Source organism: Pagrus pagrus, assembly GCF_965226575.1.
Source record: "Pagrus pagrus genome assembly, chromosome: 19".
NCBI lineage: Eukaryota > Metazoa > Chordata > Actinopteri > Spariformes > Sparidae > Pagrus > Pagrus pagrus.
In genome coordinates this window covers 21,137,799-21,379,869 of record NC_140203.1, presented here as the reverse complement: position 1 = coordinate 21,379,869, position 242,071 = coordinate 21,137,799, and the positions used below count along the sequence as shown (strand labels likewise).

At 42.0% G+C, this 242,071-nt stretch overlaps 9 protein-coding genes across 21 annotated transcripts; 2 read left to right on the top strand and 7 right to left on the bottom strand.

The window, feature by feature from the left end:
• Positions 1-27,454: 27,454 nt before the first annotated feature.
• Positions 27,455-67,388, bottom strand: grin1a (glutamate receptor, ionotropic, N-methyl D-aspartate 1a). Of its 8 annotated transcripts, none has more exons than XM_084382346.1 (22): positions 66,577-67,388; positions 61,199-61,333; positions 58,600-58,776; positions 52,796-52,858; positions 51,940-52,037; positions 50,331-50,452; positions 49,148-49,322; positions 48,096-48,240; positions 46,198-46,284; positions 45,646-45,790; positions 45,197-45,327; positions 43,302-43,466; positions 41,867-41,985; positions 41,405-41,517; positions 40,798-40,946; positions 40,507-40,664; positions 39,793-39,954; positions 39,369-39,478; positions 38,847-38,992; positions 33,630-33,656; positions 32,753-32,863; positions 27,455-29,412 (listed from the first exon to the last, which is right to left on the bottom strand). In XM_084382346.1, the coding sequence occupies exons 1-22, from the start codon at positions 66,823-66,825 to the stop codon at positions 29,344-29,346; spliced, it is 2,856 nt and encodes a 951-aa protein (XP_084238472.1). In that variant the 5' UTR covers positions 66,826-67,388; the 3' UTR covers positions 27,455-29,343. The 8 variants fall into 8 exon arrangements, with proteins under 8 accessions (XP_084238472.1, XP_084238473.1, XP_084238474.1 ...); XM_084382347.1 differs by having other exon boundaries at positions 45,197-45,324; positions 45,655-45,790; XM_084382348.1 differs by lacking the exon at positions 52,796-52,858 and having other exon boundaries at positions 66,577-67,386.
• Positions 67,389-77,183: 9,795 nt separating this feature from the next.
• LOC311275440 (cholesterol 7-desaturase nvd) lies at positions 77,184-90,342 on the bottom strand. The gene is made up of 7 exons (XM_084384015.1): positions 89,895-90,342; positions 84,203-84,391; positions 83,206-83,384; positions 82,830-82,955; positions 82,085-82,204; positions 81,313-81,489; positions 77,184-79,388 (listed from the first exon to the last, which is right to left on the bottom strand). The coding sequence occupies exons 1-7, from the start codon at positions 90,310-90,312 to the stop codon at positions 79,227-79,229; spliced, it is 1,371 nt and encodes a 456-aa protein (XP_084240141.1). The 5' UTR covers positions 90,313-90,342; the 3' UTR covers positions 77,184-79,226.
• Positions 90,343-92,458: 2,116 nt separating this feature from the next.
• On the bottom strand, positions 92,459-96,855 carry LOC311274865 (bile salt-activated lipase-like; the record flags this gene model as incomplete). The annotated part of the gene is made up of 11 exons (XM_084382864.1): positions 92,459-92,648; positions 92,766-92,975; positions 93,513-93,716; positions 93,829-94,015; positions 94,274-94,388; positions 95,218-95,325; positions 95,540-95,670; positions 95,852-96,049; positions 96,153-96,272; positions 96,351-96,498; positions 96,793-96,855. 11 exons carry the CDS (start codon positions 96,853-96,855, stop codon positions 92,459-92,461), a joined length of 1,674 nt encoding a protein of 557 aa, XP_084238990.1.
• A 2,227-nt stretch (positions 96,856-99,082) lies between these two features.
• LOC311274819 (bile salt-activated lipase-like) lies at positions 99,083-103,726 on the bottom strand. Its single transcript, XM_084382815.1, has 11 exons — positions 103,648-103,726; positions 102,682-102,829; positions 102,453-102,572; positions 102,173-102,370; positions 101,936-102,066; positions 101,685-101,792; positions 101,430-101,544; positions 100,199-100,385; positions 99,846-100,049; positions 99,391-99,600; positions 99,083-99,265 (listed from the first exon to the last, which is right to left on the bottom strand). Exons 1-11 carry the CDS (start codon positions 103,708-103,710, stop codon positions 99,085-99,087), a joined length of 1,665 nt encoding a protein of 554 aa, XP_084238941.1. The 5' UTR covers positions 103,711-103,726; the 3' UTR covers positions 99,083-99,084.
• A 1,399-nt stretch (positions 103,727-105,125) lies between these two features.
• Positions 105,126-111,101, bottom strand: gtf3c5 (general transcription factor IIIC, polypeptide 5). Its single transcript, XM_084382890.1, has 11 exons — positions 110,759-111,101; positions 109,642-109,840; positions 109,245-109,452; positions 108,925-109,108; positions 108,320-108,424; positions 107,808-107,922; positions 107,537-107,617; positions 106,982-107,070; positions 106,611-106,693; positions 105,927-106,069; positions 105,126-105,456 (listed from the first exon to the last, which is right to left on the bottom strand). Exons 1-11 carry the CDS (start codon positions 110,978-110,980, stop codon positions 105,263-105,265), a joined length of 1,623 nt encoding a protein of 540 aa, XP_084239016.1. The 5' UTR covers positions 110,981-111,101; the 3' UTR covers positions 105,126-105,262.
• Positions 111,102-118,492: 7,391 nt separating this feature from the next.
• Positions 118,493-123,540, bottom strand: gfi1b (growth factor independent 1B transcription repressor). Its single transcript, XM_084382402.1, has 7 exons — positions 123,390-123,540; positions 122,825-122,925; positions 121,899-122,075; positions 121,566-121,798; positions 121,277-121,414; positions 120,010-120,175; positions 118,493-119,541 (listed from the first exon to the last, which is right to left on the bottom strand). The coding sequence occupies exons 2-7, from the start codon at positions 122,916-122,918 to the stop codon at positions 119,363-119,365; spliced, it is 987 nt and encodes a 328-aa protein (XP_084238528.1). The 5' UTR covers positions 122,919-122,925; positions 123,390-123,540; the 3' UTR covers positions 118,493-119,362.
• A 4,045-nt stretch (positions 123,541-127,585) lies between these two features.
• Positions 127,586-157,265, top strand: tsc1b (TSC complex subunit 1b). Of its 2 annotated transcripts, XM_084382460.1 has the most exons (23): positions 127,586-127,857; positions 135,774-135,990; positions 136,208-136,311; positions 137,471-137,623; positions 138,685-138,829; positions 139,417-139,571; positions 139,663-139,736; positions 139,822-140,000; positions 141,426-141,544; positions 143,273-143,438; positions 143,570-143,691; positions 144,261-144,354; positions 144,555-144,662; positions 145,927-146,578; positions 146,902-146,964; positions 148,766-148,809; positions 150,301-150,467; positions 150,952-151,134; positions 151,257-151,367; positions 152,334-152,456; positions 153,843-154,030; positions 154,247-154,420; positions 154,685-157,265. In XM_084382460.1, exons 2-23 carry the CDS (start codon positions 135,882-135,884, stop codon positions 155,370-155,372), a joined length of 3,921 nt encoding a protein of 1,306 aa, XP_084238586.1. In that variant the 5' UTR covers positions 127,586-127,857; positions 135,774-135,881; the 3' UTR covers positions 155,373-157,265. The 2 variants fall into 2 exon arrangements, with proteins under 2 accessions (XP_084238586.1, XP_084238587.1); XM_084382461.1 differs by lacking the exon at positions 146,902-146,964.
• A 1,413-nt stretch (positions 157,266-158,678) lies between these two features.
• LOC311275498 (uncharacterized protein) lies at positions 158,679-209,116 on the top strand. Of its 5 annotated transcripts, XR_014624874.1 has the most exons (5): positions 158,679-158,776; positions 159,453-159,511; positions 159,933-159,994; positions 190,347-190,426; positions 209,008-209,116. XR_014624874.1 is itself a non-coding variant. In XM_084384113.1 (4 exons), exons 1-4 carry the CDS (start codon positions 158,746-158,748, stop codon positions 176,825-176,827), a joined length of 465 nt encoding a protein of 154 aa, XP_084240239.1. In that variant the 5' UTR covers positions 158,679-158,745; the 3' UTR covers positions 176,828-177,607. The 5 variants fall into 5 exon arrangements, 2 of the variants coding, with proteins under 2 accessions (XP_084240239.1, XP_084240240.1); XR_014624873.1 differs by lacking the exon at positions 190,347-190,426; XR_014624875.1 differs by lacking the exons at positions 190,347-190,426; positions 209,008-209,116 and adding an exon at positions 163,551-163,608.
• gtf3c4 (general transcription factor IIIC, polypeptide 4) lies at positions 205,836-218,526 on the bottom strand. The gene is made up of 5 exons (XM_084384111.1): positions 218,195-218,526; positions 211,437-213,167; positions 209,653-209,783; positions 209,128-209,216; positions 205,836-206,078 (listed from the first exon to the last, which is right to left on the bottom strand). Exons 1-5 carry the CDS (start codon positions 218,507-218,509, stop codon positions 206,014-206,016), a joined length of 2,331 nt encoding a protein of 776 aa, XP_084240237.1. The 5' UTR covers positions 218,510-218,526; the 3' UTR covers positions 205,836-206,013.
• Between the last annotated feature and the right edge of the window lie 23,545 nt (positions 218,527-242,071).

Below are 242,071 nucleotides of genomic sequence, written 5' to 3'. Positions count from 1 at the left end.
ACAGCCTGACATTCCAAAACACCTCGATTCCGAAACCCCTCCATTCCGACACACCCCACTCCGACACACCGCTGTTCCGAATCCGACTTTCAACTTCCAATTACTTCGCAATATGGTTAGGGTTAGGGGTACCACAAGAGCCTTTTCGGAATAGCGGGGTCTTTTGAAAAAATGGGAAACCACGCCATTACGATGAATGGAAGTCTATTTTCGGAACAGCAGGGTGTAACCTCTAGTTTGGACTCTAGGGACTAAAAGCAGACCTGTACCTGACGACCTCAGAAGTCTGGATGGTTCATAACGTGGCAGCAGATCAGAAATGTGTTTTGGCTCGAAACCATTCAGTGCTTTATAAACCAACTGCAGGGTTTTGAAATCTATTCTTTGACTGATAGGAAGCCAGTGTAAAGATCTGAGAACTGGAGTGATGTGATCTACTTTTTTGGTTCCTGTTAGGAGTCCAGCAGCAGGGTTCTGAATCAGCTGCAGCTGCCTGATGAAGTTTTTAGAGAGTCCTGTAAAGACACCGTTACAGTAGTCGAGTCTGCTGAAGATAAATGCACGGATACGTTTTTCCAAATCCTGCCGAGACATAAGTCCTTTTATCCTGGATATATTCTTTAGGTCAGTGATTCCCAACCTTTGTGCCGCGGCACATACAGTAGGTGTGCCGTGAGAAATCATTAGGTGTGCCGTGGAAGATTATCCAATTTCACCTGATTGGTACTCTGAGCGAGCGGCGTGCAGTGACAGGCAGAACAATTAAATGTTCTTCTACGACTAGAGGGCAGTTGAACGTTCCACTGCCATAGCTGAACGTACTGTATGCTGAAGCAGTGGCAGAACGAAATCTGAAAATGTCCCCATAAGGATGAATGGGAAAACACCTCCCAAACTCCTACAGGTCTAGAAAAAAGTGTAATGGTTATGGCCAAAATATGTATACAGTGAGTAACAGGAGACATTGCTGAACCCTCTGATGTGTTTTTTATTTCTGTAGAGTGAAAAATGAGGGCACAAGAGCGAGAGATAAAACCGGTACCGTCTGCTCCACTCCAGAAATTTAGGCTCAAAGTTAACACTGCGGCTTATGGGGGAGTTGCTGGAGTGCTTGTTGCTCTAGGGCTTCTACAGCCAAAAGTTTAAGTCCTACATCTGAAATAAGACCATCATCTGAAAGCCAACAAGATTTCCTACATTTCTATGTATATATTGTCTATGTGAAGTAAAAGATGTGGGAGTTTATGTAAGTTTTTCTAAAGTTTTTGCAGCTTCTCTCCACTCTAGTGATGATGTCACCCACTCTAGCTCACGCAATACACACCCATTATAAACCCAGAAGACGAGCTAAAAATCCTTCAAACTAAAACTGTGATAATTTCCAAACCGTAAAAGATTTTAAAATTTTGAAATACAAGTTCAATAGTTCAAGGTCTTGTGACTATTTTAAAGTTAGAATTGTGTCTCTAGCTCAAAGTATGAGGGAGCAGAAGAGGTTGAAAATGGATGAGTTTTGAAGAGGATTTGAAGGTTTTCTCGTTTGCTTCCATATTAATTTTTTTTTTTTTAAAAAGCTAAAAAGTTAAAAAGCTGAAAAGTACAAGGCTGAAAGAGCGGAAAAAGCTGAACATTTTGATAGTTGAACGGTTTCTATAGCTGAACGTATGCTGAAGCAGTAGCAAAATGAAATTTGAAAAAATCCCCATAAGGATGAATGGTAAAATTTTGCAGAAAAAGCTGAATATTTCCAAAAGTAAAAATTTGTAATTTGAAAATTCGTAGGAGGAGAAGCGAGCCAAAAAACGTACAGAATCACGAATAACTAGAAAAATTGCATTTCCAGTGAAAATACAGTGTGAATGCTGACGGCTGAAGTGATTTCGGAAAACAAATCTGCTATGTGACTACTGGGTAGAGATGTAACAGAGAGAGTGGCCCTCATTTATCAAACGAACATACGGCAGAAAACCGTGCGTACGACCATTTCCACGCAAGCTTTGGCATTTATCAATTTGGACGTGAGCAGAAGCTACGATCAGATCTCACGTCAGGTCTGAGCTCGTGTACGCAAATCTGAGTCTGTGTATTTGCGGTGTAGCACAGCAAAATCTGTCTGAGTCTGAAAATAATTATTAAACAAACCTCAGCTGTCATTAAGCATAAGCAGTCACATATTTAGAACAGATCAAAACGGATTCTTAAAACGAATAAAACAAAATTAAAAATTTTTTTTTAAAAAAAGCCCATGTTTTTACTGATACCCCTTTTTTGTAAAATAAAACAATATGATAGGCTAAATAGCCTAACATGACAACTAATTATTGCACATTAAAATTTGAAATAATAATACAAAAAGGCGATTTTATGAGATTGCTGGGTTTCCGAATGTGGGTGGAGCAATTGATTGCACTCGTGCGTCTGAAGGCACCATCCATGAATGATTACGCATTCATCAATCGCAAAAACTACCACTCGAAAAAATGTACAGGTGATTTGTGATGCCAAGCTATCACTTTTAAACGTGGTGGCCAGGTGGCCGGGGGGGGACACACGATTCTTTTATATTTCAAAACAGCTGTGTTGGCGCGCGGCTGCAGGAGGGCGCACTGCAGAGCCAAAGTCACCTCCTCGGTAAGTAGCTGCCCTAGATAAATTGCATTAAACTAAACAAGGTATCAGATGATTAACATTTTGGTATGGTTCTTCTAGGTGACAAGGGTTATCCTCTAACGGAATACCTAATAACCCCGCTGGCAAACCCTGCTACAGAGCAGGAACGCAGATTCAATAGTGCGCACACACGCATACGGGTCACAGTGGAGCGCTGCTAAGGGTTGCTGAAGGGCAGGTGGCTCTGTCTCGGACCAGCAGGGGGAACGCTGCTGTATACCCCAGAGAAAGTGTGCGATATTATTTTGGCCTGTTCAGTTTTGCACAACATTGCATTAGTGAATGGAGTGCCTTTTGATGTGCCGGCGCAGCCAGATGAGCCAATGCCCATGGCACTGCGGCCAGCACAGCCTCCTCTTGGGGCTACACGGAGGAGACAGGACCTCATTCATCGCTTTTAGAACGTAGAGTATACCTTAAACTCTTGCAAATGCTCTGCAGTATTTAATCAGTAATGTGACGTATTCTAGGTGAAATTGGCTAACAGACACAGGGGTCATGCCTATGTTCCCACAGCCCAATGGTCCCACAGCCCTATGTTCCCACACTTTTTGGGTTAGGGAAGGGGAAGAGGTTAGGGTTAGGGTTAGAGAAGGGGAAGGGTTGGGTTTAGGGAAGGGGAGAGGTTAGGGTTAGAGAAAGGGAAGGGTTGGGTTTAGGGAAGGGGAAGGCTTAGGGTAGGAACATAGGGCTGAGGGAACATAGGCATGCTCCCCAGACACAGACAATGACCAACATTTAGTCATTTAAACATTTTATTAAGGCTCTTTTAGAGTTTCATTAATTTCTTTTAATGTGTTATTTATTGCCTCAAGTGCGCCGACAACTGAGGCCAATAAACTGCATATTTCTATTTGTCTCTCCATCTCGGGAAAAGTTTCTCTTCTTGCCAGGGTTTCTTCTCTCCATGTTTGACCTCAGTGGGCGAGGCCTCCGAACCAGGAATATTTCAGGGCGTAACATGTTAATGACGATCGAATTCAGCCGCCGCATTTATTAAGACCCGATCATTCGTACGCTGGGATCGGTCAGATACGAATGTTTCATAAATCACACGTGTGTCCTGTCGTAAGACCAATTCTGCGCTCAGATCTGCACCCGTTTTCACGCAAGATTGACAAATGAGGGCCAGAGAGAGTTTCTATGCTTCTTCTTCTTCCACAGACAAAACCCGGCTACTGGCTTAAGGCAATGTAATCAGGAGTGTTTATACAATTCATAGATATTGTTTCTGGTTTAAAAATATGGCTGGAGGAAGAAAAAATATTGACCAACTACATGAGTGTGTCATGTAGAGTTAGGTTAGCAAGTAAAGATCTGAGAGGGAGAGTTTCTATTTAAAATTGTACACAGGTATTACTACCCTATTAAAGCTAATGTCTAATTTCTTTCCAACTCTAAACAACAGATGCACAACCTGCATGGAGAAACTGCAATCCAGCTGGCATGGCATTCTAGTTGGGGTTCTGATGCTGCTCTTTTGTGGTGTGACCAGCTACCTGGTCATTCAGCTGCAAGTGGAGAAGAGAGAACTGACCACATCTCTAAATCCAGCTCTGAACAACTTCAGTTTGCTGTCTGCAGAAAATACAGAGCTGAGCCTGCTCTTGGAGAACACATTGAAAGAAAAGACCAAACTGGAAGAGGAGAACAGAGAACTTACCACATCTTTAAATGCAGCTCTGAACAACTTCAGTTTGTTGTCTGCGGAGAAGACAGAGCTGAGCCTGCTCTTGAAGAACAGTCAATGTACACGCTGCCTGCCTGGCTGGGTTCGGCACGATTTGCGCTGCTTCTACCTGTCCAAAGACCAAAAGACATGTGAAAAGGCTTGCGGTGATTGTCGTGACATGGAGGGCAAGTTCTCCTGGGTTAGTTTTACCCTTGTGTGTCATGTCATGCTTGTCAGTTCCTTCTATGTGTTTTTGTCATGGTTCAGTGTCTGTTTTGTTTATTTCCTGTTCTATTTTGAAATTGTTCCCTTGTGTGTTGCGTCCTACTTGTCTCTTCCTCCTGTGTGTTTTTCCATTGATTACCTCACCTGTCCGTCCTCACTCCACCTGTACCTCGTCTCGTCATTAGTGTCTCTGTGTATTTAGCCTTTGTTCTCCCCCCGTCTTTGTGAGATCGTTTTGTTTCTATAGCCCTATTCGCACAGGACTAGTATTACCAGGGGACCTCATGTGATTTAGAAATGACCCCACCACGTCTGTGTTTCGTGCGGCGCATTCGCACGGGATAAGCAAAGTCTTTGTTTTAACTCGAATTTACTGACATTATTCCCCGGATATGATGTCAAGGCTCTGCGTAACCTATGCGTAACGATCGCACCGGAGCCCTCGTTGGAGCAGCAGTTTGATATGGATATTTTTATTCTAATAATAACTGGTGAGCCTGTTGAAAGATAGAAAAATCTTCCTTACCGCATGCATGTAATCATAGACGTCGGAACTAGGGGTGCGGGGGGTGCGGCCGCCCCCCCTCCCTTCCGCCCCCCATCAGCCTCCCTACACACTGCATTACGCTTTAAAACAATAAAGAACCTGAATTTAAACTCAATTTGTCTGACTTACATTTATCTCTTTCATATAATTAATGCATACATCTAAGCTTTTGATGTGCAGCCTGCCTGACTACATACAGTAGCCTAGGCATCTGGCATAGGCTACTGTATGGAGTCAGGCTGCATATGGACCTGGTGCGCTCCGAAGTGGAGCGCAATTTGATCAGGAGGGACTCTGCATAGCTGCAGGGCGAGAGCAGGCAGTTCTTGAGGCGGCTCAGGGGAAACGAGTGGATGTGGGTTCCCCGGAACTGACCCCCTTTCCACGAGAGCGGCTAAGCCTTGAGCTGGACATACTGAGGGATGTGTGTAGTGGACAAGAAGTTAGCACCATCCAGGATGTTGTGTCTGGCCCTGCCAAGAAGTTAGCACCATCCAGGATGTTGTGTCTGGCCCTGCCAATATCTGTCGCGGCATCCGAGCGCTCTTTCTCGGCCTTGTGCAAGCTGAAAACCTGGCTGCGCAACACCGTGACGCAAGAGAGACTAACACATTTGACCGTTATAAACGCTCACAGTGACCTTATGGATGAAAACGATGTCTCGACCCTCCTTAAAATCTTCATCCGTAGGTCAACTGACTTGTTTGAAGAAGGTCCACTTTTGGAAATGCATGAAAGCCCTGAGTCAGGAGCGCAGACTTTTTTTCATTCAAGGGTACAAATAATGCTGTTATGTTCCTTAAATGGCTTGATTTAGTTATCAAAGTTTTATTTTCTTAACAATAAAGATGCCGTGTTCATCCATCTAGTTCTCTTATAACTGCATGCTATTATAAAATAACTTCAAATCAAATCCTTAATCATTGATAAGTGTGCGTGCTTCCCCCGCCCCTCCCAACAAAAATCCCCCCCCCCCCCCCCTCTCAAAAAATAGTTCCGACGTCCATGAATGCTGTCAAAACTTACATTTATAATTGCCAACGCAGCCTCCATAATTCTCGACCTGGAAAAAACATAAAAAATGACCCCAAATCACAGAGATGCCGATTCGCACGGGACTAATATTATCACATGACCTCTGTGTTTGGCGAAATATGGTAGGTAATTTGCGGTGGAATTTTTACTTTACAAATTACGGACATGGCAGATTCGCACGGGATTGAGATCACAGACGACACAATTATTACAAATTACTAGAGGTCCCCAAGTAATACTAATCCCATGCGAATAGGGTTCATGGCTTCGTTTCTTCCCCGTGTTACTTCGTGATCCTTTGATGTCCCGTTCCTGTTTCTGTGTCTTCCCGTCCTTCTTCGTGTTTGCTCCTAGCCTGTGTTAGCCTGTGTTCATCTTCGTCCGTCTTGGTTTGTTTTCCCCGTGTTGTCTCCCAGTTTCGTCCTCAGTTACTCCTCGTGTCTCCAGTGTGGTATGTTTATAGTTTGGTTTATTTTTGTTATTATGTTATTTTATGTTATACAATGTATCTTGTTTTTATTTTTTGAAGCACATTTAGTTTACGCTTGTCGTATGAAATGTGCTATATAAATAAATTTGACTTGACTTGACTTGAGAACACGTCTGTCACTCTTGTTCCTTCACTGTGACGTTAGCTCTGGAGTTGCTTGGTCACATCTGAATGTGTGCATCTGTTTAAGCTGCTTACCTGAGCAGATGGTAGCTTCCAGTTTAGGTGAGGTTGACAAGATGAAATGCCAGTCATTGGCTTGAACTTGAAGTTGTTTTTGTTTAACTTTTGCAGCTTTGTTCTTTACCTCTTTTGCATTGACTCCTTCCTGCCATTAGTTGGTTGTTCAAAGTTGAGTTGTTTTCTTGCTGCCTGGTAATAAAACAAGTTTGAAAATTAATTAATACATAAGCTATGCAGCTTTGCTTTCTCAAGTTTTTTGGTAAAATGAATCTAGCGGTATCCGCGGGTCATTCCGACATACCGCCACTCCGACGTTGACGTCTAGTTGTCGTAATGGCGGCACTTCCATTGATTGAAAACGTCCCACCACTCTGACAATTTCTGTTTCCATTGTCAGAATGGCGGTATTTTTTCGTTTTTTAAACGTGTTGCCATTCCGACACATCTTTTAAAAGGGTTAAGGTTAGGGTTAGGGTTATGGGTTGGGTTAGTATTAGTCTTGTCGGAATGCCAGGACGAAACTTGGTCGGAATGGCGGAACGTTCGCATGTCGGAATAGCGGTATGTCGGAATTTTGGGATGTCGGAATGTCAGCATGTAACCAAAGCTAGCTAACTTTTTCAGAACAAAAAACTCAGTGTCGGCTTTGGATTGCAACAGGCCAGGAGATTGATTTGTGCTCCACACCATGTGACTTCGAGGACATTAATAAAAGGGAATGAAGTTCGCCCGTGATGGTGAAAAAACAGTAATCTGTGGATTTGCACATGTAAGCTGCCAGAGCAAATGATGACAGAGTTAACTAATGCAGAAACTTTAGCAGAGGAATATAATCACCATACGTGGCGGAACAATGAGACCGGGGTTAAATAGAAGGGGATGATGAGTAGATGACTTGCAGCTGCGCCTCTCTGCTACTGCTGACCCCGCTGCCACGCCCACAGATATAGAGTGGCGAAGTCCCGCCCTTCCGTTTCCGGTACATGGGACCTCAGACGCGAATTATTATGAATGAGATTCAATGGAGAGATAAAAAATATTTTCTGGTCCCGTTTGAATTGTGCCGTGAATTTCACATATGTTGTTTGTGGTTTTTAAAGATAATTTTCCATGCAAAGATGACTACAATTTAGCGCAAAGAAGTTTGATAATGTTAGGTTTTGTGTGAGGCCGTTTTGTGAACTACAGCTCTTCGCTGCTCTCGACGCGAATGATAAACGTCACCACCTGCACCTGGAACTCTGGAACAGACATGGCGATCTCTCTGCTCCACTTCACCGCCTTTTTCCAAGGGGAGGATAAGAGCATAGAAAGAGGGGAAAATCATTATAAGTCGGGGCATGTAGAAAGCTTCAACTTTGCCGATGGGGAGATGGTCGGCCTTGTCCACGCGAGTCGCAGGGAGCAGCGTTACAAGGTTTCGGTGAGTGTTAGCACTCCACTAGCTATAGTAGCTAAATGAAGCTCCTGATACGAGTATGCGTCAAACGCAACGTTAAACCTTCGCTAGAGTCTATGTGTTGTTCCCAGCAGAAAAACGCAAGTCACAAGCTGTGTCCAAATTCAGGGGCTGCATCCTTCGAAGTGCGGATTTGAAGGCCAATTACGTCACAACGCTGCGCGAAGGCTGTCCAAATTCGAAGGCTCCTCCAAATGCAGCCCACAAATGCAGCCTGCTTCTCCCGTTTTTTGGAGGACGGACCGCTACTATCCTTCGCAGCCTCCCATATCCCAAGATCCTTTGCGCGCCGCTGCTCAGTCCCGAAAAAGAAGAGGGAAAATTTGAACAATGGCGACATCAAGTGGCGCAGATATGACATATAAATGTAAGTATTGGGTTTATACTCGGTTTTTACTCATTTGAACATCCAACGCCAGATATGTTAAACTTCAGGGGACTTGGAAAACCTCCAAATTTTAACTTGACTCATATCTTATTGTGACGAGACTTCATGTACATAAATGGACCAAGATGAACAAATTTAGATTAGGCTGTGATCCCTGCTTTATTTCCAAACTGTAAAACTGTAAAGTCTAGTTAAACGTTTGGATTGAATAAAGAGCTAAGTTTAGGGTTGTTATCATCATCATCATCATTATAATAATAATTATTATATTTTTGCTATATCAGAACCCTTTTGTCTGTTGACATTACATAACGTGTTTTACATTTCATTTTGTTTTAGGGAGCAGGGAGCAAACAGAGAAATTTATCAAGGTCAGGGGCCAAAACGACCATTTATTTACAGGGGCAAAACACTCAGCCGCTGTTGGATGGAGGCAAGGCAATAATAAATAGCCCATTTGTCAGTGTCCTGATGTCACTTTTTTGTAAATCTTTGCATCCCTGTGTTAATGTGATCCTGTGTTTACCTTTTCTTTTGCTTCTCTCTGTGTTTAGAACAATTCTAGAAGAAATGGGCCTGCAGGGGAAGTTTGAGCCCCTGCAGGCAAAAAAAAAATGGGACAATCTAAAAAAGAAATGTAAGGTAGGTGCAGGTGTGAATGATGATGTGGAAACTACATTTTATTTGTTTTACCCATACAATTTAATAAATACTTTGCTGAAAATTGCTGACATGATTGATTTCCACTGCCTTAGGATTGCAAATATCCAGCGAGTGGAGAGGGGGTTGGTGGGAAGCCAACCGCTGCCACTTGGCCCTGGTTTGTCCTCATGGACGAAATGTTGGGACAGAGGCCGTCCATTGCCCCCCCTGTGCTGATTGCCTCAATGCCTGAGGACAGACCAGGGCCGAGTGCAGCGGTTGTGCAAGAGGAGAACGAGGAGGAGGAGGAGGAGGAGGAGCAGCGACAGCCAGGGCAGAGGAAGAGGAAGAGGGAGGATGACCTGCTGGACCTCATTAGGGAGGACATGAGGTTGCAGAGGGAGGCAGAGGAGAGGAGGGAGCAAGAGACCAAAGAGAGGATGGACAGGTTGTTCTCCCTCCTGCAGCGGATGGTGGAACGCTGATTTTCTTTTCTTTTGCTATTCATTTATTTTGTTCAGTTTGTTAAATAGTTCCAATTAGTTGTTTATAATTAGTTAATTGTTCATTGTTAGTTAATTGTTCATTGTTAGTTAATTGTTAATTAGTTAATTGTTCATTGCAATCATTGTTTGTTATTTATTTAATCAATTAAATATGGTCACTTTTCACACGTTGTCTATTCCATTTAGTATTCACAAGGTTTTTCAAACATCAAACCTTTCTTCTTTCACTTTCTGTTCCATATTGCACCTTCAACATGCTAAATATAGTTGTTATTCACTAATGGGTCAATGTTTACACAAATTAATGTACACATTTGATAGATTTGAAACTTTTATGCAACATAAAAACATTAAATGTTAATCAGCACTGGCCAACAAATAAATCATTGAGTGAGAGGCCTCTTTTATAACATATATAACACATTTAAAACACATACATAACATAACACATACATAACCATAGCCTCCTCTCCGACAGGACTGAACATGAAGGAGCCAGAGCAGTGTGGCACACAGACAGGCTTGTGTTGTGCTGTTTTTAGGTTAGTTTTTTTTTTTTTTTAGAGAAAAAAAAAGGATCAAAAGAAAAAAAAAAGTTCAATCGTTCCAAAAAAATCTCCTCATTGAGCAGGAGTCCCTGGCGGTGCTGCTGGGCTGGATGTGATGCCACAATAAAGACCTGGTGACAGTGGGACATCATCTGGGGTGGTACTCAGGGTGTTTGGGGGGTGTAGTCTCCACTGTCCACCTTACGTCCATCAACAGGGTTTGCAGGGCTGACTCAATCGACGGCTGCCATGCCACTAAGAATTTTTTAAGAAAGAGGAAAGAATTATGATTTCATAATGTGATTATAATATAATAATGATTGACTAATTACGATGAACACAACAATCTACTAAACACTTTAAACTGGAATAATGCCTTTAAGATTATTTTACTTACCAACTAAAGATAGTCGTGGTCAGGGATCACCTCCTCCAGGGCAGACACCTCCGCAGACAGCTGGTCCCGCCATGGAGCACCACTGGCTGCCTCCAACATTCCCTCACCCTCATCCTCCGGGGGGCATGATGTCACCTGCCCCCAGGCAGATGTTGTGCAGGACGGCACAAGCTGTTATGACCTGAAATGAAAAAAAGTATTCATTAATTTTGATTTACTCTGCTTTAGTACTCAAAAAAAAAAAAAGAATCCTGTTGAGTTATGACGTACCTGGGGCACAAAGGTGTGGTGCACCTCCAGCGCTTGCAGGAAGATGGACCTGAACCGGGCACGGGCACCCGCCATCTGCGAGGATGAAGTGCCCTGGAGGAGGGTAGGATAGCCTGCCTGTACAGTGGGCTGTGCCGGAGTACTCTTGAGTCGTGCACCGAGCCCACGTACGTGTCTACGAAGCGGCCCTGATGGTCACAAACTGCCTGCAGAATGATGGAGGAGAACAGTTTTCTGTTCTTGTAGCCATCAGGGCCGCTTGGTGGCTTGATCCTCACATGGCAGCCGTCGATCGCTCCAGCAGCTTTTAAAAAAGCTCTGTGTCTTGCCAGCCCTGCAAACCCCCGAGTTACTGCCACCAGGTCTTCAGCGGTCTTTGGGAGGTGGATGACCTTGTGGCGAATGGCCACCACCTCCCCAGTAACTCTGTGGACGATCCAGTGGACGGTGGAGCGAGGCATCCCAAACACCCTTGAGACCACTCTGTATGATGCCCCGCTCGCCAGCCAGAAGAGGAACACCAAGGTCTATATTGTGGCACCCCATCCGTGTCTCCGGTCCTGTTGGAGAAGGTTCAGCAGCACTGCCAGGGACTCTCTGCTCAGCCGGAAATCCTGCCTGGTGTCCCCGTCCTCGAAAAACCTGTCGAGGACGGGAACAGCCAGGTTGATCCTGCAGTACAGGGGTCTGGTCTGGATTGGGAAAGGAAGGGCAGAACAGGAGAAGAAAAATGGTTAATAAGACAATAGCTACATAATTTTAGTTAACAATTTAATTCTAGTTCATTTTAGAGCTTTGGTAGATAATGCTGAATCTGATTATCAATCCACTTATCAGTCTATCTAGGCTTCTCAATCTGGTTTTGATGATTCATGACAAAATATTTTAATATTAAATTAAGGTCAGGGTTCTTTAACTATTAATCAATTGTCATTGTTATAAGGCATTAACCATATGTGCCGTTCTACAGTTATACATGTCTAGTATTAACGTAATGTATTGGTATGTTAATGACCCCTAACTGTTAGCTAGCTAATAATGATTATAATGATAACATTACTGTGGATTCAAATAACAGGTTTACCTCTCCACGTTCCCCTCTCAACCGGAGATACACCAGCTGCTGGCGGCGCCGACGGAGCCGCATCTCCTCTTCCTCCAACGTCAGGAAGATAAGGAAGAAAACCAAAACCAAAACTTCCATTTCAGGCATCTTTCTTCTTTCTCTTCCTACTTTCTTTTCTGTCTTTCGCAGTCCTGGGCAGCAGAAATCGTGACGTAAGGGTAAGGGGCGGGAAAATCTGGTGACGCAACCGGGAAATGCTCCGAAGGCTAGACCGTCCAATTTAACAACGGTTGACGCGGCCGTAGAAGGACTCCCCGAAGGACCCAGCCTTCGGAGTCCACAAAGGCTGGATCCTTCGAAGGATGCAGCCCCTGAATTTGGACACAGCTACAGTATATCCAAAACCACACTGCATTATCCACATAGCAAAGTGCACACTTCAACAGGCTATGAACCATCTAATCCCGCTGGTGTTGTCCATCATCTAAGATGTTTTCAATGGGTCTTTAAACACGGGTTGCATGTTGCAATCCACCTAACATCTGTCTTGTTTTAATTAACAGATCTCCCTGCGTGATGATGGCAGCATTTTGAGGTCCTGCTGTGAGTGCTCAGTGGGGGATTTTAAATGCAGCCATGCAGTGGCAATTGCAATTTTTGCCATGCGGGAGCTCAGCGTGACGGACGTGGAGTGTCAGTGGAAGAAGACTGCCACCGCCAAAGTGACACTCCCGGTGTCTGAGCTGTATCCCCAGGTGGAGGAGACCTTCAACCCTCTAGCCAGAGATGTCACTATGGAGGATGTGGCCTGGTTCAGGTCAGAGCTCCAGGGGACGCAGTGCGGGATGGCATGGCTGTTGTCACCAGAGCCCCAGCCCCAGCATCAGGTTCTACCCACTGTGCCTGAGCTGGTGAGGAAGTTCAAGGGTCAGGGGCTCGAGGGAGTCCTTGCTTCATTGGAGCTCACTGAGGAGCAATGTCTGGCCATCCAGACAGCCACCGTGGGGCAAATGGCAAATCCCCAATGGCAGCGGCACAGACAGGGACGGTTGACAGTGAGCAATTTTGGAGCTGTTCTTTCACGGCGGTCGGCTTCTCCCTGTCCATCCCTCATGAAGAGGCTGCTTGGGGGACAGAATTTGGATGGCGTGCTTGCTGTGAACTGGGGGGTTACGAATGAGCAAGAGGGGGTGAAAGCCTTTCAACAGGCTTGTCAGGTGGAGGTGCTTGATTGTGGACTCTTTTTGAGCAAATCAGGCATCCTGGGAGCGTCACCTGATGGACTTGTTGGACCATCTGCCCTGCTCGAGGTGAAGTGCCCGTACAGCCAGCACAACTCCACCATCGCTGAGGCTGTCGAGTCTCCTCTTTTTTGTCTCTGTGTGGAGGGGCAGGGTTTTGCACTGAAGAGGACCCATGCATACTGGCACCAGGTCCAAGGTCAGCTCCACCTAACTGGCCGGGACCTGTGCTACTTTGTGGTGTGGACCACGAAGGAGGCAGTGGTCATCCACATCTCCAAAGACCCTGCATGGGGACAACACCTCCTCATTCTTGAGGAGTTCTACCGGCAGCACATTCTCCCAGTGTTGGTCAGTAGAGAGGACTAAATCTGTGAATATTATGTACATAGTTTTTTGTATTCAAACAGTTCTTTTGTTCATGTTCCAATCATTTTGGGAGACAGTGGATCAGCGTTCCCGTCGCGTCTCCTGTCAGTACCTGTTTAATAAGCAGGGAAGCTAATGATCCAGATACAAACTATAGGTCAACTGGGTAAACTAAAATCTGTTGGAATATATGAAAAACAGAAAATGTTAGAAAGCCCACACTGTTTGTGTATTGTTGACTTGTGTTGTTGAGTTGAGTTCTATTCAGTAATAGCTCGTTTCTGTCAGTTGTCATGTGTTCCACGTTTTTGAACGCACCATAGGCGTTCCGATGCTGTTGAATGCACCGCACCTGCGTGTAAGGTGTCGTGCGGTGAATGTTGTTTTTTTCTCCCGATACAGCCCTTTCCCAACGTTCACCTGTACCTCCCTGGGTTTATTGCTGTGTGTAAATGCCAGAAGGTGAGTTTAATTACGTTGTACTGCCTAAGTTGGATGCTAAAGTTGCGTTAATGTATATTGTTTAGCTGTGCATAGGCTAATGATATCTTATGCTGGTGTGCGTTGTTAAAGCTAATAAGCTAAGTTATGCTATGTCTGTGTGCCTCACGTGAGGTGATTGGTTTAAGTTATATGATGTATTTGAGTACTGAATACAGACCGTTATAATCTTAGTTTTCTTTTTCTTTCGTGTTTGCTATACTGATGGTTACTTTGTATTGTTATTATAGACCACAGCCAAATAATTGAACCCTAAACTGGACAGCTGTATCCGTGCTCTTTAATGGGAACACAAACCCTACACCTTGCCACTCTAACCAGTTAGACTCCCGGAGACAACATCTGCTCTCCTTTTTAGAAAATATTGTAAATAGTTTATAGTAATAGTAACTTTTACATTACATTATGCCAACTAAGTGTAACATTAAGGTACAAAGGTGTGGTCAGTTAGTGATTCAGTGATTCAGTCAGACTCATTTTTTTGTCACAAAACTCAGAACACATTTATTTACAGAGGGAGATGGATAGCAGGGGAAGAAGAGAGAAAGAAGGAGAGGAATATCACCAATTAGTTGACAGAAAGGGTGCTGCCTGTCTCTCTAATTAATGGCTGTTGCAGGTTCACCAATGCGCAGCACAGCTGCACCATTACATAATCTGAACTCCTAAGGTGGTCAACAGTAACAAAACTCAGAACACATTTATTTACAGAGGGAGATGGATAGCAGGGGAAGAAGAGAGAAAGAGGGAGAGGAATATCACCAATTAGTTGACAGAAAGGGTGCTGCCTGTCTCTCTAATTAATGGCTGTTGCAGGTTCACCAATGCACAGCACAGCTGCAGGATTCGAAAATCTTTTATGCGGGCATTGGCCCTCTCAACATAGATGCGGTTGCGTGCCACTTCTCTGGTTGCCCTCACCTCACTCTCTGTGAACTTCCCTTTGTTCAAGAAAGGAGGGATGTTCACAGAGACACCCTCAGGCACAATGTCTGATATTAGGAACCCCTTGTCTGCCAGGACCATATCACCAGCCTCGAGGTGGTCAAGTAGGCCTGACTGCCTTGTAATGGCCTTGTCAGACACAGAGCCTGGAAACAGGGAGCTGCAAAATGTGATCACCCCATTAGGGGCAACACCAATCAGCACTTTGAAGGAGTGCATCCCTCTGTAGGCCGAATAGACCATTTTGGCCTTGTCCATTTCTTTTGGCGCAGCAACTTTGATGTCAGTGCAGTCAATCACGATCCTGCAGTTGCTGGCAGAGGGCAGAAAGGATGCAGGCATGCTCTCCCTGTTTTTCCGGCAGCTGGGCACAGCTGCCATCATGGTCTTGAACAGTAGGCGATGTAGCAAATGGATGAAGGTCTTCACTACATTACCTATTGTTGCAGTGCTGCAGGAGAACAGCTGGGCCAGGTGCAGGTGGGTGTAGTTCTGGCGAACCTTCATTAGTGCCATGAACACCTGGCACTCCATCGCCATCCCTTCAACCCTCCAGCCAGCTGCGTAGACGATGGAGCCCTCAAAGTGCTGTGCTAGCCCCACCACCCTCCTGAACATGGCCTGATCCGGTAGGCCAGTCTCCATCCTTATGACGTCATCTGTCAGACCTGCAGGAGAATAGAGCATAGATTTCCCACTGACAGGCCTAGAGTCTTGGCAGACGACGTCTTCTGGTTCCTCCATTTCACCTCCGTCGGGTCCTGGGTTGGGCTCTGCTGCAGTGTCATATCCTGCCACCTTGGAGTATGTGTGGTCGGTGTGGTCAGGGAACGGGTTGGATGCTTGGGTTGGATGGCTGGGGGTAGTCTTGGACCACGGGAAAAGACACGGGCCCTTTTCCTTGCCATTTGAGAAATGGCAGCCACACACCCTCAAATTTTGGTTTGGCTCCCTGTCTGCTCGTCTGCAAAACAAAAAGCTCACTGTGAGCTTCAACATGGTCCTTTCAAGTGGTGAGTATCCTATTCACTGCTTCTAGTTGCCATAAACAGCACAGCACAGTTAAATCAGAGACCTTTATTAATATTTCTTAAAGGATGCCATAGGCAGCTGTTCATCAAGTGTGTTATCATTGCTAGTGAGTGGAGTTAGTCCTATTGTATACTCTTGCATGTGTGTTTTGTTTTTCTTTTCCCTTTAGACTCGTGCCAGGACAGTGAAGACATGACCCTCACCGTGAGCTTCAACATGGTCCCTTCATGTGGTGTGCCTGAAGACTCTATGTGGAGTATTGTTTTTCTCGCTCTTCTTTAGACGTCAGCAAACATCTCATAAGATGGACATATCATGTGTGACATGCACAAGACACTTTGTTTTGCCAGTTGTTTGTTCTACACTGTAATTCAATCTAAAGCAATTAGGCTTAATATCATAGTTTAGCCATTGAAACATCAGTAAGATTTTTACAATTGAGTGTGTATGGTGATAATATAAAATCACAGCCCATAGAATTTATCTGAAATGAATATTGAACTTGAAGATTTGAATAAAATCTAAGTTAAGTTTTAAATACTGCTGTGTATGCTGACACTGCTAACTGTGATGCAGTAGAATTAATAAAACACTTGACCTGAAAAATCCTGTGTCCGTCAGTCCTGGTTGGGGGCTTTAGCTGTTACTGCGAAAAGAGAGAAAGGGAACAAAGCTGAACATGAAGTCTGATGAAGGAAAGAGTAAATCCCTTTTATTAATTACTTATTTAAAGACTGATTCACACACAGTTGCAGTAATCATTTGTGTATGTTATTTCCCTAACTCACCCCTCAAAGCAACAAACAATCCAGAAGTATTTCATGCAAGGCTGGCTGCTGGTCCCTTTCGACTCTCCCTGATCTGTCTTATTTTGATTTTGTTTATTCTATTTACAAGATTGTGTTAGATTACAAGAGTGGATTAAAAAGGAAAGAAAACATGTTATCATTACATGTTGCTCACTACCTTTTCTCACTGCCTCATCACTACTCCAAATTACTCTTACACAGTCAGATGAAACGTATAGCTATCAAAGTATGTGCACCCTTTGGAATTGTGTGGTTTTCTGCACTGATTGGTCATAAAAATGTGACCTGTGGATATCTGATTGTCATCAGGAGCACTGGCTTGAGAGTTTTAAATGCAGACAATTTAAGCGGGACAATTTTCTCTTGCGCTAATAACATGTCACAGTGTAGGAGCATTCATGCATAAAATACCTGCCCCATCATACCATGCAGAAATCTACACGATTGCAGAAGGTTCACTCTTTTTCTACCAACTGTGTAAAATAATAAGGATATGGATGTACTGAAACTATGACAAGCAAGGCTAAACTTAATGTTAGCTTACGCCCATTGTTAGCTGCTAGCTGAGTAGCAGCTAAGTTATCTTTGCTAAATTCGCATACACATATCTCTTACCTGATCAGTTTGAGCCAGCGATTCCTAGTCTTTATATCAAATCAAATCAAATCAAATTTTATTTGTATAGCCCAAATTCACAAATCACAGTTTGCCTCAGAGGGCTTTACAATCTGTACAGAGACGACACCCTCTGTCCTTCGACCCTCGATTCGAGTGAGGAAAAACTTGCCCCCCAAAAAAGGCCCTTTTAACAGGGGGAAAAAAATGCGGAAGAAACCTCAGGGAGAGCCACAGAGGAGGGATCCCTCTCCCAGGACGGACAGACGTGCAATAGATGTCGCATGTACAGAGCAGATCAACGAGATCACAATGTATTCAATTATAAGCGATGGTTGACAGGAGTGAAAGTACATAAAGATGTATTACAGCAATAATAATGAAATGCACATGGAAATGTGATTACTAGTGATAACAGTAGTAGTGATTAATGGTAAGGATGGTATGTAGTAATGCATTACAATAATAGTAGTGGAACGTATGTAACAGAGATGTGACTAATATTAGCGACAGTAGTGGTGGGTGTCAGGCAGGGTCATGGCAGTAGGCGCATCCACGATCCGGCAGGGCCATAGCAGTAGGCGCATCCACGATCAGGCAGGGCCATAGCAGTGGGCGCATCCACGATCAGGCAGGGCCATAGCAGTGGGCGCATCCACGATCAGGCAGGGCCATAGCAGTGGGCGCATCCACGATCCACGACCCGGGCGCGGCCAGGATCCATGGAAGCCTGTAGGACTAGAAAGCACAAGGACTCCGGGGAAGAAGTAAGTCAGTGACATGCAGAGATGGGACATGTATACAGGCATAATGTATACAGATGGAGAGGAGAGGAGAGGGGAGGAGAGAGAAGCTCAGTGTGTCATTGTCCCCCGGACTAGGCCTATAGCAGCATAACTAAGGCCTGTCCTGGACCAGCCCTAATTATAAGCTTTATCGAAGAGGAAGGTCTTAAGTCTACTCTTAAAGGTAGAGAGGGTGTCCGCCTCCCGGACCAAAACAGGAAGATGGTTCCACAGAAGAGGAGCTTGATAGCTGAAAGCTCTGGCTCCCATTCTACTTTTGGAGACTTTAGGAACTACAAGTAATCCTGCGTTCTGGGAGCGTAATGCTCTAGTTGGGTGATAGGATAGTATGAGCTCCTGGAGATATGATGGTGCCTGACCATTAGCAGCTTTGTAAGTGAGGAGAAGGATTTTAAACTCTATTCTTGATTTTACAGGGAGCCAGTGCAGAGAGGCCAATACAGGAGTAATATGATCTCTTTTCTTAGTTCCTGTCAGTACACGTGCTGCAGCATTCTGGACCAGCTGGAGACTCTTTAGAGACTTGTTAGGGCAGCCTGATAATAGAGAATTACAATAGTCCAGCCTGGAAGTAACAAATGCATGGACTAGCTTTTCTGCGTCTTTTTGAGACAGGATGGGCCTGATTTTTGCAATGTTACGTAGATGAAAAAATGCAGACCTTGAAATTTGTTTTATGTGGGAGTTGAAGGACATATCTTGATCAAAGATAACTCCCAGATTCCTGACGGTGGTGCTGGAGGCCAAGTTAATGCCATCCAAACGCGCTATATCATTAGAAGGTGTTTAGGACCAAGTACTATAACTTCGGTTTTATCTGAGTTTAACAGCAGAAAATTGCAGGTCATCCAGGTCTTAATGTCCTTGAGACATGCATGGAGTTTAGTAAGCTGATTAGTTTCATTTGGCTTTATTGATAGGTATAACTGTGTATCATCTGCATAACAATGAAAGTTTATGGAGTGTTTCCGAATTATATTTCCTAGAGGGAGCATATATAAGGTGAATAGTATGGGTCCAAGCACGGAGCCTTGAGGAACACCATGACTAACCTTGGTATACAGGGATGACTCATCATTAACATGTACAAACTGAAATCGATCCGATAAATAGGACTTAAACCAGTTTAATGCGGGTCCTTTAATGCCAATTAAGTGTTCCAGTCTCTGTAGTAGAATGTGATGATCAATGGTATCAAATGCAGCACTAAGATCTAGTAAGACCAGGACAGAGACAAGTCCTTTGTCAGAAGCGATTAGGAGGTCATTTGTAACTTTCACCAGTGCCGTCTCTGTGCTATGATGTGCTCTAAAACCTGATTGAAAATCCTCATATAAACTATTTTTATGAAGAAAGTCACATAGCTGGTTGGCGACTGCTTTTTCAAGGATCTTGGAGAGGAAAGGGAGGTTGGATATAGGTCTATAGTTGGCTAAAGCTTCTGGATCAAGATTAGGCTTTTTAAGGTGCAGTCTAATTACAGCTAGTTTAAAGGATTGTGGTACGTATCCTGTTAATAGAGACAGGTTGATCATTTCTAGTAGAGATGTGCTAATTAAAGGTAAAGTTTCTTTCAGCATCCTAGTTGGGATGGGGTCTAGGAGACAAGTTGTTGGTCTAGATGAAGAAACCATCGAAGTTAGTTGGTGGAGGTCGATGGGAGAGAAGCAGTCTAAATATAAGTCAGAATTTACAACTGTTTCTGAGGTTCCTGTGTTTAAAGATACAATAGTGCCAGTTGAGGGCAAGCGATGATGGATTTTGTCTCTAATAGTTAAAATTTTATCATTAAAGAAGCTCATGAAGTCATTACTATTGAGCGTTGTAGGAATACATGGTTCAGTAGAGCTGTGACTTTCTGTCAGCCTGGCTACAGTGCTGAAAAGAAACCTGGTGTTGTTTTTGTTTTCCTCTATTAATGATGAGTAATAGCTTGCTCTGGCATTGCGGAGGGCCTTCCTATATATTTTAAGGCTATCTTTCCAGGCTAAGCGGGATTCTTCCAAGTTGGTGGAACGCCATTTCCATCCATCCATATCAGACGGGATACGAAAGAAGGAACAGCCGTTCCTGCTCGAATGGGAACATTCAGGGACAAAACAGACCGGCATCTTGGATCAGATCTGATGAGAAGCTGAGGGAAAGGGTGATGACGTGACGTCACATACGCGACATGTAGTCTTTCTCATTGTTTTTTCTCTACAGCCTTTAACTGAACAATTGCACAATAAACTGTCAAATTCTTGACATGAAAAAATCTCATTTAAACCCACAAACAACATTTGTGTAATCCAAGGCATATAACGACTGGGACCAGAAAATAATTACTTTCTGTCCATTGAATCCCATGTATATTTTACGATCCAAAGGTCCCATGGGGGTCCACCGGAAGGGGCGGGACTTCGCCACTCTATCGACACACACACAGGGAAAAGAGCAGGTGAGGGAGAAGGAAAAAACAGCAAATAGCCGACTGCACAGTGGGACCCTGACAGCTGTAACAGAGTCACACCCAGTTTTCCAGTGGGTCCACTAGTATATTGTGGTCATATATTGTTGACAAGAGCGGGAGCATTTTAAGTCACCAGTGTCGCTATTATAGCTGCTTCTAATCAAAAATATTTCTTATAAAAACTTGTAAATGGCACTGCTGAAGAGGCATAGGGGGAAAACAGGAGAAACCCAGCTAGATGGGTGAAATCATGCAGTGGTGGTGAAAAAATAAAATAAAAACTAAAGTTGCAGCTCAAGGTTGGCGCCATCTTTTCAAACAGGGTGTGTGGGTTGTTTCTTTCCCTTACACATTCTTAATATTGTCAGCAACATTAAATTACATATTGCGATTTCGATTTGATTCACGATTTCCTTCAAATCAAGCTTCAGTGCAATATTCACAATGTACAGTAACATTAAAACATTGAATGCTATTACTCTAATGCAAGGATGAAAACTAAAGTTAAAAATTGCTTCAAAATGTATTTATTAACAAGAAACATGCACGGCTGATGGCTGCAGTTACCCTAACGGCCGCCACGGACGTCGTGTCACTATTGAGTCTTATTTCTTGATCCTGCCCCAAGTTCCTTTTAAATAAAATACAAAACAATTCCCGGTGTCCCGGTGTGGCTGCTCTTATCATACGGAGTTACACTGGCAGAAGATGCTGTAATTGTAGGCTGTTTGCTACAGTGGGCCTGAGTGTCATTTTCACTGGACTTTTCACCGGACTTTTCGTCATACACTCATCATGCAAATGCCTGTGGTGATTTTTCAAGTGCCGGTATAAATTGATTGTGTTTCCGCTGGATGTTGCAACTTTAGCGCAACAGATTTTGCACAGTACCCGTTTCTGGTGCACGTCTGCAGCCTCAAACCCGAAATACTCCGACAAAATGACAGACGCGCTGTTTTTCTTGGGGATCCCCTAACTCGCTTCTGGTCCAGCTGAAGCCATTAAGGAAGGAGGTTAATACTGATTGGTTAGCGTGACCTGTCCACGAGTAGCATGCTGATTGGTGAGTTTGGCAGGATGGTAGAGAGACGGCATGTATGTGTAATGTTGACACAACAGATCCTGGGTCAGTCAGGAGTGCTGCAAAAAAACGCAGCTTTGGCGCGTTGTCTGAAATCGCAATTTCGATCAGAAAACGATAAATCCTTCAGCCCTATTGAGGACTTTCAGGTTCAACTACTTCTTAACTATTCGGATCACCACCATCATCACTGACAGTAATTGAGAGTTCAAACATAGTTAAGAACTCGATGCAAAAATAGAAAAATTCAAAATATTAAATTGTAAAATAAGGAAGCCCTGTGATGAACTGGCGATCTGTCCAGGCTGTACCCTGCCCATCGCCCAATGTCAGCTGGGAACTATTCCAGCTCCCCACGACCCTCTGAAGGATAAGCGGTCACAGATGATGGATGAATGGACGGATGGAAATAAGGACAATTAGTCAAAGTTCAGCTATAAATCATATCTTCCCAGCAGAGAACCAATCAGCGCTCAGAGTCTCATTAATCTCTCTGACAGAGTGTGACAGAGTGTCAGCTGTGATCAGGGCAGTGGGTCAACGGACCAGAACAAATGTCTCACCTGACAATACTCTGTGACCCACCTCTGCCTCAACAAGATATGTCATTAATTAACAATGACAACTTTGATCTAATTAATGATGGCACTCGTAATTTAATTAAAGATTGTACTGACTGTGACAGTGCCTGTGTAGGAGCTATGTTCCACTGGTGTTACCATGGTATCATTTCAGCGAAGGAGACATCTTATTAACCTTTCCATGTGAGGGTTCTTTAAAAAGATCCATGTTTAAATTAGCTTAAAGACTGACGTTTGTACACACGTGCAACACAGCCCTTATTTGTCTGCTGCAACATGACATCTTAAGAAGTTTTGCGGATAACCCTTGATTGTACTTGTCAATCTGTTTTAAATATCATGGTACAACATATGGAAGGGACATATGCCGCTATAAACAGATTTCTTGAAGATTTAGCCAGGCTAGCGCTATCATAAAGCTAAATGCTTATGCCAGGCATGCCCAAAGTGACAATATGGATAAGCTGATGTTTAGCAGGAAATCTTTACCATGTTCTACATTTTAGTTTAGCATGTCTCCGTGCTAACATTTGCTAATAAGCGTAAAAAGTACATATTTGTCAGCTGACACTACAAGGGGCTATCACGGGATCATCCCTATGTTCCCCAGGTCTTATGTTCCCCGCTTTGTATGTGACCGGGGAACATGGATGAACATGCATTTTTTTTTCTAAAAAAAAAGGGTCCCATGTTTCCCGTTGTTTACTCAAAAGGTCCTATGTTCCCCCCTGTGTATGTGACCAGGGAACATAAGACCCTTTTTTAGAAAAAGGGTCCTATGTTCCCTGCTTTCCCCCAAATGGGTTAGGGTTAGGGTTGCCGAAACATTCGGCGTCAACATTCAATGCTCAGGCTTAATGCTCAGGCCATCAACTGCGCGACAACCCAGGCCCCCCCCATCCTCTCGTTAAGGCCCCCCGGTGTTCGGGTGCCCAACTGCTGGATCCAGTGTCTCTCCATTTTTCTTCTCTGGGCTGTGAACCACCTGGAGTTACGTTGTAAAACTGCAGGGTCGGTGCTGAAAAAATTCTCCGTGCCATTTAGGTCTGGAGTCTGTGCAGGTCTTAATTTTAGCATTAACTAAAACGTCTTATATTTTTTTGTTTTTTCTGTAGGCCGCAATTAGTCTATGGTCTTTTAGAATTTGAGATTTCTCCACAAATTTGTTGAAAATGTTTTTAATAGTTCTGACCAATTTTACAGGTGATGGAGAGTAGTGGTAATTAAAGGGAGGAGGGAGCTGACCACCACTGGCTTGATCTGTTGAAATGTATTGAGGATCCTTCGTAAAATGTCCTAGAGTGGCCTCTAGTGGTTAAAGCTGAGAACAGCAGTTTGGTGGCTTCTTTAAAGTCCTCCTGCCTTGTGCGTATTCTGTGAAATCTTAATAGTTGTGATTTGACTAGGCCTGCATAAGTATGTTTGAGGTGAAAACTAGATTTGTAGAGGAGAGCATGCGTGTCTGTCTCCTTGAAAAATACTTTAATGTCAAGTTTGAGAGTTTTTTCAAAATGTGGTCCCTTAAATGTTGTTGTGTCCAGAAAGTCCACAGAGGAGGAGCTGAGGCTGGATTTTACGCCAATGGGCGGGTTGTGGCTGCCAAGAGTGAGTAGAAATACATCAAAATCCTCTCTCAAGTGGGTCCAAATGCCCCAACTATCATCCAGAAACCTGAAATAACGTAGAGGTTTTTTGGAGCAGGAGGCCAAGGCTGATGTTTCCCATTCAGCCATAAAGATGTTTGCATAGGCGGGTGCAATTTTTTTGCCCATGGCTGTGCCTTTAATCTGTAAAAAGAACTCTCCATTAAATTCAAAATCATTTCTTTTAAGGTTAATTTCTAATAATTGCAAGAGTTCTCTGTACGGTCTCTTAATGTCTGGGTATTTTAGAAAAATGTTTTTTGTGGTCTGTATGCCTTCTCTGATGTCAATGTTTGTATACAAACTATCTATGTCCATTGTGAATAAAAAAGAATTTACAGGAATTTGGATTTGTCTGATCTTGTCTATGAAATCATATGTGTCTTTAATGTTGCTGGCATGCCTCGTCGAGAGAGGGTTCAGATAGAAATCAATGAATTCAGCAGTGAAGTAAGTTTCACTGCTGCAGTCGGACACAATTGGCCTCCCTGGAGGGATTTCACCAGGTTTGCTCCACTTAGTCTTTGTGGATTTTGGGCAGTATTTAAAATATTCTGGGCCTGGGTTCAGTGTCTCCCATATGGTAGGCCTTTTGTTTAATATTAATGAATTATTTACTATAAAATGATTGAATAATTTTATCTATGATTGGAATTGTAAGCGCTATTGTAGCCCCCCTGAGCTCATCAGGTTCTATTGTTTGATTTGTTTGGAGATTTGAATTTAAATAAATTACTTTTGTTTCAAATATGGCCAAATTGTTGTCTGTGATCTATATTAATTACTTATGTCTTTGATCTGTATGAATTGTTTGTTTTTTAATCTCTATCAATTGTGTCTGTATTAAGTTTGTAATTGTGATTTGTGACCTCCATACCTTCCTTTTGTATGCAATCTGTCTGAATTGCTGTTTTTTGTAATAGTCAGGTTTTAGATAGGCCAAATTTGGCATTAGACTTCAAGATTAGGTTTAGGCAGGGGATGGTAATGGTTAGGATTAGAGCTCTGATCAGTGGCATGTGTAGCCCACATCTGTGGTCAAAGGTTAAGGTTAGGCAAGGGGGAAGAGTGGTTAGGGTTAGGGCTAAGGTGACCTGGTGAGGACCTCTCTGGGGTCAAAGGTTGGGTTTAGGCGAGGGGGAGAGTGGTTAAGGTTAGGGCTAGGGTGACCTGGTGAGGGTCTAAGTAGCCACGCTCCACTCCATGCTCCTCAGACTCGGTCAGAGGCACACAGGACCATCACATATAAAACAAGATATATACGTAAACACATATATATACACATATGAAGGATCCTAAATAAAGATTAACCTTCTGAGGTCATCAGTGTCCGTGAACTGGACCTGTATTAATAACAAGATCCCTGTGAAAAGGTAAGAGGGCATATTCACTGAGAAAACAACAAGGATTAAATCATAGCTCCCTGAGAGGACATGAAAATCAATAAACATTCTCAGGTAATGAGTTGAACATAGTGACATCACTGTTATATACAAATTTCGACCAGTCTTAAGGCCCATCAGCAGATCAAGTAGCAATCAATTATGCAAATCCTGTAGCTGGCTGAGCCAATCAGAGGTCTGGACATGAGGGTTTTTTTTTTTTTTTTTTTCAATGAAAATTGACAATTATTAACAACGGCACCATTTTGAATTTTTTTTTACAGGGATGGAGGAGGACCGGCCGCACCCAGCGAGGCAGGGGCAGGTTAGGAAAGGAAAAATTGAATGTTCACGCCAAAGGCCTGAGGCTTTCACACTATCGCCTCAGGCCAATGCTCAGGCCATCAACTGCGAGACGACCCAGGCCCCCCCATGCTCTCGTTGAGGGTTAGGGTTAAGGGTTAGGGTTAGGGTTAGTTACTAAGGGCCCTTTCTTAGAAAAAAGGTCCTATGTTCCCCGGCAACAGTGGGGATCATAGGTACGCTCCCGGCTATCACACTATCGCCTCTTGCGGTACAAAGTGGTATTATGAGGCAGGACTGGCCTGGGTTAGCTCGTTAGCATGCTAATGTCAGTAGATATCTCTGCGACATAATTGCAACGTAGGTTCATTAAACAAAAATTCTGTCCAAATTGCTCCTTTAACTGATGATGATCAGCTTTTTGCTTTGACTGCTTCCTGCCGAGCAGGTCACAAACAGTCAGATTGTCTGTCTCATTGCTACTTAGACAGTAGTTTTAATGTGAAGTGCTGGGAAGAGCAGTTAGGAGTCAAGCGTATAGTCTGGAAGCTTTTGAATAATGGCGCCCCTTGTACATGACAGTGTGACATCTGATTCAATTATAACATGAAAAAATGTAATTAATGGAGCTTCTAAAGACTTTAAATCTAGTTTAGTATAGAGCTTTGTGTTTTCATTTTGCATTGTGTTGCACTTTGAAAGCTTGTTCTTAAGGAGTGCTACACATAATGTATTCTTCCTGTTGGTTCGACTTTGTCTATTCTTTTAAGGAGGTCCACATATTCCCTTATGTAAGCTGACTGCTGGGCCGGAGCAGGACAGTTGTTAAAAATATCCATCATGCACTGCTGCTTCACCACTGGACCACTGCACATAAGACCTACTTTTTCTTAATTGATGTTCTTGCTCGCTTTGATTTGTTCTTTAAACCCCCTTGCTCCTTTCTGATTCTTATAAATGTTATATATTCTTCTTGTGTATGTTTCTGCATAGCTTTTCATCCTTTTCTTCTTTGATATATGGTCTGATATATTTTCTTCATTTTGGTTCAGTATGTTCGTACATTGTTTCAACTGTGAAGCCCTTTGAAAGTCTTAAAATAGCAGTAAAAGACATGCAATACTACAAAGATCTGACTGACTTACTCATGTGCAGCGATGAAAATCATTTGTGTTGAAACGATGAGTCAAATAATCCATCATTTATCAGAAGAAAATTAATTGCCAACAATTTTGGTGATCAATTAATAAAAATGCCAATTATTCTCTAGTTCAGCTTCTCATAAGTGAAGATTTGTTGCTTTTTTTATCATTCATATGAATGTAAATTTCATATCTTTTGGTTTTTGACCGTAGGTTGGACAAAAAAGTTACTTTGAAGAGAATATTTTGAGAACCTTGAAGCTGGGAAATTGTGACATTGTGACATTGTGATATTGTGATTGTGATATTTCCTTACTATGTAATAATATGAACAGACTATACATTTAAGAAATTAGTCAAAAAATCCCCAGATTGAATGTAAGTAACACAAGAAAGTCAGGTCATAGATATGTAATGTGAACGTGAAATTTCAATAATGAAATCACAGGATCGGTTCAACTTGTCAATGTCAGTATATTTTATTTACAGTTGTATAAACAGGATGAGTCAATGCAAGATCTTCACTGGAAAAGGTAAGAAAAACAAGTGGTTCCTCCCTTATGGGGTTTAGTGTGTGTGTGTCTGTGTGTGTGTGTGTGTGTGTGTGTGTGTGTGTGTGTGTGTGTGTGTGTGTGTGAAACTATAGTTTAAAACATTCTCAGCTACAGTCGTAATACAAGCGCAGTGCGATCTCCTCATCCCTATTTACACTGAACCAAACTCTATTTACAATTCATTCAATTTAAGTGCTCCACATAGCTCGGCTAACTGTACTCAGCAACAGCAGGCATCCAAAAACAAACCAAAGCACTGTTAGAAACACGTAAGCATGCATAGGCTGGAATGGGAACATGATCAGAAGCAAACCAAATTGTGTTTTAGGGACTTTGTGTGGTCGTCTAAAAGAGATTTGTGAAAATAAACACTTCTGAAGATGGAGGAGTTACTATCTGTGACTGATGTTGTAGTGGTTCTGTTCTAGTTTCTTGGTTTTTGGGAGACCCCTCAGCATAAAGTGCTATATGAAGTGCCAGACACCAGACAGGGTGTGATAGTCTTTGTCATCAAACAGCAGTGGTTTCTCAGATCCAGAAAATGGGAAACGGCCTGTTTTCGCATCTAACCACGCACGCAAATTTAGCCACGCTTTCAATTCACTCGGGTTCCTTCATGTAAAAGTTCTCCGGGAGGAAGTTTTTCATGAAAGACCGAGTGCTGGTTGGGTGAAAAACCTGGCCCTTTGATGCACCCCCTCGGAGACTGGAAATGAGAAAGACTGCTGCGGCGGGAGAGAGGAAGAGAGAGGGCGTCCCCGAGCGTATCATGGCTTACGGTCTCCAACATGTTTGGATGAAAAAGAAAAAAAAAACACTTTTTAATGAACTGTTTCATCAGACTGCAAATGAATCTGTCAGCTCATATAGTCACCTGCTTCTCTGTTGCTATTAATAGTAGTAAAGCTTAACAGATTTTTCGTCTTACTAGAATTAAAAAAACATGCATTTGGCATATTAGTACAAAAGTAAAGGGGGAAAAGATAAAATACAGATATATCCTTCAAAATAACGATGATCAATTTCATCATTCAGATACATAAAGCTCTTATACAAGCACACACATGCTTCCATCATTTTCACTGGTAGACAAGATTAATCCTTTCCTCATCGTTAGTGCCGTGATTAGTGCTTCAAATAAAGAAACAGTGTCTATAAACCTTTAAAGTGTTGATAAAAACACAGGTAGTTCCTATTAAAAAATACTTGATATCCATTGAAGCTTACAGTACAGTCTTGTATTGCAGTATATGTTGATAAGAAAAACTCGATATTACTATGGTGTCTAAGCCCTAATTGGAAGTGATATGTCGAGTACAGTACTTGCACCAGAACTAGTTTATCCGTTGACTTAACCAAACTAAACCTGGCTCGCTAAAGTTCTACAGCTGCTCAGTAAATTTGAAAGTAGTTAACATCAAACATTAATAAATTCCTGTGAGTAAAAGGACAAAAACAAGGTTAAATAAGTTAAGCTAATAACATACAGAAGGAAAAGATTGTATATGTGAGTCAGATGGGTTCTTCTGTGCATGCTCAGGGACCCTACAAACATCTAACGCCAGATAATCCTGACTTTGAAAGAAAGGTGCAAGTTCAGTGTTTTCTTCTTTTTTTTTTTTTCAGCCACGTCTTCGGCAAGAAGTCTCCTCAAAAGCTCCGTTGGCAGGCAAAGCTTCGGTTTCCACGGCGAAGGGAAGGAGGAGACGGGTCCTCCCTTTCCTCTCCCCTCCGCTCCCTCCTCGCCTCGTTTCCTCTCTCCTCGGGGAGCAGAACGTCTCCCTCTCTTTTACACCACGGTGCTGACAGACGGGTCAGACAAGTTGAGTTGGCCCGTGATGTCAGTGGGTGGGTACTGCTGCAGAGGTGAAGAGACATGGGGGGGAAGGAGGAAGGGAGACACATAACAGGGTGTCATTCTTGACAAGAGAAGCATTTGGAGGGTTTTCTTGCTGTTAACCTTAGTATAATTATCTAAACATTCATTTTTTATTTTATTTTAAGAACACCTGTGCTTCATTTCTGTAGAAATTCAGAAGCAGGAGGGTTCTCTAACCCCTCTCAGGCACACCTTAGTTTTTTGCTGAATCTCTTTAGGTTGGATTTTTGGGTTCTCTGGTCGTGCCTGAGGTGGGTTAGTTGGGAGCAGACGTAAGGTCACAACTTTGGACAACAGCAAATTTGAACCAGTTGTTTAATTTTTGGTAATATTGCAGCTCATTTATCTCCCCACGGTCGCTTAAACGCATGCAGACAGGCCGATTCTGTAAATGTGACCAGCTCTGGAGGAGAGGATGACTTTTAGTCTGAATTCAAAGTGCTGTTGTGTCGGACTCTTACGCCCAGTCCCCGCTTCATTCACTGTGCTTCTTTCAAAGCAGAGTGCGTTGAATTATAGGCGTCTACAGTGCTGAGAGGGGGAACAAGATCCCGATTCCATGCAGGTGCTTAGTTTCTATGGCAACAGTGATTTTGCTTTTGACTGAGTCTTTTTTTGTGTGTGGACCGACAGCAGTAAGCCATATTTTTTTTTTTTTTTTACAATGCTGAGGCTGCTTTTTCTGCCGATGAGCACAAATATAGGAACCTGGTGGAACAATGACTCGTTAAACATTGTAAATGAAGTCAATTACATCATAAATAGAGCTCGTCACATGCTGTTCTTTTCATGTTTTGGAACACAGTGTAATTGGGTGGAATAATCAACTCTCTCTGATGATTTCCAACGTGCCAATCATACTCTCGACTCACAGAAAAAACCTGTTTCATAACATCCAATGTGCGAGAGAACATGTTTTGTTTTGTACAGTGAATGCATCACAAAGGAGCAGAACCAAAACAGGGAAGAGTATTGCCTCAGCGTACCCATCTAGAATTTTGTCTTTCTCAATTGAGCAAGATCTTATAGGATTTAAGTGCCTCTCGTTTCAAGCTGATAGAGCCAATACATTCAAGCATATGAGCTTCAGAAGCTGTTATGATGCAACTGACATGCTGACAGATTGGGAAACATCCAGACTGAACGGTAAAATGTTGAATTTGTCTCCTGAATAGAGTCAGAGTGGATGTTCCTCATCTCCTTGACCCGCGAGTTGCATCATGATCATATGGCTTACAGCCCCCATTTGGGTCTCCTCATGTCTTGTACCTTGAGGGCCTGCTAACAGCGCACCCTACTGGGGTCAAGTGGACCAGCAAAAGAGAGACACTTCACTGACATCACAACCACAGTTAATGGTTATTATAAAGCTACTTATTCAGTACAGCTATGGTGAGTCTACTTAATAAACGGAACAGCTACAGAGATTATCTCTACTTGTTACTACAGCTATGACAGTTAAAGTCATTTGCATGCTTGCAGAGGGAGAGAGGAGCAGTGTGGCATGTGGGTGAGGGACACTGACACTCAAGTCCATTGATATCCATTAATATAAAATAAGAACATTTATATAAAATCAAAAATAATGGTCAAAGACTGGGGATGGCAGATCTTTCAGTTAGAGCATCTTTTTTTTGAAATTACGCTAAGTCCTGTTTTATTTTTTCCACTTTGAGCCGTTTGTTTCGCCCAAAAAAACAGCATCCGAAACCTCACACAGACACATTAACGATAAATGGCGATGCCACTTCTCTTCTTCTCTTCAAACCAATTCTAGTGAGAAACCTCCAGGGGAGAGTAAAGGTGATTTGGTTCAATCAAAGCAGAAACATCCATAAAAAAAGAGAGTTAAAACAAGAGAAAGAGAGAAAGACAGGAAATCAAATTATAACACACAAAAAAACCTTTTACTTAGTGACCCATTAGCTTAGTATTCCATAGGCTACATCTCCCCTGAGAAACACAGTCAGAACACAATGTTAGTACAGCAGCCTCTCTGTGAAGGTGCTATCTCCACATATTATTGCTGTTTTTGTTTTAGTCCTATGCCAGATTCGGTCAGCGACCAGCTATGCCTGGCGGAGCAGCTGGGCACAAATGACTGCGGGTCACTGGTTTGTCAGAGCACTCCCAGCTTGTGGAGCACAATCTCCCAACCGCAACGAGCAGGACTTTTCTACTGAACTGTGAAAGAATGGAGAAAACCTGACACTCTCAGTGTGCTGCAACAAAGGAGTCACGCAAAGATAAAGAGACTGTGTAAAATGTGATTTGGAGAACGAAGAGCAGCTTGTATTTGTAACACAGTGAGAGTCTAAGGCTTCACAGAGTCTGTAGCCGGTAAAAACAAGAAGTCAAACGTAAAAGAAGGCCGTCGTCACCACCTGAAAATATACCCTGAAAGAGGCATGCACAGTTCAGACCACAAGGACACTGAAAAATAAAACAAGAATTATGACAAATAAAATATGACAAAGCAAAAAAGTAAACTGATTAATAGAAAATCCATGAGTGTAATCCTGAAATAGACATGTTGAAAAATAAGGCGACACGTTAGTTTTGTTCCCGGGAGGACTCGCCGTCACGACTACCTTGGAGATGGTATTGGAAAAAAAATGACAAAACACCAGCGCATGCTTCTCAAACCAAAAGCAAACCAACAGTGGCGGAAACTCAAACAGAGGAAGTGCGGGCGGCATCGGTGCAAAGAAACGATGGATATACAAAGGATCAGGCAGTCAAAAAACGACAGGACACAAATATATAAACAAATACGCTGACGTACAGTATACACACACCACAACGGCACCAAGATATACACAATCGCCAGAATCCACGTCCAAACCAGAGGCAGGGAGGAAGAGCAGCCCAAGACAAAACACCACTGGCAGACTGCTTGCTTTTGTCGCCCCCCTCCTCCAGAGGAACACGCCACTAAACCCATCAAAACCCCCCAAAAATCACTTGGGACACCCCCTTTCCCAAAAATTCAGAGCCCAGCTCCTGGCCTGGCCTGACCTGAGTTCCTGAACTGATGCCCTCCGGCCTGTAGAAGGACCTACAGGTGCTAAATGGTGATGGCTGATCGATGGTGAACGGACAGACACGTGGCAGAGGCCGCCGAGGAGCCGTGTGGAAATGAGTGAGTGGAACATGTCTCGCGGTCGGATTATGGAGATGTGGGTAGAGAGAGGACAGAGAAAGAGGAAAGGAGAGCGGTGAAAGTAGAGACAGAGGACGAGGAGGAAGAGGAGGCGAAGAAGAAGAGGAAAGAGAGGGGAGAATAAACAAGGAAGATGCTGCTTCTTCGTCTCCTTACCGTGTCTTTGGAGGACCTACGTCTCTTGATGCTGGAGGCCAGGGTGGTACTGATGGACCTAAAAGAGGCTTTCTTTTTGGGGTCGGGCTCTGCTCTACCACTTTTCCTATCCTAAAATGAATATATGTAGAAACATTATTCATGTTCTCTGGCTGGGGTGATAACCGTGGTTCCAGTCTCACCCGGTCGCTCTTCCCACCACCACCACCACCACCCATCTCCCCAATAAATTACCTTACTTTAAATTGTCTAAATAGAGGGAGGGTCCTACAGCATTTGGAAATGTAAAATGCGCAAAGAGGAAGAAAGAAAGGAATAAAGCCTGTTAGATGTGAGAGTGGAAATAGTCTGTTCAGTCTGATATGAGGGCATTCATCTACATGCTAGGCAACAGTATCACATCGGGAGTGCACAAGACGGCACAGTAGTCCTCTAGAAATGTGCTGACACGTTCACTTGGCCCCTAGAAATGCATTGGAATGAGAGATGACTAGTAAAGATGTCAGTGGTTGTGATACCTACTACTTTAACCATCTAAAGTACTCTCGCTATTGCCTGAACACACGTTCCTCATCTCGACATCCAGGTGATCTTAAATTAATGGATCAACTTAACAAGATACCAAATGTGATAAGAAGGCATCTAGAATTTGCTCTGTAGTCAGTTCTAACCCAGAACATTTGGAAATGAAGTAAATAAATAAAATAAAAAGGTGAAATAAAAAAAGAAGAAGCAGTTTTAACCATATCCTCACAAGATGGCGGGACAATTTGGTGCCCTCCCTCCCTCATACCATCAGAGTGCCCCACAGCTACTCTCAGCACAATAACTGGGTGTTTGTGTGCAAAAAGAAATACTCATATTAAGGTATTCTTACATCCTGAGTCTCTAGAGAGGAAGAGGGCTGCATAGGGGGAGAAAAGAAAAATAAAATAAATTTTCCATCCACTTTATGGTTATTACTTTAAAGAAGATCCTTAAGCAAAAGCCAAGGGAACCAAAAAGGGCGGATATTTAAAAAATAAAGTAAAATAAAAACTAGCAAAGCAAACATCCACATCCAAAGCCAGGCAGGTATAAAAAGTCAAGAAGCTACAGTATCAGAGGCCACTAAAGTGCATATCAAAGAGGGAAAACAACAGCGACAAAAGTCAGTATTGAAGCCCATTTAAAGTCATTATACCTCAGTGTGGTATAATGGAAATTCACCCCACACACAAGGGATTGGGATGGAGGATGAGATGAGAGCATCAGAAAAAAAAAAAAGATCTGAAAAGGTATGGTCACCTACTGTTCTGCAAAAATATTCGTACTCTGAGTTAAAGTGCAAAAAAAAGAAAAGATTCTGCGAATCTGTGTGCTTGATTTCATGATGGTCTGAGCAGATGGAGGCCTAAAGATGCTATTTCTAAAAAAAGAAAGCACTCTAAGATGGATGTTAGGCAAAGTATAAGTGGAGGATGAGTGAGCAGATGCGGGGAGGGAGGCCCTTTGGGCGGGCGGGGCAGTGTGGTGTGAATTTCAACATGCTAAAACGTTATATGGATGGAGAGAGGGATATAAAGGGGGGAAAACATAGAAGAAGTAAAACACAAAACAAATAGCATGACAAATCAATCCTGGCCAGCACTGGCCCCGCAGTACATCCTTTTTCATCAGGTCACATGACTAGGCACTTTTAGGGCACAATCGTACCACCCATCAGCCCGCCGACCAGCATGTTTCTCTCAACCCGCTAATGACATGATATCAGGTGGAGAGCAGGCATTAGCTGGCCTGGAGGATAGATGAGCACTGGCAGAGAAGTGATTGGTGCACGACATCACTCGATTTTAGTGCAGGTAATAATGGCTAAAATCTTTTTTTCCTGTTGGAAGATGACATCTCATGTTAGTAAATGGAGAACGTCAGCCTGTGTAACAAGAGAGTCTAACTGTAAGTGTCAATTCCCAAGTGACGTCGTTTCTCTTCTTTTAATCTTTACTTCCACACATTTCTTACACGTCTGAGACTGCAGGAGCGCAGTCTGGCCGCTCTGAGCCCTGATGAAGTGCTGCGTGTGCACAGTCCCGGCCATGCACGGCATGCTGGACCATCAGATGAAGCGTGGCATGGGACTCGCACAGTGTACAGCAGCCGCCTGTTTCTCGTCGGAAACAGAAGCGAGCTGCCACACTGCATCATCATAAAAACCATCGTCATCATCATCATCATCACCACGCGACAGGGTTTCATTGTTTTCATCCCACATAGACACCAGTTTCAGTCTCGTTCAGACAGTGCACTTCTGAGTAACGTGTGTTTTAAAAGGTAGCGCTCAAAGCCAGATGTGTAGCCTCTCAGGGATGTAGTGGTCGGCAACACATTGTGATCACAGACAAATCAGAGACATGTAGATATAAATCTGTATGATGTAAATTTATACAACACATTATAATAGCATCGAGACCAAGCTGCAAAAAAAGAAGATGAAAATATAAAATACACAGAGCCAATATAGTTCAAACCAAAGCAGTATTATTGGCAGCTCGTTAGATATGTATTGGAATCAGCGTCAATGTTGAGAGATGTGCAGAAATAAATGATAGAAGATAAGAATGTACAGAGTGCATATTTTATTGCATAAAATATCAAATCTGAACCTCAGTTTTTAAATTTAGTTTCATTTCAGGCCAATCTTCAGAATTTACTGCCATTTATTTTATTTCAGGCACGTTTTTAGACATGACATCTGTAATATTGCTAACTCCATCAGTCTGTTAAGGTGATGGGTTCTGAGCTAACAAACAAAGGATTCACATAAAACTTGGAACGTGTCCCTCCGTTCAATCCAGACGTTGGCCATCTTGGAAAATGTTACAGAAATGTTTGTGAAACCTAGTAAGATTGCTGTTATGTCTTTGAAAGCAGCATTGTGTTACAATTTACCATAAAATAACAGCTTTAATTGTTTTAATGGACAAGATAGTTTTACTTCTTGCTGAAATAACCGCCAACTTATGCTGTGTAGCTGCCGTAAGATAGTTAGCCAGTTAGCAGTGCAGCTAGCTTACTCTGCCGGGACCAGGCTGGAAGCCGCAGCACTGACGGTGTGTTGGTGTCGGTTTACTGTATGTTAACATGGCGAAGTAGATATCAGACAGTTTCGTATGTATAGCAGATACAAAGCAAAACTAGCTGAATTTTGAGTTGTGTTTCTGGTCACCTAGTGATGCGACTTCAATATTCACTATCTTCCAGCCTTGCTTTGGAAAAAAATATCTGGCTATGTAGTCGCTAAATACTCCACTATATTCACAAACCAGTTGCTAACTGTTTTTGATGCTTTTGCTGGAAACTGATGGCTGCCATAGCCTCAAACGACGCTATGAGTTAACCAAAAATCACACATCTGTCACAATAGAGACAACATCTAAAGTTGTGGCTATACAGTACATCTGTTACAGACTTAGGATGTAGTAAATGTATAAATTTAGATCATAAAGATTTAAATCACTTTTGAAAATGCTGCTAAATTCTCTTACCAAAATGTAAAAAGCCACTACATCTCTGTGGCTACAGCTCCTTAAATAAAAAACTATCTTATGCATGCAATCCTAGCAATGCATGCACCTTTATTTCATTGTAAAGCAAATGTATGTGTTGTGGAAGTTAATGAACTTTTCTGGGGTTTTGAGCATTAACAGCATATGGGGATAGTGTCAGCCTGCAGAGGATGAGGGATGTACCACATGAACAGATTTAGGTTAGTCAGAAGTGCATGTTCTCTCAGGTTAAATGTCTGTGTTTAAAGGTATGTGGGTGCACAGTGCTGCACAGTGTTTTGCGTAATACACCAACCTGGGGCAGTATAAGCACATAATTACATACAAACACACGTACAAGCAGTCAAAATGATGCCAACAATGGGACTCCAGGTTTCAGTGCTTGCCGCACTAAGGAAGGAGGAGGCCACATAAACTGTGATCTTAGATTTTCCATCGTGATGACTTTGTGTCCTACATAACCAAGTTGTCGTTTTTAATTTGTGAAAATGAGATCACGGTGAGTAATCAAATCAGTGCACCCAAACAGTATGAATAATATCCTGCATAATACTCACGCAGAAGAGAACAGATTGTATCAGCCCGACATGACTTCGTGGGCTCCCTCTGCACTCCTTACATGAGACCCCATTACAGTGGTTATATTTAGGGCATTGAAGATTGTGTATGTCCGGTTATTTTAGCTTGAGGGCCCACAGTGACGGTCGATGAGCAAGATGAGCATGCATGAGCCGTCTTTGTTCAGCGTTGCAGAGAAATCAACGTGATCATTGCCGACATGGATAAAAAACGCGCTACGTCGACATGCAGTTTAGTGTGTCCCTCTCCTTTCTCAGTGATCCCACCCCCGCATGCATTCACCTGCTGTATGCGCCTAGAGAAGGCACATCTTTATGAGGACACTCACGACAGTTACACACAGTAGTCGGTTCAATGGAAGACACTCTCAGAAGGACATTGATTTGCTGACAGGCACTTGTGATTTTATACTGTACCTTCCTCCAGCCCTGCTCTCTCTATTCAGCAGGGCCAAACACTGAGCTTTGCTTCAAGGCTCACAAAGAGTCAGCAGACAGGCTGCCAGGGCCACACCGCTGACTCACAGTGTGACTGGCTATTAAATGCAGAGCCCCTGTACCTCCAAGCTATCCAATCAGGGAGTGAAACCATCAAGAGTAAAGGAAGGGAGGGTGTGAGTGGAGGTTGGTTGCTCTGAATGTCCAACGCTTCACAGCCACGATTGCATTGGCGTTTGGGGCAAATCATGCTCCTCGTCTGGCCTTTTTGCTTGATTACAGCTTAAAGGTCCAATTTGTAAGAAAGTTGATTTTCAGTCTCATTCGCAACTCTTCAAATACTGACGCTTAAGCATTGTAGGTCGGCCACCATCCCATAACGTCAGTATTTGGCGAGTTGGGAGTTCTTACAAATTGGACCTTTAAGGATTGGTTCACTCAAATTACAAAAAAAAATTTAAAAATAACATTTAGTAGTATCTTGCCATGCAAATGTCTTCAAGCTATTTCTGAAATTCTATTCACAAGCTCTTTATTGGTTTGTTGGCAGAAGTCTCAGAGGATATCACAAATGCCCTGCGCATAATACCAAAACTATCTGCATGACTAGATACCACTAGGGTTAGGGTTATTGAAATTTGGGTGAACTGACCCCAAGAATTTCCGCCTGCGTTGCATGAAGCCCCTGGCATGCAAGATGAGTCTGTCTCGTGTTAGAGATCTGCTGTATGGACACTGCGGTAGATAAGGAGACACACTGTCGCATGGCACACTATAGTTCTGCTGAATATACTGGGGGAGTCACTGCAGCGTGATTGAGCCAGGGCATTGATTTTAATCTTTATGCTCTATTTGTATTGTTAGCTCCTGGCTGCTGTTATTATGGCCGTTGGAGTGAAGGAAATCAATGATGACGCGATCAAAGTGCATCAACCGCACAGTAATCACTGTTGTTATTGCTTTTATGATGTTTCTAGCAGGACGTTTGCTTCTTTTCGTTGGATATCCATGTCCACATCATCTGACCTTATGAAGCGTATAGCAGCAGCTTAGTAAATACTAGTTCATGCTATGGATGTGGAAGAAGTTTTAATTTGGATGTCCAACATGTAAGAGGGTCACGAGGCTAATTATCTCACTCGAGCAGCGAGGGGTGACATGGGGGTGGAAATGGTTCTGCTAATTAGTTACATACTAATGAGGGGGTCCCGGCCACAGCTTGACTTCCAGAGGCCTCCTTACTATCCTGCAGGCACACACAAGAGACACGGGCGCTGTTGGCATCCGGGAGATGCTAGGGACTAAAGGGTGACCGCTGAGGCTGCCGTACAGTACATGAAGGCATTAGAGATCACAGTTTCTTATACAGTGATCTGGCAGTCTGACCACCTCTGATGTGCAAAATAAAAAGTTCCTAAAGAGGCTGAGAGACAAAAGTCGATCCCCATGCGAAGGGGGCTTTGGTGGCACCATCGCACCATAGCCTCGGCCCTTCTACCCTGCGTGTGAGCGCCCAGAGGGGATCAGTCCTACCTGTAGATTCTTCCTCCAGACATTGACGGCCGCAAAGGCCAGCTGCATCTGCTTCCTGCGGGCGTCTTTATGGCGCTTATAGGCGATTTCGATGAAGATGAGGAAGATCCCTGCTGCTATGCCTCCAGCCACCAGCATGAAGACACCTGATGGGAACGGACAGACGAACAGAGAGAGAGCAGAGGTGGAGATAGGTGAGCAACAAACCCCTACAAACCCCGCCGCTTCCACTGAGCAGGAATGCAGGAATGGTGTGCCTGTCTTGCTCAGTGGTCGCCCCTCCTTTTTCAACCAGCTCCTACTGACGACGGCGGCTGTGAACCACACACTATTAATAGAAAACCACAACTGCACAAAGCCACTGCACAAGATACTGTACGGCACACTTCCACAGAGCACCCACGCCGACACTAAAACAACGATTTTTGTAAAGGTATTGGACAAAAAGGCGCTACAGTACCTTACCACTGCAGTTTTTGTCCAATCACTTTTAACGCTTTCTCTACGCCATAAGGACCATACCTGCCATGTTTTCAAAGGTGAGTGTGGCTGGGGCATTGCTCCTTGAGTCACACTCCTGGTATCTCACCCAGGTTTTATCTAGGTCTTCCATGAAGCCGTTCTCATGAGAACTGCAGGGGGTTGGGGGTGGTGGGGAGAGAGGTAACAAAGTTAATACACGCCGCAAAAAAGACGGAATATCCGAGCCGCTCACTCCCAGATAGCAACATACATGATACAGAGACAGCAGGACAGGTGACAAACAGACACAAACTCGACATAGACAAACTGACAGAAAGGGAGGGAAAGGGGAGATACAGAGATAGAAGATGTGACATAAGGCGATGCTTTGGATGGCTGTAAAAGGTCAATACCTGACCAGGAAATCATATTGATAAGAAACAAAAAAAGTCATACGAGTAATGCAGCTTCGGCTGGGACAGACCTGAGAATGGCCAGGGACACATTCTGTTTCCAGGGGCTGTCCTTGCGCATGCCTATGCCAAAGCCCGAACGGAAAAACAGCTCTCCCGTGGTCACCAGGTCGCACTTCTGCGAGGCTTCAAACTCCAGCACCGCAGAGTCCCAGATGAAAGCATGCAGCTTGCTGTGGGGGAGGGGGAGGGAGGAGGAGGAAGGAGGGAGGAGGAGGAGGGGAAGGAGGGGGTTACGGTGCGACAGTACAATGATTTACATACACATTAACGGCTCCCACCCCCTCTCTCTCTCGCACACCAGATCGTGTGTGTCATTCAGCGTTTACCAGCAATCTCTACCGTTGCTTATGGCCCAAATGAAATCCAATGCCAGATGGGTGAGGGCGCGTCCCCCATTGGTTTCCCCCCATCTCAAAGATGTTCGTCTGGGTACAACCTGAAAAAGGGGGCTCCTGGACTCAATGTTAGCTTAACCTCACACTGGTGCCAGTGCTTTTGACACGTCCACCCTTGCTCCTGTCCCTTGACATCTGTCTTGGCTGGGCGATGGGCCTGGATCAGAGGGAATGCCGCAGTAAATCCTGCCGCTTCCATCTGTTCCAGAGGTCCATGTCCTCCCCCCACCCCCCGAGCTGACTTGGACTGGCCCTGCTCTGTGTGCCTGATAGGTCGAGCAGCCGGCCGACACGTGCTCCGGTCGGCCCGGCCTGGCCGAGACTCACTTGTCGCGCACGGCCTGGATAGCCTCGGCGGCACTCTCATAGTTGTGCTTCTCCATGTGGCGGTACATGGTGCTAAGCTCCACCTGCCGCCGGAAGTAGATGTCCACGGAGCTCTGCTTCACCGTGGCGTAAATGAACTTGTCGGATGGGTTTCTCAGCTGCATAAGGACACAAGGACAAGTAATGACTTCCATGGATGCATAACTTATAAAAAAAAAATTGTGTATCAATTATGATGTCATAAAAAAGTTGCCATGTAGTAACATGGTCCTTGTGTCATCCTGTACGCACCCTTGGGTCATTGATGCCGGTGATGCGCTCCTCAGGCCGGTCCAACACCAGGAAGGCAGCCAGGTTGGCAGTATAAGAAGCCACAATGATCATGGCAAAGCCGGCCCACACCATACCCAGGATTCTCGCTGAGAAGCTGCGCGGCGCACCTGTGTGGTTGACAGTTTTGTTTCTTTCAGCTCAGTGATTTTCAATTTGTAATAGAATTAGTCATGTAGAGCAGTTAGCTAAATACTTCTTTTTTCTGAACAGCTCCATCTTAAAGATTACATGGAAGTAACATAACCCAATTACCAAAAAATAACCCACTGCAATATCAGACATGAAAAGAAGAAACTGATCACAAATGAAACAAGGAGAGGTAACTGTTAGGAGACAAGCTGCAGCAACGCCTTTCTTCACAAAAGGGACTAATTTGTCATCCTCAAAGAAAAAACATGACAAAGAGGCAACACCTGGAGCCTTTTACAACAGCAAAACTGTCTAAAAGACCAAAGTACCCGACAGCATTATAGTGTTCTGGGAGGAAAGGAACATTTACTGGTGGACAAGTGATGATTTGGAGATTTCAGGTGATTATTTTGTTTTCTCATTGCCTCTGTCTCACCTTCTCCAATTCCAGAATTCAGCAACACTCCCCAGGAGAACCACATAGCAGATGATAAGGTGAGGGCATCTTCTTCTTCTTCTTCACTGTTTACTTTAAATCTTCCAAAAGGGCTAGAAGGGAAAAAATTGGGAGGGTTGCAGGAGATAAAATGAGAAATCGCTGAGAACCTGTAGAGGAGAAAACCCTGGCGACCCCAGGCAGGGAAGGAGAACTGAACGTGAGCGAGCAAAGCAAAGAGGGACACGAAGTGGGAAAGAAAACAGACAAAGACGGCTGCACAGGGACAGAGCAGTGGGATGGTTGGAGTCAATCTTCACCTCTGTCTGCCTTCGAGTCCACACCGAGGGAAGATCTGCAGCGCGCAGGAGTGCATGTACACACACATTCACTGATTCAGTGAATACACATAAACACACACACACATGGGCACAGACATACAAACACATGTCCCCCGTGTACCTGAACCGGTCTAGTAGGTAAAGCATCACCGCCACCACATGCACCGAAAGACCCACCAGCAGCCACAGCGTGCTTTGGAACGGCTGCATGAACGAGTCCAGTGTACTGCGAGGGATTTCCTGAAAACACACACCGAAGTTAGTTGTAGATTGATAATTAACAACTTTGATTACCTTACGTTTTCTACAGTAGCCCAGAACAGAGAAACCAAACATTGACTCTTAGGAGAGCCATTCACATTTTCTGCATATTTAACAACCACTGTAAGGTAGGTTAAAGAGTGATGCCACAAAATCCTACATGCTGGACCTTTTTAACCCATGTACTATTTACATTTTTACTGACCAGCTTTGCTATACTTTCTTTTGTGACTGTATTGCTTTTCTATGCTCTTGTGTCTTCTCATGTCTGTAGGGGTGACAATCATAACACAGACTCTTGGACTTTGCTTGAGTTGTTCACAATTTCAAAGTAGTTTAAGTTTTTATGGAGGCAAGCGTGTCATGGCCAGAACTTGGTGATTTGAAAAGTCGTCTCGGCATCACCCTTATCATAATCACTGGCAGAAATGAATTGAAAGAAATGAAAGAAGTGGGCTAAGAGATAGGATACCTGGATGTATTCAGTTTTCTAAAGAACAGTAGCCTTGTTTGCAAAATGGTCAGGTGTAGTAAAGTAGGCTATGGCTTGCAGCAAGAGCTAAAGACCCTGGTATGGTTGTGATACAGCAGAAACCAACTCCCACTGGATTGACTGGAAAACCATTTTTTTAAAATAGTAGTAATGTAGTAATGTAGTAATGTATCGGACACCTAGATTAGCCTAAAGGTAACAGTTGAGGTAGCTAAAGTCTTCAACATTCTCTAGTAATGTTATGTCACCATTACAATAAGCCAACATTGTGATAAAGCTTGATAGCAAAGCCAATAAAATCAAATGTAATGTCAAAAGCCAGTCATTCTTCTGCCATCTGGCAATGTAGATATTGCCAGATGGCAGAATGACTATAGAGCAGCCTCTTTATCTCTGTCTGTGAGACTCCTCAATTTTATCCTCAGCGCTCCACCATAAAACATAATCTTGATTTTCAGAATCCAATCCGTTGGCAGTTATCAAGATTAATAAAAATAGAAATGACCAATCCTCTTGCTTATAATGGTTTGCTTATGTAGGTCATAGAGGCATCAGTATTAAATAGAGAACATTTCATAACCAGTTTAAAGTTCCTTGTAATACGTTTAAGTGTCTCCACTTCATCAATGTTTCCCTGTGTTTGTGCTGTAGAAATCAAGGAATGAAATAACAGTTGACCTTGATCCTCAACGGATAAAAATTGCCCTAGAGGGTTGATAATTCCTCGGATAAGCGATACATGCAACTCCCAAGTGGTTGTTTCCCTTGACAGAGCACCAGATGGTTTACAGTGGACACTTACCTTTTTAACAAGGATGGTCAGGCCTTGGTATTTAAAGGGTTTGGAGAACTCGATGTACTGGGCTCGTTCGTTGTTTATAGTCAGCGGGGCTACGATCATGTCAGCCAGGCCCCCCAGGAGCTCTCCCATCATACCATTCCACTCTTTCTTGTTACTGTTGTTCACCTGAAGTCCCAAAAGCAAGGTGTGAACATGAGAATCAGCTATCAACCTGCTGCCGTCTAGACCGCAGAATGTTTCCAGGCTTTAAGGATTTGGGTTAAGCCTAGCAGGGATGTAAGTTCTAGGCGTGCTCCACATTTGGAACGGGCTCTGTCAAAAACAGAGAGCCTGTTATTTTCAAGGAGTTTATAAGATCATGCACTTAAGAACACCAAAAGTCTTATACTGCCTACAGGACAGAATTGTTCTGGGTTAGAGATGAATGTGCCCACGGAGAAAATCAGCTCCTGTCCTGTCTCTCCTCTTACTTCTGTAGCTGTTGTTTCTGTCTTGGCCTGTGTCATGCTGCCATTTTGGCCTGGAAAAACCAGTTTTAAATCTCAAGTGATCATCCTGGTTTGATAAGAAATATTATAAGATAAAATAAGAGATAGACTACATTGCAGTCAAATAATACCATGGCATTAAAATATGGTCCCGTACTTGTCAGGTCTATCGTATACAGCACAAGGCTGGCACTGTGAGATCTTATATCAATGGACTGAATCTGTAAATATTAGCTGCTAGCAGTATTTGGAAGTTGGCTGTTCCACTGGGATTTTTGTTGATAAGAGATTAGGCAAAGGTGACATAAAGTAGGTACTACAAATGTATGAAAGTGAACAAAAACAAGTGAGTAATGCAAGGTTAGGTTAAATTGCTAATCCTTCTATGGCACTGTCTTTTTAGGTGGTGGCAGTTGTCCTATTTGACAATCCTTTCCCAAGGGGTTGATGAAAATGAATTAGCACTGTCATTACAAGAAATGTTTTGGTATGGGAATGATGTATATGGTGTGTAATAATGATCTTTAGTATGTAAGTCATGTGTATGTATAATAGAATCAGATCACTAAAAGGTCTTAATGTCACACTTTATGTCTTTGATCGTATTATTAAGGGCAGTGTAATTCTCTGAGACTATAAATCAATTTGCAATCATAAAATGTGGCTCACCAGTACAGCATGAAACTGACCTTTTAATCAAATATCACAGCAGCTGATGGTGCACATATACTAAAATGTATGAGTCACTTGATAGAATAGAGACAAAACTTGTTGGCTTAATGTTTTTGTACATGAACCCAAGCTGCTTTTGAGGAATATTTTTGTCATTATCATCTTCCATCTTACTTAAGCCAATTTGCGCTGGTGCCAGCTTGGCAAAGCAATTATCATATTCATATGTGGTAACTATATTGCAAATTAATTGCTATGCCTTTTTCCAGGTCATACGTCTAGAAACTTGCTAGAGGTGAGACTGAAGTCAGGAGAAGACGGAAGCTTGGTAATGAAGAAAAACTGCATCACTGACAAAGAAAAAACGGTTTTGGGTGCTGTGTTTGGCACCACTATACTTTTACAAAATTAAGGAAAAGTTCTTTTTTCTCAATTGGTAGATTTTCAAGTTGGTTTAAAGCCAAAACTAATTAACTTACACTTCAAAATTAACCACAGCACTCAGCCATGATGATTGCTGCCTGCCTAATCCTTCAGTGTAGACATTAAAAACTGACACTGACAGTGGGCAGATTCACCTGCTTCAGCTCTGGATAGTTAGTGAGATCACTACTGCTTGTGGAGTGAAATAAAAAGATTAGGAAGAGTTGTGTAAAGTACTGAATGTGAGGTACTGCGTGCAACCTGTGCCTCATGCAAAAATATAGCAAAAATAGCTATTACTGTAAAACTGACCCGCTCTTGAGTTCCGAATTTCCCATCAGCCACCAGGTGTACTTCATAGGTAAAGTTCATGGTCATAGCCAACTTGATCAGGAGATCAATACAGAAGCCGTAGCAACACTGGGGTACAATTGGGCGTCCTGTAACAAAACCAGCAACAGTTGCAAGTTAAAATCACTCTTAATGACACATGTTAGATTTTGTTGTTTTTTTTAATCCAAAGGCGGCGGACGTAGACTGAACGAAATGCGTGACACACGGTGCACTGCAGACAACCACACAATCACGCTGTTTGCCAGAAACACAGCATACACACCAAGCATCCCGACAGCCTCTCACTCTGAATGGCACACTCAGCTACATGCATACATATATAGATACCTACTGCATATATATGTATGCATCTCCAGTGGGTGTTTGGCGGGTGCAGTAAAAGCACAGTGACAGTATAAACGTCCCTGATGTGTTACCTGGGATGGTCTCATTGGGCCCAGTGCAGATAACCTTTTTAATTAAGACTCCATTTAATGTCATTTCCTCCTTGCACGTTCCATCCGGCTGAGTGGGTTTCACATACACAAATGGCTCCTGGTGTATCGTCACTATCTACAACAAATGGGACAGAAAGCTGTTTATCAGGTAGTCAGAGCTCGATCCAGCCTGACCCCGAGGGACTCAGGCGAGGCAGCGAGAGAGAGGGGAAAACAATGCTTGGAAAAACCCAGCGGATACACAAATGAACAAACTCCACAGATACACATGTACACACAAAGACAGACGGATGAATGTAAAAATAACCGACAAGGATACAGATGAGAGGTTCTTTGCAGACCTATGACAAATTTGGAGAGATAAAAGTCATAGCAAATACATCACTTCTGCCTTCATGAATGTAGATTAACTTTCCTCCCCTCTGAGAAACAAATGTCAGCGCACTGTCCAACACGCGTATATCAGCTCTATGTGTGTCGACACCAACGTCACATTGAGGCAGCAAAGCGAAGGCGCCCTACCTTTAATCGAGTGGACATCTGGAAGCCCTGTGGTTTCTCAGTCTCTCCTCCGGGCCAGATGATCTTCCGCTGATTGTTCATTACCACCTGCAGCGACGCCACACACATATACAGTATTATAGGTGAGTGCTGACAGAAGGCTTACTGCTGATGAGGCTCCAACACTGTGGGTGAGCATCTCTAATGAGTCAGCTTTATATAACCACAGCTCAGCGCTTCTTTTATTTACTTCACCGACCTCTGACTTATGTTTCATACCTGAGGCCTCAGGAACGTATTTCCAGAGCTTTCGACAGCAGCAGACAGAGTTGCAGACTTTGCTCAGTTGCCATGGAGTGACGCCTCCATGGCAAGTTTTCAAAGCATACATTATTAAATGTATGTTTAATTGTAGTTTTCCAAATTCATTACAAAGTGCAATGCTTTGAAAGTTGCATGAGTGAATGTTGTGTCTTTTTTTTGGTCACATTATGTAAGTCATTCTCCAACTCTTTTACATCATCGACCTCTAAATTCACAGAAATTAGACCACGGTCCTCCATCTGATAAGATTTTTGCTTTGGGATGTATTATTACAAAAAGTGTATGAAACCAGCTCTATGGTTGTAGTAATTATTATGGCTGCAACGGAGGAAGTGAGGAGAAGTAGCATAAAGAGTGAAAAGTCTGCATAGGTCTGCACTCAAAATAGCACAAGACTTTCACTCAGGAGACCGCTGTTAATGTCCATTGTGAAACCAGATGTCAACGGTGAGTTATTCAGACTTACTAGTGTAGTTAAGAAGCTTCATGTAGGTGCAGTAACGTGGGTACATTTGTAACAAACGTTACAGTAGCTACGTAGTTATTTTAACCCAAACCAAAACCTTTTCAGATGACCCAAAAGGTCATACATTCTGTCATTGTGCTACTTATGGAAGGAAATAGAGTGGTAATAATTTTCTGGGGACCATCTGGTCTCGAGGACCCCACTTTGAGAACCACTGAGTTATGTTATGGTATAATATTTATGCATTTATGAGAAAGGATCATTTTCCTGTTCTTCCACTAATGGACAGTTGAATCTATGAGCAATGTTTTCATTTTAAAGCAGAACCCAAAGGACTATCTATTAGGGGAATGTGGCACTGACTGTCGGCATCTGGGCTTTCATACCTCATAGAAATGAATGAAAACCAGCCTGCCTCAAAGGTTGGAAACCTATCTGAAAAATGTGATTGTGGTTTGTAAAATGATCAACAGTCATACCCTTTGAAGTATTTTTCTCTTAATCTCTATAGGGTTCATAAAGGACAAGGTTAGGTTTTTATTTTCAGACGCATGCAGCTCCTGCTTGCCATTTAGAGATGAACGCAGTTAACAGTGGACAAATCTGCAATCCTCCTGCAGTGCGGAAAAAAAGGCATGGTTCATTGCAAACCATGACTCAACCAAAGGTTACACGATGACGGTCTACCCGAGCAAAATCAACTAAAAGCTTATCAGTCGCTATTAATGCTTGGAGTAGCTTAACACTCCCTGAAAGGCTCGTTTTTTGGGCTGCAGCAAGAAAGTTTTGATAATGTTCTGTATGTTCCAGTTCAATATAGCAATAAAAAACAGTAGATATTCAAAAATTACCTCGAATTCACTAAGACAGACTGCTGCAGCATTGTAAAAGCTCTGGCTGAACTGCAGTGTTTCTCTGTACAGACAGGGGACTGAGGAGTTGCCCTACATTGACTACATTGTGCTATAGATAGAAAACTGGAGCTGCATGTCCAGTATGAATAAAAAAAGAATATGCCTACTCAGGCAGTGAGTAGAAGATAGGTTATGGACTTCTTTTCTTAAAGTGCCAGGGTTTTGCATTTCAGTTCTGTCCAACAGGCCAGAGTTGTCTCTGTTGGTCAGTTTACCTGTGTTCCATTGTAAATGCCGACTTGAATGAGTCGACTCTTCTGGTAGTTGAGTATACTGTAGTGTGCGTACTTCCTGTCCCCGTCGTCATTGAACTCCACGCGTCCTGTGAGGCCCTCTGGGTATTTGGATGACATCAGCACCCTGTGGGAAGCAAATGAAAATGATTATTTGCGTGAATGAGCACTCACGTGTTCAAGCATGGGTATCGTGCGTCGTCTATTAGGAGTGTAACGGAGCATTTAATTGTGTACCATTCTGTACTAGCCTCCATTTGAGTGCATGCGGTAAGATGAATGATTCGCAATGACACGGAGTGGAGATGATATCTGCTGTTTTTGTCACCACATCTGTTTGGAAGCAGTGCATACACTGTTTTGTTACGCTGCTGAGAAACCACTCTAAGTGGGTCAGTTGAAAAACTCGGTCACTTCATCTGCAGGTGACAAATAAAAAGTTTACACTCTGGAAAAATCTGCTAAACTCGTTTGATAAGACAAGTTTCCAGTGAAAACTGCAGAGCTGATCGATTGCAAACATACAGACTAAACTACTGATTAGTGCAGCATGTACATATGTACACATATATATATATGTATATGATATATAGTGATATGGTTGGTGGGTGTGGTTTGGTTTGGTAAAAAGAAAATAGTTCCTACTTTAAACTGCTCACAACAAGGACTGCAGATTATCATGAGTAACCAGGTCATGATTTCTCATAAGAGACATTGCAGCTTAGTTTTTCAAAATAATCTTTTTGGTAGTGCTTCTTGTAGTTCTTGTAGTGCTTAGAGCACTACAAGTCCAACACATGAGTGCCATCTATCTCCATTATACAGAAGAGAAGGCAGAAATTTCAAGGTCGACAAATCTTGATTAGATGCATCTGGCTAAATGTAAGGAAAAAAATGTTACAAATTCTGGATAAAAATATCTAAAAAAATTGTTGGGAGCCAAGGTTACCTTTTAATACATTTTTTTTATACACCCCTCAACAAATTATAAATGTCAAAGTTTATCACGAACTGAAATGATGAGTCACGCTTACCGTTTAAAGAGCGGCCCTGTTTTCCAGATGTTGGTGTTGCCCACGCAGCCTCTCGGGGGCTCTGTGATATTCTCCTTCTCAAACAGCTCCTGGATGGACTGAGCTACCACAGCCACCGCATCATTGATGTGGGCTGACTCATTCTTCCCGTTGATGAGCTGGAGGCCGATCAGACCTGAGGCCAGGCCGACAAGAAAAAAGAAAATCACTGATCCGAGCGAACTACAGCCTCTCAGGATCCTTTTGCAATGCACAGAGTGGATAAAAAACTTATAGGGTCTCCAGTTTAGACATCCTGGATAAAGGTCAGACATCAGCTGCATGATTCATCCTGTGCCTGTGAATCTCAGGGAAGATAACTCGGGGAAATATCCACATCTAGTCATTTATGAGACAAGGCAGCAGAATAAATGGATCACTTTTCAGAGTTTGCCACTGATGACCTTTTCACAGCATGTGTAAAGAGTCCCTTGAAGTTGGATCTTTTTTTTGGCCGTACCAGCTAAGCTTTTGTGATTCAGCACAGGCAAGGTATTACTTGTGATCGGAACAAACAAAAATACCATGAGACTTAAATTTAAACAAAGCAACGATCCAACTTCAGCTAAGTTTTCTGATTGCAACCAGGTCCGTCAGCCCTGCAGACTCCTGGGAGAGGCGGCAGTGGACGTGAGAGAGACTGGACATGGACAGGACAACAAACGCTTTTCAGGGGTTGGTTGTGTTTAGAGTGAGGAGAAGACGCTCGACGTTTGTGACCACAAAGTGATAAAATACTGTGAGAGACTCGTGTGAGAAAGAATCCAAGAATAGAGACAAGAAAGACTGTTGTAGCTTACCATTCTACCAGTTATCTGTTGCAAAAGTCTCCCTTTATAACTCATTAGAAACCAGGGTATTAATATGGCAGGAGAGCACAATGAATTTACCTTTAGATAATCCAGGACATACACAATTAAGCTAAGGTGTACTGTAGATACACAGCTCATTTAAACCTTTAAACACATAATGCTTAAACGTTTAAATGCTCAACACACAACAAGCAGTTATACAGTTATATCATGTGGTGCATCCATCGTTAAACGGTTAATCCGTCTAATCCTGTTTGTGTTGTGATGGGCCTCCGGGTAAAGCTGGAGGTTAACTCGTACATTCACACTGAATCTCTGCTGGATGAACGTACCGTCTGGCGCCTCGCTCAGGGCTTTACCCGACATCTCCCGCTCGCCCACCAGCCACACGTAGCCCGAGCCCGTCATGTTGAGGAAGCGGGCAGCCTTGTACACTGCGGCAGCGTCCTCCTCACTTGGAATTCACCGTGTGGGGGAAAAGACAGAAGATTGTTTTTGTGTGTGAGGAAGATATGTTGTGTTCATTTTCAGGAGTGGCTGATTAATCCACAGTTATTTGGGATTGGTGTATGTCCGAGTTTATTCCCTTGTATCAGTGCTTCTGTTGGATAGCTGATACTCTGAAGGCAGACAGGAATCAAGGAGAGACAGAAAGGACGTTGCAGTTATGTTTTATGCAATTAAACATTTGGCTACCAGGATGCCCCAATTTTAAATCTCTTGAGCCCTGATTTTTCTTTTAAATTCTCTCTTTAGCTTTTGAATTAAGCAAGAAACCACTTTGTAGGACGATATGAATTTTAAATTTCGATTAAACAAGTTTGATGCTTATATCGAAAATATTAGTGGTAAGTAGTGAAATATTCAAAACCAATGCCAGTATCAGACTACACAACATCAGCCAGATACTGGCCTGACATTGGGAATGTAAATGAGCGTGTAGTGCATGACAAATGGTGTAGTGTGTCATATATTTTTACACCAAAATTAGTGCACATATATGCACCTTTTTTAAATGGGGTAAAACGTATAAAAATAAGCCATTGAGTAAAACATCAGGGAACAGGAGGTTTTAAAAGTTCCATGTTAGACACAGAGCTGATGAAGCCAGATGTTGTTGGGTGTTGGAGGGTTTTTTGTCCAGTGTGAAAGCGCTAATTGTGAAAGACAACCAACACAGCACTGGGGACGCCTCATGACTTCCCAACTAGCATGTCATATTTTTTTAATTCTTAGCCCTGTCTCATCCAGTTTGAAAATGTCTTTGTGTTCCATGACAATGAGCCATGGGATCACAGAGCGCTCTCTTCCACACATGGCAAACGTATTGTTCATTGTGCAACAGCAAAGTTGTTTCTTGGCCAAGTCATGGCAAAATATTGTGTTGTTTGATCTCAGCAGCTGATATTAAAAGGAAATCGAGATTTATCTTAACGTTTGACTAAGAAAACATCAGTATATTTTTCTAAAATCTGCCCAGAATACATTGGCATAATTTAGATGTTGATTATAAGTGAACATACGATCCACAGCTGGATTCCACAGAAGGTTGAAGCTGATTTAGGTTAAAACAAGAGCTGAAATGATTAGTAGATTTATTGATTGGTTGATCAACTGAAACTTAATATGCAACTAATTTTGATGCTAAAATGCTGAAAAACAAACAAACAAAAAAAGCCTTGGCTGCTCCATCTTCTCAGTTTCTGGGATCTGTTGTTTTTCTTTGTCTAATGCTAGAAATAGGATCCAAACAAATACATTTTGGGGGATTTTTAAAGACAAACTCACTATTTTCTCACAATTAATAGACAAAACCATCATCAAGACACTAATGAACACATTAATAAAAATGTAACTAATTGTTGGTTGCAGCCCTACTGATTCACCAATAATCCCATTTTGGACGAAAGTAATGTGTAATTTTTGATAGAACTCTCTCACCTGGCGGACAGGATGATGACTCGGGCCTCCAGCTCTTTCGCCTCCAGCAGCAGGGCAGTTAAGTTAGTCTCCTGGCTGAACTGGAGGACTTTCTCTGCCTGTGATCGGGGCACAAGAAAGGTCAAGCCAGCTACTTTTCCCTACCTCAGACACCATGCTGCCTCTTTACCTGCTTGGGTTCGAGCTTGGCCGATTTAGTTTGAAAACGGGAGACAGAGATAAAAAGGAAAGCGATCCAGGGGAACCGGCTGAACTAAAAAAAAAAAAGCTTGAAGGGAAAAAAAACTTTTGCATTTGTTCGCATGCAAACTGAGGGTTATCAAGGCTCCAAAGAAGGACGTGCATGTGTTAGGTAGGGGGGAAGAAGAAGGTCAATGCAACCAGTAACTAAAAACGGGTGAAGGGGGGTGAGGGGGACGTTTTCCCCCAACAAAAAGACTGCTGAAAACTAGGGAAGTGCTACAGAACAGGAGGAAGTAGCATCTGGGAAGCGGTTTTGTCCCACACTACCGGTTCTCCACAAAGGAATGGACTTGCAAACTCTTTTTGTGTGTGAGTGTGTGTGTTCTGAGTACATGCATTCCTTTATTGAAGGAGAAAATGAAAATGATAAAAGCGGGGGCGCTGTTCACTGGTTTCTTTTTTTTTTCTTTAATGACCGAAAATTATAGATTTTTCATAACAAAATCATTCTTCATTTAAATCATAGGGAAATGTCTCAAAGTAAAAAATTAAAGAAAACACGTGCTACCAAGAGAGGGACATTTCTGGGTCGGCTGGTGACTGGTTTGGGCTGGTTTCTAGTTGCTACGTTTGGAAAGTTGGTGGGCGGCGTGCATTGACCATGCAAATATACCTTAGGTCCTCGCTTGTTGTCATAGGACAGTTGGTCGAGGTTTTCATAGTTCCTTTTTTTATTCTGATGAGTAATGTGCACAGAGAAAATATGCAGACACAGAAAAATATTATAAACAGTTGAAAATGGAGGGCAGTAAAGCATTCCAACAAATCTCCACTTTTCTGCTTCAAATTGGGATCTTTAACAGTGGGGCTTGCAAAGAACATCAGAGATGACCGCTTTAGAATAACGCTGAAGATATCAAGTGCCGTAAAGGACGTGTTCAATTCAGAAATGATCGAGGATACCGATTCAGCTGCATCGATTATCAATGAGAAATTTAGCAATCAAAATGCTCAGGCTCCAGCAACAATCAGTTCAACTGGAAACTTTAACAAACCAAACAAGGCCGACCTTAACCCTAACTCACACTCCATCAAGGCCAAAGTAGGATCATGTTCTTGGCTTTCAAAAAATAAAGACGTAAAGCTAAAATAAGAGCTCATTAAAAGTTTTATGCCGTCTCTACTTGCAAAACTGCACGAGGAAACCTCTCATCTATCCAACCATCTGTTCACTATTTTCTCCAGCTCTCAAGTGGCATCCTCACAGACTGTAGCTAGTTCTGTCCTCATACTGTTGTTTACTAGTGTGACCAGCGACTTGGAACAACATATCAGACAACCAAGTATCACAGCAGTTTGTGAAGTGATGACAAAATGTAATTTATAGGTTCAAATGGAAAATTCTGTGTCCACGTACATAAATCACAAAAGATTAGATTTTGTTGTTATTTCATGAACTGATTTTTATTAACATAAAGCCTAAATCACTACCTCTCCCTCATCTTAACCAAAGTTAATCTTATAGATCAAAATGTGTGACTGTTTGATGACCTGGAAATATCTTTTCCAACTGGAACCAAAGTGCTTTTGTTGCCTAAACCCAACTGCAGACTGGATTCTGGTGTGATGGCACGGTGTACAAATGATGATGAAAGATGCTGCATGAAAACAATTTAAAATTCACATCCTGTATATCAGTGTTTTTCACTTCTGTTCCTGGGAGCCCCCTGTCCTGCATGCAGAGTTTTCCCTGTCCCAACACACCCGAGTCAAATGAAGAGCTCTTTATCAGGCTTCAGCAGAGCTTGGTGACGAACTGATCGTTTTAATCAGACGTGTTGGAGCAGGGAAACGTCTGAAATGGTGCAGGGCAGGGAGCCTCAGGAAGAGGATTGAAATACACTGCTGTAGATTTCATGACTGTCATGATACAGTTTCTGGTCAGAAACCATAAACCATCATGACATCTAATGCAAATGTTAACTATGTGGATTTATTTTAACCTCCACCAAGGAGGTTATGCTTTCATCGCGTCCATTCATTGGTTGGTTTTTTGGAAGGATTACACAAAAACTGCTGAACAGATTTCCATGAAACTTGGATTGTCAGAAACTTGGATTATCAGCTCAGAACAGACCTCATTAACTTTTGGTGCAGATCTGGATAAAGGGACGCATTCTAGGAATGTAACCTCATTTTCCTTAACATCGCGTTTCTCAACATTTTGGTTAATTTCTATGGGAATACTGCATTGATCCTGATGAACAGAATCAATTAAGGTGGCTTATATTTGTGACTGAGTCGAATTTGATGCAGATCAAATATCTGGTGAGCTTAAAATATGGTTAAGCAGTTATGGGTGGTTTAAAATGTATAGGGTTACAGAGCTATGGAGTTTGATATCTGATTAGGCTTGATTAAATTAAAGGCCTTGGTGGAGGTATACACTCTACTGAGTGCCATTTGAGTTATTTATTGGTTATGCAGATTTTGATAACCGTTGTACCAATTTAATTTAAATTCACACAATCAAGATGAATCAAATCAAAAAGGAAAAAATCCCCAATCGAGCTTCAATTACAGACATATTTATCTTGTTATTTGTGGAGTTTAATGAGCAGTGCCATTCTGTGGTTGTTGATGTGTGACAACTAATCATTTCCTGTTAGTGTAAAACCATAAACTATGTTTACTTTTTGTATACTCACTGTTAGGACAATATAAATCCATACTATAAACAGTTGTAGTCTATAATATGGTCCCATGACAACATACTGACTCTCAGTGGTTGCTGAGTTAAGCTTAATCTCAAAATCTGAGACGTCACCATTTTGGATTCCAGTCCGGGCCTGTGTTCTGTGCGAGGACACACTCGGGACTCCTGCCGGAGACAGGCAGCCATTTTGCAGGAAAACACATCGTCTTTCTGCTTCACAGGGTTTCCTTCACAGCTGCCTGGCTTCACAGCTCACACTCCAGTGCACTCCGGGACTGTTTCTGTCCCTTCACAAAGTCGACACTGACCATTCAGCCATCAGCACAAACTCTTCCATTCACAACTGAAAGCTTTGAAGACCTATTACACAACCCTGACGCGACAGTGATGTAAGTTTGAGTGATTGTGATTCTAAATGTCGAGAGGTAATCCTGAATCATAATCAGATAAGATTTTAACCAAACTGAAGGATCGCAAGCAACAGTTTTTGCCATGATAAGAATCACTAGAACAAATTGTCAGTGAGGTTACAGAGAATTCAATATTTTCCATCTCATTACTTTCTGAGGAAATATTCTAAAAATCTATTTTCTTTAAAGATCAAACAAAATTGTGTGAAACGACATTGAAAAAGAGTGAAATATACAACTAAGCAAGACGATTTTTGTCCTTATTCTTGGACACTCCTATGTAATTGCCATGTAACTACGTCTCAGAATCTTATAATGAGAGATCTTCAGCGTGTAGAAGCAGTATTTTCCATTAGTAACATCCAGCAGCACAAAAGAAAAAAAAACTTGTCTTTGTCTTTTTTTTCCCCAAGAGAATTTCTGAGCGCTCTATTTTTGTATCCTCAGTCAGGCATTAATATTTCATGTTGTGTTGGTCACGTTTGCACTCTGCCTAAGTCCACTGTGTCCAGAGCCTCTGTGCTGCTGGTGACAGCGATCCCCCCGTGATTGTGTGACCTCGCTAAGAACTTGGCATGAAGCTAAATATAACATGTACGTTCACTGAGTTTATGCAGCACATCGGGGTGATTAGCAAGAACAACACCTCTCTCTTTTAATTAGAGCATAACGTGACGAAGCTGCAGCCTGCAACATCCAAACTTACTTCCTCTTCCGTCATCTAGAGCAGTCGAAGCTGCGTTTGCAGTTCGGGTGTTCAGCTGACATCGCTGTTCAAATAAACGCACGATAGAAGAGCTGGTACAGGTTTTGTTATTCTGGCAATGTCGTGACAGGCTGAGTCACATAACCCTCAGGGGGCGCTCAAACAAACAAAAGATCAGAATTTATTTGATTCTTCTCATCTTCTTTTCAGCATTAAAGCTTCACTTACTGATTTTGTTAAAGTGCAAATAAGCACATTTGCAAATGTCCTCACAGCTAATGAAACTCTGGAGCTTTAACACAATTAAGGAGGATATCTCCTTCTTTTAAAATGTATATTTTATATAGAATTACCATAAGAAGGACACTGTACCTGCTTTAACTATTCATTAAAGGGTGAGGCTGGTGTATATTTTTCTTCTTGTGAGCAAATCCCATTTTAAAGACCAACAACAACAATGTGTTAGTCTGTCTTCCTCGTCTCTCCTTGCTGTGGCACTCAGCTCTGAACTCATTGGTTCTTGTGAAAAACATAAATCTTTAAAGTCCCCCTCCAGTAAAAAATGTGTTTTTCTCATTTTGTTGCTACAGTTGAATTTTTGAGCTTTGTAGAACGATGTATACACAAGAAGGCTGTTCTCACATTCATCTTCTCAAAGTGTTCATTTTCTCTGTTTTCATTGAATATCTGATTTTAAGAAGCAGGGCCTATAAGCGTAATTTGTGACACCACAAATAGTCTGGAGGCCAACAGTGGTTTATTCATGTGTTTAACATCTCAGTCGCCAATATGTTGGCAGTTGGCAGCATGTTGATATGTACCATTTTGACATTTGTCATATCAAGTCATACATTAGCTGACTTTCATGTTGGGAGGTGGAGAGAATGTTGATGGAGTTACAACTAGGCGAGAAGGCTGCCAAGCCAGAGACCACTGTTCAAGACTGTGTTTAAACATTTGTAAATGTGAAACCACCAGATGTCTCTGATGAGAAGTTGAGACATTGTCCAGCTGTTTTTGTGGCAAAGGAACCAGGTAAGCCAAAACATGATCTTGTCCTAACCCTAACCCTGGTGTTTCTGTGCTTGGACCTAACCAGGCCAGAAGCACAGAGTTATAAAACATAAAATTGAAAGTTGAACCTAAGGATGTAAAGTTGCAACACAATGAAACGTAAAGTTTCAACATGTCCATGGTTTGCAGAGACGTACACTTCCAACATTTACTCCGGCAAACTCTGGTTTTTAATTACATTTGGACACCAATGGAGCTTTATGGCAAAGAGGAAGAAGATATAACAGACTTAGTAGATCAGTTCATTGTTGGCTTTGGTCTTGTTAGTTGACAGTAGGAAAACGATCTAATATCACTGGCCTCATCCTTTAAGTTTCACCAGGCTTTCAGTGTAATTATTGCTGCACACTGTTGGAGGGCTTCTCGAATAAATCATGCCCGGGGCCTGAAAATGCTTGAGCTAGCCCTGCAGTCATGTCTAAATATATGCGTAATTAAAACCTCACAGTCGAGAGAGTTGAAGCAACTTCTCTCAGTATTATTGGATTGAAGGGGATGCACAGATGGGTTCATTTCGAGATCCAAACTCAGATTAAAAAGGCACTTCCTGGATTCTCATCAAAGGCTTTTACAACAGCGATTTCTCGTCTCTAGTGCAGGATGTGAGTCACATCTCGATGATATGACAGTATCACCCTCAGCACAATCTAACGTGATTAATCCAAATGTTTGAAATGTTATCCTATTGGTGGCTCTTAATCAATACTGATCCCGGTCACTTCATTTAAGCAGCTTTCACTTTCACTGTAGCCGTCTTCCGTGAATTACCTCGGGTCTGTGTCATGTTCAGCATCTCATCAGCTCGTGATTTAATTAAATCTCCGAATCGGGACTCATTTCACTCGGCCACACAATTACAGCAAAGAGCCCCAGAGAGGGACAAGCATCAGAGAGTATAGCGGGGAAAAAAATATCCCAAGGTAATATCATCTTATTAAATGTGTGCAATGGATGACAGTCGTTTTTTGCCTCCCCCTCTTTCTCTCTGTTCCTAAAGGGCACACATCATCGCAGACTCAAGTCTGTTTTGACTCAGAGAAGATCAGCATTTCACTGACCCACATACACTGCTCTGAGCTACACTTAAAATGGATGCATCAGCGGTATCTGAAAAGGCAAAAAAAAAAACCTCACGCATCTTGTAATCATGACCTAACAGGGTGGTATTACACAAGGCCTGCGTGTACAACAATGAAGCCGACCATTCATCAGGAAACACACACCTGACTTCCACCAATGAAACACTTCCCTCTGTGATGGTTTGCAAAGCCCCACGTTAAAGTCCACTATTTGGCTCCCATTGTGGATAGACACAGGATAATTTGGACTATGGCGAAAAGCAACGTGAAGATGAGCAAATAAACATACAAACTTTTGTCAGATTAGACCACATTAGACGCTGTAGATGTCTCTAGGAATGTTAGCCAATGTTTACACAATGGTGAGAAAGAGATGTGGCCACACAACAGAAAGGAAAACAGTTACATACATAGAAGACCTTTGAGGTTTTTTTAAAAACCCTACACGCTCACGCGCTCAATGCTTCACACGCCGCAGCCCGAGCGTCTCACCTTTGTTTCCCTCTCCTCCAGGAGGGTCTCGAGCCTCTTTTGAGCAGCCCGCCCCTCGTGGTCGTCGCTCACTATCAAGATGATGTGGTTCCAGTTGAACTCGCGCATCAGGTCGAACCACACGTGCGCTTGGTGGGAGTAGGGAGGGACTGTCCGCAGGAAGGACAGATGGATGCTCTGAGGAGCGTGAAGCGGGAGATAGAGGTTAACACTGAGGTTAAACTCTGTTTCCACTACAACAATTTCGTACTGAAAGAGTCATAGAGTCATAACCAAGCAGAAAAATACTTTCTTTTCTAATTGGAATGTGCAGGACATGGTCACAAGTTTGTGGACACCCCTTTTAACTGGGGCTGATTTTTGTGATTAGGATTGAAACTCTAACTCTTAATCTGCCAATTATTTCCACAATTAAACTATTAAAAGTTTGGTAGGAAAAAATGTAAAAAGCTCTAGTTGCTCTTTAGTTTTGAGGAAAAAATGGAAATATTAATTCTACAGCATTAAAAGATTTTTAAGAGGAAGTGCTTCCAACTTTGTGGCAACAGTTTGGGTACATGGCAGCGCCGCCTTGCACAAAGCCAGGCTCATAAAGGAGACTGTCCTCCCAAGAAAAACGACACATGTTTAAATTCAAGTGACAAAGCCCTCTAGTGACCATAGTAATGACCATAGTTAAAAAATAAGTTATGGTGACCCCTAACCTTAAAGCAGAAATTGTCCTGGTCCTGTCATTTCAGTTTCATTTTATGTGTGTTCCTTGTGTTTTCTTTGGGTTTTGTGGTGTCTTTCGCTCCATCTTCCTCCTGTTCTCTTGTGCTCCTCACCAGCCTGATTTGTCCTACATACCTGTCTTGTATCAGTCTAATTATCCCAGCCCTGTTCCCTGTGTTCCTCCCCAGTCTGCTTTCCCTCCACACCTACACTGCATTACTTCGTTAGCCAAGCCCTGTTCCTAGTGTTTTTCCACTCATTACTCTCACCTATGTTTCTTTGCCTCACTCCACCTACACCTCATCTCCTCATTAGTAAAGTTTGTATCTAAGTCCAGTCTTTGGTCTTCTCCTGTTTCCCTCATGTTTATTTGTGTTTGCCTGTTCCTTGTGTGCCGTGATCCTGCCTGCCATCTTCTGCATTTGGGTCCACCTTGTCTGCTCTCATCTAGCAGAAATAAGGTCGTGGATTATTGTAACTCGAGGCACTGTTTTGATGACTTTAAACTTGACTTGACAGAAAATGAATGACCCAAGACTCCACTTGGAATTGGAAATTAAATACCTGTGACTTGACTTGAGACTGGTGGCTTGAGTGACTTGTCTGTGGTCATTTTATGTTTTCAGTTTGAATATCAAAAACATCAAAACGGTTCAACATTGTCAACGTTGACATTATAAGTGTCTGTGTAATGTTACCTGGTGTGTGAGCGCATGCTGGGAATGGCTTTGTCATGACTGGATGACTACCCTGTCAGTCAAGCTCCTCGCGATGCTACCTGATGGTCCATGGATCAAATCAGATCATCATCATCGTGCCTGTGCCAAGAGTCATCACTTTCGGAGTGGCTTGACTCGGGACTTGCAACTCAACTTGACACAACCTGTGACTTGACTTGACTTGCCCAAGAATATGGACTTAGGACTTCCTTGAGACTTGCGTCACATGTCAAAATGCCTTTCAAACCTCAACCAGGTACTTCAAACAATGGTCCTTCCCCAACTCTAACCAAGTTATTTTGGTGCCTAAGCCTAAATAAACCTTAAGGATAGCATTGTCACATCGTAAAACAGATTTATGTTTCAAACAGTGATTGGCACAGGGTTTGTAAAGCACTGACAAATGACGTTGCCTGCCCAGAGCCCTGACCCCAATGGGTCCAACACTGGATGGACTAATGGCAACTGCGCGCCGGGCTTTATCGCCCAACATCAGTGACTGACCTCACTGATGCTCTTGCTGGGAGTCTTCCCAGAAGAGTGGGGGCTGTTATAGCTACATATTAATGCTTATAGTTTCAGAATGACATTGCGCACAGTGTACTTTTACACGTAAAATATATTGAAGGCTGGAATTCCTGAAGCTGAATTTCTGAGAGAAAGGGACACCATACATTAATGAGTTTTCAGTTTTTAGGTTTTAACACTATCAATAATGAACAAACATCCTGTAAAAAAAATATGAATATGCCCTGATCCATGCTCTGACCCCTCGGGCTCCCTTCACTTTCTGTATTTAATGCCTCTGATTTTCTTTAATAACTTGCCAGATTAGGTGAGTTGTCACTTGAACAGTCTTTAAATTGAGTTATTAAAGTCTGTGGCATTTTATTTATGTGATTGCTTTAAAGTTTCATTTCAGTGGCTTGTGCTTCATAAAAAACATTACTCAGGTCAGACGCATTATTAATGATGTCCTTTCAGTTTGCAGCTGGAAGCCCATTTAATCACAGCTCCTCTAATGGACAGTGATGGGACGTTTAATCTAAGAAGCTTTTGAAGCCGCCCCAGGGGAGCGCCTTACTCCCTCGCTTTCTCTCTCTTCCCTCTCTTCCTGTTTTCCTCCCGCTCGATCGGTCTTTACATTTCTCTCATCCATCACTCACCTTGTCGGAGTAGATGGACATGCGGGTGGTGAGCCCCACCACAGGGATGCGGTAGAAGCCTGCAGTGTAGGAGACGGGCGTCGGAGTGAGGTGGTCATTGGACTGTGGAGGGTGACTCACCAGGATGGCATAGACCTGCAGAGACGGAGAAGAGGAACACTTTGTCACTCTGACACTGGCGTCAAGACAAAATGGGCACACCAGTCATCCTGTGAGAGAGAAAGGTATCCAATTTGCCGGTTTGAGACATCTTTCTTTATTTTTTTCTTTCTTTCTTTCTTTCTTTCTCTCATTTTTCTCCTTTTTGCAGACACTATAACACAACCATATAATCATATTTAAACAAACATAAACACACATATGAAAAGGTCAGTCCCGCCGGGAAGTTGCGATGCTGCAGTCACCAATCCCTGTAAATTAGGTGTAAATTTTTTATCTAATCAGAACAACTTTTCTGCAGATTTGACCAATCATCATAATGTTTAGACAAAATTGCAAGGTCGTGCAGAAGTCATAGAGATTGGCGATTGCATCATTGCAACTTCATGGAGGGACTGAAAGGTGAAAAATTGTTGCTTTTACATGGCCCTAATGGCCTGATATTGCACTATTATCAGAATAATTGCCCATACAGAATAGAAATGCATCATTTAATCATCTCAATTGGAGGAAACCTGTCTCATGTAGCCTGATCCGAAGGAATATCTTAATCAGATTGAGAGGGTTGGTGTAAACCAGGCCTATTTAGCTACTTTTGTCTGACCTGTAAATATTCACAGCAAATGAGTTCAAACAAGGCACTTACTTTCTCTTTCTTATTTTCACTCTGCTTATTAGTTTTCACAATTTAAATAGACACATCATGTGTACAAAAGTACAAGAAATTCCCTCAGATTAAACAGCCTGGGTTAAATTGTTATAGTGAAGTGACAGTAATTTTGTGCTTGGCAAAGGCATCGCAAATAAATGGGCTGATTAGCCTATTAACAAAACAATAAAAGGGCCAGAATGAGGTTGTAAAAGGGCTGCATTTGGTCCGCAGGCTGTCAGTTGAATAGGTCTACGGTAAACCTTTGATAATCTGCTGAATCTGGTTCTCCGAACTCTGTGGTTGGAATAAATATAGCTTAATGCTTATTAGATCAGCAGTGCTATGCCAGCATGCATAGATGGTGTCTTGACAAGTGTAGCAACTGATTTAAAATGAAAATGTCAGATTAAGCAGTACCCATTATTCATGGCAAACATTCATAAAAAGTTCATGTGGTTTGCTTTGAAACTCCCAAAACCTCACCCACCACCCCACAGAGGAGTGCTTATGTAACAGTCTACTCGTATAAATCTTGTTGTTTTCTCATGATAAATTATTCTCTAACTCAGGAAAACAAGATTTGTTGATGATGAAATAAGTAACTTGAGAAACAAATAACATTTTACTTCTTATCATGGGAAAACGGAGGAAATAACATGTTTGACCCATGACTGTTTAGGGCTTCCATACAGAATAATCCGCCCTCTAGCGCAAACTTGCATAAATCTGTGGCACAAAGTCATATTTATCGTTCATTCATTTTTTTGCCCCTACCCTATCAACAGTCTGTGCACGGCACTGCCCTGCGCTTGTCAGCCTCTCGATGGGGACTGACGCGGTACGGCACTTGTGACTGACAGAAATATCGACGTGGCAGATTTTACAGCCACTTTTCTTTAAAACTTTAAGTAAGACACATGAATTCCTCTGTCGAGGTTCTCTGAAATGTGTTTGAATATTCTTTCTCCTCTCCGTCTCTCTGTCCCTCTCTCACTCACTGAGGAGGATGAGGCGCAACAGTACAGCTGGCTGCACGCTGTACAGTGCCAGAAACAGGTTGTGATAACCAAGAGGGAATAAAGTGTGAAAAATTGTCATAAATAGGGAGCATTACAGGAGCATTGTGACCCCGGGAGGAAACTGAGAGAGGCAATCAAACACCAGAGGGTTGGCAATTATGTATCAAGAAACAATCTTGTCTGTTTATTGGACAGGAAACAAAGCATGCAACGTTCGATTATATTTCTTAACGTCAAAACAACATCGGCTATGATATTCGATGTTTGTGATATTTGCTCTACAATTACTTCATTTCATCATCACAAAGACGAACATGTTTGACAATCAAAATTTCAACAGTTAATGCTGAAACCAGGGCTGGATCAACCTGCTAGTGGGCCCAGGGGCAGAAAGCGAGATGTGGGCCCCTTTTGAGCCCCCATATTCCCCAAATTTCTTCCTTTTTTGTAATTTTTTAAGTCTTTTTTTAAGATAAAGCCTCCAGATTATCATTAATAATTAATCAAGTGATTACAAACTGATTGCCACTGATTGAATCCAGGGCTTTGCCTGCTCTATAATCCAGCCCTGGGAGGAAACATCTGTTTTTCTAATTAAAGATGAATTAAATTTGTGCACACTTTAAATACAATATAGTCATCTTTGAGTGGGAGCAACTGCTGCTCCAAAACGTTGTATAACAGGTTAAAAATAACATTTTTGAGCCGTGAATGTCTACATAAATTGTAACTCATCTATGACAAAGATATCGAAGAGCAAAGAAATCTCTCCCTTTGTTCAGAATCTCTTTACTATGTGGGCTGGCAGACTAATATTAATTTACGGCTGCTCGGTTGAGTTTCATCCCTGCATTGAGCAACCCAAAGCTGTCCAGCAACCCCAGTGAAAAAGAGAATTTGTGTGAGCTCAGCTTTGGGAAATGCCTCGGAGATGTGGAGGAAGAGGGATGAAGTTGGCATGGCAGTGCAGTCATGGATTATTGGATGTGAGCAGTCCGTATGGCTGGGTCAAAAAATTAGGTCTATCTTCCAAGGACTGCTCCCAGGCATCTACTCCTCCATCTGCCACACACTTCTCTTCTCAGTAACTGCTATCACATTCAAGCCAATCTCATCTGATTAAACCCTCCATAGACTTTCTGTCTGAATTAGGTGTGATTCTGTCTAATTTACAAGAGGAGTGTGTGTGTGTGTGTGTGTGTGTGTGTGTTTGTGTTTGTGTGTGTGTGTCTGTAATTGTTGGGGATTGTTGGTGTAATCTGCACAGCCTGATGGGTGGATTGCACGCTCATGCTTTGGGTGAACATGTGACGGGCGACTGGATGCGACAGTATTATTCTGCAAGCCTGTATCAATTAGAGCCATTACACTAAGCAAGAGGACCAAGGACATGAAAGCAGCATTAAAGCTGTGGGTGTGGGTTGTTCTCTTGAAGCCTAATTATGTGTGTGGGAGAAACAGGAGCGAGCGCGAGGGGGGCTTGACGCCTCAGCATGCTGTGACATAACATTGGCGCTTTTTAAAAGACATGAAGAGCATCACATGAGAGGACGCTCCAGTGTTTCAACGACTCTCACATACACTGGTCATACATCACTGGTGAAATATGTTTTGTTTGTTTGCACATATGTTAGAGACTTTAAGCCTGTTGTAAAGCTGATGAATAATTCTTCCCTGGGAAACCTGCGTTTAAAGGGTAAATCTGCAGTTTTACACATTTAAGTGTGTTTGCAGGTCTTGGGGAGTTCTACTGCGTATGTGGAAAAATAGCATAAAGCCTTTTGTGGCTCCGGAGGAAGCTGCGTGTAATCTGATAAATTGCCTCCAGTGATGTCACTCAGTTGCATTGTGGCTAATGTAGGCATTAGGTTTTGGGAAAAAGTCCACTGGTCTAGCATCGCACTCTTATCCACAAGTTTCCTTGGGAGCTCACTGGGGAAACAGTTACAGGTGACATTTCTGGTGAGCAGCGGAGCTCGCATAAGTAGCAGCGTAGCAGCATAGCATAATAACTGACACACAGGCGGATACCGAAGTGGGCTAAGCAGTAATAATAGTGTTAGTAGTATTTACTTGACAAAGTTACTAATCGAAATCTTCATGAATGAATGAGACGCTGTACCAATCGCTGAAAGATCGAGGGTTAGCATCCTGTTACCATGAAAAATGCTGGTTCTGGTTAAGTGGCATGACCCATAATTTGTGCAGGTTATCACAGGGGCTTGGAATAAAGTGGAAAACACTGTTTGACTCAATAAGTGCAATTTAAAAACAAATGATCAGAATCGATACACCAAAACCAGAGATATTGCCTGTGTTATAGCACGCGTTCTTCTTCCTTTTTTAAAACCTGGTGCCTACATTACCCACAGTGCAATGGAGTGACATCGCTTGAGTTTTTTTTACATGCAGCTTCTTCTGGAACCACCACAGGCCTTATACTACTTTTTCCGCACATATGCAGTATATATGCAAGATATGTGAACACCCTTTATTGTGTAAAATTGGTGGAGTTACCCTTTAAGCACAGTTTCAACTAGGGTTGCTTTGTGGAAAATGACATCAGCCATCTGTGCTCACTACTTCATAGCCTTTCTTAAGCTTTCTACATAAACTACAGATTAGGAACTTCATTTTTTATCGGTTATCGTATCGGCATCGGCCACGAGAAGCAGATAATTATCGTTTATCGTATCGACTGAATAAAATCCACATCATGCCTCTTTAGCTGAAACAGGATGGTCATACTTCTCACAACAGTGGCTCATGTTAGCCCTGCATCATATCACACAACACAGCTCGCAGCTGGGTGAGTGATCCTCCCCTGGAGGACATCACACAGGAAGTCCAACTGTCCGCAGACATGTTGACCTCCTCCACTCGCCCCACACACACACACACACACACACACACACACACACACATGCACGCGCGCGCGCACACATGCACATACACACACACACACACACACACACACGCACAAAGCCAAGTTGTTAATTGTGAATGACATGTCGCGCATTTTTCACCCATCGCTGCTTCCTTTGCAGTTCACTAGATCTGCAGCTGTGTGTCCTGAAACGTACAAGTTGCCCTTTCATCCGAGATATGCCCCAAACCAAAGCACTATTTTTGGATGTCTGAGGAAACAGATGGGTCTGTGGGGAGTTCACTGTGTTGGAATCACACAAAGTGGACAAAATTACACTTGAACCCAAGGCAAATAACTTGCTCTGGGTTCAAGTGTAGGGTGGCTGCCAAATCGGACAAATGGCCGGCCTGTCCCGGTGTATGAGCTGTGTTTCTATACGTGCGCTGATATGTTCCTGCTGCGAGGCTTTATAGAAAAGAGGAGACACTGTGCTGATCCAGTGTCCCTTGGCTGGTGCGTGAAAGGTTTCCTGAAAGCAGCAACTTTCTAATGCAAGTTCCTCCAAAAAACACTGCGATGCATCTAACAATGTACAGCACGGTGGTGATGTGTACAGTACAGCGGTGGTGTGTAGCATGGGTTATGGGCTGTGACTGCTGGATTCAGCGCAGTGAACTACCTGACTGGAGATGAGGTCCTCGCACACCGACAGAGCCATCTGGATGGCGTTGGGCTTGTGCGTTACGGAGATGGCGGTCAGCTTGAATTTGTCCCGGCCGTACACCTGGTTGGCCTGGGTCACGGCATCTTTGAAGACCTGCTCGTACCTCTTCTGGCTGAGGACCGCCCCGATGTTCACGATCTTCGGCTCGCAGCCGGCCCGCGCGCAGGAGCACGAGAAGAGCACCGCCAGCAGAAACAGACGCATCGTGTGGACCACCAAACAGCTCAGCGCAGCCCGGTCGCTTTTCTCCCCGGTGGCGGGTCGGCTCGACCAGCTTCTGGACAGCGGCACGGCTCAGCCAGTGGAGAGCTCGACTGCAGATACGATCCAGGTGGGCGGCGAGAGAGAGGGGAGTGGGGGGTGGGGGGGAGGCCAAAAAAGGAAGAAGAAGGCAGGGAAAAATAGGTGGATTTATGTGCAATGCGGAGGAATGTGCATGATCGTTATGAGGGGCAGGCTGTTAACCAGAGACGTCCGAACCGCATTTTTGCTCTCCTCTGCGGAATCTCTCAAACCCCTTTCTCTCTCTTTCTCTCTCTCTCTCTCTCTGCTGAAGAAAAACTCAAACCATCCTCCTCGGGGTGTGTATCGCTCCCCTCAGCCGCTTCTCCGTGCGCTCTGTGCGGACAGCGATCGCACCGATGCGTCGCTCGCTCGCTCGCTCGCTCGGCTGGTCACTCCGGGCTGAGCGGCTGCTGTCCTTGGTGCTGACAGCTGTGCATGCGCGCCGCGGCGGTGTACTGCGCGCTCCCGTCGTATCGGCTCCTCACTCTGGGCTTTGCGCGTTGGCGTGCTGCTGCTGCTGCTGATGATGATGATGATGATGATGCTGCTGGAGTAGAAGCTGATATGAAAAATAAATGTGCTTACTTGCTCAAAATACACTCGATCACCATGTTAGTCATAACAGGACATGAAAGGAGAGGCCAGTGGAGGGAGCACATGTAGGTACCTGCAGGACATGGTGTGCAGATTTTATACAGATGAATATAAGCTGTGTTAATAAGAAGAAGGTTTTTCTTCTTATTTAGAAGAATAACCTTCTTCCCCCCAATGGTAGCCTGGATGGCGGGTTGGAGGCACGGACACGGGGCTGTGGTGTGAGTGTTATGTCCCCCCCAAACTGGAAGGAGAGTCTGATTTTGTCGTGGAGATCTGTGCGTAACGCGGGACCGAGCTCATTAATCACGCACTTCGTCAATGCCATCGCGTCACAACTCAACACGCCTGTAATCACGCGTGTTCGTGCGTGGCCGCAGTCGGATCAGTCTGTGGTAGCCCGTGGACGTTGTGTAATCTCTGACCCAGCGCGTTTGGAGTGTTTAAGTAAAGTGTTGGGAGCATCCCCGCTGCCAGAGACACGAGCAGAATCAACCTCCCGGTTACCTTGGAAACAAGGTTTTTTTTATTTATTTATTTATTTATTTTCTTTACAACGCGCGTGCACAAAGAGGGATCTTTACACGGAGGAAATGCTGTGTGGCGAGCAGAGAGTGAGTTTATTCATCACAGCAGGGACCGTCAGAGGAGAGGACGTCAACAAAACACAAAATGAAAAGAGGGAAAGACATTTGGAAATCATTTATCATCGGCTTTAATTATTAATAGGCTGTTATTTGAATATTTCAGCCCCGAGGGGATTCATGTTGTGCCTTCTTTTTTTTTCTTTCTCTAGTATTCATTGCTGCGATTGGAAAAGGTGGTTTTTATAAAAGAGGCCAGTATAACAACTGTGTTGTGAATTATAAATCACACAACACTGTGGAGGCTGACTGTGTTGCAGCAGTGAGCTGATGAATTAATCAGAGAGGCTGAAGAAATCAACAGTCATCAGCTGCTGGCTGTGTGCTCCCGAAATGAGCTCCTCTCAAACATGATCTGATGATGAGTTTGTTTTTCTTTTCATAACTTCAGACAAGGACAGTATAATCAATGTGCGCTGGATAATAAATAGGTCCATGGGCAGATAGATAAATAATTGCTCGCCTTACCTTTAACATTATCTTTTATAACGTGTTCCTGCAAGAAAACCTGGACCAAATACTGAGTAAGCGAAGAGGGCACAGCAGGGCTCAGCAAAATGTGTGTGTTTCTACATTTCTACAGACCTGTGAAGACATTTCAACATGTCTGAACTTTTATCATTTCCAATTCTGTTCAGTTTACTTAATTTCCAGATCGACATTTGCTCCCATAGGTGTCTACAAGCCATTATTACTCTGTTTTAAGCTGTGAATGTCATTTTCACAAAGAATGTAACATTTCTCCAAGCAGAAGATTGAGGAACATTTTCCATCACTTTAACTGAAACCTTAATCTCACTACACAGAACACCATGTTTCTTTTTTTACTGGATAGTGAATAGTGCTGTGCTTCATGGTCATATTACGGACGGTACTGTGTTAAGGGCAGACAGATATTTGACGAGAGTCTTGTTGGCAGCTTGCAAAAAGGCCATTACAAAGAAATGGTTCAAGACAGAACCACATGCAAGATGTACAGTACATGTCTGAATGTTTGAATGATATGATATGATTGTTTAATACATGTTTTATAAAGCATTTAATTGTTTGTTAAGAGTGAAATAAATGTTAACTAAAGTTTAATTAATCATAAATTTACCATTTATTAATGATGGTTATAATAAAGCGTTACCCTTTTAAGAAAAAGACTGGAGGCAGGAGGAAGGAAACACCCCTGAAGGCAACAATACAACAATAATATTGTTTATTGAAAGCAAACACATTTTCCGATAGTTGTATCTGTTATATAACGGTGGTAAATGTGTCTAGAGCAGAAAACTAGAATACATTTTGTGAAAACTGAGGCTGGCTGGTTCCAGTGCCACATAAAACACATGCCGCCAAATTGCCAGCCACATAGGCAGGAGAAGACGCCTCTCTCACCAGTAAACTGCTGAAAATAACAGAAAGATGAAGGTGTTGAACAGATCTAATGAGTTCCCTCCCAGCCTCTGTGTGACTGCCACAGGCAGTGTCTAAATTTGCCACTTATTGGACGGCCCTGACTCGTATTAAATGAGGTTATGAAGCCCTCCTCTTCCTCTCCTGCAGCCCACTCACCCTCCACTCACACATCAATAAAGCTGGACCAATCTGCTCCTCAGCCATTATATAATAAGTTTGCTTGTTTGCCACTGCAGCAGTGTCTTACGAAGGCTCTCCAGCTCAGTGAGACTATAACGCAGAAAAATAAGAGCAGGCGGTCTCGCACTCAGAGATCATCGCAGGCTTTTAAACTTAAGTTTACACACATACACGGTGAAACACACACGGATGCACACACAGAGATGCACTCCTGGTTTCACACTTGGAGTCGTCGCCCACACAGAAGTGATACAGACTCATACACCACCCACACAGTCCTCTGCAAGGAGGAGAGCAAGGTTTGTTTGTGTGTGTGTGTATGTGTATGTGTTCTGTAGGAATTGTGTTGCTAAGGTTATTATCAAAACAACTTCTTATACCTAACGCAGACATTACTATCATCAGCTGTATATTTGGTTGAAAAATATGTTTGGAACAGATGTAATTGAATAACATAATTCATACACAGGGGCAGTTTCAAAGTGATTTACATACACTTAAACTTTATTGAAACTAAACAAGCTTAAGAGTGAATAAAGGAAAATGTGATCATACGTACAAATTTAGAGGCTATGCCGACATAAAATCATTTTGGTGCTTATTTCAAATTGTATCAAGCCCCTAAACTGACTGAATGTTCTGCAATTTTGTCAGACAATTATATTATATTATAAGTCAAATAGAATGTAAAAATAAATATACAGTTTTATATTTTTCCACTGATCTCCAATGAAAAAAACTACTATTTTGTCACACATAAAAAATTGATCTATTTACTACTTGCCCCAAGCAACACCGCATTTTCTTGTGATTGGACAAGAGAGTGTTTGTGTAGCGAGGCCCCTCCCCCTCTGGTGGAACACCCTGTGACCTTATTTCAGAAACAACGTGTATGATGGTTAATGGCTATCGTGCCATGAATTCCACATGTGATGTTTATCAATTTAAAAAATACATTCTCATCTCAAGACAGTCATGGAACTAATAAGAATGTAAATGTGTTACACCTTGCTGAAGCTAACTGTCTTTAGATAGCTTATAGATTATAAATGGAACAAAATAGTGAACCAAAAGATGGCGCCCATTCAGTCCAATGAGAATTGCTCCACACCAAAAAAGTTTTCTAGCTTCAGGGTTTAGTTCCTGGTTATGCACAAGGAACATAAGGAAGAAGGAAGGGTCATTACATCACCAAATGTTGCTTTGGTGCCAGACTGTGGTGACAGCTGTGTTGAAGTCTATGGGAGATGCATGGAGAAACACACTAAAATGCAACATATCCATTTTGTGGATGCCTCCACAAAATGGAAGAACACACTTCAGAGAGAGGTTAACAAGTGAGAGGTTTTCCAAATGATTGACAGGGCTGATAATATTGTGACCAAATGGGGCCAGATCAACCAAATATTGCTGATGAGACTGTAATTACACTGCAAACAGGAGCCTTTTCCAAACGAATGATGTGTCTTTTATAATAATTGGTCTGTGGAGAAAATAGCTTTAAGATCACAGGGGAATATTTTGCAGGAGCGCTGGGCACAAGTGAAAGCAAGCCGGCCTGACACCGTAGTTTCCAGATCCATAATACATTCATGAGGAAGCTACATCAGCTAGTCATGGTTATCATCCATACTGTATATGCACTGGCTGTGTACATACTGCTGTAGCCCTTTACTGTATACCATTGTATGAACCGCCGTCACATTTGTTCAAGCATGTCAGCTAACAAGCTAACATAACATAAGCTTCATCTTTAAGTGCATGTGTCTGGTGTTTAACATCAGCGGAGCAATAGAAAACACTGTGAGGCTAGCTAGCTTAAATGAAAACATGGTATACAAACACACTGAGCAACAGCCGTCTTAGCTAGCTGCTCTAATGAAGATGACTTTGTTCATAAATCTACACCAGATAGTTTATTGTCTGCTGCATACAGCTGTAGCATCACCGCAGGCTATAAACTGTTGTTACTGCAGCTAAACGTGTTAGCAGTAAATGAATACCTTTATGTAAGTAATGTAAAGTGAATTGTTGGAGTGGTTTCTAAACCTTTTTCGTCTCATTTTAAATTCAACTACCCAAACCCCCCCTTTTTTTAATTGTGTTTTCAATTTTATTCATTTATTTTGTAACAAGGGTCCTGGCATTAGTAGCACTCAAAAGGTCTTAAAATACCAACATTTTCTTAAGGGTGATCAAAGCTATGGGCAAAAATCAGGAGGACTTGCAGTTAAATTTTAAAACAAGAATCATCCACGTATGAAACACAAAGTGGAAGCGAAGGAGAGGAAAGAACACACAGAGCATGTCACACTTGAACTCCTACATGCTTTAGCGCTTAGCATGACAGCAGCGCGTTTGTCTGCAGACCACATGCTTTCAGCTCCTCATGCCGCTCTTCGCAGGGGATGAAAGTGGCTTTTCAGAACACATTTGCTCTGAACCGAACACGTCCGAGCTGAACAGTGTGAAGAAGTGTACCATAAATGATACGCGAGGGGTCACTTAAATGCATCGAGCAGCATTCTGCATGCAGCTGATGTCCGTAGCTGTCGGAAGCCTCTGCCACGGAGCCCACATTATCTGATTGAAGCGGGGAGCGAAACAGGTCATGCTCTGCCAGCGCTTTGACATAAACAGGCCTGATGAGGTCTTGGAAATGGTTTGCCTCCATGAGTCATCAGCAGATGGATGCCTGCCTATCTGATGTGTTTCTCATGTAGTGTGAAGTCCTTACATAAATTATAGATGTGTGAGCCCCCTGGGTGCTCGCTCACTCGCTCGCTTGCTTGCTTGTCCCAATGCCGAGCTGAAGTATTCATGCCGCAGAGAACACAAAGACTCTTCCGGATTTTAGATTCCTGACATGCTGCGTGGCCTTGTGGGGGGCTGCAGGCCCGATCGATACGGATCAATTTTTTGTTTCACATTAGAGAGGCCTGTCAGCTCCAAATTTGTGTTTCGGCAATTGAGACAGTCCACTGAGTCAGGAGAGATTTAGGATTTGAGCTGAGAAAAACAGGCGAACATGTTACAGGGGATCTTCTTCAGAACAATACAATATCTGATGTAGATGTTAAGTATATGGCATACGTGTGTGTGTGTGTGTGTGTGTGTGTGTGTGTGAGAGAGAGAGAGAGAGAGTGTGTCTGTGTAGGAGAGAGAGTAGTCTGTGATCCATTAAGAGCCTGCTTTACTCTCATTATTGCATGACATCCTTATCGTGCAGCTCGTCATATTTAAAACAGAATACCTCGTTGTATGTCTCTACATCAGTGTGCCCAAGGCAAAATTTCTGTGCACTCGACACACAGTTCTCTTAGTAACATAAGCAATGTATTTTTTATATTTTTATATTTTCGACAAGCTTGTTTTGGGTGTTACCTTTGCTTCATCATTGGCGTTAGACTCAACAGCCAGTCGAACACTCGTACTGGGAACCTAGTCTTGAAAATTTCATCAAACAATCTTCTGCCTCTTTTGTAAAGATATTAAATCAAGCAGAAGCTTAATAACACCCGACATGAATATATCACCAATATCATTGGTTTATCACTAAGTTTATAGTTAGTTTAGAAACCTATACCACTTTCCTCTTTAATTATTTTGCATATATGAGGACACATTTGTTAAAGCTGCACCTATGTATTTATTTATTTTCTGGCCACTTGGGGGCAGCATGGAGAGCTGAAAACACCTTTGACGCTTTAAACATACTACAAGGAATTTGTAGCCGGTTATGGAACATTGTCACTTTAATACTGATGCCATCCAAATAAGCAAAGAAGAAAATCAGCCAGAACATTTCTACAAATTTATTATAGCTACTCTTTAGGCACTTTTTCCAACTTATCCCGGGTTGGATAGTTTTTTGTTTTTTTTGGCAGAGTGCTGCAGATGAATTCTGGGGTCTCACAACCAGAGGAAAGAAGCTGCTCTATAGTCCGGTGGTTTGTTATCGTACTAAAATTGCTTCACCATTGTCATATTACAGTTATTAACATTACATAGCCACAAATAGGGTTAGGGTTAGCTCACCGCCATGCATCCTGTAAACAGCTGTGTGCAAAAAAAGAAAAATAATACTAGAAACATGCTGCATCTTTCTTTTACTTGATTTCAAAACATATGCTAAAAGGTGAGGACCCAAACACAAAACACAACAGCAGGGAATTAAAGTTGAAGTCCAAAAATCTAAAAATGCAGCCAACGAAAAGGGCAGGCAACACCACTGACAAAAACAGGCTGGGGAAAATATAAAAGACTAAAGAAAAATATGAAAAATAAATAAAGTACAAACCAGGACGGAGGTCGGGGAACACAGGCAGGATTGCAAAAAACACGAGGAGCAAACACAGTGACACCAGGAACAAACTAAGAGAGAGAGATTAAATATGCAAGTTAGGGAAGACTAATGAGAGACTAATAGGGCAGTCGAAAAAGGTGGGAAAAACACAAAGACAGGAAAGTAACACATGACACATGAGGATAAATATACCAAAACAAAACAGGAAACAACTAAACCAAAATCTCAAACCATGACATGCACACACTAGCCAGATTAAGGTCTTTACCACAGACAGTGGTGCTCATACCGCTCTTGTCCACAGGGGCCGCCAGAGTCGACAAAATTAAAGTTTCTTGTGGCGGCTTTAAAGTTGTAATGGTGAACATGCCAATGGTTAATTTACACATTTAGCAAACACAGAGCAAAATATTTATTCCTATTTAACTGTGCTGGTCTGCCATTTGGTGCTGGGCAGGTTGTGAACAGTGGGTGTATCACATTACACAAAGTCATTTAATCCATTGTTGATTAAAACATATGTATGAGTGCAGTTTAAAGCTCTCTCAACTTCTTTCTATACTCTTGTCAATTCTGATTTGATGTTAGAGGAGCACACAGATTGTTGTGGACTTGAAGTGAACCTTTACAGTTTTCCACTGAATGAGAAAAAAATGCTTACATATTCTGCACACAACCAGAAACTGAGCTGAACAGAAACCTAGTCTAAGAGTATTTATGTATATCTGTTTAATAGCTCAGGTACATAATAACAGACTCAAAGGTGCAAGTGCATCAACAAAACAACAAAACAAAGAAAGGAGAGATCGAACAGGAGCTTCACTCCCAGCTTTCATCACTGCTCTCTGTGTTCCTCTCTTTGAGAGAAGAACTTGGATATAAAGGATTAAATTGTAGGGCCAAGTCTCCCTCATGTGAGGTATAAAAGGAGATCAAGCTGGGTTTTTGTAGCTAAGAATACAGAGCGGTAACGTCAGAGAGCATCTGAGCTGCTCTGATGAGAAGTAGGTCAATATAAGACCCAGAAAGATATGAAAAGTTTTGATCCAAAGTCAGACCTCCATTTATCCGTGGCACCAAATCCTACAAAGCCGCGGCACGCTTCAAAGAAAACAAAAGTCAGTGGTTGACAAACTGATAAGAGAGCGGATCCTCTCAGTTTTAGACATTTCAGAAATGTTGTACGATTAACTTTTTGGTGCCGAATTGCTTTTTTTCAAAACTGACAACTAATTCTTCATATGAGCCTGCAAATCATCCAAATCAGGAGTCAGTTTAGCTTTTGACAACTCCAAATTGGACTCTTTCCAAATTATAATACCATCAGCAACAGTTTGCTTTAAAGTCAAAGGGTCAGTCTGGATCCATCCAAAATGAAAGATAAGAAATGAGGTTAATAAAATACTGGAAGTATAAATAACATTTGACATTGCTGAGTAACTGTTTGAGCAAATTCAATTAAAGGCCTTGATGCCTCACTGTAGGGTTCCTGTTGAATGTCAGACAGTCACTCAAGAGATCCTCAATAAGCTTAGTTGTTGTCATTGAAAAGTGTGGGCAGCATAATAAGAGGTACAACCATGTACAGGAAGCAACCCAGCAACACCAGTAAAAGCAGCAGGAGAGCAGTGATGGAGAGGCAGAGGGAGTGTAGTCGTATCAGTCTCCATCCTCTGACAAGGCAGGGAGGGTCGCCGCAGCATCCACAAATGTTTGTATGCACCTCCAGCTGCCTCTCCAGAGTGGGGACGGCCTGCAGTTCAGGGCCAGGGTAAATGACGAGGTCCGGCCCAGGCTCATAAACACCCCCGCTGAATGACTCCTCCTGCATCCTCCTGATCTCCCACTCTGGGAATGGCGTGGTCTGTCGACAGAAGGGGCACCTCAGCCGGCCCGGGTCCTTGCCACGCTTCATGATCCCAGCTATACAGTGGTGGCACAGTGCGTGGTCACAGTTGAGTAAGGTGATGCGGTGATCTCCGCATGAGTCGAACAGCTCGCTGCAGATGGGGCACTCGTGGCGGCTGCTGTCGCTGCACAAACTCCTGACACTTCCACTGCAGCCGGCCTCGTCCCTGCCAGCCAATTCCAGCTCTTGTGGAACAGATGTCTTTGGGTCAGCCCCATCTGTCACTGCTTGCCTGTCCTCTTTGTGAATCTCATCACGGCTGTGCTGATGTTTGTGCTGAAGCAGAGGCTGTATGACTGAGTCAATCTCATCTTCATGCCTTCCTGCTCCCCTCGGTGTGTATAAAACTCTGACCCAAGCCTCTCCTCTCTTCTCTTCGAGTGTAGCAACAGCTTCCTCCTCTGTTTCCATGACTTCTGCCTCAGCCATCCTTCATAGCGAAAAGATTTTTACTGTCTGTTTGATACATTTAACACAGCCCACGAAACACCAGCTCAATATGTTTTCTCATTCCAGAAAGTCGACTTTCTTCCTGGACAAAGCTCGAGTGAGCCAACTGTTGATGTAATGCTTCTGTACAACAAAGGCGACACAGTCCTCTCCCACCATAAACCCAGATAAGATTGGCACATTCACAGATAAGGAGTGCTGAGCTATAATATGAGCCTGAGAGAAGTGCCACTGGCAAAGTAGAACAGTGAACATTTCACCACTCCGCTCAATTTAACACGCTAATGTATTCAGTGCAACAGAAAGCTTTTGCCAGTTCACAAATGCATGAGCACACACATCAGGGGCGAGCAGACGGATTTATTCTGCACATTTAAATAAACAATAAATCTGTAGGTTAGCCACTTACAGAAATACATTTTCATATCAAAAGAGAGATCATCTGATATTCACTACAAGCACTGTGCTTTGTAACTGCTTATTTGCTTTGAAATGCAGCCTCTCTCTTTCACGACCAGCTGATATTTTTAACGGAAATTAAAGCGCAATGCCAAGAATTCCCACATACTGAGCCCCGTCGCCGCCGGCAACCGAAGATTATTGCTTTCATACGTCTGACACATTTCCAAGCAGGCACAGAAGCCTTTAATAGAGGCTCTGAGCATTGTAGTCATCAGTGATTAGTCAGTAACGAGTCGACACTGAGCACCAGGAGTAAATACAGAAAAAAAGAAATGTACAGCAGTGATGGGAACACACAGTTCTGACTGAGCATGAAGAGCAAAACATAGATAATTAAACCTGAAATTTAATAAAGACTGGCTTTGAATACAGGTTTTCAGTGCATATATTCCAGTGCTGACATATGACTGTATGTACAATTGTGCTTGTTAAAGGAACAGTTCAACATTTGGCATAGATGCTCATTTGCACTTTCTTTACTAATGATTTAAAGGTCATTATGTGTTAAAACAGCTACAATCAATGTTTTTATAATATAATTGGATGACTACTTGTATCATGCAACATTCAGCTGTTTTCAAAGAAATGGTATGGCACCTGCAAAACACCTAACAGACAGAATGTTCAGACTGCCAGCCCAAACCTATTTCTTGGCACATCCATACTGGTTTAAGGAAGTCTGGACAGCAAAAAACAAACAAACTCACATTTGGAGGTGGTTTGAAATGCGGTTTAAATCGGATTTCTACAAATCTGTCTCAGTCTGGACACTCTGGTCGCTCGCAGTGTGTCACTCGCAGCGCGACACACAAGGACAACGTCCAGTCCAGAAAGACAAGTGCATCAGAGCGGCGACTAGCACAGCAGTATGGAGGACAGAACAACAAACAACTGTCCACGGACTGAAATAAACTGTCGCTCTATGACTTGACAGTGTGATTGTTTGGAGGGGAAGATGATCTCTATTTCTGGTGCTTTTGTGTTGGAAAGCAGCGTCACCAGCATACGTAGTGACTGACAAATTTGCCTGCTGTCTGAACATAGCCTTAAAGGCTAGATACTGAACATAGTTGAGCATTTAGCAGCATACAACATGCTCCTATCGTGGCTCTGTCTCGGCTGAACAAAGCAAACAAATTCACCATATCAACATAAACAATGATGTCAGTATGTAATGTCAGTATTGCTGGCACAACTTGTTTTCGCTGCCCCCAAGTGGCCAAAAAAAATCAGTGATTGCGGGTTTAGTACAGACAGACGTTTCCAGAGAGGAGACAAACCACCTAAAGCATTTTGAATACAAAAGTCTGTGACCCCGATTCAAAGATTAGACATTAAACTCTAACATTTGGTCAAGCGAGCCAATGGCATCACGTCGCAGCACTCTGTAATGAGCCGTGAAAGAAGTTGGTATTGCGAAACAGTGCGCATGCATGGCAGCAATAACTATAACCTCTGAGCTGGAGTCAGGATGTGGTTAGCCTAGCTTAGCATAAGCAGAGGGAAACTGCCATGCTCTGTTTAACCTATCAACACTTCTAAAGCTTTCCTGTAATCATGTGCTGTTGAGCTATTTTCTTTGTCCTCATTAAGTTGTCTTTGCACACTGCCCTGACTACCAGATCTCTATCAGCTGGCTGTTGACTGACCTTAGATATCCATCAGAAAACAAACACACATGCCATTACACCTGCAGCTGGGGCTTTGCCCAGTTTGATTACACATTAAAGATTTAAACTCACAGTCAGAAGGCCAGATTAATATTTTTCCAATGCAGATAAACCCAAATTGATAAAGACACTTGCAAATACCAAACAGTAGGATTGTAAGAAAGACTGCAGAAGAAGAAGCTTTTTCACTGAACCCAAACTAGAGGCAGAGAAATTCATACCTAAAAATCAGTCAGTCTCTCAAGTACATGACTGATACTGCTAATATGTGTAATATATGTAATATCACAGTTTATGTAATAATTCACATTTTCTGAGCTAAATGTCTTTGATAGCTTGTGAGCTTTACAACAAGGCAATTGCGGTGCACTTAATATTGCTTGCTTTGAATATTAGCAGTAGTTCATCAAAATCTCACATTTACAGGCTGAATCCACTCAGTTATACCGGTCCGATCGGCCGACATGACAGCTGTAGGCACTTGCGAAAAATAAAGCTGGAAGGTCAGCTTTAACGTAAGGTTCAGGCTTTCAAAAGAGCTCCCAGCACTAATCACACAAACAAGTCAGGTCTCCTTTCCTCCATGAATTCATTTAAAAAAAGAGAAAATCAATCCTGGCCCCTCCTCCGAGACTTCTGATTGATGTCAACCCTGACCTGACATCGTCTCTGCTGATCTCCCCTCCTGTAGTTCAGGGAGGTCAGAAGTCCAACGTGTCACACTGGTATTGCAGCCGGGGGCTGTTCTCGCTGTAGAACTGACTGAACCAGCGCCGGTGCTTCTGGATGGCTGAATCTTCCTTCACGAGGAGAGGCTTGGAGATGTACTTCTTATTGTTCCAGATCATCACGTCCCGCTCAAACTAGACGCAGAAAGAAAACAGAAGGTCACGAGACAGACTGGTGAATTATGAATTCAAATGCTGAGTGAACAAATATAGCATTTGATAATCAAAGATGTGACACAGTTGTAAAAAAGACTGAAAAGGAAGGAAGGCTTGAAATAAAAACTAAAAGAATAATCTGTATTTTGTACTGTGTCTTTGCTGTGACTGATTACAATCTCTCAGCAGGGATTTCTTTGTGAAACGCTGTTAATTAAATGTCACGCCACAGTTTCTCCATCAGCTGCTGAGATTTGGCATTTCAGTCCACACTCAAGCTCCGCCTCTTGAACTGTCCTTTAAAACTGAGTTTCCTCTGGTGGCTCTCTGGGTTTTATACCACATGGAGAAACAAAGTGGCAAAATAACTGAAAACAATTATCTTAAATCATTCTTCTTCTGAACTTCCAAACAGCTGAGTAACACTTACAGGATTGTAGAAAATGAAAGACGCCGGCCAAAACATGTCTGAAAACTAGCGCTGGTGATCAAACATCACCTTCTGTGTTTTTGGTACTGACCTGTTTCTGTAGCACGGACTGTTGAAAATTCAGATTTGGTTTTACTTTATTCTTCAAATCAGGCTTGTTTAGGTGGCTGGTATCTATGAGTGAGTGTAATTTGATGTGGATCCTAGATCTGGGGAGCTGAAATAATGGTTAAGCAGTTCAGGGCTATTGAGTTTGGATTAGGTTTGATTGAATTAAAGGGGACTGTTTGGCTTTGGCAGATGTACAGTGCTTTACCAAGTGTCATTCCAGTTTAGGTAAAATTCTTGTAGCTACTGGCATTTAACTTGAGAGAGATTTGTCTTCTTTTGTTAAGTGAAAAAAAAGTAAAGAACGTGCTTATATTTCACAAAGGTACAGAAAAAAGTCATGTTTCAGTATCTGCATCGAAACTTTTCATTTTGGCATTTTGAATAATTTAATAATAATGAGTCTAATTGAAAACAGAAACATCTGCAGATTCAAATCGAACACTTTCAAGGGTTCACATTTACGCACAATACTTCAGCAGCAAAGCCGACAAGAAATTCCTTCTGTCTGCAAACCACAGATATGTTAAATTTCTACATTTCATACGTATCATATCAACATTACTGACATACACCTTCAGATTACTGAAAGACAGCTTTCAAGCCAGAGACAACGTTTGGAGACAGCGTTTCAACATTTGTAAGCTATAACACTGGATATCTTTAACAAAACATCAGCCGTGTTTGTGGAGACAGAACCAGGTGAGCCAAACGTGATCTTGTCTGAGCCCTTACTAAGTGGTTTTTGTGCCTAAACATAACCAGTAACCACTAAATTGCCAAATTTTTTCTGGCGATTGGGTTTCACAACCACCATCTCCATCTGTCATGTTTTCTGTTTTGAATCACACTGTTCATCTTGTGAATCTAACATATCTAACATATTTTAGCCAAAGTCTTTTAGCAGGGGTTTGGTTAGGGTTAGTGGGGACCCACCCTGGATACTTTTTAGTGTCAGATCGCCATCAGCCCATGACCATTCACAAAAATACTTTTCTTGTTGTCTCTTGAGCCAACTGTCTCCCTTTTTGTTCTTTCACTTCACCACACAGTTAATTATCAAGTTTAATGAGGACTATTTACACCTTTTCTGTGACTGTCTGGTGTTACTGCTGGTAGCAATGAGGAGGCAGAATTAAACCAAAGGCAGAGTAGGAGGCAAATGCACACAATTATCTCACTCATTAGAGAAACTCTGAGTCATAAACTTACCGCCAATAAATAACAATGCCTGCAAATCTCCATAAATGTGCAGAATCACTGATAATTCTGTGGGGTTATCACTGCGGGCGGCCCGTTGCACAATACATGTAGACAATGGAGGACTGTGTCACAGTGAGAGTAGAAGATAAGTGTGTACTGCACCTGAATACACTCTGCTCTGAGGATGAATTTGGGCACCACAGGTGGTATATTAGACTGATAAAACATGATGTGAGAGACACACTGCAGCAGAGGCTCCACTGGAGTCACACAGTGCATGATGAGACCTCGGCCCAGGAAACTGTGGTTAAACAGCAGAAACACCACTCCTGGACCCACCTGAAACACAGACAAGTGTATGAATGCAATCTTTATATTCATCTATATATTTTACCTTATGTAAAATCAACATGCAGAAGCACAAACATCCTATTCTCATCACAAAATGATGCCGCTGACCTCCCTCTCCCACCACATGAGAGTAGCATTTCCTTCCCTTTAACATTTGTGTCGGGTCTTAGGGGATCCTGCTCCCCCCTGAAGCCCTCTGCGACTGGTTCAACTGGTGAGATTAGTGCTTTCAGGGTACATTTATTCATCATGTATAATTAACCAGGCAAGATAAAAAAGGAAGAGACAGCACAGTAGTTGCTAATGTTCCAGGTCCAGGTTTTTTGCATCAGACCAGCATATTTCCTGCTGGTTCTGTAATAAAGCTCTGTAATGTTTTACCAAGTATTTAAAGAAATACAGTTCTGTGCTCCTCAGTTGAGGTACAGTAGATATTGTTATGTAAAACCCTTTTATTGTGGTTAAAATTCTGTTTAATCTTAATTAAATGATTGTTTAGATTGATTATGCCATCATTACAATTTATAAATCAATCACAGAAGATTGTGTACAAATTGCATGTCTGCTTTGGACTTTACTCTACCTGTCTGGCCACAACACGAACATCTAGCAGAGGCCAGTGAAGTCCAAACACAGTGAACGCATGTTTCACCAACATCTGAGAACAATGCTGGTTGGGCTCGGGCTCTGGTTCCCATTGAACCTTCAAAAAAACACACAGATAAGAATACAGAGGCATTCAAACACTGACATACACTGTTCAATAATACTTCGCCCCTTTCCAAAAAAATATACTCTGTGCCATCTAAAATCTAATACCATTAAATGTAACATGCAACATTGCATTAAAATGTCTTAAAAATTATGAGACTTTTGTTCTACATTTTGTTGAGTTGTGTACTTACATTATCCTAAGATAACAACAATGTAAAAAAAAAAAAAAAAAAAAAGAATCTGTAATTTCACTCAAGGTAAGATACATCCGAGAGTGAGGGAGGAAGTTGGCGAATATAACTTAATGTGACTCAAACTTTAAAACATGACCTTGTCTAAGCCATGTAGACAGGCCTTTTTTTCTGCAATGGTGCTTGTTTAACGATGAAGACAACATCTCTAATGATCCCATGCTACTTCATGACATCATCAAACTGTGTCTTGTTTCTATTGCTTTGAATGAGGGACCACTCACAGCAGAAATTACATACTGTGTGTTCAGAGAATTAGACAATTAGGTTGCAGGCTCCAAAGATTTCAACGAGCAAAAATAACACTGATTTAGCATCAATGAAACTTTTAGGACTGTAAATGCAGCAGAGGAAAATCCTTACCTTCCAGTCATGCCTCAAAAACTCCCAGGTTTTGCTGTTAATGTAACGCAGATCTACTCCGCTGACAATGCTCGGCGTGTGCAGGTGAGCGAGGTGAGCGATGTCCGCTGCATTTTCAGGAATCTCCTATCAGGAGGAGAAGTCGACATGAGAAGCTCCAGTGACTGCTTTAAGAGTTGGGTAACAAAAGCCCCTTCTCTGCCTGAGTTATGTGATACTGAACGTATGTACACATACAGACAGCGGATGTTCTGAGGATTAAAAGTAAATAGCATTGATAATTTGAAAATGTAAATCACCTGTTTTTTATACTAACACATCTTTATGATGTGTATTTAAAAACATCCACACACATACTTACAGTATATGCACCTACCTGTATGTGAGCGTTGACAAAATGTTCAGTTCTGCCCCGATAGACCCACTCGCCATTTGTAATTTCCTGCTGTTCTGGTACGGTCCAATATGGATCCTTTCCATCACAGTGAAACCAAATCAGGATCTGGCCGTTAACCTCACAGCTAGGCCAGCTGCGCACCTTGGCAAACTCTGGCACTGAACATGACAGATGAAATGTGAATCTGAATCATACAGTCTCATTAGTCAATCTGTATAATTGTCAGTAGCATTTCATTTAGACAATCACCGTTCACGCCGACAACGTTTGCTAATTTAGTGTTTAACCACAGCAGAAAACTTATCACATTCATGCTCTCCATAGAATCAAACATTTTCATTAGGGGCACCAGCCTTTGTACACAAACTTAAATCCAGATTTGTATAAAATACGTTCAGATTTGCTGACTTGTCTGCATCTTCCAGCACCACCATTGGCCCATTTTTTCCTTTACTGCACCAACACTCAGGCTGAAATTTTAACATTGAACATCTGTCACAAGATATCCTTTAGCACCACCCTCAGGCATGTAGTGCTCACTGTAAAACCAACTGGGTGGTCCAACTCCACCTCTCTGGATCTAATGGTTCTGTTATGATCAGGGTAAGGGCGTGGGGCAGTGGAGCTGGACGAAGACAGAGCCCTTGCTGGTGCCGCATCGTGAATGAGGCTCTCAGAGTAACATAAATATAAATATTATTCATGGACTTAATGGCAAGGCTTTAAACATCTTTTATTAGAAACAGTAGCAGACATAAAACTAATGTGTCTGAAAGCATCTGATGACATGCATTTTGTTATAGATAGAGTGTGTATGAGCCTTGTTAATTCTAAATTATATTGTTGCATAGTCCTTCAATTATACACACAATCAAGACACAATGATACTGAGACATGGTAAAATTGCAAGTATTATTAGTTCCCCGTAACACATTTTGTAGAACAAAAATCCCTGGGCACCATCTTCAGTTCATACCTTTTTCTGCATAGGGGATCTTCACACACTTGCCATCATCACCCCGAAACTGCCATCCATGAAATGGGCATTCAATGCAGCTTCCCACCACGCGTCCTCCCACAGCCAGGCTGGCCCCCAGGTGAGGGCAGTAGGCATCGACCACGTAGGCCTTTCCATTTTGGCCCCGAAACACTGCCACCTGCTCACCTAGGACGAGTAATGACAGTAGGGACAAACACTTAAAAAACATTTCATGAATGAATATACACATTATTACATGTAGGATGTGAAATTACACAAGTGATTTGAGACTTTAAATATAAATGAACAAAAATGCTTTATATATTTCACTGAAATATAATGTATATGCAATTACACTCACTACAGTTCTGTATTTCCATTGACTAAAACATTTATTCTCAAAATAATTGTTTCATCAATAATTAAAACACTTAAGAGTACATCTTTATCAGATTTTAGCATATTTTAAATTATTCTTTTGGCATTATATTTGTTTGAATTAGACAATTACAGTTAGAACAGTAATGTGTGTGTATAGTGTGTTCAGAGTGCACTAATGTCTACCGGTGTCTTTTTTAGTATTACCACAAGGGGGCATCAAAATGAGAAATTTTCTAATTCTACACATACTGGCTTAAACTTTAAATGCTTTTTCCTTTAGCCACCCTCATCGCACAGTCTGTCTTTAATAAAGGATAAGCTGGACAAACCGTATGAAGTCGCTAATTTGGATGCTCACACTTACGCTCGCTGCTATAATTAAGTTTGAGTTCCAGTAGGTCAACTTTATGTGGTGCACAGTCAGACTGAATCTGTGCCCAGTCAGACACCACATGTGGAGATCTCCATCTAATGTAATGGCCTTGACTTTTGGCTGACCTATAGATTGCTCCCAGATTAGCACAGGCTGTTGAACTGTGGTTGAGAGTAACCGCAGAACCACCAGTGCCTCGTCAGGATACCCAGTAAAGTTCTGAGAAATCCAAAATGAGGCTCATCCAAATGAGGGCTGACACAGCACTGCGCTGCTGTCCCCAGACTGTTGTGAGGCAGAAGTGAACCACAGCGCAGCGTGTGAGAAGAGCACGCTTGGCAGAATTTGATATATGATGTAAATGGATGACTGCAGTGAAAAGTTAGAGACACTGCATTCATTCACAGCAGGATGCAGATCATGAAGGAAGCCAGGTTTAGATTTGGATCAACAGAATTTGGGACAGTAAAATGTCAGAGGGCTGGAGGGAGAACATGTCCTGAAAGGGATGAGAGGGGGAGAAGGGGACCTGAGGGTCTGTCAGATCTGCAGTGTATCAGGCATCATGGATAAAAGGCATTCAAATTCTCTGGTTCTGTACACTTATTGTTTTCCAACATGTACAGCAACCTTTGGTTTTTGGCTTAAATAACCTGAAACACTGGTGATTGGGGTAAAGTAAGAACTGAAATATAGATGAGCCAACGTGATCAAGACCAATATCGATATTAAAGGAGCAATATGTAAGAATTGCCACCTGTTGAACTAAAAGACTTTTTCCCATAAGCTATCATTGTGAAAGATGCAAAATGATTCATTTTATTGTCACATTTGGTCCGATAAAATTTGGAAAGTCTGGAAGAGCCGCACAATTATATTATTTTATCCCCATTCAAGTTAGCCAGGCACTATACCGGAAGTTAGTCGGTGGAAGTCTTGAGTGTGCGCTCTAAACAAGGTTTATCCTTGATCATGGAAAAAGTAGTTTGACAAAATAAAGATTAAAAAAAATAAAAATGTCAAGGTCCACTCACTAGCTTAAGGGACTTTAATTAGTTAATGGTACTTAGTGGGGGCAGCCATTGATATGTGAACGGGTGAATGAGAGGTGAATTGTAAAGCACATTGTCTGTTAATGTAGAAAAGCGCTAAGTACTTGAAGTCCATTTGACCATTTCAGTCACTTTTATGATTTCATCCATATCCCTCATACAAACTGCATTTGTCTATCTGGAAAAAGCTAATAAGTGGACCTTGAGTTGGGATTGCTTTCAAATAAACACAGTATTTTTTCAACTTGGTGTTGAAACGAATCGTTTATTAATCAATAAGTCGATCACCAGAAAATTAATTGACATACTTTTTTTTTTTTTACATCTTTTAATCAATTCATATTTTTGTTCACTTCAACAAAATAACATTTCTAAAATGTGAGCATTTGCTGCACCAAACAGGTTGCAGATGTCACCTTGATCTCGTCATACTTGTTATGATGGACATTTTTCACAATTGTTAAAGCTAGAATGCATGCGCTAGATCTGGCTAGCGCATGCATTTATTTGAAAGTGAGTTAAATCAAGGCAACGCGTTTTTGGTCATACTTCCTTGTAGTACGTTTAAAATATTTAATAGATTAATTGGTGATAAAAAGTAATCCTTATCCTGAATTGCTCTGCAAGAGCACGTGTCTCTTTCTACTGGTGGATATCTTTTAAACCTTTCATGTACTGTTTGTTTGTTTATTTATGGCAGGTGATGTGACAGAAACATGAAAGCAGCACGCGGTCTTTGAAACCTTTTTGAACTCAAATTCAAAGAAACTCTCTGAAGAGATCAAACAGTCCCAGCGGATATCAACACGAGAATAACAAATCTAAAATGTGAAACACGTATCTGCTTTATAGCGCATGCCTTCGATGAAAATAGGCTGGAACAAATCATGTGTCAGTGTTTGACATTAATTTAAACTTTGAAACGGAGCAGCTACATATCAAGCAGCATGGAGACATATGACATATCAGAAGCTTTAAAGCCACAATGACGAGATGTCATATCATTGATCAGAGAGAGACCTGATGCAGGATAGACTGGCTGTCAGATCACTATAAACACGATATCAAAGAGGTCATCTAAATCAAAACTGATCACAAGAGACTTTGTAATTTACTCAGATTGGTTTTATTTTGATGAGAAGATGATGTTTAAAGGGCCTCTATCTAACAATTTGTAACAATGTGATGTGAAAAATGACACCTCCATTTCTCAGTTGGCTTTACAAGCCTGTGGATAATTTGTTTAAGTTGTTAAATGCTGCTGGACTGTGGATTTCTTTGTTAAGGACTCGGTTTTTCCACGAAAGTTGAAAGGATGTGGCTTTATTCACGTTCTTGAATACCTCCTCTCAATTTCTTCTCTTTATATAATAATTTACTCAATTACTTGTAATAGTAAAAGCTTACAAGCAAGAAACTTGCTTGCCTCAAACGCCTTAGGCTCTGGCAAATTATAATTTAACTATTTTATGACCTACGCAAAAACATTAGTCAGTTCAAAGATTAATCAGGAAATCAGCAGATTAATTGATAATGAAAATAACTCTTAGGTGCAGCTTAACAGCCATTACGTAAAAGTTCAAATAATATCCGTAACCATACAGTTCATTGCCATGACACCATCAAATCAAACAAGCAGTTGACAGCCTGACAGAAACAATGATGCTTTGTTCAAAAACGAGGCGTTACTAAGCACCAAAATCCCTAACTGTTCTAACAAGGACAGCTAGCCATTGTGTTTCATATGTATACTTCATATGTAAAACTTTGTAATATGACCCTGTCTGTCCTTTCCTGGCAACATAGCCTCATTACACTCAAGACAATAGAGACCAGGTGAAGTGACAAATATCAGGGTTGTAGAAAGAACAGCAGCGGCAATTAAACCTAAAGAAGTGAAAATGTGACATCTTGTTTAATTGAGATAAAAAAATGTGACACATTTGTATTAACAATTACACCTCCTACAATAAAGGAACTGAATCGTGACATATTCATCCTGAAGATCATTTACAAAATAATGCATTACCTGAATTACATGTAAATGTAATGCCACTGAAAATTATTTGGAGTACTCGTTTAAATATTTGTTTCCTCTATTACCAGTATTCATTTAATCTTCAGTGCACCTAACACTATTTAGTTTGTGTCTAATGTTCTTGAGCTTACTAGGGTCGCTGATTTGTTTGACACTTCACATTTACATGACTACCTCTTGGATGTTGTCCATGCCACAATACATCTCTGACTGCTTTTTACCTCTTGAAACCTTTTTAGCCTCTCCAGTCAACCGGTGGATGTCTGACAACGGTTGACCTTTGAGTTCAAAGTAAAAATAGAGAAGAAGCAGTTAGACATATCCCAAACATTTCATGTGAGCGAAACCACAGTAAAACCACTCCTGTGGTCAGGGGCAAATAAGGAAGTGTGGAAGAAAGTGTGGGTTGACTTGCCTCACCTATCTCGTGATGTCGCGTTCTCGAACGACCGGATTCTTTCCAATGATTCTTTTGTACAAACAAAAGGAACCGAGTTGTTCTTAGCGATAGCCATTGTTTTTTTTGTTGTTGTGCACTTAAATCCACCCCTCCTTTACATGAGAACATGAAGTGCTGCTAGAATTGCATACAGGGCAAGGTGACTTTATTTACATGACACATTTCGTGCAGAAGATATATTCAAAGTAGTAAATTCAAAGCAGAGGGATATGGCGTGAGCTTGTGTAATGTTTTCAATGCAGATCACTGACATGATGTCTTGCACTGATTACATTAGTGCTGCCAAACCTATTCAACCCATGAAAAATAAAAGTATTATGGTCTAAGATGGAGTATGATCAAAATCATACCCTGTCACTATCCTACTTATAATTTCACAGATAACACCTGCCGCCTAAAAAAAGTTTTCTTGAACAGTTCTTGGAAGGGAACAGAGCCATACGATCCGGCTCTCTTCAAGAAACCATAATACCCATCACTTTTTATTCAGTGTTGGTGTTTTAAATTTGACACCACACCGCTACATTAATGCTTGCCGCAGCTCAGGTCAACAGGGGTGCAGTGTTGGCATCTTCATTACCTGTCTTACTTCTGAGCTGAGACATTTGTGTCTGTCTCTGTGGAGCCCAAGTGATGTACCGGTTAGTCGATATTAATGTCCGATATCTGCCTGTCACAGATACATCAGTATCAGCATAGGTGTTGTCCAATATGCATCAATATTTTATCAAATCTTTTTTTTTTGTAAAGATTATAAAGCAGAAAAAGATGCCAGGGGTGTTTAAATTGAATAAAGTTTATTGCCTACTGTAAAATATCCTTCATATCTTTGTCGCAACTGTTTTATTACCACATTTAAGGGATAATTGGAAGACATGTGTGTTAGAGCCTGATCGGTATGTACGTGTTGTCCAATATGTGCCGATATGAAAACTTTTTTTACACTTAAATAATGTAGAAAAAGATGCTTAGGGTGGTTTATAATTATTAAATTCCCTGTGAAGTTGATTGTCATTTTAGACAATAAAGTTTATTGTTACACTGTGAAATGTTCTGCCTCTGTGTTTGTGTTTGATTAACTGCAGAAGAGGGATCATTGTAAAAAATGTGTTTATGGCCGTTATATCTGCATCCAAATATTTTACTTATTTTACTTTACCAAATATTGAGTATCGGTCAGGGTCTACTATCTGGTGTCTCCTGAGGAACCTGAACTTGCCTGATCTAAGTTTACACATACTTTGACATTTGGGAGTGCCTGACACATATAATTTGTTATTTCTATTTTTGTCTATTTTTCAAAATAAAAGACAATATATGCGTCACACACTAATAGTAGTCAGCGCACTTCAGTTTTTAATTAGCTGTAATACGACTTCTCTTACCCAGAACAGAGACATTTCTGACGTCGCCCCTCTCCAGCAGGTGTGAGTCCAGTACTCGGAACCAGCCGTTCGGATAAACCGGAGGCAGCTCTCCTGTTTTCCTCCTGCGGCGGACCTCGTTAGCCGCCTGGGCTCTGGAGCGACCGCCCTCGGCGATGTATCCCACATCATCCGGCGCCCTCAGCAGCTCCAGGGGGCAGAAGAGCAGCCTGTACAGCCAGCCTACAGCGAGGAAGGAGACACCGGCGAGGATGCACAACACAGCCCGGGCCGGAACACAGAGCAGCCCGGTCTCTCTCCATATCAGGTACCCGCTGCCCTCTGAGTCCAGCGGGTCTCCATGTAACACCACCATCGCTCCTACTCCCAGCCCGAGGATAGCAGCGACCTTCTCCATGGACATGTTGTGACTGTCCATCCTGACGCTCCTGGGTCTCTGTCCTGGAGACGAGGTGAGCCACTTAGTTTACGCCACACCCAGAGCCGGTCCTATCCCACTGCAGGTACAGCTGATCTAATCATATTAACACAGTGACTGACTTATTCCCCCTGTCAGACCTGGAGAATGAACCTGATTCAATTAATTTAATGATGTTAAGAATATGTCTCTGTATGTAGTCTATCAAACATAATTATTGTATTTTTTGCCATTTAAGCTACTTCAAGATAAAATAGTGGCTATTTATTTAGTATAGGATATAGATGTTTCAAGTGAAAAAAAATAGGCAGACATGTATCTTTACATGATGTGTTTACCAGTAACAACTGGTAAAAACAACATGTAAAGATACATGTCTTTACATGTATTTACTTTGTCAACTACCATAAACTCTCGTAACCATGCTTGCAACATAGTTGAACTAGCTCATGTTTCCAAAAGTGTGTGAAACAATGGGCATGGTCACTTTTCATTTCAGCCGTAGGAACCAGGAAGATGTAGTCTGTTCCAGTCTCCTTAACAATTTTCTAGATGTTCTCCTGAGTTGTGCCTCAGGTTGACGTGCAGCAGTGATGTGTCCAAACCAACCTTGTCCTTCACCTGAGTGTACAAAGCCAGGAGACTCTTCACATCTTCGTTGTACAAAGTTACATGTGCTTAATTACAATTTGCATTTTTTAATGCACCTTTTAGATACATACTTGTTAATGTTTGCAATTATCTTCATTCAGACAACACAAAACTGCAGGCTCAACAAGTTTGCAGAACCAGTGCGTTTCCACCTTCTATCCATCATGTTTGAATTGTACAAGGTTCCAGCAGTCCCCCACCAGAGGGCACATTCTCCACAAAGACTGTCTATAACCTGGATGTCACTGCCGCACATCTCTCTATGTTGACCAAAACTCACACCAGGTGTATCCGTCCATGTCTTCTGCCGGCTTTCAAACCAATTTTCACAACCCACAAACTTTCTTTAGGGTCATTTCTTAACATTCATATAATTATAATGTGTTTGTGGCTTTTATTCTTTTAATTCTGTTTATGTTATTATTAGCCTATTATTAATAGTCTTATTATAATTATTATTTGTATAAGGTTGTTTGTCCATATAGCATTTTTCTCAGGCATAAAAGTGAAGTCAGGGTGCTGAGGAGCACTGGGATGAAGGCTTATGCAATGAGAGAGAAAAATGCTATATGGACACAAGCCCTAAGGCTTTTGCTTCCTAATCAAACTTTGCATTTATTAATCACACTGCTCGCATAAGAATGTAGCACTAGCAGAGCGCTAAAATATTTTTTTAATGAATAAAGATGCTCTGTCAAAATTAGTATGAGGTGCACAGAATCAGTTGTTCATCTCTCTGTCTCTTACCCTCTCTGTCAGACAAGTAGCCTCTGAGAGGACACATCAGAATGATCTAATATGACTTCAGTACAAAGACAATGCAAATGACTTCGCTCAAATATTGGTCTGGACGAGTCCCTGCAGTCCATATGCAAAACCTCCGCCCTTCTCATTACATGTAGTTAACTTCACTGCTGTTTGAATTGCTAAATCAAACAATGCTGTTATTTCTTATTTCTTATATTTATATTCCCATTTCCTATGGTTCAAGTGACATTTATAGGATGACAGAATGTGTACTGTCTAATGTTGGTGATCAGGGAATTACATTAAATCTGACAATTGTGAGTTGCTGCAGTGAAAGTACACACGCAAGTATAAAACAACACCATTAGCACCATTTACTGCCTGAGGACAGCCTGAGCTTGTTGGCCATCGTGAGGGCCACAGGATTAGACCTCTTCAGACAGGATACCATATTGTGAGGCTTTCACGGTTTGATGTCTGAATCCAGTTTAGCTGGACATCATCCTCAATGTCACTAATGTAAAGAAACAATTTGGCATTTGCTGATGGCTGCAATGTGTTCAGGTCTTCAGATGATGTTGGATTTAAATGTCATTTATTGCTGACTCTGTTTTTCAGTAACCATTATGGCCACCAATTTATATGAGCAGTCAAGTTGAACCACATAAAATGCCTGACTGACTTTCTTTTATTGCACCCATTTTTTATTTTTATAATTGGTGTCTTTATTTAAACAAAAAATGCATCATTAAGCCTCAGTGTCACTACGTGATTGGAGGCTGGGAAGGGTGCTGGTCCAAAGGCGAACAAAACGCAGCCTCATTTCCTGCCCAGTGGAGCTCCCATTCATCTTAGCATTAATTTCCAGGAAATGTTGACCAGTGATGGCATATTCAGGCCAAGTCGCAGGCACCTTCATGATTCCTGTGTTTGGGTCCCTGTAAAAATAAGTAAGAAACACTTGTGAAAGTAGCTGTTAGTTCTGTAGTAAAATAATCCTTAAGCTAGCTGTTAACATTTCATGCTGTTGCACATGCATATAAAGAGTGTTTTACCCAGTTCTGGCAAAGTTAGTCCAGTAGGCAATCATATATCCAGACAGGTCTCTCTGTCTGTCCCCATAAGCCTTTGGTGTGGTGAAGGGTTTCCCAAACACGTACTGCAGGTCGTCAGCATGGTCAGATTCCACCCAGTCATTGTAGGGCTTGCCTGGTCCAGCCATTAAACTGGGCTCAGACAACAGGTAAGAGTAGGTACGGCCAGACCTGTTAAAGACAGTCAAAGCATGTTTAGTCTCAAACTTTGCCCTTCAAGGTCCCGTATTAGGCTCATTTTTAGCTTCATACTCTTATTTTGGGTGTCTACTAGATTGATGGTCAGAAAACACATTCTTTTTCTCATACTGTCCATTGTTGCAGCACCTCTATTCACCCTCTTACTTTAGCTCCTGTCTCCCCCCCCCCTTGCTTCTGAATCATTCTGATAGTGTTCTTGCAACCACAGCCGTGCCGGGGCATTTCTGACTGTGTAGTTGTGACATCACAACGTTACAGAAGTCCTGATGGCTTGTCTGATTGTTCTGTTTCTGAATACAGGTTGTGTGCTATTTTCCAGAGTTTTGATACTTTCACAGTATTTATACAGCAACGTTCTACAATATGAGGCCTTTTTTTTTAATTGTATTTTCAAGATTTTCTTCCGGTAAACTTTGACAGAATATTAGTATCTATATTTTCTTGAAGAATACACCTGCAGCAGCTTAAAGATATGTGAGGACAGAAAAAGCAAACAGTTGGCCTCACCTGGCGTTAGCGGCATGCAGGTAGATGGCAGTTTGTGCAGGAACCAGGAAGAGATAGTCAGTCCCAATGTCCACAGCAGTTCTCTTAATGCTGTTCTGGCTTGGTGTTGATTCCCAGTTGGATGAGTATTCAGCAAAGGCAACCTCAAAACCAGCTTGCCCCACATCTTTGGTATAAGCAGCAAGAAGCCTCCTCACGTCTTCTCTGCAGGGAAATGAAGACAGAGAGCTCTGTAAGTAACAACAACTTGCGTTTTCTCTTTTGTGCATGCCCACAAAATAAAAATGCTTTCTCTCTGAAGACAAATCAGTCTTACACAGGAGTGTCCTCATTCTTGTTTCCAAGGGAGGGAATGTCCTTTGAGGTGAAGAGGTGTCCATCCATGCTGTTAACCCCTGCGAGGTAATCAATGTCAGCAGCGTTGTGGAACAAGTTGCTGGGCTGATCAGGGAGGAAGTCTCCATCAACCACAGGAGACAGAAGAAGGTTTTTCACTGCAGGATCTGAGATGAAGTGACACAGAATTATTGAGGTGGCATCTTATAGTAGATGGTATTATTAGTTTGTATGTAAACCATGTTTAAGCTCAGTTATGTGAACCACAAAGAAAAGTTTACTGTGATACATTTATTTTGCACTTTATGTTGAATTGGGTTATGTACAGATGTCATAAGAGGCGCTTTTACAGCTAACTGCAAATAAATCACTTTACTCAACAATGATGTGATCAATTCCTCAATATCATTTGTGAATGTGCTCACTGTCAGGGGTGCCTTGTCCCATGCTGGGAGCAGCCATGACAAGAGTCTTGACATCGGTTGATTTCAGACAGGCCACCATCCTGTCATCAGTGGGGCAGCCGACCTTCACTGCAACCTGAATGAACATGGTAATGAAGCATGTTTTGAGTAGAACATTCTCAATTTAGTGCTTCAGCCTTCAATGATAACAGATAATATTGGTGAATGTTAGTAGAAAAGGCTGCCACAGTTAACAATCAACATGGTGCACATATCATTTTACACTTAACACAAGTTTTCCTTTATGATGACTTACCATTTGTCTTCAGAGCCACTTCAAGCGTTCATTTTCTAACTTAATGTAAGCCATCTACGTTTACTATACTTTCAGCAGTTTATGCAAAAGTATGATTATATAATATCAAATAGTATTCAACACTTGTGGAAGTTTTCATGTATTATTGTTTGTCTACACCGCATGTGGATTTAATACTTTTCTGACACTGATTACCAGTAAAAGACCCTGAACATGAGTACTTCCTATTGGCACAAAGTTGATTGCAAAGACATTCACTACATGTCAACATACAGTATGTATATATGTAGGGCATTTATACGATATATATGCAATTAATATGTAATTATGGAACACAGTGACGATTCAATTTATCAGCAGACATTTTGGTTATTAAATGTTCCAGTTTCAATACTTAACATCAGTTTTGGACTTAAAAAAGTACTGTACTGTTTTAATACTAGTCTGTATCTCTACAATCATCTGGGAACTAATGGAGAAATATGGCCTTAACATTCTCATCATTACATAATTAAATCACTTAATAATGAATTGCCTAGAAATTAAGATTGAAATCATATTTTTTAATAAAAAATGATCCTATAGAATAAACATTGTGACTTTTTTGTGACAGCAGGATCCATCTCCGTGATGTCTGACAATGACATACCTGCTCTGTAATCGTGCGTGGGTCACTGCTCATAGCCCAGGGACAGAAGGCAACACCGCTCTGGGAGATGGCTCTCTTGATCAGCCCTTTGTTATGGGGGGACAGAGTCTGTGTAGGAATACATTCATAGAGTATAAAATGAATACTTGCAGTTGTTATTTGCTTCAGAATTGGAAAAGAAAGCTCTTCATAAACTGAATTTAAATAGTTCTCGTCAACCCATTATTGCTTGCCTATATAGTATTAATGGATTGTTTTATTATTTATCAGCCATTAGTAAAGCGTATAAAACTACCATGTCTTATGAGAGGATGGTGCTGACCTGGTAGCTGACGCTAGCTCCACCTGCAGACTCTCCGAAGATGGTGATGTTGTCAGAGTCTCCTCCAAATGACCGGATGTTCCTGTGCACCCAGGCGATGGCAGCGTGCTGGTCCCACAGACCATAGTTTCCTGTCGTGGTGGCAGATTTTAAGTAAAACATGCCTTAACACAGCCAACAAGTCTGCTGACACACAGGCATCCAGGCTGATTTTAAATACTTCACCACTTTACTCCAGTAACTGACTGTTTAGAGCACAGTGAAGGCTGAAAGTAGGTAGGAGAACCGAATAATCCAGTTAATGGCCCTCACCTGGTAGGCTAGAATCTCCTGTGCTGAGGAAGCCCAGTACTCCCACACGGTATCCCACTGACACCACAATAACCTTGCCCATGTCTGCAATCTCCTGACCGCTGTACAGATAGTTGTTGAGGAAATTTGCCCCCATGGAACCGCCGACCATGAAGCCTCCTCCATAGAACCAAATCATGACTGGGAGGTCCGATGACACTTTGGGTGAAAAAAAGAGGACAATGTTGATTTGACAAAAAAAAGCACACCTACTGTGTCTGTGATCTGTGAACATTAATATATTGAAACACAAAAAAGCTACCTTGTTGACCGTGGGGAACCCAGATGTTGAGGTAGAGGCAGTCTTCACCACCAAAGCTGGAGGTCTGGAGCATGCTGATCTGAAGACATCTCTTTGCAAACTTTGTTGCCCTCAGTACGCCTGGGGATGAAGACCTTGATCATTTCTTTTCAGTTATGATGAGATGATTATAGTGTAAATGAGATGTTGCGTACGCACCATCCCAGCCAGGGTGAGGTTTTGGTTTCTCAAATGTTCCAGGTTGGGCAGCGAAGGGAATTCCTTTGAAAACGTCCACGGAGCGGAAAAGACCAAGGGGGATGTTTTGTCCCCGGACACTGCCACCTTCTGTTTGTACCACGCCCAGCTAGAGACACAGTCAAACAAAAGCTTTCACCTTCAGTGACAGTGTGTAGCAGTAAACTGTACATTGTGACATTGTAAATGTAACATATTTTGAAGCATAGACAGGACTACGAGAATAAACTCCTGTGCAATGTTTGTTTGAATTTCCTCCATTGTACTAAAGTTAAAACCACACAAGCCGTTGTTAAATTTCCAGCTGATAATATCAATCACAGAGAGCTGACATGGATGAAGTAAACTCATAATAAGTGATAGCAGGCACCAAGCAAGTCATGCATGCGTTTGAGTTTCTTACAGTGGCTGCTGAGGCCGTTCCCAGGGACAAGACAACAGCGAACAGAACCTTCAGTTTCTCCATGGCTGCACGGGAACCAGCAAATGCTTCTTTGACTGCTTATATACACAGGACCCCCTGCAAGAAAATGAACGGTAACCATTACTGTTTACTTGTGTTACACAACCTTTTCACTCATACTATCACCCTGAGGTCCAACTGACCATGATTTGACCCTTCAACCTGTGATGGGAACCAGCCTGGTGTAAACAGAAGGTATGATGTTATTATCATCTTATTTACTGTCCACGAGGCATATATAGACGATGTTTAGCTGATATATCGGTGCATTCTCAATTGACATATAGTCCCATATATGTGTGAGTGTGTGTGACTATGAATAATAAAATGACACCCTGTAATACCAGATGTCAAAACATCCAATATTTTACATGGCTATAAGTTCATTGTCCTTGTACCTTGTTCAGCGTATACATATTAAATTAACGCATGAAAGAGAAGAAAAAGCCCAGCAGTCCTTGTGAAGTGGGCAGTGAAGCACATGCTGCTGTTGACTCACAGAAACAGGTGTTCTGATTCTCAGATTAGCAAAGAAAACACGTGGTTTGAGATAAGATAAAACCTCTAAAATAACCTCACACATCTGAAGTGCTGCTATTGGTGGAAGAAGGTATTTGAACTTTAGGATTTTGTTCACGCTATACATTCTTTAGAAACCGTCCTGCCACAACAGATCAACTAGACATTCGTCTGTCGAGAGAGCTTATAAACACTGAGGGACAATATTCAAATGAAGATGCCTTGTATCGGTATTTGTTGAGATAGAATCATTATAAGTGTTGTTGTGATAAAAAACATGTAGGTTGATGTAGGTTCAGCAATCATCAGTAAAGAAGCTCTAGCGATAGTTCAGTCAGGAAGGCTACTCTTATGCATGTGCAGGCCTTTAGTTTATTTCTCATACCATCCTGTCAGTCACTACTCTAAGGAATATTGGCTTATAATTTCCTGCAGGTTATTGATGTCAGCTGTTCACATGGGCTGGTCACATCTGTCCAATAGCACAGCGACACACCTACACTGTCAGCCTATCACCTTGCTGCTGTCTTTTTAGATATGATTCTGTCTCTGCCTATAGTTCATCCATGCTGCTGTTTTCTCATGCAGCCTCTACCTCCCCATCTTATTTCTTATTACATATAATCATACCATGCACAACATAGTGAAAGTGGTTTAATACATCCAGGAGGAGCAGTGGGCAGACAACGTACACCACCCAGTGACCAACTCCAGATCTTAGCTGGTGCCTTGGTCAAGGGCACTGAGAATTAACCCACTGTACATGTTGCGATGGTGGGGGAAAACGTGCAAAAAACATGCCAAGTCCCTGCCCCAGATGGGATACGAACCCAGGACCTAGAGGCAACAGTGCTAACCACTTCTTCACTGTGATACCTAGCTAATTACGGTCAAGGGTTATAAATAATTAGTCAGGATATACAAAATTACTAGCTACACCCAAAAATATTACACAGTATTTGTGGACAGATAGCGCCTCTTTATGCTGGCTTTTAAAATGTATCAAGTTGCTATGTTAGCTTATCCAAACCCACATATTTTACATTGGACAGTGGCTAAGTTAGCTAATTACCAAGTAGATAGCTAGCTTGCTATTGTTAGCTATAGCTGTCACCTAAGCTAGCCTTGTTGTACAGGCAGTCTTCAATTAGTGTTAATTTTTATGTCCTGGGTTAACTTAACAGCATCTCTGTTTCTTTGGGGAGTGTTCATGTCATAACAATTTAACCTTCTGAAAGCCTTGTTTGAAACTGGGCTAACTAGCTCCTTTGTGTTTGCTGAGTTACTGGTACAAGAAAATAACGGACTTGGAAGAACGGTAACTGGTAGGACTAGTAACAAAATGGCTGAGCAGTCTGACAACATAACTTTTTTATTGTCAGTTTTTATTTTGTTAAATTTGCATTACGAAGTTAACACGCACTTCTGCATCGCTGATGTTTTGTACTTTGAATGAGCTCAACAGGCTACCAAAGTTATTATTTAGCAGTTCATTGTTCCAATCAAAAATATAAACCCAAAACTCAGGTGCCATACAAACTGACGTTATTCAGCAATATTGTAAATTCAAAGAGGCAAAACACATAATAAAATGAAACCAATGAAATTTAATTTGTAGTCCTCATCAATTTATTTTTTAATGAACCAATACTGATGACAAACTATAAGTTTATCGGACCACACTGCAGGAGCACGGGTGGTTGCACAAGTTCTTTATTCTGAGGCAATTACAGGAAGGTTAGGCAGGATGCTGGTCCAGAAATGCACGTAACGCAGCCTCATCTTCTGTTTCACATAGTTCTTGTTCATATCAGAATTGATCTCCAGGAACTGGTGTCCACTGCTGGTGAATTTGGGCCAGGTAGCGGGCACGCTCAGCCCTTTGTTGGGGTCCCTGTGGACATAAACAGAGAACAGAGAAGCTGAGTTGGAGCAGTAGTTAGTGTTCTATTTCAGTGTCTCGCGCAGGTTTGTTTGTTTTCTGTGATGCTCATATGTCTTGTGCCCGCAGAATTATACCCAGTTTTGGCGAAGTTAGTCCAGTAGGCGATCATGTAGCGGGAGACGTCACGGTGGCGAGGCCAGTACCCCAGTGGTGTGGTGAAAGGCTTTCCGAACATGTACTGCAGGTCATCAGCGTGGTCGGCTCCCATCCAGCTGGGGTAGGGCCTGGCAATGCCGCCCATACGGTTGGGCTCAGAGAAGAGGTAGGAGTAGGTACGGCCAGTCCTTAGACGAGACAAGGAAAGAGAAGGGATGCACTCTGAAATGATGGTTTTAGGTGCAATATGTAAGAATTTTAGTTACTATCTAACGGCTACAGTTAGCAGCAGTAAGTGGTCTAATTTGTCTTGAGTATGAATTTGACAGGTATGAATTCTTACATATTGCACCTTTAAGAAAATAAAGTTATACTGCTGCATTAAACGGCTTATAGAAAAACTAAGGACACCCAAGCAAGATGTTATTCTCACGAGGCGTTGGAAGCGTGAAGGTAGAGGGCAGCCTGAGTAGGAACCAGGAAGATGTAGTCTGTTCCAATCGCCACAACAGTTTTCTTGATGGTCTCCCGACTGGGATTTGATCCCCAGGGAGAGGTGTATGTGGAGTAGGCATTGTCCAAACCATTCTTGCCCTGCTCTTTAGTGTATGAACCCAGGAGTCTCTTCATATCCTCACTGCAATCAGAATAAGGATTGAAAATGAAGTCTGATAAAACATCTTAAATACCACCACAGTTCTCAGAATGACTGCAGTTATTTTGCTCTAACTGGGTCTGTTGCATCAAGTTTCAATGTTTCACACTGATCTAATGGCTTATACTCACATAGGGGTGTCAACTAAAGGGGAGTTGATCGATGGAACATCCAAACCAGTGAAGAGGTGGCCGTCCATATCGTTGACTCCAGCCATGTAGTCGATGTCAGCCGCATTGTGGAACAAGTTGTGAGGCTCATCCGGGACGAAGTCACCATCGATCACAGGAGACAGGGCCAGGTTGTTTACAACAGGGTCTGAGGGGGGCAGATACAATCAGACACTAAAGATATACAGTACTGTTAGCATTTTTGTGCATTTGAAAGGTATGGAAGTATGTGTAGCATTTGAAATTCGACACTTTGGCAGCTATGACCACTCATGTGCACTGCAAAATTTCAAGACAGATTTTAGCCACTGAATGTAGTCTTCGACCTGAGGCAGCTGTTTGAGGATGAACGCGGTGTGTCGAGACCCTTAAAGGCGTCACTCACTAGCCAAGTTTCTTTAAAGTTTCTTTAAACGTTTAAACAATTTCCCAGAAAACCGCCAAAAGAAAACATGGATTTATGTGCATATCCATCCGCTACTGTTATTGTTGGGCACACTGAAATAACTGAAATATGATGAAGATAAATAGTCTTCATTAAGGTGCCATTTAACCATTGCAGAGAAAAGGTTGCAAAAAGATAACTTTTTCGTCTCCTCCTTTCAGATTTTCGACATTTACACTCACATATTTGGATGAATCGTAACAATTGCAGTATTTAATGTCCTTTTACTTCTACATCCAAACTTCACATGACCTCAATGACCAGCAGATCTGCACTATATTATCTGAACAAACCAATAGACTAATGTAGCTATCTATATACCAATGCTGATTGGACGATTTAATTAACGTGTGTCTTCCTTGGGTGATGTAAACAATGGAACGTGGCATAGCGGATGAGGAACTCTTTAACCCAATCTTGTGTTCTAATGGAGAAAATTGAGAAATTCATCAGCTATTTCAAGTCCGGCTATAGAAACAGGTGGTTGCTCACCTTCATGTCATCTCACACCCATCGCACACAACAGACATGACTTATAGAGAGACAACGTTGTAAAGGTACAGTAGCCAGGATTGCTAATCCAGGGGGGCAAATGTGGTCAAATCGCTTCTTTTCTGGCAGGTGTTCAACAGATTCAATACACCGCCAGTTTCACACTTGCTTTGGTTACTATCCATGCGTAAAAGCTTACTATCACAATATCCAAAATGAAAATGTAAACCAGGCTACGTGAAGTTCGGTCCTTACTGTCAGGTGAGCTGGCAATACTGAGAGAGCCAGCCAGAGTAAGGAGCGCAGGATCAGTCATCTTCAGACACGCAGCCATAGTCTCATCCGTGGGGCAGTGGACCTTCAGAGCAATCTGGGGAGAAGGTTTAAATAATATTCAAGTGTCTCCCAGCCCTGAGCTCATATGGATACATTTAAATTCTGATTAGCTTTTGCAAAATTTATTAGAGTTTCACAGAATAGATAAAACATATCAGAGAAGCTGTTATGTACCTCCTCAGCCAACCTGCGGGGGTTATGGTTGATGCCCCAGGGGCAAAGGGCGACCCCGCTCTGGGAGATGGCTCTCTTAATCAGTCCTTTGTTGTGGGGAGTCAGAGTCTGTGGGCACACAGAGAAATAACAAATGTTTTAGTATCGTCTTTAAAAGAAGTAAGATTATATTTGAATTTGATTTAATGATATTAACACCCATCACCTGTCTGTCATCTCACAAAATAAGCTGGGCAAAAGAAGTTTTTCACCTGGAAGCTGACACTAGCTCCACCTGCAGACTCTCCGAAGATGGTGATGTTGTCAGGGTCGCCTCCAAACGAGCGGATGTTCCTGTGCACCCAGGCGATGGCAGCCTGCTGGTCCCACAGACCGAAGTTTCCTGATGAGGATCAAACTTTTCACTCAATCACAGCAGGAATTTAATGGAACAATTTATAGCATTTTCAGGGAGGCTGACATCTTCTAGGCTCTGTCGCTGTACCTACCGGGTATTTCAGAGTCTCCAGTGCTGAGGAAGCCCAGAGTCCCCACACGGTATCCCAACGTCACCACAATAACATCTCCTCTGTCTGCAACCTCCTGCCCATCGTACAGATAGTTGTCCAGGAAGTTAGCACCCATGGAGCCTCCAGCCAGGAAGCCTCCTCCGTAGATCCAGACCATGACGGGCAGATCAGTGGACACTAGAAGACAGAGAATGATGAGAGCCAGCTGAAGGTCAGATCTCACACAGATGAGACTCTCTGGGCTTCTCTCAGTATTTACCAGAGCCGCCATGAGGAACCCAGACGTTCAGGTAAAGACAGTCCTCACTGCCTCTGGTGTCAGTCATGATCATGTTCACCTGGAGGCATCTCTTCCTGTACTCAGTGGTCTTCATAACACCTGATCAGAGACACACACAGTGTAAGACTTGAAAATTACCAGAGTAAAGTTTCATCATACAATTCTGCTGTGATTTCCAGTAGATGAGAATTTCAAGTAGTCTACCCACCGTCCCAGCCAGGGTGACGCTTTGGTTTCTCAAACCTTCCCGGCATGTCAGCGAAGGGAATCCCCTTGAAGATGTCCATGTGACGGCGGAACCCAAGACGAATGTTCTTGCCCTCCACCATACCTCCCTCTGTGTACACCACCCCGAGCTACAGACATGAAGCACAAAGAAATACATGAAAACTAATTGATATGGTAGTCCATAGTTTTTAGTCTCATTATAATGTGTTCTTGAAAAAAAAATTAAATTATTGAAATAATCACAGATGTATGGAAACGTTAGTTACACTGCATATATCGTGATTGACGGCTCAGAAATGAACACATAATTATACTTTATAAAGAAAAGATACATTTCAGAAAGTCTGCAAAAATGTGTTGGTAACACATGTTGCAGGACTACAAATCCCATGGTAAGTAAGTGGTAATTACAAAGTAACATATTTGAAATTTATTTGAAATTACCTCCCAGTTTATTAAAAATTGCCCCAACATGATTTAATAATAAATATATTTTTCTATTTTCCAAACAGTTCATAAATGGCAGGTAATTCATTTTATACATTTCCAGTACACTTTAACTTCCAACTAGTTTCTGTCTGCAGGTCACTAAATTGAAATGAGTTGTTGCAGCTTAATTTCCAACTAGTTTCTAACCAACTAAAATGTTGTACATTTTTTAATCTTTTATATTTTCATCAATTTAATTACTTCAGCAGATTAGTGCAACTTTGGGGCAATTTTCCTACATGTCAGTGTTTTTTATATTTATTTATAAATTGCTAATTACCGACAATACAACTTCAAAATCAAGAAAAGACGATTAAAATGTTACTTGGTAATTACCACCTACTTACTGTGAAATTTCCAGACCAGTAAAATTAAGTGTTACCAAAACATTTTTTTTTACAACCTTAACACTATTTTATGGATATAGCAGATAGAATTTGATGTTTTTTTCACTTACGGAGGCCGCAGAGACCGTCTCCAGGAACACGGCAACAGCTACCAAAATCCCCAGCTTCGCCATGGTGACCAAACTGTGAGAACCAGGGTGATTGTCGACCAGACTTTTATAAAGGAGTCCCCCCTCCCCCTCAACAACAGGTGACTGGTGTGCAGACTGTTGGCCTGCCTTTCTCACTTTTATGTAATACTTATCAGTAGTGAACCAAATTCAGCCAAAAATGTGATGAGAAGTGAAAACTCCCATTTAATATACATCTTATAGACTCCATTTGTTCTTTGACATTCAGCAAACCAGGTTTATATTTGCTGTCAATTATTTGCCTACTCTTCAGAGGTGGGAGAAGTACCAGATATTTACCTCATTAAACTAGTAATACACATCATAGAAATACTTTTACTTGAAAGGCCTGTATCCAAAATGTATTTAAGTAAAGGTATAAGATTATTAAAGTACAGGTGCAGTGCTTGGGAAAATGTACTTAGTTACTTCCCACCACAGCTGCTCATACCGTGGACTATAAATGTGAAACAAAATATATTTCAGAGAAAGAAAGGAGAAGAATGTAAAAAACAAAGTAAAAAAATGAAAACACTAGACAAACACAGCCTTTGTAGAAAAGGTTTGTGAGATGAGCCTTTAAGAAGTGATTTTTAGCTTTAAACTGATGCAGTTTGTGTATCAGGAAAGCCTCCGCTGAGTTGACACAGCTGTACAAGTGGACTCAAAGTCACACTGCTGCAGCCAACCCCAAAGTTGATCCTTGTTTCATGCTGGAAAGCTGGACCGTAAAAACTTTCATCATTACTTACGAGATCAATTTTAGTAAAATTAGGTGGATATTAGCATTTCTCCAAAATGTTAATTATTTAGATGCATATACAGACATGGCTCCCATTTCAAGGTCCATATACACTTATACACTTGTTACCATATTCAGACGTGTGCCAATACAGTATGTCCAGCTAGGAAGACACGATGCAGCTGAGCTGTTAGATTAACAACAGCTTTGAGCACTTGTAAGCAACTGTTGTTGGTTTTTCTGCTGTTTTCATATCAATCAATTTCAATCAAAAATCATCATCAATTTTCAATTTGATTTCAGTCTCTTTGTACTGTTAAAAATATCAGCTTCAAAATAATTTTGATGGTAAAGTATCTTGTAATGAGGTGAATGGTGTCTCTGTCTCAGCCACTCCGCCCCCCTAGCACTTGTTTCTGCACTATGTACCTTCAGTGAGAGAGTAGGATCATAGCGTTACATACATGTTTACTTCAACATACAAGTTTTCAACATATAACATTGTTGTGACGTAGTTAGCACCTACATTACGTATGACAAACTGTTACAGACCTGGGATTTATATTTATGTTGCTTTAAGTGTTCTATGATTTTGTTATTGTTTTGTTATCCTGGCTGGTATCCTTAACAATTTTCAGTCGTACTCTAGTAACAAAAAACTTTTTCACAAAGATGATACGGTTCTTACAAAAAACACTAGAAATGTTTCCATTTTTATTTACATTTCACTCAAACATATCTCCTCCTACAGAAAACAAATAATACAAAAATATTAACAGTAAATATTAATGTCATCAAAATGTTTGTCTTGTGTTAAATGTAATCCAGCATTTCTGTCTCCATCTCATTTTCACTTCCCTCCGATGGCTGGAACTCATCGTCCTCATCCTCCTCTTCATCATCCTTGTTCTCATCATCCTGCACCTCTTCCTCTGTATCCACATCTCTCCCTGGAGATTGGGAACTTAAGCCTCGGCGTCTGCGTTTCTTGCGGACTTCTGGCAAATCTGAGGGAGAGAAACAGCATCAGTTAACAAATCAAAAGACGTTCTAGCTGACACACTTTTCAGTACAGAGTTTAGTTATGTGTCCTGTTAAATTTACCTCATGAAACCTTTCACCATTCCTCTGGATTATTCTATCCATAGACTCAGATACATTTGTAACTCCATCATTTGTTAGCATGTAAGTATCTACCTGCATATCTCATGAGATTTAACCACAGAAGCACAGTTAAAACCTCATATGACTTCTAGTTGTTAAAAGCTAAGAACATTTTTTTTGTCTTTGTTAAAATTATAAGGTGTTTGATGCTAAAGCATGCTAACACCATCCCTGGTCACACTTTGGACCATGTTGTTTCTACAGTAAGGGGAAAGTGCTTTATCAGTGAAACGTCCATGCAGTTAATGTTTGATCACGAAGAGGACACGGTGATCGATCACCAGTCATTCTCTGAGCTGAATATCATCCTCACTTGGTTTCTGGGCTCGGATGACCTTCTTGATCATGGCTGAGATCATGTCCCTCAGCTTGTCTTTGGTGCCGATGACACACCAGCCGTCCCGCTCGTCACACTCCTGCTCATTACCAACGTTCTGCTCAATCACCTTTTGGATACTGGAGACAAACAAACAGCTGTACTGAACCCAAACAGAGTACTGCACTTAAGTACAGTTATGAGGTACTTGGACTTCAGTTGTTTTTACTGCTTTACTTTAATCCACAAACATATCATGATGTACTGTATTATTATAGGTTAAGATGTTGATAAATAAATCCAAATGAGCTCTACCTTTACTATCGTCAACATTAAAGGGATGTACACGTTAATGCATCAGTTGCTATGGTCCAGATATATAATAGGAACTATTCTGAAATTGATCATTCTGCATAAAGAGTCATTTTTACTTTTGGTAGTTTAAGAATTATCAAGAATATTTTAATGCCACTTAATGGTAAAAAATGACTGAACCTGTATCTAAGACCTAAAACACTACACATAACACATATATTTTGGACAGTTTAAAGGCCTTAACATTCAACAAACAACAAATCTTTAGAACTTTTCCGGCCCTTATAGATACCCTTATATCAGTTTGATTACTCTTAAGTACTTAAAATCTAATGCATAAGGAAGAAGGACAGAATTTTAAATTACCTTTCCACATCCAAGTCACAGAGCTGGTAAAACATCTGTCTGTGAGGAGGCAGCATGCCCTCTCTGTAAATATAAGATGACTCCTGTGAAGATGAAACAGAGGTGGGTTGGTATCACAGCAGGTGTCATACAGATGTTGTCTAATGAATGATACGAGAACCGTTATCATCATCCAACAGTTTAACTTTTAGGCTAACAGAGATACAATGTGTTCAAAATGGAATAAATCAAAACACAAGACATGAAATTATCATTTGAATAAATACACACACAATATCAGTTCTGCCATTAATCAGGGAGAGCTTGAAACTAGCATGTTAGCACTGTGCTCCAATTATGATTTCACATAACTAGGTGACTAGTTCACTGACCTTTAGCTGGTATGAGATTGTGGCTGAATCCCGGCTGGTGCTCGGACCTTCCTGAGCTGGAAGCTCCATCACACTAGCTGCCTGTGGACCTGGAAAAAAACAGCGCTTTTTCCATCATGTTGTCAGTTTACTTTGGCAACAGCAGCAGGGCGGCCGCAGTGTTATGATTTTAGTTTGCCGCGGTGGCTCTGCTCATGTGGTGAAGGAACAAATCCGAGCAAGCCTGACACAGACTTAACCTGATGCACCAGGTGGTTTGTTACACAGAAACATCTGGGAAGTCTTCCTCGGAAACTGTTTGGAAAACGGCAGACACTTTCAAAATATACTTGGCATGTGATTGGACAAATCATAAGTCACGGGCTAACTTCAACCAATCAGATCAACAAGAGGAAGCTGGGATCAGGCAGCAGTGTAACAGTGAAGATGTAGAGCGTAACGTTGTTGTATGCAGCTTGTGTTATTTGGATATTGCACTTGGCCACGGTGCAATTCTAATGTTTCGATCAATTATTCAGCCCTAAAACATACATCCAAAAAAAGTCACCACCTCACCTGCTTTGTTGAATGTGATAGGCAGACTGTAGTTGAGGGCACTCCTCTTGGCTTTTACTGGCATGTCCGATAATGAATACCCTACAAGTGGGAAGAAAGAAGAATTAGTGTTCTGCAGACAGGTCTTGAATTTTTATTAGGACTCGTAAAATTAAAAAACAGTTTTAAGCTGTAGTGTATAGGCAGATTTCTCTTGTGCTAACTTTGCCTGATTTTGGAAAAAACCACCTTGGCAACAGTGACTGTTCTCCTGTCCTGTCTCGGGTCTTACCGTGCTTGGTGCTACAGCGGATCCTAAAGTCCAGCAGCTGGTATTTCTTGGACTCTGAGGTCTTCCGCGGGTCATAGCCCAGCCTCACCCACAGACTTCTCCACGGTCCTGTCACCTACAGAGGTAAACCCCATTTTTTACTTTTATTTGGGCAGAAAAGAAATGTTGGCTCTCCCTTTTGATTCTACCACATTTCTTTGCTGATTTACAGAGGACTTAATTTTAGTTAAAGCAGAAAACAGACTGTATGAGTCACTATACAGATGTACAGAGAGTGGACGCAATAACATGAACACTTGTACAATTAAATACATCCCAGTAGTAGTAGTAACATTGCAAAATATAAATTCAGATATATTCACAAATTAATAGATTTTAACTTTGAATCAGAGTCGCACTTTTGCAGGATATGTCTGAATGACACCAGATAAAATGCTTTAAGCAGCATTTACTGTGTCCCTACAGGGCACGCTCACAGTGTGTGCCAGTCATGCTGTGTACCCTCAGCTCACCATGTAGTAGGCGAAGACTGGCAGCAGCAGTTTCAGTTTATCAGGTTGGATGTTGATGTTGGCCTTGACGGCGTTCCGTGACCAGATGGGCCGACTCTCAAACATCTAGGCACAAAAAGGTTTGAGATAAGATGAAAGCCCAGAAAATGATGTGAGGTCCTACCTGTGTAACAGTACATTAAATCCATTTGCGACTTCAACCAGCTGCCATTTCAAGAGTGAAAACCATCTTTTATGTTTGGTGACAAAGGTGAATAGAGTGACGACCAAAATAGCCTTATCAATTGTTTCAGCACTAGAAAATATTGGAGAGAACTGTCAGCTTAGGTGTTCTTCAATGTAAATTATTTTACTTTTACTTTATTGTAGTATTCTCCCTTTGCAGTTTACAATTTCTCAAACAATTCAATTAAAGAGCCAAGGTTTATTTTTATCTGATGAGCCTTGAAATGACATTTTATCTGGAGAAGCCGGTCTGGATTCCTGGCACTCTGGTGAAAGTTTTGGTCCCTCATGCTGTCATAAAGAACTTAACTTACATCAGAGTGCCATAAAATTCATTAAATACTAGCGATCCCAGCAGTCAGAGAGTGCAGCACACAAACCTTTTTCAGTTGTTCTTCAGCCTGCTTGTCATTCTCCTTCTGGCAGACGCGTGTCCAGTTGACCCTGGCTGCCTCCAGACACTTGTCGGGCACACTGGCATCGCTGTAGCTGACAAAAATGGCGTTGTGGGGCCGACGGGCGCGATTCAAACCGATTAAGTTCTTCTTGTTGATTGGCAGTGGGCTGTAGACGGAAAGGAGGAGAAATATTAGGAATGTAATCCTGAAAAGCTGCATTAGCATCGCAGTCAAAGTGAATGTTTCCACAGGACAAACAACTTCACTTGACAAAGGGAACAAGCTGAAGTTGTGAGGTTTACCGTGCCAGTGCCTTTTGATGGATGTCAGGCCGGTAGTAATAATCGACAGGAGTGTCGAGGCGTGAGAAGCTGGCCGGGGGGAGAAAGTACGGCATTGGCTGTTCGAAGAACTCTTGTTTCTCTACTTTGCGGAGGATGATTTTGTCGTACAAAGACGTTTCTTTTCCACCTTCTGAATGCACAGCCAGGCACTGAAAGTCTGCCAGCCCTGCAAATCAGGAACAAGTAATCAGTATAACTACATTACAGGTTACAGTTGTACAGCAGTGAAATGACAAGGTAATAGAACAACTGCAGTATATCAGGACAGGGGTGGACAAGTTTGATAGAAAAAACAGCACTGAAATATTATCCAGAATATTCTTCTGCTTTACACAAGGAGGACTTTTACTCTAACCTTGGTATTTGTACGTTGTTCCTATGACTCCCAGTATATCCATGTGGATCTCTGCATCCTTCGGGTCCTTCTTTCGCACCCGCCGCCGCACTCTGAGGAGGAGGTTGCTGGAGGGGAAGCGGTTTCCACAGAGAGAGTGACAGAAAGGGTCCTGAGGCCGGAAACGCAGTTCAAGACGTCTGTTGGGGTGAGCGAAGGTCTGTGGGAGCAACAGGAATTGCAGACAGGTGCCAGATTAGAGCAGTTTAGCTTCAGCGGCGATGATGAAAATGTGACCAAAGGATAGATTTTAGAAACATCGCAAACTTGCATGGTTTCTGCATGACCCAGGACAGGAAGGTGTCCAGAACATCATTAGTAACCATCTAAGGAGCATCAGTGATATCGGTGAAGTGAGCTGTCTGCACAGAGTCTAAAGGATGCTAACAGACAACACCCACCTCAGCCACAGTCTGTTCACCCTGCTCAAGGGTGTTCAAGACACATCTTCATACCGTTTTATTTTGTTGATTTGGCGGACCCTGCCACCTTTCTAGCTTCAAACAGTGTTCTGCGGACCTTATTTTTCTCTGAGAACAGCTTGTTTCTTCAGTTTGGGAAAAAATAAATACTCCTGAGTTTGTATTGTCACCTCATTAATATTGTAAATATTAAAATTCAGGTTTTTTATTATTAGAGTAAAGAGATTCCTACTACCATTTCATCGTAGCCTGGTTATATAAGGACATTTCAGTTTATCTTGAATCTTGAATTTTATTAACATCAACAATCTGAACCCCTCCTCACAGACTAAACATCAATAAATAAAGCGTGACATGTCATCATGTCAGCATATTAAACTTTACTGGTGCATATTCCCATATTCCCCACAAATATTACCATTAACTTGGGGCTTTTGGGGCCCCATGGCAGCCTGCTTTGACATACAGCCCTAACAACGACTTTACAAATGATTATGACACTTAAAACTATCATGCCATGTAAAATATATACATAAATATACACTTTTAGTTATCTTACAGTTCATAGCATGTGATCTAGCTATTTTATTTAAGACGGATTTCAGTTTTAAGGAGGTAACGTTAGATACTAAACGCAAATATTATGATTTGCTTACTTTGGACACTGTTTGTTCACCCCCGAGAGTCTCCATCATCTTGTCCACATTGTTGACCACAGCTGGATACTCCACACACACCAGTCTGTTGGTCCGCAGCTCCACGGTGGACGAGCTGCCGGGTACATCCTCCTCATGTTCGGACTCAGCGGACAGAGTGAGCTGCTTCAGGGTGAAGTCCAGCTTCAGCTCCGTGGAGTCCGCCATGTTGGCTCTTTTCATTGTGCTATTTAAGCGAGCATAATGCACACAGTTAAACCGCAAACCGCATGTAAGTAAACCTACTCAAGAAAAAATCCTTCTGCAATAACAGCGGAGTGACAACGTGTCCATGTGCAAAATAGTGCCGACTGGAAACGCGAGCTCAGACATTTGGTTCCGCAGCAGATATTGACCCACTCTGCGAGGCGTGGAAATAAATAAATGCAAGTAAAGATGCCAGTATGATTTAAGTTGAACATTCCAATAGAACAAGTACATCACTGAGAATTTTACTTACACTTATCTTACCTCTAAAATTAATTAATCAATAAAAGAAAAAGAAACCAAAGGAGTCATAAAGTTCATGGGGTATATATCTATCTGAAGAGTTATAACTCGGTTACATTATTGACAATCTAATCAAGTTGAATTCTCTTTTAGGTTGCATCAGAAATCTATAATTTTATATATACTGATTTTTCTTTTCTTCATGTATTTCTTTAAAATAACAATGTTTATTCAATTCAAACAATATAATACTTGTACGTTCTCCATGTTACCCCTCAATGTATTTTCTTCTTTTGTTAAAATGAAGCTGTCACAAATAATTCAACGCACGCTTTTGGCCGCATGGTGGCGATGCAAACCCGAATAAAATGCAATGAGTGCATGAACTCCTCATTCTGTGGGAATTTGCCTCCATCGAAGTAAAACGTCTCAAGTAAATGAACCTCTATGTGGCAAAAAAAATAAAATAACATGCTATTACTTAATATTGAGGATTGAGTGTTTAAACACCTAATGTGCTTAAAGATGTTTTGTTTTGTCAGAAGACATCAGAGACATCCACTGTTGTCAGAAGGACCTCAGTAAAGAGGATTTGTGTGCTGTCCCTCCCAGAAACTGTCAACAGACTGTCATCCCCTCCGAGAAGAAAGAAGACTCCGAAGAAACAGTTGTGTCTGTGTGTTTGCACAGTTATTTAAGATGCTGTTGTCGGGCAATTATAGCCTGATGTGACAGTGTTTACTTTGATTCTAGTTTGTCTTCTTTCATGCCTTTACGGGAGTTCAAGGCTTAACACTGGATGCAGAAACATCTTTATATTCACCTTTTGTCAATGACTTTCATCTGAGTATTGGGATTTTATGATATTATATTTTATATGTATACATTTTTAAAGAACAGTCATATTTTGGTGAAATATTTTCCAATGCTGTTCTCTCATGTCTACGTGGAAAATATGCAGCTGGAAGTGGAAGATGACAAATTTGTTAATTTCACATTGTGTCTTGTTTGTTCCACTTACACAGACATTAAACATTCACATAGACCACAAGTTAAAATGTCTGTTTTAGGTAGCTGTGTGAAGTACTCTTTAGCACTGGGATGAGTGACCGCACCCAAAGGCCGCAGGGTTACCAGCTTTGAGCGTTGTGACAAAATCCACGTCTCTTGGATGAGTTGCTGGTTAGCTTGCAGCATGGAAAGTAAATAGGGCAGATTTGCTTGCAGTCTTTGCACTAAGCTAGGCTAGGCAGTTCCTGAATCAGTCTCTGTACTGGTTACAGAGATTATGTGATTATGATCATGATTTTTGATTGATGGCTGATTATAAGAGCCGTTATTAATATTATTTGTAACACCTGTGCTTTTGCTGCTATGACATGTTTGTCATCTGCTGTGACAAAGGCCTATTGCCTCAGGCCCTATCACAGGAGGGAAACTGCTGAAAAACATCAGAACTGAACACAAGGAGATACTTGAGGATATGAAATGAACATTTAAACCCTTTTCTTACCATTTGTTTTTGGAGTGTTTAAATCATTTGAATAATCACCACCACCTGGTGAGGTTAGCCAGTCAGCTAGCCTAGCTGGCTACTAAAATAAAGAAAAGCACAGTCAAGTTTATGAGGAAAGAGGTCGGTGCTTTACTGCTCACTTTCACCAGACAACAGCCAATTTAAAGCTGCTGTAAGGAATATATTTTTATTAATTTAAGTGTTAATTAGCTCTATATTCCCGAAACCAATGTCTCTCCTCCTCTCCTAGCAAGTGAAAAATTCCAATGTTGATATATCGGCCAAATATATACACGTTTTTCGGAATGATCCCTCAGATGTGGTTATCAAACATGTAATAGAGGCAGGATATGTGACAGATTAACAGTAAGCTATATCATCAAAAACAGCAACAGTGCACTGAAACAGTAAACTTTAAAATCACGCTGAGACTCATTTTATGCATCATAATCTTTAAAGGGGCACTATGTAGTTTTGGAGAAGAAATTCAAACTGTTCACAATAATAATGATGTAATAATACAAACTCGTAAATATTTATCTTTTCCATTAGTGAATAAACAAGCTCAATGGCGACGTCTGACAATAGCTCTCGTCGTCTATCTGACAGTTCTTAGAGGATCAGTGTAGAATGGGTTACTGGTGCTGTGGAGTCACATTTGCTTTTCTTATGAATGTGTTATCAGTTTGTACACTCTTCACTATGTTATCGATGTGTTATTGCGAGTCCATTATGATCTGTTTTCTGTTATATTGGCTACTTTTTGAGAAAAATGAAGCATACAACTGCAGTCATTTTGAGAACACTTTTAGAGCTTCGATATGAACAGTGTTTTGTTGTAAGGGACGTGAGGAGGAGGGGTCGGAGGGTACCCACAGCTCTGACTGACAATCTGTTGTTTGCTGTGGTGAAGTCAGGATTTTGACAATCTGTCTCTCTCTGTCTTTTAATTCTCTCGTTCTCTAGGGGGCCCTCATACATCGAGTATTCGTCAAGCCCTTGCTGCTATCTAAGGGCCTGTCCACTCCTCCCTGCAGCGCTGCTGGCCTGTTCCGGCCGTTACAGTGTGGAGAGGCCATGATAAGGTTATCAGACAGCCTCCACCGCCCGGCTTTTTCTCAGAAAGAGCCTGCTGCCATCTGATTTCACCCTCCTGCCCTCACTCACTCTGAGCATATCCCCTCTCCTGTCATCCCTTCTCGCAGCTTCTGCACCTCCCAACCTCTGGACCAGCAGCTGGCTGTTAGTCAGTCAGTCACAAAGGCTGTCTATATGTACGGCCATATTTGGAAGTGTGATGTAGACATTAGGCCAAGCCTACACAGCCTAGTCGTTTTCTCTAGGCAAAACCAAAGATCCCCATCAGTGATTGCTTTTACTGCACGCTGTCACGCAACTGAACAAAACTTTTCAATCACTTGCAACTCTTAAAATGCTAAGATCTACAGTAGGGTTGAACTTGTGAAGCAGCTTTAAACTCATGGCACTTTTTGTACATGATATTCAAAGAGTCATTTTGTTTCCCTGTTTTGTCTGAATGGCTTTCAGAGACCTGAAAATGAAGTTCTCCAGTCATTTTTAAGCTGACAAGGATTTGCAGCTATGGGAGCGGCTCTGTGGGGGTGTGCTGACGTTGCTTGCCATGCAAATGTGTTATAACATGAACAGTACTCACATGCTAATTTCATGCAGATCTCAGTCTAATATTGTTTATTTAGCCCTAAATACAAAGTAGAGCTGAGATGTGTTAAGACCTTCACTTTTGCATTGATGCCCTGATGAAAGAAAAATAAAGCAATGTGAGATATCAATAAATGACACAACAAGGACAACAACATAAGGGACAACATCAATTCAAAGTAAACATATACAGTATTTTCACACTGCTCCATGTCTTTGATTAAAGTGCACCACCAAAGTCAATCAGCATTGACGTGTTGGGGTCCATTGTTTGGGGCTCAGGCTGGATGTAGCTTGAAGGCACCATATTGTTGAGCTGCCCGCTTGTAAAATAGATTAAATCCCAGAAAAAGCAACCACAGGAAATGTGTTTTTTTTTTCTCCATGCGCTCTTATGTGACACTTTGTAGGCGTGGCCTACTGTACACATCATCACTGCACTTATCTATGGGAAGGCAGGACGTGCAGGACCAAAACACAGCGTGACTGGCAATCATATAGTATCACACCCCCCACACTGTGTGACAGCAGCGGATGAGATCATACAGTGTCTTCCTGTGTCGAGTCATACAGAGGAAATCTGCTGACAGTTTATTTTCCTATTCGGATTATTGAGTGTGTGATGGATCACTGGCATGTCATTCAACACTGACTTTACAAAGAAAGCTCTAGTCTATAACTTTGCCGTGTTCATAATGCAGACCTTGGGGCCTAATCTTTATTGATACATATTTATTTGGTCTCTTTAAATGATGAAATTTGCATGTTCTTGATGATTTTAAAAAACTAAACATTTCAAGCTTCTGATTCCATTAATGGCAAATGACTAGACAAGACATGACAGACTCCACATGAGACAATCAACATTTTTAATTTCACAATTTTCTCATGCCTTTATTGGTTGACAAAGTTGATTTTATTATTGAAAAATAACAGAAAGAAGTTTAACATCAATTTGAATGTGAAGAAAAAAACGTCAGAGATCATTTAATCAGTAATGGTGGTTGTTGAATGGTGCGTTCCTCACCAGTGAAGTGAGTTTGACCGCGGGATCATTTGTGTTTATTCGCCCCAAACAGCCAGATTAGCTTCTTTTACTGTAACATTAACTGTATGCTAGCGACCAGCAACATTCAAAGTGACTCTGGGTGTTAATTCCTCCAGAAGGTCTCGCTTTGTACCTGACTCTCCTGACACACTTGGCAAATATATTTTGCTATTGCTTTGATAGAGATCCTTAACAGCAGAAATTACATATTGTGCGTTTAAGTGCTGCAAAGGAAATGATACAATTCCACTGTGACTGATAATAGATTCAAAGTCCTCATCACTCGTTCAGTTAACCTCTTTAATAACTTTCAAATGCAACATTTTGTTTGATGACTGGTCTCTTTCCTCTGCTGATGTGACACTTGGATAAAAACCTGTTTTCATTTTGTAGTAAACATCTTGAATTCAAATTTGCCTCTTTGCAAAATGTTAAACCTGAACTGGTTTCCACTCTTGGCCTCAAATCTCGTCAAATGCAATCTTACAAAGGGGAGGAAAAGTTTATGTGTCAAAGGCTGTGCTAACAACTGAGAAACATGAACAACAAATCATTTTGAATCCATAATTGCTGAAACAGCCGACATGGAATCAGATTAAATGTAGAAACAGGAACTGACAACAAATCTGGGTTCAACAACTGTAAAAGAAAAAAAGATTTTTTTGAGGGGGGTTGTGTTTATGTCCAAAACAAGAGCCAGTTCGAGATACGAGTTGCAACAAAAGATCCATGCAACGACCGATATCTCACCACAGCAAATAATGACTCAGATTTTGATCTCACCGGGGAAAGAGTGGCCCTTTTTAGGGGATATCCCACTCTATCTTCCGTGAATGTGTCATTGATGCCTCGGGCTTGTTCAGCCATCCTTCCATCCTGCAGCGTTTCCACAGTACTGGCCAGCGTTCATTTGCATACTCATTTGCAAGACAAATTTCAGCTCTGTGCTCTGTTTCTTTGCCAGGTATGTGAGTGTGTGTTTGTGTGCGTGTAGGTGTGACAGAGACAGAGCTGTATTTGGAGTGAAGTGTTCTGACAGCACTCATGTTTGAGTCTTGATTTCTTTTAATTTGTCGACTGTTCTTGTCCGGATGGGACAGATCTGGTCTGTTTATCGGATTCTGCGGTTACTTCACTTTTATGTTAACTACCACGCTACTTTAAAAATATATTCAGATGTTTTCTTGTTGCTGGCTCCATCTAACTTTTCACAGTGTCTTTAAATCTTCCTGGTTCTGTATGAAAACTCATTGTCTGCTCCCAGGTGAAGCTCGGTGAGAGCTGAACAGTTAGAAAGAAAATTCCATAAATTTGCAACTTCCAGGATACCGCAACACCTCAGGCAGCACAGCTATGCAAATGATCAGATACACAGTAACCGCATTCACACGTCCAGCCCAGTCCTACTCTGCTGCTTTGTCTGACATCCATGTTCAAAAATCAAAATGACTACACCACATAAAGCTTTTCACACCCAAACATCTGTGCACCAGTGGAGGAATGTTTCAGGTGCATGCAGGCGTGCACGCCTTTTTCATTTTCTTCCGTTTTTCCCCAGGCTACACCAGCAGCACCACCCCTCCTCTTCCAGGACTTATGTCCTGTTTGTTTAGTCCCACCCAGGATGATCCTCCAGCCATCTCTCCTTTCTGTTGGTAACCTGCGCAGGATTTTGATTTCCTCTGTGCCCTCGCACCAGGATGCAGCGGCTGATTTTAACTAACTGTTGTGGAGGATCACAACGGACCCCTGGTAATATCAACACATTTTGCATAAAGACAGATTTGTTTGCCAGACAGCAGGCCGTCACTTCTCCTCTCTTCCCTCCACAGACACTGATTTCTACAGCACTGAGTAGTATATACTGAAAGTATATTTGCAGGTCTTGGGAAGTACTACTAGATGCGTGAAAAAAGGATTATAAAGTATTTTGTGGCTCCAGAGGAAGCTGCACATAATCTGAAAAATTGCTTCCAGTGATGTCAGTGAGTGCCTGAGTTGCATTGTGGGTAATGCAGGCACCAGGTTTCAGAGAGAAAAATGATTTGTTGAATTTTTTTGAACGATTTGTTTTTTAACGGCCCATAATGAATCCAACAGTGTTATATAGGAGTGCAATGCTACACCAGTGGACTGCTTTTCAAAACTTCCTACATTACCCACAATGCAACTCAGCCACTGAGACATCACTGACGACTAGATTTCTACATGATCTTAATGATTTCAGAAATTTTAAGTTCCCATAAGCTTGAAATTCCGTCACATCGCCAGTTGTTCTTGCATATCTTGATCCGGTTCTTGTCAGATTTAAAGGGCCCAGGTGATGATGTGATTTGCCCCGAGCGGCTTAATGTCCTAACAGGTTTGGTGTTTGAGGAAGGTGGCAAGTCTGCGTTAGAACTCCCATTTGTTTGTTAAGTAAATCCAACAGGCTGACTGGGTGTGGTGACAGTTAACTAAGTAATCAATCCCTTTTCCACAGCCTCCTATTAATCCCTGTATCCCATTAGGACCCGATGGCAGCTACAATGGTTGTATGCAAAGGTGTGTGACCAAAATTCATTATGGTCCAGCTGAGAGTTTGTGCAATTCTGATTTTTTTTTTTTTTTTTCGTTGTACTGAGATTATAGAGCTGGTTCTGACTCTTGTGTCATAACAAGGAAGCTGCACCGCATCACTGAACTTTCCACCATCTGCTTTCTAGTAGACTCTGACATTGGATTTGCATGGTGTTCCAGGAGTGTTATTTGAATGCAGCATTATTCTATTACACACTATCTCTGGTTCTGCAAGAGATTTTCACCTGAAGCCTCAGTCACATTTCCACATCCTGCTCCGACAGGGAAGTGACTCAGAAAAACACAGAGAAAGAGCAGAAAAGCTGTGTTGACAGTGCTCATCTTAGACAAACAGTGTGCGTGTAGGTTACCTTCAAGGCAAAAGGGGCTGTACAGTATATTGTGTCTTACTTCTCAAGAACAAACAAAGATTTTTCCTCCTCAGCTCGCCTTTTATTTCAGTTAAAAGTACTTATCAGCTCACACACAGACACATACTGTACATTGCTCAAGCATATTTAAAATAAATTATATGACACAAAAATAATGTCCTGACCTGTTTTTTTTTTTTTTTTATCAAAACCAAAAGCAAATGTCTAATCTATATATGACACCAGCACATCTCCCATTCATCCACATGCAAACACATCTTTGAAAGATTACTTCCAATATATTAACAAATACAATTTAATCAAGTACTCAAAGTCTTCATTATATATTTTCTAAAGTTGAAGGAACGATTTATCCAAAAATGAAAACTCTGTCATTATCTATACACCTCCATGCCGATGGAAAGTTGGGTGAAGTTTTGTAGTCAAAAACATTTTTGGAGTTTTTTTATGAGCTTTGGAGAAAATTAGAGTTGCAGCCAGTTCTCCAAAAGAGTTGAAGTAGATGGGGACTTGTTTTAGACGTTCCAAAATGAAAAGGAAAAAAAACATAAAATGGCACCATACAGCTCGCCTGGCGTATTTTAAGTCTACGGAAACCCCCAAGATCCCAAATTGATTTGAAAAAACTATTTACGTCCCCATCTACTTCAGTTTTTTAGTAGAAATGCTGAAACTCTGTTCTGCTGTGAAGCTCCTTTTTTTTGTGGACCAACAAACTTCACCTGTTTCTCTATGGGCAACAGCGTGAGTGGATAAGAATTTGATATGACAGCTTCCTCTTTCTCGTACTTTAGCTGTCGAGGCCTTCCAAAATATCACCTTCATTGCATCAATAACAGCTTATTCTATTTTTTTGAAAGATATTTACTGTACACGTACAAACACTTGCTTCTGTAAAGTTGAGACTCTTGTGCTCATGTTCACTTCATGCCGTGCTGGCTCTCGTGGTGTCTGCGGAGATCCACCTTACGTTGGAAGCCCTTGGAGCAAATGTCACATCCAAACGGTTTGAAGCCTGTGTGCTTCCTGCTGTGGGTGATTAAGTTGGAGCTTTGGCTGAACGCTTTGCCGCACACTTGGCATTTGTGGGGCTTTTCACCTGCAAAATAAAAACAATAGCAGTGATGAATCTATACAGTTAAATCTTAGATCATTTTTCAAATCATTTGCGTAAAGATGCTGCAGCTGCGCTGCGCCCGGAAAATCAGGTTTGTCATCTATACCATAAATGGTGCCAAGTGTTTTTTACCAGAAGGATAATGTTTGCATTCATATCTATCTGAGAAGAACCGTGCCATTGTTCAGATTTGTCAAACATTTATTGGCAACAAATGTCAGCAGCATACAGTTCCTTTTACAGAGCAGGAAAACCCAGATATGCAAATGCCTTGCATATTTGTTTATGTTTCATTTTCTGATTTATCAGCAGCTATATAACCTCTGGAAACAAGTCCTGGAGCTGCACCTGGACAGCTGATGTTTACAGCAGGAGGAGCCATTTACTTCTATTTAGTATTATAAAAATAAAAAACACGGCCACCTAAACAATCTACATGCTGTTACTTACCGGTGTGAATGTACGTGTGCTTCTTCATGTCAGACTTCTGGTGGAACCTCTTGCCGCAGTACTGGCAGGGGTAGGGCCTCGTGTCCGAGTGGATGAGCAGGTGCGTGGAGAGGGTGGAGGAGCGCTTGAAGGATTTGCCGCACATCTTGCACTCAAAGCTTTTCTCCTGATCAAAGACAAATGAATAAAAATGTGTTACACAGTCACTGACAAATGACGAGGGTGTCAGAGGAGCTGAGCTTTTAAATACTTTTCTGGCCCTGAAACAGCAGGTGGTTCCCATTTCTGCTGCTTTAAATCATATCACATGCTCTTGAGTTTGCATTTAATCCATCATCAAGTCCTGATACGATTCAGAGACAAATGGAAATTTGAACATCTGCAATTGCGTGACTACTAAGCAACCTCTGTGTGCCGTGGAAGATCATGTGACGTGATCAAAAGCTCCACAACAGCTACTAAATGGACCTTGTTTGGTCAGTTATTATAAATTGATGAGCCAGTTCGTCAATATGACTGAGTGATCATCAGTTGAACTTAATGTTAAGTTAACTCAACAACCAATGTACAATCTTTGAATTTAACTCACAGCAAGGTCAGGTTACTGTCGAAACTTATATCTTTAAAGGGACATTCCATCCATTTTTACGTATCAAAAAAAGGTTGACTCATCGAGAGACGCGCTGCTCAGACTGAGAAAATGTGCTACAATGAACTCTATAGTTCATCACCTTCAGGTAGACAGCTGGCAGATCATTTGCATTGTGGAGATATACGAAATCTGCAAACTGTAACATTTAATGATATACAGTAAAACAAGAGTGGTCCGACTTATCTGATATTTCTGTTGTGCTTATTTTATGGGCTGTGTTGCTTTGCAAGCATCGTTGATAGACCAAATATACCCAAAAGCAATGGGTATATGATTTATAGATATAAAGTCGTCTCAGCTTGGGCAAGGAGAGGACATGTTTTTAACATAATTCAGGGATAAAAACATCTGTCAGTCTGAACAGGTGAGGGATTTACCAAGGCCACATTATGTTCAAATGACCGCAGCTGCATTACAGGAATTGTAGGAATTTGATCAACACTAGGGGTGAAAAGTCTGAATATCCCTGCCTCAGTTGTTTTAATTGTTACCTTTTTTTAAAAAATATCTGTCGCTCACAAGTCCTCAAATTTGATGAAAGTGCAAGACTAAAGCCTCAGAGTATCCCAGTAAATTCGAGTTATAATATTTTATACTGTGGAGTCCCTGACATACCTGAGAGTGGACATTCATGTGTTGCTCCAGACTGACGGCGTGGCCGAAGGTTTTTCTGCAGATGTTGCAGCCAAAAGGTCTGGTTCCACTGTGAGACCTCCTGACGTGGACCTCCAGTCCGTGGGGCGTGGAGAACACCTGACACAGAGGTGAAACCGCTTTAGAATACATCCACATTTTGATTTTGCCTTAATGAGCAGCTTCACAACAAAAAATGAAAACCACAGATTGTATTTACAGATTCAACCACACAGTATAAGCAGGTGTGAGGCTAACATGTGGTGCGCACCTTGTCACAGGTGATACAGTGGTAGGTGTTGGAGGTGGGGGAGTAGTGGGTGCTGCAGTCCAGAGGCTGCTGAGGCTGTGCAGCGCTGCGGCTGATGTGGCTGCCGTACAGGTCGCTGGCGTGCTGCAGCACCGTGGGGCTGAAACTCATCTGACGGAGCTCGTAGGAGGAAGCCACCGGCTCCCAGGCGTACGGCGGCTTGTAGTAAGGAGGGAATCCTGCCATGTGAGACTCTGTGACACACAGAAAAAAAATCACATTTTACCTCTCTGATTAAAATTTCCACTGTACACATGGAAGAATAAGACAGAGGTAAATGCACAGGCAGCTCACCATTTCGGTAGTACGGCTGTGTGGGAGCTGCAGGGGGTCTGGTTGGCTCTGGGTGAACAGGTAAGGGGCATTCAAGTTCCCCCTCCTCCTTTTTAAACGAGTGGTCCAGAGGGGAGGACTGTCCCTCTGACTGAGGCCAGTCTGATGAGTCTGTGCTCTGCACCTCTGCTGGGATCTCTGCAAATCCACATCAAATACAAGTGTGATTCATTCAAGCAAAAGGCTGTGAGCTCTGTGTGATTACACAGAGAGTAAATACTCTATAAAAACAAAACCCTTCAGATCCTCTTGACGACATTTTATTTAAATAGGAAACACCTGTTCAGGACAGCGCCTTGAAATGCTGAACCACCAGTTCTTTAAAGGGGCAGTTTGTAGTTTTGGAGAAAAAAATCAAACTCAGCATTTCTCAGCATTAGTCATAATATTAATGAGGTAATAATACAAACTCAGAAATATATTTTTTTTTTTTCAATAGCTGAATAAACAAGCTGTTCTCAGAGGAAAATAAGGTCCCAGGACACTGTTTAAAGCTAGAAAAGTGGCAGGATCCGCCACTTAGGCTATAAACAAAGTAAAACAGTATGAAACTGTGTTGTCCTTTAAGGTCAGTGTGTTTACTCAGTCATAAAAACAAAGACAGTTTGTTATTTAGTTTTAGGTATGAAAAAGATCTTTCTCTTCTGATTAAAATTTCTTCCCAAAATCTACACAGAGCACCTTTAATAGAAGCTAAATACATGAGGAAGGAGCGTCTTTTAGAAAATCTGCCTGAAAAACGTAACTCATGCAAATGCTCCAAACACAGCAGCTGCTTTAAACTAACGATAAAGGCAGTAAGACTGCACCACAGGCTGCTTATCTAAATGTTACAACATTTGTTTCGCTGACATAGTCGGGGAATAATCTTCTTTTTCAGGTCTTACCTGAACTTATAGGGGCCTTCGGCTCGTCCTCGTATGATCGGTGAACATTGAAGGACGCGCACCTTTTGTTTTTCACCAGAAATGACCGGGGCATGTTGATCCTGAACACATACAAGAAAATAAACAAATGAATAAAAAATAGTCGTTAGCGACAAAATAACGCTTGAAACACATTTTTTGGAAAAAAAAGAAACATCGATTTCTAAAAAATATTAATATCAGTTTTTTGAAAAGTCTAAGCTCTTTCTTCTTCTTCTTCTTCTTCTTCTTCTTCTTCTTCTACTACTACTACTATTTAATGTACACCCTTTCAGTCTCTTAATTATAGCTAGGTTACCCAGTTTTAATTCCATATTTCAGAATCTAATATTTTACATATACTAGGCTACATTTTTCGTTCCGCTTCCTCAAAAGGCCCAAACTTATAAAGTTTAATAGGCCTTACTTGCACATTAAAGTTATTTCCACAGTTTACACTATCATGTCTGTTATCATAAAGTTATAAAAGGGAAAAGTTTCACTCTATCTAGGTTTAGGTTTCATTTTACAGTCAGCAGACACTCACCGTTAATTTAAAAGGTCTCCCGTCGAAGTTAAACCTGCAGAAGGCCTGAAGAACAATAATGAGGAGAATAAAAATAATGAACTCCTTGTTCTTTGGATGTAAATCTTCTCCGCGTCGCAAAATCCCTTCCTAAAAGTCAGGAAAGCAAAGCAGTGTAAAACCATCACACTTGTTGCTCTCTGTCTCTTTCTCCCCTCCCTGATTTTCAATCAGATAATTTCGCAGGCGAATCTGACTGTGGTTTCAACCAATGAAAAGGCCAACCTGCCGCTGGAAATTTGCGTAGAACAACACAAGGCCTTCTGTGTAACAGTTACACCAAACACCAAGTCCTCTCAGGAGACACGTTGAAGGCCTGTTAGAGGCTTCAATTTAACTTTAGAAATATATTTTCAGTTTATTAAACGAAAGATAATTTAAATGTTGAGTAAATTGCGGATCTCAGGAAGACATTTAAATTAAAAACAATCTTATATGAGCTACATTTGAATTAATTAGCTTTATTTTTTAAAGCACAAATATAAGAAAAAAGGTTCCAACCAATAAATCCGACCAAATATTTCCACCTCTCACTGTTTGAGCTACAGGATTTACTAGAAGTAGTAGCAGTAATGATGTGTGTGTGACTGTGTTCTGTGACAGAAGATCCTATGAGACTGGAGCACGTCCATGTAACACACCAAACCACACACCAAACCAGTCTGTGAGATCAGCACTGTTGACTCTGCTGCTTTTATTAAAACATATCAGACATGACAGATTTCTGCACAGGATGCTTCAGTGTCACATGCTGTATGTTGCAGAATGACAAGACAGCAGAGACAATGACACAATCAGGCAGTTGAATCATTCCTGGGAAAACAGTTTCAGAGAATAATGTCAGCTTCAAACATCCTGTTTAAAAAAAACAACAGATCGATGTGAGGAGTCGGGAAACGTTTTGAGGAGGAGAGGATTTGTAGGAGGGGAGAAGTGCAAGTGCGACATCTGGTGGACACAGTGTGTAGGCTAGGCTACAGCTTGACACTTGAGTTGGTGCTGGGGACCTAAACCTTTCCTGGACTTTAATAAAAGGTTAAAAAATAAAAAAAAACATCCAGGTATTTAATTCAGTCATCAGTAGTTTAACTTGCATATGTTACATGTCTACTTTTAAAGCGTGTTGTCTGTGTATAGCCCAGTGAAAATCATGAAAGAATAAATCTAATCTCTTTTTTCACAATAAGTGAAGCCTTGGTGTGCAATTTTTTTTGGATTTCACTGAAAACTGTTTAAAAAAATACCCACAATCTGAATTTTATTCCACTATTGTTGTCTTCTGGTTGTATATGGCCATCATTAATAGATAGTCAGGCTAACAAAGATGTAACTAAATACATCTACCCTACTGTACAATTTTGAAGTACTTGTACTTCACTTGAGTATTGCCATTTTCAACTTTATATTTCCACTCCACTACATTTTGGAACCAAATATTGTAACTCCTCTTTACATTTATTTGATAACTTTAGTTACTACTTTGCAGATAGCACACTGTATCAGAACCAAAGTGGCACGTTTATAATGTCATTTATTAGATTTAATAATTTATCTGCAATCAGATAATTAAAAAAACTGATTACGATAATCAGAAAAAAGTTGAATACCCAATCTGTTAATCAGCCAGGCTGAAAATCACTCAACCCATACTAGACAGTATAAATATGTAAATATATGTATAATTTAGGGTTACTTGTACTTTTAATACTTAAGTTCTTCTAATATGAGATACTTTAAAGCTGCAATATGTAAGAATTGGCTACCTGTCAAATTCAAACAAATGGGGGGCAACGTATCACTGCTGCTAACTGTATCCTTCCTTAGCAGTTAGGACCGAGAGCTCAGGGACCAGGGGAATGTTAGTGTTTACACTGCTAGTACAAGAGCTTTGGACCGGGATGGGCTGGGGCTAGCTGGTTAGCATGCTAACTTCAGTAGATATCTCTGCAACAAAATATTCAGACATCATAATGTAAAAACTGCTATTTATTCACATTCCGTCGATCATTTTAATTGATTTTTAGATGTTTTCAACAGAAATTCCTACGTATTGTGCCTTTAAGACTCAAGAGACCATAACTTTACTTTTACTCAAATATGACTTTTGGGCTCTTTTTCCTTTTTAAATAATGTAATATGATATTCTTAATTCAACTGTATGAAAAAGCAAGCAGCCTGTGTGGATTGTTAGCTTATGATAGTAAAGCTTAAGAGGTTCATTATTAATTGATTAAGTCACTGTGGACCAATGAAGTTTGAGTCTTACAATTTAAATTACCTACATATTAAAATTACAAAGGAGTCATACAAAATAAATGACAGTATTAATGCATGACAATGTTTGCAAAGGTCTGAAACTGCTGCACCTTTTAATTGAACTGCCCATATTAGAGCATGTTACTATTGCCGGCCTGAAACAGGGATGTATAAACACACACACACACACACACACACACACACTGGACAAAGTGTGTTTAAATGGGGTTGATATTGTCTGAGGCTGGATGAGGGCCTCTGAAACTTCACCAGTAAGCCTGCCTTTATTGCTCTGTTCTGTTTGTGATTCTATTTGTTCTTGTTATATTTATTTTTCAGTGGTACGTGTTGCTGTAAAAAAGCATACATGCTCAGCAAGTAAAAAAAGAGGAAGGTCAAAAGTTCCAAAGCTTGCAACACACTGCAAATAAATTGGCATTAACAAGTTGGTATCGTTTTTACATTCATTCGACTGCATATCCATAACATACATGTCATAACATCATTAATTTGAGTTTATGTATGTGCGTCTTTTAGTACTCCTGTTTACACGTTCTGTTTTGATGCTAAACCATGTTTTACTGGCGCTGGTGCATGAACAGTTAAGTTGAATCTTATGTAATCTAATTGAACCCTGCTGTTTATTTGACACTGTAAAACTGCACACACATGACCTCAGTGGCACAGTTAACACTGAGGCTGTATACAGGAAAGGACAGAGCAGACTTCCTGAGGAAGCTCAGATCTTTGAATGTGTGAGGTAAGATGTTGCACATTTTTTATCAGTCTGTTGTTACCAGTGCAATTTTCTTTGCAGCCATCTATTGGGGGAGCAGGCTCTGTACTGGGGACTGCTCTGGAGACCCTCCAGGTGGTCGTGGAGAGATGGATGCTGCGCAAACTGCTGACTATCATGAACAACACCTTACATCCTCTCCACGACCTGCTGATCAGGCAAGCGAGCGCCTTCAGCTCAAGGCTCCTCCAACTTTCAAGTCTTTCCTCCCCAATGCCATAAGACTTTACAATGACTCTATGGGCAGGGAGAGGAGACGACACAACCAGATCTGACTGCTTTCTATCTATCTATCTATCTATCTATCTATCTATCTATCTATCTATCTATCTATCTAAAGTCTTATTTTAAGACCTTTTGCTGAATGTAACCCTTTAAACCTTTAATGAGTGAGCCCAAACAAATAATCAACCCTCACATTTTTAGTGCAGCAGCTTAATCTGAATTATGTATATATATATTTATATATATAGAAAAAGACTGCAACGTAATATTATCTGATGGAACATGTGATAAGAATGTAAAACAAGCTTTAACATTAGTGTGGCACGTATGGAAGCTCATTTCTGCCAGGAAAAAAGAAAATAGATGAGACGTTAGGAATGGCATAAATAAAAAATAAAAACTCTGAAATAGTGACAGTTTTGACTCTTCTTGTGAAATTATAATATGTCATAATTATTTTCTTTTTGTCAAATTGTTGACATCATGCAGACATTGAACCTTTTTAGATCAGTATTGCGGATCTTTTTTAATGTCAAATTTATAATAAAGTATACAAATCTAAAATATGTATAGCTCACTGACTGACTTAAAAAATAAAGATAATATATTTAATTAATCCCGTATTAACTTGACTCCAGCAGTGAAAGTGTGTGATGATATTGCCTCACTATCTCAGTGCTTTGCCCCATCCTAACTTTTTATTTTCACCACTCCTAACATCCCATAATGTTTTATTGGTATTTGTGTTATGGTGATGATGGTCTTCCATACACACCTCCCCACTACCTGCTAAAAAAAAAATGTAATTTGCGCGTGCGCTCTTCACATGTGGGTCACGCGAAACCGCATTACATACACTTCATCCTTCCACCAATGAGGAGATGGGAAAAACAATCTTAGATGTGCAATAGAGTGAAGAATCCGCCCGGCCACGGATGAAATACCACGTTTGGGTTATTCGATGTCATTTAAGTAACTTATTTTTAAATGTTGTGTACGTGAATGAGTTGTGAAAGTTGCGGCTGCGACTTGCGGGGCGCTAACTTGTGGGATTAGTTTGCATGCAGCCCCACAGCGGAGGCTGACTGCGGTGGGATGGGCTGTGAGGTGTTCAAGATGGCGGCGCCCTGTGGAGTGCAGCTACTCTAACAGGTAAACAGCTCCGATTATTTATATCTAATGTGTTTTTCTTACAGCGAATCTCAACGCATATGATGGGTTTTACCAAACGGGAGCTGTTCGGCTCGCTTCCCCGCCGATTGAGCTCGGCTGACAGGCAAGATGAATCGCCGACCGAGTGTGGGTCGCTGCTTCCAGCTAACGTTAGCTCTCGGCGGTGGGACTGACTTGTTTTTGGAAAGACCCCGTGATGGATTTAGTAGACGTTGATGTTTTAAACATTTCATCACGCTTTTATCTGCGTTTCCTGTTGGGTCTGAAGAGGTTCTTGGTTTGCACGAGAAAAGATGCCGGCATATTTTTATAATCGGATAAAGTAAACCCAACCCTGCCCATTGTTCTCTGCGAGTTGTTTACGACAGGCAGCAGCCAGTGGTCAGTCCACATACAGCAGCAGCTCTGCTGCTCCTCAGCCTGTCCGGCTCCATACTGCTCCCATCATGCATGTCACTACACTACGTTATCATTACGGCCTTTGTGTTTTTATTTATTTATATGCTTTTTTGGTGCCTCATTATGCATCTCAGTGGAGTATCTCTTGCAGCTCTCTGCATCACACTTCCTTGCGTTTGTCTTCCGATTGCAATCAAACTCAAGTGTTCTGTAATCATATCATTCATTGATATCCTGTTATTCGCATGTGTTCATTCACTTGTCACCACTACGGCTCACCAGCCACGACGAAAACAAAATGGGTCACTAGTTTCTCAGGTTGACCTGCTCGACCCCTCTGTCACACTGTGCTGGACTCACTGTCAGCAGGTCTGATGTCTGCTTGTCGCTGCTTCACCTGATTTATGAAAAAACAAATGTATCAGTAGCAGGACTGCAGCCAGATAACTGGTAAAAAGGATAGACAGCCTGACCAGCAGAAAGCAGAATAAACCATTAAAGTCCCTGAACTGTTGAAGTTATTTGTAATAGACATATTTGATTTCTTCAGCTATATTTCCTGAACATTTCATTTCTTAAAGTCAGCGCCAATGCGTTCTTCTAACTGGCTGGATTAAAGTTGGGGAAACGCTGGGATGTGTGTTCTGTTGGGCTGAAAGTGGTCATATATATAGGTATATAAATAGTGGAATAAGCTTAAAATGATCCATGAAGTGTTATTATTCTGTTGACTTAACATGTAAAACTTGCCCAGGTTGCTTGAGGCCTAAAAGTCCAAGACAGAAATACCATGACTATGTCCTCACTGTTCTCATGGTACGGCCCTGCTGTCATTAATGTCAGTGTAATACCAGATGTTGGATACTATTATCAGGAACGATACTCTAAACGAATCAATACCTCAGGAAATCTGTTTTCAACAAAACTCTTATTATATTTCATTAATATGGGAAGTATTGCATCAGCATTTAATATCTAAACACAGAAGCAGCCTACATGAACTTTGCCAAAACATGACTGAGTCTAAACCGAGCCGGATGTCTGCCCGGTCCAGTCTGACATCTTACAGTCGTGAGAGCCTAATGAGGTAATGAGAGACTGATTTTATAGATATTTTGCTAGATATCATAGCAGACCCTCCTCTCTGTACTGTGACATGAACTGTTTTGCACATTGACCAACAGTTTCTTACCAGTCGTGCAGCAATGAGGTATGAATGAATGAATGAATAGTTTTATTTTGGCAGTTAACAAGACAGATTTATTCATTAATCAACAACAGACCAAACATCACGGTATTTTAACGCGCCAGCAACAGATCACACAATATAAAAATACATGAATAATACCCTCCATGTAATGCCCCAACAAATTAGATTCATATATACATAGAGACATAGATGCTTGACAAGTATAAAGAATATATACAAATTTAAACAAACCAAATCTACTAATGCATTTGTTTGTTTTTCAAAACATTCTGTATCTGATTTAGTTCATAGATTAATAGGCTGTTGTCCATATAAAATGTAATATAAGGATTTCATCTATCGTGAGTTATTTTTCTCCTCCTATTCCATGCTTTAAAATACAATCAGATGCCAGTTTATGAAATACACCAAGCTAAAACTAATTCAGTGTAATACAACAGTCCAGTGAGAAGTGAGAAGTGTTTCCTAAAATGTGTCCAACATGTATCTGTCCATGAGGGCAGACTAAATACTAGAAACACATCATTATTATAATCCAGTACAATTTAACAGCACCACAAACTTCCTTCTCCAAAATGACCACACAGTTGAATCAACACCTCTCTAAAATTAAAACTGAACATTATAATTGAACTGAACTTCATGAAGGTTGGATATTTTGTAGCACTGTTGTATCAGACTGCAGTATCTTTAACCTGGGGTACCTGATAAACTGGCAGCAGAGTGTAAAATCGGGAAGATAAGTATTACTGTAAGAGTGTTACTGCTTGTTCTTTGCTCCTCATTTTTATACATAACCATATTTTATTTTTCTGCATATATACATTTATAAAACAATTTTGACTGCTATCTGAATAGGTGAAATTATTTTTCTGTATCCTTGTGTTAATCATCAAGTTACTTTAAAGCCTAAATACACATGCTGACTCATAACTGTTATTGCTGAAATTCAAAGACAGTCAAAACAGCCTCTGGCTTCTCTGACGTGAGGATTTATGTCAGTTTGGGCGATACGGTTAAAAACTGTTAAAGTGCAGCCACTTTTTAAACAGAACAGTTTAAAACAGTCGTGCAACAGCCACTTAAATAAATCTAGGAATATATAATTCAGTTAAATCTTACTCAGGGAACTCGTTTGCTTGCAGCACCGCACTTTGAAGGGCAAATGTTCACACCGATATAACACTATCCAAAATCTCAGACAATATGTTGTCTTATATCAGGATAGTGATATGTCGAATTATCGCTCAGCCCTTAAATCAGTGTCAAGTGAATATCCTTGGGTTTTAGACTGTTAGTCAGATGAAACAAGACATCCCAAGACGTCACATTGGCTCTGGGAACTTGTTATCAGCATTTTCTGACTTTTAATAGACTGAACAGCTAATGTTAAACCTTGTTCAGTCCAGTAAACCACTTCAATATTCCCTTTTATCTCCTGTAACAATTGCCAATCTGCCAACTGAACAGCGCAGTTGTGTTGATGAAAATCGTCTCTCTAAATGGAACGAGCAGGCTGTTTGTCCCTTTTCAGAAACTGCTTTAAAGTATTCACACAGGGAGGCAGTTGGTTACAGCGTGTACGCAGCCAAATGTAATTTTCGGTGTGTACATGGAAGTGCTCGCGCTGCATAAAGGTTCTTTGTGTCCTCCTGAGCGTTCCCAAGCTGCCTGAGATCACACTGAGTGAGGGTGGCTGGTGTTTGTGCCACTGACCTGTCCCTGCGTGACGCTCGCTCGGTGAAAAACAGCCACATTTGAATCCACTCTCCACACCCCGACTCCCAGCCCCATGACCGAGCAGTTAATTGATAACGGGGAGACAATTGCGCTGTGACGACTTCTGTGAATCAACAAACAGGAGCACATCGGAGCACTTATCAACTTGTTTTGATTTGTCATGAATGAGGGAGGCTTCTCGGACGGGAGTGTTTTTTCTGACATATGACTTGAGTGGAAATAAGACATTATACGCTGGTTATTTATTAATTTCTCGCCACATTAGCGCCTGTTGTCTTGGTTTTGATCGCATGAGACTATGTGTTGAATATTCTGCATTAACGGAAGAGTTTGTAGCATTTGATCTCATGAAAAACAACCCATTTTGGCCGTATTAGGATCCTAATCATCTTCTAGTACGTTGAGTGTGCGGCCTAAGTGTTGCGAGGAGATCTTCAGAGCTGATGAGATCGCCGGTGCTGATTCATTACTCGTGTTAGGGAGTAAGCTGCCGGGTGCAGATGATAATGACCTGCCTGTCAGGATTATTTATGCCTGTTTTTCAGATGGAGATTTGCAGGGTCATCTTTACTTTGAATGACTGAGTCAGCGTCTAGCCTCAATGTATCAGTGACAACATGAATAGACTAATAACCTGAAATGGTAAACACATTATATCAGGTTGTGTTTATTTTAAAAGCACGTTTCTGCTGTGGTGTAATAAATGGTAAATATTGCTCAGGATTTAAACTCTTCATTCCAGGCTCTGATTGAAATTATGTATCCAACTCAAGATCAGATAATTTACTGGTCACATATGTGGATCTGTAACACTGTCTTGGAAGTTTTCCAACTTTAGTTAAGAAAATAAATAAGGAACAATATGTAGCACGTTTAACAAGTTTAAAATGATACTGCGTCTCAGCACACAGGTCAAGTTGCTGTACATGAACTGTGGCGCTGAATTTTTTTGATTATGATGTCACAGTGTAGTTGATGTTTAACCTTTTGGATATGAAATGTCATAACTTCACCAATTTATCCTCTTTGACATTTGTCTAAAATGTTGTCCTAATTATCATATGAATTGTTGAGTAATGGCCCAAAATCGTTTTAGTGAGGTCACTTTGACCTTTGACCCTTTGACCACAACATCTAATCTGTTCATCATTGACATTTGTGCCAAATTTTAAGAAATTCCTTCAAGGCATTTTTTAGATATCGTGTTCACAAGAATGGGACGGACGAACAGCCCGAAAACATGATGCCTCCGGTCACAGCTATAGACCATAATCACACTGCGGCCATTTTCCTCTGACATCACGCTCAAGGTGGGACACTCAAATTTTGTACTGCTGTGTTCCAGCTTGCAAGTTCTATGAACTTAGGGAATGTGACAGATGGTTATTTTGCTGTTTCCTGATTTGAATACCGGTTAGCTACCGTTAGACAACAGCTATGATAACAGACAACGCTATCATCGTCATTCAACCACTTCCTATCTAACAGTGTTTCCCACACGGTCCACCACAACAACAACATTAGCCGCCACATATTGATTTTCTATTTTTGGAGCTTCGCATCCCGTTCTCACTCATTCAAGACAGCGCACCCGTCAGCATGATGTTATAAACTCAGATACAGTGGATGGCGGTGTGGTTTTTAGTCCGCCGGTAAAACCGAAGAGGAAGAGGGCAATTTAATGCGGTTCGCTTTACTGTAACCTCCTCTGCAAAGAAGACGGCTGGCCTCATCGTTGAGATCAAGCCCCCAGGCCTTGAAGCCAGTTTTTGTCTTGGCCAAGCCGTGTAATTACATCGTCATGTGATGCACTGGGGACTTTTTCCCAAAAGCTAACATTGTGAAAGACGCATCTGTAAAATGGTAATAAACGCCTCACAACCCCTGCAAAATGACTTGTTTTACTGTTTTTTGACCAATTCGGTCCAATAAAATTTCGAGAGTCTAGAAGAGCCGCCCAATTACGTTTTATCCCCATCCAAGTTAGCTCGGTGCTAGACCAGAAGTTAGCCGACTCGGTCGGCGGAAGTCTCGAGTGGAGTGATGATAATACAGTACACACTTTAAATTTATTGGATATAACTATGCAGTGTTCTTAGCAGACCGGATGGCATGCAGCAGACTTGAGACTTGACTTGGACTTGTGAGCACCTCTGCTCTCAACGCAGAACACAGTAGTATAACATAATCCCAGCATTTGAGCTTCACACCCTGAGCAGGACATCAGAGGAAAATGGCCGCCATGTGAATATGGTCTATCGCTGGGGTGGAGGCATAAAATTTGATGGTGGCTGAATTCCATTTCGCTGCTTCAGTTTCAGGGTCCTGGTTTTGTTCACGCTGGCTCAATGTCACACTGTCATGACTTTCTGGGACAGAACAGAGCCATTGTCAATGTTATTAGTAACAGTGTTATCTGCTGTGAAAAAAAGTCCTGCTCTCGTTAAGTATGAACTTCACCAAAGCACGCAATTGACATTGCTGACATCATAAACCATGTCTTTATTAGCAAACAGTTTGCTCAATTTTCTCTTAAGTAGTCAACAAGTAATTGTTGTAAGAGTTACTGAGTTTATTTCAACCTGGCATATTAAAGGTGCCCTGTTGAATATTCTTGTAAATGAACATAACTTATATTTACGTTCGGCCCACAGTGCACTATGTGTATCCTTGAGGTCTAACAGTTGTGTATTTCCTTCCTCATAAATCATTTGCAGAGTAATTTTAATCCTGCATCATATTCATCCGTGTTCACTGGTGAGCAGTCTTCTTTAACTGCCTTTATATCCATGGAATAGTGTGAAACCATTGGGGACCCACACGTAACAAACTTTTCCAGAGTTGGTAGAGGTTAAAAAATCCACAGGAAACTTTAAAGTCGTCCAAATGTTTTACCAGTAAATCCGTAAAATCTGCAGGAGGTGAACTTTTTGGCCACTTAGGGGGTTGTGCAACAAGCTGTAAACACACCATTGGCATATTAGCACCTTATAAAGTGAATTGGGCTAATGTGTTGCTTATTTTACACAGCTAGCAGGCACAGACCAACATTAGCATTAATTTGTCTGGCTTTTTAGCAGACAAATGCTTAATACATTCACCAGCTAGTCACTGTTGTTGTCTGATCAGTCATTTAGGTGTGTCATTTCAACGAGCTAGCTTGTGATGACTGTACAGTTGCTAGTGATCTTTGCTACGTGTGCAAGTAAACCCATGCAAGCCAACACACAGCTTATATTGTATACAGTGGTATTTTAAAGTTATGCATTGTTTATTTAGAGTGGCTATTATTAAGATTTTTATCAAATGATAATGTGAAAACAGTTTGACAATGTGAAAGGGTCACTCATAGTGATTAAACTAAAGAGAAATATTAACTGAGTCTCGGCTTAACAGAGCTTTGTAGTAGAGATGTGCCCGATTAGTCGACTAGTTGATTGAACATTGCTGTCCTCACTAGTTAGCACCAAAAAACACAAGACAGTTCTTTTCTTACTGTACATTTAAATTACAAAATGTTGCTTCTTAAAAAAATAGCATACATTACTATTGTTAACCGTGTAAGTTAACTGTTGTGTCTAAGATGTGATAAATGTTTTTTGTAAAATGTGTAAGTTTTTATAGATTACACTTTGATTAATTTTGACATCACATCAGAGAAATTAGTAGTAACGAACATCTTTACTTTATAATGACTTTTGCTCGTTCTGTAGTAGTCCATCCTGAAACTTTGCTGTTTTGGTTATACTCTAAGTGCTCCTACGTCTGGCAGCCGTTTTTGGAGAAAAGGCTTTTAAAACCAGCTGTTCACTACCTGCTTAGCACCAAGTGGCAGGCAGACACAGTTAGCAACCAGCTGATGGACATAAAGGAATATTTAGCAGCTAAAGAGCCAGATATTTTCCTCGGGAGTTGGTGGAGCCCAAAAACTGAGCTATTAGAGTGAAGATGTTGGACTTACTTTCATCCGAGGGCCAGGATAATGATTCCAAAAGAATGATAATGTTTGAAACTTTTGGATATGTGAATAAGCAACCATAATAGGTTTACCATATAAATGTAAAAGGTAATAATATGTAACATATATCTTCCTCGATGCTGCCCCCAAGTGGTCAAAACAAATCTGTTATTGTGGAAAGATTATTTAACTTGCAGCGTTTCAGAGCAGTGCTTTTATATCCCACTATCGTCCTGTTCACACCCACACAGATGAACACATTCACATGTAGAAGTTGCCCAGTACATCTAAAGTCTTATCTGTTCGCCACCTAGCAGCTGCGCTAGAGCAACTGAACTCAGCTCAATGCCAAAGGTGGTCATTTAATTGAACTAAAACAGAGATCTATTTAGGATTGTGATACAGAATTCAGTTCAACTAACATTTATAGCAAAACCATTGTGTTCATATTTGTATCAAAAGGATAATGATGCCTTTAACAGAAACCCTGCTTCACTGTACTGAGTTTTTATTGTCACATGACCACTAATCCAAGATCAGAGCTCTAATTCTGGGAAATGTTTATGAATCGTTCTTGGTGTGATGTAGAGGTGCCTGGAGACTGTATTGGTGGGTGGCCCCAGGAGTCCTCCAGGCAGGCTGGGACGGACACCGTGAGAGAGAGACGCTGCCTCCACCCCCAGCACTGCCACCACCATGGCCAGGGAGCAGCCCAACGTGGCGGACCTCCTCCCACTCCTGGAGACCTCCGACCTCCACCAGCTAGAAGAGATCAGAGGCCTCATCAACGAGCAGCTCAGCACTGGTATGTCCGCCTGGCTTGTTCAACGCCAGCATGGTTTATCTGTCTGCGTTCAGCTTTCTAGAGAGCTTGGAGTGATTGTAAGTCTCCTGATTCTTTACTCTGTGTGTCATCATGCCTGATTACACAATGACCGCTGTTGTTGGTTTCCTGATTTAGTTTGACTTCTACTCTATCCTTTAAAAACTTATTCAAACTGTCCTTCCTGTTTTCCTTGAAGAGCGAGGGTCCATGCTGCTGAACGGGCTGGTGGACTACTTTTTGGAAACAAACTCTGCCCAGGCCATGCATATCCTCTCCTCAGTCAGAGAGCCACACGATAAGGTGAGAAACGCCCCTACCCACGCAAAACAGCAAAATTCTGCAGTGTATTGTGTTCATTTCAATGAGAGAGTGTTCAGAGGATCCCCCCGTAGGAGACAAAATTATTTGTGAGTATCTTTGACGTAGACTTCAACTTTGGTGAATCTTGGCATGCGGGTTTATGCTGTAAACCAATAATAACACATCTTGACAGAGCTGGCCTTTGAGGGGACAGAGAGCCAGAGAGTTCAAAGTGGCCTCTTAGCTGTGTTGCACTGTGCCCTTATTTAACCTCCCGCTTCAGAAGAAAACCTGTTGCAAAAGAGAGAAATGGTAACAGACAGTTGTGAGACAGGACTACATGGTACAAATACGCCTTTTGAATAAACTGTGGATTTACTGTCCCAGTAGCAAACACATCCTACGTCATTTACCCCCGTCAGTGTCCAATTATCATCTTTTCTTCTCCACATCTTGTATTTTGCCAAGCGGTTATAAAACAAGAATATAAACAAATTATATGTCCTCATCAGGAAGTCAGTCCCACGTCCTCTCCCAAACTGGCCGGAGAATTGAGAGCCTCACAGTTTTCACAAGTTCCATCAGCTTGAAAGACGCGACAGAAGAGAGCTTACCAGTGGTCATTTAGCAGACCTTTTAGCTCGGCTAGGTTGCTAACGGGACAATAAATTTGACTCGCTATTGGTGAAGTTCCCCGAAGTTGAACTGTACCTCTCACATACACACTACATCATTTTTTTTTGCCTCCACGTGCAGAACCTTCAAAACCAAAATGTTGATTCTGTTTGTGGTCTTTCCCTCAGCTCTTTAAAATGTCATCAATTGTCCCTATGCTGTTGCTGTTGTTGGGTATTTTATATTTGCATATTGGCAATTCAATTCATGGTGTTGGATTTTTAGGACATTACCTTTATTTCTGTCTCCTTTGATCTTATTTCTGTCTAATCAAAACTCCATACCATCCTAGTGTCTGAACTTGTATGAGAGAGCTCAGATCGAAATCACAGTGGTGATTTGTCGCCGTTACTGGATATTTTGTGTAACTTCCAACCCTCCGCAATTCTAAATATAACCTCCTTTACTTTAAATTACTGCATCCGCTGTCTGACTGTGTTAAATACAGATCTAACCCCACTGTCCCTCCCTTCCTCCCTCGCAGCACCTTCTGGACAAGATGAACGAGTGTATGACCAAACAGGCCTGCCGACTGCCCACCCTCACCCTGCTTGGCCACGTAATCCGCAAGCAGCCGTCCTGGATCCATAAGATTGCTCGATACCCTCTGCTGCTCTCTCTGCTCAAATGCCTAAAGGTAAGGACACAGGTATAATTTAAGAATGAGAACAAAAAATCTCCTTGTTAAGGCGCTGAGAGGAGTGTGGATGTACGAGGATTAGAGATATCTCATCCAGCTGCTTTTAGAATTGATATCACAAAGAATATGTGAGATTCTGTCGGGTCTTTCGCAAAGACAAATTTAATAATGAGTTAATATCTTACAAGGCTTTGCTTTAAGCAGTAGGCAGGTCAGTAAGCAGCTACTTAAGTGAAAATTAGGATTTATTTAATCTGCATTTATCCGTGAAGGGTGGCTTTCAAGCCTCTTTGTTACTTATGTACAAGTAGTTTATACAACTGGAGATTTAATACTGGCCAGCATCTGGTTTGATGTGGTTTTGATTGGCTTGTCAGTCGGCGGTCCTTAGAGAAACACTGCTTGTTTATCTACTCTTGTATACTCGGTGTTGCTGCTCAAATATTTGTTCATTAAACTCTTGATTAGACTCAATTTTAAGCCGTGCGAGCTGCGGGGCACTAGGAATGGGAATGATGGTCTGTCAGCCCACTGCTGTGGTCCAGACAGCCAGAAATGTCTCGACAGCTATTGGATGGATTGCCATTAACGTTGGTACACAAATCCACATCCCCCTCCGTATGAATTATGACAACGTTGGTGATCCACAAATTAGTCAAAATTTGAATTTGTGCAACTCTTTGCAACTAAATAACTGAAATACTGAGGACTTTACAATCAGCCTCAGCTGTACTTTGTGTTTGGTGCTAACTAGCAGGGAGTTTTTCTTATCTGAATTGAGGGTCCAAGGATAGAGTGTGTCGTTCACTGTATAGAGTGTAAAGTCCATTAAAGTGATCTTGTGATTTGTGATGCTGGGCAATCTAAATTAAATTTACCTGACTTGATTGTTGCAGCCATTATTGTTAACGTTCCCACTTGACATTCCTAAGATTTGCACAGTGGATCAAACACTGTTGAAAATAAAGGTCTGTTTTGGTAAAATGTTCTTAATCATAAAAGATGTATTTAGAAGCATCAAGAAAGGGACCAACCTTTTATGACTTTGTTTTAAACAGACGGATACGGACGTAGTGGTGCTGATAACTGGAGTGCTGGTGCTGATCACTCTGCTGCCCATGATCCCTCAAGCCGGTAAACAACACCTGTGGGAGTATTTCGACATCTTCGGCCGCCTGGCATCTTGGAACCTGAAGAATCCCGGTAGGAGCTTCCGATCACGTCTTTCAAAACAAAAAGTTTTTATATGATATTCTAATTAATATTCCTTGAAATCCTTGAATTCGAAGAAAAAGTATTTGAATATCAACATAAATAGATATGGGTCATTTGATATATTTGTATTATCGTCTGTGAGCCTGCTTGTAAAGCCTCCTTGTTGTCATTATGAAAATTCAGTAAGTAACCTTGATCTGTGTCTTAGGCTATGTTGTGTTGGGTCATTGAATTTAAAGGGAATTAAGCTTGGAAAGCCCTTGAATTTGATGTTTAACAAGGTGAGGGGAACCCTGTTTTTGGCAACTTAAATATTGTATTTACTGTATTATGTAAATCTCATTTATCCAATAGTCAACCACTCTTGGGCTTGTTTGGTGTTTGCACTGGCAGTTAACTGAGCATAAAAATCCAAATGTGGTCAAAGGGGAGGAAGTCTGTGAGGACAAACAGGCTAAAACAACAACATTGTATCTCTGTTTGCCTGTTACCTTGTTGTTTGGGGTGAATTTGTTTGTCTGGAGTTCATGTTTGTGCTTTTTTTTTTCGTTCTTTGACATTTGCTGCTCTTTCAGGGCATGTTTCGGAGGTTTACCTAATCCACCTGCACGCCAGCGTCTACTCACTCTTCCACCGTCTCTACGGCATGTACCCGTGCAACTTTGTGTCCTATCTGCGCTCCCATTACAGCATGAAGGAGAACATGGAGACGTTTGAGGAAGTAGTGAAAGTGAGGATATTATCCCTTCTGCTCCTCGTCATTAGAGTTTCTGTAGCTTAATGATTACTAATATAAATGTTGTGTTCAACTTTCCGTGTAGCCGATGCTAGAACACGTTCGTATTCACCCAGAACTGGTAACAGGAACCAAGGACCATGAGCTTGACCCCACCAGGTAAGTCTCTGAAAGGTTCAGTGTTTAATCTTCTTCTCCGAGTCTGCTGCATCTCCTTGACTAATGGTGCCGTGCTTTGCTGTAGGTGGAAAAAGTATGAAATCCATGATATCGTCATCGAATGTGCCAAAGTGTCCCTAGACCCCAAGGAGGCCTCCTGTGAGGAGGGCTATGCCACCATGCCTGAGAACTTTTACCCCCAAATCCACCTGCGAACACAAGACTCCACTTCCAGCCCCTACACAGACCTCCACAGCAGCTACGGTCAGAAATCGCCTCATACATACAGAACCTGAACGATGCTTGACTTCGTAGAATGATAGTAATATCGATATTTGATATTTTTTTTACATAAGCACATGCAAATAAACAACATTTTATTAACTGGTAAAGTTGCAGTCTCATGTTAACTATTGGCTGACATACACACCGATACAATATAAATCTGTTTCTCGTTCACATTGCCCTTTCAACCCAGTGCAGCAGGTGCAAATGAATTGTTGATCAGTAAATAATGAGAATCCTGTGGGTTTAACAGTCATCTCTTCCCTTCACATGTTGTTCAAGACGCAACAGGAAGCAAGAACAGCAATTATCTCACATGCAGTGTCATGACAGGAAGTTGCAATCATCTGTAACATCAGGTTTCAGTCATGAGCATTAAAAAGGATGAGTTTTGGATATTTAGATGTCATTGTTTGTATCATGACATTAATAAAATCCAACATACTATCAAATTGAATGGAATAATGAATTTTCTGCATTAAAGTTATTAATATGCAGGTTTTTGTCTTTTATGCTGCGACTTGCACAGCTAGTTGATCAGTATCTGACTCTAGTGAGAGTGAAATCTTGTGGGCCACATTTAGATGGTCAGTGTGTATTTTAGAGTAAATAGCTCTGCCTACAGTAGGAGGAGGTTATATGTATTAAATCCTTCATCAGTATATATGTCATACCATGTAGGTATTTGTTGTGCTGTTATCTGATTAACCATTTAAGAGCACTTTTCTGTCTATAGTATGATATATTTAGTAGTTTTACATACTGTGATAAAAGAACAAAAGAAACTCTCCCTATAGAATTATTTACAGTAAGTGCTGGTTGGGCTCATGCATTTTGTTACTTAAATAATGAGCTCCAGTATCCTGTAATTATTGGAGACCAGATTAACTTGGCTTTGACCACTATATACCACCGATGTCTTATTTGTTTCTTTGTCAGAATTATTCTTTTTTTCAATTTCACTTTGTATTTCAATCCCAGTGTTTATCATTTAAAGCAACTCTATGTCTCTTTTAACGCCAGTCTGGAGAAAGATAGTTGACTGTTGAGGTATGCTTTCGTGAGATCCATATTCGATGACCATTGCCTCAAATTTTGGCCATGGGAACTTGTGATGGGCATTTTTCAGCATTTTTTCCCTTTTTACACATTACATTATTAATCAGTTATTGGAAAAAAAATAATTAATTAATTATGGAAATAAGTGTTATTTGAAGACATAGTACAGCCATTTATGCCTTTTTCAGAGAAATCCTTGTATCTTTGATATTACACATTGTGTTTTCTAACTGGTTTAAAAGGACAATCACCAAACAGCGGTGCCCCAAAGAGCCGAGAAAAACCGCAGGTTGTTAGGTGTTTCCATGTGAAGACTGATCAGACTATTTATCTTCTTGACAACAGGAAGCTCTTCTTCGACCCCGTTCTCGACTCCACGGCAGCCGTTACCCCCGCCCCTGTCCTTGCCCCCCCTCTCAGGGACACAGTCCTCCTACCGCAGCCCACAGACCTCCAGACGGCAGGTAAGATCATCCATAACACGGTCAAAAGCTGTCAGAGTCTTGGTTTAGGAGACAGGACTGGTCAGTAACGTGATCAGAGGGTAACACCAGAGGAATACATAGTTGAGCTTCTGTTTGCTGATCCCTCTTGTACACAAATCCATGTTTACCCTCTGTATATCACTTTGGATGTAGTGAGTTTGTTTTCCTCCAAAAACACAACACCCTCAATCAGAGCAGAGACTACCCTCCATGTTTTTTTAAAGAAAAGGAGGTGAACCGAACAGACAGACAGTTTTTGAGTCATCATAGCCATCAGGCTGGTAGACAGTCGGGGCAAGCTTCAGGAAATACAACACATGCCCCCCGTGCTCGTCCTGCCACCTCTCTGTAGACCCTCCCGAGGGCTGGTTGCCATGGAGATGCCGCCTCTTCCTTTCTATTATTGGGTCAGCCACATGAGGGAGGGGTCTGGGTGTTTTTCTGCCCCCTGGGGTCTGTCTGAGGATTTGTCTCTGTACTCTCTATGACCTAGACAGACAGAAAATCTGGAAAACATGAAAGGCACACAGAGTTTGTACTGTTGACTTATTATTAGTCCTGACCACGATTAAACTGCTGTGCTTGTGAGATATCACCGTCACTAACTTAATACTGAAAGTCACATGTTTCAGTAAAGTTAGCTTTTATACATAAATGCTTAAATCACAACAATACACCAGCAAAAAAAGCAAACAGGATCTTAAGCTAATTCAGGTACATTTGTCATTTAATCCCAAAGACCACACTTACATTTTTGGCCTTCTCTAAAGTGAGGTCAGAGGTCAGGTAAGGTCAAAGATTCAGCAATATGGACAAGAGAGTGATAATAATGATACGTGTGAAGACTCATTTTGTATCATCATTGATTTAGATAGATAACAACAGCCATACTTGTGTGTATGGCATGTGCTGTGTGAAATAGCCCCTCTGCTTCTATCTATTGTTAGTATTTTATTAATTAAAATGTGTACACATTTTTATTTTGTCCCTGCTGTAAAACAATACAGGAAACCTTTCAACTACTCCCCAAATCTTCCCCTCGGCCCCTGTTGGTCACTATAATGTCTTTAAACTGCAAGATTTCTGGTGTGCCACATTTCCTGAACATTTCTTGAGTGGAAGTATTGGTAGTAGTTTTGGGTAGCACAAACAAAATTCCATTTACCTCCACTGTTTTGGGGTATTTTTGGGTACTATTTGCGTGAGCAGACGCCGCTAAGAATGATGGGCTTCATGCTTCTGGTAGTTGAACTGAACTGGGTGAACTAAAGAAGAAAACATGAATATGTATTTCACAAGGTGAGAACAAGGTGCCTAACCAGGTATCCCATACACGCTCTAGATTTTTTGCAAAGCAGCAAGTCAGACTTAAAGGAATAGTTGGAAATTTTGGGAAATGTGACCATTTGATATGAAATTACAGGCGGCAGTAGGTTAGCATAGCGTAGCTAAGACTTGAAACAGGAAAACATCTAGCCTAGCTAATTTATATGTTATATGTTATATGTCATTGCATTAATCTGTATTTAATTTGGTAATTATTAGTGAGCTCTGGAGGCGGGTTTTGTTACGTTTGGACAGAGCCAGGCTGTTTCCAGGCTTTATGCTAAGCTAAGATGAATGGCACCCTATACATTTATGTTGTGTACAGACATGTCTGTGATGTTTCCTCACTCATTTTGCTGTTTGGTCTCCATATCTCTGCAGAACTCCACCTGTGAACTCAACTCTTCCTGTGGGGGGAAGGACCCTCTGTGGAGCCCCTCCTCGTTGTGTGGCATGGCCACGCCCCCCTCCTCCAGGGGCATGTCGCCTAACTTGGAGCTCTCCCACAGTGCCTCACACCTTCCCAGCCGCTTCCACTGCACATCAGGTCAGCACTCATATGATTACAATAGATTTCCACTCAGCCGTCAGTTTATCGAAGTGTTCATTATGTTTTTAACTGAGTGGCGCTCCGGAATTTTCTTTTCTTCTAACCGCGGGTTGTTTTGATCTGAGCAGGAGGGAAAGGAACGCCTGCCTCCAGCACTCCAGCCACCTCCTCCCCGCCTCCCACCCTATCAGATGACTTCCCCATAATCTCCTTACCAGCCAACACAGTCCAGTCCAGTCCACCGAGAAAGGTATGCTCTCTCCTCTCCATTTTTCCATACTTCTTGAAAAATGCTTCATCTACAAAATCCCTCGTTGTAAGCCAAATATCTCTGAACATTTGAGAGGAATCGTTCCCTCTGTACGTGTGGACAGGGGTGAGTGAACTGTTCAGGATCTGTTTGTGTGTACTTTATGTAATCAGGAACCTCCAAACAAATGTGACGAATATGCCAGCAAATCCAAATGATCAAATGTTTTCTTCTTGAAAACTCATTTCCTTGACAGCAGGAGGCAAATTGATTTATCAAGCGTGGCTGATGTCTGTGATTTTGCACTCAGAAGTGAAGCAACAGGAAGTCATTATAGTCACATTATTGATTCTCAGCAGGAGTCTGATGGCTTCTTGTCTCATAAATGTCCTTTATTCTGGTATATAAATATAAATATCAAATAAACTTCACCTGTATCCGTCAGTCATCAAAGCATTGTCAACTTGTAAATTAATGTATTAATGTTCTAAGAAACGGAAAGAGTAAGGCACTGATTTTTTTTCCAAAACGAATTCATAATAAAAACAATCAACGGTGTGACTTTGCAGGATCGTCGACAAGGAGAAAGCGGCAAGGCAACACTGGTGAGACAGGAGCAAGTGAAAGATACAGACAGGAGTGCAGAAGTAGCCACAAACAGAGGTAAGTCATCATTATTCATTTCAAAGTGAAGATTTGCTAATTTTGGATCAAATCCTCAATGTACATTGCATCAAGTACCTGAAACTTCTAGCCCTCTTTCCCCCAAAATAGTGTATGTAGTTTTAATACTTGTCTTTCTGGAGATGTTGTTTTTCTGACATCATACACCCACAGTCATGATGCAAACCTTTCTTCATCAGATGCAGGAGCTGCTGAGAACATCTCCATGACGCTGACAGAGCTGTCAGTCTTCATGAAGAAACAGGAGCTGGAGCTTCAGCTGAGAACAGAGAAAGAGAGAGAAGAAGGTGAGCATCGACTTCTTGGTACAGAGCCAGATCCAGTCATGTGCCTCACATCGTTGCTATCTTCTTGTAGTAAAATAATCCACCGAAAACATGAGGCAGACAGGCACAAAGACAAAATGGAACCACCAACATGGAACCAGCCCCGTTCTGGTCCACGTGCCTAATTTGAACTGTTCTGAGCATTTCAACCAAAAAACAAGTGTTCGAAACTCAAAATGTTGTTTCCCAGCTGACACAAACATTAGCTGGGTTTCCTCTACTTTAAGTATGAACTGAAGTGGGAGTGTCATTCTCTACCTGTTATGTGTTGTGCCTCCGTGATTCCAACTGTTGGGTTCAAAACTGGTGGAAATGTGGGCAGGTTCGCTAGATAGCACCAATGTTCAAATAGTCTTGAATGGAGCTGATTCAGGAACTAGTGCTAATTTGGTGGTGGTTGTGTTTTTTTGTGCGTTTTAACAGCTGAACAACAAAATGGCCTCACTCGAGTTTGCTCATCCCGAGCATGTACCAGTTCCAGTAAAAAATAAAACAAAATAATTTTCCTTTTTTATAAGAAGATGGCAGATAATTATTAATAAATAAAACAGAAATGACTAACCTAAAATATAACTATGCAGACACATTTTAAAAAAACATAAACGTCAAATGAAAAATGAAGACATAGAAAAGAAAAGAAAAGAAAAGAAAGGAAAGGAAAGAGGACCTGGGATCTGTACAAATTCTGTCTTTGTTTGACTACAACCTGTTTATGACCCTACATTTTCCTATGATCATCAACCACATTGTTTCATGGCAGAGTCAGTCAGTAAAGTGATTATTTTAACAGAACTCAAAAGTCTGGAACTGGATCAAATCTTTAAACGCGAGAATTCATTCTTCTGTTAAGCTAAATGAGCCTGAGCTCACGGACTAAATATGCAGGATGCTAACACATCCCTGTTTACATCCCTGTGTGTTCAGCTTGCTCTGCACAGTTATTGGTTTAAATCCCACTCGAGCCACTTGTACTATAAATAAATGCACCTACAGTACTGAGAACCACTCGGATAAAAGCATCTGCCAAATGGCACCGGCTCTGCTGTCAAAGCTAGCTGCTAAGACTTAAAGATTTCTGTTCTCTTCAGGGAAAAAACTGTAGTTTTTCAGAAGGTACTTGGCACTTCTCGTGCCTGCAGAAATATTTAAGCACAGACATTGACATTCAGAACATACATGCAGGTTTAACTCCACCACAATCCTCCATATGTTGTTTCTGCTGCAGCTGCCATCACAGAGGAGCTGCTGAAGATCACTGAGGATAAGCAGGAGCTGTCGGGTCTGAGGGGCTTCGACTCCCCTTTCTATCACACCACCGAGACCTTGACTGGCTGTCAGGCACAAGACAAGACCCTCTCCAACGCCCAGCCTGGAGGCCATGTCCGGGACACCCACCATGTCGTATCGACACCAGACAAAGCGGAGAACACGGCGAACACCAGCGGCGCTGGGAGTGAAAGAGGCGGAGGAGGAGGAGGAGCAGGAGGAGACAGCAGGAGTTCAGCCCTCGGCCTCGAGCAGTCCTGGTCCTTCCAGTCATGTTTCACACCCATCGATCACCACCTGCACCGGAGCCCCTCCGCCCCGGACGACGACGTGGGCAAGTTTGGGATGTTCTCCCCGAGCCCGTGCAGCAAGACCCCGGCCCCGGTGCCCTACGAGTCGTTCTTCGACCTGGCCCTGCCCAGGGCGGCCTCGCTCTTCGTGGGCCAGAAGACATCGGAGGCAGTGCACAAGGCGACGATGGAGAGGCTGTCGCAGTGGGAGGAGGGGTTGGAGGACGGGGAGGAGGAAGGGGTAGTGTCGGCTTCACCACTGGAGGTGCTGGATCGCCTTGTTCAGCAGGGGAGCGACGCCCATGATAAAGTGCTCAAGAGGTATTTGCACAGTCTGACTTTTATTCAGGTTTTCTGGCTTTTATTGTTGTTGTTATTTTTATTATCACCATATTTGTTAAGGGATTATTTTCACACCCACTTCCACCTTAACAGGGTCTCCATCATTTGTCATTTCAACAAAATTCCTTAAATTCTGGTCATGCACTGGCTCATTTTTTCTGTTAACGACTGAACACGTGTGCAGGATTGTGCGGCTGTGGGAGGGTTTTTGCTGTGCGAGTGCTCTCTAGTTATGTCAGTGTGAAGCTCATGTTGATCACACTGAGGAAACTCAGGAGTGTGTTTTGATGTTCACTGTGCAGAGCCTGCCTGGGTTGTTTCCAGTCTATTACTGCAGCCGAAAGGAAACACCCAGTTGAGAACAAGTATGACATTGTTCAGAATCCGCCGCCCCCTTTTCTATCCACACATACACACACACACACACACACACACACACACACACACAGAGTGAGCCGGTCCTCTGAGCCAATAAAACAACAGCAGAGAGAGTGTCAGCAGAGTCAGCGCTGGCCACAGACCAGTCTGGCTTTGCTCACTTTAGTTGCTCATCACCTCCACATTTGACTGTCTTCATCAGAAACCAAGACTCTGAGTGAAAAAAATGACATTATGGGCACATATGGAAATAATGATGATTATCTCTATCAATACATTACGACAGATTTTCATCCCTCTCGTTTTTTTTAGTGTTTCAGGAGAACAAAAGCATATACAGTGGGGTCCAAAAGTCTGAGCCTGTTAGTTGAGAAATCTCTCATTTAGTTTTTAATGTAATGCTATGAAGGTGAAAAGTTGCATCTTTGAAAAATGTACATTAATTTCTTCTGCCATAAACCTCCAACTTGATTTTCACTAAATAGCACTTTTTTTCAGTCATCCTCTCTGAAATTGTGTTACTTTTTGAGCCAACCCCAACATGTTTGGACTTGTTTCCATCCTGAGAAGTGGTTTAGAAACTGCTCCCCGTCCTCTGAGATCCTTCTTTTGACAGTACTTGTGGAGTCTTGCGTTGTTTATTTAGCAAATTTTATATCTGCGATGAAGTCGATTTTCTACCTCTCAGGCATCTAAGCTTGATGTGTTGGTCTTCTTATGGTGTGGTCACTTTGCGCTGCGCCCATAAACGTCAGCCAGTCTAGTCATGATTTGACTCAGAGAAAGTGCCTATATGCTTAGAATGACTTGTGACTTCTCATTTCACTGTACGAATCCTCTAAAAGTATGATTATTCCTGGTTTGTGTGACAATATTAGAGATTTTCAATGTGGTCTCAGACATTTGGAGCCCACTGTATCTTTCTAAAGCAACATCATTTTGAATCATTTAAAAAAAAAAATTGGGAAATACACTATTTTGCTTTTTGTCGGGAGTTGACGAGGAGATGATATGATGTCCTTTAAATATGAAGCTAGAGTTAAGAGACAGTTAGCTTAGCTTAGCATGAGCAAGGTCTGGGCGATAACTGTGATATTTATAGGCTTTATTATGATACATACATCATGTCAACCCACGTAAACTCACCATAGACCGTTTTTACACTTGTTGTTTTTTTTTATTGAATTAAACAAACAAAATATAATTTGAATGAATATAATCAGTGAGCTTTACAGATGGACAGAGCTAGGCTTGTTTCCTGCTTTATGCTAAGCTAACTGTCTCTTAGCTGTGTTTAGATATCTTCATATTTACTGCACAGACACGAGATCCTGACACATGGGGACCGTATCAACATAGCTTTGTGTGTGCTCACCTGCGCTCTGCTCTCACACCCTCTGCCCATGTAGTGTAGTTGAGTCTGTGCTGTCACGGCTGACCTCAGTACCTGCAGTGTTTCCTTTTGAATGTCTTGCAGCAGTGGTGGCTAACAGTGAGAACCTGGTTTCAGACATGGTTCATGTTTTGGACTACAACTAACGCCAGTGAAATGAGGCTACAGACATGCTAATGTTTAATTCTTTTTTTTCCTCATTTCCTAACAGCAGACTCTTTCTAAAAGACTCATTTATCGCCATTTTAAATTCTACTGGTGCTGTTTTCTCTACTAAAATGATCATATCATTAACACTCTCTGACTGACTTGAATTATTGTAGAGCAGCTTAACAGAGAAGCATCCCGCAGAGATCGTTCTCATGAAATGTTGTTTTCATTCTCTCCTTTCACAGATTACCTTTGCCAAGTAAGTCAGCTGACTGGACGCACTTTGGAGGTAAAGCACTCACACCACAACACTGTCTTACACTGATAAAAGAAGCCACTATGATGCTGCAGATGGAGCGTTATTTAGGCATGACTAGTGATTCGTCACGAGCTCCGAGACGTGAACAGCGTGTTAAAATGTTGGCCGGCCGGACAGGGATTTTGTTCATCTGAGGTTTATCAAAACACACAAGCTTCCCACAGTCACGCAGAACCTGATCAACTCAGAAATTCCAGACTCGGACATTTAGAGATTTCTTCGCCCTCTATTTACCTCCTGCTGCACCCAGTCGACCGGAGCAAGAAGCTAATGTTTTCCAGCTGCAGCTCAAAATAATACAGGAAGACTCTGTGTTTCTGTCAAAACTCTCTGCCAACTCGTAATGGCCGCTCATGAATTTCATCATCTCCCCTGGTTGACTGATAGGAGTCATGTAATTTAGATTGAATCGAAAACAAAAGTCCACTCAGAGCTTTTGGCTGATTGTCGTCAGCTCTCCGCAGGACTGTTAAGGTCTTGGATCAAATTATCAAGAGAATTCTTCTCTCAGTGCTCTTCCTCTGCCCTTCGTACATGCTAACAAGTGAAACTCTGTGTTCTGTTTCGTTGGGTTGAAGAGCACAGCATTGTTGACAATTTAAATATCTTGATCATGTGTTTAACTTGGTAAATGGCAGCCTCAAAGTCAGCCAAGCAGGGTTGCAAACATCAGATCACTGTTCAAATGAAAAATCATGTCAGATGAATGTGGATCAATAACGTGGTCACTCTTAAACAACCAGCAGTGGAGCTGGCCAACAGACAGCTGGGTAGGTTGCTTCTGCCAATGCCGTTGACTGTATTTATATCATACTTTTCTAGTCCTACCGACCACTCTTAGCAACCTGCATTACATGATACATGGGTTTTGGGTCGTTCAACACCGGGCTGCAAAAATCATATATCATATATGTACTGCATTATGTTTTGTTATTTATTTTCCTGGAAATGTCAGCCATTAAATTACATATAACATGGCAAATTATTTCACATTAACATGGCAATCAGTACATTTGATTGGTTACGTCATGTATGGGTCAAAGGCAAGTTTTTTTTACTAGGACTGTTGGAATAAAGGCCCACAGACAGTGAGGATAATGGAGACTGCAGCTAAAAAGCTAAATTCAGCTGAGATCTGTCTGCTCTTTTAAAAGTGTTATTTCTAGTTGGTCAGTGTGCAAGACTGATCAGCAAATCTTCCGTTTGTAGAGCTCAAAAACATTTATATTGTTTGCAGTGAATGTAAGTTAACACCAGAATCCTCTCAGACTTATTTGCTTGGCGAAATCCCAGCTTTGTATTGTTCATGCAGTCATTTCTCCTCTTCTACTCTCATCACATTACCTGTGCTGTCCCGGTGTTCCACACTTGAGAAATAATTAAGCCCATTTGTAGCAGTGTGTATGTGTGTCAGTTGCGTGACCGTGTTAATTACATTATTATTACCACGGCCCTCCTCAGGCTCGGCTCCGCTGGACGAGCTTCACACGCTGCGCAGCCAGCTGCTCCTGCTGCACAACCAGCTGCTGTACGAGCGCTACAAGAGGGAGCAGCACGCCGTCCGCAACCGGCGCCTCCTCCGACGCATCATCAACGCCACTGCACTGGAGGAGCAGAACAACGCTATGGCAAGTTTGCATGTGCTCATTATCACAGATTAGCCCTGTTTAAGTATTTTTAGAGGTATGCACCGATCACTGAGGCGCTCGCAGCGTTTCATAACTCCAGCTATCAAATCAGTCGGGTGTCATCTGCAGCACGTAACAGAAAAAAAATGCAGCTGGAGTTGGTTTGTTTGCGTCTGAGACAGAGGATCGCTTTTCAACAAGTGATGGTTACAGAGGCACCATGAAGGATGGTTTGTCTCCAGAAATGAAATGTAAACAGGGGTGGAACACTGACACATTTGTGCAGATAAGAAAATGCGGTTTGTGAAGAAAAATATGTGTTTCCTCTCCTGCCCTCACCGCAACACCAGCTGAACCATTTCAGAGATAAAAAAAAGCACAAACTGCTGAAAACTGCCTTTAAATATCTATTAATATAGACATTTTTAAAACTCCTGTCCACTCTGTACTCAACTTGTATTTGTATCTTTATCTGTGTGTGCAGAAGGACCAGCTGAATCTGCAGAGTGTGGACATCTTGTCTCTGAGGGAGAGCCTGCAGGTGGAGCAGCAGCGGTACCGGCAGCTGTGGGACGACCGGGAGACGGTGGTGACCAGGCTGCACAGTCAGATCCGACAGCTGCAGCAGGGGCGAGACGACTACTACACCAAGAACCAGGAGCTCCAGGTGCGCACACATCCACAGAGATATACATTTTATACAAATACAATTCACTTTTAATGAAATATAATTGTCGACCTAGTCACCTACATAACATATAATTGATTGATTTTGACTTGTGTCTCCAGAGCAAGCTGCAGGAGTGTCAGAAAAGGATGGATGAACTGGAGGCGGAGCTTCAGAGGGCCAACAACAAAGTCTGCCACACTGGTCACCTACTCAACCAGATGACTATCAAGGTACCAGAGCCATGGTTTGATTTAACGCAGTATTTACTCCATTTCAGACTGGTGACAGAATATATTAACAAGCCCTTCTTGGGCATTGAATAAGTATCATCGCTGGCTTTATCTATCTGATTAGTTCAAGGAGTTTTGTCATTCAAACAAAGGCAAACAGGGCAGTTTTATTTGGGTAGCCCCTCTCAAAAACAGGCTCTGCATGAGGCAGAGAAGTGCATTACAAAACATTAAAAGGCCGCTGCCCTTCAGGCTTATCCAGTGTCAAATTTGAATGTATGGCATTCACATGTACAGTATGTAGGAATTGGGCAGCACAGAATTAGGCGGGCAGTCGGGTCAGACTTGGGGAGTAACAACAGCACAAACCCCCGTCCTCGTCCTGCCACCTCTCAGTAGTATGTAGTCTGTCCCAGGGCTCGGTTGCCTTGGAGATGTTGTCTCTCCCTCTCTATTTTTGGGTCAGCGACGCGGGGGGTTGGGGTGTTTTTCTGCCTCCTGGGGTTTGTCTGAAGTCTGTTTTGCCTCGTCTGACCCAGACTCAACTGAAATCCTGACAAACAAGAAGCCGTTGATTCAGGAAACGGGCATTTCATATCAGAGTGCGTCCACACAGTTGATTAAAGGTCCTTATTTATGATATTCAGATTGTGTGGGGACTGATTTCTTAACATAATTACAATAGTATGGCTGTAGTATGTGTAACATTTCTCTTGGCACAGTCACTTTCTGTCATACAGTAGCATTTATTTCAGACCAAGTAGCTCCTTAGAGTGATGTGTATACTAAAATATCTGCTCATTTGCTGCAGCTGATGAATCTTCATTGGTTTCTGCGAGATCATTAATGGCTAAATCTGCCGTGCTTATTGTTGATGTATTTCCCTGTACTTGTGGACAGGTTTGATTTGTAGCGTAATTGCTGTTTTGCCCTCCGTCGTCATTGTTTGTCTCGTGTGTCCTTCAGCTGAGCAACAGTGAGAGCACCCAGCAGCAGATGAGCTTCCTGAACAAGCAGCTGCTGCTCCTCGGGGAGGCACATAAGCTGTCCATGCAGGAGTTACACCACACAGGCGCCGATAACACAAAGGTACGGTGGAAGGAAGTGTGTGTGTGTGTGTGTGTGTGTGTGTGACAGATGCAGAGAACTGCCGAGACGACGTACTGAGGTGAAAAAAGGTGCACTAATTGGGTTTGTTGGGCTTCGAGTCAAACTGTCCCTCTGAAGAGTTTTAAGCTTTGTTGTAACATCATCTGTTTGGATAAGGTCCCTCTGGGTATGGTCATATTTTACTTCAGAGTAGTGAGAAGGTAGTTTCAATTGTATATAAATCATTTCTAATAAACATTGTCTCAGGCTTTATTGTTTGAAATGTATCATTAAACTCAGCGTGCATGACATGGAAAGCAAATCTAAAGAGTGTGATTTGTGTGATTTTACCTTGAATGAAGCCTGACAGGTTCTGAATCTGACAGTAACCTACCGGACTCGCAGAAGATTTTGGTTTTGGTCGTCTCACGTAGAGCTGAAACAATTAGTCGCTTATCATTAAACTATGTTGGTAATCAAGTTATCACCTTTCTTAATATTTTTTAGCAAAAAAAAAATCACACATTCTCTGTTTCCAGCTGAATGTCTTGGGGTTTTTGGAGTGTTATAGAACATATACAGTATGCAGGTTTTTTTTAAACCCAGGTGAACCTGCTAAAAATAGGTGATTACCTCCTTTCCCATTACCCGTAGATGATTTTGCCTCTCTGTTTTTCGTTTTCTTTTTTCTTTTGTGTCACATTTGACGTCACGCGCAGGAATAAAGAGAGCGGTATAAAGCAGCACGGAGGCCAGTGACAATGTTTGAGTTCCTTTTTTATTCTTTTACTTTAGTTTCTCTTTCAAACTCGGACTGAACAACGTTCGAGTGCTTCTTGAAGGGAGATAGATGGAATAGTGTTTACATGCACAGTCCTTAATTTCCACCCGCGTCATAGCGTTCACATCAGAAAACGTCAGAAAATTAGCGTGTCCACACGTATCTTGTTTTTTCATTAGTGCCAATCAGACCTGGATCCAAAAAATAATCAAGACTACTGCAGAGTAATTTGAGTAATTTTTAAAACTCCCACTGAAGACAAACACCAGATATCAATGTTTTTTTTGTCCAGTATGGAAAGTATAACAGAAAACAAGCAATTTACTGACATCACCTTTGGCTTTAGGACATTTCTGATGTCCAGAGCTTCTTTGAATGCACCAGAAAACACTTGCATTATAAGTACTGCAGATAATGGTAAAAAAAATAGCATTTAGACAAATAGAGATGTACATTGAATAACTCATAGCTGAACAGCCAAGTGTTTGCTGAATTTTTTTTATAAAAATGCTCCACAATCCTTCGTCTGTCCTCTTTACTCTCTCATATGTTTCTTGTTCCTTACTGCTCTTTGTGCCTCTTTGGACTATGTCTCCACCCCCCAGGAGGCCCAGATGCTGCAGATGTCTTATGGGAAAGAGGTGGAGACGCTGCGGCAGAACCTGCTGGTTCAGGGTCAGAAGCTGGAGGCAGCGCAGCAGAGAGTCTCCGAGCTGGAGACGCACCTCTCCAAGAAGGAACACCTCATCGTCGAGCAGAAGAAGTTCCTCGAGGATGTAAAATGTCAAGCGAAGTGAGTGTGAACCTCAAAATAAGCTTGGATTGGAGCTTCTAAATCAACAGGACATGAATCAGTTTTCTAAGTTGATGAGTAGTCACGTATTCTCTTTTTATCTGCCACATCTCGTGCCTTCTCTTGGCATATTTACCATTTTCTATATTTCAATTGTTCCTACATTCTCCTTCTCACATCTTCTTTTCCGGTCTCGTCTTGTCTTTTTCATTGCAGGGCGGAGCTGCAGGCCTCAGACAGCAGGTATCAGGCTCAGAGGAGAATCACTCAGCTGCTGCAGACCGAACTTCTTCAGCTTTACAGCAGAGTGGAGATGGAGGCTCCTTCCAGCACCGCCACCGGTTCACCACAAGGGGGCAGAGCTGACCCACACAATCGTGCTGACTCCAGGTCAGACTCAGACTATTTTTAGTATTTATTATTTTTAGTGTACCTGATTTCATTCGTTTTATTAAATGATTTTATCAGGTCTGATAGTCCAGTTTGCAAAGTACTGGGTTACACATTGTTACGTACTTTCAGGTGGGTTTGAGTGGCCTGTCTTCTTGTGACAGTTAGGGCTATATAGTAGTTATCTAAATCTATTTCCAACAGACATTAAGAATTATTAATTATGTTAAAAAATATTAATTATGAATATTTTGTCCTCCACAGTGTCATCATGCCAGATGGACCAAGTAAAACTCACACCAACGAGGAGGCGGATAGCAGACCACCACACGACTCCCTTCGGGGCAACGGCAGCACTTTATCGCCAGGGCAACCAAAGGCGAGCAACTCTTCCAAGACAACAGCCAACTCCATCAACGGCAGCCAGGATCTGGCCCCGCCTCTGCTGGTGGAGCCCTCCCTGTCCTGTCCCCACACTAACCCTCTCGCACCCTTGCCCCCCGCCGATGCGCCGCTCACCGTGGGCTCCTACCCCAGCGCCAAGAGCTTCCTGGGCATGAGGGCGCGCGAGCTGTTCCGCAACAAGAGCGAGAGCCAGTGCGACGAGGAGCCACCGCCGCCACGCCTTGCCGGCCTCGCCCACGGCCTGAAGACTGAGCTGTGCGTGGAGCCGCCCTGCCCTGGTTATATCGCCCCCGTTGTACCTGCGCCTTGCCCCTTGCCGACTCCACCACCCGTCCCGGCCCCCGCCCTTAGCCCCGCCGCTCCTCTCACTGTGCCCAAGAAGGAGCCCCACTCTGAGCCCAAGCAGCGGGCCTCCAGCCAGGAAAGCCCCCGCAGGAAGGCAGGGGTGGGGTCAGGTGGAGGGCGGGGTCACGCGGGGTCAGGGCGCCCCCGGCAGCAGCAGCTAAAGATCATGGACTACAATGAAACACATCACGAGCACAGTTAGGGGCACAGAACTGAGCCGGGGCGGAGGGCTGAGGTGGAGAGACTGAAGTTTAACGATAAAGAAGAGCTACAAATCAGCGAAAGAGTAACATGTCAGCAACTCTTTGGAATTCAGTGTTATATGTCCCATTACTCTGAGTGGACAACAGGATTTCCCCCAGTGTTTTTGTTTTTTTTGTTTTTGTTTCTTATTTTTAAAGTCTGACTCATTCCCATGAGATTTTTGATAAGGTTACAGGGATACAAATTCAATGAGGTGTTACCATGCTAGACTTTGGTAATGAAAGAAAGATGTGATCAAAGTTATCCATTATTTAATGCGACACTGTGAGCCTGACATTTAAAGGGTCAGTTCACCCAGACAAGAATAAATGTACATTTTCTCACTTAACTCTGGTTGTATCAGCCCTGCAGATAGTTCAGCTGTTATTCGTCCAGATTTTGTTTTCAGTGTGTGAGATCTCTGCCTCCACAGCCAACACAAAGGACATGAGTGGTTTTCTGTTTGTGGTCCTCACAGCATTGAAGATTACATAATAAAAAAAACTCTGAAATGGCGTCACTTACTTTGGGTAAGCCACAGACCTTTCTGAGAACACTTCTCATTACAATTGCTTTCTACTGAAGAAATAGTCCCTTTTGAAAATCGGTCGCAGCGAGGTCTGTGGATTATCCAGAGTAATACGAACACCGTTTCTGTAAGTTGTTTAGATGTTAGGTTAAGCAAGTTCCTTTCACCTCCATTATGTTGGCTGTGGAGGCAGGAATCTCAGAGACAGACTCAAAACTTGGACGTATAAAAGCGAAACTATCATGCTCTATGGAGCTAAGTGAGGAAATGTCTTTTTTGTGATGTGGGTGTACTGACCCTTTAAATGCTTCCAATTCTAATCAAATCAGACATTAAACACCAGAAGAGATGTTACATTTGTCACCGTCACCTGTTAGGTGTGCTGTGGCGTTGACTGAAAAATGTTTGTGAGATCAGAGTGCATGTTGAGCGAGTGTTACATCACAGTGGAGGAGGTGATCGGTATGTGTGGTTTGTTCGGGGGAGTGTGACTTTATCGTTGCCGGACTGAGTTGGAAAACTAACATTTCCGTTCAAAACTCCTTTGCGTTTTTGTCCAAAATAATTCAGGAGGAGAACGTGTTTTGTTTACGAATGTGTGTTAGTGATGCAATCATGTTTCAGCTAAGATGCAGTGAGAAAAGTGTATGAAATCAAGAAACTGATGACATTTTATGCATTTTTTTTTATAAATTCCACATTCCAACGTACCTTTTATTTTTTATTTATTCAACCGTGCAGGATGCCCACAAGTACATATCCTAAATTAGAAGCAGACCTGGCAAGTAACACAAGCCCAAGCGATTAAAAAAAATCATCTTTCTGTTAAAGACGACCAGCTGATCGCTCTGAAGTGCCATGCAAACATTTGTGTTTTGGCTGAATTCAAACATCTCTCAACAGAAGTGTTGTTTCTCACGTCGCGTGTAAATTCAGCTGGTACAACCTGGAAAATTAAACCAAACACACCTTGTTCAATCAGGTTCCCTTCTGCAGGTCTGATAAAACGCAGAGTTACCTCGTTTCTTCTAGGCATTAGAAGTAAACTGGTTTTTGAAAGTCGTCTAAATCCTGTTGTCCACTGGGAACTCCTGCTGTCACTTCCTTTTGCCTCGCTATCTAAAGCATGTTCAACAATCCACTTTAAATGCCAACCGTAGTAACTACAGCAGAACCAAGACAGAAGGTACAATCAGCACAAAACTGAAGAAACCAGGACTCTGACTGGAGCTGGAGAATCTGGGACAAAAAGGAAGTTCTTAAAGCAGTGGCTTGTGTTTAACTGTGAACAATAAAGATCGTCTTCAATGTTTTGCACTACAATTCTGAGTGTTGCTTATTTTTGCTGCTGAACGTAAGCCCCTCCGTTTGGTTTGTGCCTCTGTGGAGATGAAGCATCAAGGTGTTTTTTCTTTTATTACCAGTGAAGGTCGAGTTTGTGTTTGGGACTCAACACTTTCAGATGTTTGTAGATGAAAAGAGCTGGTCCATCCTCGTAAACTGTGGAGAAATAGAAAACTGATGCACAGAGAATTAATGATTGTCTTTGATCAGCCCCTTGATATTTGGCCAACCTGGGTAAGAAAGCACTAAAAACTATTTTAATAATCAATTTGATTTTCAATAATTAATTTTTAAATGTTTTGTTCAAATACTTTGTCGTTTTTTTTATGAAAAGCATTGTTTTGACGTCTGTATCGAACTCAGATATCATACAGACACTGATGTAAAATATTCCGTGTCCTACTTGTGATACAAAACTAACGATTACAAAAATCCTTTACAGTCAAAACACTAAATGCTGCTGCTATACTGCAGTAATTAGTAGTGGTGGTGTGATCAGGGGTGTAGGACTGGGGGGACAAAAAAGGGGTTGAGCAAACATACCAGAATGAATAGAGTGGTGAGGCAATGACACATTTTTGTAGGCTAACCCGGAAATTAGCATCGCCCTGGATTTTTTAATTGGATTTTGGAATATCATCAAAAACAAGGACTGTTTCAATCACAGGTTTATAATACATGATCTGTTCAGCAAGATAATCTTCACAGATGAACTCCACCTTTGTGATTTTTGAAGCGTAAACTAAATTGCTGCAAGTAAAAAGCTAATGTTGGGCTATAAACGGACTACATGCGGTCGCATGACTTCAACATCACCACTAAGCGTCTTACTTCACAATTACTAAACACATTTTAGAGTTGGAATAGTTAATAGTTAAAGTCGGCCTGACATTTATTGTCCGTGCCACCTTCTGCAGTCTCATTTAGCCACTTGTTAGCAACCTCCGATTTGAAGACACTAACAACTCAATAATTAAATTATGGGACATTTAATGATGTATTTTATGTCGCAGAACAAAACGTGTAAATATCTGAATCCTGTGGTAACCACATACCTTATTTCAGGCTTTTAGCTGAAAACCAATTCAGAAAACTGGTAGACTTTGAGACGAGGGAACTGGAACCTGATCTCCAGGTTTTAGGACTACAAACTACACCACTCTAGCTGTGGACGCAATGAGGGGCCCATAGAGGAGGCCTCTGCCCAGCATCTAGAATTTTGTGCTACACCCCTGGCCCTGGGTATATACAGAATTATTAAAATTTCACATGACATGTTAACCTGTATAAAAAATGCACCATTACTTTGTTAAGTATTGCTGTAGTTAAGTGGTTCCTGGAGAGAATGAATGCTACACTGGCTCTGTTGCATGTTAACATTAATCCCACTGTCATGTCTGTCTGTCAGCTAAATATGAAGCTACAGCTAGAGCCCTGTTAGCTTGGTATAGCATTAACAATGGAAACCACCAGCTCAGCCCTGTTCAAAGGTAAAGCAGTCCACCTGTCAGCTAACGTTATTTGAAAGCTCATTAATTAACACATATGGCGTTGGTTTAATCAGTATAGCTGAATTTAGGTAAGCTAAAATAAGCTAACCGCCTCCTGGCTCCTAGCTAGCGTTATGTACGTAATTCGCAGTGGTACTGGTCTTTTCAACTAGCGTAACTCGTCAAGAAAGCTAATTAAGAGGCATATTTCCCAAAATGTCGCACTCTTCTTTCTGTAAATACAGAGGTGAGTGTTAAACAATTTTATATTAAGTGTCATTAAGAAATGGATGATAGCTAATGTGTCTGGACAGAGTTTTAAGCTAACGTTACTGAAAGTGGTTGTCACTTAAGCTAAGTAAAATAACGCCATACGAGCTTTATTAGGGCGTTTAATGATTACTTTTTAAAGTAAGGGCAGCTTGTATGGCATCATATAACAAACACAGTTGTGCTTTAAATGCTTTCTTTTCCCCTCTGTAACCTTCTTTTTCATTTATTGACCTACAGTTCATTGTTTGACATTTTGAGAACAGCCCATCTATTCTGCCAATTCTCCAAAAAGCAGTCGAGTACATCTCTGTCATCATGTTCACCACAGATACTGTAGGTGTCCCTGTTTCCATGTTGTTTGTATTTACTTTAATTGTGCTGTTTGTTGTCTTGTATCCACCAGAGGACACTGTTGCTCCAAAAACTAACACCTGGGCTGTGCAGCCATGTTGGGATCAACAGGTAAGGCAGGCTGGTAAATATGGTGTTACACAGTAGATGATTGAAGATGATTCAGATCCTCAGGCTTTTAATGCTGCTGTTCAGATCGATATATGGCAGCAGTATTGATGATATTGATGAGAAGTCTCAGTATATGTATTTTTTCTTTGATATATCAGCTCACTTGAGTGGCATCACGCCTTTTGAAAAAACAAACGCTTCTCGGTGACAGCAGACAATAAACTAAAACTAGAAACATTACTGATGCTTGAACAAAAGTTTCTTTAAAATCTGTCTTTTTAATGAATGCATTTTTTAATTTTTATTTTACACAAATGAGTGTATATAGAATTTTTTTTTTTAAAACTGTCATTTTGTGTTTGTATGTTTCATGTGTGTGCTTTCTGTATGTACATACGTGACTGTGTGTGTGTTTCCTCAGCTCCCTATTCCCCGGGCCTTGCTGCTAACTCTCATCCTGCTTCCAGGACTGAATCATTTTTTGTGAGTATAACCGACCAAGTATGATTAGTTTATCAAACGCGTGCATATGTATTTCACGAGAGAGAGAGAGTCCAAAAAAAAAAAAAAAAAAAGTGGTATGATTAATTTACCAGCATTCCGCAGGGTCAAGGAAATTGATGCAGGATAATTGGGCACATAGGGAATCCTTGGCAATTTGTGCTTTCAGACTCTACTTGAGAAATTAGATGTCAGTGCAAATGTGAAATTGCTCCTCAATGTTCTCAAAGATTCCATGAAAATTTAAACATAAATCTTAAGTATTTCAAGCAAAGGGATTCTTTCCTTTTTTTGTGTGCCAACTTGAAATGAAGCCCTGTGAAAATGATCTGAATGAAGCGAAAGTGTATGGGGGGGGGGAGACATCCGAGCTTGTGTAAAGTTGGGGCTGCACTCCGAGGAGGATGTCGGGGCTCTTGCTCTCGGTAAAATCCTCATGCAAGAATTCATTAGATTCTTTTTGACAGGAAGTAAAGTTTGAATTCATCTGAAGACGTGTTATTATAATATTCAAGATATGTACACCTATAATGCAAAATGTAACTCAGGCGGTGCGGTATAGCCTACTTTTTTTTTTTCTCCTCGTCTTTCAGTGTAGAAGTGAGAAGGTACAAACGTACGACACATGTGTTATATGAATGAGAATGAATTACACAGGAGTGAATAATTGATATAATGGAGTATATATTCATCAAGTTCAGGAGGTCATTCATTGATGAAGTTGCCGTGTGTATGTTTCAGTCTGAAAGAAGTTAGTTATTTTATTTTGAAAAGCACCCTGACTCTGGTAAACCACTTAATTTTTTAAAAGCGTTTCCTACGCCGTGGTCATCAACTACATTTGATCAATTTAGCTTCAATTACAAGGATTACTGAAAATTAATAAATCATCATCATCACCGAGTCTGATCAAAACTTGTGGGAAATTTTATATTCATGCAAGATCAAGATAAACTGATCGCTTAAAAGTCTCGCTCCAAACTCCTAGTTACATTTAAATGTTAGTGTTTATTCCTCACGGACACGCAGTGCAAAAGAAAATGCTAAACAAGAATATTTTTGGTAAGCATACTACATACTGACACTCTGGAAAACGGCTTCATTTGTCCTCATTAAAAGCTTAAAAGTCCATGAATAAATAATCATTAAAGAGGATACTTTTTTTCCCCCTTTTTTATCTTCGGCCTTATGCAAAATACACTCACTGACTAAATAAATATGCTCCATAAAGGCTGTTTAGAAACGTGCCCTCCCCCCTCTACTTCCACATTTAGATAGCTGACATGCACCTAAAGATCAGATCCTACATTGGCTGTTGGTTTTGGAGGGAAAAATTGGACCTCCGAGAGTCAACTTAACGCAATTAAGTGAGGATGATGAGTCTTTCTCTCTCTGTGCCGCTTGAATCAGTAAGCAAGGCAGAATCAAAACTTAAAGGCGAGAAGAAAAGAAAAGAGCGGGAGATGAGCGAGCACAGACCGGTCCCAGCGGTTTAATTATTTTAATTATCTCTCCTCTTTCAGCTTTTCTAAAAAAGAGGCCATTAAAGGATGCCCGTTTGGGTTAATCTGATTAAAAAAACAAGATGGAGGGAGAGATGAAAGGCTGCAGATGTCAGTGCTAATCAGGGGAGTTAAAACTGCTATTTGTGAACTGGGACGGTTGTTAAAGTGGGTAGAAAGTGCGTGCAGTGTGAGTGTTTTTTTAAATACGTTTTTCCTCACTTCAAAACACCTCCTTCCTGCAGCCTCTGTTGATAAACTCCCTCTCATGCATCTCCTCAAACTAACGCCATGTTTGATTCTCCGCCGCGCTCTGTAACTGAGCTGGCAGCAGGTCAGGCAAACACAGCGCGACTGGAGAGGAATAGTAAAAGTTTAAGTTTCCTCCCCGGTGATACGGTTTCGTTTTTCATAAAGGAACACGCCATTTGAGGAAGTGATGAAAGCAACATTAGCAATTAGCAGCACCAGAGTAAATATTTCTTAGATTTTGCAGAAAGTCGGCCAATAAGGCACGTCATTATTGATTTACACAGTCTCCGAATTTTTATTCGGAGGCAAAAGATAGTCCCAAACTGCTTCTTAACAAGTCATTTCTGCCAATAACTTGGTGTTGAAAGTGTTATTTTCTTAAAATAAGTGCAGAAGTCAGTTTTCCAATGCAAATTAATTCATCTCATGCATTTTCTAAACATAGAGTTCATTTTTCTTGATTCTCGACCGTCTTACTCTTGTTTATTTCAATATGCATGAAGGTAAAGGGGAAAAATACTGTTGATGTGGGTGTTAAAAAGTAAAAAGTCATGCAAGTACAAAACATTTGTGCACGTCAGTCAGAATGACCTTTTAATGTTGAATTATTCCTTCAGTTTCCATGTTAAACACACACAGAGGAGTTAAAAGATGGTTTTGTGTTCTTGCAATCTTGTTTCAAGATATACACATGGTCATATTCTGAATATTCTTGATTTGTTTTCTAATGGACACATATTTAAATATTCTCAAAAGACTGGCAGAGTTTTTCCCTTTTTAAGGAAAATGTTAATTTTTCAAAAGAAAATGTCAGCATTGCTGCCTAAAAATCAATTTTAGATGAGAATGTGGAAATGATTCTTGCCGTGCCATTATTTAATGTAGCTATAAGACGTTACATGCAACAGCTCTGCATCACTCAGCAGGCCCAATGCCACGCTGTCAACTTTGATAATGCAGCGAGTTGTTAAAGTTCCTCTGACTGCAGAGCTTGACATTTGTTCAGGCAAGAATGAGCACAAAACTAGCACAGGTGTTGAGCCACAGCATGGCGAGAGAGGAGGGGAAAGGAGAGAGAGGAGGAAAAAAAAAACAAAGATCTACTTTCAAACTAAATCAAGCAGAAGGAATGTCCTGAGTGTGTACAGAGATGGACGGGAGCCCATGCAATATTAAAGCGCCATGTCTGGCAATGCCAACCGTGCCACTCCTCTCCGCGGCTCCCGCCCTCCCGGCTTCCCGGCCATCGGCTCTTCCCTCAAGGTGACACTTCAAAGCGGGCACGCAGACGTGGCAGGCCTGGCTGTCGGCATGGAGCCAGCCCCCCCCAACCCCCCCCACCCCCGTCCTCCTCTTTCTCTCCCGCCCACCACCCATTCTACCTCGCTACCCCCACCACCACCACCACCACCTCAAAGACACAGCTCCTACCCCTGCTGGGCCAGGTCAGCGCCAAGATCCACACCGCTCGCCGCCTCGGGAGCCGCTGTCAAAAAACTCTTCCCCACAAGCTTAATTAATAACGGGCCATTCCTAATGCAAACCCTCTGAATCTGCAGCCTGTTTCCCTCCGATCCTATTGGTGAGTTCTGAGGCCTCGACAGAAGGCAGACAAGGAGAGGAGGGCTGGTTGGGGATGCATCCAAATCATTTGAATTTCGATGATTGGGATTCACATGCATTATTCTCCGCGCTTTATAACCTATTTTCTGTGTTGTACAGTGTGCCTGCCTGCCTGCCTGTCTGTCTGGGTGTTTTTTTTTAAAGACGTCTCTCTTCTGCAGATGATTGGAGACACTCGAACCAAAGAATACAGGGCCGGATATATGGCTTGTCTGACAGGTGGGGTAGGAAAAACCTAAATGTACACACATACACACACCCAGTCTGCATCAGCTGGGTCCAGGGCCTGTAATCACCTCTCAAACCTGGAGGGAGAATTTTACCGAGCACGCCGTGATCGATATTTGCCGATCTGTCTGCCCGTATCAACCTCAAATAAAAGCAGAGAGCAGGAGACAAGGCAGCACAGGCAGGTCGTGGGGAGGTCTGCAGCACCCCCGTTTGATGTCTGTGAAAGCGCTCATCAGTGTGTAGAACTGGCTTCATCTCGGCACGGCGGGTCACCGCCGCCTCACCCTGAGCAGCGCACGGCTGATTGTCTCGCTGTCGGGGCGAGCGAGGTTGTTGTTTTCCGAGGTGAGAGGACGGATCTTTTCCGGCAAGCTGGGTTTCGGGTTTTTAATAGGGCCCCAGCTCCGGCACCTCGCAGGCCCGCTCAGGCCGACACGCTGATGATTAGGAGGGGAACTCGTCCAAATTCACTCCTCCTCCTCCACCTCTTGCCAGTCCTGAGCTCATGTTGTTACTGTATTTTTATTAACCGCATGTACTCCTCTGCCACATCCATTGCATTCTTGATGGACTGAGCAGGGAAAAAGTGCAGGCTAAACAACCCCGTGTGCCTCGAGAAGCCGTGGTTAAATGGTACACAGCTCGGAAACATAAGGTCTGCAAGTACGAGCTCAGCCACGAGAGCATTGCGGCATTTAGGGCAAGAAGCTGGTTATGTTAGCTGACACACTGATATAATTAGGTCGTAATAAATAAGAAAGGCAACAGGGAGTGAGGGCGTGTCTCAACAGTGGCCATTAGAGAAACCACATAGGTTGCTTCTTAAGAAAAAAAGTCACCTGTCTACCTGGAAATGCACACACTTTTTCTTTCTCTCACACACATTTACTCAGTGTCCTACTTGCAGAGTCCTTAGGAGTGTTGTTCTAAACCCCAGAAGCCCTGGCCCGTTAAGCGAGCTAACTGGGGTGGTTGTAGGCTCAAACCAACCTTAATTAGTACACTTATTGCACAGCGAGGGCAGGTACGAAGGCGAGCCTCCGCACCGCAGTTTCCCTCAGATTAAGCCTCTTTTAGACGAGGCTGTAACCTCCCACAATGACGCGGTAATTAACTTCATTAGCTTTCGATTCTCTTTTAGTTTTGGCAAAGTGGGTGAGGCTTAGTTTTGGCCTCCGTTGAGATAAGAGATGCAGAAATCGGTTAATCTCGTCTGTCTGCGTTTTATCTCCACCAATGTTGCTGTATTTCACGCGTGCTACCTGCTGTTCATCTTGGCGACATGCATGTGCATGAGCGGGTTGTAATGAGTCAGGCATCGGGTTTTAATAAGCAGAGCTTTACCCACAGATCCTTCTGTGATTTGCATCCATGTCGGACACGAGGCGTAAAGCGGGGTGATTGATTCATGGCTCGTCCCATATTGGAGCGAGAGAGAGAGGGAGAGAGAGGGAGAGGAAGACCACAGATTTATTATCAAGCTCAGCGACAAAGAGAGGAAGAGAGTGTGCATATGTTAATCCGCTGGCTGAACGATGATCAAAGACTGGAACAAGCTGAGCCCCGCTGATCGCCTCGGGGCAAACGATGCTCTCCAAGCAGCTGGGAAAGTGTGCAGACGAGGAGTAAACAGATAGTTAGAAAAATCAATAGCCGAGGTTCGGGCCACGGCTTGGTGTGAAGGTCAAAGGAGGCTGGTGTCCGCGGCGCGTGGAGGGAAGTCTGGAAACCGGGGCGCTTTTAGGCCAATTTAAGAGAAGTGATGTGCTTACAGCTGAGTTGTGTCCAGGCATGAAGGGAGTTCAAGCTGAGGTTACGGCTGCTCTGGTCAGCTCGGTGATATAAAAAAAAAAACACCACAAGAAGAAAACATCAGTTCTGGTTCAGACTCAAACATCTAAGGATTTGATTCATGGGCAGTGGCATTGGTGTACGTTTGGAACGAGGACCTCGCGTCAGCTCATTTGGGTTTCAAAGGAAGGAGGCTTTTCTTTTTAGTGTCAAAACACCCTGCGTGGGTCTCGTTTGTTCCTCGTCTGTTACTTCACCTCCTTCTTTAGACTGACCCAAAGTATTCCCACAAGGCCTTTACCTCAAGTACCCACGCTGGCTGGCTGCTTTGGGAATTTGTGCCATCTCTGTGATCCCATCCTCAAGGCTCATTTTTGGTTTGAATTTTGCATTTCCATTGTCGAAAACTTGCGATTCCCTATATGTCATTGTGTAAATATTGTAGAAAGACGAGTACCTTCTCTCATCAAAGCAGCCACCTCACAGCTTCATAATCTATCTGTTAAAAAATAAAAATATTATCTGTCACTGCTATTAATTATGAATTCATATCTTTGTTTGCCTATAGCTGAATAATTAAGATGACTTAGCTTTTTACCCTCAAGCTTTGGCGTCTTTTGACTTCCTCCACTTCTGAAGCGGATTGTTTTTGTGATTAGTCACTTTGTTTAATCTGGTAATGATGGCATCCCCTCAGGCTAAATGCCTGATTTGTGCTTACCAGTTTATTTATTCATTTGTACTTTTGACGTGTTAATCTGCATAAACGGCGCAGAGCTCCACCAGGACCCCCGAACATCTCTCCACACCTGTCAATTACAGCAGATCTGAGACACCAGGAAGCAGCCACCCTGGTCTCTGCACCTTGATTGGGTTAGAAGTCTGCCTGTCAATCAGCCCTCATCTACCCGCTCCTGTCAGCCAGATCTTGATATCCAGCCCTTCATCTCCAGCTCAAGCCTGCAGCATTAATCGAGCAGAGCTGCTGGTAATTGTGATTGATGAGAGAATATGCAGAATGGCACAGAAACATACAGTACCACACGTTGCAGTGCTGTTTTTTTCCTGCTGTGCTGTCAATTTGGGAGGCAAGCTGATAATCGGGATAAACTAGGAAGTACTCAGTGATAGAATGTAACAAAGTACATATACTCAAGTACTGTAAAAAAGTAAAATTTTGAGGTACTTGCACATGTACTTGTAGTTCACTACATTTATTTAATAACCTTAGTTACTTTGCAGTAACAGTCACATCCTGCATAATATAAAGATAACATAATTACATACAGTTCATACATGTTATTATATGTATAATTTTACTTGTACTTTTGATACTTAAGTGCATTTATTGCCAGAAAAATGCTTTGAATACCTCAGTACATGTAATATCAGAGACTAGTACTATTCGTATTGGTGACTGCACTGTCCTTAAAGTGTGTCATTTATAATCTGAGGCTGCAGTGGACCTGCATGAAAAAACACATAGTTTTCAACGGTGAAAAGTTTGAAGTAATTGAGACTCATGAGCCTGATTTAAGGCCACTGTATGTATTGTGTTGCTGCGGTGCAAATTTAGCAGAATCGGTAGATGTAATGTGTGCCTGTGCCACGTGAATGACATGTTGCACAAAGCATTTAAAAGTGATGGGCAGCTTCATGTCAAACAGGTCACAAAATGGATTTGGAAACAGTGAAACACTGTGGCATATCAGTAGAGTAAATTAAAAACTTTGAGAGCTCATCAAGTTATTTAATTGACAAATTTGATTTAAAGAATGTGATACGTTTCTTTGAACCTGGATGAAATTTGATGAAGCTACAGTAGGAGGTAGAGCGGGTCGTCCAGTAATTGCAGGTTTGGTGGTTTGTTCCTTAGCTTGTCCCCAACTGTCCTTTTCTATGGCACTGAACCCCAAAGGCTCTGCTACCGTCCATTGGTGTGATGGTACGTGTCCACAAGATCTTTCAATTCCACCCTTCCCATTCACTGTCTATGTAAGCAGCCGTGCAAGGCATTCCTGTCGAGCCGCATTGTGTTACAAGAGACTGGGCCTCACATTTGCATTAAGTTGAAGCCTAGGCTACTTTATGTAAATCAGGGCATCGAGCCCCACTCACCACCTCTTAAAACTCCCACTAAACCTTTTAACTAACTGTTGGTGAGCTATAATAAAGACAGTTTCAGCAACTGCATGGCTTAATTCTCCCCCCAGATGATTTCATAAGCACATTTCTGTGTATTATTTTTGCAATATAAAAGAAAGTTTCCAAACTGCTTGAAACCCACAAGCAGACATCACATTCAAGCATTCATCCAATCAAGTGCTGCAGGAAGTGCAGGGTTATAGGAGGGTGTGTAGCCTGTGTGGTCTGTGCCTGAGAGCACCTGTCAATCATCTATCGTGACACGCCCATCAAGTCCAATGCTGGGACAAAGCATAGCAGCACAGCCCCTTGTGTCCAAAAACATCCCTCTGGAATCTTACTTATTAGCCTGTGTGTGTGGGTGAATGGGAAGCACATTGTAAAATGCTTTATTATAAAAACCCTATGCGGTCCATTTACCAAATGTGTGTGGCCTGTTCAGGAAGATTCTTCTAGAACTAAGGAATTTTAGGGGGAAAATGTCTTTGGCTCAAACTTTCCAGTGGATTTCACAAAAATCAGTTGAGCAGTTTTTGAGATAGTAAAAAACAAGCAGACATACGGGACCAAAAACAGAAGTTCCTGTCTGTTGATATGCTGACATTGCCTGAACAGTTTGCAGCATATGAAGACAACATTCACAAGTTTCGACCCAGGAATTGTTGAGCTGGAGAGTTGACAACTGACCTCTCGCACTGCAGCCTGGCCATTAGCAGATCCTCGGGTGACTTGTCGGACAGTCGGAGACCTATAATTTACTGCAGCATGGCTCAGTTAGCCCTACAGCAGACCTCTGGTTATCTGATGCAAATGCTCCCAAATGAAACGAATGGGAAATATCAACAAGCTCTGAGTAATTGCGGCTGATAAAAAATGCATGGGGGTTGTGGTGCCGGACTCGCTTCCCACAGACGCAGGGAAGTTATCTCTCATTACCCGGACCGTGATAAAGTGCGCCGACTCCGCCGTCAAGTTAAAGTAATGCATTCAGGTCCGTCTAATAAAGGCTGCTGCCCACCATGCACTTGGTTGTGAAATCCATTTGCAGCAGTTTGTTATAGAGGAGAAATATTGTTACTGGCTGTGGCGATTAATTTTCTCTCTCTGTGCTTTGACACATGTCTCCATAGTTAAAAACCCCTGCTCGTGAAGTCTAGATGTTTATTCATCGTAAAACTTAATTTATATACAAGTATTGATGTAGACTGTGTGAAGAGTTCACACTAACAACCCCCACAGTACATTTAAAAAGTACGGTCTGGTGCAATTCTTCATCAGCGTACTGAGGATTACGATATCAACTAGTTTTCAACTTGTCTCCATGTATTTCTTGCTGTGCCATAATTCAAGACCTCAGCCCTTTTATCTGTCACCTGAATGTCAGGAGTCAGGACACGCTCTGATTCAGTCTGCCATGCAAAACAGCTGTTTGGCTTCAAGAAATCTGAATAATAAAGAGGACAACAAGACGGCTGTCACTGCGAGCACAGCGGGGGATCCAAACTCCACAAACCAAAAACATGGGACTAGATTATGAGGAACGGATGAGGGTCGTTTCACTCACAAAGATGAGCAGCTTTTTCTGTGCTGCTGGGAAACTTGTAGTCAGTGGAGATTTGAACAACATTCGAAAAGGAGAAGTAGACGTGGTTTGTGCGCCGAGTTTAAAAATCTGGAAAAAGGTCAACTGAAAGACGGTGCTGATGTTTCTGCATGTTTTAGCCCATTTGCCGCTTTACATCGAGTTACTGCTGACTGTTGTCAAGGCTACATAATGTTTTGAATGTTTTTATGACCTTCCAAGGTTATTGGTCTCCTTTCAGTTCAGTTTAGCATTAAAATCAATGTGCAGACTTGAAATTGGCCGGAGATAGATACAGAATCCATCCCAGTGAACATCGTGTCACCTTTGAATTTATTAACTTAATCTTGGCCGGGTAGCACATCTGAAAGTGGAGCTGCTTTAAGGTTTGACATGGTCGAGTCTGAAGTCTTCAAAAGCGAATTAGAATTCAAGACAAGTCTTTCAGGTGTCTTAATGCTGACTATTAGATTATATGGTGGATGAACATTTTGCGTTTAGAGCTGCTTTAATAGCCTAGGGATGTTAATAACCTTCTGTTGGTCGGTCCACCTCTTCTATTTTAATACATCCCCATCAGCCTCAACCATGCTTTGTTTTTAGCATGCTAACATTTGCTAATTAACATTTAATCTGAGATGATGAACATGGTAAACAGCATGTTAGCATTGTCACTGTGAGTTTATTAGCATGCTGACAGCCTCACAGAGACTCTTGTTTACATGGGTGTCTTGTTTTTTATTTCTTTTGAAATTTGGACTATGGCTTTTAAATTTCCGTCTTTTCTTAAGCATTATGCACTCACCTCTGGGTGAGATGATGAACTGGTTTTAACAGGTTGATTATATAACTTTTAAAAAGTTGATGTAATAGTAAAAGGTGTTCTTAATGACGTGGTATTTAAGTTGAGTTTCATAGGGCACTAAAAGTAATGGAATCCAACAGCTTCTTGGGAAAAAACAGTAAAAAAAAAAATATATATTTTTTTAAATGTATGCTTTGGAAGATGTTGGATATTTATTTGTAAGTATTAGACATTTTTAGAATTAGAATTTTTTTAATAAACGGCCGAAACGTGCAAAAAATCACGTTATCATGGTTCATTGTTCTGCTCAACCTTTCCAAATTCTTCGAAAAATGCTGTCAAAACATGATCCCCTTTTGACAGATAACATTTCTGTGAACTTTGAGATCTGCATGTTGCCCATACAGATGAAAGGATCATCAGCAATTCAGGAAAAAAAAACTTCACTTCTCAACCAGGGTTAATGCTTGTGGCAGTGCACTGACGTCAACAGCTGTTCTCAAACAAGCTCTTTGATGACTCATTGACAGCGAAAGCTCCCGATTGCCACTTTCGCTAACTGGGGAAATGTCAGCGTCTGCACTCGACGGAGGCTGATCACAGTCCCTCTACAGCTCCCGCCTGCCAGAACGAGGCAATGATGAAATAGCTGCGGTGTTAATGGATGTGAGAGCAATCTTGACCCTCTGCAAAGAGCAGGCTCTCTGTCTCCATTAAAAAGGGCCTTTGCTTTGGTCTGGATCAGAGCCTTGGCTCTCTCTGTGCCACAGGGAGTATCCAGACAAAGGTAATTGTACGCCTCCTCTGCCCCTCCACCTCCACGTCAGGACTCAGGGGAGCGCCTGTGGAGGACACGGGTTTTGAAATTGAGAGAAAACACACACAGACAAGTAATGATTAGGTTATTAGCGCGGAGGTGACTAATTACCTAATTGTACTGTCAAAAGGGAGAGCGGGAGGGGGAGCTGGGCTGCAAGGTGAGAAGAGGAGAGGGGAGCAAAAGGGGGAGTGTTTGGAGACACTCGGGTTCATCTCCTCTCTCCTCGCTCCCCGGGCTGGGCTGCAGGGGTGGGTCCCTCTCTACGTCTCTCTTTCCCCGCGGCGTCCCCCCAGCCTGCTGTTCGGGTCCCGGTGACATCTGCTCGTAGCATGGCGTGTCCTCCCTCCCCCCTCAGAGGCCGGAGTCCCCCCCACACACACCCCCGCATGCCTCCCCGTGCAGATGTTGCGGTCCCTGGGTCCTGCCTGCGTGGAGAGCGTCAGGCCCGTTTGATGTGTGATGAAACGGAATCGAGCGAGCCACTCAGGGGCTCAGGGAGCAAAGGGGGTAGAGGGGTGAGGAAGGGTACCGGGAAAGATAGGAGTCGGGGAGTGGGAGGTACAGGGAGGAAGGGATGTTGGGATACGTCTCATTATAATATCAATCAGGGGCCGGGCACAGCACAGGGTTTAGGATGTCCCTGCACATGAGGTCAGAAACCTCAAGAGGAGGATGATAGGAAGGAGGAGAGGGGAGGAAACGAGCAGAGGAGAGGAGACTAGGAAATAATTGGAGAAATGAGGGGACAGGAAAGGAAATACTAGTCGAGGAAGAGAAGAGGAAGCAAGAAAAGAGCAAATAAGATGAAAAGGAGATTAAGCAAAGAGGGGAGAGAAAATAGTCAATGAGAGAAGACATGGTGAGAGGAAAGGAAAGGAAAGCAGAAGCAAGGGGAGTGAGAAAAGGAAAGGGAAATAGCCTAAAGGAAATGAGATGAGAGCATAGGAAATGAGAGGAAAGGAAGCAAGATGAGAGTGGAGGAAACAGCAAGGAGAAAGATAAAAGTCAGTGAGTGGAAAGAGAGAGGGAGCATGAGGAAATAAGAGGGAATAAAATTAGAGAAGAGAAAACGAGAGAGAGGAGAGTAAAGTAGATGAGAGAAGTCTTGATGAGATAAAGGGAACGAGATGCAAGAAAGAAGACAGGAAAGAGGGAATAAGCAAAAGGAAATTAGAAAAAGTAGGTGAGTGGACATTAGATGAGGAAAGAGGAAATGAGGAAAGAAAGCAAAATAGACAAGGACAACATAAGGGGAGGAAAAATAAAAGTAAACTAGATGAGAGGACAAAAATGAGATGAGAATGAGATCAGGAGGACAAATAGATGAGAAGAAAAAACAAAACAGGAAGCAAGGAAAAAAGGAAATGAGAGGAAGCAAGATGAGATGAACCAAGATGAAAGGAGAGTGAACAAAAGGGAAGGGAAGTGGATGATAAAAAGGAAAACCATTGGAGAGGAAGGAAAAGGAGAGAGGAGGGACCAAGAGGAGGAATAAACACACACAAAGTAGATGAGACGAAACAAAATACAAGAAATGAGAGAAATGAGGCAGGAGAAGAGAAGAAATTGTGTGTGAGAGAGAAATGAGAGAAATTGTGACTAAAGGAAGAAAACAGTAAAGCAAAGGAAAGTGTTGAGGAGGAGAGGGTTGGACAAAGAAAGCAGTTGACAGGAGACACAGTGGGAGAGGAAGAGAAGAAAGGAAAAGAAAGGAAAAATCAGAAGGAAGTGAAGAGATAAGGAGAGGAGGCAAGAAATGAAAGGGTAGGAAAGGATGACAGGAGACAGAATAAGAGGAGATGAAATCAGAGGAAGAGAAGGAAGAAAACACAAGAGGAAATTAAATTAGAGGAAATGGAATGGAAAACATAAGGAGAAGATGTGATAAAAGAAAATGAAATGAGAGGAGAGTAAATAAATGAAAGGAAACAAAAAGGGATGGAGGGGTATATGAAAGGAGACATGTTGTAAGTGAAGGAGACCAGAGGAGAGAGAGGAAAAGACGTTTGAGGAGAGGAAACGGCAAACGAGTAGAAAAGACAAACAGATAGTAGACGAGAGAAATAACAAGAAAAGGAAGTGAGATAAAAAGAGACTTAACAAAAGAAAAGAAAAGTAAATCAGAGTAATTGAGAGAAGAGGAAAGGAAGCAAGAGTAGAGGAGCTGGTCGCAGCTTTCTCTCATGTCTCCTTCCTCTCTTTCTTCCTCCAACATGGCTGCCTTCCCTCGTCTCTTTGCTCTGGATTCCTCTATATTCCCTCATTTACTGCTGCATCTCTCTGCCTGATCTTGCTCCCTGTGCAGTATGTTAATTATTGTTGTGAAAGAATGGAAAGTTAATGACGACGAAGAGAAGGATGATGATGATGATGATGCGATTATGATTACCACTTAGTGCGGGCAGTGCCTTGCCGCGTAGAGAAAAGTTTAACAGGAGGAAGTGGGTGAAGAAGCGCTAACAGGGGACCAGGTGAAGCGATGGATAGGTTAGCAGTTAAAGATCAAAGTGAAAAACAAAGGCGGATTTCAAACGGGCCCAGAGAGCTTGGCAACAGACCCGCGGCTCCTCTGATAATACTTAGATCTATAAATGTTTCTTTTTTTATTTATTTATTTTCTTATTTATTTTTAAAATTATTCATCGCCATAATAATTTGGGCCTAACAAGCACTTGAGGGAGACGGCTTCCTTTTGCATCTCTCTCCCCCATTTCTTTAGTTCCCCGCTCCGTGGTGCTGGGAGCTCGGGGATTTGGGGGCACTATTAGAGAGAATTTCTTTTATTTGCTGCTAATGAATGATATGCATGATACTATTTTCTTTTTTCTTGTGTACTTTGTGGGGGTAACTGCGCGGATTGGGGCAGGAGCTGGAGAATTGGACTCTTTTTCAAGGCTTTGTTCATTTAACCCTCTTCTCGCCTTCCGAGCGAGTGCACGAGGTTGTTATCGTCACTTTGCCGGATTTCCAATTCAAATGTGCAATCATACTTCACTTGACACCAGTGATATGGCATAGTTTGACTTTGTTTTTCTATTTTCGCTCACTCTGTATGTTTATGAAATATGGGTTAACTGGTCTGTAGATACAGGAGAGGCACAGCAGGTCTGTAAACATCTCTGCCGCCGAGAGAAATAACTGCACACTTATTGTTCCTGATTCTTAAAAGGATTTCATCTTGGTTTTTTTGTTGTTGTTTTTTACACCCATATAGTTTAAACATAGCAATTTACTCATCCTAATGCTGGGCAGACACTGGACGATCTTCTGTGTTCGGTTAACTCACACTACACATTTTAATCACCTTCTACGCTCTGACAAAACATACCACTATAATGTCACACTGTACGGATGAATTTAACTAATCGCGACACGGATGCTCTCACTGAACATAAACCCTGAACCCATGATCGGATTTGTTCGCCGCCAATTCCAAGAAAGATTTATTCAAACAAGATATGGACAAAAAGAGAAAGAATATGGACCCGGAGCTGGGCTTATGCAGACAACTGTCTGTTTTGCAGCGTAGATCAGTTTAATTTCTGTCGCAGCACAGTCAAGATTACAGCCAAAACACGTAAAAACAACTCTTGAGTAATATTAAAACAAATTCACTGCTGTTTATAACAGATCTTTTAACAGAGGTAATCATCAACGCAACTGATAAAAAAATGCAAGACAGCAGACCTGACTGGCCACAAATCATCAGTGTCTGTCTATCATATGTGAGCGATTAGAAATGTCCCATACCCACACACTGACAAAAACCATTAATTCATAACATATCCAAAAGTTGTTTGATGGCTTATTTAAGTTAGTATAGAATGAAATGATCTGTAAGTTGTGTTGATAATGGCCCAATGACCAAAACATTCAGCTTTCCTTCACAGTTTTCATTGCTGTCACCTTTTGAACATGTAATAAACCATTCTAGCATCTGAAGAGCCTCTTTAAGTTGTATGCAGGTATTTTTTCCTCTCCCATCGTTAAAATTAAGAACACAAACCTTTACACAATGTTGTGTTTTAGCCAAATCTATGAATACAAAGTTTAAACACTACAATAACTGTCAAATTTAATCTTAATCTTACATATCTCAGTAACTATAATAATAATTGTTATTAATTTTATTGTTGAATATAATACTGTTACATGCTTTGGTCTCATATTGATAATTGTCTTATGTGCAGCTGGTACACAGCTGTGTAGCAGGAGGACACCTCTGATCTCACACGGTCAGCACTAAATGTATTTAAAAAACAATGTTTCAGTCATAAACCTTCACCAGGCATTAAACCCACAGTATGAAACAATATCTTTATACTCACAACCAATCAAAAAAAAAAAAGAATCACAAGCACCTCAGATTATCTCATCAATAATTGATAATGTTTATACATAAAATGAGGCAACAGTTTAATGCCTGATAAATAGTTGGCAGTGAGCAGGAATCCACAACCTTGTTTTTCTCTCATATTCGGTCCTAAAATGTGTTTTAAATTCTAAACATAATGTCATTTAGTTGAATCAGGTTTTAATTTTCTTCAGAATTTTCTATGAATGCGTGTTAATATTTATAAACAAGTAAAACCAGAAACAATTATTGCAGCCTTAAAGGCAGGTTTTTTGTGTCAATAATCAAAATAAAAAATAGCAGCAATAACAAACCAAATGACTTATTAAATCTGATACAGTGTATTCTCCTGATGCCTTATTGTATAAAGTATTTATTTTTGCTGTTTGTGCAGAAATGTTGATATTCACCGGGGAAACACTGACCTTCACCTCTCTATGCAGGATATAATGCAAATACCTTTTAAAGGGCTCTCTCAGCAGACACACACACACACGCGCGCGCGCACATACATAGACATAGACAAACATAGGCACATAAACTACTTTGCCTGCAGTGATGGCTGCAGCACAATATTCCAAATGTTAAAACAGCGGCACACATCAGTGTGCTCTGTGCCGGCGTAAACATGGCCTGATAATGACCTCCCTCCTGACTGAATAGAGCTGCTCCTCTCCCTCCTCTCTTCTTCTTTGGTGTGACGTGGGCCGCCGAGAAACTTTGAAGTCGCCTTTCTGCCACCTTCTGCCTAAATCGGCAGCTTCAGATGGGAGTTGATGGAGGCGCTATTGTCTCCCTTTGGAGCGCGCTGCAGGAGAGGTGTGTGTGATGAATGTTTGAGCAGCGGTGATAAAGCTGCACTTTTCCCATGCTTAGAGTCATGCCAGAGGCTTCACACGCCTCGCCGGTCAGGAGGGGAGAGTCCAGGCTGGGCCGCCCTGATCTTTACCTCCTGCAGTGGGCTATATGGATGGGGCTTCCGGGAGCTTTGGGGTTAAAGGTCGACTGTATAAACACTGAGCAGCTCCATAACACACCTGAGAAAAGAGGCCTGTGTGTGTTGATGTGTAGATTCACATTGATGCCTGCCCTTTCTTCTCTTTTAGACACACTGCACAAAAACAAACTTTGTACTAACGTGTGGACGCAGAGGGCTCGTGTTGATGTTTAATTCAACCATATAAATGACCATTAATTAATAAACCTCGTGCTTCAGTCTTATCCATCTTGCATGAGCTGACGTTTAACTTTTAATCCGGCGGCAGAGATGTCGACACATGCTACAGTCTGAATTAAAAACCACCACAGATTGACTCAATTAGAGCAATGCAGTGAGAGGTATCACTCAGACGCAACCTGGAGATGTTAAGTCTCCGTCTTTGTTTGTTTCTGCACAGCTTGTTGCTCCCCAAACCCCGAACATCTGTGCAGAGGGAGGGATGCGGAGGGGGGGTTGATGGCAGGCCACATGGGGAGGGCCTCCTCTCCCTCAGTCTGTCAGCCCACCTGACTGCTGCTGTGGCAGGCCTGCCCAAGGCAAGACCACAGGCTAGGGCCTCCTGTGGGCCTCCAGCAGGGCTCGCCAGCCTCCCCGAGCCCATTAGAGCACCCCTCCTTCCACCTCCGCCCGGGAGGCCCCCACCCAGCCCCGCAGCCCTCTGCCCCAAGATGCCATCGCTCTCTGTCCTGCTCTGCTCTGCGCTGAAATAACTCTATTGTTTTCCACTGTTTGCCATGTTGTGTGTGTAATAGGAGCGGTTTGGGGGCATGTTTTTTTATTTTTATTTATTTTTCAGCTTTTGCTTGCCTTGTCCTCAGGCTGCAAGGTTTCAAATCAGGCTCCTGAGAGGCTCCGGCTTCGAGTGGTGTGAGTGTATTTTTAGGGAACAAATCCCAGAAAGGCCTTTTTACAGTTACTGCACTAATGTGGTGTGACTGTCAAAGCTTCCACTTGTGTCTGCCGTTCCCCTGAACGGTCCAACATGGAGGACTGTTGAAACACTTAACCTGGATTCACGGGGTTTTATAGCTAAGACAATAGCGGGAAGTATTTCCGTTGTATATTTCTCTCTCTGGTTCTTACATCTTTGATTTAATGAGATCGTCTCGGGAGCGGCTTAGATTCTCAGAGGCAAGGTGTGGTGGGGGGGGATGATCAGATATTCTGGATATCCTGTGATTCTCTGTCTATTTGAGTCTTTTTGATCTAAATGAAACTACAGGGTGCAGAACGGACCCTGCATGTGAATCAGACCCGGCGACTTTGCATACGAGCTGCAGAAATATCAGGAGAGCAAATTCATGTTCAACCCCGGTTGTGGATGCAATTTGTGAATGTGAGCTTCTCAAGCGCACTGTAATGGTTCAATTTATAATTAATCATATCTGATTTGCCAGATTGCCATAAACTCGGGGAATAAAAATTTGGGTGTGTTGGGGTTTCTGATTTTTTTCTTAAAGCATTAAGTATTTATGATCCTTGATGGATATATAAACTGTGGTAAATCCATTGCCTTGAATATTGATTATCTCTAATTAAAAATGCAGTTTGGTAAGAAGGTTAGCGTTAGCTTTCTCTGGTCAGCCTCGCCCCCTTTTCCAACTTTCATATTTTAATTTTTTTTAATTCCTGACCTCCTTGTGGTGTTTCCCTGCTTGCAGTTCATTATGCCAATTAGCTGTAGAGCTCTTTAACGAGCAAGTCATTAGTTCTAATTAGGATGTGGTTAACTGCGATGCATTAAAAGGCGAAACCCATCATGTTGACGGATGGCGGTGTCGCCGCTAAGCCCGACTGGAAACAGCTGTTGACTTTCCTGAGAGGGTCACGCTATAAACAAATACTCCCCTGAGCACACAGAGAGGATGGGACACCTACTCGTACAAAGTGATTGAAAGCACCAAATTACAATAATAGGTGATCAGAGTGTTTAACCCTGTCTTCTAAAAATAATGTTGACAGAAACGTAATGTTACCTGGATTCAAATATTTATCAACATTATAAGGAAACTTTTTTATTGAATGCATCAATGAAGTGTTCATATTGTAAATAACGGGAAAATTATGTGAAAATTAATGTTGATTTGCATCTTTTCTTCTTAAATCTGCTAGAGTTTTTATGGTTATGAAATGAGAGTGTCCTCATATCGAGGAGACAGGGTTTCTTCCTTTTTGCCTTTTCTTACAGAACTTCCAGGTTACCTAAATGACAATTTAGTATTTTGTCATTTCTTCCAAAGTGACTGTTTACCGACCAGTCTCTTTGCAGTTCGCCCAAAAACGAAAATTCTGTCATTATCTACTTACAGGGTTACAGCATTCTCATAAACAACTATGGTAGATGGGGACTTTTAAAATGTAAAAAACAAAACAGCCCCTGCCCAAAAAACATGAAATGGCTCCATACAGCACGTACAGTGTAATCCAAGTATACAGGAAGCTTCAAGATCCCAAATTGATTTGAAAAGACATTGTTTACACCCTTTTTTAAGCTGAAATCTTCCCTGTAGATGATAAGTTAAAAGTGTTAGCACTCACCCTATTTGAAGTGGGTGCACGAGCATGACTGCACATCAAGTTTGTAAATAACGTCTTTGATATATTATACATATATATATATATATATATATATGTATATATAATATAGATTTGGGATCTTGGGGCTTCTGGAGGCTTGGATTATGCTGGACGAGCTGTATGGAGCCATCCAAAAAAAATTTTTAAAAATTATTTTGTCATTTTTAAAAACAAGTCCTGCTTCAGTTGTTTCTGAAAATGTGGCAACTGTTTTGCTGTGAAGCTCCGGATATGTTTTGTGGATTATGAAACTTCACCCGACTTTCCATCAGCATGGGGGCGGGGAGTAGATATTGACTGAATTTTTCATTTTGGGGGGAACTTATCCTTTAAAGTTTACTGAGTTCACTTTTTGAAAGAGCATGGTCAATGTTAGATGAAAACAAAGATGATTGTCAGAAGGAGCCAGGAAACAAGACTGGAAGTGTTGGGCAGTTTAAGTGTCAGGTGATTTACGTGCCTGACTATCCACCCAGATCTCCTCACTAACAGGTGACATCACAGTGCCTCCATCTTCTCGTGAGACACTTGTTGGTTGTCACAAAAACAAAATTACTGATTCAGATTTATTTAACTCAAGTGAAAGATTCAATAACTATGTTATCCATTCAGTTTTTTTCCTTTAACAATAGCAGTGTCACAGTGTTCCACTGCTTCTGAATAGCTCTAGTTTAATAGTAATTTCAGGCAGTTGATGGTGAAATTGTTTTTTTCCATTCAGTCAGTTCAGATTGTGGATTTAATATTAGAGATTGTGCATGTTCTGAGCACCTGTAGTAAAACTGTCTGTTTCAAGAATGTAAACAAGCAACAAATGCTGCAGTTTGAATCATGAGGACATTGTCTTTTCAAGCTCTGGGGTAATTTGGCAAAATGGCTACAAGTAGTGATTACTTTGACTTTTGTGATAAAAACATTACAGGGGCTCTATGTCTCACCCGTCTCTCTCGGCTGCGTGAACAAGCTTGTGGACGATTTGTTTAAAGTTGCTTTAAGTGATATAATTTTATTATTTTATTATTTTAAGTGTTAAATACCTCTATATTCCAACAGTAATGATGGACAGAAAGGATTGCTAACCACAAAACGGACAGAAAGTTAGCTAAGACAACGACGACCATAGCTTACGTCAGTTTAGAAATGGTGTCCGCCAACACAAGCTAACAACTCCAAAGATTGTGTTAGCTTAGTTTTCTGACTCTTAACATTTGTAAGAGTTGTTCCTCTTACTTAGAATGGCTGAACAGTATTTTTGAAATCGAAGCACGTTTACGTATTGGCTTTATACACACCTTTTATTTTCTTATATAGAACAATCCATTGTACTTTTGCTCGACAGGTTTAACTGTACATTTTCTGGCACCCTAAAGCTATCTGAGGCACTTCGATTTTATCCTTACCTCTTTACATATGGAGGATCTGCATCTCATTACCTGAAGTCGAAATAGCTGGCAGACAGCTGTTTTGCTAATGTGTGCGCGGGTACGAGGGAGGAGGAGGAGGAGGAGGAGGAGGATGGCAGGGCGGTGGGGTGTAGCTGTAGGATGTGCAGGTGCACAGCGAACGTGACAGAAAGGTACACAGACAGAAAACAGACAGAAAGTGGAATGAAACGCGGGGAGAAAAGATAAAGAGGAAGAAGGGAAATCATTGAGCGGGAGTCGTAAGTGGGAGTCGCGGGGCTCGGCATAAATCGTCGTAGATTACGGAGCCTGTGGAGATCTTTCGACTTGTGTTCCTCCTCTTCCTGCCTTCTGTTTGACATGAGAGTGAATGAGGTAATCCACGGTGCTCAGGGGTACACAGGCTCTGCTCCCATCTGGGCTTTGAACCTTTTGCTCACCTCACGCTCGGTCTCTGGTGTGTCGTGGTACAGTGGAGCATGTCAGACAAAGAAATTAAAGATGGCAGTTTACAGGGAAACACTCTGCTCTTTTGGTAACGCGGCTCTAAGAAGAACCTGACAAATTGATTTAAAAGGATGAAATACGTTCCCCAACCCACAAACGTTTTCCCCTCACCTTTTAAAACATATTTACCTCCCCGTCTGTTCCCGTTTTGTCACTTTGGGAACGCGTGCGTACTTTTGTGCACGTTTGAGTCTGTTTGCGTGGTTGCATTTATGTACTCATTCATTTTTCATGCCCATAATAGTACTTCTTTGCAGCTATTACTATCAGTCAGGGTTTGTTTTTTTGTGTTTGCATGTGAGATTATACACGTGTGTGCGTGCAATATGTGTGTGTTTTGAAAGTGCTCTACTTGCAAGTGTGTTTTCAAAAGCAGGACTGCGACTGTTCCTTTGTTGCTCACAGCTGTCCCACATTAGGGATCAGCCGCTATTCCCCAGGCAGTAAAGGGTTTTCAGAGGCCCTGCTAATTGGCTGTAATCTCCTTTTTAAACTTGAAAGCCAGCAAGCCTCCAGCCTCGCAGTTTACAAGCAATTAATGCAAGGAACACCAATATCGCTGGTCACAACTGGTGTATATCTGTTCGCTCGTCCTGCGGTTCCCTCTCATCTCTCAGGCCCGTCACAGAGGCGGATTGACTCCTCCTGCAGCGCGGGCCCCGGTGTAAACAGCTACTCAGTAGTGGGGCCTTCTGGGGGAGAGGCGCGACGGGGGGATTTGGTCTGAATCTTGAAGTGTCCGTGGGGATGATGGCGGGATTTGGGGATCGGAGGGGTTTCCTTCTTAGGCGCTGATGAAATAATAATGCACAGAGTTGGCGAGGCTGAAATTTGCACATGAAAATCCTCTCCCTTCGCGCTCCTTGCGTCTAATGTGCCGCCGATGACAATCCCTGCCTCTCACAGTTTATATGCAAATGAGTTCTCTCAGCTTCCTCCTCCTCAGAGAGTCGGCCAGCCGAGCTCGAGACGGGGAGATAGACAGAGAGATATAAAGTGAAGGAGACAGAGTGGGGCTTTTTTGTTGTGTTTTGTTTGTGTTTGTCTTGTTTATTTTTAAAAGGATTTTTAAAAGATGATAATATATTTTAATTTTTCCCTTTGTTTTTTTTTTTTTTCCTGAAAGGCAATATGCAGATTCTCTGAAGAGTTTGCAATGCCAGACTTTTCTTTTGTGTTTAATTGGAACATAATGCCGGTAGTCTAAATAAAGTGTTTGTGTGAAGTGAGAAATGGTTGTATAATGACTCGTTTTTTTTTTTCTTTTTTCTCCAACAAACAAGGCTCATCTTCCCCTCAGGAGTCTGGTCCGCCCCTGCCTCCCTGATTATTCTCTTTCTATATAAATACGGTTTCCTCTCCATGACCTCTGATCCGTCTGGCTCGTCAGGTCTCAGCCTGCTGCTCAGCCATCCTGTCGAGTTTTGCTGAGAGAAGCCATCGGGCACTCCAAGCTTAGTTATAATTTGTAAATGAAAACAGAACAACAGACTCAAATTTGGTCCGTGCTCTAAAAAAACAAATCTGTTCTGAAAAATATAACCATGTGGATGTAAAACAGGAAGTTGAAGATAATGATTAGTAGCCCTTGCACAGCCAGCCTAAATCTCATGAGCTCAGCTTTTGTTTTTAGTCTGGAAAACATCCAGTGAGGAGGCCAGACCAATCAACAAACTCTGAGAGTGGTTTACATGAAGATTTCTCTCCCAAACCTAATGAACGACTTAAACTAGGGACTGTAAATGTAAAATAAAAGATGATTCAGCACTAGCATGACCCATTTTTCATCACAAATGTATTCACAACCTGATTACAGCCGACACATTTGCCCAAATCATCACCTTTTGGCACTCAAACTTTGGTTTGTTCTACTTTCTACTTGTTATGTCTGCCCAGGGTCCACTGAGCCAAATCTAAAGCTTTGCTAATTGTTACTTGATTATTGATGACAAACAGTAAGTCGTTGTCAAAACAAGAAATAGCTGGAGGTTTCCCTGTCTTCTTTTTTCACTGATTTCTTGCTGTACCCCCCGTTCAAAGCAAACCGGGCCCAGTTAGAGCGAGGAGGGGGTGGAGTGGGGAAGTGCAGGAGGGGAGAGGAGAGGGGCTTCATGTCAGCCGGCTCTCCTAAGTCACGGCCAGTTAGTTAAAGCAAACGCAGGCGGACCCTGGAGAGAACGCAGGGCGGCGGAGAGTGCCAATCACAGCCGAGCCCTGGGCATTCCACGGTACAGCTCGCCTTGAGCAACTTTTTATTAATTTAATAAACATCCCACAGAGACAGAGCAGTGTGAACTTATGTACCCTGGCAGACAACAGCACCGCTAGGGCCTAATGAGACGTGCTACTCACACACACACACACATATTCACGAAATGTGCACACAGTATTTCTGAAAACACACAATATGCAGCCCACAGGCTCGGTTGCTCAATAAACATGGGGGAGGGCAGAGCGCTAAAGAGTCGGTTCACCGAAATTAAAAAATATATATTTCCTCACTTACCTATTGTGGTCTAGAGGCATGAAGATTAGTTTGCAGATATCTGGGAGGGAGATTTCTACCTCGACCCAGTACACTGGAAGTGAATGGAATTTCATTTGTCGTGCTCACAGCATTAAAAAAATACATTTTAAACTTCTATCTTCTAGAAACAGAATATTTCTTTGGTAGAAAGTTTTTCCTAAGAAAAAGTGTTCATTACAAGCTCTATGGATAATCCAGAGTAACCAGGGCATAGTCTCTGGAGTCAGGCTGGGTGTTGAACCTCAGTACTTTTGGTACAGACCAAAACATGTACAGATAAGTATCAAGTATGAAAGTTGGCACTGAATGCTTGGACAGGTCGTGAGTTCTTATTTCAACAGATATCTCTTGATCTACATCAGGAAACGTTATTTAATTAAACATACAGTATGTCATTTCTGTCGGTGGGAGTCTTCAACACAGACAACATGACGCGGTAATGTTTTAAAGTTTTATTCATGTTATGTTTAGTCTCGTTCGCCAGCTTCCATCCTTACACTCTGACTGTCTAGTGGAAGTTATAGCTACAGGCAACCTAACGAACACACTGTTCGAACAGAATTACGCATTTCTCTGGGTTTGAACATTGTTGGAGAACGTTAAGGGCGATGCAAGTAACAACTAACATGACCTTTGGAACTACTTTCTGCCAAAGAAATAGTCCCATGAGAAATTGTAGTTTTATTTTGTGGGTAAAAATGCTCTTTTTATACATGTAGGATCCCTAATTATGAATTATTTTTCATAATCTAGCATGGGGTTCAGGCCATAATGGCCATATGTGAGCTGATTGTAACTCTGTGATGTGAATAATGAGACCTTTCCCGTCTCTCTCAGTTTTCTATACACGCCCGTGGCCAGTTTGTTTCAGTTGTTTAATGCTGCTGGACTGTTGGTTTCCTTTTGAAGGAGTCAGATTGTCCACGACAGTCTAAAGCATGTGACTCTATGCATGGTCTTGAGTGCCTTGTCTCAGTGCCTCTCTCCGCTCTGCTAACAGAGAGCAACAGCAGCTAACAGTAGTTTAGAAATGGAGTCTGCTAACATTAACAAGTGGCTTCCAGCACAACACAGAAGTTCCACAGAGTCCCTTTAAGGGAACTTGAGATCCTAGTGCCGTTTTGCATCTAAGACAATACAATACAATACAATAAGTGTTTGCTTTTGACCCATGGTCCACCAGTAAATTTCATTTTTGGCTCTCCAAGGGAAAAAGTTTGGGCATCCCTGCTCTAAAGAGACGTACCATGAATGTAATTTTGTTCATTTTATTGGGAAGTAGCCAGAAACCTTACAGGCTGATGTCTTAAAACTTGGCTCAATAAAACCCAAACTATCTGTATGGTTAGATATCACTAGAGGTAAGGGAGAAAATATATTGTTTTTCTAATGTCACAGAACTGACCCTTTAAACTGGCACGCCGTCTTTGAAATAAACTTCTTCTCTTCGGCCCCCAAAACACTCCTCAGACTCGAGTTCATTACGATTCTGCGGGCAGCGCGCCGATGCGCCAGGGGTCCGACTGAGAGCACAAAACATTATGAAAATAATAATGATCTCACTTTCACGCTTGTTTCTTCCTGCCCCGGCTGCTTATGGCGGGCGTCAGTGTCGATGGGAGTCATTAGAAGGGTCGGGCTCTCCTCTCGACTGATGAGGAGCGGCTGCAGCAGGAGGGACCAGGGGAGAGCGAGGAGGACAGACTCCGGCACGCTAACAACCACAACCATCATCATCACCATCGCAACGCGTACCTGCTGCTCCGGGGAGACGCTGCCTCCTGTCAAACAGCAGAAGGACCCCGGTTCGCCTGCAATGCGTAGTCGGATGTGTGTGTGTGTGTAGATGTATGTGACTGCATCTGCGTGTGTGTGTACATGTGTATGCAGGTATGTGTGTGTGTGTGTGTACATCCTGCTGTCTACATAATTCCCTCCCAGTCTCGGCTCACTCTTTGGCTTTGACTGTTCACTCCTCTTTCTCTTCCTTCACCTCACCCCTCTTTCTGCCCCCCCTCCTCCATTTCTCACTGTATCACTCCATATATTCATGAATTTCCTGTTTATCATGAAAACTTATGCATGAAAATAGAGGGTGGGAAGGGAGAAAAAAAAAACAAAAACAACAACAGAAAAAAAAAACAAACAGGGTGAATGTTGATGGGGGTTTTGTCTCGTCCGGGTGCAGCGCTGCACAGGCAGCCCGGTCCTCGGGGGACGTATGCAAGAAGACCCTGATTCCATCTCCCTTTGCTTTTCTTGTCTTTTCATTTCCTTTCTTTTCTCTCTATCCTTCCATCCTTCATTCCTCCCTAACATTCACCCCCCCCTCTTTCCTTTAGCCTCCCCCCCCCCGCCCCACCTACCCCGCTGCCTTTCTCTTCTCGTCTCTCCTTCACAGTGTCAAAGCCAGTTACAGGCAGAGGAGCTCTCCTTCTTAAATAATTCACAAGTTGATTAATAGACTCACAAGGGTATAATTAGGCAGGGGAGAGATGGTGGCTAGTGTAACCAGTACAGTGCTTAGGGGAATTAGAGAGCGGGGTTATTGAGGAAATGGAGAGTACCAGTACAAAAAAAATAAAATAAAATAAAATAAAATAGAAAAAAAACGTGGCGGCTGCAGTGGTGGACTCGTGGAGATGAAGAGGCGGGGGGAGGATGAGGAGGAGGAAGAAGGAGGAGGGGGGGCACCTTTTTCTGAGGCTATGTGTTGGATATGAGGCAGCCTCTCCAGGAGCATGGAGCCCAGGGTTTGTTTGATGTGGAAATTGGACAGTTTGAATCCGTCTCCTTTAATTTTTCACAACTTACAGGGCCCCCCTGGGTGCCTCACATTCCTCTTATAGGATATAAATTAGTTTTTTTTTGTCCTCTCACTCCCTCAGTTTTTAAACCCCTTTTTTTCCCTCTTTTTCTTTTACACATTACCCAGGTATTTTTTTTCCCTTCCTCTTCTCCTTCCTCACTGAACGGAGTTGCAGTCTCACCCCCGATGTTTGTCAAACAGTCAGTCATCAGCATAAAACTTCACTTATGTTGCCTCTAAGGCATCTTTTGTATTCTGAAAGGGATGTGCTTTCTGCTGCCAGACCGGTCTTCAAAACAAACAAACAGAACAATGGAACAACAGATCTCTCTTCTCAGTTCAGACATCATATTTCTGTTGTGGTGATCTCTGTCTGCCTCGCTTTTGCTGTTAAAATAAAATGAAAAGAACCAACGGAAATACACCCAGACAGGTACAACACTATGTCTTTCCAGCTTCTGTGTGTGTTTTTTTTTTTTTTTTCTTCCCGGGAAGTTCTCAGCGAGTTAAAGCAGTCATATTGGGTACACACTGCTGTTCCTTTGGTTTATTCCTCTGTATTTATTTCATTGTCGATATCTCAGATTGCTTCCCGCCGTCCCGCTCAGCTGTGTTTTTTCACACTCAGGATTCTCCCGATATCCAAACAGACTGATGTGTCCATCCCAGAGCACGGGGCTGGCTCTGATGTGTGCCGTGTCTGCCTGCATGTCGAGGTGTCAACTCTAATTCAAACTCCTCTGTTCTCCCTCTCATCTGTCTGCTCCAGATGTTGCACTGGGTGTCAAAATGGATCTCTGCTCCTGATATAGGGTAAAAAAAAAAAGGCGGAAAGCAACACATTTCTCTGTTTGTAGAAACTGATAGATACACTTTGAAATTCAATTCAGGCGTGTAGGAGGAGATGAGCCCAATTCAGTGAGTGTGAGCCTTGATGCCACTGCTGATCTCATTTCTTGCTTGTTATCTGCACTGAATCATCTGACGTGCCTGCCAAGAGAAGCAATGCGCTGATTATTGGTTAAATCACTCCTTTGCTTTCCTGTATTTGACTATAGTGCATTAATTATCCTTTCTGTACCGTGTAATTGGCCCTTCTTTGTTGTCCCCAGCAGACGACTAATGACTTCTTGATATTTTCCTTGGCTGTGCAGATACCCTGCCACCAGGAGGCGCTGAAAAGAGCGGGACCCCTGTGTGTTGATTTATTTATCTGTGTCTGGATTAAAGCCTGTATACCTGATAAAGGGGATGTCAGAGGAGCTTTGACAGCCACAGAGGCGGCAGAGTGTGTGCGATTTGGTCGCTGCGCCGGCAGAAACAAGGAGTGTCGATGGCATCTTTGAAGTCTTGACAGACGAGAGCCTCTGAGCATCCCCTTAATCTTGCCTTCCCCTCAGAAAGGCATGCGAGCAGGCAGGTTCTGAGCGCGCCCGGCTCCCTGTTTGCCTTATTCTCTTAATGACACAAACCATTCAGCGACCACGCATGATAGCATTTCATCTGGCATAATGTGTGGTGGCTGCTTACTTCAAACGCTTCAGTGCCTCTCCGCGTTAAGCCGGCTGGAGACGGCAAGAGCCGGGACACGAACACGCGAGGCTTCTCCTATTGGCTTGATGGGATGCCTGTGTGTAGTGTATGCTGTTTGATTGTGCTGATTGTTTTCGTGAGCCCACCTAAAGCAAATACAAAAGAATCTGCCGTGTATGATTGTCTGGAAATCAGATCAGTGGAGAGAGAGATATGTTTCATACCTGAACGCTCTGTCTGCCTCGAGTGATTCACGGCGCTCATAATGACCCTTGAACTGTTCCCATTACTGTTTCTTCACACGACACATATGATATTGCTTCCTCACATAAAGACACGTCACTACAAAGACAATGTCAGGGAAGAGCAGCAATAGGCTGTGAGGGGCTGCTTGCATTACTTTGCGTTCCATCTTGAGCTTATTTCCCATCAGCGCTGATTTGATGTTTTCCCATCTTCCTCCCGAACACATCCAGGACAATGACGGAGCAGAAACCCGGGCGGAGTAGAATATGGGGGGCGTTCGTCGTGGAGGAGTGGCGCTGCTGGGCAGAAGAGGGCACTGGGGTTAATTACTCTATTACTGGGTGGCTCAGCCAGTAGCTGTTTAAACAGGCCCCAGCCAGCAGGGGATTAGGCCTCATTACTCCAGCTAAAGTTACGCCCACGACCCTTCCCAACCGCCTCTTACTGTTGGTTTGTCAGGCATTCTGGGGAATATTCATATAGAGGGAGGAGGGGTGGATATAGGAAGGGAAAAGAGATTAAGACCAAGCAGATGCAGAAGGACAGGTGAGGGGAAGAAGAGCAAACCGGTGAAAACGATGGGGATTAACTCCAGCGGATCGCTCGCATCATCACCTGAGCTCGGCCAGGGCTACAATTATCCCCCAAAATGCCAGAGCGTAGCAAGATTAGCATCTGAGGCTTAGGTTACCCTCCCTCCCACCGAACCGAACCCCCGGCCATCTTCGGCCACCGCCTCTTCACCATCCTCCTCCTCCTCCTCCAGGTGTCTGATGGCACTCGGCGATAATGACGGTGCTCTCGTTTGCAAGAAAGACGGGCCGTAAATTAGGTCGATGTTTGTGCTCCATGAGCGGACTGGATGGGTCAGTTTACCAGGTCCATAGGGCATGAAATACTTTGGTTTACAGTGACAGTCATATAACACAGTGATGAAAGTAGTTATTCTCTGTCTATTTGTCTGTCAGGATGTTTCTGGTGTTTAATTTAAATACACAAAAGTGGTTGAAAATCAAATTAAAAAAGAATCGATAATTTAAAGCTCTCGTTTTGTGCTTTGCATGCTAACATTTGCAAATTAGCAATAAAGACAAAATACACCTGAGGCTAATGGGAAAGTCATCAGTTTTGCAGGTATTTGCTCTGGACAAATTGTAGCTTTGACCCGATGGTGGTAGGTGAAAAGTGAGGGGATCAATTTTAACTGATTACAATTCATCCTGAGGGGTAGCATCTTTTAAAGACATTTTGGAAAATATACTTGCCTTCTTGCCGAGAGCTAGATAAGAAGATCGATACAGCACATAACTTTTTACGTTGTATCAATCTTCTCATCCAACTTTAATCAAAAAAGCAAATAAACAGATTATAACTATGTCCTTTAAGGCCTGCATGAAATGGAGGATGGGGTGTTCTTTGCTTCTGCATGTTTCCGTGTTTTGTGTAAAAAACGGTCAGACAAAAAAAGGACTTGTTGAGGATATTCATTGGCTTTTATAGTAGCTGATAGCGTTAGCGTAGAATGAGAGTTACGTCCTCCACCATACAGCTACATGTCAGATTAGCTGACTCTGTCCGACCAGGACACCATGAGCACCTTGTGAGCACGGCCGAGTGGTTACAGAGCTGACCAGAGTGGGACCTATCACAGCATCTGAGACTGACGGCTGCCACTTTGACAACAGAAAATACAGTGCCAAGGAGGTTTCCCTGCCGTTTTTGGTTCCTGGCAACCCGGGGCCTAATGTTAGTCAGCTATTAGGATCGCTAATGTTTTTATTTGCATGACCAAACAAGCAGGCGGTAACTGTCTGACAGCAGCTGAACTCTGTTAACCACCTCAGAACTGGATTCCCTATCAAAGAAGCGTGTTCACTTGGAGCCTGGTACAGTTAGACGCTGTTAGCGGTCACTTTAGCAACAAGTTAGGTCATTTGTTCTCCATACTCATAAACTCCCTCCTAAGTCACAGAGGGCTCAGGCAAAGCAGCTGTAGGACATTAGAGGGAAAACCAGAAAACACTGTATCCATAAAATATGATCCAGTGACACCCAAATCAGTGAATAAGGATGTAAATTTGAGTTTTTGTACAGTAATAATTGAGGCCTGGCCCCACAAACACATCATTCTGGCATGAAATCTCTTAGCTCTGTACAACTCGCTCACTGCTTAAAGTTAGTAGTTTGGTTTATTAGTTTATTGATGGGTGAATGACATGATATTATTGCTTGAAATTGGTTGGTTCAAGCTTACGTAAGCCCACTTGACATTTTGTTTTATGTGATGAAAACATGACTTGGACATGGTTTTGATATAAAAATACAAAGACATTGATTTTTTTGTAATTGTTTGGGCATCTATTGTTAAACAGGTATTCAACATGGCCTGTGATGTGATGTAAAATTGTCAGGACAGCCTGATATTTGGCGATCATCCATTTTAGCTCTATGAGGACATCAGATCCAGTTATGCCAATCACTGAAACTGATCTGTACCTTTAAAATAAACCTGCGTTATGTATTTGATAAAAGTATCATTATAAATAATAGTCAACAGGAACGAAGACAGATGGAAGATTTCACTCGTTTGATGAACTCGGGGATAAATAATCTTTTCTTACTCGTAGGTCATCCTTTGTTCTTGGGCTGAACTGAAGTTTCAATGGCTGTTAGGTCGACCTGAATATTCTTTTTGCCGTGAAACACGGTAAGTGTTCAGTTTTGTTTTCACTCACAGTGACCTAACCTGCTTCCTATTGATATCGATATGCCTGGTAGGATAAAGACTTTAGGGATGTGTTTCAACAAAGTTGCCAATGGATCAGATGGCTAAAAGAGTGGGTGTCGTCCAATTAGAAGAGTCAACTGTGTACTGGGAGAACTAATCCAAGGGCTTTTCAAAACAGATTTGTGAGAGCTTGAGTTGTGGCCTGCTGAACTGTACACTCAAAGTTTTGTGTCAGTGCCTCTTCGTCTTTAGCTCAATCACCTGGAACACATAAGGAGAAGGGGAAAAAAAACCCTCCAGACGTACACTTTTGTATCGCACATTCACACTGTAGTCACGCAAATCTCTCCAGAGGGGCGGCCAAATGCAGTCGATAAAAATCCTATTTCATATGAGTCAAAAAAGCTTTCTTGATTTATGGGACATGCTCGTTCGCCAAACTATGTGATTTAAGTTCAAATCCAGAACAGAGCTTCTATTATATAATTGAGGACAAAAAAATCAATAGAAGCAGCTGGATGTGGCCGCGGCAGGCACGGCTCGCATCCATATTGAGAGTGTACCCTCTTCGATCTGTGTCTGGGCTGGGCTCAGCTTCACTAGCCTAATCACACACGGAGCAGGTCGATTGGAGGACTTAGCCAGTGGCGCTCTCCAATGGCATATGTTAACATGATTCTCCCCTCTTGCTTGCTGTTAAAAGAAAAAAAAAAAAGGAGGGTGCACCTGAGATCCACGGCCATTCAGAGCTTAAAAAAAAACAGGGATTGTTTTAAACATAGCCTGAGGTGAGAGCGAGATTCTCCGCTCCGGTAACCTGAGCGAGCTGGAGGCGGGCGGCTGAGGACAAGAGGGGCAAACAGGATATTTATCCTATTGATTTTCTAAAGTTGAAACAAGAAGATTTAGGGGGGCTTGACTCTTAAAATTCCCAAGGAGCCGCTCACTTCTCAGCCGCGTGGTCGTGAACACACACACACACACACAGAAAGCATCTTGCTAGTGAGAAGTGTGAGTGAGGTTTAGGGGCCTTGAGCTGCAAAGCTGTGCTGTGCTGTGGAATGATGTGCCCCAATGTGTGTCAGAGGAATCATTATAGCCAGTGCTAGTGCTGGAGACCGCCTATGGTGTATGAGTGTGTGTGTGTGTGTGTGTGTGTGTGTGTGTGTGTGTCATGTAGCAAAGTGGAGGTGTGAGCAGACAACAGATGGGAAGGGTCTCAGTATTGCAGAGATGTGGCTTTTGTCTCTCCTGCTGAAGGGAGAGAACCTGCAAATCAACAACAGACGCACTGTGGAGGAAAATGTGTGGGAATGTGACTCAGCACACAGAAAGTGTCCCAGAAATTTACAAATTCGGATGGCAGGTTCACAGCGCAGGGACTGTGAAACTTTGCCTGTTGCTATATTCAGAATGTTACACTTAGTCATAAATTGTACTTTGGAATAATGATCTTGTTTTCAGCGCAACAGCCTGTTCAAAGGTGCTGTGAATCACTTCACTTCTTCTTACAGAAGTGCAGATTTCTGTTTTCCATCACCAGTTCAGTTTCTCCATAAACATGAAGTGATTGACAGCTGGATGTACATGAAACTGCCCAGGTTAGATAATTAGTTCAAGAGATTAACAACTACGTTAGAAATGATGTGGCTCTTGATCCACCTTGTTAAATCAAGGTTTTAGTAACATCTACTCTGTGCTGAGGAGGATGGAAGGTGCAGGTAAGCTCATATTATCAACAGAATGTGAAGAGATGACAGTGTTGATGTGATGTCAGAAACTTTGATCCATTGTATTGCACGGATGTCTACTGAAGTCAGCTACATAGTCTGAGAGGACCCATAGTTTCTGCTGGGAGATGTATCCCAGCAGATATTTACACAGACACAGAGGTGTAAATGAGCAGCAACTTCTCTGTTTTACAAGCTCATTTTCTGAATTCAAGTTTTTGTCCTTTTACTTAATTCAAAGTCGACATAAACAAAATAAAACTCCTCTTCCCACAATCATCTCTGCGTTGGTCAAAATAAGTCCTCAATTCACCGAAGAAGACATGAAAATATTCTGACTCTAAACTGTGTTTTTTGCCCGCTGCTGATGCCTGACTCTCTCGCTCCTCTGCCACTTCATCTCTCCCCTGTCCCCCGCCTGCCATGTCTTCATGCCGTGCTCACCTCTGTACCTCTGTAAATTACCTCTATACTCTATCCCCTGCAGTCAAACTGGCCTCCGTTGGTCTCAGAGGCTGTGTTCAGTCCCAGTCCGGTGTTCACTGGAAGGCTGGTTAAGCTAAACCCTGCTGCCCACGCTGACTGCCTGTGAGGTCGTGGTCCAGGTAGACACCAGTCAGCCAATAGGGCCACTAGCCCCACAGCTAACTGAGCTAAATGACATTAAAGGACACGCAAAAAGCTTAAAATGCATGACGTGACATGCAAAATGTTCTTAAAAGTGGCGTGTGGGGTGCCCCAGTAGCTCAGTTGGTTTGTCCTTGCTGCAGCAACTCAGGGTTCGAGTCCGACCTGTGGTCATTTGCTGCATGTCATCCCCTCTCTCTCTCATCTCTCAAGCTGTCCTGTCAATAAAGCCATGAAAAGGCCTAAAAATACTTAGTTTAAAAGTGGCGTGTGGTTAGTGGTGATACACCATGAGAATATGTTGAACTTCACTACATCCAGGACTTGGCATCTTGATTGCTTGTCCACTTCCCTACTGTAGACAATGTCGCCCCCGGTCTTAAAAGTTTACAGGCTCCTTATTGCAGCAGATTTCATTCATATCTCTTCAAATCACATCACAAACCTCCCCGTAACCCCCCACCCCTCCTACCTCACTGACCTTCACCATGGCCAAACTGTTCTGCCAAAACCCAACCTCCTGCCTATCCCCCTCAAGGACCAACATGGGACCACTGCCGCCCCCTCCACATCCTTTTTAAAAACTCTTTTACGGATTTGATATGCAGCTCCTCACTATCCCGCCTGTCCCAGTAAGCATGGTGAGCTTTGATTTTCAGATCAGAAACAGCGAGATTTAAAGTTTGAAAATTGGCTAAATATGTGTTTGAATTAGTCATACAAATTCTGTGCAAATTCTGCGGAAACAAATCTTAGCTTGACATCAGTGTAACACTTTTAAAGGAAATGTACGGTATTTCCACTTGACTAACTTGAGATTTAACTTTAACAAGACGTGGGTTGAAACTGGAAAGCAAAAAAACACGCAAGTTTTAACCTGGAGAAATCACAGAATAATAACAACATACACACGACAGCACGTGCAGCACTGAACGGACTGACAGGAAGTTTTGTAAAACACCAGAAACGCATCTTTGCAAGTAAAATCTTCAAATGCATGAAAAATGTAAACGTGTTTGAAAATGTTGAACACAGTCCTGAACACTAGTCTCTGGCTTGGCAGCTGCCTCGCCCAGCTGTAACACCCCTCGATCTTGAGACCAAGAGTGAGACTGTAGTGTTCGGTCATTTTGTTAATTATAAAAGTTAGTAATATAAACAGTATCATTTCAGCATAAATGCATGACTTGACGGTAATTACAGTCCATCAGACGGGTCACAGGCCTGCGGTCTTGGCTGCAGGCGTCAGTCTGCGCTCTCCAGCTGCTCCTGTTGGACCTCCCGGGTCAGTCTGCAGCCACGACGCGTCGCCCGGTGGTCACGACTCATGACTCCTCAGTCATGCTCGCGGATGATTGCTGATCTCATAGGTGGAGAGGAGGTGCCACGGTAATTGTTCTTTGGAGTGCCCCAATTATGCCAATAAACGGCCCCTCAGTGATGAGGCTAATGGCGAGAGACCTCGTTTGCATAGAATTATCTTAATTGAGCCCGAGGCCTGGCATGAAAACAAGCCCGAGATTATGTTACTGATGGATGGTGGCGATGGTCCGGCGGCAACCATTTACCCGACAGCTATATTAATTAACAGCTATCCAGTTACATGGGCTTTAACAGGGATGAATAAGTTAACATGGTGACTGTGACGGCGGCGGTGACAGGGCTCCTGTGCTTATGTGTGGGCTTCTAATGGAGGAGACACACTAAAATGGGATGTGTGTGTGTGTGGAGAGGGATGCTAAAGAAGGCCTGGCATCGGATCTTATTACCCATTTCCTAAAGGAGGAAACCGAGCCAGCGTTAGTACCAGCCTTTAAATAAATCACCACACAAAGCCTGTACTAATACTTTTAATCGTGAATTAATTACACAGTCATTGCAGGGAGAGACCCATAAATGTTCCAATATGCTCAGGCCTGAAATCTTTATCGCACAATATTTCAGGGAAATAGCAGCTTGAGAATGTGTGATGTGAAGCGGGGACTTCTTGTCGCGGGTCACCCTCAGACCAGAACTTGGCCTCGCACATGCAGAGTGTCTCTTTGGATCAGGAGGGCGTTTTAAATGAAGCAGGCCGGCCAGGTAGCTCTTTTGTTATGTAAAGATCTGCCATGTGATCCGGCAGGATAAAAGAGGAGAGAAAAAGAAACCGTTCAGATAAGCTTCCCCTCATCAGATAATTAAGGATGCCTTTGCTCCAGTTTCCCCTTCTTAGCATAAGTGTCTGATCAACTTTCAAAAAGCTCATCAGTCAGAGTTGCTCCACTCCAGGGGTTTAAAGCAGGTTCGAGCTCAGCACCAGGGGGGTCTTGGCCCACGGCTCGCCCTGGAGGACCCAAATAAATGAGCAAAAAATCGATTATTCTGCAAGATGCAGCCGACACACAGTTCCAGGATTGATAATAGGTATTGTTTTCGGAGCAATTTTGAAATATTTTATGAGTAACTTTTGTAGAGCTTCGGCTTATTGATGGTGCACTGTGTAGTGTTGGGGGAGAAATTTTAATCAGAAGAGAAAGATCTTCATTGACTAAGTTTTTTATGCCTCAACAAACAAAGCAAACAAACACTCTTGATTTACATGACTGAATAAACAAACTGACCTTAAACGACAACACAATTTCATACTGTTTTACTTTGTTTATATGTGGCGGACCCTGCCACCTTTCTAGCTTCAAACAGTGTTCTGGGACCTTATCTTCCTCTGAGAGCAGCTTGTTTATTCAGTTATGGAAAAAATAAATATTTCTGAGTTTGTATTATTACCTCATTAATATTGTAATATTGTAAAATAGAGTTTGAATTTTGTTCTCCAAAAGTACATAGTGCCCCTTTAATATTCCCATGAGTGATTTATTTATTATTGTGAATCATTGAATCTGAAATGTCAGTAAATATTGATATTTGGTCATCACACGGTGACATCTACAGATCACTAGCTTGGCTGAATAACCCAAAGGAATTAAGATTACATCACGGCTACAACTAACAATTAGTTTCATCAGTTGATTAGTGTATAAAACTCGCCAGAAACTAGTGAAAAAAGTTCTGAAAGCGGTCGCTCAGTTTTTCCAGAAGCCAAAGACGACACCTTCAAATGTCTTGCTTCATCCACAACCTGAAGATATCCAGCTTACTGTCACAGAGGAGTTAAGAAAGCAGAAAATATTCATGTTCACGAAGCCAGAATCAGAGAATTTGACTTTTTTCTTTAAAAATTACTCAAACTGATTGATCGGTTACAAAAAAAGTTGGTGATTCATTTAATGGTCGACAACTAATCAATTAAATAACCCCAATATATTCAATTTACAATGAAATACAACAGAAAAACATATGCATCCTCACACATTTGACAAACTGAAACCAGAATCATTGCAGTCAATCGACTAAACAATTAATCAACTAATCGTTGTAGCACTAATTTCAACTCAGATGAAACCAGCAGGAACATGTTTAAGTTTTCCATTCCTATTGGACAAAAGACTTAATTCTCTTCATTTCTTTCTTTAAAATTGATTAATCCAGATTCATTTTGAGTCAGCTAATCCATGAATCAACTAATCATTTTCACTCAGCTGAGAGGCCGGAAAGTGTTAATGTTTTTCATTTTTACTTGATAAAAGACTTAGTTCTTCCTATTCTTTCTCTTAAAAGCTAATTGATCGACTAATCAGTTCTTCAGATGTCTTTTGTTTGAATCAGTTTGTGGTTTTTCAGCCACAGTTCTCCAGCTGCTGTGTGCACCGGCATGCCGCGGGATTTTCGTCCCCACGTTGCCTCCTTGGATGTCACTACTTTGCCATGCCGCGGTGCAAATGAGCCATGCAAATGAGGAAAGAGAATTATGAAGTCGTTCCTTAACAATATGCAGACCGGGTCAGCGAGCCGCGATTGGCTACAGGCTACAATAAGTGAAATTAATTACTGTTTGTGCTGCCATCTAATTGCAGCCTCCCAATGAATGCCCTCCTCCCCCCCTCCCGTTACATTTTCCCACCTCGACACCCCTTTGCTCCTTGTCAAAACTCTTCCTCCACCTGTCACAGTGTCTGAGTTTTGTGCACGGCCGCCCACCCCTCCACATCCTCCTCCCCCTCCCCTTCCTCCTCTCCGTCGCCCCCTCCCTGCCTCCCCTGCTGCCAGTTTTTAACTACACTCCACTCTGGCCTCTGCTCTACTTGTTACAGCCCCAACACGAGTGCAAACAATCAAAGTCTTTGGGAACGCTAAAATATGCATGGCTATCCGTGACAGACAGATAAAGCAGGGCAATTAGCCACGTAATCCTAGAGCATCGTACGAAATAGTCCGCCTCAGCTGTCCTCCCTCCCCTCCTTCCCTTTACTCTCTTGGTCTCCATTAGTTAAATGTACTCTGTGTGTCGGCTCCCCATCAAATCAAGTAACACTTCCCCTAATTGGCTTATAAATAATACAGCAGGCCCTACATTATAATTTCATCAGTGGTAAACATTGCGGGGGCAGTTGGTAAAGAACCTATCCCTCATTAATTTCTTAATTTGGGTAGATGGAACGAAGGGGAAGTGAGGGAATGAAAGGTGGAGAAAGAGGGAGAGATGTGGAGATCGGATGAACGGAGGGACTCGTATCACCTCGGGCGGAGAGAAAGAGAAAGAGGGAGAGATGGTGGAGGGAGAAACATTACAAGACAAGGGGAGGAAGATGCTACTGCTGCTGCTTTTGTTAAGAGATGTCAGATATTCAATCCAGGGGTTTTGTCAGTACTCCTGTGCAATAGGTGATGAGCCCCCTCCTCCTCCATTTTACACACAAATACACACAAGTAAACACACAATCTCTCTCCCCAGTCTCCTTCGTTGTTCTTTTTTTATACCGACTTAATGAATATTTCATAACGAACGGCATAAATATTCATTCTAATGGTTTTGCACATAGTTATTACCGGTATTTCCTTTAAAAAAAAAAAAGAAGAAAAAAAAAAAAAACTAAACAAAAATACTCATTACAGATTCTGCATAACCAGGCCCTGAAATAATTTCTCTCTCCTCGCTTTTACAGAAGACTTGCACAAGATTATCTAGATCAACTGCTCAGACAGTATCTCCACAATAAGTCACCATTATGAAAATCTTCCAAAAAACAGCGGGTGTTTGCTTTATGTCAGCTTTAAGGTGTAATTATTAGCATATTTATCCATGGGAGAGGCATACATTTCATTTTTAATTTCACTCACCGGCTGCAATCGCAAGACAAACCGGAGAAATTCACAAAGAATCCGTGTGTGATGAAATCCTTTTTGTAAAAGGCAATAGGTCTGTAACCAGCCTTCCTCCCCTTGGCAGATAAATGTCACCCAAACCTGCTATTATATTGCATAATGCACTTTTAAGGGAATTTTACATGGCCTGTGATAGATGCTGTGAAATATGAGGTGTGAGAATTTGACACCCTCTGATCTCTGAAAGACAGATATTAAAGCAAACTCTCAAATGAGCCATTTCCCCCCCTCCCTCGCTACTTTCTGTTCCTGCTGAAATGTAGAATATAAAAGGCTCCGAGAGCCCTTCAGCCTTCAAGGGGAGAGTTAAGCGCTCCACATTCTTGGTAAGATTTTGAAAATGGAGCCACCTGAAGGCAATCTGTCTCCGCTGGAACCTAACTTGTCACCGTTACAGAGAGCTGTCACTTCACGGCGCTGCCAGCGCTGATGGAGACAGACATCCATCACCCGCCACATTTACGAACACACCGCGTGATGTCTTGCAGGACTGCTGAAGAGTATGTTTCACTTAAGATCTGCTGAAAAACACGCTCAGGCTCAGTCACCAATGCCTTTTTGTTCACTTGTCCCTGTCATCTTAACGTTAAAAAAAGAAAATATAGTTCTGAAGCTATAAAGAAATAACTGTCCATCAATCACACTCAAAGCAGCATCACACAGGCCTCATTAAACTGACACATATCTTTTACTTAACGAAAAGCATCAATAAGTTCTCACATAGGATTTTACTCAAGGAAAAGCAGATACAGATGAGCTGTAAAATGCGTTTAAGTATCAAAAGTTCTCGTTCCTGGCACAGCTTTAAATCAAGGGTACATCCCCAACACTGGAGATCCATTGTGGCAGTAAAATGTACTCATAGTTCCCTTTAAACAAAAAAAACAACCCAGTAATTTGCGAGAACAAATGCAAAGATTAGAGGGAAGTCTGAAAAATAAGACCAAATTTGGTTGTAGCAGAAACATGCTTTTATTTCTTAAATGATCTCATCACCTCAGATTTATCTGGCAGGTCCTTTCAGAGCCCCTCAGGTTGGGAGCCAGTGATTTACACATACGGTTCATGTTAGAGATATAAACATGAGACAAATGTTATTAATAATTGATTAATGGTCGCTTGGTCGCCTGATTGAAATGCCACTAGAGGGCCCTAAAGGAAAAAAATTACTGTGGACCCCCTCTGACCTCCACTCTATGCATTTTACATGTATAAGTTAGTTATTGATAATTAATTGAGCACACGTATTTTGTTACATGCACCATAAATTTAAATAACAGAGGTCTTCAAACTACATTTAGCTTTATTGGTGGATACAGTGTCATTAAATATTAAAGACTGACGAGAAAAGTTTAAGTCCTCGTCCTTGTTTAAGTAAACAAGCTGAAACAACCAATCGATTAAAAGTCATGTTGATCGACACCTCGTTAATCAATCTTTTTGATAATCCATTTAAATTAATTTAAATCATTTACCACTGTCAACCCAGTTGCCAGCATAAATGACGATGTATATTTTTGCAGACCAGGGATATGTTGCAACTTTACATGTCTTTATATTCAATTTCAAATTCTGTGTTGTGACGGTGCTGTGCTTATGTCTGGTCAGGTTAAGGCACAAGAACCACTTGGTTTGGGTTCGGAAAAGATCTCGTTTTGGCTCACCTGGTTCTGTCTCTACAAACACAGCTGGAAAAAGTCCTACCTTGTTAAAAAATATCCAGAGGTTTCGCACTTACAAACTGTGAAAAGTCATCTCAAGCTGCCATCTCACTGAGATGCATAGACATACATAACCTTTTCCAAAATGACATGACGGCTGCAGCCTACCAGTGACAGGTGTGCCAGACCTTTGTCATGTGCTCGCAGTTTGGTGAGGTTTAGGCAAGAAAACTACTTGGTGAGGGTTCAGGGTTAGCTGCTCTCTTAGTCGAACTATATGGTCGTTTTTCTGATGAGGACGGCTTCACCACCATCACTCCATCCCCTCCACCTCCTGACGAGAAAGTCAGCTCATTTACATGTAACATGAATGTGATATGACACATATTGTAGAAATGTTGCTATACTGTACTTTTAATTTAACGTATCAGTGGTTTGCAGAAAGCTAGAACGCCGTTAGTTTTAGCCCAAGTAAACTTTTATTTTCCCTCTGAAATGCAGTCAGTAAAAGCAGAAAATAACAGTCAACACTGCACTAAAACACAGTACTTAAGAATATGTTCTCAGTCACTTCCCACCTCTGAAAGAGTGGGGTGTCGTGCTAAACGTCAGAAAAGGTTAAACCAAGCGTGCACACAAAGCGGCCCCTCCGCTTAATTGCAGCAGCAGCGGAGGAGACAGGGAGCATGTTGGGAATGAGCTTAATTAATGTAGCAGTAAAAAGTGGCCCTCCCTCTCCATGTCCGTTCTGCTGTTCAGTATTAGTTCCACTTCAGTGCCCCCAAAGCCAGGAACAAATAGAGACTCTAATGATGGACATACAACCTCGCCCCCCTCTACGCTCCTCACACTACCCCTCGGCTGGTCTCGGGTCACCGCGCCTCCCCTCCCTCGGCTCCCCGGGGACGGCAGAGCAGGGGGAGTCAACCAGTTAGACAAGCATGTTCACCCCATCAGTTCAGAGAGAGCAGAAGACAACCTTGCATACTGACTTCATTAGCACTGACAAGTTTGGGGGGGATGTGGCTCAGTTTAGAAGACTTTAGAAACAGAGGAGAGAGGCCTCGCAGGGGCGTGGAGGGAGTCGGCAGCGGCAGAGATGCAATGATGCAACTCTGGATTGTCGCAGTGCCAAAGTGTTTACAGCACTGCGTTGTGCTTCTGGGCCCTGACGTTAGCTGAGCTGAGGGGCATTCTGCTTCCTGTCTGGAGGCTACACAGAAGCATGTGCTATCAAGAAAAAGTCAGATTTCTGAGGTCATAAGGCTTTGTCAGCTAGGGCTGGGCAAGAAACCACATTTCATCACCTCACAGTCCAGAATAAATACTGCTCACTATGTTTATATTTATAGAACTAATTGTGTGCAGTCGATCATGAAAAAGATGTTGGGTCATGTTGTTCAGCCCTGCAGCCTCACTGTTAATTACTGGCATATGTTTATTCTTTCTGTGTAATCTTCAATATCAAGCTTTTGCAGCCCGCTCTAAAAGAGCATGAATCAGTCGAGGAAAAAAAATCACTAGCGGGAAAAAAATCAATGAAAACTTAAAGTGATTTAGAGTCATGTTCCGAATTCAAGACTATTTTCTCTCTGGAAATTTGAGGATAATCTTGCCAGTGAGCTGAGATAAATCCAGTACTTTCAAGAATTTTCCTGACATGCACTTCAATAACTTCAAACAGGACATATCAAGACAGGTCGCTGCACACTGGATAATCAGAAAATGAAACTTTAAGGCTCAGAAACAGGTGAAGTTAAAGCTGCTGTAAGTGTTGTTTTAGCCAACTTCCTGTTCATTGTCCCACACGAACTGAGCTTTAAGTCGCAGCATTTGCAGATTTCTTATGATTCAAATATGATTCAGTGGTCGACTAAAATCATCGATAAAGTGGCAGAAATGCAATTTAATATTCATATTTATGTTTTCATTCATGTATAATCACCTGAAGAATTGTTGTGTTTTCGTTACTTCAGAATGAGCCTTTTATATCTACAGAGGGAGCGGGCATGTTGCACATCACGTTTCTTATCATGTTTCATCAGAGGGTCTTTCACGTTTTTTTGCCAGCGCTGCAAGATGCCACTAAGGCCTACACACTGGACTTAAAGGTAAATTAAAGTGTTAATAGACAACTTTTTAGCCTCTACTCATTATTCTGAAGTAAGTACTGATTGCACAGTGTAATGGCTGTAGATAAATGACACCATCCGCGTATGGACAGGTTCCCTATAAACCTTTCTTGTGCTGTATCTATGGCAAGAAGGATGTGCGTCTGTTATTGGGCAACCAAAACAGGAAGAGGCATTGTTTTCCCCGGTCACTATCCCTCGGTAAAGGTGGAACAACTTGAGTAACTGTGGTAGCTTTAAAGAACCCCGCTGATGGAGAGCGCCGGTGTTGTGTCATAGTCTGTTACCCTGCTGATATGTGTTTCCCCTTACAAGCAGGACACATGGGTTAATCATCAGTAAGTAACACAACCTACAACCAGCTATTTTACTCTGCCTTTTCATACCACCAAGATTGAGTTTCTAGGACAAATTGAGATTCTCATGGTTGTTTTTTGTTTTGGACAGTAGCCAGGCTGCTAGCGGTAGCCATGTTGCTAATGCGGTGATTGCAAAGCTGGTGCCAACATTTTTAAAACGAAGGACTAGGAGGAGGGAAAGTTGTAAAGTTGTCTATATCCGCTTTAAATAAATTGAGAAACTGTTAAATTGGATAAAATAGAGAAATGTCTGTTTTTGGCTAATCCTGCAAATGAATTGCCTCACAAATCTGCTTCAATGCAAAAATATATTTATATTATATAATATTCAGTATTGCCATAAAGTTCTTCTGCTCATTTATTTGCCGCCAACGACCTAATATAACTATATTAAAAGAAAGCTACCACGCCGCAGACGGTATGGAACCTCTGATGTTTGACAAACTTACATCATCTCATTATGTGTATCATCATAAACTACTCAGAAACTTCTCTCAGAAATGTGTCACAATGTACAAAGAATCAACAGGAGACTCATAAAAGCAGCGAGTCTGTAAAAACAATGTGGTGGTCCCACCAGGTGATGCAGTCACATGTGTGCGGCGGTGAAGCAGCTGCCACTTCTACACTGTGAATTAGGATATGTTGAAGCAACAAATTGAATAGATGCTCTTGAGAGAACACAGTGGGACAGAACACGTTCAAAATCGAGTCTAAACAAAACAAAAGGAATATCACATGAAATTAAGGTGTGAAAAGGTGCCATGAATGTTTTATGCCATCCAGCCACTGACATAAAGGATATAAATATTGTATGCAAAGAGAAAAATCCTCCGTTTGAAGTCTTGAGAGCAAAGACAGTGAGAGAGAAAGGGAGGGGAAGCAGGTAATTACTAGTCGAGCTGCTCTTTGACGGATTATTATACTAAAGCGGGAGGAGGATCAACCAAACACAGCTAACCTCTAACAGTGCTGGTCTCCACCTATCAGTGACAGGAACATTACAACCTGAGGAGCCACTTCCACTTGACAAACTATAACACGGAGCACCAAATCCCCAGGCTGGAAAACAAAAAGAAACCTGAACCCTAACACAGCCAGATGCCTGATGGAGAGCTCATTACAAGGCTTTTAGTTACTTTTCACTTAACTCACTGTCTAAAACTGGTAACTAAACTTAAGCAGTTTTAATGAAGTGCTGGGGAACTTATTTTCACAAAGGTTCAGCCGTGCCTATGTTTGGAAATCTGATGATTAGTTCCTCTAAAAAATGCTAAAGTCACCACTTTGGTGGGAATAACTGAACCAGATCACAGAGGCCGAATTATGAGTTTATATAAGAACAATGATATCAGTATAATGAAATCATTATTTTCACTGTCGATTAACTGATTAGTTATTTGGTTATTAAGTTTTGGAGAGACGCTATTAAACTGACCTTAGTTTGAGTTTTCTTGTTTCCTCATCAAACTACTCAGTGGCTTTATACGTTTTCGTTGTATGCATTGTCGAAAAAATGCCACACATTTTTTTGGGCATTTGAGAAAACTTTCCACTAAAAACTATGAGATTTTGTGATATGAGGCTCAACTAACAGTTAATACTCTTCAAAAGAGCTAGAGTGAGTAGCTTCAGCAAGTTATGTAGTACTACATGTACTACATGTATGTCGTTTTGGAGAAGAAATTCAAGCTCAGAATTTTAATATTTGAAATATTAATGAGGTAATGATACGTTTACCATAAGTAACGATTTACGTAACTGAAGAAACAAGCTGTTCTCAGAGGAGAATAAGGTCTCCAGAACACTGTTTGAAGCTAGAAAGATGGCAGGGTCCACCACATATAAACAAAGTATGAAAATGTGTTGTGTAAGGTCAGTTTGTTTATTCAGTTTATTCAGACATGAAAACAAAGAGAAATTGTATATTAAGTTTGTTTAGGCATTAAAAAAAATCATGGAAGATCTTTCTCTTCCGATTAAAATCTCTTCCCCAAAACTACATAGTGCACCTTTAAATAGGGCTGGGCAATATGGCTATAAAGTAATATCTCAATACACTATATATTTCTCGATATTTTGAAATTTCCTCAAAAGCACTTCATTAATGCTCGGACTGGGCGACAAAATCAAATATCACAATATGTGTGACCAAATACCTTTAAAAGAAGGAAAAGACAACACTTATGTCATATCATGATATAAAGATATATAGTCTCACATCACAGTAAAGACATCATATCATTATATTGCCCAGCTCTATGTTTAAACAAGTAGTAAATTCACTCAATAGGATATTTTACTGGTATTATTTTTACTGTTGAAAAATATGGAGCCATACTCTTTAAACTAATCTCACCATGAGTCCAAAACAGCCCTCTCTGCTCCTGCATAGGATAATGTGATAAATGATTCACTTTATAGTAAAATGGGAGACATCCCTTTCTTCCCCAGCTGGACTGAATCTTCACTGAGTCCCGGGCCAATAAATGCCACCACTGGGTAAAGAAACGTGGTGGTTTAAAGGAAATGAAATAAAAAAAGTCCCCCTTTCATGAAAGTCCTGAGTGTTTGGAGCTGAGCAGCCTCCTCTCCCCTCGCCCCGGGGCAGGCTATCATCTCCAGTGACACCAGAGGGAGGCCAGACCCCACCCCACCTCTGCCTGGGCCGATGGGATGGAAGGGATGAGAGAGGCTGGCGGTGCTGCCGGCCCAGTCTCTCAGGGTCCAGCTTCCTCTTTGATCACCGGCCGCCGACCTCCATGTCTCCCAAACAAGGAGCCGGGGCCGGGGAACACGCCACTGAGCCTGTATCCCCTCCCTTCAGCCCTTGTTCCCTCCAAATATGAAAAAAGGGTTAATTGTATTTAACAATATGCTCTCTAACCCCCCCTCCATCACCACCTCCCTCCCCTCCTTGATTAGAATTAGAATCACATCTGGCGCCATGTTCTGTCCCTCATTACTGCTGAATCTCATTACAAGCCGCTCCCGTGGGAGGGAGCGCGCCGGGTTTTTAAGCACACTTTTCGCTTTCTTCCTGCCTCTTGCTCATCTCATCTGCCTCGCCGCTCCTTCTATTCTGCGTTTACATTAGCGGAAGTCCTCATCTGAGAGAATGACTGAGCACCACCAACCCTCCCTCCACCCTCCTCCTTCCAGAGCTTGGAAATTGTTTTACAGTGCCAATTAAAGTAGGTATGTTGAGTTTTTTCCAGAGTATGTATTATTCAGAGTGTATTATTTGTTGCGCTCAAAAAAAGAAGAAAAAAGGCCTCGCTAAAATAGGACTAGCAGAGTAAGTTCCACTTACTTGCAATAAAAACTACACCAAAGGTTCGGAAATATAGTCAACATAAGGAAAATGAGGGAGCTTATTTATGGTGCCCTGAAGTCCTACTGAATAATAGAAACCTCCACATTTGAAACTTTGTTTCTTTGCACCCCTTGTGCAAACACTGTGTCTGACTGGGAATTAATTTTAGCGCGGAGAAAATAAAGAAATCTGTAAAGTTTGAGTCCAAAATGTTTTACCTCAGTAAAATATTAATTTAAAACCATTGCAAGGGGAAACACACTCTGTAGGCTGCACTCGTGAGGAAATGAGAGTTAGAACGTATAATCAAAGCCTTTTATTTGCATTTTTAAGATACCAATATAAAGGGATAAAAACATGAACAAAATACATGAAATAAAAAATTGGAGCAGTGATGTCTAACAAAATTGGACCCTGCGTCAGAGCGGGGAGCTCTGAAGGTCGCAGGGAAGCCCTGAGGTTCCTCCCACGGTTCGGCTCTAGATCATGGGCGAGTCGCAGAGCGTGCACGGCGCCTGCAGTAACTTCTTTATCCACTCTGGATCTGTGGGGGAAAGAAAACAAGCTGTGTTTGTACTGGAGGTTTATAAATATGAATATCATTATTAAGACTTTTTACAGCCACTTTCAGACTTGCACTTCGTTGCATAAATTTGGGGTGAATTTTACTGGTCTCAGATCTGATTACAAGCCTTTCCCATAAAAAGTCAAAGGCAGCAATCTGACTAGGTCTGACCTCATTAACATTTCTGAAAACGCACTCAACACAGGTCTGAATTGAATATTGTCGCAAAGTTAAATACACAAAGAGTTTAAATACACATCTTGTAGCGCCTTCTTGAGACCACTCTAATAAATTCCTCACTTAATTTTTGTAAAACAAATCTTGATCTTCTAACTTTAAACTCATTTCTTATGCACAAAGATAATAAATCAGTTTATTAAAACCACAAAAACACTGAATGAGCCATTTTAAGTTGTCATGTCAGATCACTTTACACAAAGTGATTTTCTTCCCCTTTGCGGTGCAGAGAAAACATGACAACTGTCCCTTGACAACTGCAAAACAAGTCTGAAAAGCAATCAGTGATGCAGCCTTCTTCCTTGATACTGATAATTACTCAAAAACTCAACCTGTTTGAAAGCTCAGAAGGGTTTATTACTGTCAAATGCCAACTATAACTGCAACACATGGTTTCAAAACAAAACATAGAAGAAGGCAAAACATTTGTTGGATGTTTTGAGACAGGAGCTGGGATGATGTTGACATAAAGACCTGGGATGCATGTAGCAGTCAGATGAAGCTAACCCTCAAACACTGAAGAGCACAATGTTGTTCTCCTGACTGAAACCACGGCAGGAAAACACATAACTGCCACAAGACCAGGCTGTTTGTTTGGCATTTTCTAAAGCACCAAACAAAACCATGGTGCGGAGGGTCAGGGTTCATTATATATGAATACGCTTTTCATTATTCTAATAATAATGATTGCTTTAAAATACTGTATGATATTGGAATCGAATTGCGCTAAACTCTGTCATGATAATTACTTAATTATAATTATTAAAGAATCAACTGATGTGTTTTCTCAGGGCCAGTTCTGATGATCAGTACTCAAGGAGACAGATAACCGATATTTGGAAACGATATACAGTTGCAGTTAAAATCAAAATCTTTGTGTCAAAATGTATAATAACCAGTGATGGAATGAACCTAAGTGCAATCTACCAAAGGACTGTGCTTAAGTACGATTTTGAGGTACTTTACTCGTGTATTTCCGATTTCTGTCCCTCCTCTACACTTATTTGATAACTTTAGTTACTGGTTACTTTGCAGATTCAGATTATTCAGTATTGATATTACTTGTGACATGTAACCAATCAGATGTGTTGTGGGCAGGACATTGATTGAGACCAATCGGACCCAAAAAACACCAATATTCCAAAACTGATAAATATTGGCTGCCATTATTGGCCAGGCCGACAATCAGTCTATCCCTAATAATTACATGAACGACATACCTCGATCATTTCTGATGGTCTCAATATTGCCCGTTGTATTTGTTAGCAATTTCCGTTAAAGGAGCCAGTGAGTATGTTTTAGTTATTGTTTTGGGTGTGTGGTTTTATTTATTTATGTTTTATTTATTTAGGATATTTTAGTATTTGTTTCAAATTCAAATGTCTGAATATTCTTAAGAATTAAAAGTTAAAGAGTGTATTTGAATTATTATGCAATTATAGAATTATATTAGAGGGATAAAATGAGCTTACAATGACAATAATCCTTTATCTCAATAATTTCTGGGGCAATATATCATCCAACAAATGTAGTTATGGAGACGGGCTTAGATACACTGATATGACGATGCATTCAAGGACTAATGGGCTACAGACAAATACAGAGGAGAGATGTCAGACAACATGTAAAAAAATATTTCACAAAAAAGAATTGCCATGTTTTTTCTACATTAAAGTTAATGTGTTATTGAATGTGTAGATGAGAGCACTTGGAGTATTGGTCAGAGTGATCACAGAAATGATTGACAGATCAAATCAATCAGGCTCCATCTGATCTGATCAATCAGTCAGTGCTTTTACATGCTTGCTCACAAGACACCAGGTAAATCAGAGAAATGTGGTTACACATGTGCAGTTCTGGAAAGTCACCAGGTGATTTACTCAAGCACCGTATTTATGTAAACATTTTTAAAAAGTATGTGAGCCTTTACTTTCCATTTTCTGCTACTTTAAACTTCTACTCCACCACATTTAGGAGGCAAATATTGTACTTTTTACTCAACTACATTTACTTGACCAATGTCATGACTAGTTATTTTGCAGATTTAGTTTGATAATGTGTAACTGTAATTTAAAAGATTTAGAGGAGAAATTCAGAGAACATCAGCAGATACACAGTACAGTACAAAGTAGTTAACCAGCTTAAACGTTTAAGTGATGAACACATTAATGCATCAATAATTATAATCCAATAATATAATATACATTATTCTTAAATATGTAAGTCTGCAAAGCGGCACTCTTGCTTTAGGTACTTGAAGTATGTTTTGGAGCTAATGCTTTTGCCCTTTTACTCAAGTAAAAATTGAATGCATGAGTTTTGCTTGTTACAGAGCTTTTCTACACTGTGTTATTGCTACTTTTACTTGCGTAGAAGATCTGAGTACTTCTTCCACCTCTGTGCAGAAGTGTTAACATGCACTAGAGTAACTTGGTTCTTGTAGTGCAGACTTTGGATGGAATTATTTAGAATACAAGGATGTGTCGCTGTGTCGCTATATTGAGCTTCTCTGTCATCCTGCCAGATACTTTCCCCGTCTCACTACAGATTGTAAATCAGACAGACACAAAAACAGACAGACAAGACAATCCCTTTTAAACACTTTTCAATTAAGAAAAACAACAACAACAAAAAAAAAGCTAATTTCTACAATCATTCATGTCTTTTTAAGTATGAAGTTTTCGAGCGGCAGAGCGGGACGAAGGCCGATGTTGAAGGTGACAGGGGGGGATGGCTGATGGAGAGTGAGACTGTGAAATGGAGGGGAAGAGAGATGGAAAGTGGCGCTTACCCTCAGGCTGTGGCAGTCTGGCGATGCTATCCAGCAGGAGGCAACGTCTGAACGTCAGCGTCTGGCAGGCCTGGTATGACAACACACACCTGGAGGAGACCGAGAGAAAGGCATTAGAGAGCTGGTTGGCAGGGACAGAGACATGCACACACGTAGACACAGACTCACACACAGACACAAAAGTAGAGCAGAAACAGCACTGAGGTCCAACTGACGGGCACAGATTTCCCTCTCAGTGCCCACCAGAGGCAGCACATTCTCACTAGCAGGAGAAATATTTGACAGAGGATATTTATGAGATGATGAGAGTGGTGTATGGGTAAATATCAAAAGGTGGGAGGCTTGATTACTGCTCTGTGAAGATAAATAAACCGTCAAAGAAGGCTCCTGGCATTAAGATTCAATTCATGTCCTGTCAGGCTCAACTGTGGCATCTGAACCCGCACAGTACGTTGAGGCTAAAGCTAATAAAAAACATCTTTAGTGGATTAGATTTAAACTCATGGTAGAGAATGAGCTCTGTACCTGAGCCACATGTGACCGTTTTTACAGACTGCTTGTTTGTGGTCCGAGAAGGGCAGCGCCGCCTGACACAGGCTGCAGCGCTCCAAGAACGTCTGCTTGTTCATCTTTTTCTTGATGTGGCCAATCAGGACCTGAGACGGATGACACACACACACAAAGCCACAGGGTGTAGAAGTGAAGACAAATACAACACGGGCGAAAACAGTAATGTGAGAGCTGATCAGCAGTAGTGGCTGTACAATCTTTATTTACCCAAATGCACTGCATCTTCACCTGATGACATACTTTAGATGTCATAAAAAAAGCAAATAAACCATTACAGAGAGTCGACGTAACTTTGGTGACTCTGACTCTTTATTTTTTTCAGTCCCATCAAATCAAACTGCTGTTCTCACCTTAAATAATAGCAACTTGAACACATTAATCTGAGCCAATGACCTGCATCAACAAGAAATACATCACTTTAAAAAGGTACACTGTGCATTTTTAAGGGCCTATAAACAAACAGGGAAAGAGCTCTTGATACAAGAGAATTCAATGTTATTTAAAGCAATATGTGCAACTTTTGCATTTGTAACATTAATGCAGAACAGGCTTCTATTTTGAGTGGGTGCAAACAAAAAGAGCACATTTCTCATCTATAAGTCCTAATATTAAAAAGAATTTATAGATAAAAAAGGACTATGTAACCAAAATTGTTACGTAAAGGTTACGCAGTACACCTTTGAGGACATCATGAGGTCAAATTCACCGAAAAATAGAAATTCAGTCATTATCTTCTCACCCTCAATACAGGTGGAAAGTCAGGTGAAGTTTCATAGTTCATAAAACATTTCTGGAGCTTCACAGTAAGGCACAATTGCAGCATTCTCCTAAACAACTGAAGTAGATGGGGGATTTTAAACATATTCACACCATTTTTTAAGCTGAAATTTTACTGTAGCTGCTAAGCTAAAAATGTTAGCACACACCCCATCAGAAGTAGGTGCATGAGCTCGACCTCGTGTTGAGGGTATAAAAAATGTCTTTTCAGATCAATTTGGGATATCTGGGCTTCCAGAAATTTGGTTAAAATGGATGGGCATTTTTTTTCCCTATGTTTGAAAAGTCTCCATCAATCTATCTGTGGTCTCCTATCCTTTAGTTGTTTGGCAGAATGGAATGCTGAGACGCCGTTTTGCCCTGAAGCTCGGGAAATGTTTTGCGGACTATGAAACTTCACCCAAGTTTCCTTTGGCGTGGGGGTGAGTAGAAAATGACTGAACTTCCACTTCTGGGTGAACTTTTCCTTGAGGAAGACCCGGTTTTCTTAGTTTGGTATGACTGGCATGCACTTCTGACCATGTAGTGTAGTGAAGAGGCAATTAGTAATGAATGATTTAGTAATACACGACAATATCTATCTAAAGTCAGCTAACATTAGCCACCATGAGCTACTTGGCATTCCAGACCAAGGAGGGCTGTAGCAGCAAATATTACAGTGTATTCAACTGAGTAAGGGTGAGTTTTATCACTTATGAAGTCAAGTTTTCTTTTTTAGGAGTCGAATGTCATTTCTTCTTTGAGAAATTACATAGAAAATTGTCACACAGGCATTTTTCATAAAGCAGCTGTTATGCTGTCAAGCATTTCTTAGCTTAACTTTAATGTGCTTAAAGTGATCACTGTGCACTTTGGGATCATAAGCAAATTCCTGACAATGAGTCACTCTGATCAGGGCAAAATATAAGATCACAACATTCAGGGTAAGAAGCAAAAGTGAATAATTATCAGGCAAGTTTTACCTCTGAAGCTCTGTCGTTAGTGTCCTTGGAGAGGTACTCCACCAGGCCACAGGTGGGTATGCTGGTGTTCTGAGTAATCCAGGTGTTGAGATACACCACCCCCAGCACCTTCTTTATGTTTTCTCTCATCAGGTGGGTCTCAACAGCATTGATCCAAGCCTGCACCTCTGCCATCTGCTCCTCCTGATTGGCCTCCTGTTTTACTCCACCAGACTCGCCTTCTTCTTGTGGGGCATCTTCTTCGTCTTTTCCATCCTCCTCTTCCTCGTCCCTGACAAACACCTTGCTCTCCTCGTGTGTGGGCTTCCAGCGGTTGTCTGTAGGAGGTGTCTGTAGTGACTGGTACAGCATACGCACCAAAAAGAGCTTGAAACGCCAAAAGTAGGGTGAGTCTACTTCCTGGATCTTTCGATCAAGCTCTTCCAGCAGCGATGCAGGGATGCATTTGTTCTTCAAAATTTGCCACCTGATGAGGTCAAGCAGGTCGGTCATTTTGTACAAGTTCTGTGTGGGGGACTTGAGCAGCAGTGCTGTGGCCATTTTTGGCGTTTTCAGGGTCACAAAGTGAACCTGGTAGGTCCTGTTAATCGGATGAAAGTCGTCAACCATACCTTGTGTGCTGGCAAGCGCAATATACGCTCCATTGTGGCTGACCGCAATCCCATGTATCCTCCGCCCTGTAACATTTTCCGGTTGAAGCATGTCCTCTTGTTTAAAAATCAAAGTGTTCTCTGTAAATGTTGGCGTCAGCTTTTTAATCCACCCATCTGTGGAACATGTGTACACCGTGACACCATGTTGACTGACTGCTAGCGAGACCACAGGGAGCGAGTGCAGCCCCGCCACATGCGAGTTGTGTACATTTAGTCCAGCCGGCGAAATCATGAGCAAACACCAAAAGACGTAGCAGCCGCGTGAGGCCACGATGAGGCTGCAACTGGATTTCTGGATCGGGTGGATCATCGGGACACATTTGATGTTTTCAACAGCGATCTCGTCGCACTCCTTCCAGAGGATGACGGGGTGACGGAGGGTGAAGTAGCCCTTCACCCCAGACAGGCTGACCGGCATGATCTTGACAGGTCCCACTTCACTGCCGACGATCAGTCCACTCATTCGGCGATCTGCGCTTTCATACTCCCACCACGCCAGGTCACTCGGTCTAGTCACACCTGACTCGATGATATCATAAAACATGACATCTGCCCCGTTTAGGAAGGGCAACACAAACTTCCACAACACAAGGTCACCATTTTCCATTAAGACGGCGAGGAGGACCATCTCCATGTCTACGCATGTGTTGTCTGTCTGAACCTGTTTGATCGTGTAAACGCTCGACCACTCCATTCTCAGAGGAGTCTGCATACGGAAACGCCGCTGCAGCTCGTCAAAGTCCAGCAGGTTTGCCTGTGGGGGCTTGTTGTCTTTTTTGGCGTAGCCCCGCTCTTTTAGCCTCTCACTGTACTTTTTGGTGAGATCGACGAGCATGTTCCACTCGAGTCGCTTATGGCTGTTATGAATGGTGAGTCTGTTATCAAGCGTTAGGCAAGCGAGCAGACAGCGTCCACTTGAGTCGCAACCTAACGCAGACCAACTGGCATATTTTATTCCTTTCTGCACTCCTACCGCTGGGTTGATCACTGTGTCGGCCAAAAAAACTTGCCTTACTGCGGGGTCTGGATGCGTGGCGAACTTCTCCATTGCTTGAGCTAGCTCCGCTGCTGGTCCTACCTTAAAAGTTTAAAACACAAACAAAAGCAATAATTAAGGTCAAAGGTCAGGTTTAAGAAAGGTTTTCAGGTCATTTGAGCATACATCCAAACTTTATATGAAACAGTATGTGCAGCGGGACTGTTGGGACCGAAAAGTAGGAAGACAACATCATTGACAAATCAGCCAAACCTATGGCTAACAGGTTCATAAAATCCAGCACATAGCCATGAAATCTTCATAGACAATCATTTAGAATGGGTCGAAAAAGAGCTCAGTGACTCCATACATGGTACTGTCATAGGATGCCACCTTTGCCCCAAGACATTGTGTGAAACACCTGCCCTACTAGAGCTGCCCCGGTCAACTGTAAGCTCAGCCCTGAAGTGGCAGACAATGCAAACTCACAATGTGAAGCCATTAAGTGCTGAAGCATGTGTGAAAAATGTATTATCACTTGTTGCAGCACTTACTACAGAGTTCCAAACTGCCTCTCCATGCAAAATCAGCACAAGAACTGTGTGTCAGGAGCTTTATGAAATGTGTTTCCATGACCAAGCAGATGCACACAAGCCTAACATCACCATGCGCAATTCCAGGTGTCTGCCTGACATTCTGATAGACGAATCTGAGTTTGGCTGATTACAGGTGAACACTGCCTGACACATTGCATGCACAGTCTGATATCACAGTGTTGGTGTTGCTCCAGGACCATCATTGCAACTAACCAATCATGTTTTTGTAATGTCATTGCTTTGCAATTTAGGAAGAAGACCTGAAAAATACACACATGGGAGAAGTTATTCTTTTCCCGTGTTGAATGTTGTAGAAGGGTCTATTTTTACCCAAACCCTGTTTTGTTAAACCTAACTAAGTATTTTTGTTGGCTAAACTAAACAGCAACCGAAAACTGAAAAGAAACGGAAAATAATATGTTCCAAATAGGAAACGGGTCTCGGTGTCCTGATTGAAAGTCTTGTAGTTAACACCTTCAGCCATGATGGCTTGCTCCAGATGTGGACTTTTCCCTTTTTTGTAAGCTGAAATGATGGTCCTGAAGTAACATTAATTATAATATTTTGGGAACAACACCAACATGGTGATATCAGAAAAACCCTCATGGCATCGTGCCCACTGTAAAGTTTGATGCAGCATAATGGTCTCAGCTGTTTGTGCTACGCCTAAAGACTGGGAAGGGTCTGAATGCAACAGGATGCAAAGACATTTTAGCCAATTGAGCGCTTCAAACTTTGTGGCAACAGTTTGCTGTTCCAGCATGATTGTGCCGTGAACAAAGCAAGTTCAATAAAGACACGATTAGACGAATTTGGTGTTGAGGAACTCCACTGGCATCAAGCCTCAACCCCACTGAATACCTTTGGGAGGAATCAGAATGCAGATTGGGAGCCAAGCCTTCTTGTCCAACATCGATGCCTGACCCCACAAATGGTCTCTTGGCTGAGTGGCCACAGACACACTCCAAATTCTTGTGGAAAGCCTTACCAGAAGAGCGGTGGCTGTGTGGGTGGATCCGTCCAACTACATATGGTATTAATGGCCACGGGTTTAGAATGTGATGTCTCACAAACTCATATAGCTGTGATAGTGGCATGTCCACTTACTTTCGGCCATGTAGTGTCACCAGACAGATAGTATGTGGCCTATAAAAATCAAGTTGCTATGAGTGCCATCGACTGTACAAGCAGTTAATCATATCTATAAAGGACAACAGGAATCCAACATTGGCTGTCTGCCACTGTGCCAAGTGGATTATAAAATTCAGCTCCATCCAGTATTTTATCTGCCAAGTGGATTTTTGGAGTGGAGACGAACCTATAAACAATCATGTTTACACACTAGAGCAGCTGCATGGTGACAGATTTACTGCAGCAAAATTGTTTTTCAGTTTCTCTTTTCATCAACATTTGTATTTCATCGCTTTAATTATCTTTCTTTCAGTTCAGTAAATAATGAAAATACAGAAGCATCCAGCACTGCCAAACTAATAGCACACAAGTGAGTATTAGCTTGGCTGTGTTTCTGAGGCATGTTTACACAAATTGCTTAACAAGTACACAAATTGTCGTAACACTACTCCAATAGACTCACAGATGTCATTTTGTAATCAGTAATCACCTACACACACACTTGTTACTTGTTAGCAGTAGTATTAACTTGTAATGTTTCGGCACTTTGGTTGCAAATACACCCATGTTGTCCAAAAAACCCTGTTAACTAGAATTGGTTGTAAGCCTCCATCAACCAGTCCAGTTGCAGTTTGATTCCATGTCCGTCCAGACTCATAGTGAAGACTTTGAAGGAATATATTAAAAGGCTAAATAAAAGTTATTACTTTATTGACATGTATGATTCCAGTGAAATTGGAAACAAACTTTTTTTTCGTTTTACAAGGAGGCTATTTTAATGGGCGTACAGAGGACTGAGAGCTTTGTCACACAGTACAACGACCACTACCTGAAGCTCAGTTCTCCACTTGTACAATCTAGTGTCGTATATCCACTTTACAAACGGCATGTCCTTTTCCTTCCAGTCTCAACTCTACAGTATAAATCAACAGTTATCTCAGTGCTTTTTCACCCCTAACTTATGTAAAATACCTTTAACAGTTCAATTTGTATATTTTGTTAATAGTTTACTGTTTTTGTAAGTGGTGTATTTAACATTTTTGATCCTTTCCATAGATGGGTAACCGCCAAGGATGTTACATTAAATCTGGACACAGTGTTGCACTAGGAGCCCAATTCATTCCTTTTAAAGCTGCTCAGTGGCACATGAAGCCCAAAGAGCATGACTTCCCCGCTATAAAAATACCAGGATGTTCCGTGTTGTGGGCCCCATAGAGCGTGCGTAATAGAGTCGACCAAGCCGGTTAACTTCTGGTTTCGTTACTGGCTAACTTGGATAGAGATAAAATGCTTTAATCTTGCAGCTCAAATTATGATAATCAAACAAGGCATTTTGTGGGGGTTGTGTTGCTCAACGAAAATGTATCCACACTGCTTTACAGCCGCTTCTTTCACAATGTAAGCTTATGGGGAAAAGTATTTTTGTGCCCCAGTGTTGTAATTACTCTTCCTGGGGGCTTGGTAACTGCTAGCAATGTTAGCTAGCAACATGCTAACGTCAGGTCTGTATGGCTCTTTTTTTACACTCTGTGCTTGGAAGAGCTGCTAAAAATAAAAGTGGCTGAGGTTCACCGTCTTGTGAAAGTGAGCTGTAAAGATTGAAATTTCTGTCATCAATTCATTATCTGACCAAATGTGAAATATGGTCACAATCTCGCACTCTGTTGCCAAGTTATGGCGCTAAATAATAGCAAATATGATGTCACAGTGAAGTTGACCTTTGACCTTTTGGATACAATATGTTGTCACTTCACCATTTTATCTTATTAGTTTGTCATTATTATCGTATGAAGTCTTGATCAAAAACATGATTTCTATGGTCACAGTGACCTTTGACCTTTCACTGCTAAATTCTAATCAGCTCATTGAGTCCAGGTGGGAAGTTGTGCCTAATATGAAGAAATTCCCTCATGGTATTCCTGAGATATCACGTTAATGAGACGAATGGACAACCCAAAGACATAATGCCACTGCCCACAGCTGCCGGCAGCAAAAAAAAGGTTTTTTGTTATGTCGGAGGCATAATAAAAAAACCATAACACCCACTAACATCCATCGTTTGTTTTGTTTAAGGATGCTGGCACATCATTACTTTTCCTTCCGTCTCCGTTCAAGCAGCACTCGAACATTGATTGATACTGCACAGGTACAACTCTCAACAGATCAGAAGAAAGCAAGAAGGCTCACTCCTTAGCTACTTCCATCATCAACAAAAAAAGGTGTTTAAGTCAGAATGTTATTAAGGCTTTTGTGAAACAAATTTTAATGTCTCCTGCATGCAGTCTCATTAGGTATACGATCTGCTGCTCTCTACCATTTCCCGCTTTCCTGCATCTTAGTGACGTGTAACATGACAAACCAGGAAAAAAAAGTAAAAAAGGCAAACCCATCAGTGGGGAAGGAGTGAATCACCTATGTTTTGTGGATTTACCCAAGTAAAAAAACAAACAAACTTGCAGACGTGCAACTTTTGGTGCAGAAGTTATAGCCTTTCGCTTCATGGCATGCTTGTTGTTGAAGTGTGTAACAGTATGACATCATGACGTCAACATGTCGGAATACTTCTATCATCACAAGGTTATCTGTATTTCTTTAAAGATGATATGGGACACCTGTCATATATACAAGCATGATTATGTTTGTTACAAACATTGAATGAAAGCCAATATTGGCCGAGTTTGCAACTTAAAAAGTGTGATTTGGAAAACACTGATAACTCATTTTAATGAGGGATAAGGAGCAGACGAAATTTAAGAATTTTGAACCAGTTAATTGAACCTAAAAAGACACATCAGCCACAAATACTTATTATAGCTCATAGTTGAGTACGATAGTGAGTAGTTACTTATTTGCAGGTTTTGATATGGTGTCAACCTGACAGCTCAGATCGCAACAAATCTTTAACAGCACCTATCAAACAAATCAAAATACGATTCTAAGTGCTATACAAGTATTTGAAAAAGAAAACATGGGCTGTTACAGAAACTAAAATGGATTTCATTGCACTGACACCAGACTACAATTAGCCTGGTGTTTTGATGTGTGTGAGGAGAGACTGAGGCCAGATCATGAGCAGAGGATATGAGTGGGATGTGAGCCCTAGTGACACTCCCCCTCTCTCTGGTTCCCTCTCTGTGGCTGCAGAGGGAGAGAGAGGGGCCATGCTAACAGCTCAGGAGTCAGCTGCTCTGGTTGTTATTGTGTCCTGATACAACATGAGAGAGCATTACAGCGTTTTTATCAGAGGTTAATGAGCCAGTTGACTGGCTGGAGCTTCAGTACACAACCATGTTTACTCACGTTAGCTAAAGCCCTACCAACTAAGCTAGGCTAAGTGATAAAGCCTTTATCTTTTTTCCTTCACCCTCTGGAGGAAAAAGGGGAACATTTGTGCATATTTACCCGCATTTTGTATGCTTCGTTGGGGACGGGTATGGAGGTCCTGTGCAGTGTCAGGTCCTGTTTGTTGCTGTGTACATCGCACACCAGCTCCATCAGCGACAGGGAGCTGGTGGTGCAGACAGCCAGGCGGTGGTCCTGCGACCAGGCGAGCGGCTGCTGCCCGCTGACCGGGGACAGGAGCGGGACGACGGGCTCCCGCTTAACAGGCACATTATCCGGAACGAAGAGTGGACCGTCCTCGGTCTCTGGCTCGGTCTTAATAGCTACATTTGTGGGCAGTGAATGCACTGCATCTGACGGACTGGCGGCCGCCATGTCTTTGGCGGGGTGGAAGTGACGTTGGAGAGCGCGCGAGGAGAGAAAGGAGGGACTTCCTCCGCGAAGTTAAATAGTGCGGTGTGTACAGTTTCAACTAAATGAGTTTTTAATGATTAAAATAAATACTTTTACTGGTGGACTGTTGTATTAGACTACAGTACTTTTAGTTAGGGGCACCAAATAAACAGTCATGATTTGTGACATTGTAATAAATAACAAGTCTGACTCATAATGAGATTATCCTTTAGTTTTAGATGTCAGTGTTAGTGTTTGAAAGGTACGGAAGCGTATTGCATTCACTTGAGTAATTTTTTTTTTTTGGTTTGTTTTTCGGGGTAATTATTTCTGTTTTTCGGAGTAATTTTTTTTTGGTCTGTTTTTCGGAGTAATTTTTTTTTTGGTCTGTTTTTCGGAGTAATTTTTTTTTCTGTTTTTCAGAGTAATTTTTTTCTGAGTTTAGAGAGCATTTGAAACAAAAGACGCATTCATTCCTTTATTGAAAGCTCGATAATGGAGACAAACATGACCGACTTGTTTAATTGAATCAAGTTTTACTTTGATCTGGGTTTAAGACACTGGGAGATAGTCCTGTCTTTAAGTCATATAGATGGTATTACCATTAGTTTGTCAACTTTACGCAGGCACCTGAGGACGGCGACAGGTCGCCACTCCGAAGGTTCACTTTCATGTTTCGGAATGCCGGCCCTTTTTTGAAAAAAGATCGCCACTCCGAACCTGAAACCCAAACCTTAACCGTAACCCGGTCGGAATGGGGCTTTGCGGTTGTTCAGAAGGAAAGCCCATTCAGATCTGCTAGACACAGTAATGTTTCTCCAGAATCAGTTGGACAGATATGGCAGTTTGGAGGTTCTCGCGGGAGTTCGAAGTATCGCGATAATTCAGAAAAAAAATTACTCCGAAAAACAGAAAAAAATTACCACGAAAAACAGAAAATAAATTACTCTGAAAAACAGGAAAAATAATTAGTCAGAAAAACAGAAAAAAGAAACAAACCAAAAAAAAAATACTCAGAAACACAGACCAAAAAAAAATTACTCAGAAAAACAGACCAAAAAATAAATTAGTCAAGTGAATGCAATACGCTTCCGTAGTACGGGGACTAAAAGTGGGTGGATAAACTGCTGCAAAGCAAATATGAGTTATTGGGTTGAAAACATGGTGATGTACAAGCTTGTGTTGTAGAATGACGATTAAATGAAAATTTAACCTTAAATGAACATTGTCTATATTCCCCAAAAGTCTAACCAGGAAAAGAATAACTGCAAATAAGTGATTGCTACAAGTCCTGTATACATTGCAATTGTTGATTTTCAATTATATGTAACGATGCCTACATGTACTGTCCCTGTCAAATAAATGGCTAAATAAATAAACAGATAATATTCATATTGTCATGCAGGGATATAGTTAGAGTTGTAATAATGTATTTCAGTGGTCATCCTAAAGATATTCTGACTTATGTCTTCTACAAATGAAACATCTGAGGAGAGAAAATCACTCATGGTTGACACACTTGCCATAACCTGTGATGAAGGGACATTACTTCATTGGAAAGGGTCTTAAGCCAAAAAGTTTTCCAACCCCTGATTAATTCCATATTGTAGTTTTATATACCTGACTGTACGTTAAGGCATATCAAAATGAATGCCCATCACTTGGGGGAAAGTAGGTGATTATCAGTGATTATCTGACAGCTCTGCCATATATTTAATAACTATGATCCTTTTCAACTGAAACTGGTTTAACGGTCCTTTTAGCAGGTAACAGGGCTGCAAGATACAGCTAAAAAAAATCATTGTCATTATTATGACAGATATGCAATATGATACGATTTCCTTTATACTGAAAAAAAAAATAATATCATGAGGAAGTGACATTTGTTGGGTCAAACAGGCCTGTTTTCTTACATCAGGAGAAGAAGATTTGTGGGCCAGGACATCTCTGCAGCACTACAGTACTTCATTGTAATGCTGTTTTATCAAACATATCACCTTTATCAACAGTTGCAGCTTCTGCGATTCTGACATCGCACTTGTCCATATTACGATTTTGATAATATTTCGTTTAATTGTGCAGCCCAAGCTGTGCACGAGTCTATATCAAGATCACTAACATTTAATAAGCTCAGCCTTTATATTGAACAACAAATAACATGTAAGACCATCTCGTTTCTGTGTGAGAGGATAAATGTGAGTTGTACGGCTGCTTCTTCCTCTACATAGTAGACAGGTGTAGGTATGAGAATGTGAAAATATGAAGTAGGTGTACTATTGGATTTACAAGGTGATTGTTTTTGTTTTTGACCTTTAACCCTCTTTAGCTATCAGTTAAACTAGCACTGGATCAAATGTTGAAAATACCATCTTTGATTACTTCACTTGTGCCAATCAGTCTGCCATTACTGCCTGACAGACTGACCATAATCAATAACCCTATTCAAATATAGTAATGAGTTTTGTAATCACCCATACACTGTTAGCAATTTGTATATTTTTTATATTTTTTAATGAGTGTCTTTGTCCCTATATTTGAATAGCATCACATTTTTATGAGTCATAAACCTGTAGTTACAACTATAGAGGGGGAAAATACATGTTAAAGGACATTGAATTATTTCCATTAACCTGCTATGACAATTAAGTTAACTGAATTCAACTGAATTGAATATAACAACATTTATAAAGGTATTTGTTTTACATCACAGCCATGAAATCCAACATTTATACATTTATGCAATCAAACCTTCAATGTTTATTCATCATGCAATATTAAAATTGATTTGTTTCAGTATATTTTCTGTAGTGTATATATATCTCTATATATGCATGTGACATAAATTATTTGAAACATAAATCACTGCTAAGCATGTAGTCTGTTTAATCTGTTTTATTACATTTCAAATGAAGAATAAAAATGTTTTTTTTGGTCTGTTTTATGTTGAATAGCAATTGTGTTTCGACTTCAACAAAGCCATAACGTCTGAGAACAAAACATCAGCCTTGGACAGTGTGTCAGGACTTGCACATTCTTATTTTAATTAGATTAGATTAGATGAAACTTTAATGATCTCCATGGGGAGATTTTGTAATCTATGTGACACATTCACTCAAAGAGGGTAAGTCTCTGTTGAAGCAGCGCTGACACTCAACAATGACATATTCACCACACTGAGAGGAAAAAAAAGAACGAGCTCCGTCGTTGACAGGGAAGACATCAGTCACGTCATCTGTCCGAGTGCAGCCGCTCATCACAGAGAGAGATCGTTAATTGTCATATTTCATCGTTAATTACTGAAAATATGAAGACTGTCCCGTCCTCAGTTGATAGCTCAGGTATATATCAGCATGCTTTATGCGTTGAGTCTCCGGGCGCTCCTGGACCGGTCAAAGGTCAAACTGCTGCGGTGGGATGCGGAGCTGGAGATTCCCAGGCAGACAGTGATTTGTTACAGCCCTCACATGAAAGCTCCTCTCGCAGTAGCTGCCTGACTCTCAGCAAGATGACAGCGGGATTTCAACAGGCAGAGTTATTTGTCACAAAACAAATTGTTACAAATCTGTGAGACAAATATAGAATAGCGCGCCCACCATGTTTTAATCTCTCATTTTTCTGTCTTTTGTTTCGATAATCGAAATGAATAAATGAACGGGGACCATGGTATGTTTCATTCTTAATGAAGCGTGTAGTGAATGAATATTTCACACACCTGCTGTGTGTCTTTGGTGGGTTTTGACTGGGGACCCAATCCCAGCCTGGGATGTATGAATGTTGGATTAAACATTCATCAAATGCTGTCACAAAAACTTTATCCTCTCCTGTCAAGCGCACATGAAGGCAGAAACAGGCCCCTGTGCAGGCCAAAGTAGCCCAGCCATGAGTTGAACCTCAGCCCTTTTGGTTTACTTATTGTGTGCTACTGGAATTATTTAGGCTGCGCTGCAGTCATGTCTGAGGGTATATAGGTTATGTTGTGTGGGTTTATGGATATGGATGGGGTCACCTCAGGTCAATCCCCTGCATCTCTAATATCCACCTGCTGTATTGTTATTGCCTGCAGGTTCCTCCTCAGCCTTTCAACCCTCAGTAGACCACATCCTCTGCTGTTTGCTCGCTCCAAGTGTCACTGGAGCTGCTTACATGTATCTTGTGAGGAAGCCCGCAGGGACGTTTTGATGCATGGTTCATCATACATGTTTTAATCATTCAGTCTCTCAGACACCTCCCAGGAGGGGGCTGCTGCAGCACATTACCGAGTACACACAATTAGTGATATAATCATGATGATGATAATGAAATGTATTTAGAGCATATCAGCATGGTTCACTCTGTTCGGGGAGACATTAGCAGGACTGCAGCCCTGGAAAAGCTCGGGCTCCTGGCGCTCTCCCTCTGGAGACCGGCAGAGCTCGGCAGGTTGCCACGTCAGAGATTAGCAGTCATAGCAGTCGACTTGGCGCTCCTTCTGCGCCGTCAACTGCGAAAGCCTCACCTGACAGGTGTTGCTCTCAATCAGTGCTCCTCTGCCCCCCCATGCTGTCCTTGGAGTGCGAAGGGACAATGAAGCCTCCCATCCCCCTTTATATACCCTGACAGCCTCTAGCAGGTGATGCTCTGAGAGTCACTGGGCTTATGGTGCATTTCAGAGAAGCATACACCAGAAAAGCAACAGCAAATCCCCCTCTCTATGAGATGCTACTGATATCACATCAGTGACATCAGTAGGAAACACAGTGCTGGCCTTTTATTTATCTCCCCTCAGGGATGTTCAGTCACCTGTTAAAGGTCAAGGTGATAGGATGTTAGGATCAGAGGGAGAGCTTCATGCTGGAATAACGGCACATGCTGGGAACTGTTTCAACAGACTGTAGGCCAGAGGGAAACCAATGAGCGCTGGTTAAAAATAACACTAGAGGGCCATGGGTGTCTCTGTCTCTGAAATAAAACAGATTTCACTTTCTGGAAGAGTTCTGTTCAGGCCTAATATTGATATCCACCAGTCATATAATGAAGGTTTCACTTTTAGAAAACTGTTTAGTAAAAATAAAAATCTAACTGAAATGCCCACTTTACATTAAAAACACCTTATTAGACACATTATTGTTGTTGTTGTTGTTGTTGTTGTTGTTGTTGTCGTTGTCATTTTTGTGAATCAACCCTTTAATTGCAGGTGAACATGCCCATATATGGCAGACTGTTCGGACGTTATGCCCCGCCCACTTCACTGCTCAACGCTGCTCATTTAGAAACTAAGGAAAAAAACGTTTAAAAAATAGCCCAAAACAGCTGCTTTTCATGAAGCTTTCACAAATACCTTCATGCACCACTTCAAACTGAAAGCTGGAGTTTCCTTTTTTTTGTGTCATAAACCTCGGAGTCCTGTAAAAGAGGGATTTATCATCATCTGTGTCACCAGGGATATGCTCCACTTCATCAAGGTGAGTAGCTAGCTTAACTGCTGCTTTTGCTAACATGGTTATTGAGTGGGGTTTGTTAGTGATAATATCTTGAGGCTGTCTTGGTGTTTTCTGGAGCTATTTTTTGCACCTTTAAGCCCTTTTCATGAAAGACATTTTGACATGTCTCAATACAAAAAGCACAGGTGTAAATTATGTAATTTACATGGCTGAATTTAGCTGCTGAAGTTTCTGGTCCTGGTCACACTCGTTAATATTATTTGTGTAACACCTGCGCTTTGTAACAAGTTAAAATGTCTGCAGTGTAAAAAGTTATATATATAGACAACCCAAAACTAAAAATGTTTCAACCTCATACCAGAAAAAGTTAAATGGAACGCTCCTTAAAGGTGTAATTTGTAGAATATTGCCAAAAGGTATATTTCAAGGTAGCTAAGAAACCATAATTGGCAGCATTTCACCAGAGTAACTGCCAACTGCCGCTCTTTGCTAGCTATCCTTGGCTGTAACTAGCTACCGTAAGCTAATTAGCTCATAGCTCAGTTAGCCGTGGAGCCAGCCCTAGAGTCTGTCTGGAACCTGGCTGGACACTGAACTGGTTCTGAACACAGCCGCCTAGCTGCTTTGGCTTCAGGATCCTGGTATTGTGCATGCTAGCTCACTGGTTAATATGAGTTGTGACACCTGTGCTTTTCTACAGTAACAAGTTAAAATGTCCATGGTGAAGAAAGAATTAGTCATGAGTTATTTTCAGTCAGTAGCTAAGATGCTTTCTTTTGGTTGTTGTTTGGGATTAAGACGCTTTAATGCTGTTGATTTGCTTGGCATTGGCATTATGAGCTAAATTAGTTTTGCTGGTTGTTTTTGGTGGGCGTCCTCTTACTGTGGATCACTGTAACCTGGTTTCTGGTTCAGAGTCATTATGAATGTGAACGCTATTGCAAAGAGATAAGAAATGTAACACAATATAGGCCAACATTTTTTAAGAAGCGACAGATGTTCTAACCTAAAGTATATCAGGAAGACTGCTGGGTGCGGATTCATCCATCAAACTTAACTACAGAGTGTATTTCATTTAATGTTTGCAGTTGGAAAAACGCCACTGGGCGACACCATAGTAGATTTCACATAATAACTGGCATCAGATGCAGTTATTTGACGCCATATATTGTTGTCGCTCTCTCCAAACAATGTGCAAACACTTGCTGCTTCCTTTGTTGGTGCTGCTCACATACCATATAATTGTGGACAAGCTTTTTCTATTGGACTCTGTGGAGGGAAGCTGCTTCTCACCAAAATTCATCTTCCACTCGCTCACGCACTTAAGCACTGCATACCTTTCCCCATTGGAGCTTTGTTAAATTTGATCAATCATATATTAATGTTCATATTATATGAATAATGTCCTTTCAGTGACTGACATTTTTCATCCCTGCACTATTAGCCTGGTTTTCTGCTTCATCATTGTCCATCTTTGAATTTGCGTGGGTTTCAAAATAGAATAATGCCTTTATGACAAAAAGTCAATCTTTAAATCCAAAGTTTAAAACTAACTGCATTTCCTTTCTGTTTCCAAACATTTTTTGGAGCATGTGCCAATATTAGGGAGCAAATAAATTCTTACAACATATGTGCCGATCTGTGATAGGCCAATATCAGCCAATAATGTCGTCCGACCGATACATCAGTCGTGTTCTAATAACAAATGGAATAACTGACCAGCCAGTAGATCACTTGTGCTAATTTTGCATGATAACATTTATCCACTGGACTCTTTTGTGTATATATAAGAAGTAGCTTTCCAGAACTGCTGAATAGAGTTGCTATTTGTTTAGTTTAGAAAACCCTGCCACTACCTATTAGCTAGAAGGTATGTTTACCTGCGGTCAGACCCTAATCCTAATCTGTAAATTATTAAGGGAAACATGGAAATTGATTGGGTGGAATTCAGGAGCCTTTCTATTTATTCCCAGCGATAATGGCTGAATTATTCATCCTGTGTGATGATTAATTAAAAAAGGCCCCAGGTCCTGTGGCAGGTACAGGCTGCTGAGGCACACGCTGACATTCCCATGTGATCTGCTGCATGTCTCTGCCTCTGCCCGCCCTCCTCCTGCTTTCCTTATGCATGTCTTTAGGGAAGGTGCCCTCACACACGTTACATGCCTGTGCACCAAGCATTTTAACCTAAAGCACACTTATACATGAGGTGACAGACTGGGGCCTGGTAATCGTATGTAAAAGCAGACTGGAGGTCAAGTTCAGGTAGTTTTCATGGCTTGATTCAGCCTGTTTGGGGTCTATAATATTTCAACTGGTTGATAGGTGCATGTACAATTCTCATATTAGAGTAGCCTGTTCTACCACTGAAAAATATACTGTGTTGGTATAAAGATTTTCATTTGAGAGAATATCCTAAAATTGATCAGCAATGAATGATTACATCAGTCATCAATATACCATCAAACAGATTAACCCTGTAGATGAATAAAAATAATCGATCTCTCAAACTCAAAATAGACTGTTGAAATATGTTTATTACTGTTTAAAATGTCACACAGGTCACAGCGGAATGAAAACCGAATCCAATGACTGTTCTTACAGCGAAGTTGGACTGTTTTATTTCCCTGCTTCAGGATGGTCTTGGAAAAGTTTTGGCACATGTATGAATTGGACAGTTCAAATCTGCTTTTGTAGAACCTTTAGAGTACATGATTATGTACACGTGCAGTGATCAGTATAGGATTAAACCTGCAAAACAAAATGGCCACACAGGAAAAAGATGATTGCAAGTAAATGCAGAGCTACTGCAGCATGCTTTCACATAAAACCACAAGCTCAGTTGACTAAGCTGACTTGACATCTTGGCAACTGTTGGAGACAGTGTTTCAACATTTGTATGCTCTAACACCACTGGATATTTTTAAGGAGACAACTCAGTTGTGATCAGTTTCAGCATGGCCATGTTTAAATCACCAGCATCGTTTTGTGGAGAGACCTTGTCACAAACATTATACATTCCTAGTCTGGAAATGTTACCATTTTTAGCTACACAATTCATTTTCATTACTGGCAATCTTTTATTATACTTGATACAACTTTTAGACAGAGAGAGCAACAATAACAATTTTACTATCTGAGAGCTAAAAGAGGATATGAGGTTGTTCAGAGGTACAGTAATAGTAGAATATAATGACTAGTATTTACAGGTTGGTCAATGAAGCAGAAACTGCTTATGTTTGCTGTGAGTGATGCAAAACAAGGATCTTTAAACACAGCTGTTGTTGATAGTGTGAGATGGCTCTGCAACAAACTCCATTTTGTCTGTTCTGTCCCGGTAATAGATTTTTGGGATATTCTCTCCTCCTCATTGATGCACGTTTTTTCACTGTAACCAGTGGCTGGTTGCTGCCAGACTCAGGTAGGCAGCGGCTGTTGCGTCCTCTGACCTAGTGTGGGCAGCTGGCAGTGGGCAGGACATGCCCTGTGGCAGTGCCAGGGGAAGGCCAGGAGGGCTGGGGTCCAGACCTGCTCTTGCCTCTGCTCGAGCCCCGCTAATGGAATGGGGCTGGGCCGCCCATATGGCACTTGTGAGAAGACTGGGGGCTCTGGAGGTTGGCACGCGGAGTCACCAGGCAGTCTGCCGTTAGAAATTAAACAGGACAGGGCCAGACCTACGTGATCACCCCACGACCACCAAGCGTTATGGATGTGCTTGCTGGTGGTGATGGAGACACACCTGCACCAGCGGCTTCCATCTGCACACAAAGGACCATACTATTGTTTTTGAATGTTTTACTCCATTGGCTATAGATTTAAACTGCAGACCAAAATCATGTTCAGGTTTTCAGTCGATTCACTACTTTCCAGGCAGTGTTTGGTTTCTATTTAGCCACAGTATGTGAAACATCTTGCATAGACTTCAGATCTACATTGTGGTTGCACAGTGAAGTTGAGAGCAGGGACTGCTCTAAAATCTCCCTTAGTGCACGTGATATACCAATGCCATTTTCTCCCTCCTGAAAGACTCTTGTCACAGCAGACATTTTGACTTGTCAAAGCAGAAAAAGCACAGGTGGGATTTATAACATGATGATGTCTGCACTCCATTTAGGTGAGCTAGTTCTAGGCTCTGGTATTGTGCATGCTCACTCACTGGCCTGGCTTACCGGGACACTCATGAGAATGGAGCCATCGTTAACGTCATTGGTCACACCTGTGCTTTTCCTGCTTTGACAAGTCAAAATGTCTGCTGTGAAAATCGCCTGTACGATTACGACACCTGAACTTTGTGTATAGGCTGATACTGAGTACCGATCCAAAACCAGTGCATTTGAAAAAAATGTTTTAACACCTGCACACTTCTGACTCTATGTGGATGTTATGTGATGGGTGTGCTTGAAGTTACATAAGTCGCTTGCTGTTTATGGATATTGGCTACTACAGGTGTATGTGACATTGCTGGGAAGTAGCAGGGTCCTGTTTCCAATAAATAAATTACAAGGTATCAGCTCGGTGCATAGACTCGTGTACTTGCGGATATCAGTGCCAGCATTTTAAGCTGTACAGGAGGCATTTCCGATACCTGTAGCAATATTGGAACAACCTGAATGATGACATGTTGAAAACCACTCCGTTTAAAAGCATCATGTGGGAAACAAATGCTTAAAAACACACAAGCATTGTGAGTAGAATATTATGATTTTGGTCATTTCTTTGTTGCATAAGTTATAATGCAGCAACAAAGAGTTTTCCAGTAGTTTGCCATTAGAGACTTGAAAAGTGAAGACATCAAGCATATTGACATAATCCTCCTCTTTTTAACAACACCAAACATACAGTACTTTGTATGCTACTTCCAGTGCAAATCCTCTGCTCACTCCTCACTCTCCATAACAATGAGAAAGAAAAAATACACACAATTATTTCTGCTAGTAATGATTGAACAGAAATTGTCTCCCTTTCACAAGAAGTGACTGAAAGTAAAAACAGTTACTTGGGTGTAATCTGTATAATAATTAGCCATGGAAGAGATAATGTGCTAAACATTTATCTGGTATTGTAATGGTGCAAATTGAAATGCGATCCTGAAGTATAAATCAATTCCCAGACAAGGCAGACCGAGAGCAGGACTTCTCTACATCACGATGCAAAGGAATTAATCTGTTACACAAAAAATGAAGATGAGTACTTGATGCTAACAAACATGGTTTGTAATAATGTAAAGTATAAGCAATTGTCAAGAAGATACAAACTGCATGCAATGGAGTGCCATCATCATTTTCACACAGATGGTAAAACTACCAGTTTCAGACAGACTTCATGCTTCAGTTGCAGTAACTACTCCAAAGGCCTAACTTTTGTTTCTGTGGAGCTGGTCGACAAAAACAGTCCAGGTTAATGAGCCAACAACTTGGAGAACGTCCTCTATTTCGAGGTCAAGGAAAAATCAGTTTGCCAGGATGTACGCAGTGTTAGCCCTGTGTACAGGAGCTGGCCAGAGAGGCTGTGTGTAGGCAATGAGGTGGACAGGGGGAGAGCAGTGTAGCCCACCAGCCCTCTCTGGCACTGGACCGACCTGGCTCCTCTCTGAACTGCGTGGGACCAGGAGAAGGAGAAGCCACATGGGATGGGAGGAGAGAGGGAAGTGTGTTGGAGCGGTCTGCAGTGCTGCAGTGTTAACAAATGTGTTCACATACTGTATGTACTGAGATAATGCTTACCCTCTAGAATAACTGTGCTCCTTGCTGACTGTACCACACAGGCTGATGCAAACGGAACTAAAATTACCACTTCATGGTGACACTGGCAATTTGTACCGCAGACCCAAAAAGGGAGAAATAGCAAGGGTAATTACAGTCAGCGGAAAAATACAGTTTGACGTTGCCCTGCCCTGGTTTTCCTCCTAATACTCCATTACAAAGTGAGGCCAGAGTTTTAAAACGGGTCACACTTGCTAGCCCTCCCTCCCATCTCAGTTTCTTCCACCTCTCTCCTCCTCCTCCACCCTGTCTTCATCCTCCTCCTCCTCCTTCTCCTTCCACCACCCACCTCTCTGGATCTGGAACAAAAGCCACCTCCGCTGCCGCCACCTCCCCTCCCCATCTCCTGCTTTTCCATTTTATTGGTGACAGCTGCCGCGAAACAAACTCGCGGAGCGAGAGAAATGATGTGTCAGTGGAAGGTCCTTTAGCCCGCGCTGCTAATCTGTCACACGCCGTTTGTTGTTTACTGTTTCCTCCTGCTCGCCGACTGGCCGGCAGCGTGCGCCGCGCAGTAATGGCGACAGATGCTGACCCGCAGAAGTGTGAATCTTGCCGATTTCTCCCTGCTGTCAACCTGTAAATTACAGCTATCGGGAGTAATTAGACCCGATAAAACCCTTCCAAGCCTCACCCCCCTTGACACACTTGCAGACACACACACAGCTCTGGCCTGTCAGTGACCTGAGTGTGTGCCATGTTGAGGAAGAAGAAGGCTGTAGGCCCTGAGCTGTTTGGTAAGAACTTAGTTTTTTTTATTATGATCGATAATTGTCTTCACAATTTTTTTCTTTTAAAGTCAAATTAGGGGCTTTTTTTTGGCTACTTCTACCACCAAGGTCTCTAAAATATTTAGCGCTCTGCTCTGGTTTAAAGACTTCATCTCTCTTTTGGGTCAAAGCCTGACATCGAAACACTTCATGACTTTGAGGACTCTAAGATTGATGCTGGCAGTGGCTCTGACGTTGCAGAGGTGAGTCCTTCCACAGTGAACTATCTTGGATGGTTCTGCAGACGTTGCCAGTTGTCCTCTACTTATCCTCACTGAGGTTTTGCAGGGACAGCGGGGTCTGGGGCACAACCAGAAGGGTCAGCATTGGGGCCACCTCTACTTGCCCTGGCATCCGTGTTCGGCCTGCAACCACCACGGCGGCCACCACTGCCAAGCATGCTCTTAAAAGCAGGGCCTGTGCCCCTTTAAGTAACTCGCGCGAAACCAAAGGTCACGCAGCCAGGTCTTGTCATCCTCTCCCTGACTCTCTGCCCTCCTCCACCTCCTTCTCCAGCCCTCTGTGCCCACTTCCTGACCATCAGAGCCAATCACTTTCCACCCCTCACCTCCTCCGCCGCCAATGCCGAGCGGCAATCTGTCACCCGGGCACTAGGAGATGCCACCCTGCCGGCCGCCTTCCGTACACTGCGGTAATGGCTTCTGGCAGCCCTAGAAAGATAAGTAACAGGCAAAAAGGCAGGAGAGCGGGATGAAGAGGGAGGGCTGAGGGCCAGAGAGCAGAAGACCCTCTCTCATATCCAAGCTGCCCCCGTCTCGCCGCTGTTCGACCCTCCTCTCCCCCTTTCGCCTCACCCCGCTTTGGCCGGTCGCTTTGCACGATACTTCAGTGAATAAATGAGTCGTTTTAATCCGACTGACAAGCTGGCATTGCCCAGCCCTGCCCTCCATCTGTACTGGCGGCCAGCGCAGCAGCAGGCCCCAGGCAGCCCGATGTGCCAATCCAACACACAGCTTATCCTGGCTGTAGCTTCAGGGACAGAAGGGTTAGAGCTCTATGCGGCAGCTACCCTCTCCACCAAAAGAGCTATTTATATAAGAAAGGGATTAGCCGACGGAGGCTTTGATGAACTGGAAAAAAATTATGAATTTGCTCCCATCTTGCTCTAGTGCACGTTTGAAGTCCTTGTCTTTTTAAAGGAAAACTGCAGTTTATTTCCTGCTTTTCTGCGTGATCAAATAGGCGAGTGTTGGTGTTAAATTTCATTTTAACCCATTCTCAAAGCACAGCTTTAATTTTTAGGGATGAAATTTTTTATGAGATGCGGCTCTTTCCACAGTCTCATCTGCCTCTGCAACAGATGAATGTGTTCACTCTGCGACAAAAGCAAAGCCGAAAGTGAAACTAGCCTCATTTCCATCTGTCCCCACCACAGAGGGGTTAATTTTGCTCTGTCATCCTTGGCACAGCGAGAGGCCAAATGCACTATCACTCACGCCGTCCGCCGTCCTGACCGAAAAACCCAGAGGGAGAGAAAAAACTTGGCCGCGGGAGGTGCTAAACCCTCTGCTCCATTTCCTCTCTCCACAAGCTCCTCTCCACTCCCTCACTTGGCCATGTGTCACCTCCAAGTCGTTTGGGAAGGGACCTGGTAACATTTGAGTGCCCAATTAAGCGCAGGGGCTCAGTCCGGGCCCCCCTCTGGGTTCCGTTCAGGCACGTCACTGATGAGCGGGCTGCCATCTTCCCCGCGAACCACACACACACTCACATACATACACATTCCTCCCACCCGTTCATTCTATTTCATGCTTACTTCCCCCGTCTGTTCTGCCTCGTTTTCGCACAAACACACTCTCCTCCCTGGTTAAAGATCCCCCGCAGATCTGATTGCAGCTTACCTTTGGAACAGGAGGTTACGACTGTTTGATCCATGGCTGCCGAACCCGCTGCCAGTTATACACCGGGGCCTGGATGCTGCTTATTAACCGGAGGGGTCCTCCCACTGCGCCTCAGAGGATGCGAGGGCCCGGTGTTTTGCTGCTTTTGGTGAAAGATTAAGCACTGTTTTCTTAAATTAGCCTGGAAAACATGAAGCATAAACATAAAAGAAAATATTCTTTATCCGCAAGGTCAACTGTGCGCTCATTATCACCCAGATTGAATAATTACTAAACTTAAGAAGTGTGGAAAAAAATAAAACAACAACTCAGAGTTAGCGCAGTCAGGCCTTTTGAAGTGTTAAAGGAGTGCTTATTCCCTTAACTGGAGTGAAAGAGCATCGCTGGATAATTTAGGTTACAGGCTCGGCGGTGACAGCTGGGCAGCATTGAAAGCCAACCAAATCGACATAAATCACTGACTTTTTTTTCAATAAGTAGGTTAATATCTCAGAATGGTGTTTAATGTTTTATTCAGCACTGAGGCAGGGACAGTGTTAAGGGACGGCAAGTGTTTTTGAATGCAGATGGGAGGTGGAGGGCTGGGCAGGGTTTGGCATCTCCCCGCGGTCGCCTCCGAGCACGCCGGCCCTGTTAAAGGAGCGCGGGAGCGATCCTCGCCCCTCTCGAGCCCTCTCTATATTAAACAAGTGCTTTGTAAGTGTGCCGTCATTACTATTCATCACAAATAAATACTTAAGCACTGAGAGCTTAGCACCCCGCTGCTTTACAGTTATCCATTATTTCTGTCACCTGGTTGTCCTTTTTCTGTCTCCTCCCCTCACCGCCTCGCTCTCCCTTTTGTGACTGAATGTTGCGGTGCCCTTCAACACAGTAGTGTGCTGGGAGGGAGCTGGTGGCTAGTGCCCATGTGCCAAGCCTCCCTGCTTTGTGTCCCATATTCTCTGCCCTCACCTGAGGCTTTGCCCCAACAGGACAGCAGGGCCAGAGGCTTTACTGTGCACCGTGCACCTCCCAAGACGATGCCCTTCCGCTGTTTTCAACTCTTTTCCCCTCCACTCTCTTTTTCATCTCTTTTTGCACAAACACACCCAAACAAACACCCCTCAAGTTCAAACAGTCCACTCCTGTCCCAGACACGGGGGCAAAAGTCCACTGCACCCTGTCCTCTACGGCGGGTTTTTGGAAGGTGATCCGATCCTTTTTCCTCTGCCACTGCGCTTGGCGGGCTGGCTGGCTCCGGTGCAACGCGGCGTGCGCTGGCGTGGACTGAGGTTGGGCCAGTGTGCTCAGAAGCTGATGAATTGCAGGCGAGATGCGGGGCGGCAGCCGGCGAGGAGCTCCGGCGAGCGGCCGTCATGCGCCATCACCGACTGCTCATGTGATGGGGGAAATCGGAGAGACAGCGCTGACAACTTAATTTAACACCAGATCTGGAGGAAGCCAGAGTGCCACTGCGCTCTGGATAATTGATAACTCTGCCACTCCACCACACCTCGCCTCACCTCGTGCCCACCACGCATCGGCTCATCATCCACCCAAATAAGTGGTGGACACATTACTGTACAGATTTAAAAGCTTGTCAGGTTGCGTTCTACCATAGAAATATCTTTTCACTCCTAGTGAGAAAAGTGGAAGTATGGACTTGATGGTGTGTTTAGTTTACATCTTTTTACTGTATTTAGGACTGGGTATCTGAAATGTTCTAATACTGGTGCCAATACAGTACTACAGTACTAGTGCCAAGTACTGATATTGTAGTCGTTTGAACACCATAGTTTAAAAATGTAAATAAATTTTTCTACGAACTTCTTTCTTTTGACAAAATAACACAGACACTAGCACCTTTGCAAAAACTTAGCATACATAAAATATTCTACAATTAGAAAAAAATTATCGTTTTGATACAAGAGACACAAGTCCTCAAAAAGAACTGAGATCTGATACCCAGCCCCGACAGATGAGCCTTTTAGTCTTCAAGCTGCATTCTCCCTTTAAAAAATAGTGATTGCAGTCAGATAGGACACACCATCTTTCCCTCGTCCTGACATGAGTGACTTCGACGCTGAGATTTCTCCTTGGGCCGCAGTGCTGTGCCGCTGCGGGGGGAGCGCGCTGCCTGGATCTCCTTCACAGGCTGTTGGAGGCTGCTGAGCAGGAGCCCGGTTGACTGGTAATGCCTATTAATTACTAATACAAACTGCTAATTAGCAGACCAAACACTGGCATCTGTACAGTTTGTTTTCCCTGCAGCGATGATATTGAGTTCTAACACAAAGAGGCAGTAAACCTGAGCTGCCTGACGCGCATCACAATCAAAGGGGACTCGCTGCTAAGCATACTTAATGCCAGGATCATGCACCAGATAGGGCAAATAAAGGGCAAAAACAGATTTCAGGAGGATGAAATGGTAGATTAGATCGGCAATGGACAGATGAGGGAAGTAACTTTTACTCATTAAAACATTTAATATGAGATAAGCTCATAAAACTAGGCTGTTGTCAGGGGAAAAAAACTAACTTTGTATCTCAAAAATTTTAAAGGTTAAATTGAGATTTTGAACATTAATACAGCAGCAGGCAGCAATTTAAAGTATTGGCATCCTGAGCAAAGAAAGTCATGCTCCCTCTCTGTTGTTTGTTTCGATAGTGAGATGCATGTGACTGATTCTGGAGAAATGGAGTTGATTGTCAAGCCTAATTACCAGGTTGTCAAATACCGATGCCTTGGGTCGGTGGCACGACTCCATCAAGACTAAACAATCAACATCTTTCTCTGGAATTGCTTACTGCACCTTTAACTTTTCAGGAGAGCAGGTCTTCATAGTTTGATCACAATGCATTTTTCACTTGATCTTAAAGGGTTCTGAAACAGAAAGAGATAGAGGTAACTGATCAAGCTTGAGGATATTTTACTATTACTTGTTTACTACTTTTACTTTATTTAAGAATTTGAATAGAGGCGAGTGAGTACACCTTTATTTGTGTATGTTCACTAACCCACTAAGTTACCTGAACTCAGAGTGGGCAGGTCTTAAAGCAGAAGTAGGCGGGGTTAACCAGAAGTTGATCATTTAAGCTTAAAATTGATATGAGTTGATCAGAGGTTGCTATATTTAAGACAATTATTTACATAACCACCTCAGAATTGAGCTTTAGATATATTTTTTTAATATCTAAAATAAACTTCACTTCGCTTCCCAATGAGGATTTTTCTTCATCAGGAGTACGATATTGACATATTTTACTCGGATGATACTCTTACTCGTAAAAAGGACATTTACTGTACCGGATACCTCAGCCGAGTACTTCCTCACCCCTAGATTTTAAGGATTAGAATAATTCTGCCCTAATTGCCAAATTATAGTGCTGAGCATCAAACCTCAGCACTTCTTTCATACTGACCTAAATGTGATTTTAGCATTGACTATTTAAAACTGTCAAGTATGGACTGTTAGCACTGAAGGTCTGGCCAGATTTGTAGTCCTGTTTACTTATTCTTTGAACAGATAGCTCCTAAATTTAAGTTGACATTGCAAATTTTATTCAGGGAAAGTTATTTTTCCAGCAGCTTGTGTTTAGACAGCATTACAGAACTTCTTCTGTCAAATGAAAAAAAGGCTTTTGTAAAAACTTTTTTGTATTTGTCAAATTGAAAAAAATGATGCCAAAGCTGGGGTATCATATTGGGAATAGTAATGAAACATTTATAACAATGCTCATCCCCAGTATCCTCATACTGATCTGATGTTGCTGTGGGATGCATTTGAAAATGATCACACTAAGGCACATTAGTATCCGGTCCCCAGGCCCCACCCAGCTCTTCCTAGCCAAGACAAGATGCCACCCCACCCTGCCACCCTACGCTTCTCACACACAAAAAAATAAATGAGTAATCGGCCACAAAGTGTCAGCCAGCCTTAATCCCCTTTTAATTTCCTTGTGGGGCCTGCGCCAGGGCTCTGGCTGCAGCATGAAGCTGGCCACTGATGGCAGGATGGCCACGGTGACAGGCAGGCAGGCAGGCAAGCGCAGGCCTGGGGGTGTTTACTGGGATCCAAGCAAAGAAAATACAATAACCACACACTGCCACCACTGTTTGCCTTACACTTGAGTGGGATTTAGGTTTCCCCAGCACTCTGTCACAAGTATGTGTGAGCACGCGTGCCCACACACGCGCACACACACACACAATTGTCATGCAACCAGATTGCACTATGGACATATGCATGCTCTTTTTCTCTCCGCTTCTCTCATGAGGGTGCACACACACACAAACACACACCTACATGCATATATTAAGCATGTGCTCGAGCACTCAAGCACACCCCTGGTAATACTTCTCTAGATGAGGCTATTTATATCTTAATTTATACAGGTTGGTCTCAGCGCAGGGGTCGTCGCCACACAGCTGCCCAATCCCCGCCAATCCCACAATGCCAAGAGTATTATCTCCTTTTGAACAGCAATTTATTTTCTTCCCTCCTCACTGTTATTCAAAAGTAAAGGTCCCGTCATTAAAATGTATGCTTTCTCAATGCGAATGCACCAGAAAAGGGCAGCCAGCGAGCCGCATTCAATCCCTGTTCACGTAATGAAAGGCGTAGAGGAAGAACGAGGTGCCGGATGACGAGCACGTCTTTGTAACACATTTGCCCGAGAGGTGGGTTCAGTGGAACAAAATGGAGAAGGTTAACGTTATTCCGGCAGATGAAGGAATTTTTCCTGACATTTACACACAGCAGGGATTTTCTCCCTGGGAGCACCCTCATAACACTCGACTTCCCAGCATATGAGCAGTGGCATATGCATTAAGTGTACAAAATATTAAAAGTGCCTCCTCGTTCAAGGAAGTGCATTCTCAGAGGATGCTATAGACACTTTTTAATTATGTAAAAAAGCAACGATGCTAAATTTGGTTCAATTGCAGTCGAGAGTAGGGTTACAATGGTATGAGATTTTCACAGTACAATAACCATCTCAGAAAATATCCATGGCCTCACAGTGACATGGTGTACATTATAATTGTTATCAGTTTCAGTGACCCTTAAATGAATGAAACTAAAAGGGAACACTTTATAATAATTTCACAAAATATTCTGACAGACATGAAATTTGACATAAATGTGAAATTGTATTTGTTGTTTTTGGAGATGTATCTTGTAAAACTGTCCAACAAATCAATTGGTTTATTTGCTAATATCAAAGGTGTGCTGGTATTTACCAACTTAGTATCACAGCAGTTCTTGAAATAGTCAGAAAATATAACTTACAGGATAAGTATACATAGAGACACATTTTTAAATAATTTTTCTGACTCTTCTTACAGAGTCTAGGACTGTCACACCAGCATCCAGGGTACACATCCAGTCTGTGGTTAGGTTTAGGCTGAGGCAGATATTTTCAGTTCATGAAAAACAATTTTCAAAAATGTTGAAAAACTGACAAAAAATTGACAATTCATGCTCATGAAAGCAAATCCTTTAAATTAAATGTCGGCACTATTTAAAAGCAACATTATGTCACGTTTTGACCTTAAAATTTCAGCTTCAAAATAATTTTGATGGTAGAGTGTCTTGTAATAGGTTGAATGGTGTCTCTGTCTCAGCCACTCCGCCCCTATCACTTGTTTCTGCACTATGTAACCTTAGTGAGAGGGTAGGATCACAGTGTTACATACATGTTTACTTCAACATACACGCTTTCAACACATAATTGTTATGACGTAGTGAGTTTTGTTTGTCGTTAGCACCTACATTACATCTGACCAAGTGTTCCAGACCTGGGATTTGTATTAATGACAGTGGTGTTGCACTATGAAACTGTGGGGGGCGCCAAATCGCACAAAATGCCAATTATTATATAATGTTGCTTTAAAAACTGCTGTGAGGCTGGGTTGTATTTGCATATGTGCCGGCCAAGAACGTACAAGTGACTGCCAACTTGCCAATTAGCAGAAATGTAATTTAGCAACGGTGTTGCTATTACACAGTCTGTCCATCAGAGCGCAGTGACAAGTAAATTTTTCAATTGTTACGTGTCCCGCTCAGCACATATCTTAGTCACTCACAACAGAATTTAAGAAATCCTTATTGTTCTTTTTTCAGTGTATTTGTTTAAAAATGAGCCGCAGATGTATCAATAGGCTATCAGGTTTTTTTCACCTCTGAAAAATCCTGTATCCGTTGAAATTTAGTCGAAAGAGCAAGTTTTTTTTTCTGTTTGTAACTGACACCCAGACATCAAACAGTACTGACATGTAACTGATTAGTCAGTGACCTGCTTGACAACTTTGGTCTTTTTTTAGGCAAAAAATACCAAAAACTTCACTCGCTCCAGCTTCTCGGTGGTGAGAATTTGTTGCTTCACTTTGTCTTATTTGACAGTAACCTGAATGCCTTTTTTCTGCCCAGTTCATTGGAAAAAGCAGTTGTAAGATGTAGCCTTGGTCTAGGAGAGTGTGATGAGCATTTTTCAATATTTTCATTGACACTTCATAGACCAAATGACAGATTGTATGAGAAAATAATCAACAGATGGATAGATAATTAAAACAATTGTTACCTGCAGCTCTGAAGTCATTTCAGAAGCAAAAACAGTCAGATTGTATCTGGATCCAGGCTCTGATGTGAGGATTTGCTGCTTCTCTCTATTTTAATAAAAGATTTAAAAACATCACCTTTGGCTGCGGGGACTTGTGATGGATATTTTTCCACTATTTTCTGACATTTTCTAGATTAAATGATTAATCACTGAATTAAAAAATACATGAAAATAATCATTTAATTCAGCCATATGTGAATGTTTCTCCTCTCCCCCCACTTTAGATTAATATACAAGCAGCTGCTGTGTTGCTTGATTATAAATAAAGCCCTCTAAGTGGAAAAGAGAATATTCAAAGTGTCTTCACTTTCCGTCTATAAGGGTTTTTCCAGGCGCCAATTCTCACGGCAAAGGTCTTTATGGCAACATAAGGGGTTAGCCTAGATTTTCAGTCCAGTCTCATTTAAGGCTAATTCCTGTGTGGGTCTGGATGTTTGATCCCATTGCCCATCTGAAGTAATTAAAGGGTTATTAGTAAACAGATATTCACGCTCGCTCACTCTTGCCAACTGTTTCATGCCATCTGCTGCCGGCGCACGTGCTTTGACATTGGAAATATGCTGCTGAACTGACACGGGTGTTTGAACGCATAGGGAATGAACCGAGCTTTCATCAAGTCTAAACACAGTCAAACAGTGTCATCTTTGTGTGTGTGTGTGTGTGTGTGTGTGTGTGTGTGTGTGTGTGTGTGTGTGTATGTGTGTGAGAGAGAGAATAAAATAAAAACAAGAGCAGGAAATTATAAGCCCGCTTGTGCTATTTTAAACCTGCTTGTTAATTTCAATCCCTTTTAACTGGCTCTACTTTTGACACCAGCCGACCACTATTCTTATATTTCATGTGCACAGCCCCCTCTCTTCCTCCTTCTTCTTCTCCTTCTCTCCCTGCCTCTCTCTCCCTCTCTCTCTCCTCCGGCTGCAGCTCTGCCCTCCTGTCTGTTTTTATCCTTTTTTTATTTTCAGTAATATAGAAGGGATTAACCCTGCTGGCCCCTCGGTGGTTACTGTTTCATTTTATTCTTATTAAAATCTTAAGAACCTGCTTTATTATTCCTGTTTGATACTACCTCAATAATCCTCTGCCTGCCTGTGTGTTCGTGTGTTTGTGTGGGTGTGTGTGGCACACAGCCACAGACCCATAGGTGTGCTGTGTGATGGATGTGTGTGTCTGTGTTTGGGCTGGCAGGAAGTCCAGGACACATTACACGAATTTTAATCACACGTGTGCAACATATAGATGCACAAACACAATCTTTTATGCTCGGTCTGAAATCCAGGAGTTTATTTTTTCACCTTTAAGATCTTGATATATTGAGAGCAGCATCATGAAATGACACCTTATACATTTCAACTCATTGTCTCGTGTGTTTCTCTGTAATTCGCCACTTCTGACAAACACCTTTTTTTTCCTCCCCGCCCGTGTCGAGATGGCTATTACTGCTGATGGGTCTCTAGTGTTTGCTGTGATCTTTCTTACAGCGAGCTGCATTGATTTTGTGAAACCTCTGATAAATCTCAGACAGGAACTAGACAGGAGTGTTGTCACAGCAAAGCTTCCCTGGATCATGCAGTGATTTCTCCTGCAGTTTCACTGACCCGGGGAGGTTTATTTAGAGAAGCGGTGCAGAGTGGCACTGTAAGGTGTCGTCTGTTAGTGTTTTAATTACATCTGCTGCTAAACATTTTCAGTTCAACCTCCTCTGAGCATGAGCTGAAAGTGGGGAGGGGGTACTATTGATCAATCCAATTAGAATGATCATTGATTTCTTGCATTGAGTTTTAATTTTTAATTTTTTAAGTGCATATGTATGAGTCAAGAAGCCATAAGCAGGATGAAAAAAACAAGCTAAATTAAGATTTCATGTTGCGAGAGGACTTGCTAATATGACGTTAACCTATCATTTAGTATGCTTTTGGAGAGCATCTGTCCAAGTCCAGCTGTAAGCTCCTCAAACTGGAGACCAATCATCTCTTCATTAAAAGTGTGATACTGTTCAAGTGTCTCTGCAGGCAGCCAGAAGCACAGAGGATTACACTATCGACTGAGAGAAAGGTCAACATTATTTGATTTTCTCGAAGGTTACTATTTATACGTATTTATCAACTGCCGTTTTCTCATAACATACTTAAGCGCGCGGGAATGGCACACATTCATTTTCTTTTCTTTGTCCTCCCCTCTGCAGGAGTGTGTGCATTCTAATATCTCATTTACGATGCATTAAATTCAGATGAGAGGAGGATTGTTGGGGACAAAGCTGATCACGCTGTGCGAGATGAATCAGAAATTGAACCAAAGTGTTTCATTAAGAGCTGTTGGCTGGCTGCTAAGACAACAGGGGGGTGTAATCCCTCCATTCACTCCCCTCCTTCCCTCACTTATAATTTTTTTTTTTTACTTTTCGCTTTCTATCCTTTTTAATCTTTAACTCACATCCTCCGCCTGCATTTTGTCCTTTCAGCCCCTCACCTCTGCGCTCTCTTCCTCTTTCTTCCTCACTCCGCTTCCCATATCTCTTCCCTTCCTCTGTTCCATCTCGTTCTCCAAGGCCTGCGAGAGCTCCTCCTCCTTGCAAACAGAGACATAACCAAATCCTGGCCCCCCCCCCTCCTGCCTGTGCACCGGGGTCACGCCGTCAAAATGACTCTTTTTATTACAGTTCATAAACAGCGACTCCCCCGGCGGCCCCGGGAAATTTCACATAAACTTTGATCAAACAGACGTTAGCCTCCCTGGTCCTCAACCACCTCTCTCCATGCGTGAAAATAGCTCCGCTCAATCACAGGGAGAGACAACACGCCGAAAACAGTGCAAATAGCAAGGCAGTCACTGATATATCAAGTCATTATTGACCAGAACACCAGGGGAATAGATCTCATATAAAAACAATAAGTTACTCTTTGCCTTTTTTTTCCTCCCCTCTACCCTCCCCTCTTTTAGCGGAGGCGGAAATGTAAGGCGATGATGCACTGGCAGTAAACTTTGTGGCTTAAAATTAATAGCTTCGAGGGGAGCTCAGGTGAGCGATCCAAAGTGATAAAAGCATCCAAAATAAAAAAGCAGCAGTTGATTTAACTGTGTGTACGCAGATGCTGGAAGCTGTACAATAGGTTCTTCGCGGCTTTCTCTCG

Excerpts from the sequence above, each read along its gene's own strand:
- grin1a (XM_084382346.1), bottom strand. The coding sequence starts at position 66,825 with ATGCGTCTGTTTCTGCTGGCGGTGCTCTTCTCGTGCTCCTGCGCGCGG. Across the intron at positions 61,334-66,576 it reads AGGACCTCATCTCCAGTCAG|GTCTATGCCATCCTGGTGAG; the intron begins GTAGTTCACTGC and ends CCGTCTCTGCAG. Across the intron at positions 29,413-32,752 it reads GTAGGTCCTCCAAAGACACG|CAGTACCCACCCACTGACAT; the intron begins GTAAGGAGACGA and ends TCACCTCTGCAG.
- LOC311275440 (XM_084384015.1), bottom strand. The coding sequence starts at position 90,312 with ATGGACAGTCACAACATGTCCATGGAGAAGGTCGCTGCTATCCTCGGG. Across the intron at positions 84,392-89,894 it reads CAGAAATGTCTCTGTTCTGG|GTGAGCAGGTGGCAGTGTTT; the intron begins GTAAGAGAAGTC and ends TACTCGTCCTAG. Across the intron at positions 83,385-84,202 it reads GATCCCCTATGCAGAAAAAG|TGCCAGAGTTTGCCAAGGTG; the intron begins GTATGAACTGAA and ends TGTCATGTTCAG.
- LOC311274819 (XM_084382815.1), bottom strand. The coding sequence starts at position 103,710 with ATGGCGAAGCTGGGGATTTTGGTAGCTGTTGCCGTGTTCCTGGAGACG. Across the intron at positions 102,371-102,452 it reads GGTTCCTCATGGCGGCTCTG|TGTCCACTGATCTGCCCGTC; the intron begins GTAAATACTGAG and ends TCTGTCTTCTAG. Across the intron at positions 99,266-99,390 it reads ACTAACTTCGCCAAAACTGG|GGACCCCAACAAAGGGCTGA; the intron begins GTATAATTCTGC and ends TTATGTCCACAG.
- gtf3c5 (XM_084382890.1), bottom strand. The coding sequence starts at position 110,980 with ATGAAAAGAGCCAACATGGCGGACTCCACGGAGCTGAAGCTGGACTTC. Across the intron at positions 109,109-109,244 it reads CATCAAAAGGCACTGGCACG|CCCACTGCCAATCAACAAGA; the intron begins GTAAACCTCACA and ends TTCCGTCTACAG. Across the intron at positions 107,618-107,807 it reads CCGCTGTAGCACCAAGCACG|GGTATTCATTATCGGACATG; the intron begins GTAAGACCCGAG and ends TCCCACTTGTAG.
- gfi1b (XM_084382402.1), bottom strand. The coding sequence starts at position 122,918 with ATGCCCCGGTCATTTCTGGTGAAAAACAAAAGGTGCGCGTCCTTCAAT. Across the intron at positions 122,076-122,824 it reads GAAGGCCCCTATAAGTTCAG|AGATCCCAGCAGAGGTGCAG; the intron begins GTAAGACCTGAA and ends GTGGATTTGCAG. Across the intron at positions 120,176-121,276 it reads ACATGAATGTCCACTCTCAG|GAGAAAAGCTTTGAGTGCAA; the intron begins GTATGTCAGGGA and ends GTCTTTGATCAG.
- tsc1b (XM_084382460.1), top strand. The coding sequence starts at position 135,882 with ATGGCCAGGGAGCAGCCCAACGTGGCGGACCTCCTCCCACTCCTGGAG. Across the intron at positions 139,737-139,821 it reads CATGAGCTTGACCCCACCAG|GTGGAAAAAGTATGAAATCC; the intron begins GTAAGTCTCTGA and ends GCTTTGCTGTAG. Across the intron at positions 154,031-154,246 it reads GATGTAAAATGTCAAGCGAA|GGCGGAGCTGCAGGCCTCAG; the intron begins GTGAGTGTGAAC and ends TTTTCATTGCAG.
- LOC311275498 (XM_084384113.1), top strand. The coding sequence starts at position 158,746 with ATGGAAACCACCAGCTCAGCCCTGTTCAAAG. Across the intron at positions 158,777-159,452 it reads CAGCTCAGCCCTGTTCAAAG|AGGACACTGTTGCTCCAAAA; the intron begins GTAAAGCAGTCC and ends TGTATCCACCAG. Across the intron at positions 159,512-159,932 it reads AGCCATGTTGGGATCAACAG|CTCCCTATTCCCCGGGCCTT; the intron begins GTAAGGCAGGCT and ends GTGTTTCCTCAG.
- gtf3c4 (XM_084384111.1), bottom strand. The coding sequence starts at position 218,509 with ATGGCGGCCGCCAGTCCGTCAGATGCAGTGCATTCACTGCCCACAAAT. Across the intron at positions 209,217-209,652 it reads AACGGTCACATGTGGCTCAG|GTGTGTGTTGTCATACCAGG; the intron begins GTACAGAGCTCA and ends GGTCTCCTCCAG. Across the intron at positions 206,079-209,127 it reads CAGACTGCCACAGCCTGAGG|ATCCAGAGTGGATAAAGAAG; the intron begins GTAAGCGCCACT and ends TTTCCCCCACAG.